Source organism: Balaenoptera ricei, chromosome X (genome assembly GCF_028023285.1).
Source record: "Balaenoptera ricei isolate mBalRic1 chromosome X, mBalRic1.hap2, whole genome shotgun sequence".
Lineage (NCBI taxonomy): Eukaryota > Metazoa > Chordata > Mammalia > Artiodactyla > Balaenopteridae > Balaenoptera > Balaenoptera ricei.
In genome coordinates this window covers 56,216,765-56,505,122 of record NC_082660.1, presented here as the reverse complement: position 1 = coordinate 56,505,122, position 288,358 = coordinate 56,216,765, and the positions used below count along the sequence as shown (strand labels likewise).

Genomic DNA, 288,358 nt, shown 5'->3' with positions numbered 1-288,358 from the left:
GCAGAGGCCTGCATGACGTTGCAGCAGCCTGAGGCATGCCATGCGTTCTCCCGGGGAATTTGTCCCTGGATCATGGGACGCTGGCAGTGGTGGGCTGCACAGGCTCCCAGGAGGGGCGGTGTGGATAGTGACCTGTGCTCGCACACAGGCTTCTTCGTGGTGGCAGCAGCAGCCTTAGTGTCTCATGTCCGTCTCTGGGGTCCGTGCTGATAGCCGCGGCTCGTGCCCATGTCTGGAGCTCGTTTAGGCGGTGCTCTGAATCCCCTCTCCTCGTGCACCAGGAAACAAAGAGGGAAGAAAAAGTCTCTTGTCTCTTCGGCAGCTCCAGACCTTTCCCCAGAGTCCCTCCCGGCTAGCTGTGGTGCGCTAACCCCTTCAGGCTGTGTTCACACCGCCAACCCCCCTCCTCTCCCTGCAATCAGACCGAAGCCCGAGCCTCAGCTCCCAGACCCCGCCTGCCCCGGCGGGTGAGCAGACAAGCCTCTCGGGCTCGTGAGTGCTGGTCGGCACCGCTCCTCTGTGTGGGAATCTCTCCACTTTGCCCTCCGCACCCCTGTGGCTGCACTCTCCTCCGTGGCTCTGAAGCTTCCCCCCTCTGCCACCTGCAGTCTCTGCCTGAGAAGGGGCTTCCTAGTGTGTGGAAACCTTTCCTCCTTCACAGCTCCCTCCCACTGTTGCAGGTCCCGTCCTTATTCTTCTGTCTCTGTTGTTTCTTTTTTCTTTTATGCTACCCAGGTACGTGGGGAGTTTCTTGCCTTTTGGGAGGTCTGACGTCTTCTGCCAGCGTTCAGTGGGTGTTCTATAGGAGCAGTTCCACGTGTACATGTATTTCTGATGTATCTGTGGGGAGGAAGGTGATCTCCACGTCTTACTTTTCTGCCATCTTCTCCTCTCTCTCTCACCTATGCATTTCTTTATTCACACAAACATTTATGGGCACTTTACTCTGGGCCAAGCTTTGTGTTATATTGTGCACTAACTAAGTGAGATAATATGCAGCTTCTGCTTTTATGGAACAGTCAGATACGAAAATGGACAACTATGAAGTCACAAAGATCTGAACAGAGGTATTTACAAGATATCACCTCACACCTGGCTGTTATCAGAATGGCTATTATCAAAAAGACAACAAATAACAAATGTTGGCGAGGATATGGGGAAAAAAGAACCCTAATGCACTGATGATGGGGATATAAATTTCTACAGCCATTGTGGAAAACAGTATGAAGGATCCTTATAATTTAAAAATAGAGCTACCATATGATCTAGCAATTCCACTTCTGGCTATTTTTTCAAATAAAAGAAAAACACTAATTTGAAAAGCTACATGCACCCTCTATTTATTGCAGCAGTGTTTATACTATCTAAGATATGGAAGCAATGGAAGTGTCCATCAATAGATGAATAGATAAAGAAGATATGATCTATATCTATCTATATAATGGAATATTATTATAATTCATATATATAATGGAATATTAATCAGTCATAAAAAGAATGAAATCTTATTAAACAACATGGATAGACAAAGGGTATTACGGTAGGTGAGATAAGTCAGACAGAGGAAGACAAATACCATATGATTTTACTTATATATGTAATCTAAAAAACAAAACAAATGGAAAAACATCACAAAAGAGAAACTCAGAGATACAGAGAACAAACAGATGGTTGCCAGAGGGGAGGAGGGTGTGGGATGAGTCAGATAGGTGAGGGAGATTAAGAGGTACAAGCTTCCAGTTACAAAATAAATGTCATGAGGAAGAAATGTACAACATGGGGAATACAGGCAATAATATTGTAATAACTTTGAGTGGTTGACAGATGGTGACTACAGTTATAGTGACGATCATTTTGTGATGTATAGAAATATCAAATCACTATGTTATGCACCTGGAACTAACATAATCTTTCAGGTAAATTATACGTCAGTTTAAAAAATCCACTTAAGAAGTTTAGTGGCCATAGGAACATACTAAAAGAGAAATCACTAACTTTATCAGAGACACATATTTCTGAAAGTCTTTTACAGAGGCCTAAAGGATATTTCTATTTCTTTTAGTCTTATAATCTTCCTCTATGCCTTAAATCTATCCAGATTATCTTTCCTGGTTACCTGAAAAAAGACTGGTAAGCAGAAGTAATATTTAAAGTATTCCCTTCTAGAAGCAACTAAGCACCTCATTCCTCATTTTTTATAAGCTATTGTTACAAACAAGACCAGAAGTAAGTGCTGGGGCCTCATTTCAACTAGTTACCTCAATGTCAAGTGTTTGCATTCTGCTACCTTAAGGACAACAATAAAATTATAATAGTAATGTTAAAAAAATAAAATAAAGCGAGTCTATTGTAGCAGCATATTGTTCAATCCTGATTTGTGTGTGTGTGTGTGTGTGTGTGTTTAATCCATTCAGCCACTCTTATTTTGATTGAAGAATTTGATTCATTTACATTTAAAGTAATTATTCATAGGTAAAGATTTACTATTGCCATTTTGTTGTTTTCTGACTGCTTTGTAGTTCCTTTCTTCCTTTCTTGCTGCCTTCCTTTGTGATTTGATGATTTATTTGTAGTGGTATGCTTTAATTACTTTCTCTTTATCTCTTTCCTGTTTACTACAGGGTTTATAATTCTGGTTACCATGCATTTTACATAAAATATCTTATACATATAACAGTATATTTTAAGCTAATAACAACTTAAGTCAACTGCACACACAAAAATATACATTTTAATTTCTCCTCCCCCTACATTTTATGTTATTGATGTTATATTTTTCATCTTTTATATATGGTGTATCTTTTAAAACATTATTGTAATTATAGCTATTTTTAATACTTTTGTCTTTACCTTTTATACCAGAGTTAAAAGTTATTTACACACCACCATTACAATATTAGAGTATTATGAATTTGACTATATTCTTAACTTTGCATCAAGTTTTATACTTTCGTATGTTTTCTGTTGCTTCCTTTTGTTTCAACTTGAAGAACTCCCTTTAGTATTTTTTAAATTTTATTTAAAATTTTTTAATTAATTTTTATTAGAGTATAGTTGATTTACAATGTTGTGTTCGTTTCTGTTGTAGAGCAAAGTGAATCAGTTATACATATACACATACCCACTCTTTTTTAGATTCTATTCCCATATATGTCATTACAGAGTACTGAGTAGAGTTCTCTGTGCTATACAGTACGTTCTTATTAGTTATCTATTTTATATATAGTAGTGTGTATATATCAATCCCAATCTTGCAATTTATCCCTCCCCCCACTTTCTCCCTTGGTAACCATAAGTTTGTTTTCTATATCTGTGACTCTATTTCTGTTTTGTAAATAAGTTCATTCATACCATATTTTTTAAGATTCCACATATAAGCAATATCATATGATATGTGTCTTTCTCTGACTTACTTCACTCAGTATGACAATCTCTAGGTCCATCCATGTTGCTGCAAAAGGCATTATTTCATTTTATTTAATGGCTGAGTAATATTCCATTGTATATACATACCACATCTTCTTTATCCATTCCTTCATTCGTGGACATTTAGGTTGCTTCCGTGTCCTGGCTATTGTAAATAGTGCTGCAATGAACATTGGGGTACATGTATCTTTTCTAATTATGGTTTTCTCTGTATATATGCTCAAGAATGGGATTTCTGGATCATATGGTAGTTCTATTTTTAGTTTTTAAGGAACCTCCATACTGTTCTCCATAGTGGATGTGCAAATTTACATTCCCACCAACAGTGGAGAAAAGGGAGCCCTCCTTTTAGTATTTTTTGCAAGATATGTCTAGTAGTGATAAACCCCCACAGCTTTTGTTTGTCTGGAAAAGTCTTTATTTCTCTATCATTTCTGAAGAGCAACTTTTCTGGGTAATGTATTCCTGGTTGGCAGTTCTTTTTTCTTTCAGCACTTTGAATATATCATCCCACTCTCTCCTGCTCTGCAATGTTTCTGCTGAGAAATTCACTAATGGCCTCATAGGGGTTCTCTGATTTATGAGGATTTTTTTCTCTTTCTGATTTTAAAATTCTCTCTGTTTTTTAATTTTAGACAGTTTTATTATAATGTATCTTAGAGAAGATCAATTTTGGTTGAAATTTTGGGATCCTATGAGCTTCATAAATTTGGATGTCCAAATCTCTCCCCAGATTTGGGAAGCTCTCAGCCATAATTTTTTAAAAATAAGATTTCTGCTTCTTTCTCTCTCTCTTCTCCTTATAAGACTGCAATAATGCATAGATTGTTTCCTTTAATGATATTCCATAATTCAAATAGGCTTTCTTCACTGCTTCTTATTCTTTTTGTTGTTGTTCCTCTGAATAGATAATTCCAAATGACCATTCTTATAGTTCACTCATTCTTTATTCTGCTTGGTAAAGGCTGTTTTTGAAACTCTCTATACTCTCTATTGAATTCTTCATATCAGTCATTGTATTCTTCAACTCTAGGATTTCTGGGGTTTTTTAAGTTGTTTCAATTTCTTTGTTGAAGTTCTCATTTTGTTCATGCATTGTTTTCCTAATTTTGTTTAGTTTTCTATCCATGTTCACTGAATTTCTTTAAGAGTATTATTCTGAATTATTTATCAGATAGTTAATAGATGTCCATATATTTAGGACTACTCAGTAGAGTTTTATTAGCTTCTTTTCATGGTGTCATGTTTCCTTGATTATTCATGATCCTTAGGTGTTGTATTGATGCCTGTGCATTTGTAGAAGTAGTCAACTCTTCTTTTCTTTACAGGCTGGTTTTGTCAGGGAAAGCCCTTCAACAGTCTGTCAGTGATACAGGATGGGTTATCTGTTGGTGTCCATGAATGAGCTTGCTGCAGTCTTCAGGCAGGCAGGTCTGGTGCCTAGGTCAGCAGGTGCACAAGCCTGGAGCTCAGGTCCACAGGGCCTGGCCTGGTGTCTGGTTCCATAGGATAAGGCAAGGAGGCTGAGTCTGCTAGAGCAGACCAGGAGCCTGAGTCCATGGGAGCTGGTCTGGATGCTGGTCTGGCACTGAGATGATCCTGGATCCTGGGGTTGTAGAATAGGCCTATAGTCTGAGGCCTACAGGTTGGGTCTGTGGGAGCTGGTTCAGTGTCAGGGCATACTGGAAGCCTGGGTCTTCAGGAGCCTACCTGGAGTTTGAGGCTGTGGAGGTCAGCCCACTTCTGGGGAAGGCCAGGAATCTTGGTCTGCAGGAGCTGGCCTGAAGTTTAGGTCTTTAGGGGACGGCCTGGTACTGTGGCCAGTCAGTAACCTGGGGCCATGAGAGCTGGCCGGAAGCTGAAGCAGCCCGGGAGACTGGGTCTGTAGTAGTTGGAGTTCTAGAGGGTTGTGAGCCTGGGTCCAGGGGAGCCTGCCTGGAGCCTGAGGCTGTGGGAGCTTATCTGCTTCTTCTGTGGACCTGGTGCTGGGGTCCACAGTGAAGCCAGGTGCACACTTAATTCTCCTTCTCCCACAGGAGGGTGTCTTTCTCCATCTGAGCTGCCCAAGCTTCTGGGAGAGGTAAAGGGGGTAATGTGAAACTGCCTTTCCTACCCTCTTCATTGCATCTTTTATTATTTCTCTCCCCAACCCAGATGCTGTAACCCTTCACCTGAAATCCTTAGCACTTTTAAGGTATCTTCATGCGTGGTTAGTTTTTCAAAATAAAGTTTCTGTAAGTGAAAAAGTGCCAGAAATTCCTATGCTGCCATCTTGCTAATGTCACTTAGCCTACATAATGTATATTTAACTAAAACCTTGCGTTAGGGAACTACCTGTCTGGAAAACAGAATAGTGAACTTTATGGCTTCAGAGAGATTAAGATCAGGAATGAATGAGTCAATATAGATCCTGTAGGGCCTGGTGCACAAGTATGCAACTTGAGCTTCACCAATGACCACCACATCTCATAGAGAAGCCAGGGCATGGAGATGGATCTACCAGGATGTCTTTTGATTCAGAACGTTTGAGAGCATGTAGAGATGTGTAGTGAAGATATGTGAAGATATGTGGTGAAGGGGTTTAAATTTTATTCTGGACAGTCCACAGAAAATACTCCCTATTTAATGTCATATGGCTTGTAACAATACCTATTTTAGTAGATTTCCAGGTATATGAACATATTAATTCAGAGCAAATAAATGGCAAATAAACGAATGGGGAGAGAAAGTGAGGAAAACAAATATTCTCCATGACTCTATACATTCATTTGAACTGTTTGCATTAAACTCCAGAATATACTACCACTTTGAAATTAAGTCCTCCTTCTTGTTGTCTGAATTTCTGATCTGGGTTTGGTTCTTTTCCATCAGTGCTGTTGCTGTGAAGAGGGAGCAGATACTAAAAGAAACAGGCACAAACCTTCTTGCCTTTTTACTTCCTATTTAGAAGGGAAAAATTTCTAAGTGAAGAATCATGGGAATTTGGCCCAAAGAGGGAAGAAGGAGAAAGAAAAAGAAAAAAAGCATGTTATGAGAATGCAGAATATTGCCAATATTTTCAGCTGCTCTGCATAATTCCCAGAAGACAAGGACTGAAATATTTTCTCAATAGTCCCTCACAACAGTGGCATTAGAATGACTATCAATTGTTTTGTTTAGCTTCAAAAATGTTTATGGGGCTTCCCTGGTGGCGCAGTGGTTGGGAGTCTGCCTGCCGATGCAGGGGACACGGGTTCGAGCCCTGGTCTGGGAAGATCCCACATGCCACGGAGCAACTGGGCCCGTGAGCCACAATTACTGAGCCTGCGCGTCTGGAGCCTGTGCTCTGCAACAAGAGAGGCCGCGATGGTGAGAGGCCCGTGCACCGTGATGAAGAGTGGTCCCCACTTGCCACAACTAGAGAAAGCCCTCGCACAGAAACGAAGACCCAACACAGTCATAAATAAATAAATAAATAAATAAAAGAACGTGAATTTCTTTTTAAAAAAATGTTTATGGAGTCCCTACTATGTGTTTAGTTATATGCTGTGTTGTGGGCAATATATAAATGTGTGCTGTGGTCCTTTCCCTCAAAGGAGCTTATAGTCTTTGAAGGATCACAAACTGAATGAACTTGTTTGGGCAGTGGGAAGGATGAGTATGGGCTTAGAAGGACATTAGCCAACCTCAAGATTCTAAAACACTGCAATTAATGGTAAAGCAAGATCCCTCTAAACACCAAATGTTTCAGATTTGATGTTAGACTTTTCCTGGTTCGAGGGATAGAAAGAAAGAGGAAACATGTATTGAATCCCTGCTTTTTGCCAGGTACTATGTTAAGCATATCACATTTGTTGTCTTTTAAAATATAAACTCTGTAAAATATGTAATATTACACTTGAGGAAACTGAGATTCAGAGAGACTTGTCTAAGGTCCAACGGCATTAGATTTTAGAGCAAGAGCCATGTCTTTTCAAATAATAAAGGTAGTTAACACCTGCATAGCACTTGCTATGTGCAGGCACTGTTCTAAGCGTTTTAAACATATTAAATCATTTAAGACTCCCAACCATCCTATAAAGTAAGTAAAATTATTGCACCATTTTTTTAAATAAGAAAACTGAAGTGGAGAGATCACGTTTGTATACCCAGCACTTTGCCCAGAATCTGTGTCTGGCACATTGTAGGCATCCTGGAAGTGGTGGGTGTATAGTAAAGCTGGTGCTGATTCCAAAGCTGAAACACTTCCAGTTTTGTTCTGGTGATGCAATGAGCCCTCCTGAGCAAGGAAAAAAGAAAAGACTGAAGAGGAGCTTCAGAATTTTAATGAAATCAACTTCTTCCATAAAAGAAAAAGAGAATCTCTCTCTCTCTCTCTCCCCCCTTCCCCTTCCACTTCCCTCCTTCTTATTAGACACACACACACACACACACACACACACACACACCCTTTAAGATCCCAGGCTATCTTGGAAAGTGAAATGAGTTAACGTTTCACGTTTTACACATGAGAGTCCACTAGGAGTCCAGAATTTGACTTAATTTAATGTCTCTTGCACCTTAAATCTGTAGCTAGTGAATCTAATCTCCAGGCAGAAATACTGTATAAAACTATCTGCATTTTTATGAGGTCATGCAACTTCCTTGCCATTAAGTTCGCCAGCCCTGCTTTCTGCATTCCAAGCTCTCCTGCTTCACCCTGAATTCTACTGCCAAGAAAACACAGCTAGTTTACCATCTCCTTCCCATAGCCCTCAGAGACTTAGACACTTATCTGTTCTTCTTTGAAAAAAAAAAAAAGACAAAAGAAACTTCCCCAATTAGAAAGAGGTTAAAACGTTATGCCAGATCTAACCAGACTCTAACCCTCATTTCTATCTTACCTGGATTTACAAACCTATGTTTATTCATTTATTCGCTCACTCTATTTTTATTTAGAGTCTAGTAATAATAGCAATCCTTTATTAAATGTTTGTAATGTTATCAGAAAATGTATTAATGAACTTGGCCCCTTACCTAGATAACAAACCTGTAACAATCTGTGGTGTTATCCCAATTTCATAGGTAAGTAAATTAAGGTTCAGAAAGGTGTAGAGTAATGTGCTCGTAGCAATAAAGCTAAATCTAGCTCTGTTGGGCTATTGCACCCTTTCTTTTCCCCTCTGCCACACTGTTAGTTGAAGTTTGCTAGACAGACAAGAAAAAGAATTCCAGACAGAGAAGTATGAAATAGCATGGTGTATTCAAAAAATATAAATATTCAGTATTGCCAGATCTTAAATGGCAGAATGTCAGTTAGGAGCCAAATTATAAAATGTCTCATACACCATGCTAAAAGTCTGCATGCCTATAGGCTACTCTGAGGAATTAACAGATTTTGAGTAAGAGGGAGACAGAATCAGACTAGTGTTATAAAATGATGATCCTAGTGTCACTGAAGAAGATGACATAGTAGAAAGACCCTGAACTCACCTACTTTCACAAGCACACCCAAATCACAACTATTTGTGGAACAACCATCAATGAAAAAGACCAAAACCTACCAGAAAAGATCTACAACTGAAGACATAAAGAAGGAGCCACATCAAGACAGGTAGGAGGAACAAACTCATGATATAATCAAGTCCCATAACTCCTGGTGGGTGACCCACAAACTGGAGAATAATTATATTGCAGACGTTCTCCCACAGGAGTGAAAGTTCTGAGTCCCACTTCAGTCTCCCCAGCCTGGGGGTGTTGCACCACGATGATGAACCCCCAGAGCATTTAGTATTGAAGGCCAACAGGGCTTAATTTCAGGAGTCCCAAAGGACTGGGGGAAATAGAGACTTCACTCTTAAAGGCACACACAAAATCTCACATGCTCTGGGACCCAGGACAAAAGTAGTGAGTTGATAGGAATGTGGGCCAGACCTACCTGATGGTCTTGGAGAGGGTCCCAGAGAGGTAGGGGGCAGCTGCAGCTCACCCTGGAGACATAGACACTGGTGGCAGCCATTCTTGGGAGTTGCTTCTACTGTGTGGAAACTGCTGATGGTGGGTGATATTCTGGAGCCCTCCCTCTAGCTCACGAGTGCCAAAACCTGGCCCCACATAACAGTCTTTAGGCACCACTGCTAAGATGCTTCAGGACAAGCAACTAACTAGGTGGGGACCCCTCAGCAGATAGGATGCACAAAGATTTCTTGAGTCTACAGCTGCCTCTAGACATGGCCCTGCCCACCAGAGGGCCAGGACCCAGCTCCACCCAACAGTGGGCAGGCACAGGCCCTGCCCTCCTGGAAGCTTGCACTACCCTCTGGAGTAGTCTCACCCACCAGGGGGCAGACCCCAGATGCAAGAAAAACACTTCCTGCAGCCTGCCCTGAGACCAGCTGGGCCAGATCCTGCCCACTAACAGACCAACAGAAGTTTCAAACTTGGGACCTGGTACCCAGCTGTGTAAGGAACCACTCCCTCCCCCACAAGTGATCTGACACAAGCTCTGGTATCCCTGGGGCCTGCAGCCAGACTTCAGAACATGCTTCTGTGTGCCAGTAGTCTTGCACTAATCCCAAGACATGGCTTCACACACCAGTGGGTGGGCAAAATCCCCAGAGATTTTTGGACCCTGACTCTACCCACCAGTGAGCCAGAACTAGCCCTGGGTACCCTGGGGCTCTGTAGTAGCCACCTCACGACTAGGCACTGCCAACCATCAGCCAGCAATATCCACAAAGGTAGAGCCTGGCAAACAACTGGGCTAGGAGCAAACCAAGACTACCAGACCACTCACATAGTCAGCTGGCCATGAAAAAAGACACACCCAACCCTCTTAGGGGGAACCCATAGAGCATATAGATTGGATGATGAGGGTAGAGTGCACTGCTGGGACACATAGGACGTCTCCTACAGAAGACCACTTCTCCAAGGTCAAGAAATATAACTAACCTACCACATACATAAAAATATAAATAGCAACTCAGACAAAGTGAGGAGGCAGAGGACTATGTTCCTGATGAAGGAATAAGATAAAACTCCAGAAGAAGAACTAAATGAAGTGGAGATAAGCAATTTACCAAAGAAAGAGTTCAGAGTAATGATCACAAAAATGATTAAAAAACTCAGGAGGAGAATGGATGCACAGAGTGAGGAGTTGGAAGTTTTTAAGAAAGAGCTAGAAACTATAAAGATGAAGATGAAGAATACAATAACTGAAAAGAAAAATACACCAGAAGGAGTCAATAGTAGACTAAATGATACAGAGGAATGGATCAGCGAGCTGGAAGACAGAGAAGTGGCAATCACTGATGCTGAACAGAAAAAAGAAAAAGGAACAAAAAGAAATGAGACCTCTGGGACAACATCAAGTGCACTAATATTAGCATTATAGAGGTCTCAGAAGGAGAAGAGAGACAGAAAGGGGCTGAGAACACATTTGAAGATATAATACCTGAAAACTTCCCTAACCTAAAAAAAGGAACCAGTCACCCAAGTCCAGGAAGCACAGAGAGTCCCATACGGGATTAACCCAAAGATGAACACACCAAGACACATTGTAATTAAAATGACAAAAATTAAAGATAAAGAGAGAATATGAAAAGCAACAAGGGAAAAGCAGCCAATCTCATACAGGGGAACTCAAATAAGACTATCAGCTGATTTTTCAGCATAAATTCTACACGCCAGAAGGGAGTCATGCATTATGTTTAAAGTGCTGAAAGGGAAAAACCTACAACCAAGAATACTTCGCCCAGCAAGGCACTCATTCTGATTTGATGGAGAGATCAAAGCTTTACAGACAAGCAAAAGCTAAAAGATCTCAGCACCAACAAGCCAGCTTTACAAAAAAGTGTTAAAGGAACTTCTCTAAGTGAAAAAAAAGTCACAACTATAAACAAGAAACTTACAAAATGAAAAACCTCATTGGTAAAGGCAAACATACAGTAAAGATACGAAATCATCCACGCACAAAGCTAGTAGGAAGGTTAAAAGACAAAAGTAGTAAAATCATCTATAGCCACAATAAGCAGTTAAGTAATACACAACACAATTAGATATAAAATATGATATCAAAAACAGTAATCATGAGGGTAGGAGAGTACAAATGCAGGGTTTTAAAAATGCATATGAAATTAAAACAATCATGGATACATATATATTGCTAAGTAAAAACCTTATGGTAAACACAAGTCAAAAATCTATAATAGATATACACACACAAAAAGAGAAAAAGGAATCCAAACATAACACTAAAGATGGTCATCAAATTACAAGAGAAGATAACAAAAGAAGAAAGGAAAAAAGACCTACAAAAACAAACCTCAAACAAATAACAAAATGATGATAAGAACATACATATAAATAATTACCTTAAATGCAAGTGGATTAAATGCTCTGATCAAAAGACACAGAGTAGTTGTATGGGTAGGAAAACATGACCCATACTTATGCTCCCTACAAGATAATTACTTCAGATCTAAAGACACTCACATACTGAAGGTGTGGGGATAGGACAAGTTATTCCATGCAAATGGAAATCAGAAGAAACCCAGAATAGCAATACTTCTATCAGACAAAATAGACTTTAAAGTAAAGACTGTTACAAGAGACAAAGAAGGACACTACATAATGATCAAAGGATCAACCCAAGATAATGTTATAACAATTGTAAATTTATATGCACCCAACATAAGAAGACCTGAATACATAAGGCAAATACTAGCCGACGTAAATGGAGAAATCAGCAATAACACAATAATAGTAGGGAACTTTAACACCCCACTTACATGAGTGGATAGACCATCCAGACAAAAAATCAATAAGAAAACACTGGCTTTAATGATACATTAGACCAGTTGGACTTAATTTTATATATATATATATATATATATATATATATATATATATATATATATATCCTTTCATCAGAAAGCAGCAGAATATACATTCTTTTCAAGTATACATGGAACACTCTCCAGGATAGATCACATGCTAGGCCATAAAACAAGTCTTGGTAAATTTAAGAAATTAAAATCATATGAAGCATCTCTTCCGACCACGATGCTATGAGACTAGAAATCAACTACAAGGAAAAACTGCAAAAAACACAAACACGTGGAGGTTAAAAAATACGCTACTAAACAACCAATGGATTACTGGAGAAGTCAAACGATACATAGAGACAAATGAAAATGAAACATTATGATCCAAAAACTATGGAACACAGCAAATAAATTCTAAAAAGGAAGTTTATCATGATACAAGCTTACCTCAGGAAGCAAGAAAAATCTCAAATAAACAACCTAACTTTAACTTTACATGTAAAGAAACTAGAGAAAAAAGAACAAACAATACCTATAGTTTGTAGAAAGAAAGAAATCATAAACATCAAAGCAGAAATGAATGAAATAGACAGTAAAAGAACAATAAAAAAGATAGAAAAGATCAATGAAATTAAGTCTGGTTCTTTGAAGAGATAAACAAAATTAACAAACATTTAGTGAGACTCATCAGGAAAAAAAGGGAGAGGGGCCAAATCAATAATTTCAGAAATGAAAAAGAAGTTACTACTGACACCACAGAAATACCAAGGATCCTTAGAGACTACTATGAACAACTATATGCCAATAACATGAACAACATGTAAGAAATGGACAATTTTTTAGAAATGTACAATCTCCCAAGACTGAAATAGGAATAAATAGCAAATGTGAACAGACCAAATACCAGGAAAGAAATTTAATTAGTAAATAAAAAACTCCAAACAAACAAAATTCCAGGATCATATGGCTTCACAGGTGATTTCTACGAAACATTTAGAGAAGAGTTAACACCTATTCTTCTCAAACTATTTGAAAAATTGCAGAGGAAGAGTCTTCCAAACTCATCCTATGAGACCAGCATCACCCTGATACAAACCCCAGACAAAGGTATCACACAAAAAAAGAAACTACAGGCCAATATCACTGATGAACATAGATGCAAAAATCCTCAACAAAGTATTTTCAAACCAAATCCAACAATACATTAAAAGGATCATACACCATGACTAAGGGGGATTTATCTCAGGCATGCAAGGATTTTTCTATATCCACAAATCAATCAATGTGACACACCATATAAATAAATTGAAGAATAAAAACCATGTGATCATCTAAATCGATGCAGAAAAAGCTTTTGACAAAATTCAGCATCCATTTATGATAAAAACTATCTGAAAAGTGGACATAGAGAAGACATGCTTCAATATAATAAAGGCCATATATGACAGACCCAGAGTTAACATCATACTCAACAGTTAAAATCTGAATGCATTTCCTCTAAGATCAGGTAAAAGACAAGGATGCCAGGACTCACTACTTTTATGCAAAATAGTATTGGAAGTCCTAGCCACAGCAATTAGACCAGAAAAAGAAATAAAAGAAACCAAATTGGAAAGAAAGAAGAAAAACTGTCTCTGTTTGTAGATGGTATGATATTATACACAGAAAATCCTAAAGACACCACTAGAAAACTACTAGAGCTCATTGATGAATTCACTAAAAATTTCAGTATACAAAATTAATATACAGAAATCTGTTGCATTTCTATACACTAACAACAAACTATCAGAAAGAAAAAGTAAGGAAACAATCCCATTTACCATTACATCAAAAAGAATAAAACACCTGGGAATAAACCTACCTAAAGCAGTAAAAGACCTGTAGTCGGAAAACTATAAGATTCTGATGAAAGAAAATGAATACAACACAAACAGAGGGAAAGATGTACTGTCTTCATGGATTGGAAGAATCAATATTGTCAAAATGACTATACTACCCAAGACAAACTACAGATTCAATTAAATCCTTGTCAAAATACCAATGGCATTTTTCACAGAATGAGAACAAAAAATGTTAAAATTTGTATGGAAAATCAAAAGACCCTGAATAGCTAAAACAATCTTGGGAAAGAAGAACAAAGCTAGAGGAATCAAGCTCCCTGACTTCAGACTATACTACAAAGCTACAGTAATCAAAACAATATGGTACCAGCACAAAAACAGACACATAGATCAATGGAACAGAATAGAGAACCCAGAAATAAACACACATAATTATGGTAAGTTAATCCATGACAAAGGAGGCAAAAATATACAATGGGGAAAAGACAGTCTCTTCCATAAGTGTTGTTGGGAAAACTGAACAGCTACATGTAAAACAATGAGTTTAGAATATTCTCTAACCCCATATACAAATATAAACACCAATTGGATTAAAGCCCTAAATGTAAGACTGCAAACCAGAAAACTATTAGAGGAAAACATAGTCAGAACACTCTTTGACATATATCATAGCCCTGTTTTTTTTGGATCCGTCTCCTAAAGCAAAGGAAAGGAAAGAAAAATAAACAAATATGACTGAATTAAACTTAAAAGCTTTTGCACAACAAGGAAACCATTGACAAAACAAAAAGACAGCCTACTGAATGGGAGAACATACTTGCAAATGATATGACTGATAAGGGGTTAATATCCAAAATATTTAAACAGCTCATACACTCAACATTAAAAAAAAAAACCCAAATTAAAAATGGACAGGACCTGAAAAGACATTTTTCCAAAGAGGACCTATAGATGAACAGGCACATGAAAAGATGCTCAACATTGCTAATCGTCAGAGAAATGAAATCCAAAACCACAATGAGATATCACCTCACACCTGTCAGAATGGTTATCATCAAAAAGAATACAAGTAACAAATGTTAGTGATGATGTGGAGGAAAGGGAACCCTCGTACCCTGTGGGTGGGAATGTAAATTGGCAAAGCCACTGTGGAAAGCAGTATGGAGGTTACTCAAAAAACTAAAATAGAACTACCATATAACCCAACAAGTCTACTCCTGCGTATACATCTGAAAAAAACCCCAAAACTCTAATTTGCAAAGATATATGCAGCCCAATATTCATAGCAGCATTATTTACAATTTCCAAGATATGGAAGCAACACGTGTCCATCAACAGATAAATGGACAAAGAATATGTGGTGTACATATATACAATGAAATTCTGCCATTTGCAACAACCTGCATGGACTTGGAAAGTCTCTTGCTAAGTGACATAAGTCAGACAGAGAAAGACAAATATTGTATGATATCACTTATATGTGGAATCTAAAAAATACAATGAAGTAGTGAATATCACAAAAAAGAATCAGAATCACAGATATAGAGAACAAACTAGTGGTTACCAGTTGGGCAAGGTTAAGGGTGGTGGGACAATATAGGCATAAGGGATTAAAAGGTCCAAACTATTATGTATAAAATAAATAAGCTAAAAAACTGTATTGTACAACACAGGGAATAGCCAGTATTTTCTGGTAACTATGGATGGAAATAACCTTCAAAAATTGTTAATCACTATGTTATACACCTGTAACTTACGTAATGTTGTATGTCAACTATACTTCAATAAAAAGTGAAAAAAAACAAATTATACAAACTCAAAATTTAAAAAATTATATTAAAAACAATGTTTAATAATACTCAAAGCTCATCACATCCTACATCTTTTACTACATTTACTGTTATCTGTGCTGTTGAGGGTATCTAAATATATTATAAATGTATGATAGATATTGCACATCTCTTCCCAACTCCACATTCAGTGATCGCATATTGTAGCTTGAAATTATCCTTGGTAAGAGTATTTCAACCACAGAAATCGTCAGTCACTATGAATTTATTGTTCTTTTTACTGTGTATATCTTGTTGTCACCATTTTTATATGTAAAGAGTCAGATAGTTAATATTTTAGGCTCTGTGGACCATGCAGTCTCTGTTGTTACTGTGTTACTCTGTTGTTACAGTCTACTGCCAAAGCAGCCATACACAATAAATAAAAGAATGCATGTGGCTGTATTACAATAAAATTTTATTTACAAAAATAGGCAGCAGGCTAGATTTGGTCCATGGATCATAGTTTGATAACCCCTGGTCTAGACCAAAGGAAATGGTGGAGAAAATGTTAACACTGCACATTAAACTTGAAAGTCTGCTGTGTCTGTATCTATTACATTGTGAATAGCACACAAAATAATTGAGGAAATATTCTTCCAATATTAAAAAGTAACCAATTCAAGAAAAAAGCCACTCATATTACTGAAAAACAGGTGAAGTTCTACCACATTTTCATTTGTTTCACTTTCATGTTATTTGATAAAATAAAACTATCACCAACATTTTTTTGGAACTGCACTACATTTGACAACTGCAACTATAGGTTGGTTGCAAGTATTAGAAAAACACCAACAAAAAGCATTCTATAGGAATCAACTGGGGGGGGGACCTTCAAGATGTCAGAGGAGTAAGAGGTCTAGATCACCTTCATTCCCACAAATACATCAAAAATACGTCTACATGTGGAACAACTCCTACAGAACACCTACTGAATGCTGGCAGAAGACCTCAGACTTCCCAAAAGGCAAAAAACTCCCCACGTACCTGGGTAGGGCAAAAGAAAAAAGGAAACACAGAGCAAAAAAACAGGAATTGGACCTGCACCTCTGGGAGGGAGCTTTGAAGGAGGACAAGTTTCCAAACACTAGGAAGCCCATTCATTGGTGGAGACGGGGGTGGCAGTGGGGAAGCTTCAGAGCCATGGAGGAGAGTGCAGGAACGACGGTGCAGAGGGCAAAGCAGAGAGATTCTTGCACAGAGGATAGGTGCCAACCAGCACTCACCAGCCTGAGAGGCTTGTCTGCTCACCCTCCTAGATGGGTGGGGGTTGGGAGCTGAGGCTCCAGCTTCCGAGGTCAGATCCTAGGGAGAGGACTGGGGTTGGCTGCGTGAACACAGCCTGAAGGGGGTGAGTACACCAGAGCTAGCCAGAAGGGAGTTGGGAAAAAGTCTGGAACTGACTAAGAGGCAAGAGACCATTATTTCAGGGTGTGTGAGGAGAGGAGATTCAGAGCACTGCCTAAATGAGCTCCAGGGACTGATGCAAGCAGTGGCTATCAGTGCAGACACCAGAAACGAGCATGAAATGCTAATGCTGCTGCTGCAGCTACCAAGAATCTTGTGGGCAAGAAAAGGCCACTAACCACACCTCCCCTCCCAGGAGACTGTGCACCCCACCACAGCCAGGGTCCCGTGATCCAGGGACAACTTCCCCAGGAGAACACACAGTGGGCATCAGGCAGTTGCAATGTCACGCTGGCCTCTGCCACAGCAGGCTGGCCCCACATTCCATAGCCCTACCTCCCCACAGCCTGGGTGAGCCAGAACTCCCTAATCAGCTGCTATTTTAACCCAGTCCTGTCTGGGCAGGGAACAGATGCCCTCAGGTGATCAACATGCAGACGAGGGGCCAAATCCAAAGCTGAAACCCGGGAGCTGTGCAAACAAAGAAGAGAAAGGAAAATTTCTCCCAGCAGCCTCAGGAGAAGTGGACTAAATCTCCATAATCAACTTGATGTATCCTGCATCTCTGGAATACTTGAATAGACAATGAATCATCACAAAATTGAGGTGATAGACTTTGGGATCAACTGTAGACATGGGGTTTGCTTTCTGCATCTAATTTGTTTCTGGTTTTATGTTTATCGTAGTTTAGTATTTAGATCTTATTATCATTGGTAGATTTGTTTATTGATTTGGTTGCTCTCTTCCTTTTGTTTAATATAAATATTTTTCCTCTTTCTCTTTTTGTGAGTGTTTATGTGTGTGCTTCTTTGTGTGATTTTGTCTATATAGCTTTTCTTTTACCATTTTTCCTAGGGTTCTGTCTGTCAATTTTTTCTTTTTATTTTTTTTACTATAGTTTTTAGTGCTTGTTATCATTGGTGGATTTGCTTCTTGGTTTGGTTGCTCTCTTCTTTCTTTCTTCTTTTTTTTATTACATTTTTATTTTTTATTATTAATAAATTTTTTAATTTTTTATTTTAATAACTTTTATTTTCTTTCTTTCTTTCTTTCTTTCTTTCTTTCTTTCTTTCTTTCTTTCTTTATTTCCTCCCTTTTCTTCTGAGCTGTGTGGCTGACAGGGTCTGGGTGCTCCAGCCGGGTGTAAGGCCTGAGGCTCTGAGGTGGGAGAGCCGAGTTCAGGACAATGGTGCACCAGAGACATCCTGGCTGAATGTAATATCAAACGGTGAAAGCTCACCCAGATATCTCCATCTCAACATTAAGACCCAGCTACAGTCAAGGACCAGCAAACTACAGTGCTGGACAACCTATGCCAAACAACTAGCAACAAAGGAACACAACCCCACCCATTAGCAGAGAGGTGGTTTAAAATCATAATAAGTGCACAGACACCCCAAAAACACACCACTGTATGCCATCCTGCCCACCAGAAAGACAAGATCCAGTCTCATCCACAAGAAACCAGGAACCAGTTCCCTCCACCAGGAAGCTTACACAACCCACTGAACTAACCTTACCCACTGGGAGCAGACACCAAAAACAATGGGAACTACGAATCTGCAGCCTGCAAAAAGGAGACCCCAAACACAGTAAGTTAAGCAAAATGAGAAGACAGAGAAATATGCAGCAGAAGAAGGAGCAAGGTAAAAACCCATCAGACCAAACAAAAGAAGAGGAAATAAGAAGTCTACCTGCAAAAGAATTCAGAGTAATGATAGTAAAGATGATACAAAATCTTGGAAATAGAATGGAGAAAATACAAGAAACGTTTAACAAGGACCTAGAAGAACTAGAGCAAACAAACAATGATGAAAAACACGGTAAATGAAATTAAACATTCGCCAGAATGAATCAACACCAGAATAACTGAGGCAGAAGAATGGATAAGTGACCTGGAAGATAAAATAGTGGAAATAACTACCACAGAGCACAATAAAGAAAAAAGAATGAAAATAATTGAGGACTGTCTCAGAGACCTCTGGGACAACATTAAATGCACCAACATACGAACTATAGGGGTCCCAGAAAAAGAAGTAAAATAGAAAGGGACTGAGAAAATATTTGAAAAGATAATAGTTGAAAACTTCCCTAATATGGGAAAGGAAACAGTCAGCCAAGTCCAGGAAGTGCAGAGAGCCCCATACAGGATAAATCCAAGGAGAAACATGCCAAGACACATATTATTCAAACTATAAAAATTAAATATAAAGAAAAAATATTAAAAGCAGCAAAGGAAAAGCAACAAATAACATACAAGGGAATCCCCATAAGGTTAACAGCTGTTTCAGTAGAAACTCTGCAAGCCAGAAGAGAGTGGCAGGACATATTTAAAGTGATGAAAGGGAAAAACCTACAACGAAGATTATTCTACACAGCAAGGATCTCATTCAGATTCAGCAGAGAAATTAATAAATTTACAGTCAAGCAAAAGCTAAAAGATTTCAGCACCACCAAACCAGCTTTACAACAAATGTTAAAGGAACTTCTTTAGGCGGGAAACACAATGGAAGGAAAAGACCTATAATAACAAACCCAAAACAACTAATAAAATGGTAATCGGAACATACATATTGATAACTACCTTAAATGTAAATGGATTAAATTCTCCAACAAAGGACACAGACTGGCTGAATGGATACAAAAACAAGACCCATACATATGCTGTCTACAAGAGACCAAATTCAGACATAGGGAAACATACAGACTGAGAGTGAGGGGATGGAAAGAGATATTCCATGCAAATGGAAATCAAAAGAAAGCTGGATAGCAATTCTCATACCAGACAAAATAGACTTTAAAAATAAAGATTATTACAAGAGGCAAAGAAGGACACTACATAAAGATCAAGGGATCAATCCAAGAAAAAGATATAAAAATGGTAAATAATTATGCACCCAACATAGGAGTACATAAATACGAAAGGCAGATGCTAAGAGCCATAAAAGGGGAAATTGACAGTAGCACAATAATAGTAGGGGACTTTAACACCCCACTTTCACCAATGGACAGATCATCCAAAATGAAAATAAATAAGGAAACACAAGCTTTAAGTGATACATTAAACAAGATGGACTTAACTGATATTTAAAGCACATTCCATCCAAAATCAACAGAATACACTTTCTTCTCAAGTGCTCATGGAACATTCTCCAGGATAGACCATATCTAGGGTCATGAAACAAGCCTTGGTAAATTTAAGAAAACTGAAGTCATATCAAGAAACTTTTCCAACCACAATGCTATGAGACTATATATCAATTACAGGAAAAAATCTGTAAAACATAAAAACACATGGAAGCTAAACAATACACTACTAAATAACCAAGAGATCATTGAAGAAATCAAAGAGGAAATCAAAAAATACCTAGAAACAAATGACAATGAAAACACAACGACCCAAAACCTATGGGATGCAGCAAAAGCAGTTCTAAGAGGGGAGTTTATAGCAATACAATCCTAGATCAAGAAACAAGAAACAGCTCAAAAAAACAACCTAACCTTACACCTAAAGTAATTAGAGAAAAAAGAACAAAAAATTCCCGAAGTTAGCAGAAGGAAAGAAATCATAAAGATCAGATCAGAAATAAATGAAAAAGAAATGAAGAAAATGATAACAAAGATCAATAAAACTATCAGTGGGTTCTTTGAGAAGATAAAAAAAATTGTTAAACCATTAGTCAGACTCATCAAGAAAAAACGGGAGAAGACTCAAATCAACAGAATTACAGATGAAAAAGGATAAGTGACAACTGACACTGCAGAAATACAAAGGATCATGAGAGATTACTACAAGCAACTATATGTCAATACAATGGACAACCTAGAAGAAATGGACAAATTCTTAGAAATGCACAACCCTCCGAGATTGAACCAGGAAGAAATAGAAAATATAAACAGACTGATCATAAGCACTGAAAATGAAACTGTGATTACATCTCCCAAAAAACAAAAGCCCAGGACTAGATGGCTTCACAAGCGAATTCTATCAAACATTTAGAGAAGAGCTAACACCTTTCCTTCTCAAATGCTTCCAAAATATAGCAGAGGGAGGAACACTCCCCAACTCATTCTACAAGGCCACCATCACACTGATACCAAAACCAGACAAAGATGTCACAAAAAAAGAAAACTACAGGCCACTATCACTGATGAACATAGATGCAAAAATCCTCAACAAAATATTAGCAAATAGAATCCAACAGCACATTTAAAGGATCATACACCATAACCAAGTGGGATTTATCCCAAGGATGCAAGGAATCTTCAATATCCACAAATCAATAAGTGTGATACACAACATCAACAAATTGAAGAATAAAAACCATATGATCGGGGCTTCCCTGGTGGCACAGTGGTTGAGAATCTGCCTGCCAATGCAGGGGACACGGGTTCGAGCCCTGGTCTGGGAAGATCCCGCATGCCGCGGAGCAACTAGGCCCGTGAGCCACAATTGCTGAGCCTGCACGTCTGCAGCCTGTGCTCCGCAACAAGAGAGGCCGCGATAGTGAGAGGCCCGTGCACTGCGATGAAGAGTGGCCCCCACTTGCCACAACTAGAGAAAGCCCTCGCACAGAAACGAAGACCCAACACAGCCATAAATAAATAAATAATTAAATAATTAAAAAAAGAAACTTTAATGAACAGTGTTTGACATATCATCTTTCAGTAAAGGACTAGACAAAATTATAAAAAAAGAAAAACAAAATAAATCCCATATGATCATCACAATAGGGGCAGAAAAACCTTGTGACAAAATTCAAAACTCATTTATGATAAAAAACTTCCAGAAAGTAGGCATAGAGGGAACTGACCTCAACATAATAAAGGCCATATATGACAAACCCACAGCCAACATTGTTCTCAATGGTGAAAAACGGAAAACATTTCCACTAAGATCAGGAACAAGACAATGTTGCCCACTCTAATCACTATTATTCAACATAGTTTTTGAAGTTTTAGCCTGAGCAATCAGAGAAGAAAAAGAAATAAAAAGAATCCAAATCAGAAAAGAAGAAGCAAAACTGTCACTGTTTGCAGATGACATGATACTATACCTAGAAAGTCCTAAAGATGCTACCAGAAAACTACTAATGAATTTGATAAAGTAGCAGGACACAAAATTAATGCATAGAAATTTCTTGCACTCCTAACACTAATGATGAAAAATCTGAAAGGGAAATTAAGGAAACATTCCCATTTACCATTGCAACAACAAAAAATAAAATACCTGGTAATAAACCTACCAAAAGTGACAAAAGACCTATATGAAGAAAACTATAAGACACTGATGAAAGAAATTAAAGATGATACAGATGGAGAGATATGCCATGTTCTTGGATTGGAAGAATCAACATAGTGAAAATAACTATACTACCCAAAGCAATCTACAGATTCAACACAATCCTTGTCAAACTACCAATGGCATTTTTCACAGAACTAGAACAAAAATTTCACAATTTGTATGGAAACACAAAAGACCCCATATAGCAAAAGAAATCTTGAGGCAGAAGAGCAGAGCTGGAGGAATCAGGTTCCCAGACTTCAGACTATACTACAAAGCTATAGTACTCAAGGCAGTATGGTACTGGAACCAAAACAGAAATATAGATCAATGGAACAGGATAGAAAACCCAGAGAAAAACCCACGCACATATGGTCACCTTATGTTTGATAAAGGAGGAAAAATATACAATTGAGAAAAGAGAGCCTTTTCAATAATTGGTGCTGGTAAAACTGGACAGGTCCATTTAAAAGAATGAAGTTAGAACACTCCCTAACACCATACACAAAAATAAACTCATACCGGTTCAAGACCTAAATGTAAGGCCAGACACTATAAAACTCTTAGAGGAAAACATAGGCAATACATGCTATGACATAAATCACAGCAAGATCCTTTCTGACCCACTTCCTAGAGAAATGGAAATAAAAACAAAAATAAACAAATGGGACCTAGTGAAACTTAAAAGCTTTTGCACTCCAAAGGAAACCATAAACAAGATGAAAAGACAACCCTCAGAATGGGAGAAAATATTTGCAAACAGAGCAACTGACAAATGATTAATCTCCAAAATATACAAGCAGCACATGCAACTCAATATCAAAAAAACAAACAACTCAATCCAAAAATGAGCAGAAGACCTAATTAGACATTTCTCCAAAGAAGATATACAGATTGCCAACAAACACATTAAAAGATGCTCAACATCACTAACAATTAGAGAAGTGCAAATCAAAACTTCAATGAGGTATCACCTCACACCTTTTAGAATGGCCATCATCAAAATGTCTACAAACAGTAAATGCTAGAGAGGGTGTGGAGAAAAGGGAACCTTCTTGCACTGTTAGTGGAAATGTAAAATGATACAGCCACTATGGAGGACAGTATGGAGGTTCCTAAAAAAACTAAAAATAGAACTACCATATGACCCAGCAATCCCACTACTGGGCATATACCCTGAGAAAACCATAATTCAAAAAGAGTGATGTATCACAATATTCATTGCAGCACTGTTTACAATAGCCAGGACATGGAAGCAACCTAAGTGTCCTTCGACAGATGAATGGATAAAGATGATGTGGCACATATATACAAGGAAATATTTCTCAGCCCTAAAAAGAAATGAAATTGAGTTATTTGTAGTGAGGTGGATGGACCTATAGTCTGTCCTACAGAGTGTAGTAAGTCAGAAAGTGAAAAAGAAATACCGTATGCTAACACATACATATGGAATCAAAAAAAAAAAAAAGGTTCTGAAGAACCTAGGGACAGGACAGGAATAAAGACACAGATGTAGAGAATGGACTTGAGTACACAGGGAGGGGGAAGGTTAAGCTGGGAAGAAGTGAGAGAATGACATGGACTTATATACACTACCAAATGTAAAATAGATAGCTAGTGGGAAGCAGCCGCATAGCACAGGGAGATCAGCTCGGTGCTTTTTGATCACCTAGTTGGTTGGGATAGGGAGGGTGGGAGGCAGACGCAACAGGGAGGGGGTAGGGGGATATATATATATATATATATATATATATATATATATATATATACACATATACATATAGCTGATTCACTTTGTTTTATAGCAGAAATCAACACAGCATTTTAAATCAATTACACTCCAATAAAGATGTTAAAAAAAGAAAAGTACAGTGAGGTATCACCTCACACGGTCAGAATGGCCACCATCAAAAAATCTACAAACAACAAATGCTGGAGAGGGTGTGGAGAAAAGGGAACCCTCTTGCACTGTTGGTGGAAATGTAAATTGATACAGCCACTATGGAGAACAGTATGGCGGTTCCATAAAAAACTAAAAATAGAACTACCATATGACCCAGCAATCCCACTACTGGGCATATACCCTGAGAAAACCATAATTCAAAAAGAGTCATGTACCAAAATATTCATTGCAGCACTGTTTACAATAGCCAGGACATGGAAGCAACATGAGTGTCCATCAACAGATGAATGGTTAAAGAAAATGTGGCACATATATATGATGGAATATTACTCAACTATAAAAAGAAACAATATTGAGTTATTTGTAGTGAGGTGGATGGACCTAGAGACTGTCATACAGAGTGAAGTAAATCAGAAGGGGAAAAACAAATACCATATGCTAACACACATATATGGAATCTAAAAAAAAAATAAAGATGCAGACATGGAGAGTGGACTTGAGGACACGTGGGGTGGGGGTATTTTAAGCTGGGACGAAGTGAGAGAGTAACATTGACCTATATACACTAACACATGTAAAATAGATAGCTGGTGGGAAGCAGCTGCATCACACATGGAGATCAGCTCGGTGCTTTGTGACTACCTAGAGCATTGGGATAGGGAGTGTGGGAGGGAGACGCAAGAGGGAGAGCAGATGGGTATATATGTATACATATAGCTGATTCACTTTGTTATACAGCAGAAACTAATACAATATTGTAAAGCAATTATACTCCAATAAAGACGTTAAAAAAAAAGATACTGATGGAAAAAATAAAAGATGACATAAAGAGATGGGGAGGTATACCATGTCCTTTGATTGGAGGAATTAATATTGGGAAAATGACTACACTACCCAAAGCAGTGTACAGATTCAATGCAATCCCTATCAAATTATCAATGGCATTTTTCACAGAATTAGAACAAATAGTTTTACAATTTGTGTGGAAACACAAGGGACCATGAATAGCTAAAGCAATCTTGAGCAAGAAAAACGGAGCTGGAGGAATCAGGGTCCCTGACTTCAGACCATACTACCAAGCTACAGTCATCAGAACAATATGGTGCTGTCATAAAAACAGAAACATTGATCAGTGGAATAAGGTAGAAAGTCCAGAGATAAACCCACACATTTATGGTCACCTAATCTATGACATAGAAAGAATATACAATGGAGAAAAGACAATCTCATCAATAAGTGGTGCTATGAAAACTGGACAGCTCCATGTAAAAGAATGAAAATAGAAAATACCCTAACACCATACACACAAAAAATCTCCAAATGGGTTAAAGACCTAAATATAAGTCCGGATACTATAAAACTTTTAGAGGAAATCATAGGCAGAACACTGTCTGACATAAGTCCCATCAATATTTTTTCGACCTGTCTCCTAGATTAATGGAAATAAAACCAAAAATAAACAATTGGAACCTAATTAAACTCAAAAGCTCTTGCACAGCCAAGGAAACCATCAACAAAACGAAAAGACACCCCACAGAATGGGAGAAAATATTTGCGCACAAAGCAACTGACAAGGGATTAATCTCCAAAATATACAAACAGCTCTTGATGCTCAATATCAAAATATGTGTGGAAGATATAAATGTACAGTTCTTCAAAGAAGACATACAGATGGTTAAAAAGCACATGAAAAGATGTTCAACATCACTAATTATTAGGAAATGTAAATCAAATCTACAATGTGGTATCACCTAACACATGTTAGAATGGCCATGATCAAATCTACAAACAATAAATGCTGGAGAGGGTGTGGAGAAAAGGAAACCTTTCTTTTGCTGTGCAGAAGCTTTTTAGTTTGATATAATTCCACTTATTATTTTGCTATTTTGCTTGTATATATTGCTTGTTCTTTTGTTGTCATATCCAAAAATATCATTTCTGACTATTGTCAGGGAGTTTTCCCCCTATGTTTTTTCTAGAGGTTTTACCATTTCAGGTCTTACATTTAAAAATGTAATACATTTCATTTTAATTTTTGTGAGTGGTGAAAGATAGGGGTCCATTTTCATTCTTCTGCTTGTGGTTACCCAGTTTTCCCAGCACCATTTATTGAACAGACTATCATTCCCCAATGAGTATTTCTGTAAATAAATTTTCTGCTCACTTATCCCTTTCTTCTCCTTCTGGAATTCTAATTTTTCTAATATTTCTTCTTCTGATGGACTCTTATAGATCACATAAGTTTTCTTTGCTCTCTTGCATTCTTTTTTCTTTGATCTCCTCTAACCGGGTTATTTCAAAGTTCCTATTCTCTAAATCACTTATTCTTTATTCTGCCTGATCTATTTTGCTGTTGATGCTCTCTATTGCATTGAATTTATTAATTGAATGCTTCAGCTCCAGAATTTCGATTTGGTTCTTTTTATCATTTCTATCTGTTTGTTAAATTTTTAATTTTGTTTGTGTATTGTTTTCCTTATTTTGTTGAATTGTCTTTCTGTGTTTTCTTGTACGCAATTGAATTTTATTTAAATAGCTATTTTGAATTCTTTATAAGGTAAATCACAGATCTCCATGTCATTGAATTTAGTTACTAGAGGATTATTGTGACATTTTGGTGATATCATGTTTCCTCAATTCTTCAGATTCCTTGGAGTTTTTCATTGCATTTTTTGCATTTGAAGTAGCAGTCACCTCCTCCTATGTTTACTAGCTGCCTTCAGATGTGGGATACTTTCCATTGTTCCTGTTTTATATTCTGAGGCTTTCTTTGGCCTTGTATGAATGCACTGCTCTACGCTTCTTGCTCCCTCTTGTGGAAGAATTCTTAAGTTAGTATATCTCCTCTTGATCTTACAATGCAATAGACTGGCTGCTGGAAACCTTTCTTTTGTTTTCCTGAAAGTGTCATTGTAGCTCAAGATTGTGATTTTTCCCTTGCTGACTGCCTCTAGCCTGCTTTCTGTACCTCCTTCCTGTCTACCCAAGCTTGCTCTCACTGCCACACTCAGGAGTGCACACAATGAGCCAGCCACAGAGTGGAGGTATGGATTTGGCACTGGGGCATTGGGAGTACCCACGGGCCAGTTGAGAGGATCTTCAGATGAAGTTTTTCCAGTGGCTCATGGATGGACAGGATTTCTTTTAGAGTCTATAAAGCAGTCAACAGGAATTGTGTCCATTTAATGCCCTCTGATATTCTTAACTGCCTCTTTCCCAATCTCCTCCCTCCTCCCAGTCATGGAGGGCCTGCTTTAATACTCTAGGTTCTGTAGGAGAGAAATGGGTTTCTTTAACATTGTCCCACACAGCTAGAGAACTCACTAACTACTCTCCTTTTACCCTGTGCAGGAGATCACTGACCTTTTCTAGCACTAAGCTGTGTAACCTTGAGGGGAGGGATGATGCCGGAAAAGTTCCTCTTACCCATTACAATGCATCTAAACTTTATTTTTTGGCTTTTGTGTGTGTGTGTGTGTGTGTCTGTGTGTGTGTGTTTTGTTTTGTTTTGTTTGCTCCAGCAGAGTGCTGAAAACTTCTCCTCTGGAAACCTGGATTTCTAACAAAGCTTTCTCATCCACGGGTGTCTACCCAAGTCTATGTTTTCCAGGTGCCCCCAGATCATGGCTAAGAGGGGCTGAAACCAGTTCACAGGCTCCTGCTAATTCCTCAGCCCATATCAAGGTCTGTCTACCTATTATCAGATGCAGAGCTGGGCAAGACTCCTCCTGGATCCCTTGACATATGGTTCAGGACACCACAACTCCTACAAAGGCACTTTGTTTATAGATGGATGCCAAATTTTAGTTGTTAAAGAGGAGACAAAAATGAGGGACATCTTATGCTGCCAAAATGCTGATGTCACTCCTCTCTGAGCTCATTTTAAATAGCAAGAATCAGCAATGTTTCCCAGACCTGGATATACATTAGAAATACCTGGGGAGATTCTTAAAAAACTGATAGGTAAGCCCCACCGTTTGAAACCCTGTTTCACTGGAGTTAGACTTGGGCATGAGCATCAGTATATGTATTTTTTTTAAGCATCTTTATTGAAGTATAATTGCTTTACAATGGTGTGTTAGTTTCTGCTTTATAACAAAGTGAATCAGTTATACATATATATATGTTCCCATATCTCTTCCCTCTTGCATCTGCCTCCCTCCCACCCTCCCTATCCCACCCCTCTAGGTGGTCACAAAGCACAGAGCTGATCGCCCTGTGCTATGGGGCTGCTTCCCACTAGCTATTTTACATTTGGTAGTGTATATATGTCCATGACACTCTCTCACCCTGTCACATCTCACCCCCACCCCATATCCTCAAGTCCATTCTCTAGTAGGTCCGTGTCTTTATTCCCGTCTTGCCACTAGGTTCTTCATGAACTTATTTTTTTTCTCCTTAGATTCCATATATATGTGTTAGCATACTGTATTTATTTCTCTCTTTCTGACTTACTTCACTCTGTATGACAGACTCTAACTCCATCCACCTCATTACAAATACCTCCATTTCATTTCTTTTTATGGCTGAGTAATATTCCATTGTATATATGTGCCACATCTTCTTTATCCATTCATCCGATGATGGACACTTAGGTTGCTTCCATGTCCTGGCTATTGTAAATAGAACTGCAATGAACATTTTGGTACATGACTCTTTTTGAATTATGGTTTTCTCAGGGTATATGCCCAGTAGTGGGATTGCTGGGTCGTATGGTAGTTCTATTTTTAGTTTTTTAAGGAACCTCCATACTGTTCTCCATAGTGGCTGTATCAATTTACATTCCCACCAACAGTGCAAGAGTGTTCCTTTTTCTCCACACCCTCTCCAGCATTTATTGTTTCTAGATTTTTTGATGATGGCCATTCTGACCAGTGTGAGATGATATCTCATCGTAGTTTTGATTTGCATTTCTCTAATGATTAATGATGTTGAGCATTCTTTCATGTGTCTGTTGGCAATCTGTATATCTTCTTTGGAGAAATGTCTATTTAGGTCTTCTGCCCATTTTTGGATTGGGTTGTTTGTTTTTTTGTTATTGAGCTGCATGAGCTGCTTGTAAATCTTGGAGATTAATCCTTTGTCAGTTGCTTCATTTGCAAATATTTTCTCCCATTCTGAGGGTTGTCTTTTGGTCTTGTTTATGGTTTCCTTTGCTGTGCAAAAGCTTTTAAGTTTCATTAGGTCCCATTTGTTTATTTGTGTTTTTATTTCCATTTCTCTAGGAGCTGGGTCAAAAAGGATCTTGATGTGATTTATGTCATAGACTGTTCTGCCTATGTTTTCCTCTAAGAGTTTCATAGTGTCTGGTCTTACGCTTAGGTCTTTAATCGATTTTGAGTTTATTTTTGTGTATGGTGTCAGGGAGTGTTCTAATTTCATACTTTCACATGTACCTGTCCAATTTTCCCAGCACCACTTATTGAAGAGACTGTCTTTTCTCCATTGTATATTCTTGCCTCCTTTATCAAAGATAAGGTGACCATATGTGCGTGGGTTTATCTCTGGGCTTTCTCCTGTTCCATTGGTGTATGTTTCTATTTTTGTGCCAGTACCAAACTGTCTTGATTACTGTAGCTTTGTAATATAGTCTGAAGTCAGGGAGCCTGATTCCTCCAGCTCCATTTTTCGTTCTCAAGATTGCTTTGGCTATTCGGGGTCTTTTGTGTTTCCATACAAATTGTGCAATTTTTTGTTCTAGTTCTTTGAAAAATGCCATTGGTTGTTTGATAGGGATTGCATTTAATCTGTAGATTGCTTTGGGTAGTAGAGTCATTTTCACAATGTTGATTCTTCCAATCCAAAAACATGGTATATCTCTCCATCTATTTGTATCATCTTTAATTTCTTTCATCAGTGTCCTATAATTTTCTGCATACAGGTCTTTTTTCTCCTTAGGTAGGTTTATTCCTAGATATTTTATTCTTTTTGTTGCAATGGTAAACGGGAGTGTTTTCTTAATTTCACTTTCAGATTTTTCATCATTACTATATAGGAATTCAAGAGATTTCTGTGCATTAATTTTGTATCCTGCTACGTTACCAAATTCATTGATTAGCTCTAGTAGTTTTCTGGTAGCATCTTTAGGATTCTCTATGTATAGTATCATGTCATCTGCAAACAGTGACAGCTTTACTTCTTCTTTTCTGATTTGGATTCCTTTTATTTCTTTTTCTTCTCTTATTGCTGTGGCTAAAACTTCCAAAACTATGTTGAATAATAGTGGTGAGAGTGGGCAACCTTGTCTTGTTCCTGATCTTAATGGAAATGGTTTCAGTTTTTCACCGTTGAGGACAATGTTGGCTGTGGCTTTGTCATATATGGCCTTTATTATGTTGACGAAAGTTCCCTCTATGCCTACTTTCTGCAGGGCTTTTATCATAAATGGGTGTTGAATTTTGTGAAAAGCTTTCTGTGCATCTATTGAGATGATTATATGGTTTTTCTCCTTCAATTTGTTAATATGATGTATCACGTTGATTGATTTGCGTATATTGAAGAATCCTTGCATTCCTGGAATAAAACCCACTTGATCATGATGTATAATCCTTTTAATGTGCTGTTGGATTCTGTTTGCTAGTATTTTGTTGAGGATTTTTGCATCTATGTTCATCAGTGATATTGGCCTGTAGTTTTCTTTCTTTGTGACATCTTTGTCTGGTTTTGGTATCAGGGTGATGGTGGCCTCGTAGAATGAGTTTGGGAGTGCTCCTCCCTCTGCAATATTTTGGAAGAGTTTGAGAAGCATAGGTGTTAGCTCTTCTCTAAATGTTTGATAGAATTTGCCTGTGAAGCCATCTGGTCCTGGGCTTTTGTTTCTTGGAAGGTTTTTAATCACAGTTTCAATTTCAGTGCTTGTGATTGGTCTGTTCATGTTTTCTATTTCTTCCTGGTTCAGTCTCGGCAGATTGTGCATTTCTAAAAATCTGTCCATTTCTTCCAGGTTGTCCATTTTATTGGTATAGAGTTGCTTGTAGTAATCTCTCATGATTGTTTGTATTTCTGGATTGTCAGTGGTTACTTCTCCTTTTTCATTACTAATTCTATTGATTTCAGTCTTCTCCCTTTTTCTCTTGATGAGTCAGGCTAATGGTTTATCAATTTTGTTTATCTTCTTGAAGAACCAGCTTTTAGTTTCATTGATTTTTGTTATTGTTTCCTTCATTTCTTTTTCATTTATTTCTGATCTGATCTTTATGATTTCTTTCCTTCTGCTAGCTTTGGGGTTTTTTTGCTCTTCTTTCTCTAATTGCTTTAGGTGCAAGGTTAGGGTGTTTATTTGAGATGTTTCCTGTTTCTTGAGGTAGGCTTGTATTGCTATAAACTTCCCTCTTAGAACTGGTTTTGCTGCATCCCATAGGTTTTGGGTCGTCGTGTCTCCATTGTCATTTGTTTCTAGGTATTTTTTGATTTCCCTTTTGATTTCTTCAGTGATCACTTCGTTATTAAGTCGTGTATTGTGTAGCCTCCATGTGTTTGTATTTTTTACAGATCTTTTCCAGTAATTGATATCTAGTCTCATAGCGTTGTGGTCGGAAAAGACACTTGATACGATTTCAATTTTCTTAAATTTACCAAGGCTTGATTTGTGACCCAAGATATGATCTATTCTAGAGAATGTTCCATGAGCACTTGAGAAAAATGTGTATTCTCTTGTTTTGGGGTGCAATGTCCTATAAATATCAATGAGGTCCATCTTGTTTAATGTATCATTTAAAGCTTGTGTTTCCTTATTTATTTTCATTTTGGATGATCTGTCCATTGGTGAAAGTGGGGTGTTAAAGTCACCTACTATGATTGTGTTGCTGTCGATTTCCCCTTTTATGGCTGTTAGTATTTGCCTTATGTATTTAGGTGCTCCTATGTTGGGTGCGTAAATATTTACAATTTTTATACCTTCCTCTTGGATCGATCCCTTGATCATTATATAGTGTCCTTCTTTGTCTCTTGTAATAGTCTTTATTTTAAAGTCTAATTTGTCTGATATGAGAATTGCTACTCCAGCTTTCTTTTGATTTCCATTTGCATGGAATATCTTTTTCCATGCCCTCACTTTCAGTGTGTATGTGTCCCTAGGTCTGAAGTGGGTCTCTTGTAGACAGCATATATATGGGTCTTGTTTTTGTATCCATTCAACCAGCCTGTGTCTTTTGGTGGCAGCATTTAATCCATTTACATTCAAGGTAATTATCAATATGTATGTTCCTATTCCCATTTTCTTAAATATTTTGGGTTTGTTATTGTAGGTGTTTTCCTTCTCTTGTGTTTCTTACCTAGAGAAGTTCCTTTAGCATTTGTTGTAAAGCTGGTTTGGTGGTGCTGAACCCTCTCAGCTTTTGCTTGTCTGTAAAGGTTTTAATTTCTCCATCAAATCTGAATGAGATCCTTGCTGGGTAGAGTAACCTTGGTTGTAGGTTTTTCTCCTTCATCACTTTAAGTATATCCTGCCACTCCCTTCTGGCTTGCAGAGTTTCTGCTGAAAGATCAGCTGTTAACCTTATGGGGTTTCCCTTGTGTGTTATTTGTTGTTTTTCCATTGCTGCTTTTAATATGTTTTCTTTATCTTTAATTTTTGATGGTTTTATTAATATGTGTCTTGGCGTGTTTCTCCTTGGAATTTTCCTGTATGGGACTCTCTGTGCTTCCAGAACTTGATTAACTATTTCCTTTCCCATATTAGGGAAGTTTTCAACTATAATCTCTTCAAATATTTTCTCAGTCCCTTTCTTTTTCTCTTCTTCTTCTGGGACCCCTATAATTCGAATTTTGGTGCATTTAATCGTCCCAGAGTGTCTGAGACTGTCCTCAGTTCTTTTCATTCTTTTTTCTTTATCCTGCTCTGTAGTAGTTATTTCCACCATTTTATCTTCCAGGTCACTTATCCGTTCTTCTGCCTCAGTTATTCTGCTATTGATCCCATCTAGAGTATTTTTAATTTCATTTATTGTGTTTTTCATCGTTGCTTGGTTCCTCTTTAGTTCTTCTACGTCCTTGTTAAATGTTTCTTGCATTTTGTCTATTCTATTTCCAAGATTTTAGATCATCCTTACTATCATTATTCTGAATTCTTTTTCAGGTAGACTACCTATTTCCTCTTCATTTGTTAGGTCTGGTGTGTTTTGACCCTGCTCCTTCACCTGCTGTGTGTTGTTTTGTCTTCTCATTTTGCTTATCTTACTGTGTTTGGGGTCTCCTTTCCACAGGCTGCAGGTTCGTAGTTCCCGTTGTTTTTGGTATCTGTCCCCAGTGGCTAAGGTTGGTTCAGTGGGTTGTGTAGGCTTCCTGGTGGAGGGGACTAGTGCCTGTGTTCTGGTGGATGAGGTTAGATCTTGTCTTTCTGGTGGGCACGTCCACATCTTGTGGTGTGTTTTGGGGTGTCTGTGGCCTTATTATGATTTTAGGCAGCCTCTCTGCTAATGGATGGGGCTGTGTTCCTGTCTTGCTAGATGTTTGGCATAGGGTGTCCAGCACTGTAGCTTGTTGGTCGTTGAGTGAAGCTGGGTCTTGATGTTGAGATGGAGATCTCTGAGAGATTTACGCTATTTGGTATTACGTGCAGCTGGGAGGTCTCTTGTGGACCAGTGTCCTGAATTTGGCTCTCCCACCTCAGAGGCACAGCCCTGATGCCTGGCTGGAGCACCAAGAGCCTTTCATCCACACGGCTCAGAATAAAATGGAGAAAAAATAGAAAGAAAGAAAGAAAGAAAGAAAGAAAGAAAGAAAGAAAGAAAGAGGATAAAATAAAATAAAATAAAGCTATTATAATAAAAAAATTGAAAAAAATTATTAAGAATAAATTTAATAAGAAAATTTTTTTTAAGTTTTAAAAATATATTTATTAATTTTTTATAATAAAAAATAAGAAAAAATTTTTTAAAAAAATTTATTAAGAAAAAATTTTTAATTTTTTAAAATAAAAAAATATGAAAAAACTTATTAAAATTTTTTTTTTAGTTTTTCAAAATAGAAAATAAGGAAAAAATTATTAAGAAAACATTTATGTGGAAAGAAAATTTTAAGTAAAAAAACAAACAAACAAACAAAAAATGGACGGACCTAACCCTAGGACTAATGGTGAAAGCAAAGCTATAGAGACAAAATCTCACCCAGAAGCATACACATATACACTCACAATAAAAGGAAAAGGGGAAAAATTAATGTATCCTGCTCCCAAAGTCCACCTCCTGAATTTGGGATGATTCGTTGTCTTTTCAGGTATTCAACAGATGCAGGCACATCAAGTTGTTTGTGGAGCTTTACTCCACTGCTTCTGAGGCTGCTCGGAGAGATTTCCCTTTCTCTTCTTTGTTCGTACAGCTCCCGGGGTTCAGCTTTGGATTTGGAACTGCCTCTGCATGTAGGTGGTCTGAGGTCGTTTGTTCCCCGCCCAGACAGAACGGGGTTAAAGGAGCAGCTGACTAGTGGGCTCTGGCTCACTCAGGCCGGGGGGAGGGAGGGGTATGGATGCGGGGATAGCCTGCGGCGGCAGAGGCCGGCGTGACGTTGCAGCAGCCTGAGGCGTGCTGTGAGTTCTCCTGTGGAAGTTGTCCCCGGATCACGGGAGCCTGGCTGTGGCAGGCTGCGCAGGGTCCGGGGAGGGGTGGTTTGGAGAGTGACCTGTGCTCGCACACAGGCTTCTTGGTGGCGGCAGCAGCAACCTTAGCGTCTCTTGCCTGTCTCTGTGGTCCGCGCTGATAGCCGTGGTTCGCGCCCGTCTCTGGGGTTCGCGCTGATCACCGCGGCTCGTGCCCATCTCTGGGGTCCGCGCTGATCACCACGGCTCACACCCGTCTCTGGAGTTCGTTTAGGCGGCGCTCTGAATCCCCTCTCCTTGCGCGCCGTGAAACAAAGAGGCAAGAAAAAGTCTCTTGCCTCTTCGGCAGCTGCAGACTTTTTCCCGGTCTCCCTCCCGGCTAGCTGTGGTGTGCTAACCCCTTCAGGCTGTGTTCACGCTGCCAACCCCAGTCCTCTCCCTGGGATCCGACCGAAGCCCGAGCCTCATTTCCCAGCCCCCTCCCACCCCGGCGGGTGAGCAGACAAGCCTCTCGGGCTGCTGAGTGCTGCTCGGCGCCGAGCCTCTGTGCGGGAATCTCTCTGTTTTTACCTCTGCGCCCCTGTTGCTGTGGGATCCGCGCTGATAGCCGCGGCTCGTGCCCGTCTCTGGAGCTCGTTTAGGCGGCGCTCTGAATCCCCTCTACTTGCGCGCCGCGAAACAAAGAGGCAAGAAAATGTCTCTTGCCTCTTCGGCAGCTGCAGACTTTTTCCCAGACTCCCTCCCAGCTAGTTGTGATGCGCTAACCCCTTCAGGCTGTGTTCACGCAGCCAACCCCAGTCCTCTCCCTGGGATCCGACCGAAGCCCGAGCCTCAGCTCCCAGCCCCGCCCACCCCGGCGGGTGAACAGACAAGCCTCTCGGGCTGGTGAGTGCTACTCGGCACCGATCCTCCGTGCGGGAATCTCTCCACTTTGCCCTCCGCACCCCTGTGGCTGCGCTCTCCTCCGTGGCTCTGAAGCTTCCCCCCTCTGCCACCCGCAGTCTCTGCCCACGAAGGGGCTTCCTAGTGTGTGGAAACCTTTCCTTCTTCACAGCTCCCTCCCACTGCTGCAGGTCCCGTCCCTATTCTTTTGTCTCTGTTATTTCTTTTTTCTTTTGCCCTACCCAAGTACGTGGGGATTTTCTTGCCTTTTGGGAGGTCTGACGTCTTCTGCCAGGGTTCAGTGGGTGTTCTGTAGGAGCAGTTCCACATGTAGATGTATTTCTACTCTATCTGTGGGAAGGAAGGTGATCTCCATGTCTTACTCTTCCGCCATCTTGCCCAGACCCCAGTATATGTATTTTAAGCTCCCCAGTGTTTCCAATGTGCAGCCATCGTTGAAAATGATTGCTCTTGCTTCTTGCTCTAGAGCAACACTTTCCAAATAAAATTTTTTGATGATGAAAGTGTTCTTTAATCTGCACTATTCAATAGAGTAGCCACTCATATGTCTATGGATCACTAGAAATGTAGCTAGCATGAGGGAGGAGTTGAGTTTTTAATTTCAATAAATTTTAATTAATTTAAATTTGAATAGCTACATATGGCTAGTGGCTATAGTATTGGATAGTGCAACTCTAGACCTTAAAAATCAGCCATCCTCTTTCCCAAAGTACTTGCCCTCACACCCTTTACCATATACTGTTCCATCTCATCTCTGCCTTTCCTAAAGCATATGTTAGTTTTGTATCTCTCTATGCTACTGTATATGGCCCAGTTAGCATCCGACCAGAAATAATTGGGGCCACAAAAACAGTAGGTAAATCATTTGAGATTCTTATGGTTAAATTTGAAAGGAAATCCTGCTCAAATTGACTGAAAAATAAAATTATTTCACACAAGTGAGAAGTCCAGAGATAGGGCTAGCTTCAGGTGAAGCTTTTTCTGGTAGCTCAACAATGTCAAGAGGGTCTGATTTCTTTCCCTCTTTTCACCCTGCCTTCCATGATTTTGGCTTCAGACTAAGGCTAGTTCCCCAAGATGGTTGCCAACACCTTCAAGGGCTACATTCTTCAATTTTCACATCTAAAAGAAAAAAGAAAGCACCTTTGTTCCAGTTTTCCCATTATATGTGTGAGATTCATTTTGATTTGACCAACTTCAATCACATAATCATCCTTGAACTAATTTTTGCAGATAAAGGGTAGAATGTGTTGATTGATCAACTCCTGGAGTTAAGGGTAGGATCAGCCTCTCTGAAACCTCATCATATGGATCCATAAAAAGAAGCCAGGGATTTAGGGGAAGAGGGATGCTGGGGAGTGGATGATATGAAGGTAAACAATAAATGCCTACTACAACCATATAGGGCATGTTCAACCTTTTATTGAGCATGTCTTATATGCCAAAACCAGACTAAAGCAGACTGGCAGCAAGTACCATGCGTAAGTCAGATATATATGATACAAGAAAATCAGGTGGGCATTTGGCATTTGAGAAGCCTCTTACTTAGCAAGTAGCAGAAACTCAGCCGTCAACTTGAGGTTTCAAGATGGATTCCGGTGGCTGGGAAATGAAAAGGCAAGGAAAAGCCTGGACCCTTTTTCCTGAGGGATGATGACATCAGGCAGATTGCTGAGGCAGTGAAACAAAGAGGAATACAGGAAGCAACTGAACTACTGAAACCAGACTTTAAGATGGGGACAAGGTTTGATAGCAAGGCAAAAGCTTAGTGAGTAGTACTGTGATTCAATGTCCAAGCAAGGCTTCCAGCCAATGGCACTTGATGGGGAATCTCCTCAGCCATGATTTAAATTCCCTTTTCTTAGGTCAGTGATAGTTCCAAAGACTAAGGTGGTCTTGGACCTATAGGCAGAGGTCATGTGGCTCCAAGAGGAGGAGATAATGGAGCCAGTCAGTGCCTGAAGTGGTCCAAGACTCTTCCTCCTCCCCTTCCAATTCATGGAAATCTGAGGCTCTGAGTAAGACAAAATGGGAGGAAGATTAGGTTTGCAAGTGTCAGAAACACAATTCAAACTGGCGTAAGCAAAAAAGGGAATTTATTGATTCAGAGACCTCAGAAGATCAAGGGTATCTGGATTCAGGAGCTCAATGACATCTTTAGGACCTGACTTCTCTCTCTTCATAGTTCAGTTTCATTCTCAGTCACTCCAGCTTCACCCCCAACTACTTTAGACTTATATAATATATTCATCTACAATGGTCAAGAGCACAAGCTCTGAAGCTCCACTGCCAGAAGACTCCCTGTTTTGCCACTTACTGTGTGACTTTGACAGTTACTTGATGCTCTGTACCCTCTGTAAAATGGAGTTTATAATACTACCTACCTCATAGAGTTACTGTGATGATGAAATGAGTTAATCCATGTAAAGGATTTAGAATAATTGTAAATACTCAACGAGGGATTTCTGTTATTATTCTCATCCTTATATCTAGTAATTCCAATGGAAATAAAATATAATATTACCAGTCGTTTCAGCAAAAGTCCCAGGATTGGCCCAGCATTGGTCACTTTCTGGTCCTGAACCACTCACTGTGGTCAGGGGAACAATGAGTCAGGAAGAGGAGGTGTGCCAACCTACCTGAACCACTGAGGAAAGGGAAATTGGGGAGACAGCTATCAAAAGAAAGAAAAGGAATGCTGGTAAGATAAAGACGAAAAACACTCAAAAACAAAGATGCCCATACTATGAGTGAGAGGAGAGATCCATGAAAATGACTGGCCTCTTAAAGTAACTACTGAAATATTCCTGTCCCCCCCTCCTCACCCTAAAGCAATAATATGATGATGGTGATAGTGATAATGATAATGATGGCAATGACAATGATGAGGATGAGGATGGGGCAGAGTGCACTAGATAGCTGACATTGTAAGAGTACTGAGAAGCAGCAATGTGGGCTTGGAAGATTTTTTAAAAAGCAATGTGCAAATGATTTTTTATACATAGCATGCAATTCTTCCAGATTACCTGGGTGTTGGGCCATTTAACAAAGAACAGATGTCTTTGATGGCAACAATTTGTCCCAGGTGTGAGAACTGAGTGAGAAACCTTTTGGAACATCTAAAATCAAGCTTGCAGGCAGGTTCAGAAAAATATAAAAGCCTGATAAATATCCTCTATATTTTTCACTATCCACTAGTACCCCTGTAGGGATTTTTCTGATGGTGCCAAGCATTAATTCCACAGTGAAGGTTGTTGTTTCTTTTTGAGATAAACTTAATCCAGTATTCTTGCTGCTTGTTTTCATAAATACACACTATTCATTTCTGTCAGGTGCTTCTCAGTTTTCATAGTTGGCCTAGAGAGCCAGAAGCCTCCTGCCCTGAACCTAGTCTGCCTCTCCCACTCACTCTGATGCAGCTTACTTTCCAGCCAGCCACCCTAGACAACCTTCTGTTGTCTGTCCAAACATTTCTGCCACTTTTTCTTCTCTGTGCCTTTACTCAAGCTGTCCCCTCTATCTGAAATTCCCTTCCCTTTGATTCTTCTCACCTTTGACAGTTCTGTACATCTCCATAACCACAAGTCATATCCCACCTTCTTCCAAAGTTTTCAGAAACTACCCTATTCTGAATTAAGTTCTCTCACCCCTGACATTGCATTGAGGACTATAGACACTCATTATAGTAGCTACCACATTCTACCTCAGGAGAGTTACTAGTGGGTGGATTTGACTCCCTGTCTAGTTTGTAAGCCTCCTCCTCCCACCCCAGGGCAGAAACTCTATCTCCAACTCCCTCTCTCCTCTCAGTATAGCCTAACACAAGATCTGCAGCATATTAGGCCCTTGAAAATGTTTGTTCATATACTCTTTCAACAAGTATTTATTGAGAACCTCCTATGTGCCAGACACTGTGTAGTTTTACTGGGGATATAACAATAATCATAACAGTCAAACGTCTATGTTCTCATGGTACTTATATTCTATTATGCAATATAGATAATAAATAAATAAATATATCCTATGTTAGAAAGTAATAAGTGGTATTTTAAAAGTAAAGCATGGTAAAAGGGAGAGTTACAAGGGTAGGAGCTATGTTAGGAGAGGCAGGGAAGGCCTCAGAGAAAAGGTAACATTTCAGTAGAAATCTTAAAATAAATAAGGGAGTTAGACATGGGGATATCTAGAGAAAGAGTGCTTTACATTATATAAACAGCATGTGCAAAGGTCCTGAGGTAGGAACATGGAAGGAGGCCAGTGTAGCTGAAGCAGAGTGAACGAGGGAGGGAAAGAGTGTTAGGAGACAAGGTCAGAGAAGTAGTGGGGAGCCAAATCACATAGGCCCTGTTGACCTAAACTGAGTTAAAAAATAAATCAAGAAAGGTGAGTATGGGAGACTGATGGAATAGAAGCAGGGCTTCTTGAATGAATTCTGGACCCATGGCCAGTTTTGACTCCAGGGTTTACCTCACACACAGGGCTTACCTCATGACCCTTCTAAGCTTAACCCTTCCTTTTGGTCCTTGGTCTTCAGGTATCTACCCTACTCCATAGCCACTTAGTGTCTCTGTCCCAGGTTGAATCAAGAGCTCTGACTAAAGTAAGCACAATTACAATTCAACACTAAAGAAGAATCTGAGCGCTGCTTGAGGCAGGAAATCCACAGATTCCTCTGTTTTCTAAACCGAACCAGACACTCAGAGAAGATTTCTAAAATTGAGAGGTTGTTTGGCTTGTTCTTTATTTAATCACTCAAATTCTGGGTCATCTTTTGATCTGTGAAAAGAGCAGAATGCTTCCTCCTCAAATAGGTTTCAATACTTGAAGGAAGGTGCTCAACAGCTCTCTTTTTATTGGGATCAGGTCAAAAGTGGAATGGAACCATGTTTTATAGAGGGCGTTTTGTGGAAAAGGCAGAGGAAAGATGGGATTCAGTCTTGCAAAGTTATGGGGTGTTGTACTGAAGGAAGTAGTGAGGAGGAGGGGGAAGAAAAACCCAGACCGCAAGCAGAAATGTGGCTATTTTTGTTACCAGCATTTAGTACTGGAGCTTGTTTAGTCACAGGAAATTGAACAGCAGATCTGCATGATGGGTGGAACCCCATTAGACATTAGATCTTCCTGCCACAGACTCAGTGCCAGCAACTCTCTTGAGGAGAGAGAAAGACAGAGCTTAAACTCTACACCTCTCATGGCCCCTTGGAAGTAGCAAGTGGGATTAAGTTATGGTTTCTGAGTCCCCTGACTGGCTGAAACCTAGATGGGAAGTAGTGAGCTAGGTAGAGGGGATACTCATCAAAGACAAATCTGGTCTTATGATTTATCCTGGTGTGGGTTACTTCAGGCAGAATATGGTAAAGAGGATAAAGCAAGGGTTGCAAACTGGTGATAGCTCTTCTTATGGCCTGAAGTCATGATTGTTTTGCCAGCATGATGTTTTTAAAAAGTATTAACCCGATGAGTTTTACATTGGGTATAAATTCTCAAGTCCAAAACACTCTCTGTTGTCTTATACTGAGAGACAGTATGTGCAATGTTTAACAAGGCTAGAGTTCTAAGATCAAACCTCCTGTTTGTGTAACCTAGATCTGCCACTTACTAGCTGTCCTTCAGTTTCCCCATCTGTATATGAGGAGGATGATAATGCCAACTCTTAAGGAGTTTGTGAGGATGTAAAGAGTTAATGTAGTAAGTTCTCTATGGCTGCACATTCTCCATTATATTTGCCTGACCCCTGAATTCATTTGAGTTTTCAATCTCTCATGTAAAGGGAGGAACTCTGGAGTAGGTAACAAGAATGCTTCACAGAGAAAATGTCATTTTACCTAGGTCCTAAATAAAAGGGCAGAGGGACTAATCCAAGCAAAGGAATGGATGCATGAACCCACAGGCTATGTTTGCATGACAGAACGTAGCTCTGAGGACTAAGGCAGAAGTGCTTTCTTGGGAAACTGCAGGAGTGGGTCTGGGAAGTCCAAAGATAGACTGTGAAGAATCTGCTCTGTCCTGCTCAGCTGTTACACATAGTCATTTGAAATCCATTGCCGTTTTTACTACAAAGATGTTAGGGTAAGACATCTTTCAATTTATCACCCAGAGCTAATCAAATATTTATTTCCTCCTTCTGATAATGAGATTAATATAATTGATCATATCTCATTTTTGTCTTGGTTATCAGGGAGCTCAGAGCCAAAAGGAAAACTCAACTAAGCCTACGATCTTCATTTTATATTTTTCTTTTCCTTGGTCTTCATTTTCTGTTTACATTCCATTATTTTATGTGTTATGACTTTATTTAGTATAACATTATGAGATATTTTTATAAGTTACTGCCACTCATTTCTGGGGAAAGTAGAATATAAAGATATTGATAAATAAAATGTAAAGGATTTGAGCTTTACCTTTTAAACAGTGGGGAACTATATAAAATTTAAAAGCAGAGTGACATGATTTGGTTTACACTTTAGAAAGACAAGTTTGACTGCATTGTGAAAGATGGATTAGAGAAGGGATGAGATTGGAAATGGAGAAACCACACAAGTGATCGTTTCAGTTGTGTAGGTGGGAGAAGATGAAGGCCTGACACCAGGCAGTAGGATGGAGAGGAGAGGATAGAGATAGGATAAGTTGGAGACAAGATAAAATTGGCATGATGCAGTGACTGGGGACAGAGAGAGAGGAAGAAGGCAATTAAGTAGATGGTGGTTAAAAAGTAGGCAGAATTCTAAGATGGTACCTGGGATCTTTGCCCCCACCCCCCGCCCGTTTTACTCTCATGATTATGTTACATTATATGGCAGAAGGAATTTTGCAGATGTAATTAAGTTTACTGATCTTTTGACTTTTAGGAGGGAAGATTTTCTAGATGGGGCCTGTCTAATCACACGAGCCCTTTAAAAGCACAGACTTTTCTCTAGCAGGAGGGAAAAAAAGGAAATCAGAGAGATTTGAAGTGAACGGAATTTGAATTGAGGGTGATTCTTCATTTCTTAAATGGTGGAGGCCATGTGGAAGTAAATACCTAAAAGTGGCCACTAGGAGCTAAGTGTGACACTCAGGTGACAACCAGCAATGAAAAATGGACCTCAGTCCTACAACCATAAAGAATTGAATCCTGATAAAAATCTGAATGAACTTGGAGCTGGACTCTTCCTCAGAGCCTCCAGATAAGAGCTCAGTCAGGCCAACATCTTGATTTCAGCCTTGTGAGACCCTAAGCAGAGAACCCAGCTAAACCTGCCCAGACTTCTGGCATACAGAATTGTAAGCTAACAAAAGAATTTTGTTTCAAACTGCCAAGTTTGTGGTAATTTGTTACACAGCAATAGAAAGTAATACAGTGGTTGAGCAAAAACTTTGGCACCCATATTACATCCCTTTGGGCCACCTCTGATTTTCAGCTACAGTTATAGTGGACAGGTCTGACTCACCTCTAGCTGCGAGTTTCCTACCTCAAGGGCATACTGAACACCTTTTTGCATTATACCCCAGTTGTTTTTCTGATGCTGTGGAGCTTTCTCAAAAGTAACCCAGAAGTTCAGGAAAAATTAATGCCCACACTGGCAACCCTCAATCAGCAGAGAAAGGGAAATGGAATTAGATATATCTTCCAGCCTCTGAAAGGCTTTCAGGTAGACAATTCTGGGAGACATTCTGCATGCTTCTCAGAGACCTTGGTGGAAACAAGCTTCTGTTGTCTACATTAATGACCTCAAGAATACATCTTTACATTAGATTTCCTCATTCAATGTCTCTCTCTGCTGTCTCATTCATGCTTACTGGAAACACCTCCTAAATAAATTACTATTCCTAAATACTTGTGTCAGGCTCTGTTTTCAAGAAAACCTAAATAAGCCAGTGAGGCTGTAAATTAATATATGGAGTACTAGAAGAGAGAGCAGGTATGGTGGTGGAAGCAGAGATAATAAGTTCAGTTTTGTAAATAATGAATTTAACGGGCCTGTAAGATAATAATTCATTGATTAATTCAACAAATATTTATTGATCATCAATTATGTGATATAGGCGGAGTGAAGCAGTGAACAAGGCAAACTAAGTTTAATTCTTCTGATGCCAACAGCTGGATAGGAAAGTCAGACAATGAAAAAGTTCTCTGAATGCCTGAAGGACAAGTATGGGGTGCTGAGAAGAACATACTAAGTGGATCTAACCTAATACACATTTTCTTTAAGCGATTCCTAGAGAAAGCAACATTTCAGATGAGATCTGAAGGATACAGAGGCATTACTGGGAGACACTGGGGAACAGAAGTGAAGGAGGGAGAGAAGTAGGGGTCTAGGCAGAGGGAAACATATGTGTAAATGTCCCTAAGGTGAGAAAGACTCTGATCCATTTGGTTATGGCTGTAGCATAGAAGGAAGGAGTATAGTACAAAATGAAGTTCAAGAGGTAAGTAGGACGTGACCTTGAAAAGCTTTTCAGGCTATGATGAGGTTTTCTGTTTTTATCCTAATGACAACTGGAAGCCACAGAAGTGTTTTAAGCAAGAAAGTGTCATCAGCTTTGCATTTAAAAGCATCATTCTAGATGCTTTGTGTAGATTAATTAGGAATGTGGGTAGCCTAGAGTAAGGAAAACTAGCTACAAGGCTGAGTTATAAGTAAGAGACAAAAGTGGCTTGGATTAGTGTGGTACCAGTGGCAATGGAGAGAAAATGAACAGACTTGAGAGGTATTTAGAAAGAATAATAGAACTTGGTGACTGGCTGCACATTAGAGTGGATTTATAGGAGAAGGAGATATTAAAGATGACTGCCAAATGTCTGCCTTAATCATCTGAGGAAATGGTGATGCCATTTCTGCAGAGGAGGAATAATGAAATCATATAGATGTGGAGGTAATCACTTTTATCTCCCACTCCCTTCCATTGCACTCATATCCAATAAAAATGTGCTACTCCAGACTAGTTGGATTTAATAAATGTCTATACAAGAGTTAAAATGGCAAAAATATAAACATGTGGAGAGTAAATAACATGATACTAAAAAACCAATGGGTCAATGAAGAAATCAAAGAGGAAATCAGAAAATACCTTGAGACAAATGAAAATAAAAGCACAGCTTTCCAAAATCTGTGGGATGCAGCAAAAGCATTTCTAAGAGGGAAGTTTATAGTGAGATAGGCCTACCTCAAGAAACAAGAAAAATCTCAAATAAACAATCTAACCTACCATCTAAAGAAATTAGAAAAAGAAGAACAAGAGATAATTTTTTGAAAAGATAAACAAAATTGGTAAGCCTTGAGCCAGGTTCATTAAGAAAAAAATAGAGAGAATCCAAATAAACAAAATAAGAAATGAAAAAGAAGTTACAACCGATATCACAGAGGTACAAACAATCCTGACAACACTATGAACAGTTACATGCCAACAAACTAGACAACCTAGAAAAAATGGATTAACTCCTAGACATACAATCTTCCAAAACTGAATCAGGAAGAAATAGATAACAAGGACAGACTGATCACAAGTGTTTAAATTGAATCAGTTATCAAAAAATTCCCAAGAAACAAAAGTCCAGGAGTAGACTGCTTCACAGGGGAATTCTACCAAACATATAAAGAAGAGTTAATACTTATCCTTCTCAAAATATTCCAAAAAATTGAAGAGGAGGGAATACTCCCAAATTTATTCTAAAAGACCACCATAACCTTAAACCGAAATCAGACAAAGACACTACAGAAAAGGAAAATTACAGGCCAATACCTCTGATGAATATAGCTGCAAATATCCTCAATAAAATATTAGCAAACTGAATTTACCGATATATTAAAAGGGTTGTACACCATGAACAAGTGGGATTTATTCCAGAGATGCAAGGATTGTTCACTACCTGTTTACCAATTAATGTGATACACCACATTAACAAAACAAAGAATAAAATCACATAATCATCTCAATAGATGCAGAAAAAGCATTTGATCAAATTCAACATCAATTTATGATAAAAACTCTCATCAAATTTGGTATAGAGGGAACATATCTCAACACAATAAAGGCCATTTAGGACAAACCCACAGCTCACATCATAGTAAATGATGAAAAGCTGAAAGCCTTTCCTCTAAAATCAGGAACAAGACAAGGATGTCCACTCTTGCCACTTCTATTTAACACAGTACTGGAAGTCCTAGCCACAGCAATCAGACAAGGAAAAGAAATAAAAGGCATCAAAATTAGAAGGGAAGAAGTAAAGCTGTCACTATTTGCAGATGACATGATATTGGGTTGGCCAAATATTTGTTTGGATTTTTCGTAGGAACAGCTGGTTACTGCTGTTCCTAAGAACTACCTCTACCTTTTCCACAGGAGGCAACACTTTATTCTCACCCCACCTCACTCTTGGTCATCTCAAAATCAGTTAAAGCCTCTGTTGTAACTAGAACTTCAGACCTAAAGTTTCTAGACTCTGTTGTCAATTGCATGGGTGCTCAGCCTGCTCCCCCCACTTCCAGGTACCTGTCTGAAGACAGATATCTCTAACTTAACCCCCATACACATATCCCCATACCTGACCTGATATTTAAAGCACTTTATATTTTCCAAAACACTTTGTGCCCATTTTTAAATTTGATCTCCACGCTAACCTTGCCAGTATCAACATCTCCATTTTCTAGGTGAAAAACCAGAGGCCCATAGAGTGATTAGCCTAGGGTTATATACCTAATAAATGATAGCTCAGCGCTGGGAATCATATTCTTAGAATTCAAGTATTTTCACCCTATTGTAAATGCCTGTATAAAAAAATCCAACAGGAAAATAAATAAACATATGAATAAATGAACATACTGCATGTAGAACTCCTGATTAGCAGAGAGAATGCACATTCCATACAATAATGAGCAAGGACGGCACTCATCAGAGTTTTTCCACTTAATTCCTACACCATTAATTGTGTATACCATTCAGTTGGCATGGACCTCACCCTATGCAAGGAACATAATAATCACATAAAGCCTCAAAGCCAGAGGTAAAGATTTCCCAGAGTGAGACACCCTGCTGCCCAGAGGCAAGGGAGTTATGACAGGTGCTGGGGAGTCGGGGAGAGGAAGGACAAAGAGGACTCAACAACCTCCCTTCATTCTCCATTAATTTAAAATGCAGGAAACCAAGGAAGTGGCTTGGTTGGAAAATCAACCTTTATCCATTCATTATGTCTGTCATTTATTTAATCATCCAGCAAGTTGTGTATTCATTGAGAACTTCCAGCACAAAAGCCTGCTAATGGGGATTACAACAAAATAATCATCTCTAGGGGAACTTGTAGGCTAATAAGGGAGAGAAGATATATACATGCATAGAAAGAACTGAAAGTTGAAAGAGTTAAGTGTTATGAGAGAGGTTCAAAGCACAAGGTGGGGGATTCCAAGTCATGAGGAAACACCTCCAAACCTGGGGAATAAGGAATATCATTATAGGAATGGACCTGGTGACTGGGCCTAGGCAAGTAAGTAGGATACGTGCTTGAGATTGTTAGAGAAGAAGAGGGGAGGGCAAGTAACAGTGAATTCTGAGAACACCATGGAAGAAATTGTGAAGCATGTCCTGACAACAATGACCTGTTCAGTGTGGCTGGACTGCAGAGTACAAGAAAGGAAAAGTGGGCACCAAGGTGGCAGATGAAGGTTAAGGCTAGCTTCAGAATTCCATTGTGAGTACCTAAAGCAACAAGGACACACAGGGTGGATGGAGAGAAGAGATGAATCCTCACAGCAAGTCTCAAGCTTCTCTGTACTGACCCTGAGCCCTCACATAGCCTATCCTGATCCCTTCTGGGAATAGAAGAGCCCAAATGAATTTTTCTCTACATTCAGTTGTACCTTACTTATGCAAGACAGGTTCAGTTTCCAGGGAAAGACTCACCATGGCAACAAGCTAGGCATGGCCTGGTACCACAGTGAAGTGCTTCTCTCTGGCTGGAAAGGGCAGGATCTCTGCTATGTGGCGACCACCTAGGCTCCCTTCCCCTTCCTAGCTTACCACCTTGGGCCTCAGTCAGCCATACACCCAATTAAGTCTCTTGTTCAATGGGGAATCTGAGTACTTAGCTTGTCCTCTAATGAAAGATTTACCTAGGCCTTTCTAACTGGCAAGGCCATTTTCCTCAGTGGCCCCAATTCCTGAACATGTCTTTTTTGCCTGGGAGATCCAGGCTGCAAAGAATAATGTAGAAGGCTCAATTAACTTAAGAATTTTCCTTCTTTTCCCTCCATCTCACCTCTCTCTCTTTCCCTTCAGGGATATGTATCATGCCACACTGAGTCTCTATCCAAGATGAAGGCTCTACTGAAGCCACTTCCACATTTATTTTTTCCCCTGGCTTATTGCCCTACCACTATTTCAAGCTCTTTTCTTAACAGCAGCCAGTGTGAAAAAGCCTTAGGGGGTTTAGTTAACTAGGAGCTCAATGTCAGTCAGCAGTATAATATGGCTGCCCAAATAAAAGTTAAAGCAATTTCATTAGAAAAAGAGAACCCAGAAGGAGAGCAATGAGACCATTTGCTCTGCTTTGCTCTTCCATCCCAGAAGGCAGTATCTGCTGCCTCACCACCATGCCTGAGGATGCTGCAGGTGGGAAGGGAAAGGGGCATTGTCCTGGGAGGCTGCAACCACATTGGTCTCCTGATAGTTCCTCAAAAGATCAGGCACACTCCTGTCTCAGGGCCTTTGAATGGCTCTTGTCTCTACCTGAAACACTTCCCCTAGTTCTTGTCATGGCTCACTTCCTCACTTCATTAGGCCTCTGTACAGATATTGTCTCTCCAGAGACGCTGCCCCTGACCTCCTATTTAAAATAGTCCCTCCCATCACTCTTTATCTCCCTTTATACTGCTTTGTTTGTCTTCAGGACACTTATTATCTCCTGACACATATTCTGTTTCTTCCATTAGAATGTAAGCTCTATGAACATAGGGTTTTGTGTATTTTCTTCACTGCTGTGTCTAGAACAGTGCCCGACACAGTGGGAGCTAAATACATATTTGCATAAACAAACTTTTTCATGCCATCTACCTCATTGTATTGCAACTTATTTTTCATTTGTCTTGTCCCCACTAGAATTTTATCTAAGAAACTTCTTTTCTCAATTATTTTGACATTTTTATTAATTACCTAGCATTGGCTAGGTAATTAATTGGCAAGGATGTTGTAGAGGGGTTTCAAACATTGGATGGCGTTGGCCTAGACCCACATTGCCAAATACAGTAGCCACTAGATACTTGTGACTATTGAGCATTTGAAATGAGACTTGTCTGAATTGAGGTGTGTTGCAAATGTGAAATGCACACCAGATTTTGAAGCCTTGGTATGCAAACATGTAAAATATCCCATCAATAATATTTTTATTGATTATGTGTTTAAATAATACTATTTTGGATGTAATGGGTTAAATAAAATACATTCTTAAGATTAAATTCACCTGTATCATTTTTTCTTTTTTAATGTTGCTATTAAAATATTTAAGTTACATATATGACAGGCATTATATTTGTATTGAATAGCACACAGATATTTTACAACCTCCATGTTTAAACCTTGACCTTTACAGGCTTGTGAGAGTGTGTATGGGGGGGGGGTTTGAAGTGGTTCCCTGTAACTGACAGAGAAGAGGGTTCTCCATAATCACTGCTCCTGGGGACTGGTGGCAGCAGGGTCAAATAAGCACTATGCTTTATTACTCAACCTCATCTTTCTCATTCCTGTCTTCTTTCACCCCAGCTTGTCCACAGTAGCTAGCAACAAGCCAGATGGAATGGTTAGAACTTTTTACCTTCTTTCTTAGTTCTGCCCACCCATGTTTCCCCTGATGGTGACAACAATGAACAGATAAATGGTCCAAAGGTGAGCTACAAATTGGAAGAATAAAATCTAGCCACAAGCGCCCTGGATCATCCACACCCAGCAGAATCCCCACTTTGGAAAATCTCTCTATTCCTGATAAGTGATTTTATGTGTGTAGCCAACTCCCCTAGCAAAGCCCCATGCTGGGTTATCCCAGGAGGGAAATAGAGAAGTAGAAGACAAACAACCTGCCCTCTAGGATATTATAATAAAGTTGGGAAACAAAACTAATGTGTATGTGAAAAGTTAAACAAGATCACAGGACAATCATACAAGAAATGTTGGGCAAAGTATGATTAAGTCCAAACAAATTACCCAGAGAGTTAGTGCTTTAGTAATTCAAATTATGGTCAGCCCTAAGGTTGAGGCAGGCAGAGAAAGCTTCCTCAAGGAGGTAGTACTTGTGCTGGATTTTGAAGGATATATGTGATTATTACAAAACCATAGATTTCTAGAGCTTGAAGGGCCCTTAGAGACATAGTGCACTCCTCATTGTACAGATAAGGAAACTGAGGCCCAGAGAAAAATATAGTAAGTCAGGAAAAAGTTGGGAGCACAACCAAGATTTTCTACTTCCCAGTCCACTACTCTTCCTTCCAAGTGTTGAGAAGGGAGGGATTGTGTTCTAGGTGTAAAAAATGTGCAAAAAAACAAATGCTTGAATACTCACTCCCCAATCTGCCCCTCTCCTAACACACACACACACACACACACACACACACACATCTCCAAACCTGATCTGGGATCTCCTTTTATTTTCCTCAAGACTATGTTAATCTAGAAGGTGAATCAGATAACACTGAATTCAAATTCCAGGTCAAACACCAGTGCCTTTTTATTTAGTTAGAAATGGGCCAGGAGTTGATGAATGGCCTCTCTGATGTAACCCGCCATCTTGAAAGCCTTGAGGTTGAGAGACCCTCCTTCTGTTCCTTGGTGTCCCATCACCACAAGGTATACAGACTCGATCTGAACTACTGTCACTGCCTGGTTGCCCCAACTCTGGCCTTTGGTGTGGAGGTCCATGGTGTTGTTGCCCTCAGTGTACAGGTTGTCCCGGGTCAGCAAACATTTGGTCCCTGCAAGGGTGATTCCCTGAAGAAACAACTTCTCTCTCTCCTCTCTCACTAGCAAGATCTGAATTTCTTCCTGGGTCAATTGGAACAAGTTGCCTTCAGGATAAGAAGCTAACAACCAGGGTGGGGAATTGGTGATTATCGCTGCATCACAGCACATTCCAGTCTGTAGGAAGAGGATGATGCAGTCTTACCAGACTTCTTCACTGATACCCCCTATGTACTGCATGATTCAAGTAAGCTGTATCTGAAAGATGAAAAAAGTGCTTTCTGGCAAGTTGGTCTTCAAAAGAAGTTTGTCGGTAGTTGGCCCAAGATGACTGATAAACTGAAACTGAAATAAGCTAAAAATACAGTCTCTTTCTGATGGCTTCTCCCCAGCAGCAAGGTGGAGGAGGTCTTGATGACTTGTGTGAAGTTATGCCCCAACTGCCCTCTGCTGTGACTTATCAAGCTACCTCTGGAGCAGGAGTGAGGTCACAAAGGCTCTGTGGCTTGTTAAATAGCCATAATGCACCGCTTCATGGATGACTTTTGGCAGTAGCTTTCTTAGGTTATATCTCCAGCTAGTGAGATATTGGGGCAAAGCACACCTACTTACTTCCCTAGGATACCATGGGAAGAACACCAACCCCTAATAGCAGAAAATCCCTCAAAGTAGAAAATAAGTGGGTAATAACTGAGTTGGAGGTTTGCATATAAAGCAGGACAGGTGAGGTTTAGTGTGGCAACTAGTATCTCAGACGTTGGCTAATCTAAGATCTGAGCTCTAAGTACAAAGTCAAAAAGCCCACAGGCTCACTGGCTTACAACCTTTGGGGGATGAACGTAATAGCCTTCTAATGATTTCCTTGCCTTCAGACTCTTTCCCTTTAGTTGTTTACCCTCTGGCCCACACCAGCTGTGAGTCTAGAGTAATTCATTTTCATTTAGTCATTCAGCAAGTATTTATCAAGCATTAGCTATGTGCCAAGTATTTTTCTAGGCACTGGGGTACAGCAGTGCACAGAGAAAAACCTCATGGAGTTGATATCATAATGGCAGAAAACAAATAAATAATAGATAATAGTATCCCTTTCACAGAAAATATTTTACAAATCTAATACTTTCTTCTTCCATATTTTTCCTCTTAGTCCCAGGCTTTCTCTACTCCTGTGGGGGTCCAATTTGACATGTGACTCTTCTGCAACCTTTGACAAGTCACCATCTGTATCTTAATTTCCTCTGAAATGACACTAACTTGCCTTAAGGAGGGAATGTTAGGAGGAATGGTTAAAGTTAATGGTGGAGAAAATCTGGGACAGTTTAGAAAATTCATTTATTCAACAAATATTTATTGAGTACCTACTGTGTTCCAGGTCTGTCCTAGACTTTGGAGATCTAGCAGTGGACAGAAAGTCCCTGCCCTCATGAAGCTGACATCCTAGAGGGGGAGACAAATAACTGACAAAGACATTTGTAGCATATCAGGTGGTGCTGATAACTATAAAGAAAAAAGGTTAAGAAGATAGAGAATGCTGGGGAAGAAGTGGTGGTGGTTTTATTTAATATGAGGTGCTCGAGTAAGGATTCTCTGATATTGTGACATTTGATCAGAGTCCTGACAGAGATGAGGGAGTGAACATGTGGATTTCTGGGGGAAGAGCATTCTAAGCAGAGGGAACAGCAAGTGCTCGTGAGGCAGGAGCATGTCTGGTATATTTGAGAAAGAACAAGAAGATCAATATGACATAAACAGAGAAAGAAAAGGCTGATAGAATGTATAGTCAGAGAGGCACTAGGCTTAGATCATATGTAGGGCTTTATAGTCCATGTAAGGATTTGGCTTTTACTCTGAGATGGGGAGCCACTGGTAGGTTTTAAGCAAAGGAGAGACGTTTCTATAGATTCTAGAGTCTAGAAGATGCTATGTAGAGAATAGATGCTAGGGGAACCAGGGCCAAAACATGGAGACTAGACTATGACAATAATCCAGGCTAGATAAATAGAGGTTGGGGCCAGAATACAAGGGTGAGAAGTGGTTAGATTTGGAATATTTTGAAAGGAAGAGCTAATAGGATTTGATGATGAGTTGAGTATGGGGCATGAAAGAAAGAGAATGTCTCCAAGGCTTTTGTCCTAAACAACTGGAGTTGCCAATTTCTGATATGAGATATATTATAAAAAGAGCAGATTTGAGGAGATGATAGGTAGAAATCAAAAATTCTGCTTTGGATATGGTAAGTTTGAGGTGCCTCTAAGACGTCCAAGTAGACATGTCAGTATGCTGTTGGATATTATATAAGTTTAAGAGTTAACAGGATGGATCAGGAATAGAGATAAAATTTTGGAAGTTTTTTGCAAATATGGTATTTAAAGGCATGGGACTGGATGACAGCACCCAGGGAATAAGTGTAAATAGAGAAGAGGACCAAGGTCTTAGCCCTGACAGCATTCCAACATATAAAGAAGGTAAGATAAGGGAGAAATAGCAAAGGAGATTGGGAAAGAGATGTCAGAGAAGTAGGAGAGAGAGCAGTGTCTCTGAAACCAAGTGAAAAAAAATGTATCAAGGGGAAGGGAGTGATCAAATACTCCTGAGAGGAAAAGAAATCTGAGGATTACCCATTGGATTTTGCAATATGGAGATTACTGGTAACCCTGACAAGGACAGTTTGTTGGAGTGGTGGGGGTAAAACCTGATTAGAGTGTTTTCAAGAGAGAATGGGAGGAGAGAAAAAGAAGTGGAAGTAGATAATTTAGACAAATATTTGGAGGAATTTTGCTATAAGGTACAATAGAGAAATGGGGTAGGGGATGGTAGGTGGGGGAGAGGAATGTGGGTCAAGAAAGGGTTTTTTAAAATTGGAAATAAACATGTTATTATAAACATGTTCTTGTGCTGATGGAAATGATCTGGTAAAGTGGGAATGTTTTATGATAAAGGAAAGAAGGGACAATTTAGTAGTGGAGGGAGTATGCAATTGAGTGGACAAGTGGAGGAGTTGCCTTAGGAAGGCTCGGGAACAGTTGATTCATTGAAGGAAGATTATATGGGTTCACATGCAGAGCAGCAATTAGATTTGGTTGTGGGAGGATGTGGAAGTTCCTTTTTGATGCCTTCTATTTTATCAGTGAACAAGGAAGCAGGGTAATGATCTGAGAGAGAGGAGAACAGAAATATTTAATAACTGAGTTGAGGAAGGGAAGGTAACCGCCAATATTCATTGTGCCCTTATGATGTTCCTGGTACCTGATATACGTTACTTCTTTGAATCCTCACAGGCACCTTACTAGACTTGGCTTACAGATGAGAAAACTGAGACTCAGAGATGTTGTGTAACTTGTCCAGGGTCATATACCATTAGCAAATAGCAGAGTCGAAATTTTAACCTGAAGTCCATACTCCTTTTAACTATCCTAAACAGCATGGACATGAGGTTAAAGTCTAAGTAACTGAGTATATGATGGTGGCATTACTAGGGATAAAGAAAACTTGAGAAAGAGCCGGTGGCAGAAGTGGGAGAGGGCAAGAGGTAGGAGGAAGGTGTAAAAGATGAGGAGTTTGTTTTCAGTCATGATGCCTTTAATGTGCTAGCCGGAACACCAAACTGGAACTCTCAGGGGAGAGTTGGAAGTTCCAAACTTGAGCACAGGAGAAGGGTCACAGGATTTGAGATGTAAATTTGGGAGTACCCTACCAGCGGATAAGGATATAACTTGAGAATGAGATCAAGTTTACCAAGGGAAAGAAAACAGAAAGAGTAGAAGAATGAGGACAGAAGCCAGGGAAATGGATAAATAAGGGCAAAGAGGAGTTGGGAGGAAGGCAGAAAAGGAATACTGAGTGATGCCAGCAATGAGTCTGCTTTATAATAAAGGCCAAGGGAAGAGAGAATGTCAAAAAGGAAAGTGAATCAACAGTGTAAAAAGCTGCAAAACAAATGGAGATTGAACACTGCGAAGAGCTATGGGATGCAGCAACTGGAGTTCAGGATGATTGTAAAAGAGCCAATTGAGAGGAGTGTTTAGCATGCAGTGAGTATGTTCTGAAGACGTGGAAGTGAAGCGATACTCGGGTCATGGATTGAGGGAAGGGTTTTTAGGCTAGGGAAAAAAGCAAAATATGATGAATGAGTAGTTTAACTAGCAAATGTTATGGATACTAAAAGAAGAAAAAATCACTTTGTAGGGAAGGTGATATTTCAAACCATAACATCACAACAGTGAGGTAGAAATGACCCTACAAACTGTGGCCAATACCCTCATTGTAACCTTGGTCAACTTAAGGCCCAGAGAGGTGACATGATTTGCTCAAGGTCACACAGCAAGTTAGTGGCAGATCTGAAAGTAAAACCCAGGTTTTCCATTGACATATATACACTACCAAATGTAAAATAGATAGCTAGTGGGAAGCAGCTGCATCGCACAGGGAGATCAGCTTGGTGCTTTGTGACCCCCTAGATGGGTGGGATAGGGAAGGTGGGAGGGAGATGCAAGAGGGAGGGGATATGGGGATATATGTATACGTATTGCTGATTCACTTTGTTATACAGCAGAAACTAACACAACATTGTAAAGCAATTATACTCCAATAAAGATGTTAAAAACAAACAAAAACCCCAGGTTTTCCAACTCCCAGACTGTTGTTTTGGCCATCACAAGTCTGATTCAGAGAACACTACTGAGTAACTGCATGTCATCTGAGAGGTGGTCCAGTGGGTCCTTGGTCCTTTCCCCACATCTGTGATGACAAAAGTTATGAGGCTACTGTAATAGTCCAGGCTTTAACTAGATTGATGGTAGTAGGCTCCCCCTGGATAAGGGGAAGGAGGAAATGCTTATAAACCATTTCAAAAATATTCTACAGTGACTTGCCCAAGGTCTCACAGGAAACTCTTCAGAAAACCAGTCATCACCACAAGGCAGTCTGTATTATCTCTGCCTGGTGCATTGCTGTTAACATTAAATAGTAGTGGAATGATATTGGTGCTCAGAATCCTTACAGCATCATGGGATGTGAGAAGGGTGTCAGCACTCGAGCCTTGGACTTAAGAACTCCCCGGCCAAACCTGGAGTCTGAGCTAGAACAATCTGTTGTTGTTTTTTAATCTTAAGAAAATGGAAACAGTCCTAGAAATATTTGTGAGCCTAATATGTCACTGTTTTGCCTCCTGTCTACATTCTTAGTAGCTTTGCACTTAAAAAATATGAAAAAGCTCACAATCACTGGATTTTATTTAAACTAAGTGTTCTTAGAGAGCTAGAATGTATATTTAGCAGTTTCCCCTGCCAAAAGAATGGCATTTTGACAAGCTCCCCCAAAGAAAAGGGCATTTGCCAGGAAGCAAGATGGCGGGAGCGGCCATGGGCGAAGTTTCGCGATAGGAGCCTCCGCGAGGATCAGGTGACGAGAGCTTGATCCAGTACGGGGAGGGCGGGAGCTGGAACCTGGGTTAGGCAAGGAGGCAAGCAGAACGGTTGTGGCGGCAGCAGCCCGAGGAGCGGTGAGGCATTCGGGTGGCGGGAACCGCGGTCATGGACCATATCACGGTGCCCAAGGTAAGGAGAAGAGTTCGGCGAGGCTGGGAGCCGTAGGCTCCCTCTCGGTGCTCAGCCGTGAGCCCAGGCACGCCCCCTCAAGCCTTCTCAGGGTGCTCTTTGACGCCCTCTTCCGCGCGGGACCCGAGTGATATTCCTCGGTTCACACCCTCTTTCACCCAATCTGAACTTTCTTCTCCTTGGGATCCGCCTGCTGGCGGCTGCGGCGCGAAGGAGACGTGGTCCTGTGCCAACCGTCCTCTCACGTGACGCCGACCCCGCGCCGGGTGCTTGCCTGCCGGGTCCCTCCCTGACCTGTCCCTCCGACCCCAGCTCCTCCCGGCTCCCCAGTCGTTACCTCACACACGCCTTTACTCCAGCCTTTTATATACACTCTGCAGTTGTAACAGCCTTTCTTGAGCACCGCAGTTGGCATTGCCTCCTGGAGAGTTACTTCCTTTATCCAGCGTTTCCCTACTCTCCTTTTGACTCCTGCCCCTGACCTGCCCCAGCAGTTGCCTAGACCACCACCATCACCCCCACCCTAGTCCCCCCGCATGCATGTGTGGGTTTTGGGGGCAAAAGCATCTGTCCAGCCCCAAGGTGGGCTATGAGAAAGGAAGGAGGTGTAGCAGAGTGGACCTGGCCTTGCTCAGCCGGGAAGGAAAACCCGAGAGGTGACATTGCCAGGCCAGCTGGCATCTGTGTATAGCTGACCCCCCAGTTAGAGCCTCTTCTACTTCTTTTCTTTCCAGAGCCTACTCTTTCCCTCCCCAACTCCAGCCTCTTTCTATTCGAATTCCATGTCCCTCCTGTCAGTTTTCTTTCTATTATCAGGCTGAGGATCAGAGAAGAGTTACAACTAGTCTCTGCTTAATTTTTTTCTATCCATCATAACAGATGTGGCCCAGGCTAACTGACACACACATAAAAGCCCAGTATGTTGTAATCGAAAGAGCACGGATTTTGAAGCCGGAAGACTCGAGTTAGAATGCCGGTCCCCTCAACTAGTAGCTTATGACTTTGGACAAATTTATTAACCTCTCTGAGACTGTCTTTCCTCCTTTACCAAATGGGGATAATGAAATTTGTTCTCCTCACTTCACAGGGTGGTTGTAAGTACTAAATAAAAGGATGTGTGTGAAAGCTTTTTTGTAACTAAGCTTTTTTTGTATCAACCATTAAGGATCACTAACTGTAAAGAGGCAAAAAGGTAGTTTATTTGGGATCTTAGAATTGCAATTCAGGGATCACAGAAAGTCTGGAAGAAACCAGAATAGTGTCCCACTAGAGGAAATGGCCAGGGTTTTAGAGGAAAAGAGGGACGTCAATGCAGGCTTATACAAGTTGTTTACCAACAATTTGGATTGGAGGGTAAAATTATTCTGTACATAAGGTTGAGTTATGGAATGCATCTCATTCATTACTAGGGAAAGTTATGTTTTCTTAGGCCAGATAATGTCCGGTTCTCAGCATTATTCTTTCCTTTTAGCAACTCATCACCTCTTTAGCAGTTTTAATTTAGAGTGTTCAGCAAAAGTCCAGCATGGGCAGCAAACATGGAGGTCCTCAGGTCATGTCTTAGTCATTCCTGACATAGTTCTTTTCACATTTCCCCCTTTTGCCCATGCTTTTTCCTGAAGAAAACATCATTGGAGCAATTCTTATTCCCACATAGCCAGAATGGCTTGGTTGCCTGCTCCAGGTCCATCATGTCCCTTAGAGGGTGGTTGTGTGAATGAATCAATGGATGGATTGTAAAATTCATTGGAGGCACCGTGATGTTGTGCTGCCTCGAGTTTACTGACTTGTGTGAACATCAACTGAGCAGTAGAATGGCTAAGTATAGAAGTAATCAATTTAAGCAAGCACTTTATCAATATAAAGAAGCTGACAACAGTTATTAAGAGTAATAACCCAGTTTGCAGAACAGTTTTGAACCAAGATCCAATGTTTGAGGGTAACCAACTAAACAAATCAAACATTAGGGGAGTATTAAGACTATCAGAATGAAGTCAATTGGCCTTCTTTTGTTAAGATCTTAATTTGAGTTTCTACTATACCAGAGGCATTTATCCAAGTACAACAGGTGTTATTTAAGATGACACAGACACCTCCAAGTTCTGCAAGAAGGTAATCCAAAGCAAATCTTTTATCTAACACAACATGAGCAAGCAAATTCAGGGAGTCTTTTTGGGCACTTAATGCTCTAGCTGTGGCATTAGCTGTGTCTGCTATGGTAGCAGAGAGATTTCGAATAATTTTGTCAATGGCTCCAACTCCCCACGTGGTTTGAATAATTCTTGGGAACCTTTGAAATCCCTCAGAAGGGGTTTCTTGGCATAGGCAGAAAGTAGAGTGTGTGTGCCATTTGGTAATTTCTGAAGAATTTAACACAGTCAAAGGAACTATTAAAAGTCCTAGAGCACATTGAAAACGTGGGGTTAGAGTGTGGGGGCAGGACATCCCCCAGGTGGTACTCTTCCAACCACCAATAAAGACATAGATGGAGCATAGAGAAAGGAGGTGTCAAAGGTGAAATTCAACCATGGGTTGGTTATATTTGAGCAGCCTAGAAGCCTTCCTTGTAGGAATACATGGGGGTTATCATGAGAATATGTTTTGTTTTTGCACAGTGAAGTAAAGTTGGGTGTTTGGAAGCTGGATCTGATGTTTCTGAGTAACCAAAGGGCCTCGTTGGAACACATGTTCCTAAGGGAATATTCTGGGTTTTATCTGGCTCCAAACAAGGCAAACAAGGAAAGGGAACTGTGGATTTGAGTAGATGAACATGGTATGCTTGGAGAATAGATGAATTCTGAAAAGGATATGGTAGAGGGATACCAGTAAGATTGGAGATAGCCAAGGCAAGGGGATCCTGGGTATTCAGTGAATGATCTAGGGTGCTGATGGCATATCCAATAGTCTGTTAGATTTCCTCCAGTGGCTAGACTTTAGGAAATGCAGAATAAGGCATTATTTTCCCAGGCATAAGGAGCCTGGGTGGATAATAAGAGAGAAAATAACATAACTCTAGTAAAAGAACTATCCCAAGAAAAGTCAACCATTTTAATATAAAGAAGACTAAGGGTAACTCCTGGTCTTGGTTGGTGAAAGAATCCCAAGCGGAATAGATTAATCGAATGGGCAAGAATTGGAGCCAGAGGCTTATTCCCAGCAGAGTTAATGCAAGATAGAATTACCACTCATGGAGGATGCCCACTGTATGTAATAGGGCAAAGCGCATTAATAAAACTGTAACTTCAAGGAGGAGTCCCAAAAGTTCAATTCTCCAGTCCTTCATAGTCAAAATCGAAGGACCAAAGGGCCAGGGTCATTTCCTCTAAACTTTAATTCCTGGACATCAACCTATTCATGAAAATTTTCACTCCTTGAAAGTATGTCTATAAGAAGGAAAGGCAATTTGATGCCTCATCAGTTATTACATAAGGAAGGAGATGTAACAACTCTATGATGACAGCAATTAGAACGAGGGTAACTTGAGGGATTTCATCAGTGAGGATCATGGAGAGTACTGGCCTTGTCCAAAGTCTTGGGAGAGCCATCTACATTAGGTGCCATCTGAGTCACTTCTGGGCCAATTTCAGCTTTAGGTCTCCAACTGTTTCAGAGGCCCACACAGGTGGGGAAACCTTTTTTTTTAAATTGGAAACATGAATCCAAGAATCAATGCCTTTAAGTTTAGCAGCACAGGGTGTTGGTTAAAAGTACCTAATAGGGTCTCTTCTATCTGGGTTGTAAGGAGTCCTTTAAAATACGTCTTTTCCAATAAACATAGTCCACTGGTTTTAAATTGTGGTGTTCTGTATCTCCATCTCCCAGGAGCTCACTGTGGAAAAAGTTTTCAACCAGGTGCTCATTTTTTTTAGAGCCTTAATGAGACTGACAATAATGTAAAAGATCTCCCTTGACTAGAAGGGGCTTATATAGTCCTGAGTCAAGAATCATGGGTTTTTCAATAATTTTTTCAAATGGTTACAGTTTGTGTTTTCGAAAGGTTATAGATATTAAGTTTACCAGAACTATGGGTAGCAATTTAGGCCAAGGAAGGCCGAAGGCCTCAGAGATTTTTGCTAGTTAGGTCTCGATTATGTCATTTGTTCTTTCCATTAGACCAGAAGATTGAGGATGATAGCACAGTGGAAATGTGGTAGTATAGGCCAGATTTCACAAACAGCATTTAGAATTTGTCCAGTGAAATGGACACCATTATCATTATGTAATTGCAGGGGAATTCCCCAATTAAGAATAATCCTTTCCAACAATATTGGCCACTGTAAGGGGAGTTGCATGTCTGCAAGGAAAGGCTTCCACCAAATGGGAATACATGCACACCATCATCAGAACATATTTGTATCCTTGAGAGGGAGACAGGTAGATAACACCCAGTTGACAGATAGCAAAGGGACCAGGAGGCAAAGGAAAGTGGTTCTGAGAAGTATAAATAGGTTTTTCTGGGTTATACTTAGGACAGATCTGACACCTCTGACATATTTCAGCTACTACTTTGGGAGAAGGTTTCCAAAAGTATTGTTTTCCCCAGGCTATCATTTTATCAGTTCCCCCAATGAGTCACTTAATGTATTAATTTTAGTATGGTTTCTTGAGTGGCTTCAGAAAGAGGAGGGTGGCCATTGGCTTATACCAAAGCCCAGTAAGTTGATCAAATGTGCATCCTTCAGAAAACCACCTCTGTTACTTAGCTGTAGCATGCAATTGCCCATCTCTAATAATATCCTTTTTTCTTTTATTGGAGAATAGTTGCTTTACAATGTTGTGTTAGTTTATGCTGTACAGCAAAGTGATTCAGCCACATGTATACATATATCCCCTCTTCCTTAGATTTCCTTCCCATTTAGGTCACCACATAGCCTTGAGTAGAGTTCCCTGTGCTATACAGTCTGTTCTCATTAGTTATCTATTTTATACATAGTAGTGTATATATGTCAATCCCAATCTCCCAATCCATCCCACTCCCCATTCCCCCCTTGGTATCCATATGTTTATTCTCTATGTCTGTGTCTCTATTTCTGCTTTGCAAATAAGTTCATCTATACCATTTTTCTAGATTCCAAATATCTGCATTAATATACGATATTTGTTTTTCTCTTTCTGACTCACTTCACTCTGTATAACAGTCCCTAGGTCCATCCATGTCTCTCTAAATGACACAATTTCGTTCACTTTTATGGCTGAGTAATATTCCATTGTATATATGCACCACATCTTCTTTATCCATTCCTCTGTTGATGGGCATTTAGGTTGTTTCCATGTCCTGGCTATTGTAAATAGTGCTGCAATGAACATTGGGGTGCGTGTATCTTTTTGAATTATGGTTTTCTCCAGGTATATGCCCAGGAGTGGGATTGTTGAGTCATATGGTACTGCTATTTTTAGTTTTATAAGGAACCTCCATACTGTTCTCCATAGTGGCTGTACCAATTTACATTTCCACCAACAGTGTAGGGTTCCCTTTCTCCACACCCTCTCCAACATTTATTGTTTGTAAATTTTTTGATGCTGGCCATTCTAACCAGTGTGAGGTGATACCTCACTGTAGTTTTGATTTGCATTTCTCTAATAATTAGTGATGTTGTGCATCTTTTCATGTGTTTGTTGGCCATATGTCTGTCTTCTTTGGAGAAATGTCTATTGAGGTCTTCTGCCCATTTTTTTAAATGTTTGGCGCCATTTTTTTTTAATTGGAGCAGAGTTGGTTGACATTGTTGTGTTAGTTTCTGCTGTACAGTGAAGGGAATCACCTATACATATACATATATCCCCTCTTTTTTTGGATTTCCTTCGCATTTAGGTCACCACAGAGCATTAAGTAGAGTTCCCTATGCTATACAGCAGGTTCTCATTAGTTACCTATTTTATATATATTAGTGTATATATATCTATATCAATGTCCCAATTCATCCCACCCCCACTTTCGCGTTAGCGTCCGTACATTTGTTCTCTATGTCTGTGTGTCTGTTTCTGCCTTGCAGACAAGTCCTTCTGTAGCATTTTTCTAGATTCCACATATATGTGTTAATATACGATATTTGTTTTTCTCTTTCTGACTTACTTCACTCTGTATGACAGTCTCTAGGTCCATCCATGTCTCTACAAATGACCCAATATGTTTCTTTTTATGGCTGAGTAATATTCCATTGTGTATATGTACCACATCTTCTTTTTTTTTTAACATCTTTATTGGAGTATAATTGCTTTACAATGGTATGTTAGTTTCTGCTTTATAGCAAAGTGAATCAGTTATACATATGTTCCCATATCTCTTCCCTCTTGCGTCTCCCTCCCTCCCACCTTCCCTATCCCACCTCTCTAGGTAGTCACAAAGCACCGAGCTGATCTTCCTGTGCTATGTGGCTGCTTCCCACTAGCTATCTATTTTACGTTTGGTAGTGTATATATGTCCATGCCACTCTCTCACTTTGTCACAGCTTACCCTTCCCCCTCCCCATATCCTCAAGTCCATTCTCTAGTAGGTCTGTGTCTTTATTCCCATCTTGCCCCTAGGTTCTTCATGACCTTTTTTTTTTTCTTAGATTCCATATATATGTGTTAGCATATGGTATTTGTTTTTCTCTTTCTGACTTACTTCACTCTGTATGACAGACTCTAGGTCCATCCACCTCACTACAAATAACTCCATTTCGTTTCTTTTTATGGCTGAGTAATATTCCATTGTATATATGTGCCACATCTTCTTTATCCATTCATCTGTTGATGGACATTTAGGTTGCTTCCATGACCTGGATATTTTTTTTTTTTTTTTTTTTTAAATTTTATAGCTACTTTTATTTATTTATTTATTTATTTATTTATTTATTTATTTATTTATTTATTTTTGGCTGTGCTGGGTCTTCGGTTCGTGCGAGGGCTTTCTCTAGTTGCGGCAAGTGGGGGCCACTCTTCATCGCGGTGCAGGGACCGCTCTTCATCGCGGTGCGCGGGCCTTTCACTATCGCGGCCCCTCCCGTTGCGGGGCACAGGCTCCAGATGCGCAGGCTCAGTAGTTGTGGCTCACGGGCCCAGCTGCTCCGCGGCATGTGGGATCTTCCCAGACCAGGGCTCGAACCCGTGTCCCCTGCATTAGCAGGCAGATTCTCAACCACTGCGCCACCAGGGAAACCCCATGACCTGGATATTGTAAGGAGTGCTGCAATGAACATTGGGTTGCATGTGTCTTTTTGAATTATGGTTTTCTCAGAGTATCTGCCCAGTAGTGGGATTGCTGGGTCATATGGTACTTCTGTTTTTAGTTTTTTAAGGAATCTCCATACTGTTCTCAATAGTGGCTGTATCAATTAACATTCCCACCAACAATGCAGGAGGGTTCCCTTTTCTCCACACCCTCTCCAGCATTTACTGTTTGTAGATTTTTTGATGTTGGCCGTTCTGACCGGTGTGAGGTGATACCTCATTATACTTTTGGTTTGCATTTCTCTATAATTAGTGATGTTGAGCATCTTTTCATGTCCCTCTTGGCCATATGTGTGTCTTCTTTGTAGAAATGTCTATTTATGTCTTCTGCCAATTTTTTTGATTGCGTTTTTTTTTTTTTGATATTGAGCTCTATGAGCTGTTCATATATTTTGGAGATTAATCCCTTGTCCATTGCTTCATTTGCAAATATTTTCTCCTGTTCTGAGGGTTATCTTTTTGTCTTGTTTATGGTTTCCTTTGCTATGCAAAAGCTTTTAAGTTTCGTTAGGTTTCTTTTCTTTGTTTTTGTTTTTATTTTCATTACTCTAGAATGCAGTTCAAGAAAGAGCTTGCTGTGATTTTTGTCAAAGAATGTTCTGCCTATGTTTTCCTCTGAGAGTTTTATAGTGTCCAGCCTTACATTTAGGTCTTTAATCCATTTTGAGTTTATTTTTGTGTATGGTGTTAGGGAGTGTTCTAATTTCATTCTTTTACATGTAGCTGTCCAGTTTTCCCAGCACCACTTGTTGAAGACACTGTCTTTTCTCCAATGTATATTCATGCCTCCTTTGTTGTAGATTAATTGACCATAAGTGTGTAGGTTTATCTTTGGGCTTTCTATCCTGTTCCATTGATCTATATTTCTGTTTTTGTGCCAGTACCATACTGTCTTGATCACTGTAGCTTTGTAGTATAGTCTGAAGTCTGGGAGCCTGATTCCTCCAGCTCCGTTCTTCTTTCTCAAGATTGCTTTGGTTATTTGGGGTCTTTTGTGTTTCCATACAAACTGTGAAATTATTTCTAGTTCTATGAAAGATGCCATTGGTAGTCTGATAGGGATTGCATTGACTCTGTAGATTGCTTTGGGTAGTATAGTCATTTTCACAATGTTGATTCTTCCAATCCAAGAACATGGTATATCTCTCCATCTGTTTGTATCATCTTTGATTTCTTTCATCAGTGTCTTATAGTTTTCTGCATATAGGTCTTTTGTCTCCTTAGGTAGGTTTATTCCTAGGTATTTTATTCTTTTTGTTGCAGTGTTAAATGGAAGTGTTTCCTTAATTTCTCATTCAGATTTTTCATCATTAGTGTATAGGAATGCAACAGGTTTCTGTGCATTGATTTTGTATCCGGCTACTTTACCAAATTCATTGATTAGCTCTAGTAGTTTTCTGGTAGCATCTTTAGGATTCTCTATGTATAGTATCATGTCATCTGCAAACAGTGACAGCTTTACTTCTTCTTTTCCAATTTGGATTCCTTTTATTTCTTTTTCTTCTCTGATTGCTGTGGCTAAAACTTCCAAAACTATGTTAAATAATAGCAGTGAGAGTGGGCAACCTTGTCTTGTTCCTGACCTTAATGGAAATGGTTTCAGTTTTTCACCGTTGCGAAGGATGTTGGCTGTGGGTTTGTCATATATGGCCTTTATTATGTTGAGATAAGTTCCCTCTCTGCCTACTTTCTGGAGGGTTTTTATCATAAATGGGTGTTGAATTTTGTTGAAAGCTTTTTCTGCATCTATTGAGATGATTATATGGTTTTTCTCCTTCAATTTGTTAATATGATGTATCACGTTGATTGATTTGCGTATATTGAAGAATCCTTGCATTCCTGGGATAAACTCAACTTGATCATGGTGTATGATCCTTTTAATGTGCTGTTGGATTCTGATTGCTAGTATTTTGTTGAGGATTTTTGCATCTATGTTCATCAGTGATATTGGCCTGTAGTTTTCTTTCGTTGTAACATCTTTGTCTGGTTTTGGTATCAGGGTGATGGTGGCCTCGTAGAATGAGTTTGGGAGTGTTCCTCCCTCTGCTATATTTTGGAATGGTTTGAGAAGGATAGGTGTTAGCTCTTCTCTAAATGTTTGATATAATTTGCCTGTGAAGCTATCTGGTCGTGGGCTTTTGTTTGTTGGAAGATTTTTAATCACTGTCTCAATTTCAGTGCTTCTGACTGGTCTGTTTATATTTTCTGTTTCTTCCTTGTTCAGTATCAGAAGGTTGTGCTTTTCTAAGAGTTTGTCCACTTCTTCCAGGTTGTCCATTTTTTTGACTTGTAGTAATCTCTCATGATCCTCTGTATTTCTGCAGTGTCAGTTGTTACTTCTCCGTTTTCATTTCTAACTCTATTGATTTGAGTCTTCTCCCTTTTTTTCTTGATGAGTCTGGCTAATGGTTTATCAATTTTCTTTATCTTCTCAAAGAACCAGCTTTTAGTTTTATTGATCTTTGCTATTGTTTCCTTCATTTCTTTTTCAGTTATTCTGATCTGATCTTTATGATTTCTTTCCTTCTGCTAACTTTGGGGTTTTTTGTTCTTCTTTCTCCAGTTGCTTTAGGTGTAAGGTCAGGTTGTTTATTTGAGATGTTTCTTGTTTCTTGAGGTAGGTTTGTATTGCTATAAACTTCCCTCTTAGAACTGCTTTTGCTGCATCCCATAGGTTTTGGGTCATCTTGTTTTCATTGTCATTTGTTTCTTGAAATTTTTTTTTTCCTCTTTGATTTCTTCAGTTATCTCTTGGTTATTTAGTATTGTATTGTTTAGCCTCCATGTGTTTGTATATTTTACAGATTATTTCCTGTAATTGATATCTAGTCTCATAGCCTTGTGGTTGGGAAAGATACTTGATATGATTTCAATTTTCTTATATTTACCAAGGCTTGATTTGTGACCCAAGATATGGTCTATCCTGGAGAATGTTCCATGAGCACTTGAGAAGAAAGTGTATTCTGTTGTTTTTGGATGGAATGTCCTATAAGTATCAATGAAGTTCATCTTGTTTAATGTATTATTTAAAGCTTGTGTTTCCTTATTTATTTTCATTTTGGATGATCTGTCCATTGGTGAAAGTGGGGAGTTAAAGTCCCCTGCTATGATTGTGTTACTGTTCAATTCCCCTTTTATAGCTGTTAGCATTTGCCTTATGTATTGAGGTGCTCTTATGTTGGATGCATAAATATTTACAATTGTTATATCTTCTTCTTCGATTGATCCCTGGATCATTATGTAGTGTCCTTCTTTGTCTCTTGTAATAGTCTGTATTTTAAAGTCTATTTTGTCTGATATGAGAATTTCTACTCCAGCTTTCTTTTGATTTCATTTGCATGGAATATCTTTTTCCATCCATTCACTTTCAGTCTGTATGTGTCCCTAGGTCTGAAGTGGGTCTGGTGTAGACAGCATATATACGGGTCTTGATTTTTTATCCATTCAGCTAGTCTGTGCCTTTTGGTGGGAACATTTATTCCATTTACATTTAAGGTAGTTGTCGATATGTATGTTCTGATTACCATTTTCTTAATTGTTTTGGGTTTGGTATTGTAGGTCTTTTTCTTCTCTTGTGTTTCCTGCCTAGAGACTTTCCTTTAGCATTTGTTGTAAAGCTGGTTTGGTGGTGCTAAATTCTCTTAGCTTTTGTTTGTCTGTAAACGTTTTAATTTCTCCATCTAATCTGAATGAGATCCTTGCTGTGTAGAGTAATCTTGGTTGTAGGTTTTTCCCTTTCACCACTTTAAATATGTCCTGCCACTCCCTTCTGGCTTGCAGAGTGTCTGCTGAAAGGTCAGCTGTTAACCTTATGGGGATTCCTTTGTGTGTTTTTTGTTGTTGTTCCCTTACTGCTTTTAATATTTTTTCTTTGTATTTAATTTTTGGTAGTTTGATTAATATGTGTCTTGGCGTGTTTCTCCTTGGATTTATCCTGTATGGGACTCTCTGCACTTCGTGGACTTGACTGACTATTTCCTTTCCCATTTTAGGGAAGTTTTCAACTATAATCTGTTCAAATATTTTCTCAGTCCCTTTCTTTTTCTTTTCTTCTTCTGGGACCCCTATAATTCCACTGTTGGTGCATTTAATGTTGTCCTAGAGGTCTTTGAGACTGTGCTCAATTCTTTTCATTCTTTTTTGTTTATTTTGCTCTGCGGTAGTTATTTCCACTATTTTATCTTCCAGGTCACTTATCCGTTCTTCTGCCTCACTTATAGTGCTATTGATTCCTTCTAGAGAATTTTTAATTTCATTTATTGTGTTGTTCATTCTTGGTTTTTTGCTCTTTAGTTCTTCAAGGTTCTTGTTAAACATTACGTATATTTTCTCCATTCTATTTCCAAGATTTTGGATCAGCTTTACTGTCATTACTCTGAATTCTTTTTCAGGTAGACTGCTTATTTCCTCTCCATTTGTTTGGTTTGGTAGGTTTTTGCCATGCTCCTTCATCTGCTGTGTGTTTGTCTGTCTTCTCATTTTACTTAACTTACTGTGTTTGGCATCTCCTTTTCACAGGCTGCAGGTTCGTAGTTCCTGTTGTTTTTGGTGTCTGCCCCCAGTGGTGAATTTTGGTTCAGTGGGTCATGTCGGCTTCCTGGTGGAGGGGACTGGTCCCTGTCTTCTGATGGATGAGGCTGGATATTGTCTTTCTGGTGGGCAGGGCTGCATCCGGTTGTGTGTTTTGAGGTGTCTGTGACCTCATTATGATTTTAGGCAGCCTCTCTGCTAATGGGTGGGGTTGTGTTCCTGTCTTGCTAGTTGTTTGGCATAAGGTGTCCACACTGTAGCTTGCTAGTCATTGAGCGGTGCTGGGTCTTACGTTGATATGGAGATCTCTGGGCGAGCTTTTGCCATTTGATATTACGTTGAGCCTGAAGGTCTATGTTTGACCAGTGTCCTAAAGTCGGCTCTCCCACCTCAGAGGCACAGGCCTGACACCCGGTTGGAGCACCAAGACCCTGTCAGCCACACAGCTCTGAAGAAAATGGAGAAAAAAAGAAAGAAAAAAAAACAGATAAAATAAAGTTATTAAGGTAAAATTTTTTTAAAAGCTATTAAAAATAAAAAATTAAAAAGTAATAAAGAAAAGAAAAGCAAAGAAAGAAAGAAAGAAGAGAGCGACCATACCAAAAAACAAATCCACCCATGATAACAAGCACTAAAAGCTATACTAAGAAAAATAAATTAAAAAGGGACAGACAGAACTCTAGGACAAATGGTAAAAGCAAAGCTATAGAGAGAAAATCACACAAAGAAGCATATACATACACAGCTTCAGAAAGAGAAAAAGGAGAACAATATATATATCTATATATAAAAGAAAAGGAAGAGAGCAGCCAAATCATTAAACAAATCTACCAATGATAATAAACTTTAAGTACTAAAATAAGATAAACATAAAACCAGAAACAAATTTGATGCAGGAAGCAAACCCCAAGTCTGCAGTTGCTCCCAAAGTCCATCACCTTAATTTTGGGATGATTCATTGTCTATTCAGGTATTCCAGAGATGCAGTGTACATCAAGTTGATTGTGGAGATTTAATCGGCTGCTCCTGAGGCTGCTGGGAGAGATTTCCCTTTCTCTTCCTTGTTCGCACAGCTCCTGGGGTTTTGCTTTGGATTTGGCCCCACCTCTGCATGTAGGTCGCCTGAGTGCATCTGTTCTTCACTCAGACAGGACGGGGTTAAAGTAGCAGCTGATTAGGGGTCTCTGGCTCACTCAGGCCGGAGGGAGGGAGGGGTACGGTATGCGGGGCGAGCCTGAGGTGGCAGAGGCTGGCGTCATGTTGCAACAGCCTGTGGCATGCCATGTGTTCTCCCGGGGAAGTTGTCCTTGGATCACGGGACCCTGGCAGTGGTGGGCTGCACAGGCTCCCAGGAGGGGAGGTGTGTATTGTGACCTGTGCTTGCACACAGGCTTCTTGGTGGCTGCAGTAGCAGCCTTAGCATCTCATGCCCATCTCTGGTGTCTGCACTGATAGCTGCAGCTCGTTCCCATCTCTGGAGCTCTTTTGGGCAGTGCTCTGAATCCCCTCTCCTCGTGCACCCCAAAACAATGGTCTCTTGCCTCTTAGGCTGTTCCAGAGTTTTTCCCAGACTCCCTCCTGGCTAGCTGTGGTGCACTAGCCCCCTTCAGGCTGTGTTCACGCAGCGAACCCCAGTCCTCTCCCTGGAATGTAACCTCCGAAGTCAGCTCCCAGCCCCCACCTGCCCTGGCGGGTGAGCAGACAATCGTCTCAGGCTGGTGAGTGCTGGTCGGCACTGATCCTTTTGCGGGAATCTCTCTGCTTTGCCCTCTGCACCCTTATTGCTGCACTCTCCTCCGTGGCTCCATAGCTTCCCTCCAGCTGAACCACTGTCTCCACCAGTGAAGGGGCTTCCTAGTGTGTGGAAACTTTTCCTCCTTCATGGCTCCCTTCCAGAGGTGCAGGTTCTGTCCCTATTCTTTTGCCTCTGTTTTTTCTTTTTTCTTTTGCCCTACCCAGGTACGTGGGGAGTTTCTTGCCTTTTGGGAGGTCTGAGGTCTTCTGACAGCTTTCAGTAGGTGTTCTGTAGGAGTTGTTCCACATGTAGATGTATTTCTGATGTATTTGTGGGGAGGAAGGTGATCTCTAAGTCTTACTCTTCCGACATCTTGAAGGTCTCTGTTGTCTTTTAAAAGGGAATAAAGGGGTTGTGCATACAAGGAGAAATTGGGAACACAACTTCTGCAATAGCTTCCTAGCTTGAGAAAGCCTCTCAATTGACATTTGGTGCCAGGAAGTGGTAACTGAGATATGCCCTGGATGTGTGTAGGATGAAGCAGTAGTCCTCGGGGAGGGGCATAAGCAAATAACCCAAGTATCTTACCTGAGTTGGAACAAATTGGAGCTTATCCCTTGAGGCCTTATGCCCTTTGTGTGCTAGCTGAGTGAGGAGATGTAGCCTGACCTTGAGGTTTGCTTCCTCAGTGGGGGAGCATAACAAAAGGTCATCAACATATTGGAGTAAAGTAGAGCCATGGGTTAAATTCACATTGGCCAAGTCTTGTCTCGATATTTGTGAAAAATAAGTAGGGCTTTCCATGTAGCCCTGAGGCATAATAGTCCAAGTAAATTGACATCCCTCACACCTGAAGGCACACAGGTATTGGCTATCTGGATGGACAGGAATGGTGCAGAAAGTACTATATAAATCTATGATTGTAAAAAATTGTGTGTTTAAAGGGATTAAATTGAGAATGGTATGAGGGTTGGTGACTACAGGGTTACGTGGTATGACTATATTGTTTATGGCTCGGAGATCTTGAATAAGATGACAACCTCGACCATGAGGCTTGAATATCAGAAGGATTGTTGTGTTACAAGGACTAGTTCATGGGATTATGAGACCCTTCTGGAGGTGTACCTTGGCAGTGGGATGAATTCTTTCCAGGGCCTCAGGCCTGAGAGGGCATTGTCTGAGGTGAGGTGAAGATTTATTAGGGTCTATCTGTATCTTAATTGGTGGTGCTGAATGAATGTATTCTATGTCATTTGAAGAGGTGGACCTTAAGGTAGGAGGAACAGAATCTAGCAAATCCTTATGACTGAGAATTGACAAGGTATGAGCAAGAAGAGGAATTTCAATATTAGTACTAGATTCAGAAGTAAATCTCAAGGGGTCAAGAATTTGTAAATGTATTTCCCCTTTTGGGTAAAAGGAAATATTAGCTTGTAATTTTTCCAGTAGGTCTTGGCCCAAACGGTGTACAGGAGCAGAAGGAACAAGAAGGAACTGGGGTGAATTCCCTGAAAATAGCCTATCTCAAAAGACAATGGGATACTTACCTGGCAGAGGAGATACCATGATCATGAAGGTGGTTTTCCCAGGGTGAGCCTCACTCACTGCACTGCGAGTGTGCTGACCCCTGTGATTTCCCCAAATGGGGAAAACTCGACTGTGTAATTTGTGGTGGTGGGGTACTGCGTGCGCGCTCTCCCCTGAAAAACAAAAAAAGACAATGGGGACAATTTGCTTACCTTCATAACTGTGTTGGAAACTCCCACCATTTGTACCTCTTCTGTACTTCGAGGAACGGGGAGCCTTGAGGTTGGTGAGGTTCTAGACAAAGTTGCTCCTGTGTTCAGAAGAGCAGTAATAGCTTCAGCTCCTATAAAATGGTCCAGTTCTCCCAACGGTGTTAGTGGGAATACTGGGAAGACCCCAACACTTTCTTCCAGAGCATCCCTATTTGTGGGTGTCTAAAAAAGGGAGGTGCTTCTCAAATTTCTCAGAGAGTTCATGAAAGGGGCCAGGGTGAGGGGCTTTGGGATGCTGATAGGGCCCTCTTTTTAACTTTGGGTGCTTCTTCCAGTGGTCGGGTTGGGGCCTTGATCTTGGTAGGGTCCATTAGAGGAATTTTGGTCTTTCTGTTGAGGCGGCCACTGAGCAGCAGTGGCCAGTTGCTGCAGCTGCAAATTCATGATTTTAATGGTCTTGCGTTTTTCTGTGTGTTTGATTGTTTTAGATAGCTAATTAGCCAAATTGACCAGATCAGGAGTGGCCATTATTTCCCAATTTAATTGTACCAGTTTCACCAGCAGTCTGAGTTCCTCATCTAATCCCCCAACAAAGATTGAATTAAAGAGGGTTTGAGTATTGTTTGCCCCAGCAGGTATTCTGGAGTTTTCCCAGAATACTGTCTATAGGCATGAGTAATAATCATGAACAGTTTCATCAGGTCGTTGTGTAGTAGACTGAATTTTTCCCCAGGAAGTGGTACACGGAAGAGCCTGAGAAGTTGCTTCACGAAGGGCTAGAGCTGCCTGAGAAGCTGGTGCCACTGCATCAGTGTCGTTTCTATGGATATCTTTCTATGAAGCCAGTTGGCAGTAGTTTGCCAATGTCTGGCTTGGCTTTCTCCAATTAAGATGTGGGTTAGTTGATACAAGACAGAGAAGTCTGGATCATAGGTTCATATCACAAAGTTAAATTCTTCCACAAACCAGGGGGGTGGTCCTCAGTGACCTTGGGAAATTCCTGAGCTATGGCCCGTAATTCTGCAGGGGACCAAACCCTGTAGTCTACCAGATAACAGGTGCCAACAGGGTTCTTTTATGTCATCTCTGGTATACCATTGCCATTTACCTAGGTAAGCACAGGAGGCAGCCCCACACTTTTTGTATATGTACCCAGCAGGAGTCCCAGATGGGTGAGAATCTTCCCCCATAGCAGTCTGAGACTGTGACCGTCCCATTATTATGCACTCACCAAAAGGAAGTAAGTCCTTAAGCGATCAGTTGATTAAACAAAAGACACCCAGAATAAAGGCCTGAACCTCAACCAAAGAGGGAGGTTCTGGACCAAAAAGACTTACTTCCCAGGCCTGGGGCCACCAGGGAGGCGGTAAAGCACAAGGGACTCACATAGGTACCTTGCTCAAATCCATGGCAGCTTCGGAGCTGGGCATATCACTTCAGATCCCACTTCTGACACTAATAATGTCAGCTGAAAGGACCACGGTCTGTAAAAAGGCAAAAAGCAGTTTATTTGGGGTCTTAGAACTGCAATTCAGGAATCATAGATTCTGGAGGATACCAGAATAGTGTCTCACTAGAGGAGAATGGCGGGGGTTTTTATAGGAAAATAGGGAAGTTAATGCAGGTTTACACAAGTTGTTTACCAAGAATTTGGATTGGAGGTCAAAATTATTCTATATAATATGTTTGGGTTATGGAATGCATCTCATTTGTTACTAAAGAAAGGTATGTTTTCTTAGGCCAAATAAAGTCCAGTTCTCAGCATTATTCTTTCCTTTTAGCGACTCAGCAACTATATAGCAGTTTCAATTTGGAGTGTTAAGCAAAAGTCCAGCATGGGCAGCAAACATGGAGGTGCTCAGGTCATGTCTCAGTCATTCCTGACAGTTATTTTCATACTAGAAAAGTCTTCTCCCTACTTGTTAACTTAAGATTATGATGCTGCTTGATGGGCAAAGCAGGAACTCCAAGCAAGATCCCTGGTAGGATCCAGCCTTGCTTTTTTCTGGGCCCCTTCCTTTCCAGGTCATATCATTTGCACCAGGTTCCCTGGCATGGTAGAGGAAGGTGGCCTCACAAAGCAAAGGGGCTTCTGCTATTCATACAACCTCTTCTCCCAACCCACCTAACCCTGGGCCACCGTACTTGCCCAGTTCAAAATGAGTTTATCTGAATTCTTCCTTTTTTGACCTTTTCACCTGGGGGAGAAAGGGAGGCAGAACTGCCCTTGTACTTGAGTGTTAAAATATTAAAAAAAATAAAATATTAAAACCCCCCTATTGGGGGATTCAAGCTATAAAACTGAGCTAGCTGTATGGTAAGGGAGAAGATACCATTATCCCACCCACATCAAAATAATAGAAGCAGCTAATACATTGAGTATTTAACTATGTGGCAGGCACTGTGCTAAACAACCCATAAGGGAGGTAGTATTAATACTCCCATGTCACAGATGAGGAAACTGGGACCATTAGAGGTGAAGTGACTTGTCTAATAAAGATAGGAGTGATAAGTTTTAGACTGGTGTGGAGATGGGGTTAGTGCTCAAGAAAACTTTAACTGGCATCATGTTCAGACTCCATTTGTACTTCATGGATGGGATTGCAAGTCTTGAAAATAAATAAAAATTCCAAATGAAGACTTAGTTCTTTAAATAAAATTGGCATTTCTTTTGGTGCCTGGCAGGGCTGTGAGTGCCCATAGGTGGTATCTTGCCAGAAGTCTACTATTTTTACTTTATTTTAAGTTCTGGGAAGAATTAGGGTTGAACTAATGACAAGGACTTAGAATTGCCTCTCTCTTATTTATTCACCATTTCCACAAAAGGGAAATACATCTGTCTTGTTCATTTCAGGACAAAGAGATAACCATGAGCTTGTCAGTCATTAGTTTTGCATGTCAAGTGCAAAAGTGACTTTTGTTTTTGGCTCTTGCTTGAGTCTTTTTCTCTTCTTGGGAAGACTTTAAAAAAACTGTATTAAAGTATAACATACATAAAGTTCATAGATTATAAGTTTGTACTCCATGAATATTCACAAACTGCACATACCCATGTAACCAGCACCCTGGTCCAAGAAACAGAACATTACTAGGAATCCCCTCATTCCTCTTCTAGTCAATACCCCTCCCAAGGGTAACCACTATCCTGACTTCCAACAGAATAGTTTTGCCATTTTTTGTACTTAACATAAATGGATTCATGCAGTATATGCTGTTTTGTATCTGGATTTTTTTTTGCTTGATACTATGTTTTAAAGATTCATCCATATTATTCCTTGCAATTGTAGATCATTCTCATTGCTATATAATGTTTCTTGTTAGCATGCCACATGTGATGTATCCATTTTTCTGTTGATGGGAAATTTCCAGTTCTGGCTGTTACAAGTAGAGCATTCTTTTGACAGCTATACACATGCATTTTTGTTGGGGTATACATAGGAGTGAAATTTCTGGATAGTAGGATATGCATTCATTCAGCTAGAGTAAATACTACCAGTTTTGCACCCCCAACACCTATGTATAAGACAGGATCTGTCCTTTAAAGTTATAGCCTTAGGGTTTAACTATGATTTTTGTAGCACCTCAGGACTACCCAAAAGTTTAGTGACTCTCCTGTCTAAATCAGAAATTATCCTACCCCCCATCACTTCTGTGTTATTTAGCACATAGAGTTCTTGATTACTTTACCTTCCTGGAATGAAACTTTATTAATTAGGATTTTTTTCAGTTAACATTTATTGAGTTTCAACTGGCTTAGAAATTTACTGTCGTGATTAAGAGTGTGTGCTTTGGATCCAGACTGTCTGAATTCAATCTCAACTCTGCTACTTAACTAACTTTGTGATCTTGACAAGTATGTAACTTCTCTGTGCCTCAGTTTCTTCATCTGTCAAATGGTGGTGATAATAATAGTACCTATCTTGCAGGGTTGTTATAAGGATTAAATGAGTTAATATTTGTAAAAGTGCTTAGAACAGTGCCTGGCACATTGTGAATGCTTAATTTAGCTACTGATTACTATCATCATCATCATTATTAATTGTTACTATTTACAGAACCCCACATTGGGAGTTGTTAAGGATACATAGCCATCTTAGATATAGGAACTATCCTCTAGGATCTCTTAAGTAAGGTGATGAGATGTTAAGCATAAGATTCAAGAATGAAAGTGAGAACTTTCAAGAGAGGGACAAATGAAATACTATTGGAGTTTAAAGGCAAATAGGATCCAGTTCTAGATGAGTGTGAAGAGTATGAAATGAAGAAAGCTTTATAGAAGGAGTGGTGTGTAAGCTGAGTCTGAATAATAGGATTTTACTCTTCAGAGACTGGGAAGGTGAGAGGGACTCCCTACCAAGGGAACTGCAAGAGCATAAGCTCAGAGGCTTAAGGTCAGAGGCAGGATTGAGAGGAATGAAGCAAGGAATTAAGTTGGAGAAATAGGTTTTGTAGATTGTAGAACGCCTTGAATGTTACACTGAGGAACTTGAACTTGGTTCTACAGGTAGCAACAACCTGCTAAAGCTTTGTAAGTCTAGAACATAGAATGCAAAAGTTAGAAAGGACCTTTTAAAAGATTATCTAAGTGAGGAATGGGAATGCAGTTTCTTTTTTGCATGATAGGAATGTTCTAAAATTATATTGTGGTGATGGTTTTACAACTCTGTAAATTCACTAAAAAATCAATGAATTGTACATGCAAAACAAGTGAATTTTATGGTATGTAAGTTCATTAAAGTTATGAATGAATGAACGAATGAATGAATAAGATCATCTCATGATAGTCCAAGCCTCTTATTTCACAAATGCGAAAGCTGTGGCCCAGATTGCTGAAGTTTCTTGTCCAAGGTCAAACATCTAGCAAGTGTCAGAGCCAGCATTCTCTTTTTGTTGTTTAGTATGCATGACTGGTTCAGACTATGATAAATTGTATGGAATTATCATTGAAACAAGAGCCAAAATAATTGGGAATGCTGGATGGGTATGCAATGCTATTCTGGATAATAGTAGTAAGTAATAACACTTTATAGTACTTTACAAAGTGCTTTTCAAGCCACCCTACCTGCTCTCAACGTAAAAATTTATATCACGCTTTCCTAAAAGCAGATAATTTTTGGCTTGACTTCCAGGAAACTGAGAACTAAATTTAGTGTTCAATCATATTAACTACATTAGCCCTTGTATTTAGCATTATTGCTTCCTCCTCCTTTTTCATGGCTTTGATTTTCTGTTCTGATAGCGTAATTGTAGATTTATGTTTTATTATAAACCACCTCAAATTCATTTAGGAAAGAGGCAAGGTCAAAATCAATCAAGATGAAACTGGGTAAAGTGTTTTTCATTATCAAGGAAATGTGACTTCTAGAGACAAGGGTTGTACTCCTCTTTCAGTTCTCAAAAGCCTAAATCCAGTTGGCTTCACTTTGATCCTTTCAGTCAAGGAAGTAGTATAATGTAGTGGGGAAAAAACGTGGACAGAGCCAGGTTTGAATTCCAGATGTATTATTTCTTAACTCCGAGTTCTTCGGCAAATCACTCAAAAGATCTGGGTCTCAGTTTCCTCCTTTGTAAAATGGAGGTAATATCTACATCTTGGGACTATGATGAAGATTAAGATATGGTATGATAAGGGACTGACACAAATTAAGTGTTCCATGACTATGTATTCCCTTCGTTTTCCATCAGAGCCAAACAACAATGGTAGAGGCTTTAGTATATATATATATATTAGTCCTCGAAGGTCTCAAAGATCAGCCCGTCTCAAAGAGGAGTATTTTCCTGAGCATCCTGAGTACCAAGGCTCTTGGTACTACAGTTCAAAGAGAAAGCCTACCAAGGAAGCCCTGGTAGCAGTGGTCTGATATTGTGGCCACTATTTTATAGGGATTGGAATTGTTTTCCTCACCACCAGAACTTCCTCCTTTGACATCACTTTGTACTTGGGAAACCCCAATGAAGCTGTTACTCCTAGAAACCATTGGGATTTATTTTAGGGTTGTGTCTTTTAAAAATCATTTTGTGGTTTTGTGATGCAATATTTAAGTGCTTTAGAAAGAGTTTTTGATAATCTCCAAAGACATTTTCCTTGGTTGAGAAATGCATACTGGACAGGGAGTCAGGAGGCCTGGGCTGATACTGACATGCTGCATGACCTTAGGTTTTATTTTCCTTGTGGATAAAATAATAATATCTAACCTTTATTGAGCGATTACTAAGTGCCAGGCACTATTGTAAGTGCTTTACATAAATATTGCATATTTATATACTCATTTAAGACTCACAACAATAACTATCATTATCCTCATTTCAAAGATAAAGAAATCAAGACCCAGAAAGCTTAAGCAACTTGCTGAGAGTCAGAAAATGAAGCAGTCTGTGACTCAAAAGCCTGTGCTCTTAACCCCTGCACTGTACTGCTTCAATAAAATGAGCAGATTGGATTATACCAGCACTTCCTAAACTGTGTTCCTGATGACCACTAGTCCCACCAGATAAGTTGTTTAAAAAAGAAAAAAGGATTCTAAGGTAAAATATGTTGACACCACAAACACTGTGGAGATTGATAGTGAATTTTCACCTGTTAAAGTCTCTGAGAAACCCTGTAAGAAACCTGCTTATAATGCAGTGTTTCCCTAACATGACCACAGAACTCTGTGTGTATGTGTGCACGTGCGTGTGTGTGCGTGTGCATGAACACACACCTAGTAACATTCTGTGGAACTAGGGTTTATAGAATGTGCTTTGAGAAATGCTGGTGTTAATCTGGAAGATTCATTCTCTTAAGTGCTTCCAGCACTTAATAATGATAGGTATGTGGACTGTAAAATGCAGCATTCCTTTCTGAGTCTCAAATTTTCTTTAATTGGAGGGGTGCTGCAAATTACGGTGTGATGAGGCATAAATTCAAGGCTGGTCTGGGTTGCATTTTTAACACTTGCTTCAAATGACCTTGTACATCTTAACACAAAAGACTTCATTTGCCCTCTACCTTTTCCTTTCCTCCTTCCTGCCCTGTTACATATTTTCTCACTTATTACTTAAAAGAAGAGTCTTAAATCAGAGCTGCTTGTTATGAAAATAGGAGAAAGCTTTTTTAATATGTGCAGGGTGCAGCAATTGTTTTCATGATGAATACTCCTTGTTGTCAGAGGTGATGCCACATAGAGCAGTGCTTATGTGGAACACGGGCTGTTAGATATCACCACGCTGTTAGTCCTCCTGGAGCCAGATGCCCTGTCTTTTATTTAATTATTTTTGCAGTGTTTCCAATTTGTTACCAGTAATTGTGACAAATAAGGATAGTAAATGAATTCAGAGACCTCTGAAGTGCACCTGATTTCCTCCCTTCCTCCCTTCCTGGAAGGGTAATGAAAAAAAAAAACCAAACAAACATGGTTTATGGTCTACATCTTCTCTAAGAGCAAAGATCTTGTAAATGTCAGCATGTTCTGTTTATAGTCCAGGTGTGCAAAACTAACAAAGCAGTTGGGTGGCCTTACTGGGACTTAGAGTCTCTATAGTACTTAGTGGTGGTCATCTTCTTCTCACCTCTTTTCTTTCTCTCTCCATCTCTCTCTCTTTACTCTCCCTCTCCTCCCTTCTCTCTTTCTCTCTCCTTTTTCCTTTTTCTCCCCCCTCGATCCTTTCTCTCCCCTCACCCTACCCTCAGGTCTTTTAAGTCTCTTCCCCGCCTCTCTCTTTTTCTTTCTCTCTTCCCCCTATACACATACTATGGGACCCAGATTTCTGTGGGAAAAAAGCACACCAGGCAGAGACATCCTCTTACACACTGTCTTAGAACCAGAGGGATCTCTGGTGCCTATGAATAGAGAAAGTGGTGGGTCTGAGTAATCGCAGGTTTCCTAAAAGGTCCTACCTGCTAATACACACAGGTTCCCTGCAGTGTGGAGCCCTCCAGGAAGTCCATATTAACAGTTTCAATATTAACAATTTCCCTCTCTCTGAGCCACTTGGTAACCTTCATACACGGACATTGTAGCCTTTTGGTAGATAGTGCCCTGGGCCTTAGCAGCAACTCCTTTTGAGTGGTCGATTTTCCCCTTTGTTGCGCATTTCCTTCCATTCAAGGCTGCCTGTCCTGGGACAGGCAGGAGAGTGCTAAAGATGCTTTATAGTTTCAATTTCTACTCCTCACCCCTTGCCATTATTTTCCTCAAGTGTGACTTCTTTTCCTGAGTATGAGAGAGTGAGCCCTTATTCCAACTGGCACTGATGTCTTCTATTAACATAATCACAATATAGTTCCTTCTAGCAACAGTAAGACTACTTCCTTTTAACTTTCAATTAGCTGAAGCAATCACATGCTTTAACCAAATTATTCTCATCAATTTTACATTGCCTCCTGCATTCAGATTAGCAAATGCTTACCTACAGCTTCCTCATCAGGAAAGGAAATGGTATGCACTCATGTTTCTTTTGCAGCATTACTTTGCAGCATTTCCTATAAGCATTTTTACCCCGTACCTCATTCCTAACCTTCTTCTACTTGTTCTCTGCCTGAAGGGTGCTGTGGATTCTTTTTTATTTTTTTTCTCTTCTTAGTCCATTTGGGCTGTTATAATAACATACCACAGATTGGTGGCTTATAAACAACAGAAATTTATTTCTCACAGTTCTAGAGGCTAGAAGTCTAACATTAGGGTGCTAGCATGTTTGGGTTCTGGTAAAGTCCCTCTTCTGAGTTGCAAACTGCCGATGACTTCTCACCGTGTTCTTACATGGCAAAAGCAGGCAAGGAATCTCTCTGGAGCCTCTTTTATAAGGGTACTAATCTCACTAATCCTATTTATGAGAGCTCCGCCCTCATGACCTAATCACCTCCCAAAGGCCCCACCTCTGAATACCATCATATTTGGGCATTAGGATTTCAACATATGAATTTGGAGGGTGGACACAAGCATTCAGACCAAAGCACCTTCCTTCTCCATTTGGGTTTTTGGCCTTAAAATATCTCCTAGGTTCTAATAGTTCTTTTTTCTTTATCTTATACTGGGCCTTCTGAGTTTGGCTTTTTGCTTAACTCTACTCCTTCTCTGGCCTTGTCCTTCCACCCTCCTTCCCTTCTCTAATTGGACACTTCTTGCTATCTTTCCCTTCCTTCTTTTTCTCCAGTCACCCTTTAGCCACCTTCTATATCTGTACCTCTGGCATGGGTGACTCTGTGCTGCAAATAAATGCCTTCCTGATTTCGGATGCATGCATCAGTAAGCGGCAGCTTGCAGCAAGCATCAGCGAGCAGTAGCTGGAAGCAAGATCTTAGTTCCTGGGCTGGGAGTCCTAACTGCTAGCCCACAGAGGCCAGCGGCTAGGGCCTGGGTCCCTAGTTCTTGCCTGCCTTGGCAAGAATGAATTCAGGCGAGGAGGCAGAAGGTAAAGAGAAAAGTAAAAAGTTTATTGGAAAAACAAAGTACATGCGGAAAGACGCATGGGCGAACTCAGAGAGAGAGTCGCACCTTTGGGAAGTTTAAATCCTTTATAAGGGGGCAGTTTTCTGGGTCTTTTTTTCCCTTCTGGCAAATCATCTTGCTTTGTCCCTCCAGGCTAATCAGTCTCAGGACCCTCCTCATAGGTGCGCACACACACCTCTCAGTCAAGATGATCCTGCTGTGAAGGCGTCTGGGAGAAGCAAGTCTTATTATGGCCTGGAGTTGTCCCCTGACTTTTGACCCCCAAGGAGCCTTTCTGCGCATGCGTAGTGTCTCTCTTATCCCAAGGGGTGGGTCGGGGGGTGGGGAGTGGAGATCCCTTGATCCTTTATTCAGACAAGATTTTGGCCTTCTTTGTTCTTGCCATGACTGTTATCTTAAGACATCCCCAAGAGACAAAGCTTGGCTATTTACCCTGTCTCTGTCATTACTTCCATTTCGGAGAGCAAACAGGAGGCTGATTTTAAATGCCTAACCTGAAGCCCACCTGTCATCTCCTGTCTCAGGAAATGCAAACAGGAGGCTAGTTGTAAGTGTCCAGCCTGAAGCCCGCTTTTTCCTGCCCCGTGAAATGTAAACAGAAGGCCAGTTGTAAATGTCTAACCTGGAGCCCATCTATCTCCTGCCTCATTCATAGCCTGTACAGGAAAACAAGATCAGTTTTTCTTGGGATTGGTAAAGACTTCTTTTTTTAATGGTGGGAAAAAACCCCCATAACATTAAATTTAATAACTTAACCATTTTTAAGTGTATAATTCCATAGTATTAAGTATATTCACATTATTCTTCAACAAATCTCTAGAACTTTTTCATCCTGCAACACTGAAACTCTGTATTTACTAAACACTGATTTCCCCTCCCACCTCCCCCCAGCCCTTGACAACTACCTTCCTACTTTCTGTTTCTATAATTTTGACTAATTTAGATATTTCATATGAGGGAAATGATACGGTATTTGTCCTTTTATGACTGGCTTATTTCATATAGCATAATGTCATCCATGTTTTAGTATGTGTCAGGATTTGTTAAGGCTGCATAATATTCCATTGTGTGTACATTTTCTTTATCCATTCATCTGTCTATGGACATTTGGGTTGCTTCCACCTCTTGGCTATTGTGAATAATGCAGCATTGAATATGGGTGTACAAATATCTCTTCAGTATCCTGCTTTGAATTATTTTGGACATAAGTCCAGAAATAGGATTGCTGGATCATATGATAATTCTCTTTTTAGTTTGTTGAGACACTTGTATCCTGGTTTTCATAATGGCTGCACCATTTTACATTCCCACCAACAGTGTACAGGGTTCCAACTTCTCCATATCCTCACCAACACTTGTTATTTTCTGTTCTTTTTATAATGGCTGTCCTAATGGGTGTGAGGTGATATCTCTTGGTTCTGATTTGAATTTCTCTTATGATTAGTGATATTGATCTTTTCATATGCTTGTTGGTCATTTGTAGATCTTTTTTGGAGAACTGTCTATTCAAGTCCTTTGCCAATTTTAAAATCAGGTTATTATTATATTTGTGTGTGTATGGTTGAGTTGTAAAAGTTCTTTTTTATATTCTGGATATTAAACCCTTTTCAGATGTATGATTCAGAAATATTCTCTCCCATTCTGTGGTTGCCTTTTCACCCAGTTGATTGTTTCCTTTGTTGCACAGAAGTTTTAAATTTTGATGTAGTCTCTTATCTTACTTTGCCTGTGCTTTTTGGTATCATATCCAAGAAATAATTGCTAAATCCAATATCCTGAAGCTGTTCCCCTATGTTTTATTCTAGGAGTTTTATAGTTTTTGGTCATACGTTTAGCTCTTTAACCCATTTTGAGTTAATTTTTTTATATGATATAAGGTAAGGGTCTAACATCATGCCAGTTTACCTGACACCATTTGTGGAAGAGACTGTCCTTTCCCCATTGTGTAGTCTTGGTACTCATCAAAAATCAGTTGGTCAAATATGCATGGGTTTATTTCTGGGCTCTATTCTGTTACATTGGTCTGTATATCTGTTTTTATGCCAGTGGCACACATTTTGATTACTGTTGCTTTGTAGTATGTTTTGAAATCAAGAAGTGTGAGACCTCTAACTTTATTCTTTTTTTTCAATATTGATTTGGCTATTTGGGATCCTTAGAGATTCCGTATGAATTTTAGATTTTACGATCATTCTTTTATTTCTGCAAAAAATTACATCAGGATTTTGATTGGAACTGCATTGAATCTGTAGATCACTTTGGGTAGTGTGGACATTTTAACAATATTAAGTCTTCCAATCCACAAGCATGGAATATCAATTCCACTTATTTGTATCTTCTTTGACTTCTTTTAACAATGTTTTCTAGTTTTCAGTGTACAAGTCTTTCACCTCCTTGGTAAGTTTATTCCTGAGTATTTTATCCTTCTAGATGCTATAGTGAATGGGATTGTTGTCTTAATTTCCTTTTCGGATTGGTCATTGTTAGTTTATAGAAATGCAACTGATTTTTGTATGTTGATTTTGTATCCTGAAACATTACTGAAATTGTTTATTGTAACAGTTTTTTGGTGGAATCCTGAGAGTTTTCTACATATAAGATCATGTCATCTGTGAACAAAGATAATTTTATTTCTTCTTTTCCAATTTGGATGCCTTTTATTTCTTTTTCTTGTCTGATTGCTCTGGTTAGGACTTTCAGTACTGGAGAACAGTTTTAAGAATGACTTTACAGGATTGAGTCCTAGGGGCAGGTGTTCAAGAGAGATTTTTTTCTCAAGCATAACTACTTTGGGTCGTAGTAAAGATTAAAATGAAACGTAGCATGTAAAGCACAATACCTGGTGCATAGTAACTTCTATATGTTGTTATTACGGTTGTTCCTGTGTTTGAGAGGTGAAACTTGGAACCTAACCCTGGAAAATAAAAGGATGAAGTTGTAACTCCCTAAAGATGTGGTTCTCAACCTGGCTACCTACTGGAATCACCTGGGGAAACTTTTTCAAACTTCCAAGACCAAACCAATTACATCAAAACCCTTAAGAGTGGGAATCAGGCATCAGTATTTTTAAAGTTGCCCAGTTGATTCCAATATTTAGCTAAGCATTTATATATATATATATATATATATATATATATATATGTGTGTGTATGTGTATATATATACATATATATATACATTTATGTTTATTAATCTATATTTACATTTATATATTTAATGATTTTGGCTTCCATTAATTTTGCATGTCTAAGTTTTTCTCGACTGTACATTTTATTTAGATATGTTGTTTGGAATAATTCACTGGTTCTCAATGATGGCTACACATTAGAATCACCTGTGGGGTTTTAAAAACTTCCACTTCCCCACCCCAATTAAATCAGTTTGGGGGGTGAGGCCTGCATAGTCCTTGTTTTGTTTTGTTTTTATTTTGCATTGTTTTAAAGCTCCTCTGGTATATAGCCCATGTTGAAGACCATTAATTTACCTGAAAGGAAGCTTGTGCTTGTGAGGCTAAGACACTGCAGAGTTTTAATTGCTATAGATATAACCTAATTCTTAAGTTAGAATCTAAATATGTGAGCTTTTCTGGGTCAAACTATCCTGTAGTAATCACCTCTTACAGTTTATTAAGTGCTATTATATACATTTGATGTTTATAATAAATTCACATGGCAGGCATAATTTTCCCCATTTTACAGATGAGGAAAGTGGTACAGAGAGTTGCAGTAAGTTCCCTAAGGTTACACCATTGGCAGAGCTGGATTTGTACCCAGGTTTCCTGTTGCACAGTGTTGTGCTATAATATGCCATGCACACAACCTTGAAAAAAATATTTTCCCTCCAGTATGAGTACGTACTCTCTTTCAGTCTTTTAACCAGAATAAATAATCACCCAATTTGAGTAGAATCTTTTTTGATCCAACCCTCTTTTTCTGTATCCATTCAGTTTCAGCTCAGGTTTGCCATTAACTTTCTATGTGTTTCAAGGAGGAAGGATTGCTAACTATGTCTGCTTGTAGATCAAGTGAGATAATTACTGAGAATTCAGGCCACTCCTTTCATTCTTTTTTTAAAAAAAGAAAACTTCAGTGTTTTGGAGCAATTTAGATTTACAGAAAAATTGGGACGTTTTCCCATATACACCCTCATCCACCCCCCCCCTGCCCCGTTCAGTTTCTCCTGTTATTGACATCTTGCATTAGTGTGATACATTTCTTACAATTGATGACCCAGTATTGATACATTATTAAGTTCATCATTTACATTAGGGTTCACTCTTGGTTTTGTATGTTCTATGGGTTCGGACAAATGTACCCATCAGTATGGTATCATATAGAATATTTTTATAGCCCTAAAATGCCTGCATGCTTTGCCTATTCATATCTCCTCCCACCCCCCAACTCCTGGAATCATAGATCGTTTTTCTGCCTCCAGAGTTTTGCCTTTTCCAGAATGCCATGTGGTTGAAATCATACAGTATGTAGCCTTTTCATATTGGCTTATTTCATTTAGCAATATACATTGAAGATTCCTCCATGTCTTTTCATGGCTTGATAGCTCATTTTATTTAATCACTGAATAGCATTCTAATGACTGAATGTAACACAGTTTCGTTATCCATTCACTTATTAAAGCATATCTTGGTTGCTTCCAAGTTTTGGCAATTATGAATAAAGCTGCAATAAATGTGTGCAGGTTTTATGTGGGCATAAATTTTCAACTGATTGGGGCACATACCAAGGAGCACAGTTGCTGTATTTTATGGTAAGATTATGTTTAGTTTTGTATGAAACCACCAAAATGTTTTCCAAAGTGACTGTACTGTTTTGCATTCCTATAAGCAATGAATGAGATTTCCTGTTGCTCTACATCCTCACCAGCATCTGTTGTCAGTGTTTAGGATTTTGGCTATTCTAATAGGTGTATAGTGGTATCTCATTGTTGTTTTAATTTCCATTTCCTTCATGACATATGATGTGGAGCATCTTTTCATATGCTTATGTGCCATCTGCATATCTTCTTTTTTTAAAAATTTATTTATTTTTTAAATTTATTTTTGGCTGTGTTGGGTCCTCATTGCTGTGCACAGGCTTTCTCTACTTGTGGCGAGAGGGGGCTACTCTTTGTTGTGGTGTGCCGGCTTCTCATTGCGGTGGCTTCTCTCATTGTGGAGCACAGGCTCTAGGCACGCGGGCTTCAGTAGTTGCAGCATGTGGGCTCTAGAGCTCAGGCACAGGAGTTTTGGTGCATGGGCTTAGTTGCTCCACAGCATGTGGGATCTTCCCGCACAAGGGCTCGAACCCGTGTACCCTGCATTGAGAGGTGGATTCTTAACCACTGTGCCACCAGGGAAGTCCTGCATATCTTCTTTAGTGAGATGTCTATTCAGAACTTTGCCGATTTGTTTATTGGGGTCTCTGTTGTCTTATTGTTGAGTTTTAATAGTTCTTTATATATATGCGTATCAGTCATTTTTCAGATATGTGTTTTTTTTTAACATCTTTATTGGAGTATAATTGCATTACAATGTTGTGTTAGTTTCTGCTGTATAACAAATTCAATCAGCTATATGTATACAGTTATCCCCATATCCCCGCCCTCTTGCATCTCCCTGCCACCCTCCCTATCACACCCCTCTAGGTGGTCACAAAGCACTGAGCTGATCTGCCTGTGCTATGTGGCTGCTTCCCACTAGCTATCTATTTACATTTGGTAATGTATATATGTCAGTGCTACTCTATCACTTGATTCCAGCTTACACTGACCCCTCCCGTGCCCTCAAGTCCATTCTCTACATCTACGTCTTTATTCCTGTCCTGCCCCTAGGTTCATCAGAACTATTTTTTTTTTGATTCCATATATATGTGTTAGCATATGGTATTTGATTTTCTCCCTCTGACTTACTTCACTCTGTATGACAGACTCTACGTCCATCCACCTCACTACAAATAACTCAATTTCATTTCTTTTTATGGCTGAGTAATATTCCACTGTATATATGTGCCACATATTCTTTATCCATTCATCTGTCAATCGACACTTAGGTTGCTTCCATGTACTGGCTGTTGTAAATAGTGCTGCAATGAACACTGTGGTACATGACTCTTTGAATTATGGATTTCTCGGGTTATATGCCCAGTAGTGGGATTGCTGGGTTATATGGTAGTTATGGTAGTTATATTTTTACTTTTAAGGAACCTCCATACTGTTCTCCATAGTGGCTGTATCAATTTACATTCCCATCAACAGTGCAAGAAGGTTCCCTTTTCTCCACACCCTCTCCAGCATTTATTGTTTGTAGATTTTTTGATGATGGCCATTCTGACAGGTGTGAGGGGATACCTAATTGTAGTTTTGATATGCATTTCTCTAATGATTAATGATGTTGAGCATCCTTTCATGTGTTAGTTGGCAATCTGTATATCTTCTTTGGAGAAATGTCTATTTAGGTCTTCTGCACATTTTTGGATTAGGTTGTTTTTTTTCTGATATTGAGCTGCATGAGCTGCTAGTAAATTTTGGAGATTAATCCTTTGTCAGTTGCTTCATCTGCCAATATTTTCTCCCATTCTGAGGGTTGTCTTTTGGTCTTGTTTATGGTTTCCTTTGCTGTGCAAAAGCTTTTAAGTTTCATTAGGTCCCATTTGTTTATTTGTGTTTTTATTTCCATTTCTCTAGGAGGTGGGTCGAAAAGGATCTTGCTGTGATTTATGTCATAGAGTGTTCTGCCTATGTTTTCCTCTAAGAGTTTGATTGTGTCTGACCTTACATTTACGTCTTTAATCCATTCTGAGTTTATTTTTGTGTATGGTGTTAGGGAGTGTTCTAATTTCATACTTTTACATGTAGCTGTCCAGTTATCCCAGCACCACTTATTGAAGAGACTGTCTTTTTTCCATTGTATATTCTTGCCTACTTTTCAAAGATAAGGTGACCATATGTGCGTGGGTTTATCTCTGGGCTTTCTATCCTGTTCCATTGACCTGTATTTCTGTTTTTGTGCCAGTACCATATTGTCTTGATTACTGTAGCTTTGTAGTATAGTCTGAAGTCAGGGGGCTTGATTCCTCCAGCTCCATTTTTCGTTCTCAAGATTGCTTTGGCTATTCGGGGTCTTTTGTGTTTCCATACAAATTGTGCAATTTTTTGTTCTAGTTCTGTGAAAAATGCCATTGGTTGTTTGATAGCGATTGCATTTAATCTGTAGATTGCTTTGGGTAATATAGTCATTTTAACAATGTTGATTCTTCCAATCCAAGAACATGGTATATCTCTCCATCTGTTTGTATCACCTTTAATTTTTCATCAGTGTCTTATAGTTTTCTGCATACAGGTCTTTTGTCTTCTAGGGTAGGTTTATTCCTAGGTATTTTATTCTTTTTGTTGCAGTGGTAAATGGAAATGTTTCCTTAATTTCTCTTTCAGATTTTTCATCGTTAGTGTATAGGAATTCAATAGATTTATGTGCATTAATTTTGTATCCTGCAACTTTACCAAATTCATTGATTAGCTCTAGGAGTTTTCTGGTAGCATCTTTAGGATTCTCTATGTATACTCTCATGTCATCTGCAAACAGTGAAAACTTTACTTCTTCTTTTCTGATTTGAATTCCTTTTAGTTTTTTTCTTCTCTGATTGCTGTGGTGAAAACTTCCGAAACTATGTTGAATAATAGTGGTGAGAGTGGGCAACCTTGTCTTGTTCCTGATCTTACTGGAAATGGTTTCCGTTTTTCACCATTGAGAATGATGTTGGCTGTGGGTTTGTCATATATGGCCTTTATTATGTTGAGGTAGGTTCCCTCTATGCCTACTTTCTGGAGAGTTTTTATCATAAATTGGTATTGAATTTTGTCAAAAGCTTTTTCTGCATCTATTGTGATTTTCATATGGTTTTTCTCCTCCAGTTTGTTAATATGGTGTATCTCATTGATTGATTCGTGTGTATTGAAGAATTCTTGCATTCCTGGGATAAACCCCACTTGATCATGGTGTATGATTCTTTTAATGTGCTGTTGGATTGTGTTTGCTAGTATTTTGTTGAGGATTTCTGCATCGATGTTCATCAGTGTTATTGGCCTGTAATTTTCTTTCTTTGTGACATCTTTGTCTGGTTTTGGTATCAGGGTGATGGTGGCCTCATAGAATGAGTTTGGGAGTGTTCCTCCTTCTGCTATATTTTGGAAGATTTTGAGAAGGATAGGTGTTAGTTCTTCTCTAAATGTTTGCTAGAAGTCGCCTGTGAAGCCATCTGCTCCTAGGCCTTTATTTGTTGGAAGATTTTTAATCACAGTCTCAGTTTCAGTGCTTGTGATTGGTCTGTTTATAGTTTATACTTCTTCCTGGTTCACTCTCAGAAGGTTGTGCTTTTCTAAGAATTTGTCAATTTCTTCCAGGTTGTCCAATTTATTGGCATATTGTTGCTTGTAGTAATCTCTCATGATCCTTTGTATTTCTGCAGTGTCAGTTATTACTTCTCCTTTTTCATTTGTAATTCTGTTGGTTTGAGCCTTCTGCCTTTGTTTCTTGATGAGTCTGGCTAATGGTTTATCAATTTTGTTTATCTTTTCAAAGAACCAGCTTTTAGTTTTATTGATCTTTGCTACTGTTTCCTTCATTTCTTTTTATTTCATTTCTTTCATTTCTTTATGATTTCTTTCCTTCTGCTAACTTTGGGGGTTTTTTTTCTTTTTTCTCTAATTGCGTTAAGTGTAAGGTTAGGTTGTTTTTTTTGAGATGTGTCTTCTTTCTTGAGGTAGGACTGTATTGGTATAAACTTCCCTCTTAGAACTGCTTTTGCTGCATCCAATAGGTTTCGGGTCATCGTGTTTTCATTGTCATATGTTTCTTGGTAATTTTTGATTTCCTCTTTGATTTCTTCAGTGATCTTTGGTTAGTTGGTAGTGTATTGTTTAGCCTCCATGTGTTTGTATTTTTTACAGGTTTTTTCCTGTAATTGATATCTAGTCTGATAGCGTTGTAGTCAGGAAAGATACTTGATATAATTTCGATTTTCTTAAATTTACCAAGGCTTGATTTGTGACCCAATATATGATCTATTCTGGAGAATGTTCCATGAGCACTTGAGAAGAAAGGGTATTCTGTTTTTTGGGGATGGAATGCCCTATAACTATCAATTAAGTTCATCTTGTTTAATGTATTATTTAAAGCTTGTGTTGCTTTATTTATGTTCATTTTGGATGATCTGTCCATTGGTGAAAGTGGGGTGTTAAAGTCCCCTACTCTTATGTGCTGCTGTCGATTTCCCCTTTTATGGCTGTTAGCATTTGTGTTATATTGAGGTGCTCTTATATTGTGTTCATAAATATTTACAATTGTTATATCTTGTTCTTGTATTGATCCCTTGATCATTATGTAGTGTCCTTTTTTGTCTCTTGGAGTAGTCTTTATTTTAAAGTCTATTTTGTCTGATATGAGAATTGCTACACCAGGTTTCTTTTGATTTCTATTTGCATGGAATATCTTTTTCCATACCCTCAGGTCCAGTGTGTATGTGTCCCTAGGTCTGAAATGGGTCTCTTGTAGACAGTATATATATGGGTCTTGTTTTCATATTCATTCAGCCATTCTCTGCCTTTTGGTAGGAACATTTAATCCATTTACTTTTAAGGTAGTTATCGATATGTATGTTCCTATTACCATTTTCTTAATTGTTTTGGGTTTGTTATTATAGGTCTTTTCCTTCTCTTGTGTTTCCTGCCTAGAGAAGCTCCTTTAGCATTTGTTGTAAAGGTGGTTTGGTGGTGCTGAATTATCTTAACTTTTGCTTGTCTGTAAAGATTTTAATTTCTCCATTAAATGTGAATGAGATCCTTGCTGGGTAGAGTAATCTTGGTTGTAGGTTTTTCCCTTTTATCACCTTAAATATGTCCTGCCACCGCCTTCTGGCTTGCAGTGTTTCTGGTGAAAGATCAGCTGTTAACCTTATGGGGATTTCTTTGTATGTTATTTGTTGTTTTTCCCTTGCTGCTTTTAATATTTTTTCTTTGTATTTAATTTTTGATAGTTTGATTAATATGTGTCTTGGCGTGTTTCTCCTTGGATTTATCCTGTATGGGACTGTCTGCGCTCCCTGGACTTGATTGACTATTTCCTTTCCCATATTAGGGAAGTTTTCAAGTATAATCTCTTCAAATATTTTCTCAGTCCCTTTCTTTTTCTCTTCTTCTTCTGTGATCCCTATAATTCCACTGTTGGTGCATTTAATGTTGTCCCATAGGGGTCTGAGACTGTCCTCAGTTCTTTTCATTCTTTTTTCCTTTTTCTGCTCTCAGGTAGTTATTTCCACTATTATCTTCCAGGTCACTTATCTGTTCTTCTGCCTCAGTTATACTGCTATTGATTCCTTCTAGAGAATTTCTAATTTCATTTATTGTGTTGTTCATCATTGTTTCTTTGCTCTTTAGTTCTTATAGGTACTTGTTAAACGTTTCTTTTATTTTCTCCATTCTATTTCCAAGATTTTGGATCATCTTTACTATCATTACTCTGAATTGTTTTTCAGGTAGACTGTCTATTTCCTCTTCATTTGTTTGGTCTGTTGGATTTTCACCTTGCTCCTTCATCTGCTGTGTGTTTGTGTATCTTCTCATTTTGCTTAACTTACTGTGTTTGGTGTCTCTTTTTCGCAGACTGCAGGTTTGTAGTTCCTGTAGTTTTTGGTGTCTGCCCCCAGTGGCTAAGGTGGTTCAGTGGGTTGTGTAGGCTTCCTGGTTGAGGGGACTGGTGCCTGTTTTCTGGTGCATGAGGCTGGATCTTCTCTTTCTGGTGGGCAGGACTGCATTCGGTGGTTTGTTTTTGGGTGTCTGCTACCTTATTATGATTTTACGCAGCCTCTCTGCTAATGGGTGGGTTTGTGTTCCTATCTTGCTAGTTGTTGGAATCTGGTGTCAAGCACTGAAGCTTGCTGGTTATTGAGTGGAGCTGGGTCTTAGTGTTGAGATGGAGCTATCTGGGAGAGCTTTTGCCGTTTGATATTACGTGGAGCTGGGAGGTCTCTGGCTGATCAATGTCCTGAACTCGGCTCTCCCACCTCAGAGGCACAGGCCTGAAACCCGGCCGGAGCACCAAGATCCTGTCATCCACATGGCTCAAAAGAAAAGGGAGAAAAAAAGAAAGAAAGAAAGAAAGAAAAAATAAATAAAATAAAGTTATTAAAATAAAAAATAAAAAAATTATTAAAAATTAAAAAAAAAGTAATAAGAAAAGAAGAAGAGAGAAAGAAGAGAGCATCCAAACCAAAAAACAAATCCACCAATGATAGTATACTCTAAATACTAAACTAAGATAAACATAAAACCAGAAACATTAGATGCAGAAAGCAAACCCAAAGTCTACAGTTGCTCCCAAAATCCACCGCCTCAATTTTGGGATGATTAGTTGTCTATTCAGGTATTCCACAGATGCAGGGTACATCAAGTTGATTGTGGCGATTTAATCCACTGCTCCTGGAGCTGCTGGGAGAAATTTCTCTTTCTCCTCCTTTTTCCCACAGCTCCTGGGGTTCAGCTTTGGATTTGGCCCCACCTCTGTGTGTAGGTCACCTGAGGGCGTCTGTTCTTCGTTCAGACTGGACAGGGGTAAAGTAGTAGCTGATTAGGTGGCTCTGGCTCACTCAGGCCAGGGGGAGGAAGGGGTATATAATGCAGGGTGGGCCTTCAGCAGCAGAGGCTGATGTGACATTGCAGCAGCCTGAGGTGCACCGTTTGTTCTCCCGGGGAAGTTTTCCTTGGATCACAAGACCCTGGCAGTGGCAGGCTGCGCAGGCTCCTGGGAGGGGAGGTGTGTATTGTGACCTGTGCTTGCACACAGGCTTCTTGGTGGCTCAGCAGCAACCTTAGCGTTTCATGCCTGTCTTGGTGTCTGCGCTGATAGTCATGGCTCACGTCCGTCTCTGGAGCTCATTTAGTGGTGCTCTGAATCCCCTCTCCTCGTGCACCCCGAAACAATGGTCTCTTGCCTCGTAGGCAGTTGCAGACATTTTCCTGGACTCCCTCCCTGTTAGCTGTGGTGCACTAGCCCCCTTCAGGCTGTCTTCACACAGCCAAACCCAGTCCTCTCCCTGGGATCTGAACTCCAAAGCCGGAGCCTCAGCTCCCATCTCCCACCCGTCCCAGTGGGTGAGCAGGCAAGCCTCTCAGGCTGGTGAGTGCTGGTTGGCACCGATACTCTGTGTGGGAATCTCTCTGCTTTGCCCTCTGCATCCCTACTGCTGCATTCTCCTCTGTGGCTCCGAAGCTTCCCACCCCCTCCACCTTCGTCTCTGCCAGTGAAGGAGCTTCCTAGTGTGTGGAAACTTTTCCTCCTTCACAGCTCCCTCCCTGTGGTGCAGGTTCTGTCCCTATGCTTTTGTCTCTGTTTTTTCTTTTTTTGCCCTACCCTGGTACATGGGGAGTTTCTTGCCTTTTGGGAAGTCTGAGGTCTTCTGCCAGCATTCAGTAGGTATTCTGTAGGAGTTGTTCCACATGTAGATGTATTTCTGATGTATTTGTGGGGGGCAAGGTGATATCCAAGTCGTACTCCTTCACCATCTTGAAGGTCTACCTTCCTTACTGATCTTAATCATTTCTAGGTTTTGACTTAAAGTGAGAGACATGCTTCTCTTCCTTTTATTTGAACACTAGAAGCCATTGTAGTGTTGTTAATTGGCCTATTTTCAATACTGTTGTGTGTCAGGGAATAGGGAGGCCTCAAGGAGAGGGAGAGAGAAGGGGAATGGCTGTTTGGTGGAGTAGTGAGAACACAGACAACATTTATTGATTGAGTTCACTGTCTTGTATGGGCACGGTTAATGTCATCCCCAAACAATTATAATAGAAGCATCAAAGATCACTGATTACACATCACCATAACAAATATAATAATAATGAAAGGTTTGAAACATTGTGAGAATTAGCAAAATATGACACGGAGACAAGAAATGAGCAAATCCTTTTGGAAAAATGGCACAGATAGAATTGTTTGACACAAGTTTGCCACAAACCTTCAATTTGTATAAAACTAAATATCTGCAAAGAGCAATAAAATGAAACACATTTTAAAAATGTATGCCTGTATCTATTTATTTAGCCTCCTTTTCTTCTATTTCCCTCCCTTAATATATGCAAGCATTCTAATATGATTAATGTTATATTTATATTTGAATATGTCCTTTTTTAAAAACATCTTTATTGGAGTATAATTGCTATACAATGGTGTGTTAGTTTCTGCTTTATAACAAAGTGAATCAGTTATACATATACATATGTTCCCATATCTCTTCCCTCTTGTATCTCCCTCCCTTCCACCCTCCCTATCCCACCCCTCTAGGTGGTCACAAAGCACCGAGCTGATCTCCCTGTGCTATGCGGCTGCTTCCCAGTAGCTATCTATTTTACATTTGGTAGTGTATATATGTCCATGCCACTGTCTCACATTGTCCCAGCTTACCCTTCCCCCTCACCATATCCTCAAGTCCATTCTCTAGTAGGTCTGTGTCATTATTCCCGTCTTGCCCCTAGGTTCTTCAGGACCTTTTTTTTTTAATTCCATGTATGTGTGTTAGAATATGGTATATCTTTTTCTCTTTCTGACTTACTTCCCTCTGTATGACAGACTCTAGGTCCATCCACCTCACTACAAATAATTCAATTCCCTTTCTTTTATGGCTGAGTAATATTCCATTGTATATATGTGCCACATCTTCCTTAGCCATTCGTCTGTTGATGGACACTTAGGTTGTTTCCATGTCCTGGCTACTGTAAATAGAGCTGCAATGAACATTTTGCTACATGACTCTTTTTGAATTATGGTTTTCTCAGGGTATATGCCCAGTAGTGGGATTGCTGCGTCGTATGGTAGTTCTATTTCAAGTTTTTTAAGGAACCTCCATACTGTTCTCCATAGTGCCTGTATCAATTTACATTCCCACCAGCAGTGCAGGAGGGTTCCCTTTTCTTCACACCCTCTCCAGCGTTTATTGTTTGTAGATTTTTTGATGATGGCCATTCTGACCGGTGTGAGATGATATCTCATTGTAGTTTTGATTTGCATTTCTCTAATGATTAATGATGTTGAGCATTCTTTCATGTGTTTGTTGGCAATCTGTATATCTTATTTGGAGAAATGTCTATTTAGGTCTTCTGCCCATTTTTGGATTGAGTTGTTTGTTTTTTTGATATTATGCTGCATGAGCTGCTTGTAAATTTTGGAGATTAATCCTTCGTCAGTTGCTTCATTTGCAAGTATTTTCTCCCATTCTGAGGGTTGTCTTTTCACCTTGTGTATGGTTTCCTTTGCTGTGCAAAAGCTTTTAAGTTTTATTAGGTCCTGTTTGTTTATATTTATTTTTATTTACATTTTTTCTATGAGGTGGGTCAAGAAGGACCTTGCTGTGATTTATGTCATAGAGGGTTCTGCCTATGTTTTCCTCTAAGAGTTTGGTAGTGTCTGGCCTTACATTTATGTCTTTAATCCATTTTGAGTTTATTTTTGTGTATGGTGTTAAGGAGTGTTCTAATTTGATTCTTTTACGTGTAGCTGTCCTATTTTCCCAGCACCACTTATTGAAGAGGCTGTCTTTTCTCCACTGTATATTCTTGCCTCCTTTATCAAAGATAAGGTGACCATATGTGCGTGGGTTTATCTCTGGGCTTTCTATCCTGTTCTATTGATCTATATTTCTATTTTTGTGCCAGTACCATACTGGCTTGATTGCTGTAGCTTTGTAGTATAGTCTGAAGTCAGGGAGCCTGATTCATCGAGCTCCATGTTTCTTTCTCAAGATTGCTTTGGCTATCCGGAGTCTTTTGTTTTTCCATACAAATTGTGAAATTTTTTGTTCTAGTTCTGTGAAAAATGCCAGCGGTAGTTTGATGTAAAACTACAGGCCAATATCACTGCTGAACATAGATGCAAAAATCCTCAACAAAATACTAGCAAACAGAATCCAATAACACATTAAAAGGATCATACACCATGATCAAGTGGGGTTTATCCCAGGAATGCAAGCATTCTTCAATATATGCAAATCAATCAATGTGATACACCATATTAACAAATAGAAGGAGAAAAACCACATGATCATCTCAATAGATGCAGAGAAAGCTTTCGACAAAATTCAACACCCATGTATGATAAAATACCCTCCAGAAAGTAGGCATAGAGGGAACTTTCCTCAACATAATAAAGGCCATATATGAAAAACCCACAGCCAACATCGTCCTCAATGGTGAAAAACTGAAACCATTTCTACTAAGATCAGGAACAAGACAAGGTTGCCCACTCTCACCACTATTATTCAACATAGTTTTGGAAGTTTTAGCCACAGCAATCAGAGAAGAAAAAGAAATAAAAGCAATCCAAATTGGGAAAGGGGTAAAGCTGTCACTGTTTGCAGATGACATGATACTATACATACAGAATCCTAAAGTTGCTACCAGAAAGCTACTAGAGCTAATCAATGAATTTGGTAAAGTACCAGGATACCGAATTAATGCACAGAAATTTCTTGTATTCCTATACACTAATGATGAAAAATCTGAAAGTGAAATTAAGAAAACACTCCCATTTACCATTGCAACAAAAAGAATAAAATACCTAGGAATAAACCTACCTATGGAGACAAAAGACCTGTATGCAGAAAATTATAAGACACTGATGAAAGAAATTAAACATGATACAAATAGATGGAGAGATATACCATGTTCTTGGATTGGAAGAATCAACATTGTGAAAATGACTATACTACCCAAAGCAATCTACAGATTCAATGAATATGTCCTTTAAAACATGATGGTTGTTTCATATGCATGAATTTGTAATTTATGTAACTAGTGATATCTTCAGTATATCATTCTGTTTCTTACTTTTTCACTAAGCTGTGTATTTCTTGGATCTATTCATGTTGCTATGTGTACCTCCAACCCATTGCTTCTAATACCTGGTTTATGCTCCACCACATCTGACCTATCCATTCTCCCAGTGATGGAATTGTTCATTCTTGTATATGTTCTCTTTAGGATCTATATGAAAATTTCTTTGGGCTCATTTTCAGCAATAGCATTTCTGGGTCATAGAGTGTACTTTTTTATGTGTACTTTGCTTATGTAGTACCAGATTTCCCTCCTAAGTAGTCTCAATCTGTCTATACCCCCTCGCCCCCTGCCAGTTTTAGTAGATGAGGGTTCTTTTATCCCCACATCCCTACCAACACTTGGCATTTTCTAGCCTTCCAGTTTTTGCCAGTCTTACAGACTTAAAGCAATATCTTTTGGTTTTAATTTTCATTTATGTGATTACCAATATTTTGAGTGTCTCTTCACAGTTGTATGCTTATTGGATTTCCTATTATGTAACTTGCCTTTTTCTTATGTTTTTGCCTATTTTTCTATTACAGCCTCTGTCTTTTTCTCATTGAGTTACAGGAGTCCTTTATATTGTCTAGATAATAATCTCTTGTTTGGTTTTTTATTTTATTTTATTTTATTATTTATTTTATATAGCAGGTCCTTATTAGTCATCAATATTATACACATCAGTGTATACATGTCAGTTCAAATAGCACAATTCATCACACCCCCACACCCACCCCTCTGCTGCTTTCCCCCCTTGGTGTCCATATGTTTGTTCTCTACATCTGTGTCTCAATTTCTGCCCTGCAAACTGGTTCATCTGTACCAGTTTCCTAGGTTCCACATACATGCGTTAATATATGATATTTGTTTTTCTCTTTCTGACTTACTTCACTCTGTATGACAGTCTCTAGATCCATCCACGTCTCAACAAATGACCCAATTTCGTTCCTTTTTATGGCTGAGTAATATTCCATTGTATATATGTACCACATCTTCTTTATCCATTCGTCTGTCAATGGGCATTTAGGTTGCTTCCATGACCTGGCTACTGTAAATAGTGCTGCAATGAACATTGGGGTGCATGTGTATTTTTTAATTATGGTTTTCTCTGGGTATATGCCCAGTAGTGGGATTGCTGGATCATATGGTAATTCTATTTTTAGTTTTTTAAGGAACCTCCATACTGTTCTCCATAGTGGCTGTATCAATTTACATTCCCACCAACAGTGCAAGAGGGTTCCCTTTTCTCCACACCCCCTCCAGCATTTCTTCTTTGTAGATTTTCTGATGATGCCTATTCTAACTGGTGTGAGGTGATACCTCATTGTAGTTTCGATTTGCATTTCTCTAATAATTAGTGATGATGAGCAGCTTTTCATGTGCTTCTTGGCCACCTGTATGTCTTCCTTGGAGAAATGTCTATTTAGGTCTTCTGCCCATTTTTGGACTGGGTTGTTTGTTTTCTTAATATTGAGCTGCATGAGCTGTTTATATATTTTGGAGACTAATCCTTTGCCCGTTGATTCGTTTGCAAATATTTTCTCCCATTCTGAGGGTTGTCTTTTCGTCTTGTTTATGGTTTCCTTTGTTGTGCAAAAGCTTTTAAGTTTCATTTGGTCCCATTTGTTTATGTTTGTTTTTATTTCCATTACTCTAGGAGGTGGATCAAAAAAGATCCTGCTGTGATTTATGTCACAGAGTGTTCTTCCTATATTTTCCTCTAAGAGTTTTATAGTGTCCAGTCTTACATTTAGGTCTCGAATCCATTTTGAGTTTATTTTTGTGTATGGTGTTAGGGAATGTTCTAATTTCATTCTTTTACATGTAGCTGTCCAGTTTTCCCAGCACCACTTATTGAAGAGACTGTCTTTTCTCCATTGTATATCTTTGCCTCCTTTGTCATAGATTAGTTGACCATAGCTGCGTGGGTTTATCTCTGGGCTTTCTATCTTGTTCCATTGATCTATGTTTCTGTTTTTGTGCCAGTACCATATTGTCTTGATTATTGTGGCTTTGTAGTATAGTCTGAAGTCAAGGAGTCTGATTCCTCCAGCTCCGTATTTTTCCCTCAAGACTGCGTTGGCTATTCGGGGTCTTTTGTGTCTCCATACAAATTTTAAGATTTTTTGTTCTAGTTCCGTAAAATATGCCATTGGAAATTTGATAGGGATTGCATTGAATCTGTAGATTGCTTTGGGTAGTATAGTCATTTTCACAATGTTGATTCTTCCAATCCAAGAACATGGTATATCTCTCCATCTGTTGGTGTCACCTTTAATTTCTTTCACCAGTGTCTTATAGTTTTCTGCATACAGGTCTTTTGTCTCCCTAGGTAAGTTTATTCCTAAGTATTTTATTCTTTTTGTTGCAGTGGTAAATGGGAGTGTTTCCATAATTTCTCTTTCATATTTTTCATCATTAGTGTATAGGAATGCAAGAGATTTCTGTGCATTAATTTTGTATCCTGCAACTTTAGCAAATTCATTGATTAGCTCTAGTAGTTTTCTGGTGGCATCTTTAGGATTCTCTATGTATAGTATCATGTCATCTGCAAACAGTGACAGTTTTACTTCTTCTTTTCCAATTTGTATTCCTTTTATTTCTTTTTCTTCTCTGATTGCTGTGGCTAGGACTTCCAAAACCATGTTGAACAATAGTGGTGAGAGTGGACATCCTTGTCTTGTTCCGGATCTTAGAGGAAATGCTTTCAGTTTTTCACCATTGAGAATGATGTTTGCTGTGGGTTTGTCATATATGGCCTTTATTATGTTGACGTAGGTTCCCTCTATGCCCACTTTCTGGAGCATTATTATCATAAATCGGTGTTGAATTTTGTCAAAAGCTTTTTCTGCATCTATTGAGATGATCATATGGTTTTTATTCTTCAATTTGTTAGTATGGTTTGTCACATTGATTGATTTACGTATATTGAACAATCCTTGCATCCCTGGGATAAATCCCACTTCATCATGGTGTATGATCTTTTTAATGTGTTGTTGGATTCTGTTTGCTAGTATTTTGTTGAGGATTTTTGCATCTATATTCATCAGTGATATTGGTCTGTAATTTTCTTTTTTTGTAGTATCTTTGTCTGGTTTTGGTATCAGGGTGATGGTGGCCTCGTAGAATGAGTTTGGCAGTGTTCCTTCCTCTGCAATTTTTTGGAAGAGTTTGAGAAGGATGGGTGTTAGCTCTTCTCTAAATGTTTGATAGAATTCACCTGTGAAGCCATCTGGTCCTGGGCTTTTGTTTGTTGGCAGATTTTTAATCACAGTTTCAATTTCATTCCTTTTGATTGCTCTGTTCATATTTTCTGTTTCTTCCTTCTTCAGTCTTGGAAGATAATACCTTTCTAAGAATTAGTCCATTTCTTCCAGGTTGTCCATTTTATTGGCATAGAGTTGTTTGTAGTAGTCTCTTAGGATGCTTTGTATTTCTGTGGTGTCTGTTGTAACTTCTCCTTTTGCATTTCTAATTTTATTGATTTGAGTTCTCTCCCTCTTTTTCTTGATGAGTCTGGCTAATGGTTTATCAATTTTTTTTATCTTCTTAAAGAACCAGCTTTTAGTTTTATTGATCTTTGTTATTGTTTTCTTTGTTTCTATTTCATTTATTTCTGCTCTGATCTTTATGATTTCTTTCCTTCTGCTAACTTTGGGTTTTGTTTGTTCTTCTTTCTCTGGATCCTTTAGGTGTAAGGATAGATTGTTTATTTGAGATTTTTCTTTTTTTTTGAGGTAGGCTTGTATAGCTATAAACCTCCCTCTTAGAACTGCTTTTGCTGCATCCCATAGGTTTTGGATCGTCGTGTTTTCATTGTGATTTGTCTCCAGGTTTTTTTTGATTTCCTCTTTGATTTCTTCATTAATCTCTTGGTTATTTAGTAACGTATTGTTTAGCCTCCATGTGTTTGTGTTTTTTACATATTTTTCCCTGTAGTTCATTTCTAATCTCATAGCGTTGTGGTCAGAAAAGATGCTTGATATGATTTCAATATTCTGAAATTTACTTTGGCTTGATTTGTGACCCATGATATGATCTATCCTGGAGAATGTTCCATGCGCACTTGAGAAGAAAGTGTAATCTGCTGTTTTTGCATGGAATGTCCTATAAATATCAATTTAATCTATTTGGTCTATTGTGTCACTTAAAGCTTCTGTTCCCTTATTTATTTTCATTTTCGATGATCTGTCCATTGGTGTAAGTGAGGTGTTATAGTCCCCCACTATTTTTGTGTTATTGTCAATTTCCTCTTTCATAGCTTTTAGGAGTTGCCTTATGTATTGAGGTGCCCCTATGTTGGGTGCATATATATTTATAATTGTTATATCTTCTTCTTGGATTGATCCGTTGATCATTATGTAGTGTCCTTCCTTGTCTCTTGTAACATTCTTTATTTTAAAGTCTATTTTATCTGATATGAGTATTCCTACTCCAGCTTTCTTTTGATTTCAATTTGCATGGAATATCTTTTTCCACTCCCTCACTTTCAGTCTGTATGTGTCCCTAGATCTGAAGTGGGTCTCTTGTAGACAGCATATTGATGGGTCTTGATTTTGTATCCATTCAGCAAGCCTGTGTCTTTTGGTTGGAGCATTTAATCCATTCACGTTTAAGGTCATTATCGATATATATGTTCCTATGACCATTTTCTTAATTGTTTTGGGTTTGTTTTTGTAGGTCCTTTTCTTCTCTTGTGTTTCCCACTTAGAGAAGTTCCTGTAGTATTTGTTGCAGAGCTGGTTTGGTGGTGCTGAACTCTCTCAGCTTTTGCTTCTCTGTAAAGCTTTTGATTTCTCCCATCAAATCTGAGTGAGATCCTTTCTGGGTCGAGTAATCTTGGTTGTAGGTTCTTCCCTTTCATCACTTTGAGTATATCATGCCACTCCCTTCTGACTTGTAGAGTTTCTGCTGAGAAATCACTTGTTAACCTTATGGGAGTTCCCTTATATATTATTTGTTGTTTTTCCCTTGCTGTTTTCAATAATTTTTCTTTGTCTTTAATTTTTGCCAATTTGATTACTATGTGTCTCGGTGTGTTTCTCCTTGGGTTTATCCTTTATGGGACTCTCTGCGCTTCCTGGACTTGGGTGGCTATTTCCTTTCACATGTTAGGGAACGTCTTGCCTATAATCTCTTCAAATATTTTCTCGGGTTCTTTCTCTCTCTCTTCTCCTTCTGGGACCCCTATAATGCGAATGTTGTTGCATTTAATGTCCCAGAGGTCTCTTAGGCTGTCTTCATTTCTTTTCATTCTTTTTTCTTTATTCTGTTCTGCAGCAGTGAATTCCACCATTCTGTCTTCCAGGTCACTTATTCGTTCTTCTGCCTCAGTTATTCTGCTATTGATTCCTTCTAGTGTAGTTTTCATTTCAGTTATTGTATTGTTCATCTCTGTTTGTTTGTTCTTTAATTCTTCTAGGTTTTTGTTAAACATTTCTTGCATCTTCTCGGTCTTTGCCTCCATTCTTTTTCCGAGGTCCTGGATCATCTTCACTATCATTATTCTGAATTCTTTTTCTGGAAGGTTGCCTATCTTCACTTCATTTACTTGTTTTTCTGGGGTTCTATCTTGTTCCTTCATCTGGTACATAGCTATCTGTCTTTTCATCTCCTATCTTTCTGTGAATGTGTTTTTTGTTCCACAGGCTGCAGGATTGTAGTTTTTCTTCCTTCTGCTGTCTGCCCTCTGGTGGATGAGGCTATCTAAGAGGCTTGTGCAAGTTTCCTGATGGGAGGGACTGGTAGTGGGTAGAGCTGACTGTTGCTCTGGTGGGAAGAGCTCAGTAAAACTTTAATCTGGTTGACTGCTGATGGGTGGGGCTGGGTTCCCTCCCTGTTGGTCGTTTGGCCTGAGGCAGTCCAACACTGTAGCCTCCCCGGGCTCTTTGGTGTGGCTAATGGTGGACTCTGGGAGGGCTCACACCAAGGAGTACTTCCCACAACTTCTGCTGCCAGTGTCCTTGTCCCCACGGTGAGCCACAGCCACCCCTGCCTCTGCACAAGACCCTCCAACACTAGCAGGTAGGTCTGTTTCAGTCTCCCCTGGGGTCACTGCTCCTTCCCCTGGGTCCCGATGCACACACTACTTTGTGTTTGCCCTCCAAGAGTGGAGTCTCTGTTTCCCCCAGTCCTGTCGAAGTCCTGCACTCAAATCCCACTAGACTTCAAAGTCTGATTCTCTAGGAATTCTTCCTCCCATTGCCGGACCTCCAGGTTGGGAAGCCTGACGTGGGGCTCAGAACCTTCACTCCAGCAGGTGGACTTCTGTGGTATAAGTGTTCTCCAGTCTGTGAGTCACCCACCCACCAGTTGTGGGATTTGATTTTACTGTGATTGTGCCCCTCCCACCGTCTCATTGTGGCTTCTCCTTTATCTTTGGATGTGGGGTATCTTTTTTTGGTGTGTTCCAGTGTCTCCCTGTTGATGATTGTCCAGCAGCTAGTTGTGATTCTGGTGTTCTTACAAGAGGGAGTGAGAGCATGTCCTTCTACTCCACCATCTTGGTTCCTCCCTAATAATCTCTTGTTAATTTCAGACATTTTATATATTTTCTTCCTTTCTGTTATTAAGTTTTGAAGTCTTTTCCTGTCTCTAGACCCAAGGTATTTTGCATTTTTTCTAGTAATTTTATAGTTTTTCTTCTTACATATAGATATATCTAGATTCCAGTTTTGTATATGGTGTTACAGGGATCTAGTTTTACTTTTCTCCATGTATTCATACAGTTTCCCCAACACATTTAGTAAGTACTTTTATCTTTTGTTCATAATTTGTAGTGCCACGTTTATCCTATATGAAGCACCCATTCATACATGAGTCTGTCTTTGAGCTATGGTCCTTTATCAGTGGTCTATTTGTCTATTTTTACACTAGTACTTCAGGCTTTTTTTTTTTTTTTTTACCCCATGGCTTTGGGTATGTCTTAATATCTAGTAGAGCAAATCTTCCCTTCTTCACTGTTCTCTTTTAAGATTTATTTTGCTACTTATGGGGTATAGTCTTCTACTTAAATTTAGAATACATTTGTGGAAAATCCACTTTGAAATTTAATTGTAGTTGCATTAAATTTATAGATTAATTTGGGGGATAATTGCCAACTTTACAAAATTAAGTTGTCCCATCCAAGAGCATGGATGTCTCTTCATTTCTTTAAGTTGTCTTCAGTTTTCTTATTAGAGTTTTAAAGTTTTCTCTGTAAAGGTCTCATATATGCTTGGTTAAGCTAATTCCTGGATTCAACATGGTGTTTGTTGCCACTGTGAATGGTATTTTCTTAATGGTTATTGCTGGTTTAGAGAAACACTTGAGTTTCGTAGGTTGATATTTTATCTTGCAACCTTGCTGAATTCCTCTGATTTAAGTTCTAATAGTTTGTTGATTCTTTTGTTTTTTTCTTGGTAGAAGATCTTCTATTATCTTTTTATTGGGAAAATTATCTTCCCAGTAAATTGTGCCGGATATAGCACTTCACTTCCAATCCTTTCATGTCTTAATTTTCCCCCTGTTTTTTCTTATTGTATTGGCTAGGATATCTAAAAGAGTAGCAGTGATAGATGGGTCCAGTTTGTCTTTTTTGTGATTTTAAATTAATGCATTTAGTTTCTCCATTACACATGACATTCTTTGTAGGCTCTTGATATATAATCTTTACCAAGTTAAGGATGTTTACTTCTGTTCCTAATTCACTAAGAGCTATCATAAATAGAAGTGAACTCAAAAGTATTTTTCTCTATTAGTTGAGATAAAGCATTTGATTTTTCTCTTTTAATCTGTTAATGTGATGTTTTCCATTGAAGTTTTTCAATGTTGAACTATCTTTGCTTTCTTGAGTTAAATTTACTTGATCAAATGTATTTTTAAAAATATACTGTTGATTCACTAAATAATTTTTATTTGGATTTTTTTGCATCTACATTTCTTAAGTGAAATGGATATAAATTTTCATTTCTTATAGTTGTCTATTTGGTTTTAGAATCAAGATTATGCTAGCCTCATACATAAAATAGACTGTCATTCTTTTTCTAATAACTGGAATCAATTGGATAAGGTAGTCTGTTTCTTGGAAGTTTGGTAGAATTCACTAATAAGTCATCCTGAGGTATTTTCCTTGGAATTTTTTCACTTCATGTAGGTTTTTCAATTTATTAGCATATTGTTCATAATACTCTTATTTAAAGAAATTTGTTACATTGTTTTCCCTTTTTCATTCTGTAGCTTGTGTATTTGCCTCTTTTCCCTTTTTTTCCTGATCAGTCTTGTCAAAGATCTATTAACCTTTAGGAATGAAATTGGGTCATTTGTAGAGATGTGGATGGACTTAGAGAGTGTAATACAGAGTGAAGTAAGTCAGAAAGAGAAAAGCAAATATCATTTAATAATGCATATATGTGGAATCTAGAAAAATGGTATAGATGATCTTATTTGCAAAGCAGAAATAGAGACACAGACGTAGAGAACAAATGTATGGATCCCAAGGGGGAAAGGGGTGCGGTGGGAGGAATTGGGAGACTGGGATTTACACATACACATTATTGATACTATGTATAAAATAGACAACTGTTGGGAACATTCTCTATAGCACAGGGAACTCTACCTAAATGGGAGGGAAGTCCAAAAGGGAGGGGATATCTGTATGTGTATGGCTGATTCATTTTGTTGTGCAGTGGAGGCTAACACAACATTGTAAAGCAACCATATTCCAATAAAAATTAATTTAAAAAGATCTGTTAACCTTTTAAAATAATTAAATTCTAGTTTTGTTCATCTTTTCTGTTGGTTTTTTTGGTGTGTGTGTGTATGTGGGGGGGGCAATTCTCTGCTTCTTAATTTCTGTCCTTTTTCTTCCTTGTTTCTCTGTTCTTTTGCTTTCTTCATTGCATTGAATGCTTAACTAGTTTATCAACGTTTCTTCTTTAATGATAAGTTTACTTAAAGGTATACATTTCCTTCTTCTGCTTTAGCTGTGCCCCACAAATTTTCATTTGTTGTGTTTTTATTACTATTCACTTCTAAATATTTATTAATTTTATTTATGATTTCCTTTTAACCCAAGGTTAATTTAATAGTATGCTATTTTGTTTCCAAACATATGCTAACTTTGCCTATTATTTTGTTATTAATTTCTAATGTCATTGTGTCATGGTTGGAGAATGTAGACTGTGTGATATTGAACCTTTAGAATTTATTGAGGCTTCCTTTACAGCCATTATCATGATGTCTTTTTAGAAATGTTCTATTAGTTGTCTTGAATGACTTTATGTTCTTTATTTGTTGGATATAGAGTTCTCTGTATGTCTAATAGCTTGAACTTTGTAGTTGTACTGTGCAAGTATACTGTATCTCTATTCATTTTTGTTTTTTATTTTTGTATGCTTGATCTATCAATTCCTAACTAAAGTGTTAAAGTATCCAAGTGTTTCTTTTCTCTCTGCAGTTCTGCTACAAGCAAGTACATCAAGCAAGATGTATTTTGAAACTGTCTTGTAAGATGCATATATATTTATGATCAATATATCTTCTTGTCCTGTTGTTCTTTGTCTCTTGATTCTATTTTGTCAGATATTAAATCTACTCAAGCTTTGTTCATATTTGTCTAGTATATATCTTTTCTATCTTTTCATTTTCAACTTATTTACATCTCTTTATTTTAGGTATATATTTTCTAGACTGAATATTGTTGAGTATTTGTTTTAATTCAGTCTCTAAGTCTGTCTTTTAACTGGTAAGTTTAATTTGTGTACATTTGTTATTTCTCTTATATTGGGACTTATTTCTGGCATTTAATTTTATACTTTCCATTTATGGTACTCTTTTTGGGGTTTTTTTGTTTGCTTCTTTTTTTTTTCTTTCCTACTTTCCACTGGATAGATCAAGTTTTCTCCTGCTTTTTACAAAGTTATATACTCTATTTTCTTGCCCTTTAACTTAAGATCTAATCTCACGTTATTTACACCTATTGATTTTTCCACATACAGTAACTGCCACTTCCCTCTAACAAGATTAGTACCTCAGCAGGCTCTTATGTCCTATTTATCTTCCACACACATCTACCCCATCATAGTAACATCATCTAGAATTTTAATCCTTCTAAGAATCCACGTTTCCCTCTCACTTTTATAGTTTCTTCAGGGCTGATTTTGGAAAAGGAAACACAGATCATACCAGTTTGCCACTTTGACAGGACCTAGAAAGCCTCAAAGAAATTTTATAGCAAATTAACAGCATTTATCTTGCTGTGAATTACACCACTTTAATCACAGGTGGTGAGTTGATAACTTAATCTGTATTTTTCTCCCCCCTCATATAACAGGTAGAAAACGTGAAATTACTGGATCGTTATGTAGGTAAGAAACCAGCTAATGGGAGTCTATATCTTACTGCAACCCACCTGATCTATATGGAGGCTTCTGGTGCAGCCCGAAAAGAGACATGGGTATGTTCATGAGCAGAAATATCAAAGGGTCTGGAAGAGTTGTGTATACATGCTTTCTAACATGGTTAAATTTCAGTTAACAGTTAAATTGCTGTAAAACCTTTTCTTCAAAGAATCTATTCTGGGGGAGGGTCTTTTCAGAGATTGAATCATATGATTTCTCATCCCTCAAGTTGTTGACTATAGTCATCTTAAGCTACATGGGACTTTTCCTCAATATTTTTAGGTAGTCTCTGCTCATTTTCTGAGCCTACTTGGTAAGCATCCCGAAGTAATTTAAAGCCTTGCTACCTATAAAGTGTGGTCCAAAAACCAAGAACATCTGTATCACCTGGGAGCTTATTAAAAATGCAGAATCTCAGGCCTCAGATTTTAAATTTCTAAAGCGCTCTCAGGTGATGCTGGTGGCTCATGGACTACATTTTGAGTATCAATAATTTTGACCAACACTCTGACCTAAGACAGGGTGGTGTGTGTGGGGGGGGGTGTGGGTGTGTGTGTGTATGTGTGTGTGTTTTGTTATACCTTTAAACAATGTTGTCTAATTAGTTTAGCACCGCTAATGTTACTTTATGCCTACCTCATCCTAAAGTAGGACCATTTAATCTTAATCATTAGTCAGACTTATGCTTAGCCCTCTGTAACAAGTAAAACATGCTTCTGGTATATGGCATAGCATAGTGATTAAGATCACAGACTCTAGAGCCAGTCTGCTCAGGGTGAAATCCCAGCTTCAACATTTACTACCTTTGTAACCTTGGGCAAGTTATTTAACTTCTCTGAGGCTCACTTCCCTCATCTCTAAAATAGAGGAAATAATACCTGGTTATGGAATAAAAAAGTTAATGTTGTAAATGCTTAAAATGGTGTTTGGCACATGATAGATATGATTATATAAGTATAAAATGAATTAAACAGAATATACATTTGAAAGAAGCATTTTAATACTTCCTTTTTAAAAACACTGTGAGCTTTCCCCATATGACATTGTATCTTGTTCACTTTGTTATGATGAAAGGAATGAGAAAAGAGGAATCAGGAGAGTTGGTTCTAGCTAGACTCAGTTGTGCACTAACTGGCTATATGACCTTGGGTAAGTGACTCTTGCTCTCTGGGCTTCAGTTTCCTCATATGTAAAATGAGGTTGTTAGATTATATAATTAGTAAGGACTCTTCCATTTCTAACAGTTTGGGAACCAGTTCTTTAGTACTGTGTCATGAGCCTTTCCCCTTTCTACCTGCATTTACAGACAGCACATGTCTCCAGATTTGTTTCTACTGGGTATTATTTCAAACCTAATGGACTAGATTGGGAAGGGAGAACTTATGTTAATTATTTCTATATGTCAAAGGAGGCATATTTACCCAATTAGTACTATTAATGAAGCTCTTTCCATCCTTAGTCTGCTTCACTTTCTGCCTCTTTCCAATTCACCAGTTTTTGCCTGGCACCTGATCTCGATGATCACTGTTTTACTACCCAAACACAGGTCTCCCATATTGATCAACAGGGCTTTGATTTTCTTGAAATTTGATACATTAATTCCTGTTACATTATCAATAGTTTTTATGGCCCTTCAAAACTGCCATAACAGGAATTGAGTTTGACAGAATAGTTAAGACAGAAATTAAGATGGAAAATTCCTTCTCAGAATATGTGAATAGTCCCTACATCTACCCCATTCTTAGATGATGGATATGATTGAAAGATTTCCAGGAAGAGATTTCTTTTCCAAATAAATGGGGACTGGGGCATAGACTGTGTGAGATGGAGGAAAAGAAAAGACAATGATGATCAGAAGGCCATTCCAGGCACAGGACAGGGAGTCCAGAGAATGAAAAGAGTACATTCAGGCTCTAGTTGTAGGAAACATCAGAGACACAGATAGGAGGAGAACATCAAAGACTAAAATGTAAAACCATGATTCCATGTCTTTTTGAAATTATAAAGAGAGACTTGTATTATTTGTATACAGTTTCTTGTACCGGTTCCCTTTCCATGCATTTCTGTTTTGCTGGCATCAGCATGAGCAGGAATCATGAGACTAAAAATTTAATAATCCTTCATTTTTAAAAAAATCAGAATTATTAACCTGTACTCCCATGGGAAACAACTTTATTAACTGCAGTACAGTGCTTATGTATAGTTCCTTTAGTCCTTAGTCTTATAGTCTCTACTCTTTCCCTTAGTCACTTAGGTAAAAATTTCCCCCATTTCATTCTTTGCTTCACTGTCACTAGAGTCTAAAATGTGGAAGATAAATTTTCCCTGTAATATTTCTAGTTAAATCCTAATTCCAGGACTAGAGTTTAGAATTTCTAGAGAAATAACCCTGAACAAAGTTAGACTGCCATGGTTCAAATCCTGTTTGTGCCACTTTTTGGCTGTGTGGCCTCTGATGAAGACTTCACTTCTCAGAGCTTTGGTTTCTTCATTCCTGAAATGGGATGATTATACGTCAAAGTGTTGTTACAGGGATTAAATAGTTAATGATCATGGACTACCTCATGAGCAGTAAAGCACAATACCAATTATTAATCATTTTAATTAGTAATTTGGTAGAAAAAAAGGAAGTTCTATTTTCCTGACAATCATTCTACTATGATTTTTAAACTCCACCACAGCATGCTAGAAGCCATTTGTTCTGAGCCAGTTCATCACAATTGCCCCGTAAATCTCTTAACCTTATATCCCTAAGGAGAGGGAAGTTTTATAATATTGTAATTTGCTTTTCATTGCTTTACCACTATTTACTTCTGTTTAAAAGAAACCCAGTTGTACCTTACAAAGGATGGTTGTAGGCTGTAGATGTGATCACATCTCTGGCCATGCTGTTACCGTTACTGAGAGTCAGGCACACTGAGAGTGATAGATCTAGTGCATGTCTGTGAATTATTTTGGTTCTTTTCTGTTTTGTAGATTGCACTGCATCATATTGCCACTGTGGAGAAGTTGTCCATCACTAGCCTGGGTTGTCCCCTGATCCTCCGCTGTAAGAACTTCCGGGTGGCCCACTTTGTTTTAGAATCTGACGTTGTGTGCCATGAGGTTTACATTTCACTGTTAAAGCTTTCTCAGCCAGGTAGTTATGATAGTATTTTTATCTAAAACCATTGTAATTTTTTCTCCCAGAATGGCATAATGGAAAGATCATTGGTTATGGAGTTAAATAGAGCAGAGTTTGAATCTGGGCTTTGCCTCTTACAGCTCCATGGTATTTGGACAAGATACATAACCTTTGAACTCAGCTTCCTCACCTGTAAAAATAATGATAGTATAAGCTCCCTGTGGTGGTTGTTTTGAGGTTTAAATGCATGTGTGCATTTTTACTCTGTACTTGGTATACAGTAGATGTTTAACAGCTGTTATTTCCTTCTCTTTCCCTCTTTCCTCTTAAGTATCAACTTGTAAATTTTTCAACACTTCAGGAAGTAAGACTGCTTTGGAGCAAAATTTGTTTACTGTTGTCCTGCAAGCTTTATGTTTGGCCTATTGTTCCTACCCCTACTTTTAGTTCCAACTAGCAAACTAGGGACGTTTATCAGAGTCCTTAATGCAGTTATCCCTGCTTCCTCCAGCCTCACCCTCTCATCTTCCAGCCCCAACTCCAGGTTGCTAACCCATCAGCTTCCTCTGATTTTAGTCTGTGGACTAATGTCCTAGTCTGTGGATTAAAATTACATTTCCCTCCCCATTTTCTTCTACCCTTTCCCTAGAATAATTTCTTAGAATTTGCTGGTGCTCTATTGACAGAGGCTATCTGTTAGCTGGCCCAACACTTTGTAAAAGGCTCTGGAAGACTCCATCCATCTCTGGAAAAGTTACTGCCACATAAGTTGGTCAAATGAGTTATTGATTACATGTTGAACTTTGTGAAGGGAGGAAGTGGGGTTGACCGGAAGAAGAGAAGAAATGGCCATTTATCAGCCAGAAACAGGTATTGACCTGACGAGTAGAATGCAAGAACACTGTTAATGTTTTGCAGTATGTTACAACAAACAGTGCAATTAGGACATTGAAGTTCAGTTAAAAACTTATGGTAAGGACCACTTTCTTAGGATGTGAATGAAACTTGGAAGCTTGAGTTCAGTCCATTATCCAGCAATTCACAGGAAACCAGGCAGAATGTTCCTGCTTTGTATTGGGATCATATAAATTTAAATATTTTTAAAAGAAGACTCTGAAGCAATATTTTAGTTCTTATGCCTTGTATACAAATAAAGGCAACCTTGTACACAAACTATTGTCCTTTTCAGGGGCTGTTGACAAACATTCCCTTAGAGAGAAGAAAATCTAGGCTTTTTTGCACTATTTGGTATTAAGTTTCACTCATTATTACTTTGTTTTCATGCCTATCTTTCTTCTCTAGCATTACATGAAGATCTGTATGCTTTTTCTTACAATCCCAAATCCTCAAAAGAGATGAGGGAAAATGGATGGAAGCTGATTGACCCAATATCAGACTTTGGACGTATGGGACTTCCTAACAGGTACTGGACCATAACAGACGCCAACAGAAACTATGAGGTAATTTTTTCATTGTTGCTTTCTTTTGGTTCATTTAATTAAAACAGAAGAATACCAGCAAATTTTTAAGAAAAGGGAAAAAACAACTCATGATCTCTCCTTTTCATTCAACATTCAGCAATTCAACAAGCTTTTTTTAAATAACTAGTGCACTCAAAACACCGAGTCAGAGTTCTCATAGTCTAAAGCATAGGGTGCTATGGGAGCATAGATGAAGAATATGGAATTCAGACTGGGAAGCCAGAAACAGCCTTATGCTTTGGGTAATAGCCTGGAGAAGGAATTCTATCCTAACCTACACAGAGAGAGAAGGAAAGAGGTCAGTAAGTGAACTCAGATCATGAAAGGCTTCATGGCTAGATTGAGGAATTTGAACATTATCCTGAAGAGAGCAATCACAAGAGTATTTATTTTAAGCTGGAAAGGACTGTAAGTATATTTTTATTTTAGAAAGATGACTTTGGTTTTGGTATGGAGAATTGGTTTGCTGGAACTAAGAATGCAGGAGAGTGATGTGAGAAGTGATGAGAACCTGAACTAAGGCAATGACTGTGGATGGAGAGGAGGAGATGGTTTTAAGAGATATTTAGGTGGTAGAATTAAAAGAACCTGGTGACACATTAATGTGGTTGGGAGAAAGAGGGAGAAGTTTAGTATGCATCCCAGGTTTCCTGGTTTCTGGCTTAGGTGACCCAAGTGGTTATGGATACGTTAGCAAGATAAGGAGCACAAGGAGAAGGACAGACAGTGTCTTCAGTTTTAGACTTGAATTCAAGGTGATTAAAAACATATCAGGTATTTGTTATCAAGCATTTGAGTCTAGGTCTCAAGAAAGAGCCCTGAGCCAAATATAGAAGCTTGGGAATGTGTTGGGGGTCCCCAAGACCATCCCTCAAGCACATTGATTCACTAGGAGGACTCGCAGGACCTGGCATATAGTCATACTTGTGACTGTGATTTATTACAGTGAAAGGATAGAAAGCAAAATCAGCAAAGGGAAAAGGGGTGAAGTCTGGAGAAAACCAGGCACAAACTTCAGAGCCCTCTCCCAGGGGAGTCACATAGGATGTGCTTTAACTCCTCTAGCAACAAATTGTGACAACATGTGAAAAACGTTTTTTATTAGAGAAGCTCATTGGAGAATCAGTGCAGGATTTTTACTGGGAGTTGGTCACATAAGCACTCTGCCTGGTGTATACCAAAGTTCTAGATGCTCACAAGGAAAGCAAGTATTTAGCATAAACCACATTGTTTGTACAGTTTAGGCACAGTGAGTCACTCTTATCAGTTAGGGAATGGAGGGAACCTTTCCAAAATTCAAGCTCACAGGCATCAGCCAAGGGGCAACCTTGCAAGTTGGCCTTTCCAAGGACAGCAGTCAGGCCTGCTATGATAACTTTTCTGCATAGGGTGTTTAAGTGGTATTTCTGAACTGTTGGATCTTCATTTCCAGCTTTTTACTATCATAAAAAGACAGTAAATTTAATGACTTTCTGGTATTTCAGTTTTGTTTTCTTTTTAACATCTTTATTGGAGTATAATTGCTTTACAATGGTGTGTTAGTTTCTGCTTTATAACAAAGTGAATCAGCTATACGTATACATATATCCCCATATCTCCTCCCTCTTGCATCTCCCTTCCATTCTCCCTATACCACCCCTCTAGGTGGTCACAAAGCACGAGCTGATCTCCCTGTGCTATGCGGCTGCTTCCAACATAGCACATGTATGCTATGTGAAATCAATGTAATCAAATGTAATCAATTTTACATTTGGGAGTATATGTAAGTCCATGCCACTCTCTCACTTCGTCCCAGCTTAACCTTCACCCTCCCTGTGTCCTCAAGTCCATTCTCTACATCTGTGTCTTTATTCCTGCCCTGCCCCTAGGTTCTTCAGAACCTTCTTTTTTTTGATTCCATAAATATGTGTTAGCATACGGTATTTGTTTTTCTCTTTCTGGCTTACTTCACTCTGTATGACAGACTCTAGGTCCTTCCACCTCACTACAAAAAACTCAATTTCATTTCTTTTTATGGCTGAGTAATATTCCATTGTATATATGTGCCACATCTTCTGTGTCCATTCATCTGTTGATGGACACTTAGGTTGCTTCCGTGTCTGGGCTATTGTAAATAGAGCTGCAGTGAACATTGTGGTACATGACTCTTTTTGAATTAAGGGTTTCTCAGGGTATATGCTCAGTAGTGGGATTGCTGCATCGTATGGTAGTTCTATTTTTAGTTTTTTAAGGAACCTCCACACTGTTCTCCATAGTGGCTGTATCAATTTGCATTCCCACCAACAGTGCAAGAGGGTTCCCTTTTCTCCACACCCTCTCCAGCATTTATTGTTTGTAGATTTTTTGATGATGGCCATTCTGACTGGTGTGAGAGGATGCCTCATTACAGTTTTGATTTGCATTACTCTAACGATTAGTGATGTTGAGCATCCTTTCATGTGTTTGTTGGCAATCTGTATATCTTCTTTAGAAAATGTCTGTTTAGGTCTTCTGCCCATTTTTGGATTGGGTTGTTTGTTTGTTTAATATTGAGCTGCATGAGCTGCTTGTATATTTTGCAGATTAATCCTTTGTCAGTTGCTCCGTTTGCAAATATTTTCTCCCATTCTGAGGGTTGTCTTTTCATCTTGTTTATGGATTCCTTTGCTGTGCAAAAGCTTTTAAGTTTCATTAGGTCCCATTTGTTTATTTTTGTTTCTAATTCCATTTCTTTAGGAGGTGGATCAAAAAGGATGTTGCTGTGATTTATGTCATAGAGTATTCTGCCTGTGTTTTACTGTAAGAGTTTTATAGTGTCTGGACTTACATTTAGGTATTTAATGCATTTTGAGTTTATTTTTGTGTATGGTGTCACGGAGTGTTCTAATTTCATTCTTTTACACGTAGCTGTCCAGTTTTCCGAGCACAACATATTGAAGAGACTGTCTTTTCTCCTTTGTATATTCATGCCTCCTTTATCAAAGATAAGGTGACCAAATGTGGGTGGGTTTATCTCTGGGCTTTCTATCCTGTTCCATTGATCTCTATTTCTTTTCTTTTGCCAGTACCATACTGTCTTGATTACTGTAGCTTTGTAGTATAGTCTGAAGCCAGGGAGCCTGATTCCTTCAGCTCCATTTTTCTTTCCCAAGATTGCTTTGGCTGTTCAGGGTCTTTTGTGTTTCCATATAAATTGTGAAATTATTTGTTCTAGTTCTGTGAAAAATGCCATTGGTAGTTTGATGGGGATTGCAATGAATTTGTAGATTGCTTTGGGTAGTATAGTCATTTTCACTATGTTGATTCTTCCAATCCAAGAACATGGTATATCTCTCCATCTATTTGTATCATCTTTAAGTTCTTTCATCAGTATCTTATAGTTTTCTGCATACAGGTCTTTTGTCTCCTTAGGTAGGTTTATTCCTAGGTATTTTATTTTTTTTCTTGCAGTGGTAAAGGGGAGTGTTTCCTTAATTTCTCTTCAGTTTGTTCATCATTAGTGTATAGGAATGCAAGAGATTTCTGTGCATTAATTTTGTATCCTGCTACTTTATCAAATCCATTGATTAGCTCTAGTAGTTTTCTGGTGGCATCTTTAGGATTCTCTATGTATAGTATCATGTCATCTGCAAACAGTGACAGTTTTAATTCTTTTCCGATTTGAACTCCTTTTACTTATTTTTCTTCTCTATATTGCTGTGGCTAAAACTTCCAAAACTATATTGAATAATAGTGGTGAGAGTGGGCAAACTTGTATTGTTCATCATCTTAGTGGAAATGGTTTCAGTTTCACCATTGAGAACAATGTTGGCTGTGGGTTTGTCATATATGGCCTTTATTATGTTGAGGTTAAATTCCCTTTATGTCTACTTTCTGGAGGCCTTTTATCATAAATGGGTGTTGAATTTTGTCAAAAGCTTTTTCTGAATCTATTGAAATGATCATATGGTTTTTAGCCTTCAGTTTGTTAATATGGTATATCACATTGATTTATTTGCATATACTGAAGAATCCTTGCATTCCTGGTATAAACCCCACTTGATCATTGTGTATGATCCTTTTAATGTGCTGTTGGATTCTGTTTGCTAGTATTTTGTTGAGGATTTTTGCATCTATGTTCATCAGTGATATTGGCTTGTAGTTTTCTTTCTTTGTGACATCTTTGTCTGGTTTTGGTATCAGGGTGATGGTGGCCTCATAGAATGAGTTTGGGAGTGTTCCTCCCTCTGTTATATTTTGGAAGATTTTGAGAAGGATCGGTGTTAGTTCTTCTCTAAATGCTTGATATAATTCGCCTGTGAAGCCATCAGGTTGTGGGCTTTTGTTTGTTGGAAGATTTTTAATCACAGTCTCAATTTCAGTGCTTTTGATTCACCTGTTTATATTTTCTGTTTCTTCCTGGTTCAGTATCAGAAGGTTGTGCTTTTCTAAGAATTTGTCCATTTCTTCCAGGTTGTGCATTTTATTGGCATATAGTTGCTTGTAGTAATTTCTCATGATCCTTTGTATTTCTGCAGTGTCATTTGTTCCTTTTTTTTCATTTGTAATTCTGTTGATTTGAGTCTTCTCACTCTTTTTCTTGATGAGTCTGGCTAATGGTTTATCAATTTTGTTTATCTTCTCAAAGAACCAGCTTTTTTAGTTTTATTGATCTTTGCTATCATATTCTTCATTTTTTTTAGTTATTCTGATCTGATTTTTATAGTTTCTTTCCTTCTTCTAACTTTGGGTTTCTTTTGTTTTTCTTTCTCTAATTGCTTTAGGTGGAATGTTAGGTTGTTTATTTGAGATTTTTCTTGTTTCTTGAGGTAGGATTGTATTGCTATAAACTTCCCTCTTAGAACAGCTTTTGCTGCATCCTATAGGTTTTGGGTCATCGTGTTTTCATTGTCATTTGTTTCTAGGTATTTTTCGATCTCCTCTTTGATATCTTCAGTGATCTCTTGGTTATTTAGTAGCACATTGTTTATCCTCCATGTGTTTGTGTTTTTTTACAGTTTTTTTTCCTGTAATTGATATCTAGTCTCCTAGCTAGAGATATCATAGTTGTGGTCAAAAAAGTTAGTTGATACAATTTCAGTTTTCTTAAATTTACCAACGCTTGAATTGTGACTCAAGATAGGATTTATCCTGGAGAATGTTCCATGAGCACTTGAGAAGAAAGTGTATTCTGTTGTTTTTGGATGGAATGTCCTATAAATATGAATTAAGTCCATTTTGTTTAATGTGTCATTTAAAGGTTGTGTTTCCTTATTTATTTTCATTTTGGATGATGTCTCCATTGGTGAGAGTGGGGTGTTTAAAGTCCCCTATTATTACTGTGTAACTATCGATTTCCCCTTTTAAGGCTCTAAGCATTTGCCTTATACATTGACGTACTCCTATGTTGGCTGCATAAATATTTACAATTGTTATATCTTTTTCTTGGATTGATTCTTTGATCATTATGTAGTCTCCTTCTTTGTTGTAATAGTGTTTATTTTAAAGTCTATTTTGTATGATATGAGAATTTCTATTCCAGCTTTCTTTTGATTTCCATTTGCATGGAATATTTTTTTCCATCCTCTCACTTTCAGTCTGTATGTGTCCCTAGGTCTGCAGAGGGTCTCTTGTTGACAGGATATATACGAGTCCTGTTTTTGTATCCATTCAGCCAATCTGTGTCTTTTGGTTGGAGCATTTAATCCATTTTTGTTTAAAGTATTTATCGATATGCATGTTCCTCTTACCATTTCTTAATTGCTTTGGATTTGTTATTGTAGGTGTTTTCCTTCTCTTGTCTTTTCTGCGTAGAGAAGTTCCTTTAGCATTTGCTGTGAAGTTGGTTTGGTGGTGCTGTATTCTCTTAGTATTTGCTTGTGTGTAAAGATTTTAATTTCTCCATCGAATGTGAATGAGATCCTTGCTGGGTAAAGTAATCTTGGTTGTAGGTTTTTCCCTTTCATCACTTTAAATATGTCCTGCCACTTCCTTCTGGCTTACAGAGTTTCTGCTGAAAGGTCAGCTGTTAACCTTATGGGGATTCCCTTGTATGTTATTTGCTGCTTTTCCCTTACTGCTTTTAACATTTTTTGTTTGTATTTAATTCTTGATAGTTTGATTAATATGTGTCTTGGCATGTTTCTCCTTGGATTTATCCTGTATAGGACTCTGCACTTCCTACACTTGATTGACTATTTCCTTTCCCATATTAGGGAAGTTTTCAACTAAAATCTCTTCAAATATTTTCTCAGTCTCTTTCTTTTTCTGTTTTTCCTCTGGGAACCCTATAATTCGAATGTTGGTGTGTTTAATGTTTTCCCAGAAGTCTCTGAGAGTGTCATCAATTCTCTTCATTCCTTTTTCTTTATTATGCTCTGTAGTAGTTATTTCCACGTTTTTATCTTCCAGGTCAGTTATCCGTTCTTCTGCCTCAGTTGTTCTCCTATTGATTCCTTCTAGAGAATTTTTTATTTCATTTATTGTGTTGTTCATCGTTTGCTCTTTAGTTATTCTATGTTAAACGTTTCTTGTATTTTCTCCATTCTATTTCCAAGGTTTTGTATCATCTTTACTATCATTACTCTGAATACTTTTTCAGGTAGACTGCCTATTTCCTCTTCATTTGTTTGGTCTGGTGGGTCTTTGCCTTGCTCCTTCATCTACTGCGTATTTCTCTGTCTTCTCATTTTGCTGCACTAACTGTTTTTGGCGTCCTCTTTTTGCAGTCTGCAGGTTTGTAGTTCCTGTTGTTTTTGGTGTCTGCCCCCATTGGGTAATGTTGGTTCAGTGGTTTTTGTAGGCTCCCTGGTAGAGGGGATTGGTGCCTGTGTTCTGATGGATGAGGCTGGATCTTGTCTTTCTGGTGGGCAGCACAGCATCCGGTTATGTGCTTTGGGGTGTCTGTGACCTTATTATGATTTTAGGCAGCCTCTCTGCTAATGGGTGGGGTTGTGTTCCTGTCTTGCTAGGTGTTTGGCATGGGGTGTCCAGCACTGGAGCTTTCTGGTCGTTGAATGGATTTGGGTCTTAGCATTGAGACGGAGGTCTCTGGGAGAGCTCGCACCGATTGATATTACGTGGGGTGGGAGGTCTCTTGTCGTCCAGTGTCCTGAACTTGGCTCTCCCACCTCAGAGATTCAAGCATCTGGCCGGAGCACCAAGATCCTGTCAGCCACATAGCCAGGTACATGGGGAGTTTCTTGCCTTTTGGGAAGTCTGAGGTCTTTTGCCAGCCTTCAGTAGGTGTACTGTAGGAGTTGTTCCACATGTAGATGTATTTTTGATGTACTTGTGGGGAGGAAGGTGATCTCCACGTCATACTCCTCTGTCATCTTGAAGGTCCTTCTCTGGTAATTACGTTTTGAATATCCACTAGATATTGGACTGATGAGCTATCACTCAGCAGGGTGAGGTGGCTGGTTAGAGTCAGAATTAACAGGAATGAGAAGAGATGAGGTGGATTCTTTCCAGTTCAAATATCTGTCTAAATCCCCCAAATGAGGTCTGAAATAGCTCCTTTGGCACCTTTCACACATGTAGCCTTCTGAGTTGAAAGGGAAACTACATTTATTTCTCTTTTTATGACCAGCTTATCCAAAGCCTACATCTAGGTAAGGGGATGGGTAGAGAACTTTTTCTCTTTCAGATGTTCTGCATTCTGAGACACTGGCTTTAACGATTTACGTAGAGCCATTCCTGATCTATTCCACCTTGAACTTCTTTTGCGTATTCATTTTTTAATTTGTTTGATCCATTCTTAGAGGAGGGATTAGAATTAATATGCCAATATCAGGTCTGTGCTGTTATAATATTTTGTCACTGTCTCTTTGGAACAATATATTTTGGAAACCACTAAAAGCTGATAAATTAGAGATAGTTTATCAGTCTTATAGAGTAAGTGCTACCTAAAATGTCAATACTTCTACCCCAAGACTAGGATTTTAAAGGTCCTCAAGACGTGCATATTACGAACCTCGTAGGCATTTTAAGAAAGGGTAAATCATGTTTCCCCCTTCTTTACCTGTCTGGCTTGCATTTGAGTCTATTTGTTTTAATTTACTTGCTTATAATATACATTGTTTTCTCAGTTAGGCAAGTGTAGGAGTTTCAGGGTAGATTATACATTCATTTCTACCTATAAAGTTAGTTATTGTAAAGGTACATTTTGTTCTTATATATCTCAATATCTTCCTTTCTAGAAAATAATAGCATACTTGGAAGAGCTTTTTACATCAAGGATATTTTTTTAACATCTTTATTGGAGTATAAATGCTTTACAACGTTGTGTTACTTTCTGCTGTGTAACAGAGTGAATCAGCTATACGTATACATATATCCCTATATCCCCTCCCTCTTGCGTCTCCCTCCCACACTCCCTATCCCACCCCTCTAGGTGGTCACAAAGCACCGAGCTGATCTCCCTCTGCTATGCGTGTGCTTCCCACTGGCTATATTTCATAGTGTATATATGTCCATGCCACTCTCACTTCGTCCCTGCTTACCCTTCCCCCTCCCTGTGTCCTCAAGTCCATTCTCTATGTCTGTGTGTTTATTCCTGTCCTACCGTTAGGTTCTTCAGAACTTTTTTTTTTTCAGATTCCATAAATATGTGTTAGCATATTTGTTTTTCTCTTTCTGACTTACTTCACTCTGTATGACAGACTCTAGGTCCATCCACTTCATTACAAATAACTCAATTTTGTTTCTTTTTATAGCTGAGCAATATTCTATTGTATATATGTGCCACATATTCTTTATCCATTCATCTGTCGATGGACACTTAGGTTGCTTCCATGTCCTGGCTATTGTAAATAGAGCTGCAGTCAGCATTGTGGTACATGACTCTTTCTGAATTACGGTTTTCTCAGGGTATATGCCCAGTAGTGGGATTGCTGGGTCGTATGGTAGTTCTATTTTTAGTTCTTTAAGGAACCTCCATATTGTTCTCCATAGTGGCTCTATCAATTTACATTCTCACCAACAGTGCAAGAGGGTTCCCTTTTCTCCACACCCTCTCCAGCATTTATTGTTTCTAGATTTTTTGATGAGGGCCATTCTGATTGGTGTGAGGTGATACCTCATTGTAGTTTTGATTTGCATTTCTCTAATGATTAGTGATGTTGAGCATTCTTTCATGTGTTTATTGGCAATCTGTACATCTTCCTTGGAGAAATGTCTATTTAGGTCTTCTGCCCATTTTTGGATTGGGTTCTTTGTTTTATTGATATTCAGTTGCATGAGCTGCTTGTAAACTTTGGAGATTAATCCTTTGTCATTTTCTTCATTTGCAAATATTTTCTCCCATTCTGAGGGTTGTCTTTTCGTCTTGTTTATGGTTTCCTTTGCTGTGCAGAAGCTTTTACGTTTCATTAGGCTCCATTTGTTTATTTTTATTTTTATTTCCATTTCTCTAGGAGGTGGGTCAAAAAGGATCTTGCTGTGATTTATGTCAGAGAGTGTTCTGCCTATGTTTTCCTCTAAGAGTTTTATAGTGTCTGTTCTTACATTTAGGGCTTTAATCCATTTTGAGTTTATTTTTGTGTATGATGTTAGGAAGTGTTCTAATTTCATTCTTTTACATGTAGCTGTCCAGTTTTCCCAGCACCACTTATTGAAGAGGCTGTCTTTTTTCCATTGCATATTCTTGCCTCCTTTATCAACGATAAGGTGACCATATGTAGGTGGGTTTACCTCTGCGCTTTCTATCCTGTTCCATTGTCCTATATTTCTTTTTTTGTGACAGTACTGTACTGTGTTGATTACTGTAGCTTTGTAGTATAGTCCGAAGTCAGGGAGCCTGAATCCTCCAGCTCTGTTTTTCTTTCTCAAGATTGCTTTGGCTATTTGGGGTCTTTTGTGTTTCCATACAAATTGTGCAATTTTTTGTTTTTGTTTTGTGAAAAATGCCACTGGTGGTTTAATACGGATTGCATTGAATCTGTAGATTGCTTTGGGTAGTATAGTCATTTTCACAATGTTGATTCTTCCAATCCAAGAGCATGGTATATCTCTCCATCTATTTGTATCATCTTTAGTTTCTTTTATCACTGTCTTACAGTTTTCTGCATATAGGTCTTTTGTCTCCTTCGTTAGGTTTATTCTCAAGTATTATATTCGTTTTGTTGCAATGATAAATGGGAGTGTTTCCTTAATTTCTCTTTCAGATTTTTCATCAGTAGTGTATAGGAATGCAAGAGATTTCTTTGCCTTAATTTTGTATCCTGCTACTTTACCAAATTCATTGATTAGCTGTAGTAGTTTTTTGTAGCATCTTTAGGATTCTCTATATATAGTGTCATGTCATCTGCTAACAGTGAAAGTTTTACTTCTTTTCTGATTTGGATTCCTTTTATTTCTTTTCTTCTCTCGTTTCTGTCACTAAAACTTCCAAAGCTATGGGGAATAATAGTGTTGAGAGTGAGCAACCTTGTCTTGTTCCTCATCTTAGAGGAAATGGTTTCATTTTTTCACCATTGAGAACAATGTTGGCTGTGAGTTTTTCATATATGGCCTTTTTTATGTTGAGATACGTTCCGTGTATGCCTACTTTCTGGAGGGTTTTTATAATAAATGGGTGTTGAATTTTGTCAGAAGCTTTTTCTGCATCTATTGAGATTATCATATGGTTCTTATCCTTCAGTTTGTTAATATGGTGTATCGCATTGATTGATTTGCATATATTGAAGAATCCTTGCATTCCTGGGATAAACTCCACTTGATCACGGTGTATGATCCTTTGAATGTGCTGTTGGATACTGTTTGCTAGTATTTTGTTGAGGATTTTTGCATCTATATTCATCAGTGATACCGGCCTGTAGTTTTCTTTTTTTGTGCCATCTTTGTCTGGTTTTGTTATCAGGGTGATGGTGGTCTCGTAGAATGAGATTGGGAGTGTTCCTCCCTCTGCTATATTTTGGAAGAGTTTGAGAAGGATAGGTGTTAGCTCTTCTCTGAATGTTTACTAGAATTCGCCTGTGAAGCCATCAGGTTGTGGACTTTTGTTTGTTCGAAGATTCTTAATCAGTTTCAATTTCAGTGCTTGTGACTGGTCTGTTTATATTTTCTATTTCTTCCTGGTTCAGTCTCAGAAGGTTGTGCTTTTCTAAGAATTTGTCCATTTCTTCCAGGCTGTCCATTTTATTGGCATAGAGTTTCTTGTAGTAATCTCTCCTGATCCTTTGTATTTCTGCAGTGTCAGTTGTTACTTCTCCTTCTTCATTTGTAATTCTGTTGATTTGAGTCTTCTCCCTTTTTTTCTTGATGAGTCTGGCTAATGGTTATCAATTTTGTTTATCTTCTCAAAGAACCAGCTTTTAGATTTTTTGATCTTTGCTATTGTTTCCTTCATTTCTTTTTCATTTCTTTCTTTCTTTTTTTTTTTTAAACATCTTTATTGAAGTATAATTGCCTTACAATGGTGTGTTAGCTTCTGCTTTATAACAAAGTGAATCAGTTATACATATACAATATGTTCCCATTTCTCTTCCCTCTTGCATCTCCCTCCCTCCCACCCTCCCCATCCCACCCCTCTAGGTGGTCACAAAGCACCGAGCTAATCTCCCTGTGCTATGCGGTTGCTTCCCACTAGCTATCTATTTTACGTTTGATAGTGTATATATGTCCATGCCACTCTCTCACTTTGTCACAGCTTACCCTTTCCCCTCCCCATATCCTCAAGTCCATTCTCTAGTAGGTCTGTGTCTTTATTCCCTTCTTACCACTAGTTTCTTCATGACCTTTTTTTCCCTTAGATTCCATATATATGTGATAGCATACTGTATTTGTTTTTCTCTTTCTGACTTACTTCACTCTGTATGACAGACTCTAACTCCATCCACCTCATTACAAATACCTCCATTTCATTTCTTTTTATGGCTGAGTAATATTCCATTGTATATATGTGCCACATCTTCTTTATCCATTCATCCGATGATGGACACTTAGGTTGCTTCCATGTCCTGGCTATTGTAAATAGAGCTGCAATGAACATTTTGGTACATGACTCTTTTTGAATTATGGTTTTCTCAGGGTATATGCTCAGTAGAGGGATTGCTGGGTCGTATGGTAGTTCTATTTGTAGTTTTTTAAGGAACCTCCATACTGTTCTCCATAGTGGCTGTATCAATTTACATTCCCACCAACAGTGCAAGAGTGTTCCCTTTCCTCCACACCCTCTCCAGCATTTATTGTTTCTAGATTTTTTGATGATGGCCATTCTGACCGGTGTGAGATGATATCTCATTGTAGTTTTGATTTGCATTTCTCTAATGATTAATGATGTTGAGCATTCTTTCCTGTGTCTGTAGGCCATCTGTATATCTTCTTTGGAGAAACGTCTATTTAGGTCTTCTGCCCATTTTTGGATTGGGTTGTTTGTTTTTTTGTTATTGAGCTGCATGAGCTGCTTGTAAATCTTGGAGATTAATCCTTTGTCAGTTGCTTCATTTGCAAATATTTTCTCCCATTCTGAGGGTTGTCTTTTGGTCTTGTTTATGGTTTCCTTTGCTGTGCAAAAGCTTTTAACTTTCATTAGGTCCCATTTGTTTATTTGTGTTCTTATTTCCATTTCTCTGGGAGCTGGGTCAAAAAGAATCTTGCTGTGATGTATGTCATAGAGTGTTCTGCCTATGTTTTCCTCTAAGAGTTTGATAGTGTCTGCCCTTACACTTAGGTCTTTAATCCATTTTGAGTTTATTTTTGTGCATGGTGTCAGGGAGTGTTCTAATTTCATACTTTTACATGTACCTGTCCAATTTTCCCAGCACCACTTATTGAAGAGGCTGTCTTTTCTCCACTGTATATGCTTGCCTCCTTTATGAAAGATAAGGTGACCATATGTGTGTGGGTTTATCTCTGGGCTTTCTATCCTGTTCCATTGATCTATATTTCTGTTTTTGTGTCAGTACCAAACTGTCTTGATTACTGAAGCTTTGTAATATAGTCTGAAGTCAGGGAGCCTGATTCCCCCAGCTCCATTTTTCGTTCTCAAGATTGCTTTGGCTATTCGGGGTCTTTTGTGTTTCCATACAAATTGTGAAATTTTTTGTTCTAGTTCTGTGAAAAATGCCTGTGGTAGTTTCATAGGGATTGCATTGAATCTGTACATAGCTTTGGGTAGTAGAGTCACTTTCACAATGTTGATTCTTCCAATCCAGGAACATGGTATATCTCTCCCTCTATTTGTATCATCTTTAATTTCTTTCATCAGTGTCTTATAATTTTCTGCATACAGGTCTTTTGTCTCCTTAGGTAGGTTTATTCCTAGATATTTTATTCTTTTTGTTGCAATGGTAAACGGGAGTGTTTTCTTAATTTCACTTTCAGATTTTTCGTCATTAGTGTATAGAAATGCAAGAGATTTCTGTGCATTAATTTTGTATCCTGCTACTTTACCAAATTCATTGATTAGCTCTAGGAGTTTTCTGGTAGCATCTTTAGGATTCTCTATATATATTATCAGGTCATCTGCAAATAGTGACAGCTTTACTTCTTCTTTTCTGATTTGGATTCCTTTTATTTCTTTGTCTTCTCTGATTGCTGTGGCTAACACTTCCAAAACTATGTTGAATAATAGTGGTGAGAGTGGGCAACCTTGTCTTGTTCCTGATCTTAGTGGAAATGGTTTCAGTTTTTCACCATTGAGGACAATGTTGGCTGTGGGTTTGTCATATATGGCCTTTATTATGTTGAGGAAAGTTCCCTCTATGTCTACTTTCTGCAGGGCTTTTATCATAAATGGGTGTTGAATTTTGTCAAAAGCTTTCTCTGCATCTATTGAGATGATCATATGGTTTTTCTCCTTCAATTTGTTAATATGGTGTATCACATTGATTGATTTGCGTATGTTGAAGAATCCTTGCATTCCTGGGATAAACCCCACTTGATCATGGTGTATGATCCTTTTAATGTGCTGTTGGATTCTGTTTGCTAGTATTTTGTTGAGGATTTTTGCATCTATGTTCATCAGTGATATTGGCCTGTAGTTTTCTTTCTTTGTGACATCTTTGTCTGGTTTTGGTATCAGGGTGATGGTGGCCTCGTAGAATGAGTTTGGGAGTGCTCCTCCCTCTGCAATATTTTGGAAGAGTTTGAGAAGGATAGGTGTTAGCTCTTCTCTAAATGTTTGATAGAATTCGCCTGTGAAGCCATCTGGTCCTGGGCTTTTGTTTGTTGGAAGGTTTTTAATCACAGTTTCAGTTTCAGTGCTTGTGATTGGTCTGTTCATATTTTCTCTTTCTTCCTGGTTCAGTCTCGGCAGTTTGTGCATTTCTAAGAATCTGTCCATTTCTTCCAGGTTGTCCATTTTATTGGCATAGAGTTGCTTGTCGTAATCTCTCATGATCTTTTGTATTTCTGCAGTGTCAGTGGTTACTTCTCCTTTTTCATTTCTAATTCTATTGATTTGAGTCTTCTCCCTTTTTCTCTTGATGAGTCTGGCTAATGGTTTATCAATTTTGTTTATCTTCTCAAAGAACCAGCTTTTAGTTTCATTGATTTTTGCTATTGTTTCCTTCATTTCTTTTTCATTTATTTCTGACCTAATCTTTATGATTTCTTTCCTTCTGCTGGCTTTGGGTTTTTTTTGTTCTTCTTTCTCTAATTGCTTTAGGTGCAAGGTTAGGTTGTTTATTCGAGATGTTTCCTGTTTCTTGAGGTAGGCTTGTATTGCTATAAACTTCCCTCTTATCACTGCTTTTGCTGCGTCCCATAGGTTTTGGGTCGTCGTATCTCCATTGTCATTTGTTTCTAGGTATTTTTTGATTTCCCCTTTGATTTCTTCAGTGATCACTTCGTTATTAAGTCGTGTATTGTGTAGCCTCCATGTGTTTGTATTTTTTACAGATCTTTTCCTGTAATTGATATCTAGTCTCATAGCGTTGTGGTCGGAAAAGATACTTGATACGATATCAATTTTTTTAAATTTACCAAGGCTTGATTTGTGACCCAAGATATGATCTATCCTGGAGAATGTTCCATGAGCACTTGAGAAAAATGTGTATTCTGTTGTTTTTGGGTGGAATGTCCTATAAATATCAATTAAGTCCATCTTGTTTAATGTATCATTTAAAGCTTGTGTTTCCTTATTTATTTTCATTTTGGATGATCTGTCCATTGGTGAAAGTGGGGTGTTAAAGTCCCCTACTATGACTGTGTTGCTGTCGATTTCCCCTTTTATGGCTGTTAGTATTTGCCTTATGTATTGAGGTGCTCCTATGTTGGGTGCATAAATATTTACAATTGTTATACGTTCCTCTTGGATCAATCCCTTGATCATTATATAGTGTCCTTCTTTGTCTCTTGTAATAGTCTTTATTTTAAACTCTATTTTGTCTGATATGAGAATTGCTACTTCCAGCTTTCTTTTGATTTCCATTTGCATGGAATATCTTTTTCCATCCCCTCACTTTCAGTCTGTATGTGTCTCTAGGTCTGAAGTGGGTCTCTTGTAGACAGCATATATATGGGTCTTGTTTTTGTATCCATTCAGCCAGCCTGTGTCTTTTGGTGGGAGCATTTAATCCATTTACATTCAAGGTAATTATCGATATGTATGTTCCTATTCCCATTTTCTTAAATGTTTTGGGTTTGTTATTGTAGGTGTTTTCCTTCTCTTGTGTTTCTTGCCTAGAGAAGTTCCTTTAGCATTTGTTGTAAAGCTGGTTTGGTGGTGCTGAACTCTCTCCGCTTTTGCTTGTCTGTAAAGGTTTTAATTTCTCCATCACATCTGAATGAGATCCTTGCTGGGTAGAGTAATCTTGGTTGTAGGTTTTTCTCCTTCATCACTTTAAGTATATCCTGCCACTCCCTTCTGGCTTGCAGAGTTTCTGCTGAAAGTTCAGATGTTAACCTTATGGGGATTCCCTTGTGTGTTATTTGTTGTTTTTCCCTTGCTGCCTTTAATATGTTTTCCTTATATTTAATTTTTGACAGTTTGATTAATATGTGTCTTCGCATGTTTCTCCTTGGGTTTATCCTGTATGGGACTGTCTGTGCTTCCAGGACTTGATTAACTATTTCCTTTCCCATATTAGGGAAGTTTTTAACTATAATCTCTTCAAATATTTTCTCAGTCCCTTTCTTTTTCTCTTCTTCTTCTGGGACCCCTATAATTCGAATGTTCGTGCGTTTAATGTTGTCCCAGAAGTCTCTGAGACTGTCCTCAGTTCTTTTCATTCTTTTTTCTTTATCCTGCTCTGCAGTAGTTATTTCCACCATTTTATCTTCCAGGTCACTTATCCTTTCTTCTGTCTCAGTTATTCTGCTATTGATCCCATCTAGAGTATTTTTAATTTCATTTATTGTGTTTTTCATCGTTGCTTGGTTCCTCTTTAGTTCTTCTACGTCCTTGTTAAATGTTTCTTGCATTTTGTCTATTCTATTTCCAAGATTTTGGATCATCCTTACTATCATTATTCTGAATTCTTTTTCAGGTAGACTACATATTTCCTCTTCATTTGTTAAGTCTGGTGTGTTTTGAACCTGCTCCTTCATCTGCTGTGTGTTTTTCTGTCGTCTCATTTTGCTTATCTTACTGTGTTTGGGGTCTCCTTTTCACAGGCTGCAGGTTCGTAGTACCCGTTGTTTTTGGTATCTGTCCCCAGTGGCTAAGGTTGGTTCAGTGGGTTGTGTAGGCTTCCTGGTGGAGGGAACTAGTGCCTGAGCTCTGGTGGATGAGGCTGGATCTTGTCTTTCTGGTGGGCACGTCCACGTCTGGTGGTGTATTTTGGGGTGTCTGTGGCCTTATTATGATTTTAGGCAGCCTCTCTGCTAATGGATGGGGTGTGTTCCTGTCTTGCTAGTTGTTTGCCATAGGGTGTTCAGCACTGTAGCTTGCTGGTCATTGAGTGATGCTGGGTCTTGATGTTGAGATGGAGATCTCTGAGAGATTTTTGCCGTTTGGTATTACGTGGAGCTGGGAGGTCTCTTGTGGACCAGTGTCCTGAAGTTGGCTCTCCCACCTCAGAGGTACGGCCCTGATGCCTGGCTGTAGCACCAAGAGCCTTTCGTCCACACGGCTCAGAGTAAAAGGGAGAAAAAATAGAAAGAAAGAAAGAAAGAGGCTATAATATAGTGAAGTAAAATAAAGCTATTATAAAGCAAAGCTATACAGACAAAATCTCCCCCAGAAGGATATTCATATACACTCACAAAAAAAGGAAAAGGGGAAAAATTAATATATCCTGCTCCCAAAGTCCACCTCCTGAATTTGGGATGATTCGTTGTCTATTCAGGTATTCAACAGATGCAGGCACATCAAGTTGTTTGTGGAGTTTTAATCCGCTGCTTCTGAGGCTGCTGGGAGAGATTTCCCCTTCTCTTCTCTGTTCGCACAGCTCCTGGAGATCAGCTTTGGATTTGGACCCGCCTCTGCGTGTAGGTCACCTGAGGGCGTCTGTTCCCCGCCCAGACAGGACGGGGTTAAAGGAGCAGCTGCTTCGGGGGCTCTGGTTCACCCAGGCCGCGGGGAGGGAGGGGTACAGAAGAGGCGGGGCGAGCCTGCGGCGTCAGAGGCCAGCGTGACGTTGCACCAGCCTGAGGCTCGCAGTGTGTTCTCCCGGGGAAGTTGTCCCTGGATCACAGGACCCTGGCAGTGGCGGGCTGCACAGGCTCCCGGTAGGGGTGGTGTGGAGAGTGACCTGTGCTCGCACACAGGATTTTTGGAGGTGGCAGCAGCAGCCCCAGTGTCTCACACCCGTCTCTGGGGTCCACACTGATAGCCGCGGCTCGCGCCAGTCTCTGGTGTTCATTTAGGTGGTGCTCTGAATCCCCTCTCCTTGCGCGCCGCGAAACAAAGAGGCAAGAAAAACTTTCTTGCCTCTTCGGCAGCTGCAGACTTTTTCCCGGTCTCCCTCCCAGCCAGCTGTGGTGCGCTAACCCCTTCAGGCTGTGTTCACGCCGCCAACCCCAGACCTCTCCCTGCGATCCGACCCAAGCTGAGCCTCAGCTCCCAGCCCCGCCCGCCCTGGCGGGTGAGCAGACAAGCCTCTCGGGCTGGTGAGCGCTGCTCGGCGCCGAGCCTCTGTGCGGGAATCTCTCCGTTTTTTCCTCTGCGCCCCTGTTGCTGTGGGATCCGTGCTGATAGCCGCGGCTCGTGCCAGTCTCTGAAGTTCGTTTAGGCGGCGCTCTGAATCCCCTCTCCTCGCGCACCAGGAAACAAAGAGGGAAGAAAAAGTCTCTTGCCTCTTCAGCAGCTGCAGACTTTTTCCCGGACTCCCTCCCGGCTAGCTGTGGTGCACTAACCCCTTGAGGCTGTGTTCACGCCGCCAACCCCAGTCCTCTCCCTGCGATCCGATCCGACTGAAGCCCGAGCCTCAGCTCCCAGCCCTGCCCGCCCCGGCGGGTGAGCAGACAAGCCTCTCGGGCTGGTGAGTGCTGGTCGGCACTGATCCTCTGTGCGGGAATCTCTCCGCTTTGCCCTCCGCACCCCTGTGGCTGCGCTCTCCTCCATGGCTCCAAAGCTTCCCCCCTCTGCCACCCGCAGTCTCTGCCCACGAAGGGGCTTCCTAGTGTGTGGAAATCTTTCCTCCTTCACAGCTCCCTCCCACTGGTGCAGGTGCCGTCCCTATTCTTTTGTCTCTGTTATTTCTTTTTTCTTTTGCCCTACCCAAGTACGGGGGGATTTTCTTGCCTTTTGGGAGGTCTGACGTTTTCTGCCAGCGTTCAGTGGGTGTTCTGTAGGAGCAGTTCCACGTGTAGATGTATTTCTACTGTATCTGTGGGAAGGAAGGTGATCTCCGCGTCTTACTCTTCCGCCATCTTCTCTAGAGGACCTCATTTATTTCTGATCTGATTTTTATGGTTTCTTTCCTTCTGGTAACTTTGGGTTTTTTTGGTTCTTCTTTTTATAATTGCTTTAGGTGTAAGGTTAGGCTGTTCATTTGAGATGTTTCTTGTTTCCTGAGGTAGGATTCTATTGCTATAATCTTCCCTCTTGGAACTGCTTTTGCTGCATCCCATAGGTTTTGGTTCTTTGTGTTTTCATTGTCATTTGTTTCTAGGTATTTTTTGATTTCCTCTTTGATTTCTTTAGTGATCTCTTTATTATTTAGTGGCATACTGTTTATCCTCCATGTGTTTGTGTGTTTTATGGTTTTCTTCCTGTAATTGATATCTAGTTTCATAGCGTTGTGGTCAGGAAAGATACTTGATACAATTTCAATTTTCTTAAATTTACCAGGGCTTGATTTGTGACCCGTGATATGATCTATCCTGGAGAATGTTCCATGAGCACTTGAGAAGAAAGTGTATTCTGTTGTTTTTGTATGGAATGTCCTATAAGTTTCAATTAAGTCCATCTTTTTTAATGTGTCATTTCAAGCTTGTGTTTTCTTATTTATTTTCATTTTGGATGGTCTGTCCATTGGTGAAAATGGGGTGTTAAAGTCCCCTACTATTATTGTGTAACTATCAATTTCCCCTTTTATGTCTGTTAGCATTTGCCCTATGTATTGATGTACTCCTACGTTGGGTGCATAAATATTTACAATTGTTATATCTTCTTCTTGGATTGATTCCTTGATCATTACGTGGTGTCCTTCTTGTCTGTTGTAATAGTGTTTATTTTAAAGTCTATTTTGTGTGATATGAGAATTGCTACTCTAGCTTTCTTTTATTTCCATTTGCATGGAATATCTTTTTCCATCCCCTCACTTTCAGTCTGTATGTGTCCCTAGATCTGAGGTGGGTCTCTTCTAGACAGTATATATACGGGTCCTGTTTTTGTATCCATTCCACCAATCTGTGTATTTGGTTGGAGTATTGAATCCATTTACATTTAAAGTAATGATCAATATGTATGCTCCTATTACCATTTTCTTAATTGCTTTGGATTTGTTATTGTAGGTCTTTTCCTTCCCTTGTCTTTCCTGTGTAGAGAAGTTCCTTTAGCATTTGTTGTGAAGCTGGTTGGGTGGTGCTGAATTCTCTTTGCATTTGCTTGTGTGTAAAGATTTTAATTTTTCTGTTGAATCTGAATGAGATCATTGCTCGTTAAGAGTAATCTTGGTTGTAGGTTTTTCCGTTTTATCACTTTAAATGTGTCCTGCCACTCCCTTCTTGCTTACAGAGTTTCTGCTAAATATCAGCTGTTAACCTTATGGGGATTCCCTTGTATATTATTTGTTGCTTTTCCCTTGCTGCTTTTAATATTTTTTTCTTTGTATTTAATTTTTGATATTTTGATTAATATGTGTCTTGGCGTGTTTCTCCTTGGATTTATCCTGTATGGGACTCTGTGCTTTCTGGATTTGATTGACTATTTCCATTCCCATATTAGGGAAATTTTCAACAATAATCACTTCAAATATTTTGTCAGTCTCTTTCTTTTTCTCTTCTTCTTCTGGAACCCCTGTAATTCAAATGTTGGTGTGTTTAATGTTGTCCCAGAAGTCTCTGAGACTGTCGTGATTCTTTTTATTCTTTTTTCTTTATTCTTCTCTGTGGTAGTTATTTCCACTGTTTCATCTTCCAGGTCACTTATCTGTTCTTCTGCTTCAGTTAATTTGCTGTTGATTCCTCGTATGGAATTTTTTATTTCATTTATTGTGTGGTTCCTCATTGTTTGCTCTTTAGTTCTTCTAGGTTAAATGTTTCTTTTATTTTCTCCATTCTATTTCAGAGATTTTGGATCATTTTTACTATCATTGCTCTGAATACTTTTTCAGGTAGACTGCCTATTTCCTCTTCATTTGTTTGGTCTAGTAGGTTTTTACCTTGCTCGTTCATCTACTGCATATTTCTCTGTCTTCTCATTTTGTTTAACTTACTGTGTTTGGGGTCTCCTTTTTGCAGGCTGCAGGTTCGTAGTTCCTTTTGCTTTTGGTGTCCTCCCCCAGTGGATAAGGTTGGTTCAGTTCATTGTGTAGGCTTCCTGGTGGAGGGTACTGGTGCCTGTGTTCTGATGGATGAGGCTGGATCTTGTCTTTCTAGTGGGCAGGACCACGTCTGGTGGTGTGTTTTGGGGTGTTTGTGACCTTATTATGATTTTAAGCAGCCTCTCTGCTAATGGGTTGGGTTGTGTTCCTGTCTTGCTGTTGTTTGTCCTGGGGTGTCCATCACTGGACCTTGCTGGTTCTTGAATGGAGCTGGGTCTTAGCGTTGAGTTGGAAATCTCTGGGAGAGCTCTCGCTGATTGATACTACGTGGGGCCGGGAGGTCTCTGGTGGTCCAATGTCCTGAACTTGGCTCTCCCACTTCAGAGACTCAGGCCTGACACCCGGCCAGAGCATTAAGACCCAGTCAGCCACACGTCTCAGAAGAAAAGGGAGAAAAAAAAGAGAAAGAAAAAGTAAATAAATAAAATAAAATAAAAAGTTATTAAAATAAAAAATGAAAAAATATTAAAATTAAAAATATTTAAAAAGTAATTAAAGAAAAAAGAAGAGAGCAACGAAACCAATAAACAAAGCCACCAATTATAACAAGTGCTGAAAACTATACTAAGATAAACATAAAATCAGAAATTAGTCAGTCACATACAGCAAAAACCCCAAGTCTACAGTTGCTCCCAAAGTCCAGTACCTCAATTTTGGGATAATTCATTGTCTATTCATGTATTCCAGATATGCAGGGTACATCAAGTTGATTGTTGCTATTTAATCTGCTGCTCCTGAAGCTGCCCAGAGAAATTTCCCTTTCTCTTCTTTGTTCGCACATCTCCTGGGGTTCAGCTTTGGATTTGGCCCCGCCTCTGCATGTAGGTCCCCCTCTGGCATCTGGTCTTTGCCCAGACAGGAGGGGGTTCAAGGTGTGGTTGATTAGGGAGCCTTGGGTCACTCAGTCCATGGGGAGGGAGGGGTATGGAATGTGGGGTGAGCCTGCAGCGGCAGAGGCCAAGGTGACGTCACAACAGCCTGAGGCGTGCCATGTGTTCTCCCAGGGAAGTTGTCCCTGGATCACGGGACCCTGGCAGTGGCGTGCTGCCCAGGCTTTTGGGAGGGGAGGTGTGGATAGTGACCTGTGCTTGCACACAGGCTTCTTGGTGGCAGCAGCAGCAGCCTTAGCGTTTCATGCCCATATCTGTTGTCCACGCTCATAGCCGCAGTTGCGCCCATCTCTGGAACTCATTTATGAGATGCTCCGAATCCCCTCTCCTTGCGCACCCTGAAACAATGGTCTCTTGCCTGTTAGGCAGTTCCATACTCTCTCCCAGACTCCCTGACAGCTAGCTGTGTCGCACTAGCCCCCTTCAGGCTGTGTTCACGCAGCCAACCCCTGTCCTCTCCCTGCGATCTGAACTCCAAAGCCCAAGCCTCAGCTCCCAGTCCCCACCCGCCCCAATAGGTGAGCAGACAAGCCTCTCAGGCTGGTGAGTGCTGGTCGGCACTGATCCTCTGTGCGGGAATCTCTCTGCTTTGCCCTCTGCACCCCTATTGCTGCATTCTCCTCTGTGGCACCGAAGCTTCCCCCCCACCACCCTCATCTCTGCCAGTGAAGGGGCTTCCCAGTATGTGGAAACTTTTCCTCCTTCACAGCTCCCTCCCAGAGGTGCAGGTCCTGTCCCTTTTCTTTTGTCTCTGTTTTTTCTTTTTTCTTTTGCCCTACCCTGGTAAGTGGGGAGTTTTTTGCCTTTTGGGAAGTCTGAGGTCTTCTGCCAGCGTTCAGTAGATGTTCTGTAGGAGTTTTTCCACATGTAGATGTATTTTTCATGTATTTGTAGGGAGGATGGTGATCTCCACGTCTTACTCCTCTGCCATCTTGAATGTCCTCCCATCAAGGATAAGTTTGTTCTTATTTCTGAGGAGTGGATGATTCTAGATGATAAATAACAGACAGCTAATTCTTGAGTGATTACTATTCTAACCTGTTCCTAGCAGGTAAAAATATGTAAAAAAAATTGAGTTTAAAAAAAATTGAGTTTATTTTGTTTTAGATATGCAGTACCTACCCTCCTGAAATAGTGGTTCCTAAATCTGTTACATTGGGAACGGTGGTTGGAAGTTCGAAGTTCAGAAGTAAAGAACGTGTGCCTGTGCTCTCCTACCTCTACAAAGAGAACAATGTGAGTTGAGCAAACTTCTCTCATGAGAACTTAACTTGGTGCTAGAAGACCTGGGTTTAAGTCACACCATTGCCACTTACTAGCTATGTGACCTCAAGCAAGTTACTTCTCTGAACTTTAGTACTTCTGAGAGTTTTTAAGTGTGTAATATGAGAGAAAAATGTATGTGTACTTTGTAAATTGTAAAGTGTTGTGCAGATGTTAAGTGGCATTTGTAGTGTGTTCATTTATTTCTTTTCTTCTCTGTGGACTCCTGCTTGATGGCAAGTTGTTGAATAAAAGAGAACAGCTGTATGAAAGGATATTTGGGGACTGTGGCCTCCCACTAGAACACAGATGTCCTTGATTCTTTCTCACTATTTTTCATACAATTTAAGGTAGTAGGGGAAAATTTCGCTTGAATCCTCTGAGTCCCCTTCCATAGGAAGGGATAATAGTTCTTGCCTCTTGTGGTCTCTCTGAGATCTGGAATTACACAAACAGTCAAGTTCTCAGGTAGGCAACTATCAAGTGCTAAAAAGTACAGTAATACAAGTGGGTGTCTTTGTGTCAAACTATTGAAGTAAGCAGACTCCATAAAAAACACACCAAAGTGTAATGCAGTTCACTAACAAATTATTACCAGATGTATCTGCTAAATAGCTATGTTGTTTTCCTATTGAAATGGCTTGAAACAAACCAGCCCTCTGATTTGGCATTAACTCCTGAAATGAGTGAACCCTGTTCTCTTAAGAGACTCTAGGTCTTTGAATTCTGCTGTCACTGTGAGCCTCTGGTTTATATGGGTGATATTACTGGGACTATAAAAAGCAAGAAAGTTTCAGGTAAATACTAGCCTAATACATATTGAAAATAGATAGAATTTTATTAAGGAAACACTCAGGGTGTGATTTTCTTGTAGTCTGGATTTGCCAAGACTGGGTTGGGAATCATAGCCATGTAGAAGAAAAAAAGACTATCTGAGCAACAGTTTGTGGTAATACAGCCCACATGCTGGAGTGGAGAGGGAGGCAGGAGGCTGAGCCCAATGTCATTGGAATGCCTGGGCTTCAGAGCTACATTTCTTTTTACTTCACTATCCTGAGTTGTCTCATCCTCTTCTTCTACTCACTGAACATGGGATCAAGGAGGATTTTTGACCACCTGTACATTTGACCACTCAACCGATACATTTTTTCCTTACAGGCTGCCATTTGCCGCTGTAGCCAGCCTCTGTCTGGATTTTATACTCGTTGCATAGATGATGAGCTCCTGCTAGAGGCTATTAGCCAGACGAACCCAGGGAGCCAGTTTATGTATGTTGTAGACACCAGACCAAAGGTATCTATGTATCAATGACCTCTCTAATACTCCTACTTTACTCATGTTATAATCGCCTTCCCCACATGTTGAGCTTTGCAGTGTTAATGGGAAAGTTAGGTTTGTGTATATGGGCTTATTATGTCATAACTGTGTAAAGTCATTTGAGTAAGCCATTTGGAACTCCTTTTATCATAGCTGTCACTGTCAAGCAAGACTATGAGAAGGTACTTTGAACAACTTAGTCTTGCCACTGCCTGTGAATGTCACAGAGAGGAGGGTCCTCAGATCAACCTAAACTCTCTGCATTAATTCCTTGACCCTCAACATTTTGTCTAGCTTTAATAAGGGATCGTAGAGGAATTAATTGTGCCCCACAAGGCAAGTAAAGGACAGATTTCCTTTTCTTAAAGGCTGTTCTTTTTACAAACAGCCCCAGAAAGAAATAATTTTGCTTATACTTTGATATGTTGACTGTGGATGATTAGGAGGTTTCATTGCTAACTAGGGATTGCTAAGTCAGTGATTTATATTCTAAGCCTAAGCCAGGTGGTTGTGACTTCAGAGTTAAGCAATTGGTTGTGCTTGAAACCAGATAGTGGTCTTAGACAGATGTCTGCCTATTTTGGGGATCTCTCACTGACTATTCTGCAGGGCTACCTAGAACTGACTGGGCTCAATAGAGAAAATAATTTCCCTTTCTGCTCAGGTACCATCCTTCAGTTTCTCAGAACTTTGCTGTCTGGCTTCAACTATAACTGCATTTGACATTCTGGGATTAGAAGGAGTTTAATCAAATCTGTGTCTTCCATCAGTATTAGTCTTAAAATGGTAAAGAGAAGTACCAAGCTTTTGAAAAACTAAAGGATTGATGCCCTTTGTCCAAATGAAAGACCAAAAAGTCCTTTTTGATAGGTCTCTTTTTCCTCTCTCAGAGAGCCTAGAAATATCTAGCAACACTCCTCTTCTGGATGGCTAGATATATACTTTTAGTAGAAACTGTATTGTAGTGACAAAGTTACATTCTTAGGAGTCAGTCAAATCTGGGGTCAGATCCTGCCTTCAGCTTTTATCCATATGATCCTGGTTGAAATTGGTTCACCTCTCTGAACTTGTTTCCTTATGGGAATAATAATAGTACCTATCTTTAGGAGCTGTCATGAGGATTAAATGAGATAATATAAGTGAAGGATCTAGCACAGTGTCTGGCACATACATACTAGGGGCTCAGTAAATATTATATGTTCTTTCCTACTTGAACATTAGGCTGCTAATATGTAGCAGTTTCTCAGATATGCCAGTCCTGTTCCCAAAGAGTGTATACTGGTATGATGTAGCTAGCTATCTGTAGTAGCTGGCCTTTCTACTGCTGCCCAGACCTGGGTAGGGACTGCTGTAATTATTGTTTCATTTGCTGAAGCATCCATCAGTCATAACAAACTTTTTTGTTACTAGGTGGCTGTTGCTTACACCTCCTCAGGTGTCTCATTGATTTGTCCTTAATTTAATGAAAGCTCAGTGACATTCTTTGTGTGATAAGAGATCAAAATTACCATCATGTTTCTCCCTTTAACAAATATCCTGCATTCTAAATAGAATATGTTGACATGTAGATTTTTCTTCCCTGCATGTGTTAATGTGAATAGTTTGTGCTTTTGAGGTTTTTAATGGCATTCTTTTTTATTAATACAAAAACTACACCCTATCCATATGCATTCTCCTCCTACCTTCTGAAATGCACAACAATGGGAGATTAGAAAATAGGCCCAGACAACAGAAAAACATTTAATTAGTAAGATGGTTATAATCATAGAAGATATCTTGGCTGCTTTCCAGTTTTTTTATATATATATAAATTTATTTTATTTATTTATTTTTCGCTGTGTTGGGTCTTCGTCGCTGCACATGGGCTTTCTCTAGTTGCAGCGAGCGGGAGCTACTCTTCGTTGCTGTGCGCGGGCTTCTCATTGCGGTGGCTCCTCTTGTTGCGGAGCACGGGCTCTAGGCACGCAGGCTTCAGTAGCTGCAGCACACCGGCTCAGTAGTTGTGGCACACGGTCTTAGTTGCTCCGTGGCATGTGGGATCTTCCCAGACCAGGGATCGAACCCGTGTCCCCTGCATTGGCAGGTGGATTCTCAACCCACTGTGCCACCAGGGAAGCCCCTTTCTAGTTTTTGGATTAATATCTCCTCTCTGCAAGTCTCATTTACTCACTACCCCACCCAACATTCTTCATATGACCTAGAAGTATTCTGATTACCACAAGCTGAATATAGTGTTAAAACAGCTCTTGGTATCTCCATTTCAATTTTATCAGTGAATGAAAGTCATTTATCTTATGCAGTCATGTTTTAGACATTTTTCTAGAGTAGCTGTTTATAATTAATTGGCCCTGAAGTTCTTAGACTTCTTTCTAGAGCTTTTCAGTTATAAGGATTTTTGAACTTTCACATGTTTCTCAGTATAAAGCCCATTTGTTTGTGATAGGAAGCTCAAAATTATTATTTTAGTTCTTCAGATCAGATATCCTCATAGCTGCCATATCCTTCAATCAATCTCTTAAGCAGGGTTTTAGTAATAAAATAAAAACACTAAATCTCCTTCTCTTTCCCTATACTACTCTGTTACTTAAGATACCTGATCTAAATGCCAGTGAGATTTTCTTCATTCCAGAATGTGCCCTATGTGATCTAACTTCTTTTTAAATGGGTAAGATTTAAAACTGTTTAGAATGAAGCATTGAGATTGATGAACCATGTTCTTTTATCATCTGCCCTATCTGTTCTGTTATGTCCTCTATATTGCAGTTAAATGCCATGGCCAACCGAGCAGCTGGGAAGGGGTATGAAAAAGAAGACAACTATTCCAACATTCGCTTCAGGTTCATGGGCATTGAGAACATCCATGTGATGCGGAGCAGCCTGCAGAAACTCTTGGAAGGTACAGGGATTTCACCTGGGCTTGGCCAGAGGTTATATAGCTTGCATAATTATGTAAGCAAAAAGTATGCCTGATTTTGTGGTGAAACATAAAAGCAACCAGGTGAGCAGAATCAACAGGTGATAAGATTTTTGACTATAGTATAAATCCAGTTTGCATAGATAGTACTGAATTATAGCAGTGTTGGTCTGACAGAGGAACTACAATGTTCAGTTTTCATAACTCTGCGGAGTTCATCTGGGTTTAGTGGCTATGGAAATAATTTCTCTCTATAGAATTACAGAGACTGCTGTATAGGGGTGGGTAGGTCAACATAAATATAAATGAATTGGGATTTATTTCATCTTCCTCATTTAATCTGCTGTAAGGAGTCAGTCCAATTTCATCACTGTGCTGATGAAGGGGGCGAATTTAGTCTTCAAAGGAATAAAGCTGCTATCAGACAATTTGGGTCATCTGTCATCACCGCAATGTAATTGGGATCAGAATGGGGGCAAGGTGAGATCAGGGCTTTACAGGACTATTGAGTCTAGAACATTTCTCCCAAAGCCACTACCCAGGATTCCATGATATGGTATGTCATCTCAGGCACACATAGGGAAAACCTGCCCTCATTAAGTGAACTCTGTGTTCTTCCTCTCTTTTCTTCAATTGTTCACTTATGCTTTCTGCCAGGACCTCTCCCTTACACAACCCTTACCAGATCCTGTCTTCTCAGTCTGCAGCCCTTTTAGGATATTAATGTTCCTCTTCCTTGGGTCTCTTCCTCCTTTCTTTTTTGTCCCAGAATATTCTATAGTAGGAGTGTAAGAGGACTTTTTGCAGATTTTTTGAGGCAAAAGATTGCCCTCTGCTGGATAACCAGTGCAAAATGCATGAAAATTAACATGTTTTTTTCAACCTGTTGAGACAGCACAGGGCTGCAAGGGAGTAGGTGGGGATGTGGAAGCAGAGACAGATGTTAAGGGTCTACAAAGTTAGGCTGAGTAGGAGGAGTTAAGATGGGAATCAAATGTGTTTTCTAATCAGAGGAGATGTGAGTATTTTCCTGTGGATGCTGACTCAGTCTTCTGGCTCTGTTCTTCAGAGATCTCTGTGGGCTTGGGGTGGGTTCTACAAGTCAAGAAAGCAGAGACCCGAGCTAGGAGATATGGTAGGCTCTAGCCCTAGTCCTGTCCCTGATTCACTGTGCGGTTTCCAACTAATCATTTAACCTTTCTGTGCCTCAGCTTCCTCATTTACAAAATGGGGATCCACTTTGTCCCCTTTCTTGGTGAATAAACTGAGGTAATTGTGAATTTCAATCTCTGCTTCCTTTTCTACCTTAGTTTGTGAATTGAAAACTCCAACAATGAGTGAATTTCTTAGCGGCCTGGAGAGCTCAGGGTGGTTGAGACACATTAAAGCTATTATGGATGCTGGAATTTTCATTGCAAAGGTAATAATCAGGACTTTTTTTTTCTTATTAGGCATCAATTTTATACACATCAGTGTATACATGTCAATCCCAATCGCCCAATTCAGCACACCACCATCCCCACCCCACCGCAGTTAATAATCAGGACTTTTAAGAACTTGTACTGACTTAATTAAGGGATCTCTTGAGGTAGCAGTGTATTCATGGTAGAAAGAATATTGAAAAAAAACCTGGTTTCTAGATTCAGGTCTGCCACTAATTTACTGCGTGCCCTTGGAAAATCTCTTCACTTCTCTGGGCCTCAGTTTCTCTGTCTGTAAAACAAGGTGGTTCTACTAGAATCTAATGGTATAAGTTTTGGGGGGCCCACTGAGCTCTTTGAGAATATGATTGACCCTCTGCCCCTAGAAAAATGTACATATGGCTATACATACAGAAAATAGACCTTAATTTCACGGGGTACACAGACCCCAGATCTCAAGTTAAAAACTCTTAGATAATCTCTCATGGTCCTTCCAGCTCAAATATTCTCATGGTCTTTCCAGCTCAAATACTCTGATGTATTTTTGTGTTGATTCTAAGGTATCAAGTGGAAGTAAGACTGGGTGTAAAATAAATGCAGAGCTTGTGTTTCTATGGGTTTTCAGAGCTCTGAGTATAAAGCCGACGATTTTCTGACTTCTTTGTATAGGTCTGCCTCTGAATGCAGTCTAAGTAGGCTTCATCACTCATTTATGCTGACTCACTTATTTTCTGACCTTCAGAACCCTGGCTTCTGTATCATTTGTTAGGTAATGTTTAAAAAAAAAAAACAGAAGAAGAAATTTGGAGTGTACATTTTCTCATTTTGAAGTTTTGTTTATACATTCCTGCATGAGAACTTGCTCTTTTCACCACACCCCTATTATTTGGTAGAAGTAAAGAAAAGGAGAGAATCACTCTTCACCTCTCTGCTGTCATTTTTTCAGTTGAAGATAATGAGATTTATAGCTTCTGGCTTAAAAGGTTTTTAGAGAGCGTGTGTAATTAACTGTCTTAAATATCCAGCCCTATTGTTTTCCAACTTCCTAGTCCTGTTGCCTACATTTTTCACTGTAATTTATTATTAGTGCTTACTATGTGACCCTCTTGGTCATTTCAAGCCCACTGTTCTAGCCATTCTTTATACTGTTCCTTTTTCGCATGCCCTGTACCCATACATTTGTATTTCCTTTCTGAAACTGACTTCATTAGACCAAAGAGAGTGAGAATGGAGAAGAGGGATAGATTTGATAGACCGTACAACCTCATAATTATTGGTTGAATTTAAATGAGTGGATGAAAAAGATAGGCTTTTGATTGCACGACTATCCTGTGCTTCCCATCTCCATCAGTACCTATCCAGTATCCCAAGCTTGAAAACTCTGTCAGCCTTGAATTCTCTCTCTTCCCCTCCATCTGGCAATTGCCTCATCCTGTCAGTTCTCCTCAGAAGCGTTTCTCAAATATCCGTTCTTCCCCACCTCTGCCTTAAGTACTATAATAACTTCCTGACTGGTTTACTTGTCTCTAGTAGTTGCTCCCCCCAGTATGGCCACCAGATTGCTTCTAAAGCCATATTTCTTGAGCACATATGATAATGTCACTTTAAACTCAAAATCCTCCATTGGTTCCCCATTGCCCGTAAGACCCTGGTAATTAGTGAGATTCTTGTTGCTCTCAAAAACACTATAGTATCCCTCCCTCTCTTGCTTTGTCTCTCATTATCTTTATTTTATTTATTTTTTTTCTCATTACAAAAGTTATACATGTACGTTATCTAAGAAGTAAACATTTCAGAAATATATAATATAAAATGTAAATATTCCCTGTAGTTTGCCCCACAACACACACTATTAATAGTTTAATGTATGCTGCTAGATCAGCACTATTTGAACTTTCTGTGATGGTGGAAATGTTCTGGATCTGTACTAATACAATAGACACTAGCCACATGTGGCAGTTGTACATTTGAAATGTGGCTAGTGAGAGTGAGGAACTGAATTTTTAATTTTATTTAGTTTTGATCAATTTAAATTTAAATAGCCACTTGTGGCTAGTGACTACCATATTGGACAGTACAGGTCTAGAATTTTTCAACATATATAAAATTACATATATTATTACTAATTTGTAAAAATGAGATTATGTTGTGCATATTTTTCTGCAACTAACTTTTTATACTTAATGTATGATGAACATTTTCCAGGTCAGTTCAGTCAGTGTGACCTCATTCTTTTCAGTGACTGTATAATATTCTATTAAGTGAATTTATCATGGTCCCTGTTCATGGGCAATTCAGTTATTCACATTTTTCACAAATGCAGACATTGTTGCATCAAATATCCTTGAACATATATCTTTATATGTGTGGGCATTCTTAAAAGTGGATTTTCAGTTGAAGAGTATGAATATTTCAGACTTTACTAGATGTGGCCAAATTGCCCTTCAAATAGGATGCACCAGTTTCCATTCCCAGCAACAATGCCTCTTTCTCCACATAGCCAGCGATGGTTATCATCCATCTTTTTAATCTTTGCCAATTTGATAGGTTATGCATTTTATGTCATGTTTATTTTGCATTTCTTTAATCATTAGTGAAATTGAGCATCTTTTCCTGTTCACCAGTGACTTTTCACTCCATTTGGAGTCCTAAGGAAAGAGTATACTCGCTACTATTAGGCCTCTGATACTATCTGAGGTATCTGGTTAACTGAAGAGTTTCAAAGGTTGAGAAACTTTTTTCCAGATCTCTCTAACTCTTGTCTTACTCGCAACCTAACTATCCTTCTAGGAATATAATTTCTCTTTTACCTTCTACTACAAAGGTTACTCATTTTCCCACACCCCATGAACCGCACGGTCCATGACAGGTTCAGTGTTCCCCTTGTTCCTTACAAAACTCCTTCCTCCTTTTAGGTCTACTGCAGTTAGCTATACCACTCTATACCTCTCCTAGTGACTCTTCTTTCTCCATTAAGGACTTTGGAAACCGCTTTAGGTAGGTGGTTTCCTCTCCATCCTGAGTCTTCCTCTCAATCCCAGGAGATTTGAATGTCCATGTACAACCTATAAAACACTCTGCACTGATAGTTCTTTGAGCTTTTGTACTCCAGTTCTTACACTCTTACTCCAGCTAACCTGGTTCTTCTATCCCATGGAGACCTCTACACTTTTAACTCCACTTTTTCCACCTTTTCCTACCTTCTTCCCTATCGAGCCAAAACCTAGTGGTGTAGCACCTCATCTATTCCACCTTGCCTCTTTATCCTTCCACTCTACCTGCCCTGTTAATCCCATTCATTCTCTACTTTCTCTGCTCTTATGCCCTGAAAACTAAACATTACCACAAAGAAATAAATCCCATAGCCATGTTACTTGGTATAATTACAGATTTATGGTCTCTAATATTGACTGTAGTCCTATAGTCTTAGGACCACTTAACAGTCATTTTATGTGTCCCTGGTTGGTTCCAGCCCTGTTCCACCAAGCAGATATTCCTAATTTGTATTTTACTTTCAAGCTGGCTACACCACTGTTACTCCCCTCTCTATAAGCACATATTCAGACATGTCTTCTTCTTTATAGAAAAATAAAGGTAATCTCTCATCTTCCCACTACTATTCTTACCAACTTTTTTTGCTCCTTTCTTGCTATCTCAGAGGAAATGGTGCCTCATCTTCTGTGTAAGACTAATCCCTTTACCTCTATTCTTAATCCCATCCCCTCCTTCTTCAAGGAGCCTCTTTCCCCTACATTTTCAAACATTTCCTTTCACTGGCTTCATCCCTCAGAAATATGCTCAATACTTTCTTATTCCTAAGAAAAAGAACTTTTCTTATTCTCTTCTAGTTACTGTTCTCTTTCCTCTTGCTTAGAGCTTTCTTGAAAGTAATTGGCCTTCCCTATTCGTACTTCCTCACCTCCCTTCACTCTTCAGTTCACTGTGATCCAGTTTACATACCATTACTACTGTTCTTGCTGAGGTCACTAATGACCCCTAACTTGTCAATCTCAGGGTCATTCTTTAATCTTTATTCTATTTTGACCACTCTGCTGCATTTGACATTGTTATCCCCTTTCTCTTTGAACCATTTTTGTAGTTCTGACCTTAATCCCACTGCTACTTCCTGGTTCTCTTTCTACCTTTCAGGCTTCTTTTTCATAAGCTGACTCCTGTAATAGCCCGCCCCCCTTCCTCTACTTTCCCTTTAAACGTTACTACTTTCTAAGGTCTTTCCTTTTCTCACTTTGGTCTCTGCCTGGACAGCACCAGCCATACACAGTATCCACTACCATCTCTGTTCATATAGTGGTCAAATCTATACTCTGGCTCAGATTCCTCCTTCTCCTGAACTCCAGACCCACATATGCAGTTGTCCACTGGATGCTCCATTAGATGTCCTTCAACTACCTCAGAATCTCCATGGCCCCAAATGAAATCTTATCTACTCCCAACACCAACTAAAACTTGTTTCTTCTTCTGTGTTCACTGTTCAGGCTAATGGTACTGTAATCCACCTAGTTACTAAGTGACACATTTAAGAGTCATCTTTGGCTTTTCCTTCTCCTTCATTCCACATCCATTCTCTTACTATGTCCTGTTAAATCTTCATTCTTAACATCCCTCTTCTCCTTTTCAGCCCCACTGCTACTGCATTAGTTCAGGTCCTTGTTGCATTTCACAATTTTAGTAACTCTTTGACTGGTCTTCCTAAATCCAAATTTATGTCCTCTATTCTCCTACTGTCACCACAGTGAGTACATCTGATCATGGCACTCCTCTGCTTTTAACACTCCAGTGACTCCCTGTTGCCACCAGATATAATGCACACTTGTCAGTCTGACCCTTGCCCTCCTGGCCAGACCTGTCTCTCCTCACTCCCTCACTCCCAGCCTAGCCTCAACCACCAAGCTAGTTAAGAATTCCTCACCTATGCCTCGCATCCTTGCCTTTGTACATGTTGTCATATTATGCCCCTTGCCTGGAATGTCCTTTCCTCCTGGTCCATCCGACAAATGCCTACTCATCTGACAAGACCCACTTTAGTTGTCTCCTCTTCTTTAGTTATTGTGTGCCTTTGTTGTACCTGGTATTAACTTTTATTGTTTTGGTTATCATTGGTTTGTAGTCATTCATTTAAATGTTTGTCTTTTTTTATGTACCTAGTGCACACAATAGTGCATCTTGTGTAGTCACTCAGTAATTATTGGCTAGGTGAGTAGATGAATGAATGAGTGAATAAATTTCCTTCTCCTTCCCCACCTGAGAAAATCCTACATTTTCTTCAAGGCTCAAGCTTCCCTGGCTCCTACAAAAGGATATAATTACTACACATTACCCTATAGCAGCAGTTTTTCCACTGCATTGTATTTATTTATTTACCTTTGGTCACCCTGACTAGTTTGCTCATTGAAGTCAGAAACTGAGTCTCATCTTTGTATCTCTAATCCTTAACACACACCTGGCACAGAGGTATATACATAATTAAGTGTTAGAATGAATAAGTGAATGCTCAATATCTACCATTGCCAAAATTGCACAGGTTGAGTAACTGCCCATATTTTTACATAGTTCTGATTGTACAGAAACTGACCTAAGACAGATAAACCTCTCCATCTTAAGTTGGAAGGATTTGTATTAGTAAAGCTAAATGGCTAAAGCTTCCAGAGGAAATTATTGTCAGGTCTGGGACTGGAATGCAGAACTGTCCTGTCTGTTTTTGAGCATGAATTCTTCCTCTTGCCCACCTCTCTCTCTGAGAATTGAGAATTGATCCATGTCTTCTTCAGAAGTCTTATGAATGTAGACCTCCTTTTGTTTTTCTTTTTACCCTGTATCATGTGTTGATTTTGATTTTCTTCTCCTTATTAGGTAAGCTCACCTTCTGTTAACACTCCTTTATTTTCTTTGTCATTCCCATACAGGATGCTAATATTTTGAGAAGAAATTAATGTAGCCCAGTAAGACCAAGTTCTCTGCTGTAGGGATGGTAACCCTATTTATTAACCCGGCATACTATGAAAAATTGTCTATGCTACTTTTTGCCTCTTGTCTTAACAGGCAGTGAAGGTAGAAAAGACCAATGTCTTAGTCCATTGTTCTGATGGGTGGGACCGCACAGCACAGGTCTGCTCTGTGGCCAGCATCCTCCTAGATCCATTTTATAGGACATTCAAAGGACTCATGGTAAGAGAACAAGTGATTGGATTTTACTTTGCACAAGTGGGAGATTGTGAATAGGTCAAAAATAACTCTCAGCCAACTTGTTTTCTACAAGAAAGAGGTCTACAAAAACAGCTCTGTTTTTCAATTTTGCTTCTTTCTACTAAACTAGGCATTTACAGTCTATATACTTTCCATTGCACACTCAACATAGTTTCTTACCCATCAGAAGATAAGTTGGATGTTAATAGGCTGATGTAAGGGGTAGGAAAGACTCCAAAAGTTTGCAAAGTTGAATGGATGACTTAAATAAGCAGACTGATGGGCTCATCATCTTCAACATCAGCTGTCTGGATGTCAGACTCATGATTTTTTTCTGGTGCTGAATCCAAGGTTTCTTAGTTTGTCTTTCTATGAAACAGAACTCACAGTAGGAGTTTATCCTCATTTTTCTTTTGGAAATGCTTTATTTTTTTTAATGGTTGAAAATGTGTTTATATCAAGATTTGTTCCTGATATAAACTCAAGTACTGCCTTTGGATTCCTGTTTTTTCATAGGTTGAATGTAATGTGTTTATCAAGATTGCGTTTAGTTATGGCTCAAATGGCTTATCACACATTATGTAAAAGCCAAAAGAAATGTGACAATGGATACAAATCCAGAATAATTTCTCCTGAGAGCTTTGAAATTTGAAGGCAGCCTGTATAGGCTTTTAAATGAAATCCAATTTACTTATTTATCATTTGGGAAATTAACTTTATGATCAGTTCAACGCAAATTTGTACAAAGTCCACTTCAGCAAAGTGTTTTGATATTTTATAGGTATGGTTAATTAATTTTATGGTTTTCCTAATGCAAAGTTTTCTTTTTGTATAAAAATGAAGATCCTGATAGAGAAGGAATGGATATCCATGGGCCACAAGTTCTCCCAAAGGTAAAAATATTACTTTAAAGGTAGAGGCTAAGGAGAACTTATTAGGGTGAGATTTATCAAAAACCCCAATATGTTCTTGTGAAAGAAGGAAGAGTAGGTTGAACATGGCATAAATCTCTTTTCATCAAGAAACACATATTCCAGACACTATGCTAAGGGACTAGGGCTACAAGGGTGACTAGAATATCATATCTGCCTTCAAAGTGAGCAAATGATTATATCAAATTGTTAAATATTTCAGGGAAGAACAGACATCACGGGCTACAGAGGAAAAAGTGCTTAACTGTTTTTGAAGAAGACAGGATAGCCTTCCAGGAATAGGCAGTATTTAAAAGTGAATTTTAGGGAATGAATAGGAGTTTGCTAGAGAGAACGGTGGGCATTCAGGCAGAGGGAATAATATCTAAGAAAATGTACTTTTTAACCATGTATAAGAAGAAAAGGCATGTGCGGATTTCTGTTCTTTGGTAAGAGGTGGATGCAAGGACTTACATTTATTTAGTGACCTAATGCTGCTATAAGCCAAGCAGCCTCACTGAGACTTTATGTGTGTTATGAGAACAATAACAAATGTTTACCGAACACCTAACAGTATGCTGTATACTATATCAGACACTGAGCTGGTGCCAAAGGCACATAAAATGTGAGTTTTACCCTCAAGGAGGTTACTATTCAGGTCTTATTCTCCTGCATCTGTGTGTATCCATTTAATTTCATTTGATTGTCGCTCTCTAGCTATTTGGGTCCATCCATTCATTCTTCCTTTGTCAACAAACATTGGGCCAAGCAATATGCCAGGTTTTAAGGAGACTGTATTAGAACAGATATGGTCTCTGTCCCTTCTTTTATAGAAAATAAAATCAATGATGATAGTATAGTATGATAAGTGCTAAGTCAAAGGTAAACATATACAAGGGAACCTTACCTATTCTGGGCAAAGAAAGCTTCCTAGAACTGATGGCATTTTAGAACATTAAGAAGATGAGGTTGATTCTATTTTTAGTTTTTGAGAAATCTCCATAATGTTTTCCACAGTGGCTGCACCAATTTACATACCCACCAGCAGTGTAGGATGTTTCCCTTTTCTCCACATGGAAGGACAGGAGGAGAAGGAACTAAGTTTGTGAGTGTCCAAGGCAGAAGTTAGATATTTTTACTTGATAGCCTTGATCTTTTTCATTAACACTGTAGACGTCAATGTGAAATGGGTTAGGGTTTAAGAAGACAGCTTAAAATTTGCAAGAGCTGTAAGGGTTAATGGGAAAACTGTGTTAAGGATATTCATAAAGGTTATTTGGGAGCAATTAAGTTCCAGCTGAGTATGGAGACTTATGATATCAATTTGCATGGTTTATAATTTTCTCAAGCAGCATTTATCAGTCAAGATGTGGGAGTAGAGAACATAGCTTCTTAGGCTCATCAATGGTTGGATTTTGAAGGAGAATAATGACCAAAAAAATGACCAGAAAATTGAAGAAAATGGGGAGAGAATAGTTGATGGGGCAGACCATAGCATATAGTCTGGGTAAGGAAGAAAGGGAAGCTAGTAGGAATCTGGAAAGGTGAGAGGTCCAGAGATGAGGCTGGAGGAGATAAGATGAGCAGCCTTTGGAAATATAATATATGGTGATCAGAGTAGGCTATTGAGATTAAGGTTTCAAAGTGGAGGAAGGACCTTTAGCTAACATCAAGAAACAGCCATGGATACGAGAGGCTGATGTGAAGTAGAGGTAAAGATCGGTGAAGATAATTAGATTTGAGTTAGTTAAGGAACCTGCTAAGCCACGTGTAGGTCATCTGCATCGACTCCAAAGATAAGTACTTATGACTGGAGTCAGATTCTTCAGAAAATGTAGAGAGGTAACCCAAAGATTGTGGAACACAACATTGAGGAAAGTGAACAACAGCATGACCCATAGTGGAAGTGTTTTTAAGAGAGTGAAAGGAGTAGTAGAAAGGAGAAAGCCGATCCCACTTCTGCTCTGTTTTAGGATTATTATACATGGAGAGTGGAATGATGAGCATTCTCCATTTGATTTGGGCCCCAAGAAGAAGTAGTGTCGTTGGTGAGATGGATTTCAATTAAATCAAAAGGTAGAACATTCAGTGTAAAAGCTAAGGATGCCATGTTTATTTCTAGTGGAATAGGGTTTCTAATGGATGGTAGAGTTGGGAAAGAGGACATCATGGGAGAGGAAACATTAAACAATTCTGGGATGAGGTTTTTTCATTCATTTAATAAACTTATTAAATACCCTTTTCATGCCAGGCACTGTCCAATAAACAAGATAGATATGGTCCTTGCTCACATGAAGCTAAAGGTAGCTGTTTAAATTAATTAAAATTAAATACAATTGAAAATTCAGTTCCTTAGTCACACTAGCTGCATTTCAAGTGCTTAATAGTTAGTGACTACCATATTGGACAGCACAGATATGGAACATTTTGATCATTGCAGAAAGTTCTATTGTAGAGGATGTAAAAGGAAATAGAATAGATGACCAAGGGCTTACAATCTGGATAATAGTGAAGGATGCTGGTGGCTAAGAGGTCCATTGGGATTAATTAACTTTGAGATTCTGGGTGGCATTTTGGCATTAGGCATTTCCTTACCAATGCCAACAGAGACAAAAGGTGACCTTGCTATAGCCTATTCCAAACAGTGTAATCCCTGATGTTAATCATTGTCTTTCTTTACCTTTATTTGCATCTCTCAGGTGTGGCCACCTGGATGGGGACTCTAAAGAAGTATCCCCTATCTTCACACAGTTCCTAGACTGTATCTGGCAATTAATGGAACAATTTCCTTGTGCCTTTGAGTTTAATGAAAATTTCTTGCTGGAAATTCATGACCATGTTTTCTCCTGCCAGTTTGGGAACTTCCTTGGAAACTGCCAGAAGGATCGAGAAGATCTGAGGTGAATTCAGTTTGTGAAAAAACACTGAATAGGGAGAGGGGATCAGTGTAAAAGAAATTTACCCACCACCCTGAATTTGGGACAGCAGTTCACGAAAGGGGAGGAGATGACAACTATAAAAATAACTTTTGAAGCATAAATCACTCAGTGTTTCCATGGAGATTCCTCAAAACCTCAGATTCTTTATCTGTGAAATAGGGATAATACCTACTTTTCAGAGCAATCCTGAGGAACCAGTAAAACAATGGATGTGCAAGGACTTTGTAAGGAATGAATTACTGTGCAGGTGTGAGTAGTCAGTAGCTACAGTCCTTTATCATTTGTGTCAAAGATCATGTGTGAGTAGTCAATAGCTACAGTCCTTTATCATTTGTGTCAAAGATCACCAAATGGCAGCTCATAGGCCAAATCTAGCTTAACAGGTATATTTTGTTTAGTCTGTGGAGTATTTTTTAAACTGTGAATAAGATGTCAACATTTAAATATCACGATATTTCACACAAAAATCCAGTTATTTTAGGATTTTTTTCCTAAATCAAAAAGCTGTTGTGCCAAGATATTCTGCAAAATCAGGAGCTCTGGCAGTACCTGACCTGCATTTTCTAATGGCAGTAATCAGCTAGAGCTGAATAACAGCTGCTCCACTTGAATGAAGCAAACTCACTCTCGTTTGCCAGTTCTCACCCCTCTCTATAGTTTATTCTCAGCACACTTCTAATGTTATCTTCCCAGCTCCTATAGGTGGTTGAATTTGCACCAGACTTAAAACTCTAACATCCTCACAATATATAAAACGTAAATAATTTTTGAAGTTGACAAGATAGAGTTTCTGTGAATAGTATTCTCCTTGTTTTAGAGTCAGAGAAAAAGAAATAGAGAGGGAAGTAGCTGTCACACAACCCAACCCACTCTTGTTTCATAGCTGTTGGTTGAGTGGCAGTTAGCTCAAGTTCTCAGGCCCCTCTGTGATGTATCCTGGATGAATCGGATGACATCTCTAATTCTGTTTTCTTGTCAACACAGAGATGGATCTTGCTGCTTTAACATTTGTGCTTACTTGGTAGCTTCTATGCACATTTCTGTTTCATTTTGCAACTAGACCTTTCTTACCCTCTTCGCAGATGCTTTCAGACACATTCATTCTGTCTCTGACCTGCTCTTCTAGCATTAAAATCTAAGATCTTTTCCATATTCTTTTTTCCGCCCTCTTAAAATGAGGCTAACATATCCTAGACCCATTCCCCACACAAATCTGAATCTCCATGTAAAAGTACAAAAGTTGAAAATTTTAACATGTTAAAATAGTGATTGCATAAAATGAACAGAAATATCATTCATCCATAAAAGAAAAGGCATGGACTCTAGAATCAGAGAGAGTTGGGTTCAAATTTTGGCTCTGTCAACTACTAGCTATGTGACTTTTTTCAAATTATTTTTTTGTCTCATTTTCTCATTATTATTTTGGGGATAAAATATCTCACAGGATTTTATTATGAAAATTTAATGAGGTATTTTAGGTAGAGTCTGGACCAGTGTTTCACACATAGTACATACTCAACAAATACTAGTTACCTTACCTCTGAAATATTTTTTTTCTTTTTTCAACCAAAAACAAATGAGAAAGATGGATATACAAGTCCTTTGACCTCATTGAAATGGTCTGAGGATTCTAAAAGTTTCAAGACTACAGTGTTTAGGTCCTACAACCCATACTGCTTCTCTTTGTTGTCCTCCTTGAGCTTTCTTTGACACTGTGTGAGTAAATGAACTTCCCATGCATTGTTACGCAGCAGCTCTCACTGGGACAATGGATCCCATGTTTTTTGCAGTGTTAACTAAGTGGCTCCCCAAGGACTCAACTAAGGTATAAGAAGAATCAGTCTTGCAATATAAATGTCACAGTCTGTGCTGCTCACCTAGATAACTCACAAATATGTGCTAATATAAATTGCTAATTGTCTTTCACTGTCTTATACCTTCTGAGAGGAGGAGAAGCTGGCTTGAAATAAAATAAAATATAGAAAAGCCAGAAATTCACCCTCTAGTCTTTCTGTTAACTTACCAGATTTTTAAAAGCAATTCTAGATTTTTTAAAACTGGAAAGGTCATTAGTTCATAGAATCTGAGATTTGGAAGAGACCTTAAAGGTCATATTTTACAAATGAGGAAATAGGCCCAGAAAGAGCTAGGGACATTCCTCAGATTACATAGCTACTCCATGGCAGAGACTATACTCAGCATCTGTTGCTCTTCAATGTGGAAGTCTTTCTAACCTCTAATTCATTTAAAGATTGGTAAGTTGAAGCCCAGATAATTTGTTACTCTATCAGTGTTCATTACCACTTATTTTCACTTTCCTTCTATCATATCCTGTCCCTCTGTCTTTTTTGTTTTTAAAGATTGATTGATTGATTGATTGCTACGTTGGGTCTTCGTTTCTGTGCTAGGGCTTTCTCTAGCTGCGGCAAGTGGGGGCCACTCTTCATCGCGGTGCACGGGCCTCTCAATATCGCGGCCTCTCTTGTTGCGGAGCACAGGCTCCAGACACGCAGGCTCAGCAGTTGTGGTTCACGGGCCCAGTTGCTCCACGGCATGTGGGATCCTCCCAGACCAGGGCTCGAACCCGTGTCCCCTGCATTAGCAGGCAGATTCTCAACCACTGCGCCACCAGGGAAGCCCCCTGTCCCTCTGCCTTGAATTAGGTTAATTGTTAATAAAATTTGGATGATTATCAAGTTCAACAGGACTGTTGATTTTACTTGCTTGCTGCTTTTAATTTTTTGGCTTTTTTTTTTTCTGACAGAATCTATGAGAAAACCCATTCCGTGTGGCCTTTCTTGGTTCAGAGGAAACCAGACTTCAGGAACCCTCTCTATAAAGGCTTCACTGTGTATGGGGTACTCAATCCTAGTACTGTGCCCTACAACATTCAGTAAGTTCCTAAGCTGTCCCATCCTTTCTTACAGCAAGCCCAGGGCCTCAGCTGCTTTGCCTCTCCTTGTATAGCTGACATCATCTCCATAAGCCTGGCTATGGAGTAGGACACTCTCTCCCCAGATCACCCATTCCTTGCTGCCTCTGAAAACAAGACCACACTCTCTTTGGTTGTTGTTACTTGCTGAGGGAAATAAACAAGAAACAATAGTTGATTTGTAGTAATACAACCAGTCAAGATGTAGGTTGTTTCATTCCTTTGAGTCTTTCCTTGTCTATTCCTCTTCTTTCCCATCCTTTTCCCCAACAAAGAGAAGGAAAAACAGAGAAAGAGAATGTGCTGGTATTGTTTGCTCTACTTTCCCCCAAAAGTGTAAAGTATAGGGTGCCATGCTCACTGACCACAACTCAATGAGTACAAGACAGAACTGAATGCATTTATTAAGTCTAACGGTTTATTTTGTATATTCATTAGGATTTTATATATGTAAGATCATGTCATTTCTGAATAGAGATTGTTTTACTTATTCCTTTCCAATTTGGATGCCTTTTATTTTCTTGCCTAATGCCCTGTTTAGAACTTACAGTGTTGAATAGAAGTAGTGAAAGCAAGCATCCTTGTACTGTTCCTGATCTTAGGGGGAGACCTTTTGGTCTTTCTCCATTGAGTATGTTATAGTTTTGTTTTGTTTAGTTTTACAAATGACCTTTATCACGTTTAGGACATTCCTGTCTGTTCCTAGTTTGTTGAGTGCTTTTATGATGAAAGGGTGTTAGATTATATCAAATGTTTTTTCTGAATCATGTTGAGATGCAGATGACTATATGTTATTTTCTCCTTAATTTTATTTATTTTTTATTTATTTTTTTGTTTCTTTTTTGTTTGGCCATGCCACACAGCTTGCAGGATCTCAGTTCCCTGACCAGGGATTGAATCTGGGCCACAGTAGTGAAAGCCCAGAATCCTAACCACTAGGCCACCAGGGAACTCCCTCTCATTAATTGTATTAATATGGTGTATAACATTGATTTTTCAGATGTTGAACCATCCATACTTTCCTGGGGTAAATCCCACTTGGCCATGGTGTATAATCCTCTTAATATGCTGCTGCATTCAGTTGGCTACTATATTGTTGAGGATTTTTGCATCTATATTCATAAAGCATATTAATCTACAGTTTTGTTTTTTCGTGATGTCCTGGTCTGGCTTTGGTATCAGGGTAACGGTGACTACATAGAATGAGCTGGGAGTGTTCCATTCTCTTCAATATTTGGAACAGTTTGAGAAGGATTGTTGTTAATTCTTTAAATGTTTAGCAGAATTCACCAGTGAAGCCATCTGGTCCTGGATTTTTCTTTGTTGGGAAGTTTTTGATTACTTGTTATAGGCCTGTTCAAATGTTTTATTCCTTCTTGAGTCATTTTTGGTAGTTTGTGTGTTTCTAGAAATTTGTCCATTTCATCTGTCTAATTTGTTGGCATGCAATTGTTCAGGATATTCTCTCATATTTTTCTTTATTTCTGTAAATTCGGTAGTAACATCCCTAATTTAATTTATGATTTTAGTAATTTGAGACTTTTCTCTTTTATTTTTTGAGGCCGAAATACTTTCCTTTAATATCCAAAGCATTCTGTACATAAACTGGATAATACATATTAAATGATACATTTCTATGACATTTAGGGGTTTTGGGGGCATTTTTTCCCGCTTTATTGAGATATAATTGACATATAACATGGTGTAAGTTTAAGGTGTACAATGTGGTGATCTGATACATGTAAATATTGTGAAATGCTTACCACAATAAGATCAGTTAGCACATCCTCTACCTCATACAATTACCATTTTGCTGTTGCTGTTGTTATGGTAAGAATATTAAAGCTCTACACTCATAGCAAAAATATGGAACAATTCACAAATTTGCATGTTATTCTTTCACACGTGCCATGCTAATCCCTGTATCATTCCAATTACATTATATGTGCTGCTAAAGTGAGCACTCTCATTGTTTTTAATCAGTTTAGCTTAAAGTTTTGTTGAATTTATTGATCTTTTCAAAGAACCAATTTTAGTTTTGTTGATTTTCTCTATTTTTTTATAATCTTTATTTCTTTTATCTCTGTTCTAATCCTTATTATTTCTTTCCTTATGCTGACTTTGGGTTTAATTTGCTCTTCATTTTTAGTTTCATAAGGTGTAAAGTGATTTACTTGAGATCTTTCTTCTTTTTTAATGAATGCATTTACAGCTATAAATTTCCTTCTTAGCAGTTCTTTCTCTGTATCCCATAAGTTTTGGTATATTGTGTTTTTGTTTATACCCATCCCAAAGTATTTTTAAATTTGAATTTCAGATAAACAAAAAATAATTTGCTTAAAAAGCTTGGATGATATGTCTCTTTAATGCATGTAAAGACAGTTCTAAAATGTATAGAGAAATGGATTTGAAAGTTACAGTTAAAAATTAAAAGTAAGAAATGGTGAATTGGGGCATTCAAGACACAGCTTCTCTCATCTCCCTTGGTGTCATCTTCACCCAGGTGAGACCCCCTGGACATCCCTTTTCCCATTCAGGTTCCAGGAAGCAGTCAGTTAAATCACTTTGTTCCTTAAAGGTCTATGGAATAGATTCGAAGGAAGGGAATATGTGGGTTGAAGGGAATGTGTGTGTTTAATTCGTTAGTAGCTGATGCCAGATTAGCCTTAGTTGTTTCTTCTTGAGCCTGACCCTCTTGTGGGGGTCACCTGCTACTCTCTCTCTCAGAAGGAAGAGCCTGACTTCCCAGCCCAACCCCTCTACCTACTTCTTTCAGGAGACAGCCCTGCCCGTTTTATCAACAATTTAGGGTTCTGACCAGTGCTGTGATGAGCTATATTGGAGCCTATTGCAATGGGCCTGTATCCGTGCTTCCCCTCTCCCACTACCCTGTTCTCTGTATCTATGTGTTTGTCTTGTTTTGTCTTGTTTGTTCATTTTTCTTTTTATTCCACATATGAGTGAAATCATACAATATTTGTCTTTCTCCATCTGACTTATTTCACTTAACATAAAACCCTTAATATCCATCCATGTTGTCACTAATGGCAAGATTTTGGCTTTTTTATAGCTGAGTAGTATTCCATTGTGTATTTTGTGTGTGTGTGTGCGTGTTTGTGTGTGTGTACACATATATGACATCTTCTTTATCCATTCATCCATCAGTGAGCACTTGGGTTGTTTCCATACCTAGGCTATTGTAAATAAAACTGCAACAAATATAGGGGTTGTGTGCTATGGTAAATAAAGCTGCAACAAATATAGGGGTTGTGTGTGTCTTTTCAAATTATTATTTTCGCATTCTTCAGATGAATACCCAGAAATGGAATAGCTGGATTGTATGATATTTCTGTTCTTAACTTTTTGAGGCATCTCCATACTTCTTTCCATAGTGTCTGCATCAAGTTACATTCCAATTAGCAGTGCACAAGGACTTCCTTTTCTCCACATCCTTTCCAACACTTGTTGTTTCTTGTCTTTTTGATACTAGTCATTCTGATGGGCATGAGGTGATATGTTTTGGTTTTGATTTGCATTTCCCTAATAATTAGTGATGTTGAACATCTTTTCATGTGCCTGTTGGCCATCTGTATGTCTTCTTTGGAAAAATATCTCTTCAAATCCTCTGCCCATTTTTTAATCATATTGTTTATTTTGTTGTTGTTGAGTTGTATGAGTTCTTTATATATTTTGGATATTAACCCCATATCAGATATATGATTTGCAAATAACTTTTCCCATTTGGTAGGTTGTCCTTTCATTTTGCTGATGGTTTCCTTTACTGTACAGAAGCTTTTTAGTTTGATGTAGTCCCATTTGTTTGTTTTTTGCTTTGTCTTTCTTGCCTGAGGAAAATATCCAGAAAGATATTGCTAAGACCAGTGTCAAAGAGCATACTGCTTATGTTTTCTTCTAGGGGTTTTATGGTTTTAGGTCTTATATTCAAGGATTTAATCCATTTTGATTTGATTTTTGTGTCTGGTATGAGATAGTGGTCTAGTTTCATTTTTCTTTGTATGTGGATTGTCCAGTTTTCCTAACACCATTTATTGAAGAGACTACCTTTCTCCATTGTACATTCTTTGCTCTTTTGTCATAAATTAATTGTCCATATATGCATGAGTTTATTTCTTTGCTGTCATTTCTGTTTCATTGGTCTGTGTGTCTTTTTTCTGCCAATGCTATGCTGTTTTGGTACTGCAGCTTTGTGGTATACTTTAAAATCAGGGAGGATGATACCTCCACTTTGTTCTTTTTCCTCAGGATTTATTTTGGTATTCAGGGTTTTTTAAGGATCCACATAAATTTTAGGATGTTTTGTTCTATTTCTGTGAAAAATGTCATCGGGGTTTTGATAGGGATTGCATTGAATCAGTAGATTGCTTTAGGTAATATGGACATTTTAACAATGTTAATTCTTCTAAGCCACAACCACGGAATATCTTTCCATTTCTTTGTGTCTTGTTCAGTTTCTTTCAACAGTATCTTACAGATTTTAGTGTGCTGGTCATTCACTTCCTTGGTTAAATTTATTCCTAGGTATTCTTTTTGTTGTGACTGTAAATGGGATTATTTTATTTTTAATTTCTCTTTCTGCTAGTTTGTTGTTAGTGTGTAGAAACTCAACAGATTTTGCATATGGATTTTGTACCCTGCAACTTTATTCATTTACTATTTCTAATAGTTTTTTGGTGGAGTTGTTAGGGTTTTTCTATATATAAAATTATGTCATCCACAAATAGTTACAGTTTTACTTCTTCTTTTCCAATTCTGATGCCTTTTATTTCTTTTTCTTTTGTAATTGCTCTGGCTAGGACTTCTTATTTTGAATAAGACTGGCAAGAGTGGGCATCCTTGTCTTTTTCCTGGTCTTAGAGGTATAGCTTTCAGTTTTTCATTGTTGAGTATGTTGTTACCTATGGGCTTGTTATGTATGGCTTTTATTATGTTGAGGTGCATTTATTTTATACCCATTTTATTGAGAGTTTTTATCATAAATGGGTGTTGAATCTTGTCAAATGCTTTTTCTGCATCTATTGAGATGATCATATGATTTTTACCCTTCACTTTGTTGATGTGGTATATCACATTGACTGATTTGTGAATGTTGAACCATCCTTGCATGCCTGGAATAAATCCCACTTGATCATGTTGTATCCTTTTAATGTATTGCTGTATATGCTTTGTTAATATTTTGTTGACAATTTTTGCATCTATGTTCATTAGAAATACTGACCTATACAATTCTTTTTTTGCATTGCCCTTGTCTGGTTTTGGTATCAGGTAGTATTGAGCTCATAAAATGAGTTAGCAAGCGTTCCTTCCTCTTCAATATTTTGGAAGAGTTTGAGAAGGGTAGGCATTAAATCAATTTTAAATGTTTGGTAGAATTTACCTGTGAAGGCATCTGGTTCTCAATTTTTTTTTCTTGGGGGGAGGTTTTTGATTACTGCTTCAGTCTCTTTACTAGTGATTGGTCCATTCAGATTTTCCATTTCTTCATGATTCAGTCTTGGAAGGTCCATTTTTTAGGTTGTCTAATTTATTGCCATATAGCTGTTCATAGTATTCTCTTATAATCATTTGTATTTCTGTGGTATCCATTGTAATTTCTTTTATTTCTGATTTTAGTTAGCTGAGCCTTCTCTTTTTTTTTCTTTATGAGTTAAGCTAAATGTTGGTCAATTTTGTTTATCTTTTCAAAGAACCAGCTCCTAGTTTCATTTATCTTTTCTATTGTCTGTTTAATCTCTATTTCTCTTATTTCCACTCTGATCTTTATTATTTCCTTCCTTTTACTGGTATGTCATATTTTCATTTTCATTGTCTTCAGGTATTTTTTGATTTTGCCTTTAATTTCTTCATTGACCCAAGAGTTGTTTAGTAGCATGTTTTTCAGTCTCCATGTATTTGTGATTTTTTTTTTCCAGCTTATTTCTTGTAGTTAATTTCTAATTATATATGCCACTGTGATCAGAAAAGAGGCTTGATATGATTTCAGGCTTCTGAAATTTATTGAGACTTTTTTGTGTCCTAGCATATGACCTATCATTGAGAATGTTCCATGTGCACTTGAGAAGAATGTGTATTGTGCTGTAATTTTAAGGAATGTTCAATACAAATCTATCAGATCTACCTGGTCTAATGTTTCCTTCAAGGCTGCTGTGTCCTTGAAGACTTTCTGCCTGGATGATCTGTCCATTGATGTAAGTGGGGTGTTAATGTCTGCTACAATTATTATGTTGCTTTCAATGTACCCCTTTAATTCTGTTAATAATTCCTTTATATATTTTGTTGCTCCTTAATATAGTGCATATATATTAATAATTTTTATATCTTCATGATGAATTGTACCCTTTATCATTTTATGATGTCCATCTTTGTCTCTTGTTACGTTTTTTTTTGGCATAGTCTGTTTGTCTGATATGGTATGGCTACACCTGCTTTTTTTTTGGCTGTCATTTCCTTCATTTTGAGCCTATGTTTGTCTTTAGAGCTGAGGTGAGTCTCCTGGAAGCAGCACGTAGTTGGATCTTGTTTTTTAATTTGTCCAGCCACTCTGTGTCTTTTGATTGCTAAATTCAACCGATTTTCATTTAGGGTGATTATTGCTATCAAGGACTTAGTAATGCCATATACACTTTTGTTTATGGTTGATATATATCTCTACTGTTTCTTTTTCTTTGTGCTTCTGTCTGCTATTTTAGTTTGGTGGTTTTCTATGATGTTTTTCTCAGTTACCTCTTTCATGTTTCATGCTCTGCTCTAGATTTGTGTTTTGTGGTTACTATAAGGTTTATACAAAGTGTCTCTTAAATAAAGTAGTTTTTTTCTTCTGATAACATCTTATCTTCATGTTTCTATACAGGTTCCATCCTTTTCCTCTTCCCTTTCTATATTTCTGTTGTCTCAAATTATCCCTTTTTAAGTTGTGAGTTTGTTACTAACTTGAAGTAGCTATAGTCAGTTTTGCTTCTTTTTCCATTTAACTTTTATGTTATAATTAAGTTTTAAACAATCTATTCTAATATACAGTTGTAATTTTCTGATTCTGTCTATTTACCACCTTATTCAACATTTTCCTTACCTTTGCCTTTTTCTTTCTGGTAGAAGAGCTCCTTTTAACATTTCTTGTAAGGCAAGTCTAGTGCTGATGAACTTCCACAACTTTTGTTCTCTGGGGAAAACCTTCATTTCTCTTTCATAAGTGAATGATAACTTTACTGGATAGAGTATTCTTGGGTTACAGTTTTTAATCTTTCAGTATTTTTAGAATGGCATCCCATTCCCTCCTGGCCTGTAGAGTTTCTGCTAAGAAATCTGCTGATAGCCTAATGTAGGTTCCTTTGTAGGTTACCGTCTATTTTTCCTTGGGTGCCTTTGAAATTTTTTCTTTGTCATTAACTTTTGACAGTTTTAATATAATATTTCTTGGAGAAGGTCTTTTTTCACCAAGGTAATTAGGTGTTCTCTTGGCTTCATGGACATATATATCCAGTTCCTTACCCAGGTTTGGAAAGTTCTCAGCTATTACTTCTTCAAATGAACTCTCTACTCCCTTTCCTTCTCTTATCCTTCTGGGATACACATTACCCTAATGATGACCTGCCTAAAAGAGGTGGATAGCTCTCATGCAATTTCTTCATTGTTTAATATCTCATTTGTCTTTCCTCTTCTACTTGTGTCATTTCTAGATTCCTGTCTTCAAGCTCAATAATTTTCTCTTCCATATGGTCAACTCTGTTTTCCAATGGTTTCTATTGCATTCTTCATCTCATTTATTGTGGTCTTTAGTTCTAGAATTACTGTTTGGTTCTTTTTTGGAGTTTTAATCTGTTTGGTAAATTATTCCTTCTGTTATTTAATTTTATTCCTGAGCTCATTGAACTGCCTTTCTGAGTTTTCGTATAGCTTATTGAGTTTCTTCATGAGAGATATTTTGAATTTTCAATCAGATCACTGTATTCCATGACATTTTTTTCACTGAGGTATAGTTGATGCACAATATTATATAAGTTTCAGGTATACAACATGGTGATACAATTGTTTAAGGTTATATTCCATTTATAGTTATTATAAAATACTGGCCATATGCTGTATAATATATTCTTGTAGCTTACATATTTTATACATAGTAGTTGATACCTCTTTGTTCCCTACCCCTAATTTGCCACACCCCTCTTCCCTCTCTCCACCCATAACCACTAGTTTCTTTGCTATAACTGTGAGGCAGTTTCTTTTGGTTATGTTCACTACTCTGTTTTATTTTTTAGATTCCTCATGTAAGTGATAGCATACAGTATTTGTCTTTCTCTGTATAACTTATTTCACATAGCGTAATACCCTCCAGGTCCATCCATGTTATTGCAGATGGCAACATTTCATTCTTTTTTTTTCACACACACACACTGATTTTATTTTTACAAGAGACAAATAAACTGACACCAAGCATTGTAAATGGATGACCACAACAAAAACACCGATTGCAATTACCAAATGCGTAACACACTCATACTATGTCATAATATTGACATTCAGTCCAGTAATCTTCCACTGTAACAGCTCCTTTACATTTCAGTGAAAATTGATTTGTATATTTTTTGCCTCTGAGTCCTTGTGGGATTTTTTTTTATTCAAACAGAAAGTCACAAAAATTATAATCATCCTCATCAGTTCACTCAATCCCATGTAATTAATTTTTTTTTCATCTTGATCTTTTGTTAGCACTTTTATGAATTTATCCATTTTCCATTAGAGTTCTGAAAATGCTTATTCATTCAGTTCAGCAGTATAGTCAGTTACCAGAAACCTGTACTTCTCAGAGTCTTTTCCATGAATTCCTTGAAGATGAAACCCTTTTATAGGAACATTTTTGCAAAAGCATCAGAGTACACCCAGAACTGTCTGTAAATGACAAAAGACTTAAAAATGACCACGGTTAAAGATTTGATGAAAGTTCATGATAATGCAATTGACAAGGAAATTTAGTTATTTCTGACATATACATTTTAAAGTAATAACTAGAATTATGACTTATAACATTATACCAGAACATATAAGATTTTTAGAAATTTCATGTAATGTCTGAAACATTTATATTAACATATTTCCAGGGCTTCCCTGGTGGCGCAGTGGTTAAGAATCCGCCTGCCAATGCAGGGAACATGGGTTCGAGCCCTGGTCCGGGAAGATCCCATATGCCACGGAGCAACTAAGCCCGTGCGCCACAACTACTGAGCCTGTGCTCTAGAGCCTGCGAGCCACAACTACTGAAGCCCGTGCGCCTAGAGCCTGTGCTCCGCAACAAGAGAAGCCACTGCGATGAGAAGCCTGCTCACCGCAACTAGAGAAAGCTCGCTCGCAGCAACGAAGACCCAACACAGCAAAAAATAAAATAAATTAATTAAAAAAAAAAACATATTTCCATACAAATAACCCAAAGAAAATTTAGTATTAGTTGTTTTTTTTTGTTTGTTTGTTTTTTTATACTGCAGGTTCTTATTATTCATCAATTTTATACACATCAGTGTATACATGTAAATCCCAATCGCCCAATTCAGCACACCACCATCCCCACCCCACCGTAGTTTTCCCCCCTTGGTGTCCATACGTTTGTTCTCTACATCTGGGTCTCAACTTCTGCCCTGCAAACGGGTTCATCTGTACCATTTTTCTAGGTTCCACATACATGTGTTAATATACGATATTTGTTTTTCTCTTTCTGACTTACTCCACTCTGTATGACAGTCTCTAGGTCCATCCATGTCTCAACAAATGACTCAATTTCGTTCCTTTTTATGGCTGAGTAATTTTCCATTGTATATATGTACCACATCTTCTTTATCCATTCGTCTGTCGATGGGAATTTAGGTTGCTTCCATGAACTGACTATTGTAAATAGTGCTGCAAGGAACATTGCGGTGCATGTGTCTTTTTGAATTATAGTTTTCTCTGGGTATATGCCCAGCAGAGGGATTGCTGGATCATATGGTAATTCTATTTTTAGTTTTTTAAGGAACCTCCATACTGTTCTCCCTAGTGGCTGTATCAATTTACATTCCCACCAACAGTGCAAGAGGGTTCCCTTTTCTCCACACCCTTTCCAGCATTTGTTGTTTGTAGATTTTCTGATGATGCCCATTCTAACTGGTGTGAGGTGATATCTCATTGTTGTTTTCATTTGCATTTCTCTAATAGTGATGTTGAGCAGCTTTTCATGTGCTTCTTGATCATCTGTATGCCTTCTTTGGAGAAATGTTTATTTAGGTCTTCTGCCCATTTTTGGATTGGGTTGTTTGTTTCTTTAATATTGAGCTGCATGAGCTGTTTATATATTTTGGAGATTAATCCTTTTTCCGTTGATTCGTTTGCAAATATTTTCTCCCATTCTGAGCATTGCCTTTTCATCTTGTTTATGGTTTCCTTTGCTGTGCAAAAGCTTTGAAGTTTCATTAGGTCCCATTTGTTTATTTTTGTTTTTATTTCCATTACTCTAGGAGGTGGATCAAAAAAGATCTTGCTGTGATTTATGTCAAAGAGTGTTCTTCCTATGTTTTCCTCTAAGAGTTTTATAGTGTCTGGTCTTACATTTAGGTCTCTAATCCATTTTGAGTTTAGTTTTGTGTATAGCGTTAGGGAGTGTTCTAATTTCATTCATTTTCAGGTAGCTGTTCAGTTTTCCCAGCACCACTTATTGAAGAGACTGTCTTTTCTCCATTGTATATCTTTGCCTCCTTTGTCATAGATTAGTTGACCATAGGTGCGTGGGTTTATCTCTGGGCTTTCTGTCTTGTTCCATTGATCTGTGTATCTGTTTTTGTGCCAGTACCATATTGTCTTGATTACTGTAGCTTTGTAGTATAGTCTGAAGTCAGGGAGTCTGATTCCTCCAGCTCCATTTTTATCCCTCAAGACTGCGTTGACTATTCGGGGTCTTTTGTGTCTCCATACAAATTTTAAGATAATTTGTTCTAGTTCCATAAAAAATGCCATTGGTAATTTGATAGGGATTGCATTGAATCTGTAGATTGCTTTGGGTAGTAGACTCATTTTCACAATATTGACTCTTCCCATCCAAGAACATGGCATATCTCTCCATCTGTTGATATCATCTTTAATTTATTTCATCCGTGTCTTATAGTTTTCTGCATACAGGTCTTTTGTCTCCCTAGGTAGGTTTATTCCTAGGTATTTTATTCTTTTCATTGCAATGGTAAATGGGAGTGTTTCCATAATTTCTCTTTCAGATTTTTCATCATTACTGTATAGGAATGCAAGAGAGTCTGTGCATTAATTTTGTATCCTGCTACTTTACCAAATTCATTGATTAGCTCTAGCAGTTTTCTGGTGGCATCTTTAGGATTCTCTATGTATAGTATCATGTCATCTGCAAACAGTGACAGTTTTACTTCTTCTTTTTCAATTTGTATTCCTTTTATTTCTTTTTCTTCTCTGATTGCTGTGGCTAGGACTTCCAAAAGTATGTTGAATAATAGTGGTGAGCGTGGACATCCTTGTCTCGTTCCTGATCTTAGAGGAAATGCTTTCAGTTTTTCACCATTGAGAATGATGTTTGCTCTGGGTTTGTCATATATGGCCTTCATTATTTTGAGATAGGTTCCCTCCATGCCCACTTTCTGGAGAGTTTTTATCATACATTGGTGTTGAATTTTCTCAAAAGCTTTTTCTGCATCTATTGAGATGATCATATGGTTTTTATACTTCAATTTGTAATATGGTATATCGCATTGATTGATTTGTGTATATTGAGGAATCCTTGCATCCCTGGGATAAATCCCACTTGATCATGGTGTATGATCCTTTTAATGTGTTGTTGGATTCTGTTTGGTAGTATTTTGTTGAGGATTCTTGCATCTATATTCATCAGTGATATTGGTCTGTAATTTTCTTTTTTTGTAGTATATTTGTCTGGTTTGGTATCAGGGTGATGGTTGCCTCATAGAATGAGTTTGGCAGTGTTCCTTCCTCTGCAAATTTTTGGAAGAGTTTGAGAAGGATGGGTGTTAGCTCTTCTCTAAATGTTTGGTAGAATTCCCCTATGAAGCCATGTGGTCCTGGGCTTTTGTTTGTTAGAAGATTGTTAATCACAATTTCAACTTCAGTGCTTGTGATTGGTTTGTCCATATTTTCTATTTCTTCCTGGTTCAGTCATGGAAGGTTGTGCATTTGTAAGAATTTGTCCATTTCTTCCAGGTTGTCCATTTTATTGGCATGGAGTTGCTTGTAGTAAGCTCTCATGATCGTTTGTATTTCTGCAGTGTCAGTTGTTATTCTCCTTTTTCCTTTCTAATTCTATTGATTTGAGCCTTCTCCCTTTTTTTCTTGATGAGTCTGGCTAATGGTTTATCAATTTTGTTTATCTTCTCAAAGAACGCAGCTTTTAGTTTTATTGATCTTTGCTATTGTTTTCTTCGTTTCTACTTCATTTATTTCTGCTCTGATCTTTATGATTTCTTTCCTTCTGCTAACTTTGGGTTTTGTTTGTTCTTCTTTCTCTAGTTGCTTTAGGTTTAAATTTAGATTGTTTACTTGAGATTTTTCATGTTTCTTGAGGTAGGCTTGTATAGCTATAAACTTCCCTCTTAGAACTGCTTTTGCTGCATCCCATAGGTTTTAGATCATCGTGTTTTCATTGTCATTTGTCTCTAGGTATTTTTTGATTTCCTCTTTGATTTCTTCAGTGATCTCTTCGTTATTTAGTAACGTATTGTTTAGCCTCCATGTGTTTGTGTTTTTTATGTATTTTTCCCTGTAATTCATTTCTAATCTCATAGTGTTGTGGTCAGAAAAGATGCTTGATATGATTTCAATTTTCTTATCTTCACTGAGGCTTGATTTGTGACCCAAGATGTGATCTATCCTGGAGAATGTTCCGTGCGCACTTGAGAAGAAAGTGTCATCTGCTGTTTTTGGATGGAATGTCCTATAAATATAAATTAAATCTATCTGTTCTATTGTGTCATTTAAAGCTTCTGTTTCCTTATCTGTTTTCATTTTGTATGATCTGTCCATTGGTGTAAGTGTGGTGTTAAAATCCCCCAGTATTATTGTGTTACTGTCGACTTCCTCTTTTATAGCTGTTAGCAGTTGCCTTATGTATTGAGGTGCTCCTATGTTGGGTGCATATATATTTATAATCGTTATATCTTCTTCTTGGATTGATCCCTTGATCATTATGTAGTGTCCTTCCTTGTCTCTTATTACATTCTTTATTTTAAAGTCTATTTTATCTGATATGAGTATAGCTACTCCAGCTTTCTTTTGATTTCCATTTGCATGGAATATCTTTTTCCATCCCCTCACTTTCAGTCTGTTTGTGTCCCTTAGTCTGAAGTGGGTCTCTTGTAAACAGCATATATAGGGGTCTTGTTTTTGTATCCATTCAGCAAGCCTGTGTCTTTTGGTTGGAGCATTTAATCCATTCACGTTTAAGGTAATTATCGATATGTATGTTCCTATGACCGTTTTCTTAATTGTTTTGGGTTTGTTTTTGTAGATCCTTTTCTTCTCTTGTGTTTCCCACTTAGAGAAGTTCCTTTAGCATTTGTTGTAGAGCTGGTTTGGTGGTGCTGAATTCTCTTAGCTTTTGCTTGTCTGTAAAGCTTTTGATTTCTCCATCGAATCTGAATGAGATCCTTGCCAGGTCGAGTAATCTTGGTTGTAGGTTCTTCCCTTCCATCACTTTAAGTACATCATGCCACTCCCTTCTGGCTTGTAGAGTTTCTGCTGAGAAATCACTTGTTAACCTTATGGGAGTTCCCTTGTATGTTATTTTTTGTTTTTCCCTTGCTGCTTTCAATAATTTTTCTTTGTCTTTAATTTTTGCCAATTTGATTACTATGTGTCTTGGCGTCTTTCTCCTTGGGTTTATCCTGTATGGGACTCTCTGCGCTTCCTGGACTTGGGTGGCTATTTCCTTTCCCATGTTAGGGAAGTTTTCAACTATAATCTCTTCAAATATTTTCTCTGGTCCTTTGTCTCTCTCTTCTCCTTCTGGGACCCCTATAATGCAACTGTTGTTGGGTTTAATGTTGTCCCAGAAGTCTCTTAGGCTGTCTTCATTTCTTTTCATTCTTTTTTCTTTATTCTGTTCCACAGCAATGAATTCCACCATTCTGTCTTCCAGGTCACTTATCCGTTTTCTGCCTCGGTTATTCTGCTATTGATTCCTTCTAGTGTAGTTTTCATTTCAGTTATTATATTGTTCATCTCTGTTTGTTTGTCCTTTAATTCTTCTAGGTCTTTGTTAAACATTTCTTGCATCTTCTCGATCTTTGCCTCCATTCTTTTTCCGTGGTCCTGGATCATCTTCACTATCATTATTCTGAATTCTTTTTCTGGAAGGTTGCCTATCTCCACTTCATTTAACTGTTTTTCTGGGGTTTTATCTTGTTCCTTCATCTGGTATGTAGCTCTCTGCCTTTTCATCTTGTCTTTCTGTGAATGTGTTTTTTGTTCCACAGGCTGCAGGATTGTAGTTCTTCTTGCTTCTGCTGTCTGCCCTCTGGGGGATGAGGCTGTCTAAGAGGCTTGTGTGTGTTTCCTGATGGGAGGGCCTGGTGGTGGGTAGAGCTGACTGTTGCTCTGGTGGGCAGAGCTCAGTAAAACTTTAATCAGCTTGACTGTTGATAGGTGGGGCTGGGTTCCCTCCCTGTTGGTTTTTTGGCCTGAGGCAACCCAACAGTGGAGCCTACCGGGGCTCTTTGGTGGGGCTAATGACAGACTCTGGGAGGGCTCACGCCAAGGAGTACTTCCCAGGACTTCTGCTGCCAGTGTCCTTGTCTCCACGGTGAGCCACAGCCCCACACCCCCCCACCTCTGCAGGAGACCCTCCAACACTAGCAAGTAGGTCTGGTTCAGTCTCCCGTGAGGTCACCGCTCCTTCCCCTGGCTCCCGATGTGCACACTACTTTGTGTGTGCCCTCCAAGAGTGGAGTCTCTGTTTCCCCCTGTCCTGTCAAAGTCTTGCAATCAATTCCCACTAGGCTTCAAAGTCTGATTCTCTAGGAATTCCTCCTCCCTTTGCCAGACCCGCAGGTTGGGAAGCCTGACGTGGGGCTCAGAACCTTCACTCCAGTGGGTGGATTTCTGTGGTATAAGTGTTCTCCAGTCTGTGAGTCACCCACCCAGCAGTTATGGGATTTGATTTTACTGTGATTGCGCCCCTCCTACCGTCTCATTGTGGCTTCTCCTTTGTCTTTGGAGTGGGATATCATTTTTGGTGAGTTCCAGTGTCTTCCTGTCAATGATTGTCCAGCAGCTAGTTCAACGGTTCATTCTTTTTTATGGCTGAGTAGTTTTCCATTGTATATGTGTATACCACATCTTTATTAGTTAATCTGTTGATGAACACTTAGGTTGCTTCCATATCTTGGCAATTGTAAGTAATGCTGCCTTGAACATTGGAATACATGTAGCTTTTCAAATTAGTGTTTTCATTTTCTTCTGATATACACCCAGCAGTGGAATTGCTGGGTTATATGGTACAATAGTTCTATTTTTAGATTTTTGAGAAACCTCCATACTGTTTTCCACAGTGGCTATAACAATTTACATTCCCACCAACAGTGTACAAGAGTTCCTTTATCTCCACATCCTTATTTGTGTTCTTTTTGGATTCTGACATCTTTTGACTGTTCTGACAGGTGTGAGGTGATATCTCATTGGGGTTTTGGTTTGCATTTCTCTGATGATTAATGATGTTTAGTATCTTTTCATGTCCCTGTTGGCCACCTGCATTTCCTCTTTGGAATAATGTCTATTCAGTTCTTCTGCCCATTTTTCAGTTGGGTTGTTTGTTTTTTAATGTTGAGTTGTATGAACTGTTTATGTATTTTGGATATTAACTCATTATCAGTCATATCATTTGCAAATATTTTCTCCCATTCAGTAGGTTGTCTTTTTGATTTGTCAATGGATTCCTTTGCTGTGCAAAAAGCTTTTAAGTTTTATTAGGTCCCATTTGTTTATTTTGCTTTTATTTCCTTTGTTGCAGGAGACAGTTCCAAAAAAATACTGCTATGCTTTATTTCAAAGAGTGTTCTGCCTATGTTTTCTTCTAGGAATTTTATGGTTTGTAGATTTACATTTAGGTCTTTAATCCATTTAGAGTTTATTTTTGTATATGATGTTAGAGAGTGTTCTAATTTCATTCTTTTACATGTAGCTGTCCAGTTTTCCCAGCACCACTTACTGAAGAGACTATCTTTTCTCCATTGTAATTTCCTGCCTCCTTTGTCATAGATTAATTGACCATAGTTGTGTGGGTTTATTACTGGACTCTCTATTCTGTTCTATTGATCTACGTTTCTGTCTTTGTGCCAGTACCATACTGTTTTGATTTGCATTGTAGTGTAATCTGGAGTCAGGGAACATGATCCCTCCAGCTCTGTTTTTCTTTCTCAAGAATGTTTTGTCTATTTGAGGTCTTTCATTTTTTCCACAGAAGTTTTAAAATTACTTGTTCTAGTTGTCTTAAAAGTTCCTTTCTTTGACAAGAATTACATTGATTCTGTATATTGCTTTGGGTTGTATGCTCATTTCAATAAATTAATTCTTCCAATCCATATGTTGAGTTATGTTCCCTCTATACCAACTTTGATGAGAGTTTTTTATCATGAATGGAACTTGAATCTTGTCAAAAGCTTTTTCTGGGGGCTTCCCTGGTGGCGCAGTGGTTAAGAATCCGCCTGCCAATGCAGGGGACATGGGTTCGTGCCCTGGTCCAGGAAGATCCCACATGCCACGGAGCAATGAAGCCCGTGCACCACAACTACTGAGCCTGCGCTCTAGAGCCCACGAGCCACAACTACTGAGCCCGAGTGCCACAACTACTGAAGCCCACGCGCCTAGAGCCCGTGCTTTGCAACAAGAGAAGCCACCTAATGAGAAGCCCGCACACTGCAATGAAGAGTAGCCCCTGCTCGCCGCAACTAGAGAAAAGCCTGTGCACAGCAACAAAGACCCAACGCAGCCAAAAATAAAAATAAATAAAATAAAATTTAAAAAAAAAGCTTTTTCTGCATTTATTGAACTAATCATATGGTTTTTATTCTTCAATTTGTTAATATGATATATCACATTGATTGATGTGCAGATATTAAAAAATCTTTACATCCTTGAGATGAATCCCACTTGATAACAGTGTGTGATCCTTTTAATATGTTGTTGGATGTAGTTTGCTAATATCTTTTTGAGGATTCTTACATCTATGTTCATCAGTGATACTGGCCTGTAATTTTCTTTTTTGTGTTGTCTTTGTCTGGTTTTTGTATCAGGGTGATGCTGGCCGTATAGATTGAGGTCAGAAGCGTTCCTTCCTCTGAAATTTTTTGGAATAATTTATGGAGATATGTTAACTTTTCTCTAAATGTTTGGTAGAATTCATCTGTTAAGCCATATGGTTCTTGAGGTTTATTTTGTTGAGAGTATTTTTATTACTGATTCAATTTCATTACTGGTAATTGGTCCATTCATATTTTCTATTTCTTTCAGGTTCAGTCTTAGGAGATTGTACATTTCTAGGAATTTTTCATTTTCTTCTAATTTGTCCATTTTATTAGCATGTAATTGTTCATGGTAATCTCTTATGATCCTTTGTATTTCTCTGCTGTCAGTTGTAAATTCTTCTTTCTCATTTCTGATTTTACTTATTTGGGCCCTCTTTTTTTTTTCTTGATGAATCTGGCTAATGGTTTATGAGTTTTGTTTATCTTTTCCAAGAACCAGCTCTTATTTTCATTGACCTTTATTTTTTAGTCTCTATTTCTCTCATTTCTGCCCTGATATTTATGATTTCTTTCCTTCTATCAACTTTGGGTTTTGCTTGTTCTTCTTTTTGTAGTTCCTTTAGGTGTGAGGTTAGATTATTTATTTGAGGTTTTTCTTGTTTCCTGTGGTAAGCTTGTCTTGCTACAAACGTCCCTCTTAGAACTGCTTTTGCTGTGTCTCATTGATTATGAATCATTGTGTTTTGTTTTTATTTGTCTCCTGGTATTTTTTGATTTCCTCTTTGATTTCTTCAGTGATCCATTGGTTGTTTAGTACCATATGTTTAGCCTCACGTGTTGTTTTGCAGGTTTTTTTGGTAGTTGATGTCTAGTCTCACAGCTTTGTGGTTGGAAAAGATGCGTGATAAGTTTTAAATTTCGTGAATTTACTGATGCTTGTTTTGCAGCCTAGTATGTGATCTACCCCTGAGAATGTTCCATGTGACCTTGAGAAAATGTGTATTGTGCTGCTGTTACATGGACTGTTTTATATAGTATATATATCAAGTCCATTTGGTCTAATATGTCATTTAAGGCCAGTGTTTCCTAATTGATTTTCTGTCTGAATGATCTGTCCACTGATGTTAGTGGGGTATTAAAGTGCCCTACTATTATTGTGTTACTGTTAATTTCTCCCTGTATGTCTGTTAATATTTGCTTTATGTATCTAGGTGCTCCTGTGTTGGGTACGTATATATTTACAATTGTTATATCTTCTTTGATCAATCTCTTGATCATTATGTAATGTCCTTCTTTGTCTCTTATAACAGTCTTTATTTTTAAGTCTATTTGTCTGATACATGTATTACTACCCCAGCGTTCTTTTGATTTCCATTTGCACAGAATACCTTTTTCCATCCCATCACTTTCAGTCTATGTTTTGTATTTAGATCTGAAGTGAGTCTCTTGTATATACAGGTCTTGTTTTTGTATCCATTCAGCCAGTCTATGTCTTTTAATTTGAGCTTTAAATCTATTTATATTTAAAGTAATTATTGATATGCATGTTTCTATTGCCATTCTGTTAAGTGTTTTTGCATTGTCTTTGTAGGTTTTTTTGGCTTCCTTCTTTTATTGTGTTCTCTTGTGATTTGATAGCTGTTTTCAGTGTTATGTTTGGATTCCTTTTTGTGTGTGTGTGTGTATTTTTTTATAGAGTTTGTGGTTACCATATAGCAATTGATCTATATACGTGATTGTTTTAAGTTGCTGATATCTTAATTTCAAATGCATTTTTACAACCCTGCATTTGTATTCTCCTCTCCTCATGATTACTGTTTTTGATATCATATTTTACATCTAATTTTTTCATATATTCCTTAACTGCTTATTGTGGATGTAGATGATTTTACTACTTTTATCTTTTAACCTTCCTACTAGTTTTGTGTGTGGATGATTTCCTACCTTTACTGTATGTTTGTCTTTCCGATGAGCTTTTCTTTCATAATTTTCATGTTTCTAGTTGTAACCTTTTCTTTTTCCCTTAGAGAAGTTTCTTTACCATTTAATGTAAAGCTGAACTCCTTTAGAATGAGAACCTTCCAAGGTACAGAATTCTTGGTCATTGGTTTTTACCCTTCATCACTTTAAATATTTGGTGCTATTCCCTTCAGGCCTGCAGAGTTTCTGCTGAAAAGTCAACTGAGAGCCTTTTGGGTGTTCCCTTATATGCTATTTGTTACTTTTTCCTTGCTCCTTCTAATATTCTCTCTTTATCTTTAATTTTTGCCATTTTAATTACAATGTATCTTGGTATGTTCATCTTTGGGTTAATCTTATATGGGGCTCTGTGCTTCCTGGACTTGGATGTCTCTTTCCTTTCTCAGGTTAGGGAAATTTTCAGCTATTATGTCTTCAAATATGTCCGCAGCCCCTTTCTCTCTCTCTTCTCCATTTGGGACCCCTAGAATGCGAATATTGTGTATTTCATATAGTCCCAGAGGTCTGTCCTTAAAACTGTCCTTATTTCATTTCATTCTTTTCTTTATTTTTCTGTTCAGTATCAGTAACTTCCACTACTCTGTCATCCAGCTCGCTGATCTGTTCCTCTGTATCATTTAGTCCACTATTGATTCCTTCTTTTCTATTTTCCTTTCAGTTATTGTATTTTTCATCCCTGGTTGTTCTTTATATTTTCATTATCTTTGTTAAAACTTTTAACTTCTCACTCTATGCCTCCATTTTTTTCCCGAGTACTTTGATCATCTTTTTGATCACTATCTTGAACTCTATCAGGTTGATTGCGTATTTCCACTTCACTTAGTTCTTCTTCTGGTGTTTTATTTTGTTCCTTCATTTGGAACATGTTCCTCTGTCACCTCATTTTTCCTAAGTTGCTGTTTTTATTTTTATGTATCTTGTAGGTTGATTATGTTCCCAGCCATAGAGAAGTGGCCTTTTGTAGAAGACATCCTAATGCAAATGCATCCCAGCAGCAAATTCCTCTTTCATAACCCAATATATATGCTCTAGGGGCTCCTGCTATGTAGGCTTTGTGGGTCTTTCTTTTGTGTTATGCTGATTATGTGGGCAGTCTGGTAAATTTGGTTGGCCCCCAGTCTGGTTGGTTGCCATGTCTTGCCTTACACGGAGGCTGCTGGCTGTTGGGTGGTGGGACTGGGACACAGGGTGTCTTTGCAGAACCCTGGGGGGCTCTGGTGCAAGTGCTGGGTCACTGGTGGGAAGAGTCAAGGTTCAGGAGACCCCAGGTCTTTTGCCTGTTTGCTGGTGGGTGAAGCCAGGTCCTGGGCCTAGTGCTGGCCTACTTGCAGGCAGTGCCATGTCCTAGAGTCTGGCTACAAGGCTCGGGGCTCCAAGAGCTGGTATTGGATTGCTGGTGCTTGGGGCCTGTTCCTGACACAGTTTATTGTACAGTCTGGGGTCTCCTAAAGCTTCTGTTGGCCCACTTGTAGTTGGGGCCAGGGCCCAGCTGGTTCCAGTGCAGAATCTGGCCTGCTAGTGGGTAGGCTGGGTCCACTGGATACATGGCTGCTGTTTTCTCATGGCTGCTCTCTGCCTGCTGGTGGGTTAGGCTGACCCCAAGGCTAGAGCAGGCTTGCTAGTGTTGCATTGCCAGGGCCCAGCTCGTCCCAGAATGGGGCTGGCCTTCTGATGAGCAGATCAGGTGCACAAATTGCAGGACTGTGGTTTTCTTGTGTGTAGTGTCTGCCCCCTGATGGGTGCAGCTGGTCCAGATGCTATGGTAGGCTCCCTGGAAGACAAGGCCCTCCATGGAATTCTGGAAGATTTTGGGATTCTGGGGCTAGTTCCTGCCAACTGGTGAGTGGAGCTGGGTCCTGGGCCCTCTGGTGGGAATGGCCATGTCCAGAGGCAGTTGTGGACTCGAGGGGTCTTAAGGTTGCTTGTCTGCTGGTGGGTGGGGCTGTGTCCCTACCTGGTTAGTTGCTTGACTTGAGGCGTCCCAGTACTGCCGTCTATAGTCCATTGGCCTGTGGTGGGTTTGGACCCTGGGGCTAATTGGATACAGGGAGAATTCGACATTGGCACTTGCCAGCACCAGTGTCCACATGGTATAACAAAATCCCTATAATGGCTGCTTCCAGTGCCTATTTCCTCAGGGTGAGCTGCAGTTTTCTCACGCCTATCTGGCAGACTCTGCAAGATCAGAAAATAGGTCTGGCCCAAGCTCCTATCAGACTACTGCTTCTTCCTGTGTCCCGGAGTGTGTGAGATTTTTGTGTGCACCCTTTAAAAGTGAAGTCTCGGGGCTTCCCTGGTGGCGCAGTGGTTGAGAATCTGCCTGCCAATGCAGGGGACACGGGTTCGAGCCCTGGTCTGGGAAGATCCCACATGCCGCGGAGCAGCTGGGCCCGTGAGCCACAACTACTGAGCCTGCGCATCTGGAGCCTGTGCTCCGCAACGAGAGGCCGCGATAGTGAGAGGCCTGCGCACCGCGATGAGGAGTGGCCCCCACTTGCCGCAACTGGAGAAGGCCCTCGCGCAGAAACGAAGACCCAGCACAGCTATAAATAAATAAATAAATAAATAAATAAATAAATAAATAAAGCGCACTAAATGCTCCCTCCTCTGGGCTTCCACACCTCGCCTTTAAAAAAAAAAAAAAAAAAAGTGAAGTCTCTGTTTCACAGCCCTCTGACATTCCTCTGACAGTAAGTCCCACTGGCCTTCAAAGTCAAATGCTCTTGGGCCCTTGTCTTACTAGTGCAGGACCCAAGGGCTTGAGAGCCCAACATTGTGCTCAGACCTCTCACTAATTTAGGAGAACCTCTACAGTTGTAATGATTCTCCTGTTTGTGGGTCACCAGCCCAGGGGTATTTGACTATACTGAGACTTGACTATATTGAGAACAGTCATTCCTGCCCATTTTGTTGTGATTCCATCTTTATTTCTTTAGTTGTAGAAAATCTTTTCTGGTAGGTTCTAGGCTTTTTCATCAATTTTTTTTGCAAATAGTTGTGATTTTGGTGTGCCTGTAAGAGATCAGCTCAGGGTTTTTCTACTCTGCTTTCTCTGCCAGTCTTAACCTATTCCATGACTTTAAGTTTGATTTCTGGTGAATTGTCATTTTCTTTTTGTGTAACAATATTACTGTGGTTTTTCATGGTGCTTGATGAGTCGTTTATCTACCAGTGTATATGAAGTCAGAAAAACCTTTCTTCTTCAGGTAAAGCTTTTATTTTTTTAAATTTTTTTATTTTATATTGGAGTATAGTTGATTTAAAATATTGTGTTAGTTTCAGGTATACAGCAATGTGATTTAGTTATACATATTCGTATATCTATTCTTTTCAGATTATTTTCCCATATATCTTATTACAGAGTATTGAGTATAATTCCCTGTGCTATACAGTAGGACCTTCTTGATTATCTTTTATATATAGTAGTGTGTATATGTTAATCCCAGCCTCCTAATTTATCCCTCCCCCACACCTTTTCCCTTTGGTAACCATGAGTTTGTCTACTAAGTCTGTGAGTCTGTTTCTATTTTATAAATAAGTTCATTTGTATCATTTTTTAGATTATACAAATAAGTGATATCATATGATATTTGTCTTTCTCTGACTTACTTCACTTAGTATGATAATCTCTAGGTCCATCCATGTTGATGCAAATGGCATTATTTCATTCTTTTTATGGCTAAGTAATATTCCATAGTATATATGTACAACATCTTCTTTATCTACTCATCTGTCAATGGACATTTAGGTTGCTTTCACATCTTGCCTATTGTAAATAGTGCTGCAGTGAATGTTGTCATGCATGATCTTTTCAAATTATGGTTTTCTCTGAATATATGCCGAGGAGAGGGATGCTGAATCATATGGTAGCTCTATTTTTAGTTTTTTAAGAACCTCCATACTGTTCTCCATAGTAGCTGCACCAATTTACATTCCCACCAACAGTGTAGGAGGGTTCCCCTTTTCTCCACACCCTCTCCAGAATTTATTTTTGTAGTCTTTTTGATGATGGCCATTCTGACCGGTATGACGTGATACCTCATTGTAGTATTGATTTGCATTTCTGTAATAATTAGCAGTGTTGAGCAACTTTTCATGTGCTTTTTGGCTATTGGTATGTCTTCTTTGTACAGTTGTCTATTTAGATTTTCTGCCCATTTTTTATAGGGTTGTTAGTTTTTTTGATACTGAGCTGCATAAGCTGTTTGTATATTTTTGAGATTAATCCCTTGTTGGTTGCTTCATTTGCAAATATTTTCTCCCATTCTGTGAGTTGACTTTTCATTTTGTTTATGGTTTCCCTTGCTGTGCAAAAGCTTTTAAGATTAATTAATGTGTAGACTGCTTTGGGTAGTATAGTCATTTTGACAGTATTGATTCTTTCAATCCAAGAACATGGTATATCTTTTCATCTGTTTGAGTCATCTTCAATTTCTTTCATCAGTGTCATATAGTTTTCTGAGTACAGGTCTTTTACCTCCTTAGGTCAGTTTATTCCTAGGTATTTTATTCTTTTGGATGCGATGGTAAATAGTATTGTTTCCTTAATTTCTCTTTCATTGTTAGTGTATAGGAATGCAAGTGATTTCTGTGTATTAATTTTTTATCCTGCAACTTTACTGAATTCATTGATGAGCTCTAGTTGTTTTCTGGTAGCAGCTTTAGGATTTTCTATGTATAGTATAATGTCATCTACAAGCATATTCGTATATCAGTTATACTTCTTCTTTCCAATTTGAATTCCTTTTATTTCTTTTTCTTCTCTGATTGCCATGGCTAGGACTTCCAAAACTAATTTTGAATAAAAGTGGTGAGAGTGCACATCCTTGCTTTGTCCCTGATCTTAGAGGAAATGCTTTCAGCTTTTTACCATTGAGAATAATGTTTGCTATGGGTTTGTTGTATATGACCTTTATTAAATTGAGGTATGTTCCCTCTATGCCCTCTTTCTCGAGAGTTTTTATCATAAATCGGTGTTAAATTTTGTCAGAAGTTTATTCTGTATGTGTTGATATGATCATATGGTTTTTATTCTTCAGTTTTTGGATGTGGTGCATCACACTGATGGACCTGTGGATACTGAAGAATCCTTGCATCCCTGGAATAAATCTCCCTTGATCATGGCATATGATCCTTTTAATGTATTGTTGGATTCGGTTTCCAACCATTTTGTTGAGGATTTTTGTGTTGATGTTCATCAGTAATATTTGCCTGTAATTTTCTTTTCTTATGGTATCTTTGTCTGGTTTTAGTGTCAGGATGATGATGGACTCATAGAATGAGATTGGAAGTGTTCCTTTGTCTGCAATTTTTTAAAAGAGTTTCAGAGGGATGGGTGTTAACTCTTCTCTAAATGTTTGATAGAGTTCACCTGTGAAGCCATCTGGTCCTGGACTTTCGTTTGTTGAAATTTTTTTAATAGTACTTTCAGTTACAGTACTTGTGATTGGTCCTTTCATGTTTTCTATTTCTTCCTGGTTCAGTCTTGGAAGGTTGTACATTTCTAAGAATTTGTCCATTTCTTGCAGGTTGTCCTTTTTTTTGGCATATAGCTGCTTGTACTAGTCTCTTATGATCCTTTCTATTTCTGTGATGTCAGTTGTAACTTATTTTTCATGTCTAATTTTATTGATTTGAGACCCCTACTTTTTGTTCTTGATGAGTCTGACTAAAGGTTTATTAATTTTGTTTATTTTTTCAAAGAATTGGCTTTTAGTTTCAGTGTTCTTTTCTACTGTTTTCATCGTCTGTAATTCATTTATTTATACCCTGATTTTTATGATTTCTTTCCTTCTACTAACTTTGGGTTTTCTTTGTTCTTCCTTCTCTAGTTGCTCGAGGTGTAAGGTTAGGTTGTTTATTTGAGATTTTTCTTGTTTCCTGAGGTAACATTGTATTGCTATAAACTTCCCTCTTGGAGCTGCTTTTGCTGTGTTCCATAGGTTTTTGTATCGTCGTGTTTTCATTGTTATTTGTCTCTAGGTATTTTTTGATTTCTTCACTTATGCATTGGTTGTTTAGTAACATATTGTTTAGCCACCACGTGTTTGTGTTTTTTACACTTTATTTTCTTCTAATTGACTTGTAAGCCCATAGCGTTGTAGTCAGAAAAGATGCTTGATATGATTTCAATTTTCTTAAATGTACCAAGGTGTGCTTTCTGTCCCAGCATGTGATCTATCCTGGAGAATGTTCAATGGGCACTTGAGAAGAATGTGTGTTCTGTTACTTTTGGATGCAGTGCTCTATAAATATCAGTTAAGGCCATCTGGTCTAATGTGTCATTTGAGGCTTGTTTTTCCTTATTGATTTCCTGTCTGGATGATCTATCCATTGATGTAAGTGAGGTGTTAAATTCCCCCACTATTATTGTGTTATTATTGATTTCTCCTTTTATGGCTTTTAGCATTCCCCTTATATATTGAAGTGTTACTATGTTAGGAGCATATATATCTACAATTGTTATATCTTCTTCTTGGATTGATCCCTTGATCATTATGTAGTGTCCTTGTTTGTCTCTTGTAACAGTCTTTATTTTAAAGTCTATTTTGTCTGATATGAAATTTGCTACTCCAGCTTTCTTTTGATTTCCATTTGCATGAAATACCTTTTCCCATCCCCTCACTTTCAGTCTGTTTGTTTCCCTAGATCTGTAGTTGGTCTCTTGTAGACAGCATATATACGGGTCTTGTTTTTGTATCCATTCAGCCAGTCTGTGATTTTCAGTTGGAGCCTTTAATCCATTTACCTTTAAGGTAATTATCAATCTATGTACTTATTGCCATTTTGTTAATTATTTTGGATTTTTAGTAGGTCTTTTTCGTTTCATCCTCTTTCATTCTTTTCTCTTGTGTTTTGATTATTATTTTTAGTGTTGTGTTTGGATTGCTTTTTCTTTGTGTGTGTGTGTATCCATTGTAGATTTTTATTTGCCATCCCCATGAGGTTTTGATAGAGCATATCATATATCTACAAGATTGTTTTATGTTGCTGGTCTCTAAATTTCAGATGCATTTTCAATATCCTGCATTTATACTCTTCGCTTCTCATGATTCCTGGTTTAGATATCATATTTGAGTATGGATGGTGTCCTACCTTTATTGTATGTTTGCCTTTACTGGTAAGCTTTCTTATTTGTAATTTTCTTGTTTCTTGTTGTGGCCTTTTCTTTTACACCTAGAGAAGTTCCTTTAGCATTAGTTGTGAAGCTGGTTTGGTGGTGGTGAATTCTCTTAGCTTTTGCTTGTCTGTGAAGTTTCTGATTTCTCCATCAAATCTGAATGAGAGGCTTGCTGGATAGAGTATTCTTGGTTGTAGGTTTTTCCCTTTTATCACTTTAAGTACTTCATTATACTCTCTTCTGGCTTGCAGAATTTCTGCTGATAACCTTATGGGGATTCCCTTGTATGTTATTTGTTGCTTTCCCCTTGTTGCTTTTAATATTTTCTCTTTGTCTTTAATTTTTGTCAGTTTGATTAATATGTGTATCGGTGTGTTCTTCCTTGGGTTTATCCTGTATGGGACTCTCTGTGCTTCCTGGACTTGAGTGAGTGTTTCCTTTCCCCTGTTAGGAAAGTTTTCAGCTATACTCTGTTTAAATATTTTCTCAGGCCCTTTCTCTCTCTCTTCTCCATCTGGGACCCCTATGATGCGAATGTTGGTGGGTTTAATATTGTCCCAGATGTCTCTGAGGCTGTCCTCATTTCTTTTCATTCTTTTTTCTTTATTCTGTTTCATGGCATTGATTTCCATCACTCTGTCTTCCAGCTCATTTATTTGTTCTTCTGCCTCAGTTATTCTGCTGCTGATTTCTTCTAGTTTATTTTTCATTTCAGTTATTGTATTTTTCATCTGTTTGTTTGTTCTTTAAATCTTCTAGAGGTTTGTTAAACATTTCTTGTATCTTCTCAATCTGTGCCTCCTTTCTTTTTCTGAGATCTTGAATCATCTTTACTCTTATTACTCTGAATTATTTTTCAGGTAGATTGCCTGTCTCCACTTCACTTAGTTGTTCTGGGTTTTTATCTTCTTCCTTCTTCTGGACCATATTCCTCTGCCATCTCATTTTGTCTAAATTTCTGTTTGTGGTCTCCTTTCTGCAACCTGCATGCTCATAGTTCCTCTTGCTTCTGTGGTCTGCCCCCTGGTGGGTGAGTTTGGTCCAGGGGCTTGTGCAGGCCTCCTGGTGAGAGGGACTTGTGTCTGCCCACTGTTGGGTAGAGCTGGGTCTTGTCCTTCTGTTGGGCAGGGCCATGTCAAAGGGTGTGTTTAGAGGTGGCTGTGATCTTAGTATTACTTTAGGTAGCCTGTCTACTGATGGGTGGGGCTGTGTCCTCACCCTGCTGGTTGTTTGGTGTGAGGCATTCCAGAACTGGAGCCTGCTGGTTCTTAGGTCAGGCCAGGTCTTGGTGCCTAAATGGTGACCTCCGGGAGAGCTCACTCCAATCAATATTGCCTGGGCCCTCTGCCACCAGTGTCCTTGCCCTCACAGTGAGCTACAGCCAGCCCCCATCTCCCCAGGAGACCCTCCAAGACCCACCGGTAAGTCTAGCCCAGTCTTCTATGGAGTCACTGCTTTGTCCTGGGCCCCAGTGCACATGGAACCTTGTGTGTGCCCTCCAAGAGTGGAGTCTCTGTTTCCCCCAGTCCTGTGGAGCTTCTGCACTCAAGCCCACTGGCCTTCAAAGCCAAATGCTCTGGGGGTTCCTCTTCCCAATGCCAGACCCTCAGGCTGGGGATCCTGTTCTGGGTCTCAGAACTCTCACTCCTGTGGGAGAACCTCTGCAATATAATTATTTTCTGTTCGTGAGTCCCCCCCTTGGCAGTTATGGATTTGATTATACCACAAATGTGCCCCTTGTACCGTCTCATTGTGACTTCTTCTTTGTCTTTGTATGTAAAATACCTTTTTCGGTAGGTTCCATCCTGTTTCATCAATAGTTGTTCAGCAGTTAGTTGTGATTTTGGTGTTTTCATGATAGGAGGTGAGCTGAAGTCCTTCTACTCTGCCATCTTGTTTGGAATCTGTTACAGGCTTCAGGGAAACAACATTCAGAATGGTCAACAAATTTCATTTGGCCCAAGAATAGAGCATACCCATGATGTCTAGTAAAGTTTTTATAACTTGATTCTGAGCTGCCTCTTGCTATATTTCAGAATGGGCACTTTCAACCATCCACCATCTCTGCCAGAGATGTCACCCAGTGCTTTCTTTCCAGGCCCTTGTGCCTCTGGGTTTACTGGTACATTATTGCTGCCAGTGTCACTGCTATCTTCAGCATTGCTGCCTGGGCTGCCAAGATGACAGGTGCCTCCAAAACATCTGGGTTCATCTCAGTCACAAGCACCACTTCCTCAGGAGAGCAGGTTGGGGTCGTGGACCTGGGGTTACAGGCACCTCTGCCATGTCCAAGGGTTGTTGAGTTCTTGGGCTCTGCCACTGACAGTGGGGGGCTAGTATCACAGGTGCCTCCATGGCTGGAGTGGTGGGATTGCAGGCCCCACTGCTGCTGATACCTGGTTTGCTGTGGCCACAGACAACACTGAAGCTGGAAAGCCAGTGTCATGTGCATCACCTCCCCTGCTGCTACCAGATTCTCTGAGGCTGCACGCTTAGCCACTGCAGATGGGGCACTGTGATCACAGGCACCTCCTCCACTGTTCATCTGGTTTCACCTCCTGTATTTGTTCCAGTCCACACACCTTTAAATGAACAGATATATGGAACTGTTCAGTGTCCTGGTGTGTTGAGCAAAGGAACCTTTGCTGAGTTATGGATGTTTTACTGGTTGTAGATTGAAGGGGATAGACAAAGAGATTGTCTCACATCGCCACGATGCTGACATCAGCTATCCCAAAATATGTTTTATATTCCTTCTTTGATCCACTGATAGTTTAAGAGTGTGTTGTTTAATCCCCATTTATTTGTGAATTCTCTGGTTGTCCTTCTTTAACTGTAATTGATTTCTAACTTTATTCAGTTCTGATCAGAGAACATACTTTGTATTATTTCAGTCTTTTTAAATTTTAATGACTTGTTTTATGGCTAACATGTGTTCTGTCCTGGAGAATATCTATTTTGTGACTGATATGAATCATTTGAGAAGAATGTTGATTCTGCTGTTTTAGACATATAATGTTCTATACGTCAGTGTTACTCGGTATGTGATGTTTTTCAGGTCTTCTGTTTTCTTATTTATCTTCCGTCTCATTGTTCTATCCATTATAGAAAGTGGGATAGTGAAGTCTCTGACCAACTGTGAAATTGTCTATTTCTCCCTTCAATTCCATCAATTTTTGCTACATACACTTTGGGCTTTATTGTTAGGTGCTTATGTGATTATAATTTATATATTCTTGATGAATTTATTCTTTTATGAATACATAATGTCCTTCTTTGTCTCTTGTAACAATTTTTGACTTAATGCCTATTTTGTCTTTATTAGTACAGCTGCACCAGCTCTCTTTTGTTTACTCTTAGCATGGAATATCTTTTTCTCTTCAGTCAAGTATTTCACTTTGAATCAAAAGTGAGTCTCTTGGGGGAGGAGCTTCAAGATGGCAGAAGAGTAAGACGTGGAGATCACCTTCCTATCCACAAATACATCAGAAATACATCTACATGTGGAACAGCTCCTACAGAACACTTACTGAACGCTGGAAGAAGACCTCAGACTTCTCAAAAGGCCTGGGTAGGGCAAAAGAAAAAAGAAAAAACAGAGACAAAGGAATAGGGATGGGACCTGCACCAGTGGGAGGGAGCTGTGAAGGAAGAAAGGTTTCCACACACTAAGAAGCCCCTTTGTGGGTGGAGACTGTGGGTGGCGGAGGTGGGGAGCTTCGGAGCCACGGAGGAGAGTGCAGCAACAGAGGTGCGGAGGGCAAAGCGGAGAGATTCCCGCACAGAGGATCAGTGCCGACCAGCACTCACCAGCCCAAGAGGCTTGTCTGCTCACCCGCCGGGATGGGTGGGGGCCGGGAGCTGAGGCTTGGGCTTCAGTCGAATCCCAGGGAGAGGACTGGGGTTGGCTGCGTGAACACAGCCTGAAGGGGCAAGTGTGCCACAGCTAGCCGGGAGGGAGTCCGAGAAAAAGTCTGGAGCTGCCAAAGAGGCAAGAGATGTTTTCTTGCCTCTTTGTTTCCTGGTGCGTGAGGAGAGGAGATTAACAGCGCCGCTTAAAGGAGCTCCAGAGATGGGCGCAAGCCGAGGCTATCAGCGCAGACCCCAGAGACGGGCATGGTACGCTAAGGCTGCTGCTGCAGCCACCCAAAAGCCTGTGTGCAAGCACAGGTCACTAACCACACTTCCCCTCCCAGGAGCCTGTGCAGCCCGCCACTGCCAGGGTTCGTTGATCCAGGCACAACTTCCCCGGGAGAACACACAGCGCGCCTCAGGCTGTTGCAATGTCATGCCGGCCTCTGCCGCCGCAGGCTCGCCCAGCACTCCATACCCCTCCCTCTCCCTGGCCTGAGTGAGCCAGAGCCCCTAAATCAGCTGCTCTTTACCCCCATCCTGTCTGAGCAAAGAACAGATGCCCTCAGGCGACCTACATGCAGAGGCGGGTCCAAATCCAAAGCTGAACCCTGGCAGCTGTGTGAACAAAGAAGAAAAAGGGAAATTTCTCCCAGCAACCGCAGGAGTACAGGATTAAATCTCCACAGTCAACTTGATGTACCCTGCATCTGTGGAATACCTGAATAGAGAATGAATCATCATTAATTGAGGATGTAGACGTTGGGAGCAAAGATACATATATTTTTTCCCTTCTCTTTTTGTGAGTATGTATGTGTATGCTACTGTGTGTGATTTTGTCTGTATAGCTTTGCTTTTACCATTTGTCCTAGGGTTCTGCCCGTCGGTTTTTTTGTTTTTTGGTTTTTTTTACTTTTTGAAAATCTTAATATTTTCTTATTTTATATTGTAATTATTTTATTTTACTTTATGTTATTTTATCTTCTTTCTTTCTTTCTTTCTTTTTTTCCTCCCATTTATTCTGAGCCGTGTGGCCAAAAGGCTCTTGATGCTCCAGCCAGGCATCAGAGCGGTGCCTCTGAGGTGGGAGAGCCAAGTTCAAGACACTGGTCCAGAAGAGACCTCCCAGCACCACGTAATATCAAATGGTGAAAATCTCCCAGAGATCTCCATCTCAATGGCAAGACCCAGCTTCACTCAACGACCAGCAAGCTACAGTGCTGGACACCCTATGCCAAACAACTAGCAAGACAGGAACACAGCCCCATCCATTAGCAGAGAGGCTGCCTAAAATCATAATAAGGCCACAGACACCCCAAAATACACCACCAGACGTGGACGTGCCCACCAGAAAGACAAGATCCAGCCTCATCCACCAGAACACAGGCACTACTCCCCTCCACCAGGAAGCCTACAGAACCCACTGAACCAACCTTAGCCACTGAGGGCAGACACCAAAAACAACGGGAGCTATGAACCTGCAGCCTGCGAAAAAGAGACCCCAAACACAGTAAGTTAAGCAAAATGAGAAGACAGAAAAACACACAGCACATGAAGGAGCAAGGCAAAAACCCACCAGACCTAACAAATGAAGAGGAAATAGAAATCTACCTGAAAAAGAATTCAGAATCATGATAGTAAAGATGATCCAAAATCTTGGAAATAGAATAGACAAAATGCAAGAAACATTTAACAAGGACCTAGAAGAACTAAAGAGTAAACAAGCAACGATGAACAACACAATAAATGAAATTTAAAATACTCTAGAAGGGAACGATAGCAGAATAACTGAGGCAGAAGAACGGATAAATGACCTGGAAGATAAAAGAGTGGAAATAACTACTGCAGAGCAGAATAAAGAAAAAAGAATGAAAAGAACTGAGGACAGTCTCAGAGACCTCTGGGACAACATTAAATGCACCAACATTCGAATTATAGGGGTCCCAGAAGAAGAAGAGAAAAAGAAAGGGACTGAGAAAATATTTGAAGAGATTATAGTTGAAAACTTCCCTAATATGGGAAAGGAAATGGTTAATCAAGTCCAGGAAGCACAGAGTCCCATACAGGATAAATCCAAGGAGAAACACGCCAAGACACATATTAATCAAACTGTCAAAAATTAAATATAAAGACAAAATATTAAAAGCAGCAAGGGAAAAACAACAAATAACACACAAGGGAATCCCCATAAGGTTAACAGCTGAACTTTCAGCAGAAAGTGCAAGCCAGAAGGGAGTGGCAGGACATATTTAAAGTGATGAAGGAGAAAAACCTACAACCAAGATTACTCTACCCAGCAAGGATCTCATTCAGATTTGATGGAGAAATTAAAACCTTAACAGACAAGCAAAAGCTGAGAGAATTCAGCACCACCAAACCAGCTTCAGAACAAATGCTAAAGGAACTTCTCTAGGCAGGAAACACAAGAGAAGGAAATGACCTACAATAACTAACCCAAAACAATTAAGAAAATGGTAATAGGAACATACATATTGATAATTACCTTAAATGTAAAATGATTAAATGCTCCCACCAAAAGACACAGACTGGCTGAATGGATACAAAATCAAGACCCATATATACTCTGTCTACAGCAGACCCACTTCAGACCTAGGGAAACATACAGACTGAATGTGAGGGGATGGAAAAAGATATTCCATGCAAATGGAAATTAAAAGAAAGCTGGAGTAGCAATTCTCATATCAGACAAAATAGACTTTAAAATAAAGACTGTTACAAGAGACAAAGAAGGACACTACATAATGATCAACAGATCGATCCAAGAAGAAGATATAACAATTGTAAATATTCATGCCTCCAACATAGGAGCACCTCAATACATAAGGCAAGTGCTAACAGCCATAAAATGGGAAATCAACAGTAACACAATCATAGTAGGGGACTTTAACTTCCCACTTTCACCAGTGGGCAGATCATCCAAAATGAAAATAAATAAGGAAACACAGGCTTTAAATGATACTTTAAACAAGATGGACTTAATTGATATTTATCGGACATTCCACCCAAAAACAACAGAATACACATTCCTCTCAAGTGCTCATGGAATATTCTCCAGGATAGATCATATCTTGGGTCACAAATCAAGCCTTGGTAAATTTAAGAAAATTGAAATCCTATCAAGTATCTTTTCCGACCACAACGCTATGAGACTAGATATCAATTACAGGAAAAAAAAGTCTGTAAAAAATACAAATACATCGAGGCTAAACAATATACTACTTAATAACCAAGAGATCACTGAAGAAATCAAAGAGGAAATCAAAAAATACCTGGAAACAAATGACAGTGGAAACATGATGACCCAAAACCTATGGGATGCAGCAAAAGCAGTTCTTAGAGGGAAGTTTATAGCAATACAATGCTACCTTAAGAAAAAAGAAACATCTCAAATAAACAACCTATCCTTACACCTAAAGCAATTAGAGAAAGAAGAACAAAAAAACTCCAAAGTTAGCAGAAGGAAAGACATCATAAAGATCAGATCAGAAATAAATGAAAAAGAAATGAAACAATAGCAAAGATCAATAACACTAAAAGGTGGTTCTTTGAGAAGATAAACAAAATTGATAAACCATTAGCCAGACTCATCAAGGAAAAAAGGGAGAAGACTCAAATCAATAGAATTAGAAATGAAAAAGGAGAACTAACAACTGACACTGAAGAAATACAAAGGATCATGAGAGATTACTACAAGCAACTCTATGCCAATAAAATGGACAACCTGGAAGAAATGGACCAATTCTTAGAAATGCACAACCTTCCGAGACTGATCCAGGAAGAAATAGAAAATATGAACAGACCAATCACAAGCACTGATACTGCAACTGTGATTAAAAATCTTCCAACAAACAAAAGCCCAGGACCAGATGGCTTCACAGGTGACCTCTAGCAAGCATTTAGAGAAGAGCTAACACCTATCCTTCTCAAACTCTTCCAAAATATAGCAGAGGGAGGAACACTCCCGAACTCATTCTACGAGGCCACCATCACCCTGATACCAAAACCAGACAAAGATGTCACACGGAATGAAAACTACAGGCCAATATCAGTGATGAACAAAGATGCAATAATCTTCAACAAAATACTAGCAAACAGAATCCAACAGCACATTAAAAGGATCAATCACCATAATCAAGTGGGGTTTATCCCAGGAATGCAAAGATTCTTCAATATACGCAGATCAATCAATGTGATACACCATATTAACAAATTGAAGGAGAAAAACCATATGATCTTCTCAATAGGTGCACAGAAAGCTTTCGACAAAATTCAACACTGATTTATGATAAAAACCCTGCAGAAAGTAGACATAGAGGGAACTTTCCTCAACATAATAAAGGCCATATATGACAAACCCACAGCCAACATCATCCTCAGTGGTGAAAAACTGAAACCATGTCCACTAAGATCAGGAGCAAGACAAGGCTGCCCACTCTCACCACTATTATTCTACATAGTTTGGGAAGTTTTAGCCACAGCAATCAGAGAAGAAAAAGAAATAAAAGGAGTCCAAATCAAAAAGGAAGTAGTAAAGCTGTCACAGTTTGCAGATGACTTTATACTATACATAGAGAATCCTAAGGATGCTACCAGAAAACTGCTAGAGTGAATCAATTAATTTGGTAAAGTAGCATGGTACAAAATTAATGCACAAAAGTCTCTAGCATTCCTATACACTAATGATGAAAAATCTGAAAGTAAAATTAAAGAAACACTCCCATTTACCATTGCAACAAAAAGAATAAAATACCTAGGAATAAACCTCCCCAAGGAGACAAAAGACCTGTATGCAGAAAATTATAAGACACTGATGAAAGAAATTAAAGATGATACAAATAGATGGAGAGTTACACCATGTTTTTGGATTGGAAGAATCAATATTGTGAAAATGAGTATACTACCCAAAGCAAACTACAGTTTCAATGCAATCCCTATCAAACTACCACTGGCATTTTTCACAGAACTAGAACAAAAAATTACACAATTTGTATGGAATCACAAAAGACCCCGAATAGCCAAAGCAATCTTGAGAAAGAAAAACAGAGCTTGTGGAATCACACTCCCTGACTTCAGACTATATATACAAAGCTACAGTAATCAAGGCAGTGTGGTACTGGCACGAAAACAGAAATATAGATCAATGGAAGAGGATAGAAAGCCCAGTGATAAAGCCAGCCACATATGGTCACCTTATCTTTGATAAAGGAGGCAAGAATATACAGTGGAGAAAAGACAGCCTCTTCAGTAAGTGGTGCTGGGATAACTGGACAGGTACATTTAAAAGTATGATATTAGAACATTCCCTAACACCATACACAAAAATAAACTCAAAATGGATTAAAGTCATAAATGTAAGGCCAGACACTATCAAACTCTTAGAGGAAAACATAGGCAGAACACTCTATGACATAAATCACAGCCAGACCCACCTCCTAGAGAAATGGAAATAAAAAGGAAAATAAACAAATGGGACCTAATGAAACTTAAAAGCTTTTGCACAGCAAAGGAAACCATAAACAAGACGAAAAGACAACCCTCAGAATGGGAGAAAATATTTGCAAATGAAGCTACTGACAAAGGATTAATCTCCAAGATTTACAAGCAGCTCATGCAGCTCAATATCAAAAAAACAAACAGCCCAATCCAAAAATGGGCAGAAGACCTAAATAGACATTTCTCCAAAGAAGATATACAGATTGCCAACAGACACATGAAAGAATGCTCAACATCATTAATCATTAGAGAAATGCAAATGAAAACTACAATGAGATATCATCTCACACCGGTCAGAATGGCCATCATTAAAAAATCTAGAAACAATAAATGCTGGAGAGGGTGCAGAGAAAAGGGAACCCTCTTGCACTGTTGGTGGGAATGTAAATTGATACAGCCTCTATGGAGAACAGTATGGAGGTTCCTTAACAAACTAAAATAGAAGTACCATACAACCCAGCAATCCCACTACTGGGCATATACCCTGAGAAAACCATAATTCAAAAAGAGTCATGTACCAAAATGTTCATTGCAGCTCTACTTACAATAACCAGGACATGGAAGCAACCTAAGTGTCCATCATCAGATGAATGGATAAAGAAGATGTGGCACATATATACAATGGAATATTACTCAGCCAAAAAAAGGAAATGAAATGGAGGTATTTGTAATGAGGTGGATGGAGTTAGAGTCTGTCATACAGAGTGAAGTAAGTCAGAAAGAGAAAAACAAATACAGTATGCTAACACATATATATGGAATCTAAGGAATAAAAAAAGGTCATGAAGAACCTAGTGGCAAGACGGGAATAAAGCCACAGACCTACTAGAGAATGGTCTTGAGGATATGGGGAGGGGGAAGTGTAAGCTGCGACAAAGTGAGAGAGTGGCATGGACATATATACAGTACCAAACGTAAAATAGATAGCTAGTGGGAAGCAGCTGCATAGCACAGGGAGATCAGCTCCGTGCTTTGTGACCACCTAGAGGGGTGGGATAGGGAGAGTGGGAGGGAGGGAGACGCAAGAGGGAAGAGATATGGGGACATATGTATATGTGTAACTGATTCACTTTTTATAAAGCAGAAACTGGGCTTCCCTGGTTGCTCAGTGGTTGAGAATCTGCCTGCTAATGCAGGGGACACAGGTTCGAGCCCTCGTCTGGGAAGATCCCACGTGCCATGGAGCAACTGGGCCCGTGAGCCACAACTACTGAGCCTGCGCGTCTGGAGCCTGTGCTCCGCAACAAGAAAGGCCACGATAGTGAGAGGCCCGCGCACCGCGATGAAGAGTGGCCCCCACTTGCCGCGACTGGAGAAAGCCCTCGCACAGAAATGAAGACCCAACACAGCCAAAAATAAAAATAAATAAAAAAATATAAAGCAGAAACTAACACACCATTGTAAAGCAATTATATTCCAATAAAGATGTTAAAAAAAAGTGAGTCTCTTGAAGACAGCATGTAGTCAGATGTTTTTATCCCTGTTGCCAACTTTTGCATTGTCGTTGGACAGTTTAGTCCATTTATATTTATAATAATTACTGGTAGGAGGAGTTCTGCTACTTTGCTGTTCTTTTCTTTGTATCTTACACCTTTTTTTGTTCCTTAATTTCTCCGTTACTATTTTGTTTTGTCTTAAATTGAATTTTATGTGTATCATTTTGATTTTCCTGTCCTTTACTTTTCTGTATATATTTTAGTTATTCTCTTATCATTAACCTCGGCAGTTACAATTCACATCTTAAATTGATAACAATCTAGTTTTAATTCATGCCAACTTTGCTTCAATAGTGTACAAAATCTCTGCTTATATAGAGCTCCATTCCCCTCTTTATGTTATTGTCACAAATTACATTCTGTACATTGTATACCCATTAACAAAGACATAGTTATTTAAGGGGAAAGAAAAGCAGAATTATGAACCAAGAACACAATAATGTTGGCTTTTATATTTATCTAATTAGTTGCCTTTACTGGTATTCTTTATTTTTTGTTTGGATTAGATTTACTGTATAGTGTCTTTTAATTTCAGCCTGAAGTTTACTTTACAGCTTTTCTTATAGTTCGAGACTACTAATGATGATCTCCTTCAGCTCTGCCTTATCAAGAAATATCTTAATTTCTCCTTCATTTTAGAAAGATCTGCCAGATACATAATTCTTGATTGACAGGTGTTTTTCTTTTAGCACTTTAAATACACTATCCTACTGCCTTCTGTCCTCCATGGTTTATAATGAGAAATCAGCTGTTAATATTATTGAGGCTGAATCCCTTGTATGTGGTGAGTAGCTTCTGTTTTGTTGCTTACCCAATACTCTCTCAGTGTGGATCCCTTTGAATTCATCCTTCTTATTGTTTATTGAGCTTTTTAGATGCACAGATTCATCTTTCATCAAATTTAGGATTTTTTTGGCCGTTATGTCTTTGAATATTTTTCCTACCCCTTTCTTTATCTTCTTTCCTTCTGGGACTGTCATTGTGTGTTTGTTGGTATGCTCATGGTCTCCCACAGGTCCCTTATGTTCCTCACTTTTCATTATTGTTTTTCTTTCTGCCCCTTAGAGTGGGTAATTTCAGTGAACCTATCTTTGAGTTAAGTAATTCTTCTGACTGCTCAAATCTGTTGTTGAGTACCTCCAGTGAATTTTTCATTTCACTTATTGTACTTTTCATCTCCGGAATTTCTATCTGGTTCTTTTTTTATAATAATTTCTCTCTCTTTATTAATACTCATTATTTCATGAGATTTCATTTACCTCTTGTCCTTTAGTTCTTTTAGCATATTTAAGACAATTGATTTAAAGTCTTTTCCTAGTAAGACCAATGTCTGGGCTTCCTCATGGACAGTTTATATTAGTTTCTTTTTTTCCTGTGAATGGGCCATCCTTTCTTGCTTTCTTCCATGCCTCATTTTTTGTTGAAAACTGGACAGCTGAATAATATAATGTGATAATTCCAGAAATCAGATTCTCTCCCCTCTTTAGAGTTTGTTGTTGCTACTTGTTGTGGGTTGTAGTTTTCTGATTAGTGGCTTTTGAAAGCTATTTTTGTCAAGACTATATTCATTGTCATCAGTCATGACTGAATTCTCTTTCCATTAGCTTAGTTGTCAACTAGTGATTTGACAGAGATTTCTTTAAAAGCCAAAAATAAAAATAGTCTCCTGTCTGTGCAGATTGACTCTGTATTGGTGTATACCTTCAGTGCTTAACCAGATCATTTATAACACTTCCTTAACCATCACTTCCTGCTTGGGCAGAACCTAGTAATCAGCAACAGATGAAAGCTTAGGTTCTTGTCAGATATTTTCTGAACGTGTGTCCAGCTCTGGTCATGTACCTGGCTGTCTACTTTCCCTGGTATATACAGGAGCTTTTCAGTGCCCTTATTTTCCCATGTATCTCCTTGCCAAGCCTCTTCCTAGGCTTTTCAGTCTGTCTGCTGTTTGCCCCATATATTATCCCTTCCCTCAGGTGGCTGTGGATGGTATATTTGCCTTTAAATTTTTTGACAATGTCAGTAAGGCCACTCTAGCCCTGAAAAAGTTCTGAAGTGGACAAAAAGAGCCCCTGAGCTCATCCAGGAGGAGCTACCAGGGAGGTCAAAATATACAACCACAATAATTTAATAACAATTTAATTTAATTTAATAATTTAATAACAATTTAATTTAATTTAATAACAAGGTCTGTGTTGTCCCCTCTGGCACCAGAAAGCCACACTGTTAACGTGAACTGCCATTCCCAAAGTTTCTGGTAAGCTGGAGAGTGAGACTGGAAGGCAGGTAAGTCAATATGTTATAATACTCTCTTACCAAAATTTAGCAGGTTTTTCTTTGATTAAGCCTTCCACTGATTGTTGTAAGCTTTCGCTTAGATTTTGAAGTTTAAAATAAGTTGATTATTGCCTGCTTGATCATTGCTTTAGTGAGGGGACAGAGTTTTGGAGATCCCTACTTCACCCTTTTCAGTGATATCACCAATGATAGGTATTTTTTTGTTACCAAAAAGCAACAGAAAATACCTATTAAGGGAAAGATGTAGGAGAAATGTTTTTCCCTACTTCTCCCACTAAGTAAAACTAAAACCCCTGGATATTATAAAACAAACATTAAGCTACTACAAAAGTTGGAAAGAAGATGGCAGACCAACTATGGTCCACAGAACTAAAGGAAAACACAATGGTTAGTTCCATGGTTTTTGGTTTTTTTGTTTTGTTTTGTTTGCTTTATATATTCTAGACTTGAAGCTGAAGAAGTTGGCAACCAAGAAACATCAAGGAGACAGAAGAAAAAGACATATGTGAAGCCTGCCCTCTTTAGCCAAAGGACCAAAAAATGGGCAGCCTTAGTTAGATAATAACTGTTCTCCTCCAGTCAAACACTACAAAAACAAACTGTGGCCCTACCTATCTAGCAAAGGCCAAGTAAAGAGCCTAGATTTCTACCCCCATCAAGCTGTAACAAAGCACCCAAGTGCCCCTATATCCTCTCCCCAGAGTGGTGTCAGAGAAGGTCAAGTGAGGAGCTGGGATTTTTATCCCCACCAGATACTCTCCTCCTGATAGTGTCAATAGAGATCATGTGGGGAACCTGGACTTCCACCTCCACTCATTGATAATTAGTTACCTTTCCCTCTCCCCAGTTTGATGGTATTGAAGGAGGCCTAGTGGAGAGTCATGAATTTAACTACCACCCAGCATTAATGAGACCAAACCCTATGGCATCATTAGAATTTACATGGGGAGAAGTAATGAAGTACGTCTGCCCACTCCAGCTGGGGTACTATCAGTATAACACTAGTGAGGTGCTTGAATCCCCACTCCCATGCAGCAGTACTGTGGGGGCCCTCCCCAACTTGAGTGTCAGTGGAAGCCATGTGGGGAACCTTAAACTCTGTTTCCTCCTGGCACTAATAAGAAGCACCCACATTTCCTCTGCCAGAACAGTGTCATAGCTTGCTAAAATAAAGGTTTAAATAAGCACCAGAGTCTCATAACAATATTACCAAAATTTCTTAAGTTTCAGTTGAAAATTACTCATCATACCAAGAATAAGTATCAACTTAAATGAAAAAAGCATTCAGTAGACATCAACAGAAAGATAACAGTGATGTTAGAATTGTCTGACAAAGATTTTAGATAGCCATCATTAAAATTCTTCAACAAACATTTACAAATGAAAAAACTCAGAAAAGAAACTGAAAACATAGAACCAATTGGAAATTATACAACTGAAAAATAAGATAATAGGAATTAAAAAAAAAAATAATGGATAAGCTCAAAAGCCCAAGGAATCTAATAACAATTTTGTAAAAATCCTTTTAGAACTAATAGGTGAGTTCAGCATGATTACAGGATACAAGATGAATGTACAAAAATCGATTGTTTTTGCATGTACTAGTAATGAAAAAAGGGATACAGAAACAAAAATGTGTATACTGTTTATAATCATTCCCCTAAATATAATGCTTGAGATCCTGATTAGCCAGAAAACAATCTTAAATTACAAGAACAAAGTTGAAGGACTCACACTTTCTGATTTCAAATCTTACTACAACTCAACAGTAATCAAAATAGTGTACTAGCATATGGACAGACATATAGACCAATGGAATAGTATAGCGAGCCTAAAAATAATCCCTCACATATATAGTCAATAGGTTTTCAATGAGAGTTGCAAGACCATTCAATGGGGAAAGGACAGTTTTTTCAACAAATGGTACTGGGAAAACTGGATATCCACAGCAAAAGCATGAAGTTGGACCCTTACCTTACACCAAATACAAAAATTAACTAAAAATTGATTAAAAACCTAAATGTAGGCGCTAGACTATAAAATTTGTAAACATAGAGAAAATCTTCATAACATTAGATTTGGCATTGGTTTCTTGGATATGACACCAAGAGTGGACCAAAAGGAAAAACTAGGTAAAATGGACTTGATCACAATTGAAAACTTTTGTGCATTTGTGCATGAAAGCGTACTATCGGGACTTCCCTGGTGGTCCAGTGGTTAAGACTCCATGCTTCCACTGCAGGGGATATGGGTTCAATCCTTGGTCAGGGAACTAAGATCCCGCATGGCGTGCCCCCCCCCTCAAAAAAATGGTACTATCAAGAGAGTGAGAAGTCAAACTAGAAAATGGGAAAACATTTGCAAGTCATATATATAGTATGAGGTTAATATCCAGAGTATATAATGAACTTCTAAAAGCTCAACAACAAAAAAACAAATAATCCTACTCAAAAATGGGCAAAGGACTTAAATAAATGCTTCTCCAAAGAAGGTATACAGATGGCCAATAAGCACAAGAAGGACAATAAGCCTTCAACATCACTGATCATAAGGGAAATGCAAATCATACCACAGTGAGATACTACTTCACACCCATTAGGATTGTTACTATCAAAAACATGGTAAAAAAGATCAATCAGCAGGGATTTAGAGAAGTTGGAACCTTTGTGCATTGCTGGTGGGAATATAAAATGATGTACTCACTGTTGAAAATAATTTGGCAGTCCTTCAAAAAATTAAATATAGAATTACCATATGGTACAGCAATCCTACTTCTAGATTTATATCCAAAATAATTCAATATCTCTAAGAACTTTCGCATACCCACGTTAATCACAGCATTATTCACAATAGCCAAGAGTTAGAAGTGACCCAAATGTCCATTGACACAGAAATGGATAAAGGATATTTGGTATATACAACAAAATGGAGTATTATGCAGCCTTAAAAAAGAAGGGCATTCTGTCACATGCTACAACGTGGAAGAACCTTGAGGATATTATACTAAGTGAAATCAGTCAGTCATAAAAGGCCAACTGTTGTATTATTCCACTCCTATGAAGTATCTAAAGTAGTCAAAATCAGAAAAACAGGAAGTAGAGGGGTGGTTGCCAAGGTCTGGGTGCAGGTGAGGGAATTTATGTTTAGTAAGTGTACAGTTTCAGTGTTGCAAAATAGAGTTCTAGAGATCTGTTGCACAATAATGTAATGATACCTAACACTACTGAACTTTACACTTAAAAATGGTTGAGATGGTAATTTTAATGTTATGTCTTTTTTACCACAATAAAAAAAAAAATGTGACCAGGAAACATTCCATCTAACCAATCTAATAAAAAAAGAAATACTTAAGTGACAATCTAACAAAATATATATAGGTCTTGTGTGCTGAAAACTATAAAACACTGCTGAAAGAAATAAAAGACTAAATAAATGGGAAGACATAAGATAGTCATGGATTGGAAAACTTAATATAGTAAAGATGTCCGTTCTCCTCAAATTGTTATATGGATATAATGCATTTCCTATCAAAATTCCAGAAAGATTTTTGGAGATATTGTCAATATTCTGAAATGTATATAGTAAGGCAAAGGAACCAGAATCGTTAAAACAGTTTGAAAAAGAAGTATAAACCAATATGTTTCATGAAGGTAGATATGAAAGTCCTCAACAAAGTATTATCAAATCAAATCCAAAAATTAAAAAAAAGAATTATTGGCATCCTTTATATATTTTGGATATTAATCCTTTGTGTGAAATGACCATTTTTCTACTACACTCTTTCTTGACCATTGGCACCCTTTATATATTTTGGATATTTATCCTTTGCAGTTACATGTGTTACAAATTTTAAAAAAAATGTTAACGCTGGGTAAAACTACCAGATGCTGGGGAAGATGCAAATGGCTGATTAACTCTCCCCCATGAGCATTCAAGCCCTGAATAATGATTACCTGGGCTCACTCAATAGCCATAGTCTTGGAGCAGACTTTTCTTTATGAAAACTTAGTATTGGAATGAGGTGCCATTTCTACTGTAAAGCCAAGAACATTCCCTTGGAGGATACTGCTTCATTGTAGAGAAGGATTTAAAAGACTCCCTAAGTGATGAAAATTTAAGGCAAACAGGCAATCCTTGCCAGTGAAAGTTTGTGTGTAGGCGTAGGTGTAGGTATGTAAAATGTGTGTTGCTTATCAACATTTGCCTTTTCCCTTTATGTGCAATGAGGAGATCTCTTGTTGGGATGTGCTGAGGTGGTCCCATGCATGGGGAGTGAACCAGGCTCCATGGGGAAGATTTATTCCAGCACCTCAGGAGGCTGGGGCTGGGTTCTTCTCCAATGTGGCCCACCTGGCACTGTGCTAAGCATTAGGTGGAAAGGGTTGAGTATGGATGGGAGTGTGATCTAAAAGAGAAGCATCCTGAGAGCTCGGGGATGCTGCAGGGGTGATTCAAAGAAAAGAGCTGAGTTAATAGGAGTATCATAGCAACATGAACAAATTTCCTGCCATCAGAATGTGCAGGACCACCTGTAACCTCATGTGGCAGAGACACAAGCCACGGTGTTAGTGGACTGGTCGTGCTTCCTGGTTTTCTCTCTCTTCCTGGGTTCTTGCAGCAGGACCAGTCTTCTTTGAACTAAGTCCCTAGTGTTCCTGCCCAAGTAGGGTGGTTGGAGGAGGCTTCGGGAAATCAGGGGAATTCCTGTCCCTGAGGGCAGGTGGGTGCTCAAACAATAAACTGAATAAATAAAAGTGAAAAGAAAAGAATTATACACCATAACGACGGGGGATTTATTCCAGGTATGCAAGGGTGGTACAACATTTGAAAATCAATTAATGTAATCCATCACAGAAACATGCTAAAAGAAAAGTCATAATGTCAGCAGTTGCAGAAAGAGCATTTGACAATATCCAACATTCTCTCAGTAAACTAGGAATAGAAGGGAACTTCCTCAACTTGATAAAGAATATCTTCAAAAATCCTACAGATAACATCATAACTAATGGTGAGCATCTCAAAGCCTAAGATGAGGAACAAAGCAGGGATGTCCCCTGTCACCACTCCTTTTCAACATCATACTGGAAGTCCTAGCTAATGTAATAGACAAGAAAAGGAAATAAAAGGTATACAGATTGGGAAGGAAGACATAAAACTGTCTTTGTTTACAGATGACATAATTATATGTAGAAAACATGGAAGACTGGACAGAAAATCTCCTGGGAGTAATAAGCAATTATATCAAGGTTGCAGGATACAAGGTTAATATACAGAAGTCAATCGATTCCCTATATACCAATAATGAACAAGTAGAATTTGAAATTAATACCCAATTAAATTAAATTTAATTATAAATTATAGTTTAATTATAATTCAAATATAAAAAATATATTTTAAAATAATACCACTTTATATTAGCACTTGAAAAAAAATCACATAGGTATAAATTTAATAAAACATGTACAAGATATACATGAGGAAATCTACAAAATTCTGATGAAGGAACTCAAAGAAGATTAAATAAATAGAGAGATAGCCCTTCTTCATGGATTGGAAGACTCAATATTTAGTTCTTCCCAACTTGATCTATAGATTCAGTGCAAACCCAGTCAAAATCCCAGCAAGTTATTTTATAAATATCAAGAAAATGATTATAAAGTTTATATAGAGAGGCAAAAGACCCATACTAACCAACACAATATTGAATGATAAGAACAATGGAGGACTGACACTACTGAACTTCAAGACTTACTATAAACCTACAGTAGCCAAGACAGTTTGCTATTGGCAAAATAATATACAAGTAGATCAATGGAACAGAATAGAGAGCCCAGAAATAGACCCAGATGAATTTAGTCAACTGATATTTGACAAAGTAGCAAAGACAATGCAGTGGAGCAAAGATAAACTTTTCAACAAATGCTGGAACAACTGGACATGCACATCCAAACTTAAAAAAAAAAAAAAGGAATCTAGACACGGATTTTATCACCTTCACAAAAATTACCTAAAACTTGATCACAGACATCTACATGTAAAATGAAAACCTATAAAACTCCTAGAGGATAACTTAAAAGAAAAGTTATATGACCTTGGGTATGGCAATGAATTTTTTTTTTGGTACTTTTATTTTTTAATTTTTTTAAACATTTTTATTGGAGTATAATTGCTTTACAATGGTGTGTTAGTTTCTGCTTTGTAAAAAAGTGAATCAGCTATACATATACATATATACCCATATCTCCTCCATCTTGCATCTCCCTCCCACCCTCCCTATCCCACCCCTCTATGTGGTCACAGAGCACCGAGCTGATCTCCCTGAACTATGCAGCTGCTTCCCGATAGCTGTCTATCTCACATTTGTTAGTATATATACGTCCATGCCACTCTCTCACTTCATCCCAGTTGGCCCTTCCCCCATCGTGTCCTCAAGTCCATTATCTACATCTGTGTCTTTATTCCTGTCCTGCCCCTAGATTCTTCAGACCTTTTTTTTTTTTTTTTACATTTCATATATAAATGTGTTAGCATATGGTATTTGTTTTACTCTTATGGACTTAATTCACTCTTTATGACAGACTCTAGGTCCATCCACCTCTACAAATAACTCAATTTCATTTCCTTTTATGGCTGAGTAATATTCCATTGTATATATGTGCCACATCTTCTTTATCCATTCATCTGTCAATGGACACTTAGGTTGTTTCCATGTCCTGGCTATTGTAAATAGAGCTGAAATGAACACTGTGGTACAGGACTCCTTTTGAATTATGGTTTTCTCAGAGTATATGCCCAGTATTGGGATTGCTGGGTTGTATGGTAGTTCTATTTTTAGTTTTTAAAGGAACCTCCATACTGTTCTCCATAGTGGCTGTATCAATTTACATTCCCACCAACAGTGCAAGAGGGTTCACTTTTCTCCACACCCTCTCCAGCATTTATTGTTTGTAGATTTTTTGATGATGGCCATTCTGGCTGGTGTGAGGTGATACATCATTTTAGTTTTGATTTGCATTTCTCTAATGATTAGTGACATTGAGCCTTCTTTCAAGTGCTTCTTGGCAATCGGTATATCTTCTTTGGAGAAATGTCTATTTAGGTCTTCTGCCCATTTTTGGACTGGGTTGTTTGTTTTTTTGATATTGAGCTGCATGAGCTGCTTCTAAAATTTGGAGATAAATCCACTGTCACTTGCTTCATTTGCAAATATTTTCTCCCAATCTGAGGGTTGTCTTTTCATCTTGTTTAAGGTTTCCTTTCATGTGCAAAAGCTTTTAAGTTTCATTAGGTCCCATTTGTTTATTTTTGTTTTTATTTCCGTTACCCTAGGAGGTGGGTCAAAAAGGATCTTGCTGTGATTTATGTCATAGAGTGTACCACCTATGTTTTCCTGTAAGAGTTTTAGAGTGTCTGGCCTTACGTTTAGGTCTTTAATCTATTTTGAGTTTATTTTTGTGTATGGTGTTAGGGAGTGCTCTAATTTCATTCTTTTACATGTAGCTGTCCAGTTATCCCAGCACCACTTATTGAAGAGGCTGTCTTTTCTCCATTGTATATTCTTGCCTCCTTTATCAAAAATAAGGTGACCATATGTGTGTGGGTTTATCTCCGGGCTCTCTATCCTGTTTCATGGATCTATATTTCTGTTTTTGTGTCAGTACCGTACTGTCTTAATTACTGTAACTTTGTAGTATAGTCTGAAGTCTGGGATCCTGATTCCTCCAGCTCCATGTTTCTTTCTCAAGATTGCTTTGGCTATTCGGGGTCTTTTGTGTTTCCATACAAATTGTGAACTTTTTTGTTCTCATTCTGCGAAAAATACCATTGGTAGTTTGATAGGGATTGCATTGAATCTGTAGATTGCTTTGGGTAGTATAATCATTTTCACAAGGTTGATTTTTCCAGTCCAAGAACATGGAATATCTCTCCATCTGTTTGTATCATCTTTAATTTCTTTCACCAGTGTTTTATAGTTTTCTGCATACAGGTCTTTTGTCTCCTTGGGTAGGTTTATTCCTAGGTATTCTATTCTTTTCGTTGCAGTGGTACATGGGAGTGTTTCCTTAATATCGCTTTCAGATTTTTCATCATTAGTGTATAGGAATGCCAGAGATTTCTATGCATTAATTTTGTATCCTGCTACTTTACCAAATTCATTGATTAGCTCTAGAAGTTTTCTGGTAGCATCTTTAGGATTCTCTATGTATAGTATCATGTCATCTGCAAACAGTGACAGCTTTACTTCTTCTTTTCCAATTTGGATTCCTTTTATTTATTTTTCTTCTCTGATTGCTCAGGCTAAAACTTCAAAAACTATATTGAATAATAGTGGTGAGAGTGGACAACCTTGTCTTGTTCCTGATCTTAGTGAAAATTGTTTCAGTTTTTCACCATTGAGAATGAAGTTGGCTCTGGGCTTGTCATATATGGCCTTTATTATGTTGAGGTAAGTTCCCTCTTTGCCTACTTTATGGAGGGATTTTAATCATAACTGGGTGTTGAATTTTGTCAAAAGCTTTTTCTGCATCTATTGAGATCATAGGTTTTTAAGCCTTCAGTTTGTTAATGTGGTGTATCACATTGATTGATTTGCATATATTGAAGAATCCTTGCATTCCTGGGATAAACCCCACGTGATCATGGTGTATGATCCTTCCAATGTGCTTTTGGATTCTGTTTGCTAGTATTTTGTTGAGAATCTTTGCATCTATGTTAATCAGTGATATTGGCCTGTAGTTTTCTTTCGTTGTAACATCTTTGTCTGGTTTTGGTATCAGGGTGATGGTGGCCTCGTAGAATGGGCTTGGAAGTGCTCCTCCCTCTGCTATATTTTTGAAGAGTTTGAGAACAGCAGGTGTTACCTCTTCTCTAAATGTTTGAAAGAATTCACCTGTGAATCCATCCGATCCTGGGCTTTTGTTTGTTGGAAGATTTTTAATCACATTCTCAACTTTAGTGCTTGTGATTGGTCTGTTTATATGTTCTATTTCTTCCTGGTTCAGTCTCAGAAGGTTGTACTTTCCTCAGTATTTGTCCATTTCTTCCAGGTTGTCCATTTCATTTGCATATGGATGCTTGTAGCAATCTCTCATGATCCTTTGTATTTCTGCAGTGTCAGTGGTTACTTCTCCTTTTTCATTTCTAATTCTACTGATTTGAGTCTTCTCCCTTTTTTCTTGATGAGTCTGGCTAATGGTTATCATTTTTTTTTATCTTCTCAAAGAACGAGCTTTTACTTTTATTGATCTTTGCTATTGTTTGCTTCCTTTCTTTTTTATTTATTTCTCATCTGATCTTTATGATTTCTTTCCTTCTGCTAACTTTGAGGGTTCTTTTGTTCTTCTTTCTCTAATTCCTTTAGTTGTTAAGTTAGGTTGTTGTTTATTTGAGATGTTTCTTGTTTCTTGAGGTAGCATCGTATTGCTATAAACTTCCCTCTTAGAACTGCTTTTGCTGCATCCCATCAGGTTTGGGTCATCGTGTTTTCATTGTCATTTCTTTCTCTGTATTTTTTGATTTCCTCTTTGATTTCTTCAGTGATCTCCTAGTTATTAAGTAGTGTATTGTTTAGCCTCCATGTGTCTATTTTTTACAGATTTTTATCTGTAATTTATTCCTAGTCTCATAGCATTGTGGTCAATAAAAGATACTTGATACGATTTCAATTTTCTTAAACTTACCAAGGTTTGATTTGTGACCCAAGATATGATCTATCCTGGAGAATGTTCCATGAGCACTTGAGAAGAAAGTGTATTCTGTTGTTTTTGGATGCAATGTCCTATAAATATCAATTAAGTCCATCTTGTTTAAAGTATCATTTAAAGCTTGTGTTTCCTTATTTATTTTCATTTTGGATGAGCTGTCCATTGGTGAAAGTGAGGTGTTAAAGTCCCTTACTATCATTATGTTTCTGTAAATTTCCCCTTTTATGGCTGTTAGCTTTTACCTTATGTATTGAGGTGCTCCTATGTTGGGTGCATAAATATTTACACTTGTTATATCTTCTTCTCGGATTGATTCCTTGATCATTATGTAGTGTCCTTCTTTGTCTCTTGTAATAGTCTTTACTTTAAAGTCTATTTTGTCTGATATGAGAATTGCTACTCCAGCTTTCTTTTGATTTCCATTTGCATGGAATATCCTTTTCCATCCCCTCACTTTCAGTCTGTATGTGTACCTAGGTGTCTGAAGTGGGTCTCCTGTAGGCAGCATATATACCAGTCTTGTTTCTGTATCCATTCAGCCAGTCTATGTCTTTTGGTTGGTGCATTTAATCCTTATACATTTAAGGTAATTATCGATATGTATGTTCCTATTACCATTTTCTTAATTGTGTTCATTGTGTTATTCTAGGTCTTTTCCTTCTCTTGTGTCTCCTGCCTAGAGTAGTTCCTGTAGCATTTGTTGTAAAGCTGTTTGGTGGTGTTGAATTCTCTTAGCTTTTGCTTGTCTGTAAAGGTTTTAATTTCTCCATCAAATCTGAATGAGGTCCTTGGTGGGTAGAATAATCTTGGTTGTAGGTTTTTCCCTTTCATCACTTTACATATGTCCTTCCACTCCCTTCTGGCTTGCACAGTTTCTGCTGAAAGATCAGCTGTTAACGTTATGGGGATTCCTTTGTATGTTATTTGTTGTTTTTCCCTTGCTGCTTTTAATATTTTTTCTTTGTATTTCATTTTTGGTAGTTTGATTAATATGTGTCCTGGCGTGTTTCTCCTTGGATTTATCCTGTATGGGACTCTCTGTGCTTCCTGGACTTGATTAACTATTTCCTTTCCCATATTAGGCAACTTTCAACTATAATCTCTTCAAGTATTTTCTCAGTCCCTTTCTTTTTCTCTTCTTCTGGGACCCCTATAATTCGAATGTTGGTGCATCTACTGTTGTCCCAGAGGTCTCTGAGACTGTCCTCCATTCTTTTCATTTTTTTTTCTTTATTCTGCTCTGCAGTAGTTATTTCCACTATTTTATCTTCCAGGTCACTTATCCTTTTGCCTCAGTTATTCTGCTGTTGTTTCCTTCTAGAGAATTTTTAATTTTATTTATCGTGTTGTTCATCATTGTTTGCTCTTTAGTTCTTCTAGGTCATTATTAAATGTTTCTTTTATTTTCTGCATTCTATTTCCAAGATATTACCTCACCTTTACTATCATTACTCTGAATTCTTTATCAGGTAGACTGCCAATTTCGTCTTCATTTCTTTGGTCTGGTGGGTTTTTACCTTGCTCCTTCATCTGCTGTGTGTTCCTCTGTCTTCTCATTTTGCTTCACTTACTGTGTTTGGGGTCTCCTTTTCACAGGTTGTAGGTTCATCGTTCCCATTGTTTTTGGTGTCTTCCCCTAGTGGCTAAGGTTGGTTCAGTGGGTTGTGTAGGCTTCCTCGTGGAAGGGAGTAGTGCCTGTGTTCTGGTGGATGAGGCTGGATCTTGTCTTTCTGATGGGCAGGACTGTGTCTGGTGGTGTGTTTGGGGGTGTCTGTGACATGATGATTTTTGGCAGCCTCTCTGCTAATGGGTGGGGTTGTTTTGCTGTCTTGCTAGTTGTTTGGCATAGGCTCTCCAGCACTGTAGCTTGCTGGTCGTTGAGTGGAGCTGGGTCTTAGCATTGAGATGGAGATCTCTGGGAGAGCTTTTACGGTTTGATATTACATGGAGCCGGGAGGTCTCTGGTGGACCAATGTCCTGAACTCGGCACTCCCACCTCAGAGGCACAGCTCTGACACCCGGCCAGAGCACCAAGACCCTGTCAGCCACATGGCTCAGAAGAAAAGAGAGAAAAAAAAAGAAAGAATGAAAGAAAAAATAAAATAATATTATTAGAATAAGATTTAAAAATTATTATTAAAAATAAAAAAATTTAAAAATAATTTAAAAAAGGAAAAAAAAGAAAGAAGAGAGCAATCAAACCAAAATACAAATCTACCAATGGTAACAAGCACTAAAAACTATACAAAAAAACAAAAACAAAAAACGGACAGACAGAACCTTAGGACAAATGGTAAAAGCAAAGCTATACACTCAAAATCACACAAAGAAACATACAGAAACACACTCAGAAAAAGAGAAAAAGGAAAAAATGTGTATATATATTTGCTCCCAACATCCACTGCCTCTATTTAGGAATGATTCGTTGTCTATTCAGGTTTTCCACAGATGCAGTGTACATCTAGTTGATTGTGGTGATTTAATCTTCTGCCCCTGAGGCTGCTGGGAGAAATTTCCCTTTTTCTTCTTTGTTCGCACAGCTCCTGGGTTTCAGCTTTGGATTTGGCCCTGCCTCTGCGTGTAGATCACCTGAGGGCATCTGTTCTTCACTCAGACAGGACGGGGTTAAAGCAGCAGCTGATTTGGGGGCTCTGGCTCACTCAGGCTATGGGGAGGGAGCTGTACGGAATGCGAGGTGAGCCTGTGGTGGCAGAGACCAGCATGACATTGCAACAGCCTGAGGTGTGCCGTGTGTTCTCCCCGGGAAGTTGTCCCTGGATCGTGGGACCCTGGCATTGGTGGGCTGCACAGGCTCCCGGGAGTGGAGGTGTGAATAGTGACCTGTGCTTGCACACAGGCTTCTTGCTGGCTGCAGCAGCCGCCTTAGCATCTCATGCCCATCTCTGGTGTCTGTGCTGATAGCCTCGGCTTGTGCCCTTCTTGGGACTTGTTTAGGCAGTGCTCTGGATCCCCTCTCCTGGTGCACCCTGAAACAATGGTCTCTTGCCTCTTCGGCAGGCCCACACCTTTTCCCGGACTCCCTCCCAGCTATCTGTGGTATATTAGCCCCCTTCAGGCTGTGTTCACGCAGCCAACCCCAGCCCTCTACCTGGGATGTGACCTCCAAAGGCCGAGCCTTTGCTCCCAGCCCCCATCTCTCCTGGCCAGCGGTTCAGCAGACAAGCCTCTCGGGCTGGTGAGTGCTGGTTGGCACCAATTCTCTGTGCAGGAATCTCTCCACTATGCCCTCTGCACCCCTCCCTATTGCTACACTCTCCTCCGTGTCTCTGAAGCTTCCCCCAAGCCACCCCCTGTCTCCGCCAGTGAAGGGGCTTCCTAGTGTGTGGAAACTTTCCCTCCTTCACAGCTCCCTCCCAGTGTTGCAGGTCCCGTCCCTATTCTTTTGTCTCTGTTTTTTCTTTTGCCCTACCCAGGAATGTGGGAAGTTTCTTTACTTTTGGGAAGTCTGAGGTCTTCTGCCAGTGTTCAGTAGGTGTTCTTTAGGAGTTGTTCCACATGTAGACGTTTTTCTGATGTATCTGTGGGGAGGAAGGTGATCTCCACGTCTTACTCTTCCACCATCTTGAAGGTCTGGCAGTAACTTTTTAGATAAAACACTAGAGGCACGATCCATGAAAGAAATCATTGATAAGCTGGACTTCATTAAAATTAAGAAGAAAAATGTGTGCTCTACTAAAGACACTTAAGAGAATGAGAAGCCAAAGCCTGGGAGAAAATATTTACCAAAGACTAATCTGATTAAGGACTGCTACACAAATTACATAAAGAAGTCTTGAAACTCAACAATAAGGAAACAAACAACCTGATTAGAAAACGGGCCAAAGATCATAACAGATACCTCACCAAAGAAGGTATACAGATGACAAATAAGCATATGAAAAGATGCTTACATCATATGTCATCATGGAAATGCAAAATAAAGCAATGAGATACCACTACATACCTATTAGAATGGCCAAAATATCAGAACCTAAAGCTGAGAAGGCTCTGGAACAACAGGAACTCTTTTCCATATCTGGTGGGATTTCAAAAGTGTATAGACACTTTGAAAGATAGTTTGATTGTTTCTTACTAAACTAAGTATATTCTTATCATATATTCCAGCAACTGTGGTCCTTGGTATTTACCCAAAGGGGTTGAAAATCTATGTCCACACAAAAACCTGCACACAAATGTTTATAGCAGCCTAATTCATAGATGCTAAAACCTGGAAGCAACCAAGATGCCTTTCAATATGTGAATGGTTAAATAAACTGTGGTACGTGCAAACAGTAGAATATTATTCAGTGCTAAAATGAAATGAGCTATCAAGCCCTGAAAATACATGGAGAAACCTTAAATGCATATTACTAAGTAAAATAATCCATTTGAAAAGTTACCTGCAGTATAAATACAACTATATGACATCCTGAAAAAAGGCACAACTTTGGAGACAGTAAACAGATCAGGAGTTGAGGGTGCGAGGAGAGATTAATATGCAAAGCATAGAGGCTTTTTAGGGCCGTGAAAATACTCTATATTATACTTTAATGATGGATCCATGTAATTTATATGTTTGTCCAAACCCTTGGAATGTAAAACACCAAGAGTGAATCCCTAGGTGAACTATGGACTTTGAGTGAGTATGATGTGTCAATGTAGGTTCATTAATTTTAACAAATGTGCCACTCTGGTTGGGATGTTGATAATGGAGCAGGCTAAACATGTGTGGGTTCAGGGCATATAGGGGAAGTCTGTTCCTTCCCCTCAATTTTGCTGTGCACCTAATACTGCTGTAAAAAAATAAAAAGTCTTTAAAAGATAGAATTATAAAGTGGGAGGAATTACTACGCCCAATTTGAAGACTTTACTATATAGATACATTAACAAGTTTGTGTGGTATTGGTGAGGGATAGACTTACTTATAATTCAATAGAACTGGATTGAGAACCAAGAATGAGGCCTACACAAATGTATCTAACTGATTGCAAAAGGAGTTCAATGAAGGACAGCCTTTTCAACAAGTGACCAGGGAGCAACTGGACATCCGTTGGAGAACAAACCAACCAACCTCCATCTAAACCTCATACTTTTTATAAGTTTAACACAAAATGGATCATAGATTTAAATGTAAAGCATTAAAACTATAAATCTTCAGAAGAAAACAGAAAAATTCTAGAACTTAGGCAAGGCACTTGATACTAAAAGTATAATCCATAAATGGAAAGACAAATTAGAGCCTGACAAAATTTAAAACGTTTGCTTTCTGAAAGCCTATGTGCAGAGGAACAAAGGTAACACTACATACTGGAATAAAATATTTCAAACCACATACCTGACAAAGAAATAGTATCTAAAATATATAAAGTATATAAAAAATATATAAAAATATAAATATATTTATATATATAAATATATATCTAAAATATATAAATGTATATAAAATATATAAAGAACTATTAAAACTCAATAGTAAATAAAAATCTAACTATAAATTGGGCTAAAGACATGAACAAACATTTCACTAATGAGGATATACAGATGATGAATAAGCACACAAAAAGATGTTTAACATATTAGCCGTTAGGGAAGTAAGATTAAAAGGTCAATGAATAACAACTACCACAATGGCTAAATATTGTAAATCAACTATTGTAAATCAAGTATACTTCAATTAAAAGAATCTAAAAAACATACTAACAATACCAAATGCTGACAAGGATGCTAAACAACTGAGTTTCTCATACATTGCTGGTGGGAACTGTTGTGACTTTGAAGGATTTCATGCCTGATTGGAGATAAAGATACCACAAAGGTGGTATTAGCATAAAAGGAGCTTTATTTGGGTGATGCTTTGGCAGGTTCATACCCAGGAAATCCCTCACATCATGAGACCATGCTGCCATATATGTACCCTGCAGAAGGGGACAAGGGCAAGAAACTCCTCAGGGAGAGGGGGATTGGTGGGTCATTTAGCCTTAAGTGTCTTAATGATGTCATTCTGCAGCTTTGGGGATGTGGGCAGAATCTCTAGGTCAGAGAGCTCTGAATGCTAGTACCAGCTTGTGGTCTTTATTGCCCTGTGTTTATCACATCAAGGGCTGGCAAATATTGGGTGCAGTTTTGCAGGATATGTAAAGCAGGCAGGTTTATTGGATAAAAATATGCTCATGTGGGCTATATTTAAAACAATTAGATGTGTAAACTTTTGAGTTTGCTTCTGGCAGGATTTTGAACTAATGGGTCCTAAAAAGTACATTGCATAGAGGCATTATATAGAGGCCACCGTTGGCTCATTTATATAACAATCCATCTCCTGACTCCATGTTTTTTGTTGTTGTTGTTTATTTTTTGGTGAAATATACATTATGTAAAATTCACCATTTTAATGATTTTAAATGTACAATTCAGTGGCATTCACAATGTTATTCAGCCACCACCATTATTTTTTTCCAGAAAACCATTTTATCATCCCAAACAGAAACTGCATACCCTTTACACAATAACTCCCCATTTCCCCCTATCTGTAGCCCCTGGCAAGCTCCATTCTACTTTCTGTCTCTAAGAATTTGCCAATTCTAGGTGTCTCATAAGTGGAATTATTCATTATTTTTCCTTTTGTGTCTTGCTTATTTCACTTAGCATAATGTTTTCAAGGTCCGTCCATGTTATACCATGAATCAGAACTTCCTTTTCTTTTTCTTCCAGTTTTATTGAGATATAATTGGCATGCAGCATTGTATAAGTTGAAGGTGTACAGAATAATGATTTGACTTACATACTTCATGAAATGGTTACCACAGTAAGTTTAGTGAACATCCAACATCTCATACAGATACCAAATTAAAGAAATAGAAAAAAAATTTTTTACTTGTTATAAGAACTCTTAGGAATTACCTTCTTAACAACTTTCATTTATTACATACAGCAGTGTTAACTATATATATATATATATATATATATATATAATGTTATACATTTTATCCCTAGTATTTATTTATCATATAACTAGAAGTTCGGACCTTTTGGCTACCTTCATTCAATCTTCCCTCCCCCCACCCCCGCCCCTGGTAACCACAAATCTGATCTCTTTTTCTTTGAGTTTGTTTGTTTTTGAAGTATAATTGACCTACAACACTGTTAGTTCTTGGTATACAACAGAGTGATTTAATATACATTTCTATACATTTCAAAATGATCACCATGATAAGTCTAGTTACCTTCTGTCACCATACAAATATATTACATAATTATTGACTATATTCCCCACACTGTACATTTCATACCCATGACTCATTTATTTTGTAACAGGAAGTTTGTACCTCTTAATCTCATTCGCCTATTTCTCTCCTCCCACCAAACCCCTACCCTCTGGCAACCACCTGTTTGTTCTCTGTATCCATGACTCTGTTTCCTTTTTGTTATATTTGTTCATTTGTTTTTTAAATTCTGCATATAAGTGAAATCATACAGTATTTGTCTCTCTCTGTCTGACTTGTTTTACTTAGCATAATACCCTTTAGGTCTATCCATGTTTCAAATGGCAAAATTTCATTCTTTTTTCTAGCTAATATTCCATTATACGTACATGTGTGTGTGTGTATACCACAACTTCTTTATCCATTCATCTATTGATGGGCATTTAGGTTACTTCCATATCTGGGCTATTGTAGATAATGCTGCAGTGAACATAGGAGTTTGAATTAGTATTTTCATTTTCTTTGAATAAATACCCAGTGTGGAATTGCTGGATCATACTGTAGTTCTATTTTTAATTTTTTGAATAATCTGCATAATGTTTGCCATAAAGGCTGCACCAATTTACATTCCCACCAACAGTGCACGAGGGTTCCCTTTTCTTCACATCCTTGCCGACAATTGTTACTTCTTGTCTATTTGACAATAGCCATTCTGGCAGGTGTAAGGTGGTATCTCCTTGTGGTTTTGATTTGCATTTCCCTGATGATTGGTGATGTTGAGCATCTTTTCATGTGCCTGTTGATCATCTGTACGTCTTCTTTGGAAAAATGTCTATTTAGGTCCTTTGCCCATTTTTAAAATCAGGTTATTTGTTTTTCTGATGTTGAGTTGTATGGATTCTTTGTATATTTTGGATATTAATTGATTATCAGATATATCATTTGCAAATATCTTCTCCCATTCAGTAAGTGGCCTTTTCATTTTGTTGACAGTTTCCTTCACTGTTCAAAAGCTTTTTAGTTTGATATAGTCCCATTTGTTTATTTTTGCTTTCGATTCCCTTCCCTAAGGAGACATATCCCCCCCAAAATTATTAAGACCATTGTCAAAAAGCTTACTGCCTATGTTTTCTCATAGAAATGTTATGTTTTCAGGTTTTACACTTAACTCTTTAATCCATTTTGAGTTTATTTTTGTATACGGTGTAAGAAAGTAGTCCAGTTTGATTCGTTTGCATGTAGCTGTCCAGTTTTCCCAACACCATTTATTGAACAGGCTATCTTTTACCCCATTGTATATTTTGCCTCCTTTGTCATAGATTAATTGACCTTATAAGTGCAGCTTCATTTCTAGGCTCTCTATTCTGTACCACTAATCTATGTGTCTGTTTTTGTGCCAGTACCATTCTATTTTGATTACTGTAGCTTCGTAGTATAGTTTGAAATCAAGGAGCTTGATGCCTCCAGCTTTGTTCTTTCTCAAGATTGTTTTGGTTATTTGAGGTCTTCTGTGTTTCCATATGCATTTTAGAATTATTTAGAATTATTCTAGTTCTGTGAAAAATGACATTGGTATTTTGATAGTGACTGCATTGAATCTGTAGATTGCCTTGGGCAGTATGGTCATTTTAACAGTATTAATTCTTCTAATCCATGAGCATGGTATATCTTTCCATTTGTTTGTGTCATCTTCAATTACCTTCATCAGTGTCTTATACTTTTCCAATTACAGGTCTTTGACCTCCTTAGTTAGATTTATTCCCAAGTATTTTATTTTTGTGATGCTATTGTAAATGGGATTGTTTTCTTAATTTATCTTTCAGATGGTTTGTTGTTCTTTATCCATTCATCTATTGATGGGCATTTATAGTGATGGGCATGTATAGTGTATAGAAACTCAACATATTTCTGTATGTTAATTTTTTATGCTGCATCTTTACTGAATTCATTTATGAGTTCTAGTCGTTTTTGAGGGGTGCATCTTTAGGATTTTATATCTATAGTATCATGTCATTTGCAAAACGTGACAGCTTTACTTTTCCTTTCCAATTTGGATTTATTTTATTTATTTTTCTTGTCTGATTGTTGTAGCTAGGGCTTCCAATACTATGTTAAATAAAAGTGGTAAGAGTGGGTACCCTTGTCTTGTTTCTGATCTTAGAGGAAATGCTTTCAGCTTTTCCCCAATGAGTATGATGTGAGGTTTGGGCTTGTCAGGTATGTCCTGTATTATTTTGAAGGTATGTTCCCTCAAACCTCACTTGATTGAGAGTTTTTATCATAAATGGATGTTGAATTTTGTTAAAGGCTTTTTGTGCATCTATTGAGATGATCATTTTATTGTTAAATTTGTTAATGTTGTGTATCGTATTTATTGATCTATGGATATTGAGCCATCCTTGCATCACTGGGATAAGTCCCACTTGATCATTGTGTATGATCCTTTTAATGTATTATTAAATTTGGTTTGCTAACATATTCTTGAGGATTTTTGCATCTATGTCCATCAGTGATATTGGCCTGTAATTTTCTTTCTTTGTGATGTCTTTGTCTGGTTTTGGTACCAGGGTGATGTTGGCCTTATAGAGTGAGTTTGGATTCATTCCTTCATCTGTGATTTTTTTGGAATAGTTGAAGAAAATAAGTGTTAACTCTTAAATGTTTGACAGAATGAACCTGTGAAGACTTCTGGCCCTGGACTTTCGTTTGTTGGGAGTTGTTTTTTGTTTGTTTGTTTTGTTGGTTTTTCTGTTTTTCTGGGTTTTCTTCTGATTCAACTTCATTACTGCTAATTGGTCTTTTCATATTTTCTATTTCTTCCTGGTTCAGTCTTGGGAGACTGTCCATTTCTAGGAATTTATTTCTTGTAGGTGTCCATTTTATTGACAAATCATTGTTCATAGTAATCTCTTATGATAGTTTGTATTTCTGTGGTATCTGTTGTAACTTTCCTCTTTCATTTCTGAACTTATTTATTTGGGCCCTCTGTCTTTTTTTCTTGATGAGTCTGGCTAAAGCTTTATCATTTTTTTAAATCTTTTCAAATGACCAGCTCTTAGTTTCATTAATCTTTTTATTGTTTTTCAGTCTCTATTTCATTTATTTCTACTCTGACTTTTATTATTTCTTTCCTTCTACTAACTTTGGGTTTTGTTTGTTCTTGTTTTTCTATTTCCTTTAGGTATAAGATTAGGCTGTTTATTTGAGATTTATCTTGTTTCCTGAAGTAGGCTTGTATCACTATAAATTTTCCTCTTAGAATTGCTTTTGTTGTGTGCCATAATTTTTGAATTACTGTGTTTTTATTTTCATTTGTCTCTAGGTATTTCTTTAATTTACGCTTTGATTTCTTCAGTGTCCCATTGGTTCTTTAGTAGCATATTGTTTAAACTCCATGTGTTTTTTCTGCATTTTTTTCTTATTGTTGATTTCTAGACTCAGCATTATGGTCGAAAAAGATGATTAATATGCTTTCAGTCTTCTAAAATTTACTGAGTCTTGTTTTGTGTTCTATCATATGCTCTATCCTAGAGAATGTTCCATGTACACTTAAAAATAATGTTTGTTATGCTGCTTTTGGATGGAATGTTTTATATATATATATATATATATATATATATATATATATATATATATTCATATGTCTAATGTATTGCCTAAGGCCAGTGATTCCTTATTAATTTTCCATCTGGATGATTTGTGCATTGATGTAAGTGAGGTTTAAAATCCCCTACTATTATTGTGTTACTATCAATTTCTCCCTTTATGTCTCTTAATATTTGCTTTATATATTTAAGTGTTCCTATTTTTGGTTCATATATATTTACCATTGTTATATTGTTATAGTTTCTTCTTAGATTGATCTCAATATCATTATGTAATGTCCTTTATCTCTTGTTACAGTCTTTATTTAAAAGTCTATTTTCTCTGATAAAAGTATTGCTACCCCAGCTTTCTTTTGAGTTCCATTTGCATGGAATAACTTTTTCCATTGCCTCACTTTTAGTCTATGTGTTTCTTTAGATCTGAAGTGATTCTACTGTATGCAGCATATAGATGGGTAATGTTTTTCTATCCATTCAGTCGCTCTGTATCTTTTGATTGGAGCATTTAGTCCACTCACATTTTTTTAGGACTTTTTTGTGTCTTTCTTTTCCTTTTTCTCTCTTCCCTTTTGATTTAATGACTATCTTTAGTGTTATTTTTGGATTCCTTTCTGTTTTTTTGCATATGTATCTCTTAGAGGTTTCTGGTTTGTCATTACTATGAGGTTTATATATAGCAATCTACATATACACATGTGATATTTTTTATTGGAGTACAGTTGCTTTACAATGTTTTTTTTTAACATCTTTCTTGGAGTAGAATTGCTTTACAATGTTGTGTTAGTTTCTGCTCTACAGCAAAGTGAATCAATTATACATATACATATATCCACTCTTTTAGATTTCATTCCCATTTAGGTCACCACAGATCATTCAGTAGAGTTCCCTGTGCTATACAGTAGGTTCTCATTAGTTATCTATTTTATACATAGTAGTGTATATATGTCAATCCCAATCTCCCAATTCGTTCCACCCCCCCTTCCCCCCTTGGTAACCATAAGTTTTTTCTCTACATCTGTGACTCCATTTTTGCTTTGCAAATAAGTTCATCTGTACCATTTTTCTAGATTCCACATATAAGTGATATTATACAATATTTGTTTTTCTCTTTCTGACTTACATCACTCTGTGTGACAATCTCTAGGTCCATCCACTATTTCATTCCTTTTTATGGCTGAGTAATATTCCATTGTATATATGTACCATATCTTCTTTATCCATTCCTCTGTCAATGGACATTTAGGTTGCTTCCATGTCCTGGCTATTGTAAATAGTCCATTGGGGTTCATGCATCCTTTCAAATTATGGTTTTCTCTGGATATATGCCTAGGAGTGGGATTGCTGGGTCACACATGTATGATAGTTGCTGATCTCTTAAAATCAAACACATTTTATAACCCTGCATTTTTACTACCCCCCCAACATTCGATGTTTTAGGAATCATATTTTACAGCTTTTTCTTCAGTGTATCCCTTAATTACTTATTGTGGAACAGATGATTTTACTACTTTTGTCTTTTAACCTTCCTACTAGCTTTATAAGTGGTTGATCTACTTACCTTTACTGCATATTTTACTTTACCAAAGAGATTTTTCTCTCATATTTCCAATTGTGACTTTTTTTTTCCATTTTGAGAAGTCTTTTTAACATTTCTTCTGAAGCCAGTTTTATGGTGCTGAACTCTTCTAGCTTTTGTTTCTCTGTAAAACTCTTGACCTCTCCTTCAAATCTTTATGATAGCCTTGCCAGGTACAGTATTCTTGGTTACAGGTTTTTTTTCCTATATTTACTTTAAATATATTATGCCACTGCCTTCTGGCCTGCAGACTTGCTGCTGAAAAGTCAAGTAATAGCCTTTTGGGAGTTCTCTTGTACATACCTAGTTGCTTTTCCCTTGCTGCTTTTAACGTTCTCTTTAATTTTTGCCATTTTAATTACAGTGTGTCTTTGTTTGGTTCTCTTTGGTTTGGTCTTGTGGACTCTCTGTGCTTCCTAGACTTGGATGTCTGTTTCCTTTCCCAAGTTAGGGAAGTTTTTAGCTGTTATGTCTTCAAACATACTCTCTGCAACTTCCTCTCTCTTCTCCTTTTGGGACCCCTATAATGAGGATGTTTGTATGCTTGATGTTATCCCAGAGGTCTCTTAGACTGTCCTTTTTTTTTTTTTTTGCCACACCACGTGGCATGCGGAACTTCCCCAACCAGGGATCAAACCCATGCCCCCTGCAGTGGAAGCACAGAGTCTGAACCACTGGACCACCAGGGAAGTCCTGTCCTCATTTTTTTACATTCTTTTTTGTTGTTTAGCTTGAGTGATTTACACTACTCTTTCTTCTAGTTCACTGATCCTTTCCACTATATCATTGAATCTACTGTTGGTTCCTCTCAGTCTGTTTTTTTTTATTTCAGTTATTGTATTTTTCAGCTCTGCTTTTTAAAAAAATATTTTCTTACCGTTTGTTAGAAACTTATGACTTCTCACTGTGTTCACTTATTCTTCTCCCCAGTTCTTTGAGCATCTTTATAATCATTACCTTGAACTCTTTATCAGGGCAATTTCTTATCTGCACTTCACTTAGTTCTTCTGGTATTTTATCTTGTTCTTTTGTTTGGAACATATTCCTCTGTTGCCTCATTTTGTGTAATTTGCTGTTTTTATTTCTATATATTTGACATGTTACATTTCTTGGAGAAGTGGCCTTATGTAGGAGACATGCTATGGGTTCCATCAGCACACTCTCCTCTGGTCATTAGTGCTATATGTTCTAAGGTTACCTTCTACGTGGCCTGCATTGATCCTTCTGTTGTAGCAGGTTTACTACTGTGGATGTGCTTGTAGCCCTGGCTGGATGGCCCCCAGTCCAGTTGGTTGCCAGGCCCTGCCTAGTGCAAAGGCTGCTAGCTGCTGGTGGGTGTGGGCAGGTCCTGGCATGGCTGGCTGCATGTCCTGGGGAGTCCCAGTCCTGTTGCTAGTCTGCTGGTGAGTAAGGCCAGGTCATGAGGCAGTTGGGTGCAATGCCCTGGAAGGTCCCAGTGCTACTGCTGACCCGTTGGTGGGTGGAATTTGTCCCAGGATGGCTGCATGTGATGCTGTGGGTCCTGGAGCTAGTGTCAGCCTGCTGATGGGTGGGGCTGTTCTCTGACTTGGCTGGCTGTGGGTTCCAAGATATCCCAGAGCTGGTGTTGGTCCTCTGGTGGATGAGGTCATGTCTTGGGGCTAATGCAGCCCACTGGTATAGAGAAGCAATTCCTGGAGTCTCTGGCTGCAAGGTCAAAGTGTCCCAGAGCTGGTGTCAGCTCCCTGGTCGGCCAGATTGGGTCCCAGGTGGTCCTGGGGCTGGTGTCTGGCCACTGGTGGGTGCCGTCATGTGCTAGAGTCTCTGCCTTCAGGGCCCAGGTTTCCCTGAGCTGGTTTCTGCCCATTGGTGGGCAAGGCCAGGGCCCAGAGGATATTGAGGATAGCACTAGCCCACTGGTGAGCAGAGCCATGTCCTGGGGTCTTTGGCTTCAGGGCCCAAGGGTTCTGGAACTGGTGTCTGCCTGTTGAAGTGTGGGGCTGAGTCTCTTCCTGGCTGCAGGCCTCAGGGGTCCTGGGGCTAGTGCCAGCCCACTAGTAGTTGAGGCCGGGTCCTGGGCCTTCTGGTGGATGGGGCAGGATCCATGGGAGACTTGGTGCTCAGGGAATCCTGCAGCAGCTGCTTTGCCCGGGGCATCCCAGGACTGGTGAGGGCCAGCTGGTCAGTGTGGTGGAGTCCCGTCTCTAATCAGCTAGAGGGGGGGATTCCAAAATACTGCTTGACAGTATCAGTGTCCCTGTGGTAGAAGGAGCTCCCCAAAATGGCTGCCACCAACATCTGTCTCTCCAGGGTGAGTCCCAGTTGCCTCCTGCCTCTCCAGAAGGCTCTCCAAGATCAGCAAGTAGGTCTAATCTAGACTGCTTTCAAATTACTGCTTCTGCCTTGGGTTTTGGTGTGTGTGAGATTTTGTGTGCAGCCTTTATGTGTGAAGTCTTTTTTCCACAGCTCTCTGTCTTTCCTGAAAGTAAGCCCCACTGGCCTTCAAAGCCAGATATTCTAGGATTTGTCTTCCAGTGCAAGACCCCCCAGGCTGGGGAGCCCAATGTGGACCTTGGACCCCTCGCTCATTGGGGAGAACCTCTGCAGTTGTGATTATCCTCCCATTTATGTGCTGCCCACCTGAGTGTATGAGTTTTGACTATACTGTATCTCGACCCCTCTGCCTGTGTCATTGTGGTTCCTTCTTTATACCTTTATTTGTAAAAGATCTTTTCTTCTAGTCTTCGGGTCATTCTCATTGATAGTTACTCTGTAAATAGTTGTAATCTTATTGTGCCCTTGGGAGGAAGTGAGCTTATGGTCTTCCTACTCCCCCATCTTGTCCACTCTCCCAGAACTTTATTGCTTTTTAAGGGTGAATAATATTCCTTTGTATGTCTGTGCAACATTTTGTTTAATCATTCACCTGTTGATAGCCATATGGTTGTTTCCATATTTGGCTCTTGTGAATAATGCTCCTATTAACATTGGTTTAAAAATATCCTTTTTGAGTCCTTGCTTTCAGTTATTTTGAGTATATACCTAGATGTGGAATTGCTGGATTACATGGTAATTCTATGATTAACTTTTGGAAGGGTTGCTAAATTGTTTCCAACAGTGACTGCAGTTTTCTGTTCTCACCAGCAATGCACAAGTATTCCAATTACTCCATATCTTTGTTGACTCTTCTTTTTTCCAATTTTTTTGATAGCAGCAATCCTAACGTGTGTGAAGTGGTATCTCATTATGGTTTTGATTTGCATTTCCCTCACAATCAGTGATGGTAAGCATCTTTAATTGTGCTCACTAGCCATCTGTATACCTTCTTTGGAGAGGCACTTACGTCCTTTGTCCATTATTTAATAGGATTGTTTGTTTTTTTGTTGTTGAGCTTTAGCAGTTCCTTATATATTCTGGATATTAATCCCTTACCATATATATGATTTGCAAATACTTTCTCCCATTCTCTATTTTGTCTTTCCACTCTCTTGATAGTGCCCTTTCATGCACAAAAGTTTTAATTGTGATCAAGTCCCTTTCACCTATTTGTTTCTTTTGTTGTCTGTGCTTTTGGTGTCATATCCAAGAAATCATTGTCAAATCCAATGTTGTAAAGATTTTCTTTATTTCTCTCCTAAGAATTTTATAGTCTAGCTCTTACATTTAGGTTTTTAATACATTTCGAGTTAATTTTTGTGTATGGTCAACTTTATTCTTTTGCATGTGGATATCCAGTTTTCCCAGCACTATTTGTTGAAAAGACTGTTATTTCCACATTGAATGGTCTTAGAACCCTTGTAAAAACTCTGTTGACCATTGTACAACACAGGGAATATAGCCAATGTTTTATAATAACTATAAATAGAGCATAGTTTTAAAAATTGTGAATCACTATATTGTACACCTGTAACATATAATGTTGTACATCAACTATACTTCAATAAAAAATCTATTGGTCATATATGCAAGGGTTTATTTCTGGACTTTTTTCTGTTCAGTTGGTCTGTATGTGTGTCCTTGTGACAGTACAACACTATTTTGATTATTGTAGATTTGTACTAACTTTTGAAATCAGGTGTGAGTCATCCAACTTTGTTCTTGTATTTCAAAATTGTTTTAGCTATTTGGGATCCCTTCAGATTTCATATGAATTGTAGGATTGACTTTTCTACTTCTGCAACAAATTGTCATCAGGATTTTGATAGGGATTGCATTGAATCTGTAGGTCACTTTGGGTAGTATTGACATCTTAACAATGTTGTCTTCCAATCAAATGTCTTTCCATTTGTATTTTCTTTAATTACTTTAACCAATGATTTTTAGCTTTCAGTGTACAAGTCTCTGACCTCCTTGGTTAAATTCATTCATAAGTATTTTGTTCTTTTTGATGCCATTGTAGATGTAATTGTTTTCTTAATTATCCTGTTCAGATTTTTCATTGCTATTATATAGAAATGTAAATGCAACTGATTTTCTCATGTTGATTTCATATCCTGCAACTTTGCTGAATTTGTTTATTAGCTTTGACTGTGATGTGTCTGTTGTTCGTATGTGCATGCATGTGTAATCTTCAGAGTTTTCTGCATGTAAGATTGTATTATCTTTAAATAGAGATGATTTTACTCCTTTCTTTCCAATTTAGGTGCCTTTTATTTCTTTTACTTGCCTAATTGTTCTGACTAGGACTTGCACTACTGTGTTGAATAGAAGTGGTGAGAGTGGGCATACTTGTCTTGTTCCTGATCTTAGAGGAAAGCTTTTAGTTTTTTGCCATTGAGTACATTGGTAGCTGTAAGTTTTTCATATATGGCCTTTGTCATATTGAGGAATTTTTTTCCCTATTGTATTAATTGTTTCTTTTTTCCATGAAAGTGTTTTGAATTTCATTAAATCCTTTCTTATGCATCAGTTGAGATGATCATAAGGTTTTTTTTTCCTTAGTTCTATTAATGTGGTATATTATGCTGATTGATTTTTATATGTTGGATCATCCTTTCTTTCTTGGAATATATCCACTAGGGATATATTCATCATGTAGGCTAAAGAAATTGATTTGCTTGTATTTTCTTGAGAGGATTATTGCATCAATGTTCATAAGAGATATTGGTCCATAGTTACTGCTGTTGTTTTTTTTTTCCCTTGTAGTGTCTTTGTCTAACTTTGTTATCAGGGTATTGCTGGCCTAGTTGAATGAGTTAAGAAGTGTTTTCTCCTCTTATGTCTTTTGGAAGACTTTGAAAAGGAGTGCTTTTAATTCCTTTTAAATGTTATATATATATTACTAGTGAAGCCATTTTCATAGCCTGTTTTGCTATGAGGAGTTTGATTACTATTCCATCTTCTTAGTAGTTATACGTCTATTCAGGTTTTCTTTTGCTTCATAGGTCAGTTTTGGTAGATTGTGTTTCCAGGAATCTGTCCATTTCATGTAGGTGATTGAATTTATTGGTATACAATTATTAATAGTAATCTCTAATAATTTTTTTATTTCTATAAAATTGGTAGCATTGTCCTCACTTTCATTTATTATTTTAATATTTTGAGTCTTTTTTTCATAGACATCAATCTAGCTAAAAGTTTGTCAATTTTGTTAATCTTTTCAAAGAACCAACTTCTGGCTTTATTGATATTCTCAATTTTTTTCTGTTCTTTATTTAATTTATCTTCAGTCTTCTTTATTATTACCTTCCTTCTGCTAGCTTTGGGTTTAGTTTGCTATTATTTTTCTACATCCTTAGGTGTAAAATTAGGTTCTAAATTTGAGATATTCATTTTTTAAAGTATGCATTTACAGCTCTAAATTTCCTTCCTAGCACTGCTTTTGAAGCATCTCTAATGTTTGGTATGTTGTATTTTTGTTTTAATTTATCTCAAGGTGTTTTCTAATTTCATTTGTGTTTTTTTCTTTGACCTGTTGGTTGTTTAAAAGTATGTTGTTTAATTTTCTCATATTTGTTAATTTCCCATTTTTCTTTTTTAACTTATTTCTAGTTTCTTCCCACTGTCATCGAAAAAGATAATTTGTATTACTTTAATCTTTTTATGTTTGTTAAGACTTGTCTTGTAGTCTATCCTGGAGAATGTCCCATGTACACTTGAGAAAAATGCATATTCTGCTGGTTTGAGGTGGAATTTTCTGTATACATCTATTAGGTCTAGTTGGTTTATAGGGTTGTTCAAGTTCTCTGTTTCCTTATTGATATTCTTCTGGTCATTCTAACCATTACTGAACATTGGCTGTATATAGTTTTACAATTTAAAGTTGTATGTGAATTCATAATGCCTAAGTTTAGTGCCAACAATAAAGAATCTTAAAGAATCTTAAAAAATCTTATAAGGGAACAAACTAAAATTCTAAAGCACTTTCACAGCCAGTTTGCCCAGTTCCTGGGGGAAAGCCAGGAGAATATATCAGAAAAGGAAAATGCTTTCATTTGTTCAATCTTTGTTAGCATAGTGATATTATGGCTCCTTTAATGCATGTCCCTAGCTATCTGTAAAACCTGGTAAGTTTTATCTACCTGCATGCATCAAAATGTATTAACACATTTGCTGACCCTTCCTTCATGCAGGTAATAAACAGTGTAGGGCTATGCAGTTTTCTATCACCATAGCTGCAGAAGATTCGGCCAGGAGCTCCAGTCCTTTGTTCCATTTGTTAAATTCATGTGGATAATTTCTTAGAAATGGCTATCTCTGTTTAATTATTGTGTGATGTTCCACACTTATGCTTCTCCTATTGCTCCCAAAATTAATGATGCCAGGGTGGTCAACACCAGGGAGATAAGCGGGAAACCTCATTTGTAGCATTGGGAAGGTGCAGCAAGTAGGGTTTGTGGGGGCAAGTACTGGAAGTTACTCAGCTGTGTAAAATATACTGGATTTTGAGACAAACCCAAATTCAGGAAATATTGTGCAGGGTTGGACAAAATGAAGCTTGTGATAGGAGAAGCCATTTTCTTCCCTTACATACCCACAAAGCTCCCTCTACTGCCTATATTCTTTGAGTTTCTTTGAAGGTAAATTTGTATGACTTACCACAGTTCTGAATTCTAGGTGGCAATAAGAGCATATGATGTGGTTTAAAATTTTTTTTCCAGCTTTATTGAGATACAGTTTACATATTACATTGTGTACGTTTAAGGTATACAACATAGTGGTTTTCAACATGTATATATTTTAAAATTATGACTTTAGTTAACACATCCATCACCTAACATAGTTACACTTTTTTGTGTGTGGTGAGAACATTTAAAATCAACTGGCTTAGCAATTTTCAAATATGCAATACAGTATTATTAACTATAGTCACTATGCTGTACATTACACCCCCAAAACTTATTAATATTATAACTGGACATTTGTACCCTTTGACTGCTTTCACCCATTCCTCACAACACCACTCCTGTTCTGTTTCTGTGAGTTTGGTTTTTGTTTGCTTATTTTTTCCCTAAAATAATTTTGTAAAACTCGTAAAGGTCAGAGCAGAAATAAATGAAATAGAGACAAAGAAAACAATAGAAAAGATCAATGAAACTAAAAGCTGGTTCTTTGAAAAGATAAACAAAATTGATAAACCTTCAGCTAGACACATCAAGGAAAAAAGGGAGAGGGCCCATATCAATAAAATTAGAAATGAAAAAGGAAAAGTTACAACTGACACCACAAAAATACAAAGGACCATAAGAGACTACTACAGGCAACTATATGCCAATAAAATAGACAATCTAGAAGAAATGGAAAACTTCTCAGAAAGGTACAATCTCCCAAGACTGAACCAGGAAGAAACAAAATCTGAACAGACCAATTACAAGCACTGAAATTGAGTCTGTGATTTAAAAACTCTGAACAAACAAAAGTCCAGGACCAGATGGCTTCACAGGTGAATTCTACCAAACATTTAGAAAAGAGTTAACACCTATCCTTCTGAAACTATTCCAAAAAATGGCAGAGGAAGGAACACTTCCAAACTCATTCTATCAGGCCACCATCACCCTGATACCAAAACCAAAGATACCAGCAAAAAAAGAAAATTACAGGCCAGTATCACTGATGAACGTAGACGGAATAATTCTCAACAAAATACTAGTAAATCCAATCCAACAATACATTAAAAGGTTTATACACCATAATTGAGTGGGATTTTTCCCAGGGGTGCAAGGATTTTTCAATATCTGCAAATCAGTTTGATACACCACATCAACAAATTGAAGAATAAACACCGTATGATCATCTCAATAGATGCAGAAAAACTTTCCACAAAATTCAACACTGACTTATGATAAAAACTCTCCAGAAAGTGGGCATAGAGGGAACCTACTTCAACTTAATAAAGGCCATATAGGACAAATCCACAGCTAACATCATACTCAATGGTGAAAATTTGAAACCATTTCCTCTATGATCAAGAACAAGACAAGGATGTCCACTCTTGCCACTTTTATTCAACATAGTTTTGGAAGTCCTAGCTACAGCAATCACATAAGAAAAAGAAATAAAAGCGTTCCAAATCAGAAAATAAGAAGTAAATCTATGAGTTTGGTTTTTGTTTGCTTTTTTTTTTCCCTAAAATAATTTTATATAACTCATTTCTAGTCACAGCAGGTAAAATTTCTTGTAAACCCCTTCAGACTAATTCTATTACCATTTTGCTACAGCACAACTGCAGGATTTAAAAGGCCATCTTTCCATGTAGAATTTCATTATCACACTGAAAGAATCTCTGCTCTGGCCTTGAGTTAAATAAAACGTGGAGTTAATTGCACTAAGAATGTCCAACAATCCCATGGAAATGGGAAAGATGGGGCAGGGAGAGGAAAAGAAAGGAATGATTTGGAGGTTCAACTTTAAGAACTTTTTCTCAAATTTGAATCCTCAGATTTATTCTCTGAGACCCTATAGAGTTTTCTATTTTTTACTATTTTTTTAAAAATGGTGATAAATTGTACTTAACATAAAATTTATCATTTTGACAATTTTTAGTGTACAGTTCAGAAACATTAAGTACATTCATATTTTTGTGCAACCATCACCACCATCTATCCCAGAACTTTTTTATTATCTTGTGAAACTAAAACACTATACCTATTAAACAGTAACTATTCATTCTCCCCTTCTCTCTGTCTCTGGCAACCACCATTCTACTTTCTGTCTCTATGAATTTGACTACTCTAGGTGCCTTATATAAGTGGAATCCTACAGTATTTGTTTTATTATGGTGGCTGGCTTTTTTAACTCAGCTTAAATGTCTTCATTGTTCATCCATCTTGTAACATGGGTCAGAATTTCCTGCCTTTTTAATGAACTATCAGAAAGAGAAATTAAGGAAACAATCCCATTGCAATAGCATCAGGAAGAATAAAATACCTAGGAATAAACCTACCTAAGGAGGTAAACGACCTATACTCTTTATGCTCCTGTACTGAAAACAACACAAACAGATGGAAAAATATACTGTCTTCATGGATTGGAAGAATTATTGTTGTTAAAATGACTATACTACCCAAGGCAATCTACAGATTCAGTTAAATCCCTGTGAAAATACCAAGGGCATTTTTCACATAACTAGAACAAGTAATTTAAAAATTTTTATGAAAAGACAAAAGACACCGAATAGCCAAAACAATCATGAGAAAGAAGAACAGAGCTGGAGGAATCATGCTCCCTGACTTCAGACTATACTACAATGTTACAGTAATCAAAACAGTGTGGTACTGGCACAAACACAGACACATAGATCAATGGAACAGAATAGAGATCCCAGTAATAAACTTACACACTTATGGGCAATTAATGAGAACGAAAGCAAGAATATACAAATGGAGAAAAAACAGCCTCTTCAGTAAGTGGTGCTGGGAATACTGGACAGCTACATGTAAAAAATTAAATGAGAACACTCTCTAACACCATATACAAAAGTAAACTCAAAATGGATTAAAGACCTAAATGTAAGACTGCAAACCATAAAACTCCTAGAAGAAAACCTAGGTAGAACACTCTTTGACATACATCTTAGCAACATTTCTTTTGGATCTGTCTCCTAGAGCAAAGGAAATAAAAACGAAAATAAACAAATGGGACCTAACTAAATTTAAAAACTTTTTCACAGCAAATGAAGCCACCAACAAAAGAAAAAGACAACCTACTGAATGGGAGAAAATATTTGCAAATATTTTGACCAATAAGGAGTTAATATCCAAAGTACACAAACAGCTCATACAACTCAACATCAAAAAATAAATAAATAAATAAACAACCAAATTAAAAATGGGCAGAAGACCTGAATAGACATTTTTCCAAAGGAGATGTACAGATGGTCAACAGGCATATGAAAAGATGCTCAACATCATTACTCATCAGAGATATGCAAATTAAAATCTCAATGAGATATCATCTCACACCTGTCAGAGTGGCTTTTATCAAAAAGGCCACAAGCAACTGTGGTTATCATGTGACATTTAAAAATGTTAAGAACTTTCTTGCTGTGGTTATAAATATATAAGTAAATAAAAACTATTATTAATATACTGTAATTTAAAAAAAGGCCACAAGCAACAAATGTTGGCAAGGATGTGGAGAAAAGGGAACCCTAGTTCACTGTTGGTGGGAATGTAAATTTTTGCAGCCACTGTGGAAAACAGTATGGAGGTTTCTCAAAAAACTATAAATAGGACTACCATATGACCCAGCAATTCCACTCCTGGGTATATATCCCCCCAAAAATGAAAAACACTAATTTGAAAAGATACATGCACCCCAATGTTCATAGCAGCATTATTTACAATTGCTAAGCTATGGAAACAACCTAAGCATCCATCAACATATGAATGGATAAAGAATATGTGGTATCAGTCAAGATGGTGGAGTAGGAAGACATGGAGCTCACTTCTCCCCATAAATACATCAAAAATACATCTAATCAAAAATGGAACAATTCTCACAGAGCAGCTGCTGAACACTAACAGAGGACCTCGGACACCTAAAAGGACAAGAAAGATCCCTACTTAGCTGAGTAGGATGAAAGAAAGAAAAAGAGAAAAGAAAAGAGGAAGTGGAATGGGACCTGTGCCTCTGGGGGAGCTGAAGGAGAAGAGAGGTTCCCACACCCAGGGAAGCCCCCTCACCAGCAGAGTGATCATCAGGAACAGAAGGGGAGCTTTGGGGGCTTGGAGGAGAGTGTGACAACTGGTCTGTGGCAGGCAGGACAGAGTGAGACCTACACAGATGGTCAGTGCCACAGCCCTGTGTGCCCCGCCTGAGACATATGTCCACTGGTGTGGAGGGGGGCTGAGTGCTGGAATGTGGGGTTGGGAGAGCAGATCTGTGGAGAGGACTGCTGTTGGCTGTATGGAGACAGCTTGAAAAGACAGGAGTGTGGAGCTCCACAACCAGGAATGTTCATGCAATAAGCCCAGGCTGCCATAGAAGCAAAGTGCCACTGTTGAGTGGCACACAAAGAGTGGGGCTGCCATTGCAGCCTCTTTCCCCACACGCCAACCCGTGCCTCCACAGGCACTAGGAAGTGCTCCTGCCTGGGCGGCGCACATGCCCCAACTGCTGTCTCAGCCCCCTCCCACCTGAGCAGGCTTGTACACCCAGATCACCACCCTGGCCCCCTCCTGCCTGAGCGAGCTCCCATGCCCAAGTCACTGCCTCGGCTCCCTCCCACCTGGGCATGCCCACACACCTCAACCACCACCCTGGCCCCTCCCACCTGAGTGGCCTCATGCACCTCAGTTGCCACTCCAGACCCCTCCCACCTGAACAGGCATGGTTGCCCTGATCACTGCTCTGGCCTCTGCCTGAGCAGGCTTGCACAACCCAATCACTGCTCTGACCCACTACCACCTGAGTGGGCTCGTGAGCCTTGAATATGGCCCCGGCCCCCGCCCACATGGGCAGGCTTGTGTACCCCAGGGCTGCCTTGGGAGCAGATGCCAGTGTGTGACCCACACACAGAGGTAGGGCTGAAACCACAGCTGAGCATCAGGGCTGTGCAGCTAAGGAAGAAGAGCTGAAATCTCTCTGTGCAGCTGCGCAAACCACAGATTTACACCTCCATTGCCGGCTTTGTAAATTCAATGCCTGAAGAACATTTGAACAGACAAGTGCTCCTGCAGCTGAGACGGGTCTGGCTTTAGCAGCTATGCTCTTTGTGGGCACATACACGTGGGGGTGAGCCAGGCCAGAGTCTGAGCTGCCTCCATAGTTCCCACAATGGGTCCAGGTGCATGACTACTGCAGTCCTGGGACCTGACTTCAGTGGATCTGCACTGGTGGCCTGGTGAAAACAATGTCTGAGAGACACCAGGACCAATTGCCAGCATACCCACAGTTAAGGTGGTGCTGAGAGCAGTTCCAACAACAGTGTACTTTTGTGAGCCCACACAGCAAGTGAAAAGTGTCACAACAGAGCACACTCAACAGGTGAACAGCTCCAGAGGAGTAATACTCAGTGCCTTCTTTCCCAATGGGAGTGCTCCAATCCCACCTACCTCATACCACAGATCAGAAACACAGCTCAAAAATAGATCTGGGGGCTTCCCTGGTGGCGCAGTGGTTGAGAATCTGCCTGCTAATGCAGGGGACACGGGTTCGAGCCCTGGTCTGGGAAAATCCCACATGCTGCAGAGCAACTGGGCCCGTGAGCCACAAGTGCTGAGCCTGCGCGTCTGGAGCCTGTGCCCCGCAACAGGAGGGGCTGCGATAGTGAGAGGCCCGTGCACAGCGATGAAGAGTGGCCCCCACTTTCCGCAACTAGAGAAAGCCCTCGCACGAAATGAAGACCCAACACAGCTATAAATAAATAAATAAATAAATAAATAAATAAATAAATAAAGAAAGAAAGAAAGAAAGAAAGTAGCTATAAAAAAAATAGATCTGAGGCTTCTACTCAAACAACTAAGGAGCAGACCCTGCCCCTGAAAGGGCAGTGACAAACACAGGGCAACAGAGAGGCCCCACTCAATATACAGTGCAGGCTCTGGTCACCATAGCATCAGTCACACCTCCTATCAAGGAGATAATGGCCAGCATACACTGAAAGAGGTGACAGACATCCATACTTAAAACAGCCCTCATACCAAAAAATATTTATCCCATGTAGGCTACAAAGGGGTGTTCCCACATAAAAATAGCCCTCTAAGACAGTCTGAGGGTCTGACATCAACAGGAAGAACCTGCTAAGCATTTGGCTTTGAAGGCCAGTGGGGCATGAGTGCAGGAGCTCCACAGGGCTGGGGGAAACAGAGACTCCACTCTTGGAGGGTGCACACAAGGTCTCATGTGCACTGGGACCCAGCACAGTGCAGTACCTCCATAGGAACCTGGGCTAGACCTACCTATGAGTCTTAGAGGGCTTCCTGGGGAGGCAGGGGTTGACTCTAGTTCACTGTGGAGACAAGGACACTGGTGGCAGAGGCCCCAGGGAATACTGATCGGTGTGAGCTCTCCTGGAGGTCCCCATTTCGGCACCAACACTTGGCCCCATCCAACAGCCTGCAAGCTCCAGTGCTGGAATGCCCCAGGCCAAACAACCAGAAGGATAGGAACACAGACCCACCCATTAGCAAAGAGGCTGCCTAAAGTCGTACTGAGATCACAGCCACCTCTAAACACACTCCTTGACATGGCCCTGCTGACCAGAGGGACAAAACCCAACTCCACCCACCACTGGGCAGGCACCAGCCCCTCCCACAAGGAAGCCTGCACAAGCCACTGGACCAACCTCACCTACCAGGGGGCAGGCAACAGAAGCAAGAGGAACTACAACCCTACAGGCTGTGGAAAGGAGACAACAAACACAGAAAATTAGACAAAATGAGATGAGAGAGAAATAGGTTTCAGACAAGAACAACTAAATGAAGAGGAGATAGGCAATCTACCTGAAAAAGAATTCAGAGTAATGATAATAAAGATGATGCAAAATCTCAGAAAAAGAATGGAGGCACAGACCGAGAAGATACAAGAAATGTTTAACAAAGAGCTAGAAGATTTAAAGAACAGAGATAAACAATGCAATAATTGAAATGAAAAATACACTAGAAGGAATCAATTGCAGAATAACTGAGGCAGATGGATGAATAAGTGAGCTAGAAGACAGGGTGGTGGAAATCACTGCCACAGAACAGAATAAAGAAAAAAATTTAAAAGAAATGAGACCTCTGGAACAACATTAAATGCCCCAACATTTGCATCATAGGGGTCCCAGAAGGAGAAGAGAAAGAGAAAGGTCCTGAGAAAATAATGGAAGAGATTATAGCCCAAAATTTCCATAACATGAGAAAGGAAGCACTCAAGTCCAGGAAGCATAGAGAGTCCCATGTAAGATAAACCCAAGGAGGATCATGCCAAGACACATATTAATCCAACTGACAAAAATTAAATAGAAATAAAAAAATGTTAAAAGCAACAAATAACATACAAGGGAATCAAAATAAGGTTATCAGCTGATTTTTCAGCAGAAACACTGCAGGCCAGAAGGGAGTGGCATGATTATTTCCAGTGATGAAAGGGAAAAACCTCCAATCAATACTGTACCCAACAAGACTCTCGTTCAGATTTGATAGAGGAATCAAAAGCTTTACAGATAAGCAAAAGCTAAGAGAATTCAGCACCACCAAACCAGCTTTACAAGTAATGCTAAAGGAACTTCCCTAGGAGGGAGAAAAAAAAAAAAAGGCCACAACTAGAAACAAGAAAATCAGAAATAGGATTTTGACTTTTGTTAATGTAGTGTATTACATTAATTGATTTGCATATGTTAAACCATCCTTGTGAGCTTGGGATGAATCCCACTTGGTCATAGGGTATGATCTATTTTATGTGTTATTCGATTCTGTTTGCTAATATTTTGCTGAGAATTTTTGCTGTAATTTTCTTTTTTTGGTGGTATCATTGTCTGGTTTTGGTATCAGGGTGATGGTGGCTTCAGAGAATGTCTTTGTGAGTGTTCCCTCCTCTTCAGTGTTTTAGAACAATTTGAGAAGAATCAGTATTAAGTTCTTCTTTGTATGTTTGGTAGAATTTGCATGTGAAGCCATCTGGTCCTGGACTTTTGTTTGTAGGGAATTGTTTTTTTTTAATTGTTACAGATTCTATTTCACATCCAGTGATCTGTCTGTTCAAATTATCTATTTCTTCTTGATTCAATTTTGGTGGGCTGTATGTTTCTAGAAAGTTCTCCATTTCTTCTAGATTGTCAAATTCGTTGGCATGTAATTGTTCATAGTATTCTCTTATGTTTTTTTTTTTGTATTTCTAGGGTCTCATTTAATATTTCTCCTTTTTCATTTCTTACTTTGTTTGTGTTCTCTCTCTTCTTAGTGATCGTAGCCAGAGGTTTGTAAGTTTTGTTTACCCTTTCAAAGAATCAGCTCTTGGTTTTATTGATTTTTTCTATTATTTTTATCTCTATTTTATTTATTTCCTCCCTAATCTTTATTATTTCCTTCCTGCTGACTTTAGGTTTTGTTTGTTCTTCTTCTAATTCTTTTAGGTGGTAGATTATGTGTTTATTTGAGATCTTTCTTGTTTTTTGAGGAAGGCCTGTATTGCTATCAGCTTCTCCCTAAGAACTGCTTTTGCTGCATCCCATAGATTTTGTATGGTGGTTGTTTTCATTGTCATTTGTCTCAAAGTATTTTTTAATTTCCTTTTTGATTCCCTTGTTGAACCATTGGTTTTTTTAGTAGCATATTTTTTAGTCTCCATGTAGCCGGGTTTTTTCTCATTTCTTTTCCTGTGGTTGATTTCTAGTTTCATGCTGTTGTGGTCAGAGAAAATGCTTGAAATAATTTCTATACTCTTAAATTTGTTGAGGTTATTTCTGTGCCCTAGTATGTGGTCAATCCTACAGAATGTTCCATGTGCACTTGAAAAGAAGAATGTATTTTCTTTTTTTTGGATGTAATGTCCTGAAAATATCAATTAAGTCTGACTGTTCTATTGTATCATTTAGGATCTCTGTTGCCTTATTGATTTTTCTCTCTAGAAGATCTGTCCAGTGATGTGAGTGGGGTGTTAGAAACTCCGACTATTATTGTATTCCAATCAATTTCCCCCTTTATGTCTGTTAGTATTTGTTTTATATATTTGGGTGCTTCTATGTTAGGTGCATCTATGTTGATGATTGTAAAATCCTCTTCTTGAATTGATCCTTTTATCATTATATAGTGTCCTTCTTTATCTTTCTTTATAGCATTTGCTTTAAAATCTATTTTATCTGATATGAGTATGGCAACTCCTGCTTTCTTTTCATTTCAGTTTGCATGAAATACCTTTTTTCATCCCCTCAATTTCAACCTGTGTGTGTCCTTTGCCCTAAGGTGGGTCTCTTGTAGGCAGGATATTGTTGGCTCTTGTTTTTTTTTTCTTTTTTTTTATTCATCCAATCTACTACTCTGTGTATTTTGATTACAGCATTTAGTCCATTGACATTTAAAGTAATTATTGATATATATGTATTTATTGCCATTTTACACCATGTTTTCCTGTTGATTCTTTGTTTCTTCTTTGTTCCTTTCTTTCTCTTTTTGTCTTTCTTTTTGTGTTTTGATGATTTCCTTTATTTTATGCTCATATTCTCTCCTTTTTGGCTTTTATGAATATCTTGTATGTTTTTTATGTTTGGTTGCCCTGTTTTTCATGTATGTTAACACCTTCCTATATATTATTGCTTTACACTGATAGTCACAGAGGCTCAAACACATTCCAAAAAAGACTGCATTTTTGTACTCTCCTTTCCCACATTTTATGATTTTGATTTCCTTTTTTACATCTTCAGATTCATCCTTTTGCTGTTGCTTGTGTTTATGATCACTTTCACAAATAGGTTTTTTTTTCTCTATTTGATCTGTGTACTGGCTAATTTGATTTACTTTCAAATTATTATTTCCTTCTTTCTATATCTTCTTGCTTCTTTTCTATTTAGAGAAGATCTTTCAATATTTCTTTAAGGATAGGTTTAGTATTGTTGTATTCTTTTAGTTTTTGCTTGTCTGAGAAATTCCTTATTTCTCCTCCTATTCTAAATGATAATCTTGTTGGGTAGACTATTCTAGGTTGCAGATTTTTCCATTTCAAGACTTTGAATGTATTTTGCCACTTCGTTCTACCCTGCAGTGTTTCTGTAGAGAAATCAGCTGACAGCCTTAGTGGGGGTTCCCTTGTAATTAACTCTTTGTTTTTCACTTTCCACATTTGTAATCCTCTCTTTATCTTTAATTTTTGCCACTTTTATTATACTATGTCATGGCATATGTCTGTTTTGTTTCATCTTGTTTGGAACCCTCTGTGCTTCTTGCATCTGGATATCTGTTTCCTTCTTTACGTTTGGGAAGTTTTCTACCATAATTTCTTCAAATACATTTTCAATCCCCTTTTCTCTTTCTTCTCCTTCTGGAATCCCTATTATGCATAGATTGGGATGCTTTATGTTATCCCACAGGTCTCTTATATTGCTTTCATTTTATTATTCATTTGGCTTTCTGTCTGCTATTTTGACTGGGTAATTTCCATTATTCTATCTTCATCAAAAAGTCTACAAATAACAAATGCTGGAGAGGGTGTGGAGATAGGGAACCCTCCTACACTGTTGGTGGGAATGTAAGTTGGTGCAGCCACTAAGGAAAACAGTATGGAGGTTCCTAAGAAAACTCAGAATAGAATTACCATATGATCCAGCAATCCCACTCCTGGGCATGTACCTGGACAAAACTATAATTCCAAAAGGTACATGTGCCACTATGTTCATAGCAGCGCTATTCACAATAGCCAAAACGTGAAAACAACCTAAATGTCCATTGACAGATGAATGGATAAAGAACATGTGGTACATATATACAATGGAATACCACTCAGCCATAAAGAAGAACAAAGTAATGCCATTTGCAGCAACATGGATGTGACTAGAGATTATCATACTAAGTGAAGTAAGTCAGAAAGAGAAAGACAAATACCATATGATATCACATATATATCAATCTAAAATATGGCACAAATTAACCTATCTACAAAACAGAAACAGAATCACAGACATAGAGATCAGACTGTGTGGTTGCCAAGGGGCAGGAAGGAGGGAGAGGGATGGACTGGGAATTTGGGGTGGTAGATGCAAACTATTACATTTAGAATGGATAAACAACAAGATCCTACTGTATCACACAGGAAATTATATCCAACCTCCTGGAATAAACCATAATGGAAAGGAATATTTAAAAAGAGAATGTTTATATGTGTAAAACTGAGTCACTTTGCTGTACAGCAGAGAATGACACATTGTAAATCAACTATACTTAAATTTAAACAATAGTTAAAAAAAAAAAAAAAGAAAATCACAAATAGGAAAGTTCAATGGTAAAGGCAAACATGCAGTAGAAGTAGGCAATCATCCATATGCAAATATGACATCAAAACCAGCAACAATGAGGAGAGTAGAAATGCAGGAAATGGGAAATGCATCTGAAATTAAGAGACCAGAAACTTAAAACTAACTTGTATATGTATACAATGCTATATCAAAACCTAATAGGAACTGTAAACCAAAAAACTAAAATAGATACACACACAAAAAAATAAAAAGGAATCCAAACACAACACTAAATATAGTCCTTAAATCACAAGAGAAGAGAACAAAAGATGAAGGGAAGAAAAAAGACCTAAAAAGTAAATTTCAAAATAATTAAGAAAATGGCAATAAGAACATGCATATTGATAATTGCCTTAAAAGTAAATGGATTAAATGCTTCAACCAAAAGACATAGACTGGCTGAATGGATACAAAAATAAGACCCATATATTTGCTGTCTACAAGAGACCCACTTCAGATCTAGGGACAAATATGGACTGAAAGTGAGGGGATGGAAACCGGTGTATATGCAAATGGAAATCAAAAGAAAGCTGGAGAAGCAATATATTCATATCAGATAAAATAGACTTTAAAATAAAGACTGTTACAAGAGACAAGGAAGGACACTACATAATGATCAAGGGATAACTCCAAGAAGATATAACAGTTGTAAATGTATATGTACCAAACATAGGGGCAACTCAATATATGAGGCTAATGCTAACAACCATAAAAGGAGAAATTGACAACAAAATAATAGTGGGGGACTTTAACACCCCACCTACACCAATGGACAGATCATCCAGACAGGAAAGCACTAAGGAAACACAGGCCTTAAATGACACATTAAACCAGATGGACTTAATTGATATTTATAGAACATTCCATCTAAAAGCAGAATACACTTTCTTCTCATGGAACACATAAGTGCACATGGAACATTTCTGAGGATCTTCAGGCATAAATCAAGCCCCAGTAAATTTAAGAAAACGGAAATTATATCAAGCACCTTTTCCGACCACAACACTATGAGATTAGAAATCAATTACAGGGGGAAAAAAAACTCTAAAAAACAAAAACATGTGGAGGCTAAACAATATACTACTAAGCAACCAATGGATCACTGAAGAAATTAAAGAGGAAATCAAAAAATACCTAGACACAGATTTGAACAAAAACACAATGATCCAAAGCCTACGGGACTCAGTGAAAGCAGTTCTAAGAGAAAAGTATGTAGCAGTAAAATTTTACCTCAGGAAACAAGACAAATCTTAAATAAACAACCTAAGCTTACACCTAAAGCAACTAGTGAAACAAGAACAAAAAACACAAGGTTCTTAGAAGGAAGTAAATCATAAAGATCAGAGCAGAAATAAATGAAATAGGGACGAAGAAAACAATAGAAAAGATTGATGATAGTAAAAGCTGATTCTTTGTAAAGATAGGCAAAATTGATAAACCTTTAGTCAAACTCATCAGAAACAAAAAGGAGAGGGCTCAAATCAACAAAATTAGAAATGAAAAAGAAGTTACAGCTGATACCACCCAAATACAAAGGATCATAAGAGACTACTATATGCAACTGTATGCCAATAAAATGGACAACCTAGAAGAAATGGACAAATTCTTAGAAATGTACAACCTTCCCAGACTGAACAAGGAAGAAATAGAAAACATGAGAGACCAATCACAAGTACTGAAATTGAAACTGTGATTTTAAAATTCCAACAAACAAAAGTCCGGGACCAGGTGGCTTCACAGGCAAATTCTATCAAACATTTAGAGAAGAGTTAACAACTATCCTTCTGAAACTCTTCCAAAAGTTGCAGAGGAAGGAACACTCCCAAGCTCATTCTATGAGGCCACCATCACCCTGATACCAAAACCAGACAAAGACCACAAAAAAAGAAAATTACAGACCAATATCACTGAGGAACACAGATGCAAAAATCCTCCACAAAATACTAGCAAATCGAATCCAACAATGCATTAAAAGGATCATATACCATGCATCCCTGTGATGCAATGATTCTTCAATATTGGCAATCAGTGTGATTCACCATATTAACAAACTGAAGAATAAAAACCACATGATCATCTCAACAGATGCAGAAAAATCTTTTGAGAAAATTCAACAACCATTTATGATAAAAACTCTCCAGAAACTGGGCATAGAGCGAACCTACCTCAACATAATAAAGGCCATATATGACAAACCCACAGCTAACATCAGACTCAAAGGTGAAAAATTGAAAGCATTTCCTCTAATATCAGGAACAAGAAAGACAAGGATGTCCACTCTTGCCAGTTTTATTCAACATAGTTTTGGAAGCCCTAGCCACAGCATTCAGAGAAGCAAAAGAAATAAAAGGAATCCAAATTGAAAAAGAGTATCTAAAACAGTCACTGCAGATGACATGATACTATACATAGAAAATCCTAAAGATGCTACCAGAAAACTACTAGAGCTCATCAATGAATTAGGTAAATTTGCAGGATACAAAATTAATACATAGAAATCTGTTGCATTCCTATACACTAACAACAAAAGATCAGAGAGAGAAATTAAGGAAGCAATCCCATTTATCATCACATCAAAAAGATTAAAATACCTAGGGATAAACCTACCTAAGGAGGCAAAAGACCTGTACTCTGACAACTATAAGATGCTGACAAAAGAAATCAAAGATGACACAAGCAGATGGAAATATATAACATGCTCTTTGATTGGAGGAATCAATATTTTCAAAATGACTATACTACCCAAGGCAATCCACAGATTCATTGCAATCCCTATCAAATTACTAATGGCACTTTTCAAAGAACTAGAAAAAAAAACTTTAAAATTTGTATGGAGACACAAAAGACCCTGAATAACCAAAGCAATCTTGAGAAAGAAAACCGAGCTGGAGGAATCAGGCTCCCTGACTTCAGACTATACCAAAAAGCTACAGTAATCAAGACTGTATGGTACTGGCACAAAAACAGGAATATAGATTAATGGAACAGGATAGAAAGTCCAGAGATAAACCCACGCACCTATGGTCAATTAAATAAATAAAAAATCTTGCCTCTTCAATAAAAAGAGGCAAGATTATACAATGGTGAAGACAGTCTCTTCAATAAGTGGTGCTGGGAAAACGGGATAGCTACATGTAAAAGAATGAAATTAGAACATTCTCTAACACCATAAACAAAAATAAACTCAAAATGGATTAAAGACTTAAGTTTAAGGCCGGATACTATAAAACTCTTATATGAAAACATAGGCAGAATACTCTCTAACATAAATTGCAGCAATGTCTTTTTGATCCATTTCCTAGAGTAATGAAAATCAAAACAAAGATAAACAAATGTGACCTTATTAAATGTAAAAGCTTTTATATGGCAAAGAAAGCCATAAACAAAATGAAAAGACAACCCACAGAATGGAAGAAAATATTTGCAATTGAAGTGACTTACAAGGGATTAATCTCCAAAATATACAAAGAGCTCATGCACCTATATAAAAAGAAAAATCAAAAAATGGGTGGAAGATCTAAATACACATTTCTTCAAAGAAGACAGACATATGGCCAAAAAGCACATCAAAAAATGCTCAACATCACTAATTATCAGAGAAATGCAAATCAGAACTACAGTGAGATATCAGCTCACACCAGTCAGAATTGCCATCATCAAAAAATTTACAAACTATAAATTCTGGAAAGGGTGTGGAGAAAAGGGAACCCTCCTACACTGTTGGTGGGAATGTAAATTGGTTCAACCATTTTGGAGAACATTATGGAGGTTCCTTAAAAAACTAAATATAGAATGACTATGTGATCTACCAATCCCACTCCTGGGCATGTATCTGGAGAAAACCAGATAACTTGAAAAGATACATGCATCCCAATGTTCATTGCTGCACTCTTTGCAATAGCCAAGACATGGAAGCAACCTAAATGTCTATTGACAGATGAGTGGATAAAGAAGATGTGGTACATATATACACTGTAATATTACTCAGCCATAAAAAAGAATGAAATAATGCCATTCACAGCAGCATGGATGGACCTAGAGATTGTCATACTGCGTGAAGGAAGTCAGACAGAGAAAGACAAATACCATATGATATCACTTATATGTGGAAGCTAAAAAAATGATACAAATGAACTTATTTACAAAACAGAAATAGAGTCACAGATGAGGAAAACAAACTTATGGTTACCAGGGGGGAAGGTGGGGAGGGATAAATTGGGAGATTGAGATTGACATATACATACTACTATATATAAAACAGATATAACTAATAAGGACCTAGTGTGTAGCACAGGGAACTCTACCCAATACTCTGTAATGACCTATATGGTAAAATAATCTAAAAAAAAAGTGGATATATGTATGTGTATAACTGATTCACTTTACTGTACTCCTGAAACTAACACAACATTGTGAATCAACTATACTCCAATAAAATTTTTTTATGAAATATGAAACCTAGATTGGTACATATATGCAATGGAATACTACTCAGCCATAAAAAGGAATGAAATAATGACATTTGCAGCAACATGAATGGACCTATAGATTATTATACTAAGTGAAGTAAGTCAGACATAGAAAGACCAATGTCAAATGATATCACTTCTATCTGGAATCTAGTTTAAAAATGATACAAATGAACTTATTTATAAAAGAGAAACAGACTCATGGATCTCAAAATCAAATTTATGGTTACTAAAGGGGAAACATGGGGTGAAGGGATAAATTAGGAGATTGTGATTTACATATGCACACTATATAAAATAGATAACCAACAAGGGCCTACTATATAACACAGGGATCTCTACTCGATATTGTTTAATAACCTATATGGGAAAAGAATCTGAAAAAGAATGTATATATGTATATATATACACATATATATATATATATATGTGTGTATATATATATATATATATGTATATATATATACATATATATGTATAACTGATTCACTTTGCTATACACCTGAAACTAACACAACATTGTAAATCAACTATACTCCAATAAAAATTTTTTTAAATAGAATATGTGGTATATATGTATATATATACATATATATACACACACACAATGGAATACTACTCACCCATAAGAAAGAATGAAATTTTGCCCTTTGCAACAATATGGATGGGCCTGGTTGGTTTCATGCTTAGTGAAAGGAGTCAGACAGAGAAATACAAATAGTGTATGTTATCACTTCTATGTGGAATCTAAAAAATACAACAAACTTGTGAACATATCAAAAAGAAACAGACTAACAGATATAGAGAACAAATTAGTGGTTTCCAGTGGGGAGAGGGAAAGAGGAAGGGGCAAGATAGGGGTAGGTGATTAACAGGTATAAACTACTATGTATAAAATAAATAAGCTACAAGGATATATTGTACAACACATGGAATATAGCCACTATTTTATGGTAACTGTAAATGGAATATAATCTTTAAAAATTGTGAATCACTATATTGTATACCTGAAACTTATATAATATTTTACATCATCTAAACCTCAATGAAAAGTAATTTCCTACCTTTTGAAGGCTCAATAATATTACATTGTATGTTTACATGAAATTTTGTTTGTCAGTTTATCTGTTGATGGATGTGTTGCTTCCACTTTTTGGCTATTGTGAATAATGCTGCTATCCACATGGTTGCACAATATCAGTTAAGAGTTTTTGCTTTTAATTCTGATGGGCATATACCCAGAAATGAAATTGCTGGATCATATGGTAATTCTATTTTTAATTTTTTGTGGAACTTCCATACTGTTTTTTATAGTAACTGCACCATTTTACATTCCTACCAGCATTGCATAATGGGCACAATTTCTCAATATCCTTGCCAACACTTGTTATTTTCTGGTTTTACTTTGTGTGTTTGTTTTATAGTAGCCATCCAAATGAGTGTGAAATTGTATCTTGTTGTTTTGATTTGCATTTATCTAATGGTTAGTACTAAGCCTCTTTTCATGTAATTATTAGCCATTTGTGTCTCTTCTTTGGAGAAATGTCTGTTCAAATTGTTTGCCCATTTCTTTTTTTAATTGAGATTTGATTGACATTTAATAGTGTATTAGTATTAGGTTTCAGTTTTATTTTCTAAGATTTCACATACAAGTAAGAGCATACAGTATTTGTCTTCCACTGACTTATTTCACTTAGCATAATACCCTCAAAGTTCATCCATATTGTCACAAATGACAGGATTTCCTCTTTTTTATGACTGAATAATATTCCATTATATATATATATATATATATATATATATACATACCACAGTTTCTTTATCTATTTATCCATCAATGGACACTTGGGTTATTTCCATGTCTTGGCTATTGTAAATAATTCTGCAGTGAACATAGGGGTGCAGATATGTCTGAAACAGTGAGTTTATTTCTTTCAGGTATATACCCAAAAGTGGAGTTGTTGGATCTGGGAATTCTATTTTTAATTTTTTGAGCAACCTCCATACTCTTTTCCATAGTGGTCCAACTAACCCACCAACAATGCACAAGTGTTCCTTTTTCTCCACATCCTTGCCAACACTTGTTACTTCTCGTCTTGTTGATAACAGTGATTCTAACATGTGTGAGGTGATATCTCATTGTGGATTTGATTTGCATTTCCCTGGTGATTAGTGATGTTGAGCATCTTTTCATGTGCCTGTTGCCCACCTGTATATCTTCTTTCAAAAAATGCCTATTCAGAGCCTCTGCCCATTTTTTAAATGGGTTGTTTGTTTTTTTGTCGCTGCTGAGTTGCATGAGTTCTTTATATATTTTGGCTATTAACCCCTTATCAAATATTTGATTTGAAAATATTTTCTTTCAATTGGTAGGTTGCCTTTTCATTGTGTTGATGATTTTTTTGGCTGTGCAGAAACGTGTTTGGTTTGATATATTCCCACTTGCTTATTTTTGCTTTTGTTGCCTTTGCTTTTGATGTCAAAAGGGTTCAACCTTTTGGGGGCCTTTTGGGGCTCATGAATCTGGACGTCCATTTCTCTCAATATATTTGGTAAGTTTCAGCCTTTATTGCTTTAAATACATTTTCTGTTCCTTTATCTTTCTCTTCTTCCTGGATTCCCATAATGCATTTATTGTTTCTTTTGGTTTGTCCCATAAATCCAGTGGGCTTTCTTCACACTTTTTAATTCTTTTTTCTTTTTGCTCCTCTGCCTGGATAAGTTCATATGATTTATCTTTGTGTTCATTGATTCTTTCTTATTCTTAATTGAGTCTGCTATTGAAGCTCTGTTGAATTCTTCAGTTCAGTCATTGTATTCTTCAGCTCTAGAATAAACTTTTTTGTTTCTATTTCTTTGTTGCATTTCTCATTGTGTTCATGGATTGTTTTCCTAGTTTTATTTAGTTGTTTGTGTGTTTTTGTTGTTCACTAAACTTTTAGAGGATTATTCTGAATACTTTGCCAGATATTTCATACATCTCTATTTCTTTAGGGTCAGTTATTGGAACTTTATTAATTTCCTTTGGTGGTGTCATGTTTACCTGATCTGCACATTTGAGTAAGCAGTCTCCTCTTCCAGACCTCACAGATTCACTTCAACAAGGATATTCCTAGTCAGCATACCTTGGTGTTCTGGATGGATCACCTGATAGCACCCTTTTACAGGTGAGGCTTCCTACTGGGATCTTTAAGTCAGGCCATAATCCTTCAGTGCCTTGTCTTAGCTGATACTGTGTCATATTTAGCACCTGCACCAGTAATGGATGATTAACTGGTTACTACCATGCAATGCCCACCACTTAAACTTGTTCCATGAAATACTTGCTGACTGAAGAGCTCCATTCCCGTAATAGGAAAACGGATAGTCTTGGTATAGGGTGTGACAGTTACAACCAGGGCAGAAACTTCTTTTTGTAGAACTGGGTCAATTTTAATAAAGTGGGTAATTACTACTTTAATTATTCTTCCTCCCAAGCTGATCACCTCTTGGGTGGGGTGGGGAGTCGAGGGGTCCCTTTGAAACATGAGTGATTTCTGGGATAAGGGAGATTTGGGAAAACGTGGCCAATAAAGCCAGACAGTGCTGTTTAGATCTTGAAACCCAAACTATAGTTATTTAAATTTTTTTTCATTTTATATTGGACTATAGTTGATTTACAATGTTGTATTAGTTTCAGGTGTATAGCAAAGTGATTCAATTATACATATACATATATCTCTTCTTTTTTCAAATTATTTTCCCATTAGGTTATTACAGAATATTGAGCAGAGTTCCCTATGCTATACAGTAGGTCCTTGTTGGTCATCTATTTTAAATATAGTAGTGTATATATGTCAATCCCAAACTCCCAATCTATCACTGCCCCCGACCCTTCGTTCCTAGTAACCAAAAGTTTGTTCTCTATGTCTGTAAGTCTGTTTCTGTTTTGTAAATAAGTTCATTTGTTTTTTGTTTTTTTTTTAGATTCCACATATAAGTGATATCATATGATATTTGTCTTTCTCTGTCTGACTTCACTTAGTATGATAATTTCCAGGCCCATCCATGCTGCTGCAAGTGGTATTCTTTCATGCTTTTTAATGGCTGAGTAATATTCCATTGTCTACATGTACCACATCTTCTTTATTTGTAGATGGACATTTAGGTTGCTTCCATGTTTTGGCTATTGTAAACAGGGCTGCAGTGAACATTGGGATGCATGTATCTTTTCGAACTGTGGTTTTCTCCAGATATATGCTGAGGAGTGGGATTGCTGGATCATATGGTAGCTCTATGTTTAGTTTTTTAAGGAATCTCCATACTGTTCTCCATAGTGGCTGTACTAATTTACATTCCCACCAACAGTGCAGGAGGTTTCCCTTTTCTCCACACCCTCTCCAGCATTTATTGCTTGTAGACTTTTTAATGATGGCCGTTCTGACTGGTGTGAGGTGATACCTCATTGTAGTTTTCATTTGCATTTCTCTAATAATTAGTGGTGTTGAGCATCTTTTCCTGTACCTCTTGGCCATCTGTATGTCTTCTTTGGAGAAATGTCTATTTAGGTCTTCTGCCCATTTTTTGATTGGGTTGTTTGGTTTTTTCAAATTCATTCTATGAGGCTACCATCACCCTGATACCAAAACCAGACAAGGATACCAAAGAAAAGAAAATTATAGGCCAATATCACTGATGAACATGGGTGCAAAAATCCTCAACAAAATACTAGCAAACCAAATCCAACAATACATTAAAAGGATTGTACACCATGATCAAGTGGGATTTATCCCAGGGATGCAAGGATTTTTCAATATGCACAAATTAATCAGTGTGATACACCACATTAACAAATTGAAGAATAAAAACCATATGATCCTCTCAATAAATGCAGGAAAAGCTTTTGACAAAATACAACACCGATTTATGATGAAAACTCTCTAGAAAGTGGGCATAGAGGGAACCTACTTCAACATAATAAAAGCCATATAGGACAAATCCACAGCTAACATCATACTCAATGGTGAAAACTTGAAAGCATTTCCTCTAAGATCAGGAACAAGACAAGGATGTCCACCCTCCCCACTTTTACTCAACATTGTTTTGGTAGTCCTAGCCACAGCAATCAGAGAAGAAAAAGAAATAAAAGGAATCCAAATTAGAAAAGAAGAAGTAAAACTGTCACTGTTTGCAGATGGCATGATACTTTACATAGACAATCCTAAAGATGCTACCAGAAAACTACTAGAGCTCATCAGTGAATTCAGTAAAGTTGTAGGTTACAAAATTAATACACAGAATTCTGTTGCATTTGTATATACTAACAACCAAAGATCAGAAAGAGAAATTAAGGAAACAATCCCATTAACCATTGCATCAAAAAGAATAAAATACCTGGGATAAACCTACTTAAGGAGGCAAAAGACCTGTACTCCAAAAACTAAGATGCTGATGAAAGAAATCAAAGATGACACAAACAGATGGAAAGATATACCATGTTCTTGGATTCAAAGAATCAATATTGTCAGAATGACTGTACTACCCAAGGCAATCTACAGATTCAATGCAATCCCTATCAAATTACCAATGGCATTTCTCACAGAACTAGAATAAAAAACTTTAAAATTTGTATGGAGACACAAAAGACCCTGAATAACCAAAGCAATCTTGAGAAAGAAAAACGGAGCTGGAGGAATCAGGCTCCCCGACTTCAGACTATACCAAAAACCTACAGTAATCAAGACTGTATGGTACTGGCACAAAAACCCAGAGGTAAACCCACGCACCTATGGTCAATTAATCTTCACTAAAAAGAGGCAAGATTATACAATGGTGAAGACAGTCTCTTCAATAAGTGATGCTGGGAAAACTGGACAGCTACATGTAAAAGACTGAAATTAGAACATTCTCTAACACCATAAATAAAAATAAACTCAAAATGGATTAAAGACCTAAATGTAAGGCCAGACACAATAAAACTCTTAGAGGAAAACTTAGGCTGAACACTCTCTGTCATAAATTGCAGCAATATCTTTTTTGATCAGTCATCTAGAGTAATGAAAATTAAAACAAAAATAAACAAATTGGACCTAATTAAACTCAAAAGCTTTTGCACAGCAAAGGAAACCATAAACAAAACAAAAAGACAACCCACAGAATGGGAGAAAATATTTGCAAATGATGCAGTCTACAAGGGATTAATCTCCAAAGTTTACAAACAACTCATGCAGCTCAATATCAAAAAAATAAAAACTATAGTTAATATGTTGAAAGTGTGATTGTCTACTAGAAGGGGCTGGCTTCTACAACCACCCCTTCTGTGACTGCCAGATCCCTATATGGGGGCTGGTGCCTGCCACTAAAGGAGATCAGGAGTAGTCTTTGCAGGGGTAGCTGTCTTTGAATGTGATGCATTTTGAGGATTGTAATCTAACCCTAGTAAATATTGTAATTACTCCACCAGTTTACCAGAGATCATCCAATTTGGATTCCCTTTGTTTCTTTGGATCCAGTGTAACCTCTCTTGTTCATCTCATAGTTCACACTTAAGAACGGGCCTGGTTGTAATTGGTTTGTTTAGCCTAGAGGAAAGAGGCATCACTGTTGATAGCAATTTCAATTTAGGCCAAATAGGGTATTGTTTGTAGAATTAACAAGCGACACAACTCTGAGTTTGTCTTTCATGAGTTTCTTTTAAATGTAGGGCAGCTGTGACCTCTTCAATTGTTTTAGCATTAGCTGTCATGGCTCATAAAAAGAACTTGTACTTAACAGGAGCCCTCCTGACAAACAACTGGGTAGACTCAGGACCTAATTAAGTCACCTCTGGACTTGCAGAGTCATCATACTTCATGCCATACTGTATCCTCTATTACCTAGTAAGTCCACTCCAACATACCAGCTGATGGAGGAGATATTTGGCCTCAGTTAACATTTTCTATTGCTAGTCTTCCTAGGCCTTTATGAGGCCTAACATAGGATGGTTAGCCCTCCAAGCCATAAAAATCTATATCAAAAGGTATATATAGACTGGGGTCCAAAGCCTCCTCTGTTGGTCATTCCCACCTTTCACACTAATTAGTAGGGACACCATTTTTTTCCATTTTGAGCCACCAATTCTGGCAACCAATTGCTTAATTTCAGCCCCCATAAGATGAAGCTTGTTCCTCACCAGATCTATTCTATATAGCCAGGCAGCCCCTTTTTTACTTGATTCCAGGGTTAGGTCTTTAAGGAGAGACTGGGCCTCAGGAAAAAAGAGAGGTTATATCTCTTTATCCAACTGAGAACCAGCCCTTCCTTTTTGGCCCTCCCCTTGTGCCATTTCTATATCTTTAACTTTTGCAAGTAGTTACCAGGAAAGCAGAGGATAATATATCCTCATCACTATCATGATGGTATTGTGCTGCCTTGCCCTCTAGTGGGCACTAGTCCTCTTTCATAGGGTCCTGCCTTCCATTTCCTCTCCCCCAGAAGTTTAAGCTTCTACCTCATCTTTAGGCAGTGCCCTGGTGAGAAGCACCCTCTGGCAGAACTCAACACATGTCTAGTGGTTCAGAGCACCTGTTCAGTTATTGCACTGAAATTCATCTTATCTATGGCTTGCAGATACTGAGTGCAGATTCTCAGGGTATGCAAAGCAAGTAGGCTTTAAATGGCTATAAACTGCTTATTTGGGCTATGTTTAAAACAATTGGATGGGTAAAATTTTGAGTTTGGCACTGATGGGCTTTTCAGCTAACACGTCCCAGCCTTCTATGAAGAAGTAAACAATATAGAGCCAATATGCAGAGGCCATCTTTAGCTCATTTATATAACAGTAATGTATAATAGTACAATCACTATGGAAAACAGTTTTTCACTTTCCTAAAAAACTAAACATGCAACTACCATATGATCTAACAATTGCACTAATTGCACTCTAGGACATGTATCCCAGAAAAATGAAAACTTTGTTCACACAAAAACCTGTACACTAATGTTCATAGCAATTTTATTCATAATAGCCAAAAACTGAAAACAACCCAAATTTCCTTCAACAAGTAAATTGTTCATAGGTAAAAAAAAAAAAAACTCTGGTACATCAATGCCAGAGATTATTACTCAGCAATAAAGAGGAATGAACTATTGATACATGCAACACCTTGCAGAGAATTGTGATGAATTTTAAAAGCTAATCTCAAAATGTTACGTACTTTATGCTTCCATTTATATAAATTTCTTAAAAAGACAAAATTAATGGTTAAGATTAATGGTTACCAGGGGTTAAGGACAGGGTGGAGGATAGAGGGTACGGAGATGTGTGTGGCTATAAAAGTACAATAGAAGTACTCCTTATGGTGAGGGAATTGTTATCTTGACTATATCAATATCATCCTAGTTGTGATATTATACTAGTTATCCTTTGAAGAACCTGGGTAAAGCATTTTGGGGATCACTCTTTATTATTTCTTTTTTTAATTGTGGTAAAATACACATAGCACAAAATTTACCATCTTAACCATTTTTAAGAGTACAGTTCAGTAATATTAAGTATATCTGCATTGTTCAATCTCCAGAAATATTCCATTTACAAAACTGAAATGTCTGTATCCATTAAACAGTTTTCTATTTCTGCCTCACTCCATCCCCTGCCAACTATCATTCTACTTTCTGTCTCTATGTATTTGAATACTCTAGATACCTCATATGAGTGGAACCATATATTATCTGTCCTTTCATCTCTGGCTTATTTCACTTAGTATGATGTCCTCAAGGTTCATCCATGTGAACCTTCTGTCAGAATTTTCATTCTCTTTTAAGGCTGAGTAATATTTCATTGATTGCCTATCACATTTTGTTTATCCATTCATCTATCTATAGACACTTGGATAACTTCCACCTTTTGGTTCTTGTAAATAATGCTGCTATGAACGTTGGTGTAAAAGTATTTTTGAGGCCCTATTTTCAAATTCTTTTGGATATATACTGAGAAGTGGAATTAATGGATCATATGGTTAATCTATTTTTAATTTTTTTGAGGAATGACCATAGCGTTTTCCATAGAAACTGTACCACTTTACAGTCCCACAGTGGTGCACAATAGTTCCAATTTCTCCACATTCTTGCCAACACTTGTTTTTGTTTTTTTGTTTTTTCAAATAGTAGCCATTCTAATGGGTATGAAATGATATGTTATGGTTTTAGTTTGCATTTCCCTAATGAGTAGTGATGATAGTTTCATGTGCTTATTGTCCATTTGTATCTCTTATTTGAAAAAACTTATTCAGGTCCTTTGTTTTTTTTTTAAATTTTATTGGAGTATAGGTGATTTACAATGTTGTATTAGTTTCAGGTGTACAGCATAGTGATTCAGTTATACATATGCATATATTCATTCTTTTGCAGATTCATTTCCCGTATAGGTTATTATAGAATATTAAGTAGAGTTCCCTGTGCTGTACAGTAGGTCATTGTTGGTTATCTATTTTATATATAGTTGTGTGTGTATGATAATCCTAGGATCCTAATTTATCCCTCCCCATCCCCATGTATCCCCTTTGGTAACCATCGGTTTGTTTTCGAAATCTGTGAAACTGTTTTGTAAATAAGTTCATTTGTATCATTTTTTAAATTAGATTCCACATATGAGTGATATCATATGATATTTGTCTTTCTCGGTGTGACTTACTTCACTTAATATGATAATCTCTAGGTCCATCCATGTTGTTGCAAATGGCATTATTTTGTTCTTTTTTAAGGTTGAGTAATAGTCCATTGTATATATGTACCACATCTTCTTTATCCATTCCTCTATCAGTGGACATTTAGGTTGCTTCCATGACTTGGCTATTGTAAATAGCACTGCAATTACAATTGGGGTGCATGTATCTTTTCGAATTATGTTTTTCTCTGGATATATGCCCAGGAGTGGGATTGCTGGATCATATGGTACTTCTATATTTAGTTTTTTAAGGAACCTCCATACTGTTCTCCATAATGGTTGTACTAATTTACAGTCCACCAACATTGTAGGAGGGTTCCCTTTTCTCCTCACCCTCTCCAGCATTTGTTTCTAGATTTTTTGATGATGGCCATTCTGACCAGTGTGAAGTGATACTTCATTGTAGTTTTGATTTGCATTTCTCTCATAATTAGTGATGTTGAGCATCTTTTCATGTGCTTTTGGGCCATCTGTATGACTTCTTTGGAGCAATGTCTATTTTGATATTCTGCCCATTTTTTTATTGTGTTGTTTGTTTTTGTGACATAGAGCTACATGAGCTGTTTGTATATTTTGGAGATTAACCCCTTGTCAGTCACTTTGTTTGCAAATATTTTCTCCCAACCTGTGCATTGTCTTTTTGTTTTGTTTATGGTTTCCTTTGCTTTGCAAAAGCTTTTAAGTTTAATTAGGTCCCATTTGTTATTTTTGTTTCTTTTTCATTACTCTAGGAGGTGGATCAAAAAAGATATTGCTGTGATTTCCTAATAGGAGGGACTGGTTCCTGCCCAGTGGTGGGTGGAGCTGGGTCTTGTCCTTCTGGTGGGCAGGACCATGCTCAGGAAAACTTTAAGATGCTTGTCTGCTGATGGGTGGGGTTGTGTTCCCGTCCTGTTGGTTGTTTGGCCTGAGGTGTCCCAGCACTGGAGCCTACAGGCTGTTGGGTAGGACTAACGTCAGCCTCCGGGAGGGCTCATGCCAGTGAGTACTCCCCAGAACTGCTGCTGCCAGTGTCTTTGTCTCCACAGTGAGCCACAGCCGCCCCCTGCCTCTGCAGGAGACGCTCCAATACTAGCAGGTAGGTCTGGCCCAGTCTTTTATGGGGTCATTGCTTTATTCCCCTCTGTCCTGGTGCACACGAGACCTTGTGTGCACCCTCCAAGAGTGGAGTTTCTGTTTCCCCCAGTCCTGTGGAATTCCTGAGATCAAACCCCACTGGCCTTCAAAGCCAGATCATCTGGGGGCTCCTCCTCCCAGTGCTGGACCACCAGGCTGGGAAGCCTGATGTGGGGCTCAGAAATTTCACTCCTGTGGGAGAACTTCTGTGGTTTCATTGTTTTCTAGTTTGTGGGTCACCCACCTGGTGGGAATGGGATTTGATTTTATCACAGTTGTGCCCCTCATACCATCTCATTGTGGCTTCTTCTTTGTCTTTGGATATAGGGTATCTTTTTTGGTTGGTTCTAGCATTTTTTTTGTCAATGTTTGTTTAGCAGTTAGTTGTGATTTTGGTGTTCTCATAAAAAGGTGTGAGCTCACATCCTTATACTCCACCAACTTGAGCTAATCTCATGTCAGAGCATGTTCTGCCTGTTTTGCTATAAGACTTTTATAGTGTCTGGCCTTACATTTAGGTATTTGATCCATTTTGAGTTTATTTTTGTGTATGGTGTTAGAGAATGTTCTAATTTCATTTTTTACATGTAGCTATCCAGTTTTCCCAGCACCACTTATTGAAGAGACTGTCTTTTCTCCATTGTATATCCTTGCCTCATTTGTCAGATTAATTGACCATAGGAGCATGAGTTTATTTCTGGGCTTTCGATCTGTTCCATTGATCTATATTTCTTTTTTTTTTTTTTGGATTTTTTTTTTTTTTACTTCAGACAGAAAGTCACAAAAATTATACTCATCCTCATCAGTTCACTCAGTCCCATGTAATTAATTTTTTTTTTTCATCTTGATCTTTTGTTAGCACTTTTATGAGTTCATCAGTTTTTCATTAGAGTTCTGAAAATGCTTATTCATTCAGTTCAGCAGTACAGTCAGTTACCAGAAACCTGTACTTGTCAGAGTCTTTTCCATGAATTTCTTAAAGATGAAACCCTTTTATAGGAACATATTTGCAAAAGCATGAGAGTACACCTAGAACTGTCTGTAAATGACAAAAGACTTAAAAATGACCACAGTTAAAAATTTGATGAAAGTTCATAACAATGCAGTTGACAAGAAAATTAGTTATTTCTGAGATTACATTTTAAGGTAATAACTAGGATTATGACTTATAACATTATACCAGAACATATAAGATTTTTAGAAATTTCATGTAATGTCTGAAACATTTATATTAACATATTTCCATACAAATAACCCAATGAAAGTTTAGTATTAGTTGTTTTGTTTGTTTGTTTTTTTATACTGCAGGTTCTTATTAGGCATCAGTTTTATACACATCAGTGTATACATGTCAATCCCAATCGCCCAATTCAGCACAACACCATCCCCACCCCACCACAGTTTTCCCCCCTTGGTGTCCATATGTCCATTCTCTACATCTGTGTCTCAACTTCTGCCCTGCAAACCGGCTCATCTGTACCATTTTTCTAGGTTCCACATACATACGTTAATATACGATATTTGTTTTTCTCTTTCTGACTTACTTCACTCTGTATGACAGTCTCTAGATCCATCCACGTCTCAACAAATGACTCAATTTCGTTCCTTTTTATGGCTGAGTAATATTCCATTGTATATATGTACCACATCTTCTTTATCCATTCGTCTGTTGATGGGCATTTAGGTTGCTTCCATGACCTGGCTATTGTAAATAGTGCTGCAATGAACATTCAGGTGCATGTGTCTTTTTCAATTACGGTTTTCTCTGGGTATATGCCCAGTAGTGGGATTGCTGGGTCATATGGTAATTCTATTTTTAGTTTTTTAAGGAAACTCCATATTGTTCTCCATAGTGGCTGTATCAATTTACATTCCCACCAACAGTGCAAGAGGGTTCCCTTTTCTCCACACCCTCTCCAGCATTTGTTGTTTGTAGATTTTCTGATGATGCCCATTCTAACTGGTGTGAGGTGATACCTCATTGTAGTTTTGATTTGCATTTCTCTAATAATTAGTGATGTTGAGCAGCTTTTCATGTGCTTCATGGCCGTCTATATGTCTTCTTTGGAGAAATGTCTATTTAGGTCATCTGCCCATTTTTGGATTGGGGTGTTTGTTTCTTTAATATTGAGCTGAATGAGCTGTTTGTAAATTTTGGAGATTAATCCTTTGTCCGTTGATTCGTTTGCAAATATTTTCTCCCATTCTGAGGGTTGTCTTTTCGTCTTGTTTATGGTTTCCTTTGCTGTGCAAAAGCTTTGAAGTTTCATTAGGTCCCATTTGTTTATTTTTGTTTTTATTTCCATTACTCTAGGAGGTGGATCAAAAAAGATCTTGCTGTGATTTATGTCAAAGAGTGTTCTTCCTATGTTTTCCTCTAAGAGTTTTATAGTGTCCAGTCTTACATTTAAGTCTCGAATCCATTTTGAGTTTATTTTTGTGTATGGTGTTAGGGAATATTCTAATTTCATTCTTTTACATGTAGCTGTCCAGTTTTCCCAGCACCACTTATTGAAGAGACTGTCTTTTCTCCATTGTATATCTTTGCCTCCTTTGTCATATATTAGTTGACCATAGGTGTGTGGGTTTATCTCTGGGCTTTCTATCTTGCTCCATTGATCTATGTTTCTGTTTTTGTGCCAGTACCATATTGTCTTGATTACTGTAGCTTTGTAGTATAGTCTGAAGTCAGGGAGTCTGATTCCTCCAGCTCCGTTTTTTTCCCTCAAGACTGCTTTGGCTATTCGGGGTCTTTTGCGTCTCCATACAAATTTTAAGATGATTTGTTCTAGTACCGTAAAAAATGCCATTGGTAATTTGATAGGGATTGCATTGAATCTGTAGATTGCTTTGGGTAGTATAGTCATTTTCACAATGTTGATTCTTCCAATCCAAGAACATGGTATATCTCTCCATCTGTTGGTATCATCTTTAATTTCTTTCTTCAGTGTCTTATAGTTTTCTACATACAGGTCTTTTGTCTCCCTAGGTAGGTTTATTCCTAGGTATTTTATTCTTTTTGTTGCAATGGTAAATGGGAGTGTTTCCATAATTTCTCTTTCAGATTTTTCATTATTAGTGTATAGGAAGGCAAGAGATTTCTGTGCATTAATTTTGTATCCTGCAACTTTACCATATTCATTAATTAGCTCTAGCAGTTTTCTGGTGGCAGTTTTAGGATTCTCTATGTATAATATCATGTAATCCGCAAACAGTGACAGTTTTACTTCTTCTTTTCCAGTTTGTATTCCTTTTATTTCTTTTTCTTCTCTGATTGCTGTGGCTAGGACTTCCAGAACTATGTTGAATAATAGTGGTGAGAGTGGACATCCTTGTCTTGTTCCTGATCTTAGAGGAAATGCTTTCAGTTTTTCACCATTGAGAATGATGTTTGCTGTGGGTTTGTCATATATGGCCTTTATTATGTTGAGGTAGGTTCCCTCTATGCCCACTTTCTGGAGAGTTTTTATCATAAATGGGTGTTGAATTTTGTCAAAAGCTTTTTCTGCATCTATTGAGATGATCATATGGTTTTTCTTCTTCAATTTGTTAATATGGTGTATCACATTGATTGATTTGCGTATATTGAAGAATCCTGGCATCCCTGGGATAAATCCCACTTGATCGTGGTGTATGATCCTTTTAATGTGTTGTTGGATTCTGTTTGCTAGTATTTTGTTGACGATTTTTGCATCTATATTCATCAGCGATATTGGTCTGTACTTTTCTTTCTTTGTAGTGTCTTTGTCTGGTTTTGGTATCAGGGTGATGGTGGCCTCATAGAATGAGTTTGGGAGTGTTCCTTCCTCTGCAATTTTTTGGAACAGTTTGAGAAGGATAGGTGTTAGCTCTTCTCTAAATGTTTGATAGAATTCACCTGTGAAGCCACCTGGTCCTGGACTTTTGTTTGTTGGAAGATTTTTAATCACAGTTTCAATTTCATTGCTTGTGATTGGTCTGTTTATATTTTCTGTTTCTTCCTGGTTCAGTCTTGGAAGGTTATACCTTTCTAAGAATCTGTCCATTTCTTCCAGGTTGTCCATTTTATTGGCATAAAGTTGCTTGTAGTAGTCTCTTAGGATGCTTTGTATTTCTGCAGTGTCTGTTGTAACTTCTCCTTTTTCATTTCTGATTTTATTGATTTGAGTCCTCTCCCTCTTTTTCTTGATGAGTCTGGCTAATGGCTTATCAATTTTGTTTATCTTCTCAAAGAACCAGCTTTTAGTTTTATTGAACTTTGCTATTGTTTTCTTTGTTTCTATTTCATTTATTTCTGCTCTGATCTTTATGATTTCTTTCCTTCTGCTAACTTTGGGTTTTGTTTGTTCTTCTTTCTCTAGTTTCTTTAGGTGTAAGGTTAGATTGTTTACTTGAGATTTTTCTTGTTTCTTTAGGTAGGCTTGTATAGCTATAATCTTCCCTCTTAGAACTGCTTTTGCTGCATCCCATAGGTTTTGGGTCATCGTGTTTTCATTGTCATTTGTCTCTAGGTATTTTTTGATTTCCTCTTTGATTTCTTCAGTGATCTCTTGGTTATTTAGTAACGTATTGTTTAGCTTCCATGTGTTTGTCTTTTTTACGTTTTTTTCCCTGTAATTCATTTGTAATCTCATAGCATTGTGGTCAGAAAAGATGCTTGATATGATTTCAGTTTTCTTAAATTTACTGAGGCTTGATTTGTGACCCAAGATGTGATCTATCCTGGAGAATGTTCCGTGCGTACTTGAGAAGAACGTGTAATCTGCTGTTTTTGGATGAAATGTCCTATAAATATCAATTAAATCTATCTGGTCTATTGTGTCATTTAAAGCTTCTGTTTCCTTATTTATTTTCATTTTGGATGATCTGTCCATTGGTGTAAGTGAGGTGTTAAAGTCCCCCACTATTATTGTGTTACTGTCAGTTTCCTCTTTTATGGCTGTTAGCAGTTGCCTTATGTATTGAGGTGCTCCTATGTTGGGTGCATATATATTTATAATTGTTATATATTCTTCTTGGATTGATCCCTTGATCATTATGTAGTGTCCTTCCTTGTCTCTTGTAACATTCTTTATTTTAAGGTCTATTTTATCTGATATGAGTATAGCTACTCCAGCTTTCTTTTGATTTCCATTTGCATGGAATATCTTTTTCCATCCCCTCACTTTCAGTCTGTATGTGTCCCTAGGTCTAAAGTGGGTCTCTTGTAGACAGCATATATATGGGTCTTGTTTTTGTATCCATTCAGCAAGCTTGTGTCTTTTGGTTGGAGCATTTAATCCATTCACGTTTAAGGTAATTATCGATATGTTCGTTCCTATGACCATTTTCTTAATTGTTTTGGGTTTGTTTTTGTAGGTCCTTTTCTTCTCTTGTGTTTCCCACTTAGAGAAGTTCCTTTAGCATTTGTTGTGGAGCTGGTTTGGTGGTGCTGAATTCTCTTAGCTTTTGCTGGTTTGTAAAGCTTTTGATTTCTCCATCAAATCTAAATGAGATCCTTGCCGGGTAGAGTAATCTTGGTTGTAGGTTCTTCCCTTCCATCACTTTAAGTATATCATGCCACTCCCTTCTGGCTTGTAGAGTTTCTGCTGAGAAATCAGCTGTTAACCTTATGGGAGTTCACTTGTATGTTATTTGTCGTTTTTCCCTTGCTGCTTTCAATAATTTTTCTTTGTCTTTAATTTTTGCCACTTTGATTACTATGTGTCTCAGTGTGTTTCTCCTTGGGTTTATCCTGTATGGGACTCTCTGTGCTTCCTGGACTTGGGTGGCTATTTCCTTTACCATGTTAGGGAAGTTTTTGACTATAATCTCTTCAAATATTTTCTCTGGCCCTTTCTCTCTCTCTTCTCCTTCTGGGACCCCTATAATGCAAATGTTGTTGCGTTTAATGTTGTCCCAGAGGTCTCTTAGGCTGTCTTCATTTCTTTTCATTCTTTTTTCTTTAGTCTGTTCTGCAGCAGTGAATTCCACCATTCTGTCTTCCAGGTCACTTATCCGTTCTTCTGCCTCAGTTATTCTGCTATTGATTCCTTCTAGTGTAGTTTTCATTTCAGTTATTGTATTGGTCATCTCTGTTTGTTTGTTTGTTCTTTAATTCTTCTAGGTCTTTGTTAATCATTTCTTGCATCTTCTCAATCTTTGCCTCCATTCTTATTCCGAGGTCCTGGATCATCTTCACTATCATTATTCTGAATTCTTTTTCTGGAAGGTTGCCTATCTCCACTTCATTTAGTTGTTTTTCTGGGTTTTTTTCTTGTTCCTTCATCTGATATATAGCCCTCTGCCTTTTCATCTTGTCTATCTTTCTGTAATGTGGGGTTTGGTCCACAGGCTGCAGGATTGTAGTTTTTCTTGCTTCTGCTGTCTGTCCTCTGGTGGTTGAGGCTATCTAAGAGGCTTGATGGGAGGCTCTGGTGGTGGGTAGAGCTGACTGTTGCTGTGGTGGACAGAGCTCTGTAACACTTTAATCCACTTGACTGTTGATGGGTGGGGCTGGGTTCCCTCCCTGTTGGTTGTTTTGCCTGAGGCAACCCAACACTGGAGCCTACCTGGGCTCTTTGATGGGGTTAATGGCAGACTCTGGGAGGGCTCACGCCAAGGAGCACTTCCCAGAGCCTCCGCTGCCAGTGTCCGTGTCCCCACGGTGAAACAGAGCCACCCCCTGCCTCTGCCGAAGACCCCCCAACACCAGCAGGTAGGTCTGGTTCAGTCTCCCCCAGGGTCACTGCTCCTTCCCCTGAGTCCCGATGCGCACACTACTTTGTGTGTGCCCTCCAAGAGTGGGGTCTCTGTTTCCCCCAGTCCTGTCGAAGTCCTGCAATCAATTCCCACTAGGCTCCAAAGTCTGATTCTCTAGGAATTCCTCCTCCCGTTGCCGGATGCCCAGGTTGGGAAGCCTGACGTGGGGCTCAGAAGCTTCACTCCAGTGGGTGGACTTCTGTGGTATAAGTGTTTGCCAGTCTGTGAGTCACCCACCCAGCAGTTATGGGATTTGATTTTACTCTGATTGCACCCCTCCTACTGTCTCACTGTGGCTTCTCCTCTGTCCTTGGACGTGGAGTATCCTCTTTGGTGAGTTCCAGTGTCTTCCTGTCGATGATTGTCCAGCAGCCAGTCGTGATTCTGGTGCTCTCACAAGAGGGAGTGAGAGCACGTCCTTCTACCCCGCCATCTTGGTTCTGATCTATATTTCTGTTTTTGTGCCAGTACCATACTGTTTTGATGACTGTAGCTTTGTAGTATAGTCTGAAGTCAGGGAGCCTGATTCCTCCAGCTCCCTTTTTCTTTCTCAAGATTGATTTGGTTACTTGGGGTCTTTTGTGTTTCCATACAAATTTAAAATGTTTTATTCTAGTTCTGTGAAAAATGCCATTGGTAATTTGATAGGGATTGGATTGAATCTATAGATTGCCTTGGGTAGTATAGTCATTTTCAAAATTGTGATTCTTCCAGTCCAAGAACATGGTATATCTGTCCATCTATCTGCATCATCTTCAATTTCTTTCATCAGTGTCTTATAGTTTTCAGAGTATAGGTCTTTTCCCCTCTTAGGCAGGTTTATTCTAAGTATTTTATTATTTTTGATGTGATGGTAAATGGGATTGTTTCCTTAATTTCTCTTTCTGATCTTTCATTGTTAGAGTATAGGAATGCAAGACATTTCTGTGTATTAATTTTGTATCCTGCAACTTTATCAAATTCGTGTTTGCCTTTACTGGTAAGCCTTCCCATTCATAATTTTATTGTTTCTAGTTGTAGCCTTTTCATTTCCTCCTACAGAAGTTCCTTTAGCATTTTTTGTAAAGCTTTTTTGGTGGTGCTGAATTCTCTTAACTTTTGTTTGTCTGTAAAGTTTTTGATTTCTCTGTCAAGTCTGAATAAGAGCCTTGCTGGGCAGAGTATTCTTGGTTGTAGGTTCTTCCCTTTTATCACTTTAAATATATCATGCCACCAGATTCTGGCCTGCAGAGTTTCTGCTGAAAAATCAGCTGATAACCTTATTTTGATTCCCTTGTATGTTATTTGTTGCTTTTCCCTTGTTACTTTTAATGTTTTCTCTTTGTCTTTAATTTTTGTCAGTTTGATTAATATGTGTCTTGCTGTGTTCCTCCTTGGGTTTATCTTGTATGGGACTCTGTGCTTCCTGAACTTGAGTGAGCATTTCCTTTCTCATGTTAGGGAAGTTTTCAGCTATTATCTCTTCAAATATTTCCTCAGACCCTTTCTCTCTCTCTTCTCCTTCTGGGACCCCTATAATGCAAATATTGGCACATTTTATGTTTTCCCAAAGGTCTCTGAGAGTGTCCTCATTTCTTTTCATTATTTTTTCTGTTCTGTGGCAGTGATTTCCACCACTCTGTCTTCCAGCTCACTTATTCGTTCTTCTGCCTCATTTATTCTGCTATTGATTTCCTTCTAGTGTATTTTGCATTTCAGTTATTGTACTGTTCATCTGTTTGTTGTTCTTTGAACCTTCTAGCTCTTTGTTAAACATTTCTTATATCTTCGCTGTCTGTACCTCCATTCTTTTTCTGAGATCTTGGATCATATTTACTATCGTTACTCTGAATTATTTTTTAGGGAGATTGCCTATCTCCATTTCACTTAGTTGTTCTGGGTTTTTATCTTGTGCCTTCTTCTGGATCATATTTCTCTGCCATCTCATTTTGTCTAATTTTCTGTGTTTGTGGTCTCCTTTCTGCAGCCTGCAGGATCGTAGCTCCTTTTGCTTCTGGTGTCTGCCCCCTGGTGGTTAAGGTTGGTCCTGGGGCTTGTGCCTGCCCACTGGTGGGTGAAGTTGGGTCTTGTCCCTATGGGGGCAGGGCCATGTCAAGGGGTGTGTTTAGAGGTGGCTGTGAGCTCAGTACGACTTTAGGAAGCCTGTCTTCAGCAGAGATCTTTCTGTTAGGAACTTTACTCTTAAATTATGAGCATGTCCAGTCTTTTTAATGTCATCAAAGTTACCTTACTTTTGAGATCTGCCTACCTACCAGGCTAATATTTTCTTGACATGAGGAAAACATAAACAATCTATTTCTCCAGCTAAGCTAACCCACTTTTTTTCTTTTTGTTTATTCAAGGTTCTGGTGTGGGATGTATAACCGCTTTGACAAAGGGCTGCAGCCCAAGCAGAGTATGCTAGAGAGCCTCTTGGAAATTAAGAAGCAGAGATCAATGCTGGAGGCAGATGTGCACAAACTAGAAAAGGTGAAGAGTTAAATCTCAAAATGAGAACCTCTTGCCCCTTCTGAGTAGGCCCAATCCACTGAGAGTTGAATTGGTACTTGTGAGAAGCTGCCTGGCTGGCTTGTTATACTCTCTGCTTTCCAAGCATCCTGTGTCTATAAAGCTCTAAGGTGCAACTCTTTTTTTACGTCCCATATTAAGTGGTAAATATAACACTCAGCTAAACAAGTGGATTGGTTCCCTTTTTGGATCTGGATGGAATTATTAGGAGGAACAAGAGGGAATGACAGGGAAGTAATACAAGTATTTGTTATCCATCAATAGAATAAGTATAACTTCTTGGGTGTACTAATGAGAACAATGAAATTGTTATATTTCCAATTAGGAAAACCTTATAAAAAATCTGATTTCCTTCCCATGTAGATTATAAACTCTGCTTATTGTACCAGCAAAACCAAAGTCACACACTTGTTTTTAATTAGAAGTTAAACAAGTCAACAGGGATTTCCTTTCAAAAAATGGAAAATGCTGAACTGCTTCTGGAATCCAGAGGTCCCTAAGGGTGTGTTTGAAGTAGAGGGGAGGGATATTTTTTAGAAAAGAATTCTTGGAAAGGGTGTGCTGTTTAGGAACTGGGTGTGAACCTCCTTTCGACCAGATAAGGCATAGCTTTTCTGCTCACTGTAAGTAAACAAATATCCTTTTATTGTGAAAATAAATGTATTGTGATTACATCAGATCCTAAACTTTTGAATGTCCTCTTGGCAGGTAACGGTCAGTTAGTTGGTTCCATTAAAAAAAGAAGAAGAAGAAGGGGAAGGGGAAGGGGAAGGAAAAAACTGGAGCATAACTTAAAATCATAGGAAACAAAGGAAACAAGCAGCCCCAGGAAGGTCAAGCCCTAGGCAGAACTGAAAAGTAGGAAACCTTTTTCCTAGTGTCTCCTGCCTCCTTTTTTACCTATTAGGAGCCTTCTCCACAAGGCCTCCAGAGCAGGTCTCCTATTCTAAACCCAGCCCTTTCACTTATTCCTGCCTAATTCCTGAGAGAATCAGATTCATTCTAGATTGAATCAGATCACTTTCTGATTCTAAAGTTCAAAAGTAAGTAAGGCTTCCTTTTAAAATAATAACTATTATTAACATTCCTTTTTTAATACAGAGAAGAGAAACAAAAGCAGCCCAACAGATAACCCCGTTGACGTTTAAAAAAAAAAAGGCAGTACAAGTATAAAGTTAGAATATGCAGAATACAAAAATGTACAAAATGGAACGTTGAAAAAACTCTCCCAGCCACCTACCCATTCAGTTTCTCTCTCCAAGGGTTATCACTGTGTGTATGTGTGTGTGTGTGTGTGATTTTGTGATTTCCAGGAAAATAAGAGTGGTATGCTTATACCCTAAGGCAGGAGTTCTTAACTGGAGTCCATGAACCCATAGATATCCACAGATGCCCTTCAGGGGATCTGTGTGTGAAACCCCTGAAATTATACCTAAAAACTGTTTGTGTGCCATCTCATGCACTCACATGTGAATGCATGCAGTTTTCTGAGGAGAAGGTCCATCATTTTCTTCAGATTTTCAAAGGTGTCTATGACCCACAAAAGTTAAGAATCACTGTTGTAAAGTATCAGTGAATCATTGTGTTATCCCTGAAGGTGAAAATATCCATTGGAGATAGCATGAAGTAGTAGACAGATAATAGACTTTGGCATTAAGAAGAGGCAGGGTCAGATCCCAGCTCTACCACTTCCTAAATGTGTGAATTTGGGATGACTTAAATTCTCTGAGCCTCAGTTTCCTCATCTGTAAAATACAGCTAATTCCTAACTAATAAGACTCTTAAGTATAAAAGGAAATACTATATGTAAAGTGCCTGGCACATGGAGGTATTCAATAAATGTTAGTGATCCTTTCCCTTGCCCTCCCTGCTCCCAGTAATAAAATTGCATTTATCAGAAAAGGGAACTTTTATATATACAAGACCCTTGAGGGTCTTTAGTAGTAGGGCTTTTAAAGCACTAGGTCAAGTGATGAAGAAAAGATGTTTGAGGATGAGGAGGGGGCAAAAGGTCATTTGCTACCATATAAGTGACAGCAGGCAGGATCCCTATAAGTCAATGTGATATTTGCCTAGTTTTACTCCGGTTTCTAATTCTTTTCAACCATTCCTTGCTCCCATGACAGAAAGTGAAAGCCCATGATGAGCCACCAGAAGAAGTCTGTACCTGCTCTCAATTAGGGCGTTTATTATCTCAACACCTGGGAACTCCTTTAACCAATCCTCTCAGCTTTATGGGTATTGATGGAGACCTGAATACCTTGATGGAGAATGGCACTCTTTCTAGGGAAGGAGGCCTTCGAGTTCAGATGGATCAAGTAAAAAGCCAGTGTGCAGACCTCCACCCTGACTATTATGGGACCATGGGCAACCTTAGGGCCATAAACATTTCTGGGGATGTCGGCTTCTCTGGAGACACAGGCATTTCTGGGGTCTCAGGCATCTCTGGCAACACGGGCACCTCTGAGGCTATGGGCTTCTATGAAGACATCAGCATCTCTGGGGCCATGAGCTTCTCTGGGACCACAGGCCTCTCTGAAGACACAGGACTCTCTAAGGCCATCATCAAGGAGGCAGGTTTCTCTAAGCAACAGTGAGCTATTCATCTGCTTCCATATTAGGTGCACCTGCAACACCCACAATGATCCTTGTCTCAAAAAAAGGCTGTGCTGCTTTTCTAATTGGATTAAATGGGCAAGGCCAGGGCACCCCTCCTCCCACTTAAGAGTCTGAAAGGGGATTTAGGGCCTTTACTAGTTAAGCAACCAGTATATGCATGTCAAGCAGCCCAGAATATAGGCAAGAGAAAGAATATGTTATTATTCTAGAGTGGGATTTAGCTTTAAAAATATTGCTTTTCAGCTGAGATATTAGGCTGGTTCCATTATTCCATTTTCCTTAAAGATCAGCCTCCCTAACATTTCCACCCTTACTATTATAGCATGAGAACAAGTTGAAATATTGTCACAGTGGAGAATTAAGCCCCTGTTGAGGGGAGAGATGGTGTGCAACAGGTAGCTGAATTGCATAATAGCTTAAAAGAAAATTTTACTTGGAATTATATTTAGTCATACAATGTAAGCTAACATTATTGCCAATAGAGACCCCAACATTTGCCTGAGAAATAAATCAAAATGATCCATGGGTGCTTGGTGGTTTAGAACATATAAGGAAATAGTTTTCTTAGGTTACAACACTTGTTTTCCCCAACTCACACCCTGATTAGGTCTTATAATACTCAGCCAAATCCCTTTTTAATAGATAGCCCATTGATAAACTTAAATCCACTACATTGTAAAATGATCAATTCCAAAATAGTGAGGTCTGAATTAATAATATTGATCAATAGCATTCTCAACATCAGTTCAGGAGACAACTGAAAATCTCAGCGCTTTAGACCCTGGCTTGCACATGGCATATGTGCCCATCTAAGTTTTCCTAAAACAGGACTGTTCTTAGGTCTTTTTTTTTTTTTTTTTTTTTTTTTTTTTGGCCATACCGCATGGCATGTGGGATCTTAGTTCCCTGACCAGGGATCGAACCCATTCCCCCTGCAGTGGAAGCATGGAATCTTAACCACTGGACTGCCAGGGAAGTCCCTCTTCTTAGGTATTTTTATGAAGACCAGTGGTTTTACTTCCCTAGACATCACATCAAGTTTGTGGATTTTTAGACATAATTGGCACTACTTTTAAAATCTCGTAGTCTTAACACCTTGTGCTAATGTACACTTTTGAAAAAAGTCTATTCTTAAAGCATGCCCAAATACTCCAGGGAGAAGGGGATGTGTTGTTTAAACACCAAACTTTCCCCCATTTGGGGTTGATACACGCTGTACACTTTCCTATTGGATATTCAGTCATAGTTTACCCACTTCCACATGCTGGGGTAGGGTAAGTCTTGGGTAGTTTGGGTCATGCACTACGTATTGTCAGCATTTTCAGAACTCCCATTGCCAATAGAATCCATGTCTTCACCTAAGATGTCTATTCTGTATACCATATGTCTAGTTTAAGCTAAAAAATTAGATGTCTTAGTGAAAGAGCCATCTCTGTTACTACCATATCCATTTGTAAATACAGACACCTCTGAAGGATCACCTCATTAGTTACTTTTCTCTATAAGAAAGAGGGACCTTTTAATCAAAGTGTTAGAAGTAGCAGAGAAGACTCAGGATAGTTCCTTGATTTCTTACCCCTAGCTAAACTATGGACACACAAAAAAATTCCTATTTAGCGGAAGAACTCTAAGTCATTTTGGTTGTCTTTTTTTCATATGTAAATAGGGGCCATTTTTCTACTTACCTCTCCTTGATAGCTGCCTTGTTCCTATAATTTTAAAACATCAATGTGATTTCCTATTGTATCTTCTCATCCCCTCTTTCCACTGTTTGGTCTTTGGCTTATATAACATAAATCATCAGATGTTGCCAGTTGTCATTTGACTTCTTACTTCTGGAAAATAATTGGGATTTGTACAAGTCATTTTGATCTGGAAGCTCTATCTAAACCCTGGCTCTGTGAAGGAAGTTATCAAAGAGGATGACAATACCAATCATCTGCTACAAATGAGTTTATTCTGGATCTTGCTTTATACCCAGGGCTTTCTCCCATATCTCAATCTGAATTTTATAGTCCATTAACTAGTATGATATTTCCAATAGTGTGTTAAGGTCTTTTCAGAGAAAGAAAAAAGGCAAATGACCTTTACAAATCCTATAAAAAGTTAGTTTAAGGGTCTCAGATTTATTTCTACAGACCTGTACATAGTACCAAACCTTATTTCTTAGATCCAAAACAAAATTAATCATTAGTGACAAGTTCTTTTCAATATAGTTCTAGACTGAGAAGTGGTGAAGAGCAACACTGCTATTTCCAGTCAATTTGTTTGGTCTTTTATTATTTTTATTCCCCAGCATGTCCTATGTTACCTGTATATGACATACATGGAACTAAGGAAAACCTTGTGAAAATCCCCTATTTACTCTCAACACATAACACCTCCCTGTTTTACAGTTGGATTTGTAAATCTGAAGGAGGGAAAAAGTTCAGTAGAATCCAAATATTTATGCACTGGTAAAAACCCAGTAGCTATCTGTAGTCAGGAGCCTAGCAATAGAGGGGAGGCTCCTGAAGGAAAGTTACTGGGTGTACTAAAAAAGATCATCTATTAATGGCTTTCATTTCATACCCTCATATAGCACCTATGCTGTGAAAGAAATGTGACGCCCTCCGCCACTGCCCTACCCTTCCAGTTCCCTGAGTAGAAAATTCCATTCTCATGTGACTGCCCCACTTAAATAGGAAGGCATTTAACCACCTGCCACTGTCTCATCCATGAACCTGACATCTGCCTGTTTCCTACACAGCTTACATGGGCCTCGGGTCACTCCTTATCTTTTCCAAGCATGAGGCAGGCTCTGTGCCTGGGAGTGTGGCCATGCTCAGATTCTACATGAACACCTTTCTTAAAAAGTCATTAAGTATTAGTTTATAGAATAACAGATTCCTCATGGTAATAACTAAAACAATCCTAAATAACAAACCTAAGTAACAGCTTTTTAAAGAAGAAATTCAAGGATGGGGTTTGCTGTATGAAAGAAAGCATGAAACTTTATTTGGCACTAACTGGGCAAGAACATAAAGCTTATGGTACATGTATTAGGCACAGGTATCTTTTGGAAAGTCATCCTAGAAACTGTGTTCAATTACTACCAAGTCAGTTGTCATGCCTGTCAACATGCATGGACATATTTTGTCTAAGAAACACTTCACACTTCACTGAATGCAAGATCTTTCCTTGAACACTTCCAACCAGAAGGAATCCAAGTCTTTTTATGAGTTGCTTTCAAACCAGATTGGTAAATATTTAAGCTTGGCCTGAATTTAGCAGACAGAGAAGTTTAATAACTATGTCCGATCTTTGTTACATAGTGACTTTTATTAAACATATAACACCTTTTCTTGATGCTATTAAGCTTTGATGTACCACTGGGAAATCTTTCTGAGAGCATTTTATAAAGTGACTTTTTAAAAAAACAGTTGTGTAGGGAAATGTAAATTTCCTGTAAGAAAAATACTTGTCTCAAAAGGGGTATACTATACTTCAGATTGGTTTCTTCCTACGAAGATTGTTCTCACTTTCTCAAGTTCCAAAGTATATGATTTAATGATATCTGTTGTACCAAATCTCTCCCCCACCCTCAGGCCTCTCCCTCCCAGAATTCTATGTATGATACAGGCAGATGTGATTGTAACCAAATCTGATTACTTTCTTCTAAGTGCCAAATCTAGACCTGACTTTTTATATAGACATTTATAAACAAAAAGTAGACATGGATTAAGCCTTAATTTTTTTTCCTATTCAGTTATTTTTTTAACATAATGTGAAGAAATGGCTTGGCTATTAGGTGACGCCAAACAAACAAAGGACAAGGGAAAAGATTTGGGGTTGTAAAGGACTCTTAGTTTGTTTCCCTTTTAGAGGCATTTCCATTTTCAAAGCATTTGATGGCAGCAACAGAAGCTTTTCCAATGCAAAAAAAAAAAAAAAAAAAAGTGGTTTTCAAGCCATACAGAACATGTCTTCTCTGATTCCCTGGCTGTGAGACTTGACAGTCTGTGCCTTCCCCTTATATAGGAAGTATTGGTTTCATCACCAGTCACAGCAGCCCATGTCTCCTTTAGACGTCAGTGCAAGTAAAAGTGTGTTACATGCCCTGTGATTTGTGACTTGTCTTCACAAAAGGCAAGTGTGCTTTGAAAGCTAATTTAGGCCCATGTGTCTTGCTGGGGCTAAACAAAAACATATTCAGAAGTTGGCCTGTGTGAAACCAACAGCTTCTGTGTTAAGCCTGGTGCTCTCTTTCCTGGTATTTTCTAAAGCTTTGGGGGTGACCTAAAAGCCTCTTTCTCTTCCAAAGCTTTGTTGCTTTTCAACCACTTTCATGGCTTTGTACTCTGACTCTTTAGAGAGCTCTACACTAGCCCTTATAGAATCCCAGTTGTGGAGAAGGTGGGGGGAAGGGAGGAGGAAAGAGAAGGTAGTATAGAAATACACCTGGCCAATTAAGCTGAAGGAGTATATGCTAGTCCAGGATGACCAGCATACCAATTAATTAAGATTGAATGTGCTCCAATAAGGTCCAAAAAAGGTCCTCTTTTCCAGGTAGTATTATGGCCGACATATTTTCTTTTAAGGCTATCTTTTACACTGGTAGAAATTCTTTCCTTTAGAATGCTCTGAGTTGTGTATTTTCTCTGTCAACAATTTTCTCTTCTAGGGTATGTGGTCCTGGGTTTTCTTTTCTTTTAAAGTGTCAAGGATGGTAGGTGGTATTCTCTCCCATTAATATATGTCTCTAAGGCTGTTGGGTCCTGAGTTCCTTCTTTGCCTCTTTGTAGGTGAAACATCATTGGAACCCCTGCCACCAGTCAGATGAGACTATGTACACCAAAGTCACTAGGTGATCACTGTCAAAAGACTCATGTCTCTGATCCTACCTCACATGCAGTTGGCCACACCAGTTCATATAAAGTATTTCCATGCCACCACCTCACATTTGCAGACAGGGTTATTTCTGTATTTTGTGAATGCCAATAGGAATGCAGAGCATGTATGCTAGTTTTGAAACAGACCATGTCCTGTATTCTAGTTAACAGTGCCTCAGGCTTAGGAACAGGTAATAAATTCAGTCTTTTTGGAATGTAACTCATAGTAAGAGTATTTGTATATGTGTATGTGTTTACTGTAACTTCAGTAGCATCTGGTTGGACAGGTCATTTGGGCATTCAGATGAAGAGAATTTATCCAAGAATAAAAAACTATTTTAGTGCTAGACCTCTAACTTTGATATTGTCCAGCTAAGTGCCATGGGGACTTAAGGACTTGTTAAGCCAGAGATACAAACCAAAGTGATGGTGAAGTAATTGTCCTTTTTGCTGGGGTGTATTGATCAGGCAGCTTTAGAAGTAGTATTCAAATATATGACCATTGTTACCTGTAGTGTGATAATGTTAGCCATATACCTGCATGAACGTCATGCAACTGATGTATAAATCAGAACCCAGGCTGTGTAGGTTCTTTGAGAACCTGACTTTTCATTAGCCCCAGGTTTACAGAATGATTGTCGCAGCAGCTCAAGTCTGAACTTTCCAAGATACAACAGTGTATATGATTGACTTTAAACTTCCTGTTGTGTGTTATCTTGAACCTGTCATACCAGTGGGGTATGGGTGTGTGACCCCGTCAGAATGTTCACTGTCATTCGTTTAGTCCAGTGCCAAATTGCTCACTGGCTCCCTTCTGCACTTGTGTTCCGATTTGAAGATGTTGGTTGATACAGTTTTTTGGTCTAGAATTTAAAACCTTCAATCATTTATGTGTGTGAGTTTACTGTGTAATAGCTACAAATTAAAGGAAAGGTGGCGTACCTTCAAAAAAAAGGTACCCTGACCTAGCCTTAATGGATGAACCACCTTATAAAGACAGAATCTGCAGGTAGGTTAAATGTTGATGTTAAAATAAGACAAAACAGGTATCAGAGAGGATGCCTGGTTCTGGACAGCACTGTGGAGTGCAGAGTCTATCTAGCATTGATGAGCTGGGAGGACAAGACTGACACCCACTTAACTCACAAAAGCATACTGACTGAACACCAGCTTGTTCATTCACATTGGGGGATAGATCTATCCAGGGATCTGGCTCTTCACCCCCTCCACGGCCCCTTCTCTTTTCTCCACCTCCCATCCAACAAGAATATTCACACATGGAGCCTCATGAACTCAGGGGTTATTTCCTCCAGGCTGCAAAAGAGGCCAGTGATCTCTCCTTGCCCCAAAGCAGAGCCTCCCTCTCTGGAAACTACATGCCCAGGGCCTCCAGTGGGTAGAACACAAGGAGATCTGGGTTCTAGTCCTGGCTTTGCCATTTATTAGCTGTATGGCCTTGGGCAAGTTACTTCCCCTCTGTGAGGCTCAGAGGCCTCATCTGGAAAATGGGGGTAATAATCATACCTTCCACACAGAGTGGTTATGCAGATTAACTGAGCTAACATGTGACGTACTACCTGCTTAAGTGCCTGGCAAATTTTTAATAATCAATCAAAATACATTAGTCAGGCTCCTTCTACTTTCAGCCCTGTTGCTACTAATTAAACTAACCAATTTTTATTCTTAGGCTTCCTTTTTCTTCAATCCATTCAACACCCTTCTTACTCTTGACACATTGTCTTTAGACAATCAAGTTACAATACAATAAGGTTACAATACAACTTCTGTCAGTCCATTTAGGCTACTATAACAAAATACCAGACACTGGGTGGCTTATAAAAAACAAACATTTATTTCTCATGGTCTGGAGGTTGGGAAGCCCAAGACCTGGCAGATTTTTTCTGATGAGAGCCTGCTTTCTAGACAGCTGTCTTTCACTGTATCCTGACATGGTGGAGAGCGGAGAGAGAAGCATGGTCTCTCATGACTCTTAAAATGTCACTGATCCCATTCATGAGGGTTCAACTTTCATCATCTCATCTAATCCAAATCACCTCCAAAGGCTCCATCTCCTATTATCATCATATTGGGGGAGGGAGAATTTCAACATATGAATTTTGGTGGGACACAAACATTCAGTTCATAACAAGTGGATTAGGCTATGGCTCTATTTTATAATTAACTGAGAAACATTTGTTCATTATAGAATGTTTTTAAAATATAGAGAACCAAAAAAAAGACTTCATAATTCCTCTATGCAGAGATAAATCTACATGCATGCATATAGAATAAAAATCAGATCGTACTATACACTCCTATATGTTTCTTGCTTATATATTTTGAACACCTTTCTACCTCTATATATATATAAATTGATCTCACTTTTAATGATCACATTGTATCTCACTATATGAACTATAGTTTATTCAACCAACTCCCTATTGTTTGGTCAGGCTACAGCTTTTTACATCAAATTTCAATCTTGCCTTTGTGGACTACACCCCATTTCCCTCTATTGGAATTCAGCAACCTCCTTTCTGATATGATACCCTCTTCCCTGAGGTGACCTGTTCAGATGGATAATTTCATCTATCTGGGAAGATTTTTTACCAACAGATTCTCTAAGGGTAATTTGATTTCCAGATTCTCAGGGTACTTTATACGGAACATAAGCTTGAACTTGGAATTTATCCACTCTATAGTTCCATGGTAACCTACTGTGTTTGTTAGTTGCAGCCGAGGACATGGCAAGCTGGGTCCCTTTAAATCAACTGTTTCCACAGCCTCCTGTCACCCAGTAAAGGTCTGGTTTCACAAGGGGAAAAGTATCAATGGAAGGCCCTGAATGAGAAATCACTTCTGGATGAGTCTCAGTCTCCCAACTTACTATGTTTTCTTATTAGCAAAATAGGAATAATCTCAATCTTGCTGGTCTCACACTGTGATTGTGGAAAGCAAGGGAAGTTGTAGCTGCAAAAGCACTTTATAACTTTGGAGGTGATTTTCATATATAAGTTGGTAAATCCCGTCAAACTGAACCTAGGAGTTTCAGGTTTCCTGTCAAACATAGACGCTATCACACAGAAGCAAGGAACCAAATAATTGAGAATTGACAATGTCACTTCTTTAAGTGGAAAATGTCACTTGGGTATATGTGAGTCACAGCACATTTGAAAGTCTCCCTCATTTCTCTAGGCCTCTCTTGGGTATTTCCTGACCTCCAACTTAACAACAGAAGGCAGCCCAGGGAGGCTCATTTCTCCCCCAGATTGAACAGGATTCCCTCTGACAGGAGGTGAGCCTGGCAGCATCGGCAAAGAGGATTGATCAAGACCATATTCCCCACTAATAATAATAAACTAAGTGAAGGGCTCTCATCTCTGCCCTTTCCCACCCAGAGACACTGCAGTAGCCAGGAGGCATCAATAAGAGATGCCCTGCCACAACAAGTGCTCATCCCAGGAAGCTCTCTCCATTTCCACAGGCAGGGAGGACCCTGTAAAAGTAAAGAACCAGCCAGGGAAGCCTTTTTGTTCTTGCAGACCTGAGATTTCCATCCCCCAGTGAGAGACACTGGGCAACAGGCCTGGGGAAAGCCCTTCCACCCTCTGAGGTAGCACAAGCAGAAACCAGTGGGAACCCTGGTGACACCAGATAAATCAGGCAGAAAAATAGCACCACAAAGGTTCTAAAACCTAAACTTCCATTGGAACCACAGCTGACAGAAGTAGGCCAGAATCCACATGCTAAAATTAAGGTGACTGCCTACTAAAAAAGATTTAAATAGGACCCAGAGTCTCCTAACATACTAAACTAAAATGTTCAGGATACAATAGAAAGTCATTTTCCAACCAGGAAAATCACAATTTGAATAAGACAAACAGCTGACATCAACACTGAGATGAATCAGATTATCTGAAAAGGATTTTAAAACTCATCATAAAATACTAATAAAAAGGCAAATAAATTATTTTAAAACAAATGAAAAATAGAAAGTCACAGTAAAGAAATAGAAGTTATTTTTTTTTAAAAAGAACCAAACAGAAATTATACAACAGAAAAATACAATAAAATTTTTTTAACATCTTTATTGGAGTATAATTGCTTTACAATGTTGTGTTAGTTTCTGCTATATAACAAAGTGAATCAGCTATATGTATACATAAACCCCCATATCCCTCCCTCTTGAGCATCCCTCCACCTTCTCTATCCCACCCCTCTAGGTGGTCACAAAGCACTGAGCTGATCTCCCTATACTATGCAGCTGCTTCCCACTATCTATTTTACATTTGGTAGTGTATATATGTCAATGCTACTCTCTCACTTCATATTAAAAAAAAGAAAGAAAAACACTTCACTGGTTGGTATCCTAGTAGAATGAAGATAACAGGATAAAATCTGTGAACTTAAGGACAGGTTAATAGAATTTACCCAATCTGAAAAACATAGAAAATTGACTTTTAAAATAAACAAATAAATAAATAGAGCCTCAGGGACCTGTGTAACATTTTTTGTTTGTTTGTTTATTTTATTTATTTTTCGCTGTGTTGGGTCTTCGTTGCTGCGTGTGGACTTTCTCTAGCTGTGGTGAGGGGGGCTACTCTTCACTGAGGTGCGTGGGCTTCTCTTTGTGGTGGCCTCTCCCACCACGAAGCATGGGCTCCAGGTGCATGGGCTTCAGTAGTTGTGGTGCGTGGGCTCAGTGATTGTGGTGTGCAGGCTCAGTAGTTGTGGCGCACGGGCCCAGCTGCTCCACGGCATGTGGAATCCTCTTGGACCAGGGCTTGAACCCGTGTCCCCTGCATTGGCAGGTGGATTCCCAACCACTGTGCCACCGGGGAAGCCTCTGTGTAACATTTTTTAAGCCAACATTTGCATCTTTGGAATTGGAGAAGAAAGTATAAAGAGAATGGGGCTGAAAGAGTATGTGAAACAATAATGGCTGAAAACTTCCCGAATTTGGTGAAAAGTGCAAACTTACAGATTTCAGCTGAGCAAACCCCAAACAAAATAAACCCAAAGAAATACATGACAGGACACATCATAATTAAACTTCTAAAAACTAAAGACAAAAAATATTGAGAGAAAAATAACTATTGAGAACAGCCAGAGTGAAATGACACATTATCGATAGGATTTTATAGGCAGCTACCAATTCAAGTGAGAGTGATTTTTTCATATGAAACTGTGGAAGCCAGAGAAGAGTTGGATAGTTTTTCAACTGCTGAAAAAAAACCTATTAACTGCCAACTCTATACTCATTGAAACTATCCTTCAGGAATGCATAGGAAAAAGACATTCTCAGATGACGGCAAACTAAAAGAATTTTTTGCTTGCAGACCTACTCTTAAATACTGGTTAAATGAAGTTCTTCAACAGAAGGGAAACGTGAACAACATGCAAGAACAGATGGGTAATTTTAGCTGAGCAATGGGAACGCTAAGGAAGAATGAAAAAGAAATGCTAGAAATGAAGCACAATGTAATAGAAATGAAGAATGCCTTTGATCAGCTCATCAATAGATTGGACACAGCCAAGGAAAGAATCAGTGACTTGAAGAAACATCGATAGAGTCCTCCAAAACTGAAATCCGAAGAGATTTTTAAAATGGAAATTACATAACAGAATAACCAAGAACTGTGAAACAATTACATAAGGTATAACATGGGTGTAAGGAGAAGAAAGAAGGAAGGAAGGAAGAAAGAAAGAAAGAAAGAAAGGGAGGGAGGGAGGAAAACAAGCACTATTTGAAGCAATAATGACTAAGGATTTCTGAAAATTAATGATAGATACCAAACCACAGATCCAGGAAGTTCATAGAATACCAAGAAGAATAAATACCAGAAAAATCTGCACATATGTAAATCATATTTAAAATGCAGAAGATAAAAGACAAAGAGAAAATCTTGAAAGGAGCCACAGAGGGGAAAATGCTATACCTATAACAAATCAAGGATAAGTGTTAAACTAATCCTCAAAACCATGCAAGCACAGAGAGAGTAGAATAAAATATTTAAAGCATTAAAAGAAGAAAACCACCAATCTAAAATTCTGTGCCAGTAAAATTATTCTTCAAATGTGAAGGAGATAAAAGCTTAAAGCAAGATGGTAGAATAGGAAGATCCAAATCCTCATTCCCCCATAGAAACATATTTTAAAATGACTAGAGACTAAATAAAATGACTTTATAAGACTTCTGGATATCAGACAAATATCTATAGTATCCAAGCAAATGCCCAATCAAAAAAAAAGCCCCATTCACAAAGCTAGAAAATTTTGTGATTTTTTTTACTCATCCTTGACCCACTCCCTCCCTGGCATGATGTGGATGGAGGGAAGCAGTGGCCCCGTCCCCAGTTACTTTGTCAAACCAGAGAAAGCAGAGTGGAACTAATTTGCAATGCTGTAACCTTCCTGGGGGCTGCTGGAAGGATCAGTCTCTGTGTTGTTTAAAATGGACCTCAGATCTCAGGCTAGGAAAAACCACGTGAAACTGAGCACATCTCGTGAAAGTCACAGAAGGACTACAGAGCCACAGAAAATGGAGGCAAGAAAATACTGGTAGAGAAGCACAGTATAAAAGCAAAGGCCTTGAGAAGCTGGGGTGTTAACTCTTAGGGGAGTTATTACATTTATAAGCAGCCATTTGTTATCACAAGACCTGCCCTACTCAAAAAACTTGAGTCCTTCAAGTTGAAGCAAAAGACAAATGCCTAAAAAATAATTGGAACTCTGTGTCAATGGGTGCACATAGTATAAAGATGTAACTTGTGACATCACTAACATAAAGAAAGGGAGGCAGAACTGTAAAGGGCAGTTTCTGTATGCAATTGAAGTTAAGCTGGTATCAATTTAAAATTGATTATTATAACTTTAAGATGTTTTATGTAATCCCCATGGTAACCATAAAGAAAATATCTAAAGAAGATATACAAAAGGCGATGAGAAGGGAATCAAAATGTATCACTACAAAAAAAGTCAACTGAGCACACAGGAAGGCAATAATGGAGAAAATGAGGTTCAATAAAGGTATAACACAGTAAACAAATAACAAAATTACAATAGTAAGCTTTTCACCAACAGTAATTACTTTAAATGTAAATGAATTAAACTCCCCGATAAAAAGACATATGTTGACAAAATGGATTTAAAAAAAAAAAAAAAACAGAATCTAACTGTATGCTATCAACAAGGGACCCAACTTAGATCCAAGGGCATGAATAGATTGAAAAAGTTTGGAAAAGGATAGTCCACGCAAATAGTAACCAAAAATGAGGAGGGGTGGCTATACTAATACTAGACAAAATAGACTTAAAGTAAAAACTATGACAAAAGGCAAAGAAGGACATTATATAATAACAAAAGTATCAATTCACCAGAAAGATATAGCAGCCCAAAGCTGCCAGAAATAAGAAAATAATAAAGACTGGAGCTTCAATAAGTAAAATAGAAAATACAAAAACAATAAGGGAAATCAAAAACAAGAGTTGGCTCTTTGGAATGATCAACAAAATTCATGCAACTTTAGTTAGATTTACTAAGGAAAAAAAAAGAGAGAGAAGACTCAAATATCAGAAATTAGAAACAAAAGAGTGGACATTACTACTAATTTTATAGAATTACTACCAATTTTATGGAATTTTCTATATATTTTTATATCTAAAATATAGAATTTAATAGAATTACTACTAATTTTATAAATTTTCCATACATTTCTATATTCTAATTATAGAATTTTATAGAAATGGATTATAATAGAGTATACCAAAAACTTGGATAACTTAGATGAAATAAACAAGGTCCTAGAAACACACAACCTACCAAGAATGAATCATGAAGAAAGAAAAATTTGAATAGACCCATAACTACTAAGGATATTGAATCAATAATCAAAAACCTCCCAACAAAGAAAACCCAGTACAAGATGGCAATCCTGGTGGATTCTAACACTTAAAGAGGAATTAATTCAATTCTTCTTAAACTATTCTGAAAACTTGAAGAGCAGGGAACACCTACTACATTATTCTATGAGGCCAGCATTACCCTGATACAAAAGCCAGACAAAGACACTATAAGAAAAGTACAGGCCAATATTCTTTTTTGAATATTGAAGTAAATGTCCTCAACAAAATACTAGCAAACAGAATTCAACAGCACATTGAAAGCACATACACTATAGCCAAGTGGGATACATTCCTGGAATACAAAAATGGTTCAACATACTAAAATCAATCAGCGTAATATGCCACATTAACGTTACCAAATGCAAGTCTGTGTGCCCAATGCACAGTGAGGCCAAACAATACCGAAACCTCAGAGTTTGAAGCACAGAAAGGTTTATTGCAGGGCCATGCAAGGAGTCGGATAGCTCATGCCTTAAAAAGCCCAAACTCCCGAAGGCTTTCAGCAAAGCCTTTTTAAAGGCAAGGTGAGGGAGGAGTGTAGTTAGTTGTTGCAAACTTCTTGGTGTCGGATCCTTTGTTCTTGCAGCTGTCCATGTAGGTCAGGTCACAGTCAGGTCACAATGTTCCTGTAAACCTCCAACAAGACAAATGCTATTCTCTGTTCAGGCCAGGTCATGGTCAGGCTATTTTGTATATTTCAAGATATAGGCAACATTCTCTTACAAAAGGTGCAGAGACAGCCTAAGCACAGGCAACAGAATACAAAGCTTAAAGTAAGTTTAAAGTAAAAAGAATGGATCTAATATGGAGTCAGATTTGTTCTTCCCTATTACATTAATAAAATGAAAGGGGACAAAATCACATGATCATTTCAATTCATGAAGAAAAAACATTTGAAAAAATTCAACACTATTTCATGATTAAAAGAAAACAAAAACATCTCAATAAACTGGGAATAGAAGGAAACTATCTCAACACAATAAAGGCCATATATGAAAAATCCAAAGTGAACATCATACTCAATGGTGAAAACTTTTTCTCTAAAGTCAGAAGCAAGACAATAGTGCCTGCTTACACCATTTCTACTCAGCATTGTACTGGAAGTTTTAGGAAGAGCAATTGGCAAGAAAAAAAAATATATATATATATATAAGGGATCCAAATTGGAAAGGAAGAGTCAAAATAATCTGTTATCTATGTTTGAATACATAAAGATATAAAATAAATGAAATATACAGTATAGTGTTAGAACTGATAAGTGAACCCAGCAAGACTGCAGGATACAAAATCAACATGCAAAAAATCAGTTGGATTTCTATATGTTAACAGTGAATAATTTGAAAAGGAAATTAAGAAATCAATTCCATTTACAAAAGCATGTATAATAATAAAATACCTAGGAGTAAATTTAACAAAGGAGGTAAAAGAAATGTACACTGAAACTACAAAAGGATGCTGAAAGAAATAAGACACAGATGGAAAGACATTCATATTCATGGATTGGAAGAATTAATTTTGTTAAATGTCAATACTACCCAAAGTAATCTACAGATTCAGTGCAATCCCTCTCAAAATTCCAGAGACATTTTTTGTCAGAAAGAGAAAATTCCATCCAAAAATTCATATGGAATTTTAAGTATCCCCATAGAGACAAAAACATCTTGAAAAAGAAAAACAAAGCTGGAGACCTCACACTTCCTGATTTCATAAATTATAGAAAGCTACAGTAATCAAAACAATGTGGTACTTGTATAAAGATAGGCAAATACACTAATGGAGTAGAGTGTCAAGAAGTAACTCTCATATATATGATCAAGTGATTCTCAATAACAGTGCTAAGATCACTCAACGGAAAAAGGATGGTCTTTTCAACAGGTGGTACTGGTAAAATGATATCTACATACCAAAGAATCGAATTGGAAAATATAGGGGAACAGTTTCATGACATTTGATTTAGCAGTTATTTCTTGTGCATGTCATCAAAAGCAGAGACAACAAAAGGAAAGATATATAAATTGGATTTCACCAAAATTAAAAACTTTTGTCTATCAAAACACATTACTGAGAGAATGGAAAGGTCAAACATAGAATAAGAGAAAATATTTGTAAAGCATATATCTGATAAGGGATTAGGACTTAAAATATATAAAGAAACCCTACAACTCAACAAAAAAAACCCAAAATGAACCTGATTAAAAATGGGCAAAGGACTTGAAGAGACATGACTCTAAGGAAGATATACAAATGACAATAAGTACATGAAAATGTGTTCAATGTCACTAATCATCAGGGAAATACAAATCAAAACCACAATGAGATATCACTTCACATGTTTCAAAAGGACTATTACCAAAAAGACAAGAGGTAATAAATGCTGGCAAAGATGTGGAGAAAGGGAATCCTGGTGCACAGCTAGTGGGAATGTAAATTAGTAGAGTCACTATGAAAAATGGTATGGTTACTCAAAAGATTAAAAGTAGAACTACCATATGATCCAGTAATTTCACTTTTGAGTGTGTATCCAAAGGAAATTTAATCATTGTCTCAAAGATATATCTGCACTGCCATGTTCATAGCAGCATTATTCACAACAGCCAAAACATGGAGACAACCTAAGTGTCCACTGACAGATAAATGGATAAAGAAAACATTTTAAATATAGATACAGATATATAATATTATGCAGCCATTTCAAAGAAAGAAATCCTGCCAATTGTGACAACATGGATGGACGTTGAGGGCATTATGCTAAATGAAATAAGTCAGACAAACAGAGACAAATCTGAATGATCTCATTTAAATGTGAAATCTAAAAACATCAAGCTCATAGAAACAGTAGAACAGTGGTTGTCAGGGCTTGAGGGATGGGGGAAACAGGGAGACATTGGTCAAAGTGTGCAAACTTTCAATTACAAGATTAATAAGTTCAGGGGATTTAAGGTACAGCATGTTAAATACAGTTAACAATACTATATTCTATACTTGAAAGTTTCTATGAGAATAGAGTTTTAATGTTCTCACCATAACAACAATTGATAATTATGTGAGGTGAAAGATGTGTTAACTAACCTTATTTTGGTAGATATTCTACAATATATATGTGTATCAAATCATCACATTGTATACTTTAACTTACATAATGTTGTATGTCAATTATATCACAATAAAGCTGGAAAAATAAATAAAAGAATAGAAATTAAACAAAGTATACTCTCAGACCACAATAGAATTACACTAGAAATTGATAATCAAAATGTAGCTGGAAAAGCCCAGTATGCTAGGAGATTGAACAACATACTTCTAAATAACAGGTGGGTCAAGGAAGAAGCCTCAAGAGAAAATTTTTAATGTTTCTACCTAAGTGAAAATTAAAATACAGCTTATCAAAATTCATGGGATGCATTGAAAGTAATGCATTGAGAGAAACTTATAACATTGAATAGAAAACAAGAAAGATCTAAAATAAATAAGATTCCACATTAGGAAACTAGGGAAAATGAGCAAATTAAACCAAAGAGAGGAGAAGAAAAAAAATTAAAATTAGAGCAGACATTGAGGAAAATCAAAAAATCAAATAAGACAGAAATTCAATAAAGAAAATCAACAAAACCAAAAGCTGGTGCTCTGCAAAGATTACTAAAATTGCTAAGCCTCTAGCCAAGTTAATTATGCAAAGAAGAGAGAAGACACAAATTATTAATTGGACAATAAAAGGATAGTAAGAGAATATTATGAATAATTGTATGCCCAGAAATTTGATAACCCAGATGAAACAGACCAATTCCTTGAAAGAAAAAATCAACAAAAATTCACACAAGAAGAAATAGACAATCTGAATAGGCCTATATCTATTTAAAAATTGAATCAAGAAATAATAATGAAACAGAATAGAGAGCCCAGAAACAAACCCACACTTACGTGCTCAATCTACAACAAAGGAGGCAATGGGGAAAAGACAGTCTCTTCAATAAATGGTGTTGAAAAAACTAGAGAGCTACATGCAAAAGAATGAAACAGGACCACTTCATTACACCACATACAGAAATAAACTTAGAATGGATTAAAGACTTAAATGTAAAACCTGAAACCATAAAACTCCTACAAGAAAACATAGGCAGTATGCTCTCTGACATTGGTTTTAGCAATATTTTTTTGGACATGTCTTCTCAGGCAATAGCAACAAAAGAAAAAGTAAACAAATGACAGTACAAACTAAAACGCTTTTGCACAGTGAGGAAAACTGTCAACAAAACAAAAAGGCTACCAACTGAATTGGAGAAGATATTTGCAAACAATATATCCAATAAGGGGGTGATATCCAAGATATATAAAAAATTCCATATCAAAACACCAACAACCCTATTAAAAAATAAGCAGTGGTGCTGAATAGATATTTTTTCCCCCAAGGAAGACATACAGATGGCCAACAGGCACATGAAAATATACTCAGTATCACTAATCATCAGGGGAATGCAAATTGAAACCACAACGAAATACCACCTCACACCTGTCAGAATGGCTATTATCAAAAAGACAAAAAACAAGTGTTGGAGAGCATGTGGAGAAAAGGGACCCCTCATACACTGTTGGTGGGAATGTAAATTGGTATAGCCACTATGAAAAACAGTATGGAGATTCCTCAAAAAACTAAAAATAGAACTACTATCTAATCCACAATTCTACTTCTGAGTACTTATCCAAAGAAATAAAAATACACTAATTCAAATAGATATATGTACCCCTATATTAATTGCAGTACTATTTACAATAGCTAAGATATGGAAGCCACTTAAGTGTCCATCGATAGACAAATAGATAAAGAAAGGTGGGATACATAAATAATGGAATATTACTCATCCATAAAAAAGAATGAAATATTGTAATTTATGACAATATGGGTGGAGTTAAATAAGTCAGAGAAAGATGAATATTGTATGATTTCACTTATATGTGTTGGAATCTATAAAACAAAACAAATGAACAAACAAACAAACTAAAACAGAAACAGACTCATAGGTATGAAGAATAAATTGGTGGTTGCCAGAGGGGAGGGTTGTTGGGTGATGGGTGAATAGATGAAGGGGATTAAGGGGTACAAACTTCCAGCTATAAAAGAAATAAGTCATGGGGATGTAAAGTACAGTATAGGGAATATAGTTAATAATATTGTAATAACTCTGTCTGGTGACAGATGGTAACTAGACCTATCATGTTGATGAATCACTATGTTGTATACCTGAAACTCATATAATATTGTATGTCAATTATAATTTCTAAAAAAGTTAATAACCTTCCAAAACAGAAATCACCAGTCTCAGATGGGTTCACTGGTGGATTCTACCAAACACTTAAGGGAAAATAATTATACCAGTTACCTATAATTTCTTCCAGAAATTGAAGCAGAGGGAATACTTCTTACCTCCCTCTATGAGGCCAACACTATCCTAATACCAAAGCCAGGCAAAGACTTCATAAGAAAAGTACAGACCAATATCTATCATGAACATAGATGCAAAACCCCTCAACAAAATATTAGCAAATAAAATCAATGTATAAAAGGAATAATACAACATGAACAAGTGGAATGACGACAAGGTTGGTTCAACATTTGAAAATCAATTAATGTAATACATCATAGCAACATACTGAAAAAGAAAAATCACATCATCATATCAATAGATGCAGAAAAAGCATTTGCAATATCAAACACTCATTTATGGCAAAAACTCATTAAAATAGGAGTAGAGGGGAACGTCCTCAAATTGATAAACACTATATGTGAAAAACCTGCAGCTAAGATCATACGTAATGGTAAGAACTTCAAAGCATTCCCACGCAGATTGGCAAGAAGGCAAGTATATCTCTTCTCACCATTCCTTTCCTATAGCATACGGGAAGTCCTAGCTAATGTAATAAGACAAGAAAAGAAGATAAAAGGTATAAAATTTGGAAGGGAGATATAAAACTGTCTTTGTACTAGATGACATTATTGCATGTAGAAAATCCAAAAGGATGGACAGAACAACTCCTGGAACTAATAAGCAATTATAGCAAGCTTGCAGGACACAAGATTAATATACAAAAGCCAATCATTTGCCTATATACCAGCAATGAATAAGAATTTTGAAATCCAAAACACAATACCATTTACATTAGCACCCCAAAAATGAAATACATAAGGATAGACTTAACAAAATATGTACAAGATCTACATGAGGAAAACTACAAAACTCTGATGAATGAAATCAATCAAGAATGAAATAAATGGAGAGATAGTTCTTGTTAATGGATAGAAGACACAATATTGTCAAGATGTCAGTTCTTTCCAACTTGATCTATAGATTCAATGCAATCTCAATCAAAATCTCAGGAAGTTATTTTGTGAATATCAACAAACTGATTATAAAGTTATCATAAATTTCATATAGAGGGGCAAAAGACCCATACTAAGCAACACAATATTGAAGGAGAAGAACAATGGAGAGCAGACACTACTCGACTTCAAGACTTACTATAAATCTACAGTAACCAAGACAGTGTATTGGCAAAGAATAGACAGATCAATGGAAAGCTCAGAAATAGACCCACATAAATATAGTCAACTGATCTTTGACAAACTAGCAAAGGCAATACTATGGAGCAAAGATAGTCTTTTCAACAAATGGTGCTGGAAAAACTGGACATCCACATGCAAAAAAAAAAAATGAGTCTAGACACAGACTTTACACTTTCACAAAAATTAACTAAATATGGATCACAGACCTATGTGTAAAATGGAAAACTATAAAACTCCTAGAAGATAACCTAGAAGAAAACCTAGATGACCTTGGGTATGGCAATGACTTTTTAGGTACAACACCAAAGGCATGATCCATGAAAGAAATTATTGATAAGCAAGACTTAGTTAAATTTTTTTAAGTCTGCTCAGCAAAAGACACTTTTAAGAGAATGAGAAGCCAAAGACTGGGAGAAAATATTCACAAAAGACACATCTGATGAAGGACTTCTATACAAATTACACAAAGAACTCTTAAAACTTAACAATAAGGAAACAAACAACCCAATTAAAAAATGGGACAAAGGTCATAACAGACACCTCACCAAAAAAGATATACAGAGGGCAAATATGCATATGAAAAGATGCTTACATCATATTCATCAGGGAAATGCAAAATAAAAAAATGAGATACTACTACACACCTATTAGAATTGCCAAAATCCTGAACACTGACAAGACCAAATGCTGAGAAGGATCTGGAATAATAGGAGCCCTTGTTCATTGCTGGTGGGAATGCAAAATGGTACAGCCACTTTGGAAGACAGTTTGGTAGTTTCTTACAAAGCTAAACATAATTTTATCATACATTTCAGAAACTGTACTCCTTGGAATTTACCCAAAGGAATTGAAAACTTATATCCACACAAAAACTCGCATACAGATGTTTCTAGCAGCGTTATAATTGCCAAAACTTGAAAGCCACCAAAATGTCTTTCAGTAGGTGAATTCATAAATAAACTGTGGAACATCCAGAAAATGGAAAATAATCCACCACTGAAAATAAATGAGATATTAAGTGATAAAAAGACATGGAAGAACTGTAAAAGCAAAACCAGAGAACTCTCAATTAAATAGTTGGGAGACAAGAAGGGGGAGCTCTCATGCCCTGTGAGGATAGCAGAGCCCAATAGGAAGAAGAGGACTTTTTTCCTGGCAAGGACTCTGCCAATGAAAAGTGATGAATTCTGTTTACTATAGCCTTGCCAATTTCCTTTCCCCCTCTATAAAAGTGTTCTGAAACCAACTTGATTAGATGGTTGGAACTTTCAGGCCGACACCCTGATTACCAGAAGGAGGAGAAAGGTTCTGGAGGTTGAATTAATCACCAATGACTAAGGATTTAATCAACCATGGCTGTGTAGTGAAGCCACCATTAAAATCCAGAAGGAGGGGTTCCAGAGAGCTTCCAGGTTGGTGAAGCAGAATGCCTCCATGTGCCACTGTGCTGGGCTCCAAACTCCAAGAGGACTGAAGTTTCTTTGTTCTCGACCTCAGCCTATGAATCTCTTCATCTGGCTGTTTGTCGTGTGGTTAAATATCCTCGATAATAAGCCACTCATCTGTCGTGTGGCTGACAGGGTCTTGGCGCTCCACCCTCGTGTCAGGCCTGAACCTCCGAGGTGGGAGAGCTGAATTCAGGACATTGGACCACCAGAGACCTCCAGGCCCCACGTAATATCAATCAGCAAGAGCTCTCCCAGAGATACCTGTCTCAACACTAAGGCCCAGCTCCACCCAATGGCCAGCAAGTTCCAGTGCTGGACGCCCCATGCCAAAGAACTAGCAAGACAGGAACACAACCCCACCCATTAGCAGAGAGGCTGCCTAAACTCATAATAAGTTCACAGACACCCTAAAACACACCACCAGATGCAGTCCTACCCACCAGAAAGACAAGATCCAGCACCACCCACCAGAACACAGGCACCAGTCCCCTCCACCAGGAAGCCTGCACAACCCATGGAACCAACCTTCCCCACTGAGGTCAGACACCAAAAAGAACGGGAACTATGAACCTGTAGCCTGCAAAAAGGAGACACCAAACACAGTAAGTTAAGCAAAATGAGAAGACACAGAAATATGCAGCAGATGAAGGAGCAAGGTAAAAACCCACCAAACAAAACAAATGAAGAGGAAATAGGCAGTCTACCTGAAAAAGAATTCAGAGTAATGATAGTAAAGATGATCCAAAATCTTGGAAATAGAATGGAGAAAGTACAAGAAACGTTCAACAAGGACATAGAAGAACTAAAGAGCAAACAAACAATGATGAACAACACAATAAATGAAATTAAAAATAATCTAGAAGGAATCAATAGCAGAATAACTGAGGCAGAAGAACAGATAAGTGACCTGGAAGATAAAATAGTGGAAATAATTACCACAGAGCAGAATAAAGAAAAAAGAATGAAAAGAAATGAGGACAGTCTCAGAGACTTTTGGGACAACATTAAATGCACCAACATTCGAATTATAGGGGTCCCAGAAGAAGAAGAAAAAAAAGGGACAGAAAATATTTGAAGAGATTATAGTTGAGGACTTCCCTAATATGGGAAAGGAAATAGTTAATCAAGTCCAGGAAGCAGAGAGAGTCCCATACAGGATAAATCCAAGGAGAAACACAACAAGGCACATATTAATCAAACTATCAAAAATTAAATACAAAGAAAAAATATAAAAAAGCAGCAAGGGAAAAACAACAAAGAACATACAGGGGGATCCCCATAAGGTTAACAGCTGAACTTTCAGCAGAAACTGTGCAAGCCAGAAGGGAGTGTCAGGGCATATTTAAAGTGATGAAAGGGAAAAACCTACAAACAAATTACTCTACTCAGCAAGGATCTCATTCAGATTTGACAGAGAAATTAAAACCTTTACAGACAAGCAAAAGTTAAGAGAATTTAGCACCACCAAACCAGCTTTACAACAAATGATAAAAGGACTGATCTAGGCAGGAAACACAAGAAAAGGAAAAGATCTAAAAAAACAAACCCAAACCAATTAAGAAAATGGGAATAAGAACATACATATCAATAATTACCTTAAATGTAAATGGATTAAACACTCCAACCAAAAGATGTAGACTAGCTGAATGGACACAAAAACAATATGCATATATATGCTGTCCACAAGAGACCCACATCAGACCTAGGGACATACGGACTGAAAGTGAGGGGATGGAAAAAGATATTCCATGCAAACGGAAATCAAAAGAAAGCTGCAGTAGCAATTCTCATATCAGATAAAATAGACTTTAAAATAAAGACTATTACAAGAGACAAAGAAGGACACTACATAATGATTAAGGGATCAATCCAAGAAGAAGATATATCAATAGTAAATATTTATGCACCCAACACAGGAGCACCTCAATACGTAAGGCAAATGCTAACAGCCAAAAAAGGGGAAATTGACAGCACACAATCATTGTACGGGACTTTAACACCCCACTTTTACCAATAGACAGAACACCCAAAATGAAAATAAACAAGGAAACACAAGCTTTAAATGAACACATTAAACAAGATGGACTTAATTGATATTTATAGGACATTCCATCCAAAAACAACAGAATACACATTTTTCTCAAGTGCTCATGGAACATTCTGCAGGATAGATCATATCTTGGGTCACAAATCAAGCCTTGGTAAATTTAAGAAAATTGAAATCCTATCAAGTATCTTTTCCGAACACAGTGCTGTGAGACTAGATTTCAATGACAGGAAAAAAACCCGTAAAAAATACAAACACATGGAGGCTAAACAAATGAGGCTACACTACGAAATAACCAAGTGATCACTGAAGATATCAAAGAGGAAATCAAAAAATAGCTAGAAACAAATGGCAATGAAAACACGATGACACAAAACCTATGGGATGCAGTAAAAGCACCTCTAAGAGGAAAGTTTATAACAACACAGTCCTACCTCAAGAAACAAGAAACATCTCAAATAAACAACCTAACCTTACACGTAAAACAATCAGAGAAAGAAGAACAAACAAAACCCAAAGTTAGCAGAAGGAAAGAAATCATAAAGATCAGATCAGAAATAAATGAAAAAGAAATGAATGAAACAATAGCAAAGAACAATAAAACTAAAAGCTGGTTTTTGAGAAGATAAACAAAATTGATAAACCACTAGCCAGGATCATCAAGAAAAAAAGGGAGAAGACTCAAATCAACAGAATTAGAAATGAAAATGGAGAAGTAACAACTGACCCTGCATAAATACAAAGAACCATGAGGGATTACTACAAGCAACTATATGCCAATAAAATGGAAAAACTGGAAGAAATGGACAAATTCTTAGAAAAGCACAACCTTCTGAGACTGAACCAGGAAGAAATAGAAATATAAACAGACCAATCACAAGCACTGAAACTGAAACTGTGATTAAAACACTTTCCAACAAACAAAAGCCCAGCACCAGATGGCTTCACAGGCGAATTCTTTCAAACATTTGGAGAAGAGCTAACACCTATCCTTCTCAAACTCTTCCATAATATAGAAGAGGGAGGAACACTCCCAAACTCATTCTACAAGGTCACCATCACCCTGATACCAAAACCAGACAAAGATGTCACAAAGAAAGAAAACTACAGGCCAATATCACTGATGAACATAGATGCAAAACACCTCAACAAAATACTAACAAACAGAATCCAACAGCATATTAGAAGGATCATACACCATGATCAAGTGGGGTTTATCCCAGGAATGCAAGGATTCTTCAATATACGCAAATCAATCCATGTGATACAACATATTAACAAATTGAAGGATAAAAACCATATGATCATCTCAATAGATGATGATCATCTCAATAGATGCAGAAAAAACTTTTGACAAAATTCAACACCCATTTATGATAAAAACCCTCCAGAATGTAGGCATAGAGGGAACTTACCTCAACATAATAAGGGCCATATATAACAAACCCACAGCCAACATCGTTCTCAAAGGTGAAAAACTGAAACCATTTCCACTAAGATCAGGAACAAGACAAGGTTGCCCACTCTCACCACTATTATTCAACATAGTTTTGGAATTTTTAGCCACAGTGATCAGGGAAGAAAAAGAAATAAAAGGAATCCAAATCAGAATAGAAGTAAACCTGTCACTGTTTGCAGATGACATGATACTATACATAGAGAGTCCTAAAGACGCTACCAGAAAGCTACTAGAGCTAATCAATGAATTTGGTAAAGTAGCACAATACAAACTTAATGCACAGAAAGCTCTTGCGTTCCTATACATTAATGAAGAAAAATCTGAAAAAGAAATTAAGGAAACCCTCACATTTACCTTTGCATCAAGAAGAATAGAATACCTAGGAATAAACATACCCTAGGAGACAAAAGACCTGTACATAGAAAACTATAAGACACTGATGAAAGAAATTAAAGGTGATGAAAAGAGATGGAGAGATATACCATGTTATTGGATTGGAATAATCAGCATTGTGAAAATGACTATTCTACCCAAAGTAATGTACAAATTCAATGCAATCCCTATCAAACTACCAATGACATTTTTCACAGAACTAGTACAAAAAAATTCACAATTTCTATGGAAACACAAAAGACCCTGAAGAGCCAAAGCAATCTTGAGAAAGAAAAATGGAGCTGGAAGAATCAGGCTTCCCGACTTCAGACTATACTACAAGGCTACAGTAATCAAGTCAGTATGTTACTGGGGGAGACCTTCAAGATGGCGGAAGAGTAAGACATTGAGATCACCTTCCTCCCCACAAATACATCGGAAATACATCTCCCTATGGAACAACTCCTACAGAACACCTACTGAACGCTGGCAGAAGACCTCAGACTTCCCCAAAGAGAAGAAACTCCCCACATATCTGGGTAGGGCAAAAGAAAAAAGAAAAAAACAGATACAAAAAAATAAGGACGGGACCTGCCCCTCTGGGAGGGAGCTGTGAAGGAGGAAAAGTTTCCACACACTAGGAAGCCCCTTCACTGGTGGAGATGGGGGCATGTGGCAGAGGGGAAGCTTCGGAGCCACAGAGAAGAGCACAGCAACAGGGGTGCAGAGGACAAAGCTGAGAGATTCCAGCACAGAGGGTCAGTGCCAACCAGCACTCACCAGCCCGAGTGGCTTCTCTGCTCACCCGCCAACCAGGACTGGTGGTATCTGGGAGCTGAGGCTCAGGCTTCAGAGTTCAGAACCCAGGGAGCAGACTGGGGTTGGCTGTGTGAACACAGTCTGAAGGGGGCTACTGTGACACAGCTAGCCATCAGGGAGTCCTGGAAAGAGTCTGGACCTGCCTAACAGGCAAGAGACCATTGTTTTGGGGTGGGCGAGGAGAGGGGATTCGGAGCATTGCATAAACGAGCTCCAGAGATGGGCGCAAGCTTCGGCAATCAGCGCAGACACCAGAGACGGGCATGAAACGCTAAGGCTGCTACTGCAGCCACCAAAAAGCCTGTGTGCAAGCACAGGTCACTATCTACACCTCCCCTCCAGGGATCCTGTGCAGCCTTCCACTGCCAGGTCCCATGATTCAGGGACAACTTCCCTGGGAAAACACACGGCATGTCTCAGGCTGTTGCAACGTCATGCCGGCCTCTGCCGCTGCAAGCTTGCCCCGCATTCTGTACCCCACCCTCCGCCAGGCCTGAGTGAGCCAGAGCCCCCTAATCAGTTGCTCCTTTAACCATGTCCTGTCTGAGTGAAGAACAGATGTCCTCAGGTGACCTACATGTGGAGGCAAAGCCAAATCCAAAGCTGAACACCAGGAGCTGTGCAAACAAAGAAGAGAAAGGGAAATTTCTCTCAACAGCCTCAGGAGCAGTGGATTAAATCTCCACAATCAACTTGCTGTACCCTGCATCTGTGGAATACCTGAATAGACAAGGAATTATACCAAAATTGAGGCGGTGGACTTTGGGAGAAATGATATATATACTTTTTCCTTTTTCTCTTTTTGTGAGTGAGCATGTGTATGCTTCATTGTGTGATTTTGCCTGTATAGCATTGGTTTTACCATTTGTCCTAGGGTCTCTGTCCGTTTTATTTGTTTTGTTTTCTTTTAGTATACTTTTTAGTGCTTGTTATCATTGGTGGATTTGTTTTTTGGTTTGGTTGCTCTCTTTCTTTCTTTCATTTTTTTTCTTTTTTAAATTACTATTTAATTTTTTGTTTTTAATAATTATTTTTTTTATTTTTTTAATAACTTTATTTTATTTATTTTTTTCTTTCTTTCTTTTTTCTCCCTTTTCCTCTGAACCGTGTGGCTGACAGGGTCATGGTGCTCCGGCCGGGTGTCATGCCTGTACCTCTGAGGTGGGAGACCCAAGTTCAGGACATTGGTCCATGAGAGACCTCCTGGCTCCAGGTAATATCAAATAGTGAAAGCTCTCCCAGAGATCTCCATCTCAATGCTAAGACCCAGCTCCACTCAACGACCAGCAAGCAACAGTGCTGGACATCCTATGCCAAATAACTAGCAAGACAGGAACACAGCCTCACCCATTAGCAGAGAGGCTGCCTAAAATCATAATAAGGTCACAGACACCTCAAAACACACCACCGGATATGGTCCTGCCCAACAGAAAAAAAGACCCAGCCTCATCTAACAGAACACAGGCACTAGTCCCCTCCACCAGGAAGCCTACACAACACACTGAACCAAACTTAGCCACGGGGGAGAGACACCAAAAACAATGGGAACTACGAACCTGCGGCCTGTGAAAAGGGGACCCCAAAAACATTAAGTTAAACAAAATGAGAAGACAGATAAACAAACAGAAGATGAAACAACAAGGTAAAAACCCACCAAACAAAACAAATGAAGAGGAAATAGGCAGTCTATTGCAAAAGAATTCAGAATAATGATAGTAAAGATGATCCAAGATCTTGGAAATAGAATGGAGAAAATACAAGAAACGTTTAACAAGGACCTAGAAGAACTAAAGAGCAAACAAGCAGTAATGAACAACACAATAAATGAAATTAAAAATTCTCTAGAAGGAATCAATAGCAGAATAACTGAGGCAGAAGAACAGATAAGTGAACTGGAAGATAAAATAGTGGCAATAATTACCACAGAGCAGAATAAAGAAAAAAGAATGAAAATAATTGAGGACAGTCTCAGAGACCTCTGGGACAATATTAAATGCACCAACATTCGAATTATAGGGGTCCCAGAAGAAGAAGAGAAAAAGAAAGGGACTGAGAAAATTTTTGAAGAGATTAGAGTTGAAACCTTCCCTAATATGGGGAAGGAAATAGTTAATCAAGTCCAAAAAACGCAGAGAGTCAGATACAGGATAAATCCAAGGAGAAATATGCCAAGACACATATTAATCTAACTATCAGAAATTAAAAACAAAGAAAAAATATTAAAGGTGGCAAGGGAAAAACAACAAATAACATACAAGGGAATCCCTATAAGGTTAACAGCTGATCTTTCAGCAGAAACTCTGCAAGCCAGAAGGGAGTGGCAGGACATATGTAAAGTGATGA

The 288,358-nt window shown here is 38.4% G+C and overlaps 2 protein-coding genes and 2 non-coding genes across 4 annotated transcripts; 2 read left to right on the top strand and 2 right to left on the bottom strand.

The window, feature by feature from the left end:
- Positions 1-50,607: 50,607 nt before the first annotated feature.
- Positions 50,608-51,000, bottom strand: LOC132357077 (profilin-2-like). The gene has a single exon (XM_059910386.1). The coding sequence runs from the start codon at positions 50,998-51,000 to the stop codon at positions 50,608-50,610; it is 393 nt and encodes a 130-aa protein (XP_059766369.1).
- Positions 51,001-56,286: 5,286 nt separating this feature from the next.
- Positions 56,287-260,716, top strand: MTMR8 (myotubularin related protein 8). Its single transcript, XM_059911077.1, has 14 exons — positions 56,287-56,381; positions 107,190-107,312; positions 110,233-110,395; positions 111,683-111,840; positions 134,693-134,821; positions 136,007-136,141; positions 138,929-139,061; positions 140,390-140,499; positions 146,561-146,686; positions 147,548-147,597; positions 150,315-150,515; positions 153,319-153,447; positions 257,755-257,881; positions 260,047-260,716. The coding sequence occupies exons 1-14, from the start codon at positions 56,358-56,360 to the stop codon at positions 260,515-260,517; spliced, it is 2,079 nt and encodes a 692-aa protein (XP_059767060.1). The 5' UTR covers positions 56,287-56,357; the 3' UTR covers positions 260,518-260,716.
- On the top strand, positions 71,398-71,561 carry LOC132358077 (U1 spliceosomal RNA). Its single transcript, XR_009500430.1, has one exon. It is a non-coding gene; the product is annotated as a U1 spliceosomal RNA (small nuclear RNA).
- On the bottom strand, positions 155,347-155,450 carry LOC132358030 (U6 spliceosomal RNA). The gene has a single exon (XR_009500392.1). It is a non-coding gene; the product is annotated as a U6 spliceosomal RNA (small nuclear RNA).
- Positions 260,717-288,358: the final 27,642 nt, after the last annotated feature.

Coding starts and splice junctions, on each gene's coding strand:
- LOC132357077 (XM_059910386.1), bottom strand. CDS start 51,000: ATGTGCTGTGATGCAGCGATAATCACCAATTCCCCACCCTGGTTGTTA.
- MTMR8 (XM_059911077.1), top strand. CDS start 56,358: ATGGACCATATCACGGTGCCCAAG. Junction 56,382..107,189: donor ACCATATCACGGTGCCCAAG/GTAAGGAGAAGA, acceptor CTCATATAACAG/GTAGAAAACGTGAAATTACT. Junction 107,313..110,232: donor CAGCCCGAAAAGAGACATGG/GTATGTTCATGA, acceptor TCTGTTTTGTAG/ATTGCACTGCATCATATTGC.